Source organism: Aphelocoma coerulescens, chromosome 1A (assembly GCF_041296385.1).
Source record: "Aphelocoma coerulescens isolate FSJ_1873_10779 chromosome 1A, UR_Acoe_1.0, whole genome shotgun sequence".
NCBI classification, from domain to species: Eukaryota; Metazoa; Chordata; class Aves; order Passeriformes; family Corvidae; genus Aphelocoma; species Aphelocoma coerulescens.
In genome coordinates, this window is record NC_091014.1 from 1552103 (window position 1) to 1789336 (window position 237234).

The window sequence follows — 237234 nt, forward strand, 5'->3', positions numbered from 1 at the left end:
GGGGGCTTATCAGCTGCTCTCTAGATAAATGCACGGAGATTAAATAATTTCCCATCAACGCTTCCCCCTTGGAAAAACAAGACCCCGATCCCGGAGGAAATCAAACCTTTCCCACCCCTCCCGCCCCACCCCCTCAAAACGTTGGCAAAGCGGTTTTTTTTTCTTTTTTTTTTTGCTGTGGGATCGATCCCCCTCCCCCCCACCCCCAGCCTCCCGACATTCCCAAACATGCTTCGATCCATGCGCTCGTCGCTCCCTCTCACCCGGCCGGGGCAGCAGCTCAGAGTCCGGGGTGGGGAGGGGGGTCCGGCTGGCGTGGGGGGGCTCTTCTGGCACGGCCTGGCACGGCTCGGGGTGGCACGGCCGCCGCTGGAGCCTTCCCGGCCCTTCCTTCCTTCTTTCCTTCCTTCCGAACTCCGGGAGCACCGCCGGGATGACCCCGCTGGAGCCGCCGCCTCCGAGCCCGCCGGGGACATCTGGGGGGGCGTGGGGCCACCTCTGACCCTGCCAGGGACACCTGAGGGGGGGGTCGGGACCTTGGGCCACCTCCCAGCCCGGCAGGGCCACCTCTGACCCTGACAGGGACACCTGGGTGGGGGGGGTTCGGGACCTTGGGCCACCTCCCAGCCCGGCAGGGCCACCTCTGACCCTGCCAGGGACACCTGGGGGGGTTCGGGACCTTGGGCCACCTCCCAGCCTGGCAGGGCCACCTCTGACCCTGCCAGGGACACCTGAGGGGGGGCTGGGACCTTGGGCCACCTGCCAGGCCAGCAGGGATACCTGGAGGGGCAGGACCTGGGGCCACCTCGGAGCCTGGCAGGGACACTTGGTGGGGGGCAGGGTTTGGGCCATCTCCCGCCAGGGCCACCTGGGGAGGGGGAAGGACCTGGGCCACCTCCTGGCAGGGCCACCTGGGGCTTGTCAGGAGCTGGGGTCACCTCCGAGCCTGGCGGGGACACCTCTGACCCTGCCAGGGACACCTGGGCGGGGGGGGGAAAAGGACCTTGGGCCATCTCCGAGTCTGGTGGGGACAACTCTGACCCTGCCAGGGACACCTGAGGGGTGTCAGGACCTGGGGCCACCACCCACCAGGGACACCTGGGGAGGGGAAGGACCTGGGGCCACCTCCAACCCTGCCAGGGACACCTGAGGGGTGTCAGGACCTGGGGCCACCACCCACCAGGGACACCTGGGGAGGGGAAGGACCTCAGGTCACCTCCAACCCCACCAGGGACACCTGGGAAGGGGAAGGACCTGGGGTCACCTCCAACCCCACCAGGGACACCTGGGGGGTGTCAGGACCTGGGGTCACCTCCAACCCTGCCAGGGACACCTGAGGGGTGTCAGGACCTGGGGCCACCACCTGCCAGGGACACCTGGGGAGGGGAAGGACCTGGGGCCACCTCCAACCCCAGCAGGGACACCTGGGGGGTGTCAGGACCTGGGGTCACCTCCAACCCTGCCAGGGACACCTGAGGGGTGTCAGGACCTGGGGCCACCACCCACCAGGGACACCTGGGGAGGGGAAGGACCTGGGGTCACCTCCAACCCCAGCAGGGACACCTGGGGGGTGTCAGGATCTCGGGCCACCTCCTGGCAGGGCCACCTGGGAGGTGTCACCTCCGCAGGTGCCACCCGCCCGCCCGCTCTTGCCACGCCGCCAGCGGCTGGGGCAGCTCGGGGGCTCCACGCAGTGGTTGCCCCCGAGGTGCCACCACCACCGCGGCGTGGCCCTGCCTGTCCCCGCGGCCAGCCCCGGCCCGGTGCCACCCCGGGCAGGGCACACGGAGCGATTTACAGGCCAGACTCTCTGGGAGAACGGGAACGAGGAGGAATTTCATGCAACATTCCTGGTCCGGAGGCGGCGCGGGGCCGGGGCGGGAGCGGGCGGGAGCCGGGGGGGGCTCCACACCCTCAGTGCAGTGCTCGGAGAAGGAGAATCCAAGTGGGTTTTCTTGGCTTGGGAATAACGCCCCGCCCTTCCCACGGCGGCTCCGGACGCGGTCAGCTGTCCACCAGCTGCTTGAGCGCCCGCTCGATGTTCATGCGGTGCCCCACGCGGGTCACCCCCAACTCCACGAAGTCCTCCTTGGTCAGCGCGGGCAGGTGGGTGCCCTCGATCTCGTGGTCCTCGAACTTATCCCGATGTTCCACCAGGTTGATGCTCTCCAGCCAGTCCCCCACGTCGTATTTGTTCCACAGGTGCAGCGGCTTCTGCATGAAGGGCCGGGGCGGGTGCAGCGTGTGCAGGGGTGGCCCCGGCGATGGCGACGGCGACGGGGAGCGGCTGCGGGCGCTGACGCTCCGGACCACGAAGCGAACTTCCTTGGGCTCGTGGGGGATGGACAGGCTGGAGGATTTGAGGATGGTCGGAGGGGTCAGGCCGTAGGGCCGGACGGTGCTCAGGGGCTCTGGCCGCTCGAGCGCCGCGGGTTTGACGGGGCTGGGCGTGCGGCGGGTGACGGGGTAGCGGCTGCCGGGCCGCACGGTGAAGGTGGTGCCGGAGCTGCGCTGGGAAATGGTGCTGAGTTCTCCTAAACTACTGAAAAGTCTGCGGAGAAAGCGGGAAAACGGGAGAAAAAGAGAGAGAGAGAGAGAGAGAGAGGAGAGGGAAGGGGTGAGGCCAGGTTTGGGAATGGGGACACGAAATACATCGGGAAGGGGCTGCTGGAGGGCCGGGAGTGGGGTTGGCACGGGGTGGGGACACGGCTCAGGCAGGACATCCTGGTGGGGATGTCCCGAAGATTCCAGCAGCGCCTCCAGGATGGGATTCCCGGCCAGTCCTGCCCTCCTGGCACGGCTCTGCGCCCCCAAAATGCCCCCAGCCCTGGGGGGGGATGAGGATTCTGTGCCTCGTCCTGCCCTGTCCCACCCCACGCTGATCCCGGTCCCACGTGGAATGGGAGTAACCCCGTGGAGAAGAGGGAACCGTCCGGCCTTTTCCCGGGATGGAAGGACCCTCAGGACACCCCTGGTGATGGTCACTTGTAGTGGTCAGTGGGGCGTGAGCAGCCTGGGGGTGGCCGGGCCGGTGTCCCCCCGGCACTGGGACATGTGGGACCCCCTGGCTGTGCCACTGTGGGAATCTTGGATGGGGACAAAGCCCCCGACACCGGCGTTGTCCCCTTGGCATTGTCCCCATGGAATGAGCAGGGAATGTGAAAGGAAACGGATCAGACACCGGACAGGGCAGCATCCCAGAGGATGAATCCCAGAAAATCAGAGTCCTCTGCTCTGGAGCCAGGCTGGGAGAGCTGGGAATGTTCCCCTGGAGAAGGGAAGGATCCAGGGAGAGCTGAGAGCCCCTTGCAGGGCCTAAAGGGGCTCCAGGAGAGCTGCAGAGGGACTGGGGACAAGGCATGGAGGGCCAGGAGCCAGGGAATGGCTTCCCAGTGCCAGAGGGCAGGGCTGGATGGGAGATTGGGAATTGGGAATTGCTGGCTGGGAGGGTGGGCAGGCCCTGGCACAGGGTGCCCAGAGCAGCTGTGGCTGCCCCTGGATCCCTGGCAGTGCCCAAGGCCAGGCTGGACATTGGGGCTGGAGCAGCCTGGCACAGTGGGAGGTGTCCCTGCCATGGAGGGGTGGGGCTGGAGGGGCTCTGAGGTCCCATCCCATCCCATCCCATCCCATCCCATCCCATCCCATCCCATCCCATCCCATCCCATCCCATCCCATCCCATCCCATCCCATCCCATCCCATCCCATCCCATCCCATCCCATCCCATCCCTGCCACTCTACTTGTCCTCAGAACTATCCCACAAAATTCCCCCATCCCGGTGCCTCAGTTTCCCTGCCACTCCCCCGCCTCTGCCTCCCATCTCAGCTCCCTCCTGGAAAACAGGGACCCTCTGGAATGCTGCTGGGATCCCCCACTGCCTCGAACCCCACGCAGTGACAGATCCTGGGTTTTGGGAATGTTGATGAGCTCCGACGATCCCATAAATCCACAGCTCCGAAGGGATGACCTGAACACGGCTGGAGATCCCTGGGATGAGCCGCGTTCCTGACAATTCCCATTTTTCTGCTTCCAGAGGAGCAGGAATCACCTTCGGGAAGCTCTGACAGGGAAAAGCTGGATGCCCGTGAGGAACGAGACACGGAATGGGAAGTGCCAGGACGTGGCCGTGTCCCACCTGGATCTGGGATCTGGGAAAGTTCCGGATCTGCCGGGAGACCCCGGGAGGGGCAGCTGGGAATGAGCAGCCACGGAAAATCCGAAGGGACGCGGCAGGATCCAGGTGTTTTTCCCAAGCCTGTGGATGCGCTGCTGGGGCTGAATTCCCATTTGGAATTCCGGGCACTCCGTTTTCCCGCATGGATCCCATCCATGCCCGGGATTCCTGGTTCCTTCCTCTCCAGCTGGGAATCCCAACCCCCGGCTCCAACATCTCCGGATCCGAGCTGATTCCTTAGGGACCATCCCACATTTTGGGGTGCTGCTCTCAGGGAGTTTTTCCAGGTTTTAGGAACCCTCTGGAATCATCTGCTTTTCCTCGGAGTGATCCCGAATCCGTGCGAGGGCGGAGCTCAGTTTCCCGTTCCCGGTGTCTTTTCCAGGCGGCTCCGAGGGGTGGCATTCCCGGTGCTCCAGGATGCTCCAGGAGCTGGGATGTGGCAGCTCCTCCGGTCGGTTCCAACCCCACAAATCCCACTGGGGGCAGCTCCGGAGCCTGGGTCATTCCTGGGATCATTCCTGGGATCATTGGGATCACACCTGGGATCTCTGGGATCATTCCTGGGATCATTGGCATCATTCCTGGGATTGCTGGGATTGTTCCTGGGATCATTCCTGGGATTGCTGGGATCATTGGGATCATTCCTGGGATCTCTGGGATCACTTCTGGGATCGTTGGGATTATTCCTGGGATCATTCCTGGGATCGTTCCTGGGATTGCTGGGATCTCTGGGATTGCTCCTGGGATCTCTGGGATTGCTCCTGGGATCATTGGGATAGTTCCTGTGATCACTGGGATCATTCCTGGGATTGCTGGGATCGTTGCTGGGATTGTTGGAATCATTCCTGGGATCATTTCTGGGATTGTTCCTGGGATTGTTGGAATCATTCCTGTGATTGCTGGGATCATTGGGATTGCTCCTGGGATTGCTGGGATTGTTACTGGGATCATTCCTGGGATCGCTGGGATCATTGGGGTTGCACCTGGGATCATTGCTGGGATCATTGCTGGGATCATTGCTGGGATCATTGCTGGGATCATTGCTGGGATTGCTGGGATCATTGCTGGGATCACTGGGATCATTCCTGGGAGTGCTGGGATCGTTGCTGGGATTGTTGGAATCATTCCTGGGATCATTCCTGGGATCATTCCTGGGATCATTCCTGGGATCATTCCTGGGATTGTTCCTGGAATTGTTGGAATCATTCCTGTGATTGCTGGGATCATTGGGATTGCTCCTGGGATTGCTGGGATTGTTACTGGGATCATTGCTGGGATCGTTACTGGGATCATTGCTGGGATCGCTGGGATCATTCGGGTTGCACCTGGGATCATTGCTGGGATCATTGCTGGGATCACTGGGATCATTCCTGGGATCGTTGGGATCATTGCTGGGATTGCTCTGTGGGAGCAGCCGGGAAAAGGAGCCTTTGGAAAAGCAGCAGGAGTGGGGCAGACGGGATCCCACAGAAGGAGCTTGGGTTTCCCGGGAAGCAGAGAAGCCCCAGTGACAGAGGGGGATTCCATCCGAAGGAGCCGGGATTTAGGGATAACGAGGCCTTCTGGGAATGCAGTTCCTGGAGGTCTCCGGGATTTCTCCAAGGAGTCACTAAGGGGTGAAGGATTTTCCTTGGAGCTCCGTACCCCAATCCGAGCTTCTCCAGGACTTCCAGGGGCCCTCGAGGGCAGGCTCGGAGTCAGGGATCGCTCCCACGGGAAAGATTCCCGGCTCCTTGGCGAGGCTCCCATGCTGCCACTCCGGGGTTCCGTGGCGGCCCTCAGATCCTTGGAATCCTCTCCCACGATTCCCATCGCGGCTTCCAAAGGCTCGCGGCTGTGGCCACATCCACCTTTCTCTGACCTTTTCCCAGCTTTCCTACGGATCTTCCTCCCGCCTCGATATGGGCCTTTTCCCGACCTTCCTGTGGATCTTCTTCCACCCTTCCTATGGATCCTCCTGACCTTCCTATGGATCTTCTTCCACCCTTCCTATGGATCTTCCCGACCTTCCTATGGATCTTCCATCCACCCTTCCTATGGATCTTCCATCCTCCCTTCCTATGGATTTTCCTCCAACCTTCCCATGGATCTTTTCCCAACTTTCCTGTGGAACTTTTTCTGACCTTTCTATGGATCTTCCTCTGACCTTCTACGGATCTTCCTGTGGATCTCATTCCAACCCTCCTGTGGACCCCATTCCAAGCTTCCTGTGGACCCCATTCCAACCCTCCTGTGGACCTCATTCCAACCCTCCTGTGGACCTCATTCCAACCCTCCTGTGGATCTCATTCCAAGCTTCCTATGGATTTTCCTGCACCTTCCTCTGGATCTTCCTTCCCATGGATCCTGTGGATCCTATGGATCTCCCTTCCTTTCTATGGACCCTCCTCCAGTGCTGATCCTGAACATAACCCTAACCCTGATCCCAAATGTAAATCTGATCCCAGCCTTGACTGTGCCCCTGATCCTGACCCTAATCCTGACCCTAATCCTGATCCTGATCCTGACTCTGATCCTAACCCTGATCCCAAGTGCAAACCTGATCTCAGCTTTGACTCGGCCCCTGATCCTGCCCTTAACCTGACCCTAGACTTAGTCCTAATCCTGCTCCTAGCCCTGACCCTGACTCTGATCCTAACCCTAAATCTGACCCTAAACTTCATCTTAACCCTGACCCTAAACCTGAGCCAAAACCCGACCCTAATTTAACCCTCATCCTAAACTTGACCCTAATCCTGATCCTAAATCAGATATGATCCTGGCCCTGATCCCAGTCCTAATCCTAACCTTGATCCTGACCCCGATCCTAACTCTGATCCTAATCCTAATCCTGACTCCAATCCTGATCCTAATCCCAACTCTAACCCTGCCCCTGGCTTTTCCTGGGAGCTGGACATGGATACTGGGAACTGGGCAGGGATACTGGGAGCCAGGCAGGGATACTGGGAACTGGGGAGGGATACTGGGAGATGGGCAGGGATACTGGGAGCCAGACATGGATACTGGGAGCTGAACAGGGATACTGGGAGCCGGACAGAGATACTGGGAGCCGGGCAGGGATACTGGGAGCTGGGCAGGGATACTGGGAGCTGGACAGGGATACTGGGAGCCGGGCAGGGATACTGGGAGCCGGGCAGGGATACTGGGAGCTGGACAGGGATACTGGGAGCCGGGCAGGGATACTGGGAGCCGGGCAGGGATTCCGGGCAAGGACCAAACAGTATCCAAAGCTTTCCTAATCCCGGGAACTCCAATGGATGGGACACGGCCACCCCAAAGGATCCGGGATCAGGTGTGGGATCAGGACCCAGAATTCCCACTGTCCTGAACCCGGCAGCTGTGGGATGAACCTTGGGATGAACCCTGGGATGAACCTCGGGATGAGGCCCAGGACGAGCCCTGGGATGAACCTCAGGATAAGCCCTGGGATAAGCCCTGGAATGATCCATAGGATGATCCAAGTGCCCCCAGTGCCAGCACAAGGGACAGATCCCTCCTGGTGTCCCCCAAATATCCCAAATTTCCGTGACACCAGGAGTGAGGGAATGAATCCACGGCTGGATCCGATGGGATGAGCCCCCCCATGGCCGGGAAGAGCCTCCAGAACGACCCCGCTCCGAGTGTTCCAGGAAAAGACCGGAGCAGGCTGGGGGCTTCCCAGCATCCCACACCTCCGCCCCACCCGGGAGCAGAGCAAATCCCTGGGAATGGCATCCAGCAGCCGTTGGGAAAGCGGGAAGGCAGCCCCCGGCATTCCCGGAGCGTCGGGATCCGGCGCCGCTCTCCCGGGATGGGGCCGCAGCCTCGGGAATTCAGCGCTTGGCAGAAAAGGACAAGGAAAAATCAACCGGGAACGGCTCCGGGAGCTGGGACACGGATGGAGCCGGAGCTCCGCACACGGGACGGGACACGAGGACAGGACACGGGGACAACACGGAGGAAGCACAACCAGGAGCACAGAGCCGGCCATGCACGCTGGGAAATTCCCAGGGGGAATTCTCCGGCCCTCCCAACCCCATGGATCGCCTCCCACCCAACCCCACGGATTCCAGTCCACAGGAGCTGGAGTGGGAACAGCTTTTCCCGGGATCCCACTGCTGTCCTGGCCTGGGGAGTGCTCCCAGCTCAGGGGGGGATTCCAGCAGCTCTGGAAGCCACTGGGATATCCTGGAATCACTGCTGGGAGAAGAGGGGGAAATCCCTGGATCCCGATCTTCCTGCTCAGGTGGCTTCCTGAGGGACACCTCCCTGCAGGATTGGGATGGAGCAGGATCCCCAGGAGCTCCCACCTCACGGAAGTTTTGCTCCAGAGGGGGACCTGGGACATCCCACCCTGGGGGGATCATGGATGGATCCTGGTGCATCCATGGTTGCATCCATGATTTGCTGGGATCGGAACAGGGATGCTCAGCCCCCGCTTCCTGGTGTCCTTCCCAGGGGCTTTCCCACCCTTCCTGGGGTCTCTCCCACTTTTTTAGGACCTTTCCCACCATTCCTGGGGTCCTTTCCCACCATTCCTGGGATCTTTTCCCACTTCCTGGAGTCCTTTCCCCCTTCCTGGGATCTCTCCCACCCTTCCTGGGATCTTTCCCCACTCCCTGGGGTCCTTCCCTACCCTTGTTGGGATCTCTCCCCTCCTTCCTGGGATCTCTCCCACCTTTCCTGGGGTCTCTCCCTCCCTTCCTGCCATCTCTCCCACCTTTTCTGGGATCCTTTCCCCTTTCCTAGGGTCTTTCCCACCTTTCCTGTGATCCTTTCCCACTTCCTGGGCTTCTCCCGCCTTTCCTGGTGTCCTTCCCTACCCTTCCTGTGGTCTTTTCCCACTTTTCCTGGGATCTCTCCCTCCCTTCCCGGGCCTCTCCCACCTTTCCTGGTCTTCCTGGATCCTTCCTGGGATCTTTTTCACCCTTCTGGGATCTCTCCCACCTTTCCTGTGATCCTTTCCCACTTCCTGGTGTCTCTCCCACCCTTCCTGGACCTCTCTTCCCAGACTGAGCTGCTCCGATGTCTCCCATCCCATCCCATCCCATCCCACCCCACGGCCCCAGTCCCCCGGGATCCCGACGGGAATTTCCTCAGCAGGACCACCAGCGGGAAGAGCTGGACACGGCACCACAGCACAGGGACAGGGCCATGCTCCCGAGCCACGGACACAGGGACACGCACATTCCAGAGCCGGCGCCGCTGCCGCCTCCCAAAACCTCGGGAATACCGGCAGGCAGCGGGGCCGCCCTGGGGAGGGGAGGAGAGACAGGTGAGGAATGGGACATTCCCGGTGGGATGGAGCTATGGAATGGGAACGTGCTCACTTACACAACTCGCCCACCCTCCGGAGGCCAGAGGCGGATCTAGGACAGAGCAGCGGGACATGCACATGGAAGCAGGAAAAGAGGCAATGAGAGAAATGTTAGCTCCGGTCCGGGAAGCGCCACACGGAAAAGAAGCCACCGGACGTCGATCCCGAGGGATTCGGGGCCGGGAGAACCGCGGGAATCCGGCCTCGGGCGTCCCGGTGTTCCCTGAGTGGAGAGCCCCGAGTTGGGTTTGGGAAGGGAGGGGGGGGGAATTGGGAATGGGGGAATCAGTGGGATGGGAATTGGGGGGAATCGGGATGGGTCCCATGGGATGGGTGAGGGTGTGGCCATCCGGGAATGGGGCGGTGGGAATTGCATGGATTCAGCCAAAGCCTGGAGGGTTGGACAGCGACAGAGCTGCTGGGAGGGCTGGGAAAAGAGGGAAGAGAGGGAAGGGATTTATTTGGGAGAGAGGGATTTGGGAAAGGCAGGGATTTGGGAAAGGAACAGGGATTTGGGATGGAGAGGGATGTGGGAAAGAGGGGTTTGGGAAAGGCAGGGATATGGCAAAGGCAGGGATTTGGGAAGGAGAAGGGTTTGGGAAAGAGGGGTTTGGGAAAGGCAGGGATTTGGGAAGGATCAGGGATTTGGGAAAGGAAGGAAACAACAAATGCATGAGAAAAATGCCCCACAGCCAAAACAACACCGAGCAGCTGACACAAAATTCCCAAGTTTTTCCATGTCCCCCCGGGGCTGGTGACAGTGACGGTGCCGTCGGCCTCCCCCAAAGGCCACCGGATGTTCCCGGGGACTCGGTGCTTCCCAGTGGGAAAAACCGCAGCTCTTCCCTGTGGAAGTTCCCCGGGATCCCTCAGCTGTGCCGTGGGAAAGGAGGGAATGGCCTCATCCCACCTGGATAAGACCAGGAGCTTCCAGGTTTGGCATAGTGGCTCCAAACGCCCCCAAATCCCTGGATTATTCCCAAATTTTATCCCTTTCCGCAGCAGAATGGGCAGGAAATGCTGGAGCTGTTCCAGGAGCGGGGACACCTCGGGAATGCCACGGCCCAAAATTTGGAGCTGGGTCTGGGAACATTTGGGAATGTGGATTTGGGAAGATTTGGGAAGGACACATGGTTATCCCTTGGGAAAAGCATCCCGAGGGGATCCCGCTGGAGCAGGAATGGAGAGGAGCGGCTGTTCCCTGATCCAAGGGGGTCTCAGGCTCCAGCTGGGATTTGTCCGGAGCAGTTTTAGGATTGGGATTTATCCATGGGCTCCGCCCTGGTCCCTCCTGGAGCAGGGACAATCTGGAGCAATCCCGGTGTCTGGGAAGCTCCAGCAGGGAGGTCTGGCAGGGTCAGGGATGTTGTAACTAAAAATCCCTTTATCCTTCTCTGATCCCAGCAGGAAAAGGGAATTTAGGGCTGGAATCCCTAGGAAAATTCCCAATTCCTTGAGTGCGGCCCATGGGCCTTCCCAAGCCAATCTCTTCCCGTGAGAGATCCTGCAGAACATCCGGAGCTCCCTCCTTCCCTGAACTCCACCTGGAATGGATCCCTCTGGATTTCTCCAAGGAAAAACCCTTTTCCGTGATTTCCACCTCAAGGAAAAGGTGACAAATCCCTGTTCGACGGGAACATCCCGAGCTGGGGATGCTTCCACTCCTCCCTTTTGGACGCTCCTTCAGGACCTGGAGCTCATCCCATGGAGCTCCGGCCACCCCTCACTGCTCTTCCCAAATTTCCCAAAAAGCCTGAGTCCCGTTTCCTTGGGATGAGGATGATGGGTGATGTTGGCATGGGAGAAGGCAGCGGAGCGGTGACGCGGGCACACGGTGACACCGGGACAGGACACGCGCTGGGACCCTGTCTCCTTGTAGGCATCCAACCCTTCCCAGATCCCGCGGCACCTCGGGATAATCTGGGATCGAGGGATGGAAGGGCCCTCTCAATGCAGCCCCCCAAAATTCCCGGTTTTCCATGGCTCCCCCTCCCTGAGCTCTCCCAAGGCTCTACTGGCTCAGCCTGATGTCCTTGGAGAACCCGGGAAAATTCCATGGAAACCCAGAGGGGTGGAGATCTGGGAGATCTCCTGCCCCAGCCTGTCCAGGGACCCCAGGAGAAACCTCTTCCCATGGGAAGGGGAATCCATGGAGCCACGTGGGAGGGAAGGTGGGGAATCACAGGGGGCGTGGCTACCGGCAGCGTGGCCTCTTCATTCCCAGTCCTGGAACCTCCATCCCAATCAATCCTGGTCACCTCCATCCCAATCCTGGAACCTCCAATCAATCCTGGTCACCTCCATCCCAATCCCAGTCACCTCCTTCATGAACCTGGTCACCTTTCCCAAACTTGGCCACCTCCTTCCCAATCCTGGCCACCTCCATCCCAATCCTGGAACCTCCAATCAATCCTGGTCACCTCCATCCCAATCCTGGTCATCTCCATCCCAATCCTGGTCACCTCCATCCCAATCCTGGAATCTCCTTCCCAATCCTGGCCACTTTTTTCCCAAACCTTGTTACCTTCTCTCCAATCCTGGCCATCTCCTCCTCAAATGTGGCCACCTCCAGCCTAAACCCAGCACCTCCTTCCTGAACCTGGCATCTCCTTCCCAATCCCGGTCATCTCCTTCCCAATCCCGTCACTTCCTCTCCAATCCTGGCCACCTCCATCCTGATCCTGGACATTTCTCCTTCCCAATCCTGGTCACCTCCTTCCCAATCCTGGTCACCTCCTTCCCAAACCTGGTCATCTCTATGCCAGTCCTGGCCACCTTCTCCTCCAACTTGGCCACCTCCTTCCTGAACCTGGACATTTCCTTCCTAGTCCTGGACATCTCCCTCCCAAAGCTGGTCACCTTCTCTCCAAACTTGGCCACCTCCTCACAACATGGGGCCACCTCCTCAATCTTGGTCACCTTCTCAAATGTGGCCACCTCCACCCCAACCCCGGCCACCTCTTCCCAATCCTGGCCACCTCTTTCCCAAACTTGGTCACCTCCATCCCAAACCTCAATACCTTCCCAATCCTGGTCACCTCCATGCCAAACCTGGCCACCTCTTCCCAAACTTGGTCACTTTCTCTCCAAACTTGACCACCTGCTCCTCAATCCTGGCCACCTCCTCTCCAAATGGGGCCACCTCCTCCTCCTCAATCCTGGCCACCTCCTCCCTAAACCTGGCCACCTCCTCCCTGAACTTGGCCACCTCCTCCCTGAACCTGGCCACCTCCTCCCTGAACTTGGCCACCTCCTTCCTGAACCTGGCCACCTCCTTCCCAGTCCTTGTCACCTCTTCCCAGACTTGCCCATCTCCTCCTCAATCCTGGCCACATCCTCTCCAAACACGGCCACCTCATCCCCACCCCTCCCTGCCACACAAATCCCCCATATTCCCACCCTCCCTCCCTCTCTCAGCGATGCCAATTCCCCTTTTCCTTCCCTCCCCACAGCCGATTCCCTCAATTTTCATCCCAAATCCCTGCTTCCCATGGGAATTCCCCCAAGCCTACAAGGAAAGAGGGGGGTAATTTTCCAAGCTTGTGCTGGGATGTGACACCACTTCCGAGACACGGAATTCATTTAGGATCGGAGAAAAAGAGGCAGCTTTACCCTAAAAGGAGCTAAAACCCCCAAAAGGCTCAAGTTTCTTCTCCTTCTCCCTCAGATCTGTGGGAATACAAAGGAATTCGTGGAATTGCAGAGCAGCACCGGAAAGGCTCCCTTTGGAAGCTCAAATTCCGCTTCCCGGGAGCCTTTCGGGGTTAAAGAGAAACAAAGGAATGAGCAAAGACATGAAGAACCTTTGGAAAAGTTTCCCTCGGATCCAGAGCTCCAACCTGGGACACTTGGGATGCTCCCAGGGAGCCCTTGGGAAAGCTCCCCTGAGCTCGGAGCTGGAGCCCTAAACCAGGAGATTTGGGATGTTCCTGGAAGTCACCAGGAGCCCTTGGAAAAGCTTCCCTGAGCTTGGAGCTGGAGCCCCAAACCGGGAGATTTGGGATGTTCCTGGAAGTCCCCAGGAGCCAGGAGCCCTTGGAAAAGCTTCCCTGAGCCTCGATCCAGAGCCCCAAACTGGGATATTTGAGATGTTCCTGGGAGTCCCCAGGAGCCCTTGGAAAAGCTTCCCTGACCTTGGATCTGGAGCCCCAAATCAGGACTGTTGGGATGCTCCTGAAGAATCACCAGAACCCCTTGGCAAAAATCCCTCAGATCCAGAGCCCCAAACCGGGACATTTGCGATATTCTTGGAAGTCCCCAGGATCCCTTGGAAAAGCTCCCCTGAGCTTGGATCTGGAGCTCCAAACCGGGACCCTTGGGATGTTCCTGGGGAGCTCCTGGGAGCCAGAATCCCTTGGAAAAGCTTCCCTGAGCCTGGATCCAGAGCCCCAAACTGGGATATTTGGGATGTTCCTGGGGAATCCCTGAGACCCTTTGGCAAAGTTTCCTATGGATCCAGAGCCCCAAACTGGGGCATTTGGGATGTTCTTGGAAGTCCCCAGGAGCCAGGTCCTCATGGAAAAGCTTCCCTGAGCCTGGATCCAGAGCCCCAAACTGGGACATTTGGGATGTTCTTGGAAGTCCCCAGAATCCCTTGGAAAAGCTTCCCTGAGCTTGCATCTGGAGCCCCAAACTGGGACCACTGGGATATTCCTGGGAAGTCCCCGGGAGCCAGGACCTCTTGGAAAAGCTTCCCTGAGCCTGGATCCAGAACCCCAAACTGGGACTGCTGGGATGCTCCTGGGGAGTCACCAGAACCCCTTGGCAAAGTTTCCCTCAGATCCAGAGCCCCAAACTGGGACCATTGGGATGTTCCTGGGAAGTCCCCAGGAACCAGGATCCCTCGGAAAAGCTCCCCCTGGCCCGGCTCCGGAGCCCCAAAACATCGGAACTCTCCTGGAAGCTGCCTTGGAGATTTATCAGTGCTAAGGAAAACTCTTGGAAGAGCTGGAAATCTGCTGGAAAAAACTGGAAAACCCCTCGGGATGGGCAAAACTCCCACAGTTCTGGATTTGGAGCCTCCTTCCAAATTCTAGAGGAAAATACAAAGCTCTGCTCTTCCCAGTGGATGACCGGGAATGACCTGGACAAATCCTGGGCCCTCCACATCCCAAATTCCTGGGAATTAAACCGTGATCAGATCGTTCTAATCAGCTGGAAAAGACAAATCGGCTGGGATGGGGTTTTTGGGATGTTCGGGATGCTCCCGGTGAGTCCCAGAGGTTGGGAAGGTGGATCCAACCAGGATTATGGATGGCAGGAGCCTCGTGGGGCTGGGTGGCCACAGGACAGCGGGGCATGGGACGGGAACGTCCTGGGAATTTTGCGGGAATATCTCCTGGAGCGGTGAGGCCGGAGCTGGCTCTGGGCATGGAATGTGGCTCCCAAAAATCCTGGGAATGGCCGTGTCCCCAATGACACACACACACCTGTCATGGTCACCGTCAGCTTTATTGGGGACATGGATGTCACACAAGGAACGCGCTGCGGCCTCGCGCGGCTCCCGGCAGCGGGATCGGGATTGGGATCGGCTCCGGCACATCCCGACTCTCTCCCGCGGCTCAGCGGGGTTTTCCAGGATCCTGGGGATTTCCAGGATCCTGCCACCACTCCAGGAATCCCGGACTGGAATCCCAGCCGGGGCGGGGGGGCCTCTGCTCCCAGGGAACAAGAGGGAATCACCTTGGGGTGGAGTTGGATTTTGGGAAAATTCCTTCCCGAAAAGTTTATGAAGCGTCGGAATGGGATGCCCAGGGAAGGGGTGGGATCCCAATTCCCGGCGGGATTAAAAGCCATGTGGATGTGGCACTTGGGGACACGGGGCAGTGCTGGGAATGCTTGGACTGGGTGGGATCAGAGGGGTTTTCCAACCTCAACAATTCCAGGATTTTGGGTTAAACACGAGGAAGCTGCTCTTGGACACGGCCACCAAGGGCCACCACGGATGAAGGGAAGTTGGCCCCTTGCTCCGCTGTCACTGTCACCATCCTGGGTGTCCCGGTCCCTCAATTGTCACCGTCAGTGGCCTGAACTGTGACCTGACGTTCCCATTGTCAGAATTCCTTGGGCTCTTTCCCAGTCCCTCGGCTCAAAGGTGCTTCCGTGGATGCCCGGCTTGGGAGGAGACAGAGCCGGAGTTAGAGCTACGGAAAAAGTCATGGATCGGGGCTTCCCGGGGTTCCCAGGGAGGATTCCCACAGGGATCGGTGAGGGAAAGGTGCCAGGGACTGTTCTGGAGCAGGGAATTCCCTGCGCTTGGATGGAATTGCTGGGAATTCAGGATAAATGTGGGGAGGAAGGAATTCCAGGATGATTCCCGGATGGAAGGTGAACTGCTCCACCACATCCCACGGATCCAGAGCTGCTGGAAAGGTTGGGGGGGGGGGGATCAGGTATGGGAACATCAGTGTCCCAATCCCTCTGGGATTCCAGGACACCTCAGTGTCCTCATTCCTTGTGGAATTCCAAGACCCCCCCAGTGTCCTTTTGGGGACTCCAGGACACCTCAGTGTCCCCATCCCTGTGGGATTCCAGGTCATCTCTCTGTCCCCATCCTTGTGGGATTCCAGGTCACCTCAGTGTCCCTGTTCCTTGTGGAATTCCAAGACCCCCCAGTGTCCTTTTGGGGACTCCAGGACACCTCAGTGTCCCCATCCCTGTGGGATTCCAGGTCACCTCATTGTCCACATCCCTGTGGGATTCTGGGTCACCTCAGTGTCCCCATCCCTGTGGGATTCCAGGTCATCTCCCTGTCCCCATCCCTGTGGGATTCCAAGACCCCTCAGCATCCCCTCTGGGGACTCCAGGCCACGTCAATGTCCCTTTTGGGACTCCAGGTCACCCCCTGTCCCTATCCCTGCAGAATTCCAGGACTTCTCCCAGTCCACATCCCCGTGGGACTCGAGGTGACCTCAGTGTCCCTTTTGGAATTCCAGGTCACCTCAGTGTCCCTGTTCCTTGTGGGATTCCAAGACCCCTCAGCGTCTCCATCCCTGTGGGATTCCAGGACTCTTCAGTGTCCCCATTTGGGACTCCAGGACCCCTCAGCGCCCCCATCCCGTTAGAATTCCAGTGTCCCCATCCCTGTAAATCTCCAGGACACCTCAATGTCCCTTTTGGGATTCCAGGCCACCTCTGGCTCCCGGCAGCTTTAAGGGACATTCAGGTGACACTTCCCTTCTCTGGACAATTCCAGAGCCTGGAAAACGCGTCCCAAACTGGGTCAGCCCCTCTTACCTAACCTTCCTCCCATTATTCCCTGAATTCACAGCAGTTCCATAAAAAACCGAGGAGAACTCGGACAACGCGGGAGAGTGGCCGCCATCATTAAAAATTCCATCCACCACCGACTTGCCGGGAAACGTTTCAAGCCTTTGACATCCCAAACTCCGGAGATGAAAGGTTGTGACTTTCCCGAAAGGGAAAAAAACGGGAACACGGGACTCTGCGGGATGGCTGGAAGGGCCGGATTCCAGCGGGGAGCGAGCACGGGATGTGCGGGAAAACGGGAGGAGGGGGGCACGGAGCCATGGGAATTGCAGGGATTGCAGGGAAGGCAGGAAGAGAGGATGGAGAAGGGGTGAGCCTGGAGATCGGGGAAATTGCTCCGGGAAAAACCAGGAGATCGGATGGACACGGATGGAAGGGATGGGGACGTGGAAAGGGACGTTCGAAAGGGACGTTCCGATGTCAGCGGGAGCCAGAGGATTCCCAGCAGGAAACCCCAAACCGGGGTGGGATCCTGGCAGGGCTTGTAAAAGCCTGGAATTCCCAAATTTCTGGCGCCGCTGGAGATGGGCACAGCCCCGATTCCAGAGGATCCCCAAACACCCTCAGCTTGGGATGAGGGAGTGGACCTCGGGTGACACCCGGCTCCACAGGGAATGACACCCTGGATCTGCTCCCAGTATTCCCAGTTTGGATCCGCTGGGAGAGGCCGCAGCGACCCCGGGATGCTCCGGGACACTTTGTCCCCAAGGCCACCGCCTGAAATGTCACCTCCTGTGCCAGCGCCACGCACAGGGAGGAGCCGTGGCCGGGATGGTTTGGTTGGAAAAGTTTTTCCCATGGGAAGGACTGCCCTTGATCCAGAGCTCCCCCATGGGTGACACCAGGTGACACCGGGTGACACCGGTTCACGGTGGCTCTGGGGGGCCGCACCCGAAGGACAAGACTCGGAATTTTGGGTCACTTCCTGCTGGGATTTGATATTCCCAAGCTTTTTAAGGATTTGGGTTCTGATTTGGAAGGTTTGGGATCGTTTTAGGGTCGGGTGGGTGAAGCAGAACCAGGGCGGAGCTGGTGCCACCACATTCTGTCTGTGACCTTTGTCACCTCCTGAGCGGGACAACCCCCGGAGATCCTCAGAAATGGAAAAGCCCCGGAAAAACCCATCCTTGGTGCTTGGCCAGGAGAGAACACGGAGGGAGTGACCCAGGACTTGATATTGTCACCACAGCATCGTCATCATCACCACAGCATCATCACCGTCACCACAGCATCATCACCATCACCACACCATCATCACCGTCACCACACCATCGTCACACAGGGAGGAGGGGACACGGAGCCACAGGAAAGGCTGAGCGCGAGGAGAAGCCACAACCACGACGCGCCGGGAGCCCATCCCACAACTCCCGGAGATGTTCCAGCCCCTCCACCGAGCCCCTGAAGCTCTGAGATGTCCCTCAAAACCACCTCTGGGTCCTTGGCAGTCTCACCCGCCCCGTCCCCCACCCTGGCCGCGCCCGGCTCTTACCGTGCGGCCACCACCGGCGACTTCTTGCCGGGATCCAGGGTGGAGCCGGCCGGTTCCTCGCCCAAGGAGCGCGTGTCCTTGTTGAGCTGCTGGAGGCGGGAGCTCAGCTCGCTGATCACAGTTGGTTTGTCCTCTTCGGCCCCGTGGCCGGGCCTGCTCTCCATGGGGTCGCCCCATAGCTTGGACCTTCTCTGAAAGAGGTAGCGTGGCCGGGCCGCGCTGGTGGCCGCCAGCGTGGCCGCGTGGTGCTGGGAGATGAGCTCGCTGTCCGAAGACTGCTTCAAAAGTGGGTCCCTGAAAGTAACCGGCCCCTTGCTGAGCTGGGACTTGAGTTTGGGCTTTGGAGGCACTGGTGGCTTCTCGAGTAGAAAAGTTTGGCCGTCGGCGAAGGACGTGTAGGTGTCGGTGGGCTCGCCGCTCTCCGAGGACAGCGTGGACATGCTGGAGACCGTGGAGATGGTGCTCGTGGTCTCCAGGTGGTGGTCGCTGGAGCTCCTGGTGTCCACCTCTTCCACTCCCGAGTCCGCCGCCGACTCCGGGGCCGCGGGGGCGTCCGAGGGCTTCCCTGAGGGTGTCGCGCCGGGGGGAGAAGGTGCTACTGCTGCCGCTGGCAGGGACGGCGTGCTGGGCGCGGCCAGGTGGCTCACGGGGGTGCCGGGGGTGGTCACCAGGACCCCATTGGCGAATTCATCCGGGGGTGGCACCAGCCCGATCTTGGCCAGCTCCTCGCGGGTCTCCTCGTCGCTGGAGGACAGCTGGGCCGGCGGGAGGGTCACCGTGTAGGGCTCCACCTCCTCCTCCGAGCTGCCCTGGCCCAGCGCCTTTTCCGAGGCCGGGCTGGCCGGCGGCTTCCCCACGGGGCTGGGCTGGGGCTCCACCTTGGGGGACTCGGCCGGCTCCGCGCAGACCTCGGGCACGGCCGGGCTCTCCTCTTTGATCTCCAGACCTATCTCGTCTTGCCCATTACTGGTGGCGTGGACCATGATGAGGCCGGCGGTCTTCTGCTGCGACGTGTCCACGATGCTGATGATCATGGACTTCTTGTCCTCGGGTTTCTTCTCCTCCTTGCCCGGCGGCTCCACACGCACCTCGGGCTCCTTCCGCAGCGTGGCCGGAGTGCCCCAGGGGCTCTTGGTGGGGGTCAGAGCGCCGGCGTCGGCCGCCATCACTGCCTTCCCTCCGGGGGAGTAGGCGGGGGACACCAAGCTCTCCAAGTCCCCCCTGTCCGGTTCTTTGGTTTGGATGTCCACAAACAGGGGCGCGGCTCTGTCCGAGTCGGGGCTGTGGATCGGGGTGGGCGACCGGGATGGGACTTGAGTGGACAGCGCCCGTTCCCTTGCGGCCAGCGCCAGCGCCAGGGGCGAGTTGGGATCCAGGGGCTTTCCCGTCAGGGGGTGGATGAAGGTCGAGGAGGAGCTGCTGATTAATGGCTTTAAAGCTGACACGGGGGACGGCAGGAGGACGTCGCGGCTGCCCAGGAGCCGCTCGTCGATGGAGCGTGACTGCTGCAGCGACGGCATCTCGCTGCCGCCCGGCGCCGGCCCCTCGATGGCTCCCACCGACAGGAACACCGTGGATTTCCTCCTCTCGTCCAGCCGCCGGTCCCGGTCCTTCATGACGCCGGCGGCGATGGCGGTGGCGAAGGGGAGGCCGGCGGCTTCCACCTGAGCGATGCCGGGGTGGTGCTGGTATTCCAGGCGATGGCTCCGGCGCGTGGGCGACGGTTCCCGGGAGGAGTAGCCGCCGGTGATGGCCAAGGCCGCCCGCTCCTGGGCGTCCTCCACCTGGAGCTGCTTGACCAGGGGACTCTTCTTCCTCTGCGGCTTGGTGGGGGCGAAGAGGCTGACGTTGAACTGACCCATGTTGGCGTAGGGGTTGTCGATGACCCTGCCCTTCCTCTTGAGCTTCTCCGGAGGCGTCGCCGCCGGGCCGGGCCGCGGGATCTCCGTGGGTTCCACGGGGAGGTGGGAGGAATCCTGCAGGATGATCATGGAGCGGGCCCTCTTCTGCCGCTCGGGATACGGGATGGAGCTCCTGGCCTGGTCGTACATCTCGGCCGCGCTCAGCACCTGCGGGAGCCCGTGGAGTTTGGCTTCCAAGCCCGGCTTGAAGCTGGATCTGATGGTGTCGTAGGCTCTGGCCGGCGGCGGCGGCGGCGAGAAGGATGGAGGGGGGCCGGTGTCGAAGTAATAGGGGGAGGGGGGCGGGGGAGGGGCGGTCTGGGGGGGAGGGGGGATCCCGTGGCCTTCCCGGACCGTGTCCGTCATGGAGGTGCTCCGTGGGAACTTCCCGTCCAGCAAGGAAGCGGCCAGTTTCTCGTCTTCTCCTGGAAAACACGGGAAAGAGCAAAGTCAGGGGTGAGTTTCTCGTCTTCCGCCTGGAAAACAAGGAGGGAAGCGGAGTCAGGGATGAGTTTCTCATCTCCAGCTGGAAAACAAGGAAAAGAGTGGAGTCAGGGAGAAGCTTCTTGTCTTTCCCTGGAAAACAAGGAAAACAATGGAGTCAGGGATGAGTTTCTGGTCTCCACTTGGAAAACAAGGAGAGAGGTGGAGTCAGGGATGAGTTTCTCTTCTCTACATGGAAAACAAGGAAAAGAGCAAAGTCAGGGAGGAGTTTCTCATCTTCCGCCTGGAAAACAAGGAAAACAATGGAATCAGGGACGAGTTTCTTGTCTTCCCAAGGAAAACAAGGAGAGAAGTAAAGTCAGGGATGAATTTCCCGTCTCCACGTGGGAAACAAGGAAAACAGAGGAATTGGGGATGAGTTTCTGGTCTCCACCTGGAATACAAGGCGAGCAGTGAAGAGGACATTCCCAGAGAATTCCCAGAGTGGGACAAACAGGGAAGTGGCTGGGCTTGTTCCTCCCACCCCACTGTGCTCCCAAGGTTTTTCCTCTTTCCAAGCCTCACTGGACAAGGCTCGGAACAAATTCCAGTGGAAGGGACCAGCTCCGAGACTGAAGGAACCACCCGGCACTGGGACAGAATTCCCTGGATCCCTGGGAGTGTCCAAGGCCAGGTTGGAGCAACCTGGGATAGCGGAAGGTATCCCATGGAAGGGCTGGGAACGGGATGAGCTTTGAGGTTGCCCCAATCCAAACCATTCCAACATTCCATGAAAGCCTCACCACAGGCACATTCCCATGGGATCAGCTCCCCCTGGAGTTATTCCCACCCCTTCCTGAGCAGGCTCCGGTGACGGAAGCGCTGCCACCGCCAACGTGCCAGACATCTGAGTGCCACCGGCACGGGCGCCGCTCCCGTCACGCTTCCCGCTTTCCCGAGGGGTGACATCTGTTCCCGAGTGCCAGACGGAGCTCGGCAGGGTCTAGCAGGAATTCCTGCTTTTTCAGGGAATACTCGGAGAGACCGCGAGGATTTGGATGGAAAAGGAGGAAAAATCGGGGTGGATTGGGATGATTTGAGGGCCTTCCCAACCCGAGCCGTTCCACGATCCTAAAATCCATTCACGCCACAATTCCCTCCCTCCATTCCCAGCTCCGGCCTCATTCCCGAGCCCGGATTCGCCGCGCTCACCCCTCCTTTGGGAAAATTCCTCCTTCCCAATCCCTGCTCCGCTCTTCCCAAGCTTTCAAACCGCTCCAGGGAGGATTTGGGCTTTTTTTTTTTGGCCTCTGTCGTTTCTCCTTTATGGAAAACGCTCTTCCAGCAGCACCGAAAGGCTCCGGCAGCTCCGCCCGGAATCCGTCAGCGATTCCACCCGAGGCAGAATCCAATGGGGACAAAAGGGAGGAATTTGGCACTGAAATTCCATCCCATGCTGTTGGTCGTGCTGGAAACTGGGCTATTTTTGGGAATTGGGGATGTTCAGTGGGAATAAAGAACCGGCAGCACGGAACAGGTTCAAAGGGAGCCTGGACAAAGGCATGGAAAATCTGCCTTTTCCAAGCTTTTGTGTGGCCTGAAATCCCGGAGTCGAGGCCAGCAGGGGGAATTCGGGAGGATGAGCCCATCCTTGCCCTTTTTCCCATGGGAATCTGGGATCCTGAACGAGATGGAGCCATGGAACATTCCGGGAGCAGCAGGAAGATCCCAAAAAACCCAGTCCTGCCTTTCTGGAGATTTCTGGGAATGGCCGGGAGGTGACACAGGGATATTTGGGAAGCTCTGAGCTCCATCCCCAGGTCTGGAATGTCCCAGGACATGGAACAGGAGAGTTCATCCTGGGAATGTGGTGTCCAGCTGAGCTGGGGCAGGAAATCCAGTGGGAAAGTGGGATCTTCCCTCTGGAATGTCCTGGTGTGGCTGCCGGATCGGGGGCACACTGGGACACCCAGTCCATGGATCCAGTCCTTGGATCCATCTCTCCTCCATTTTTCCCTAAATGAGGAGGGGACCCTATGGAAAAGCCAGATCCAAGGAATTGCCAAGTGGAAGGGACACTGGGAAACCACATCCAAGGAATTGTGAAGGTCAGGGAGTGCCATGGGAAACCACATCCAAGGAATTGCCTAAAATAGGGAATACTATGGAAAAAACACATCCAAGGAATTGCCAAGTGGAAAGGACACTGGGAATCCACATCCAAGGAATTGCCAAAGGTAGGGAACACTATGGAAACCACATCTAAGGGCAGGGAATGCTACGGAAAACCACATCCAAGGAATTGCCTAAAATAGGGAATACTATGGAAAAACCACATCCAAGGAATTGCCAAAGGTAGGGAATGCTATGGAAAACCGCATCCAAGGAATTCCATGTCCATTCCCACCCAGCATTCCAGGCCTGGAGCAGCTCTCCGTGGAAGCAGCTGAGCCACAGCCATGGGATCATTCCCGACTCATCCCTCGGTTTTCCAGCCGTTCCGGGGAGGAGCAGCTGAGTCACCTCGTGTGTCACCTCGGCAGCTGCTCCGCTCCCAGATCCCTGGAGCTGCTCCCTGGATCTGGGCAGGATTCCCTGGAAAAGGGAGCTCAGAGCTAGCATGGAATGGGGGAGGCACCGCTGGAGGTGACTTTGTCCAACCCCCGGGAATGTTCCACAGGGATGCGTCCGGCTGGGTCGGGAATATCTCCGGGGAAGGAAACCCCACAGCTTCCACAGTACGGAAGTTCTTCCCATGGAAAAATCATGGAATGCTCTGGGTGGGAAGGGACCTCAAATCCAATCCCAATCCCAATCCCATTCCAAGGGCAGGGACACCTTCCATGATCCCAGGCTGCTCCAGCCTTTCCTTGGGCACTGCCAGGGATCCAGGGGCAGCCACAGCTGCTCTGGGCACCCTGTGCCAGGGCCTGCCCACCCTCCCAGCCAGCAATTCCCAATTCCCAATCTCCCATCCAGCCCTGCCCTCTGGCACTGGGAAGCCATTCCCTGGCTCCTGGCCCTCCAGCCCTTGGCCCCAGTCCCTCTGCAGCTCTCCTGGAGCTCCTGAAGGTCCTGGAAGGTCACAGTTGGGTCATCCCAGATTTTTCCCTTCTCCAGGCTGGACAATCCCAATTTTCCCAGCCTTGGATCATCCTGGTTCCTCCTCTGGACTTGCTCCAACAATTCCCTGTCCAGTCCCTTCCTCATCTTCCCATCCCTCCAGGATCTGCTCCAGGAGCTCCACGTCCCTCTTGTCCCGAGGATCCCAAACCTGGATCCAACATTCCTGGTGAGCAGAGGGGCAGAATCCCTCCGTGTCCTGCTGGGAATGCTCTTCCCCATCCATCCCAGGACCCCACCGGCCACAGGGACAAAGTTTTTCCACCAGATCCTTCTCTGCAGAGCCGTTCCCAGCGGATCCTTTGGAATTCCAGTGGAATTGGTGTGAGCAGGGAAGGTTTTTCCCGAATTCCAGGGCTGTTGTTGTCTCCTCCTGCCCAAATCCTTCCACGATCCTGGCTGCTGTGGCCAAATTCCTACAGAACCTCGGGAAAGGGAGAAATTCTTCCCAGGAATTCCAATGAAGAATTCCAATTCTCCCCGAGCAGGGAAGAGCAGGATCTGTTTATTCCCAGCATGGATGCACCGGAGCTGAGCTTTGTTTACTTTTTATGGAATTCTGGGATCTGCCTGGGAATCTCCAAAGGGAAAGAAAAGCCTCCTGGAATGCTGGGGGCTGGATCAGGTGTGGAATTTAGGGATTGGGCTCCATCCCCACAGCAGCTGGAGCCTGGAGACGCTGGAATTCCCAGGGGAACGTGTCCTCCTGAGAGATTCCCAAAGGATCCCAAAAGATCCCTAAAAGGGAGCAGCTATGGAACATCTGGCTCCAGGATGGAATTCCCAGAGCAGCTGTGGCTGCCCCTGGATCCCTGGAAGTGTCCAAGGCCAGGTTAGAGACATCTGGGATGGGAATGGGATGGGATTAAGGTCTCCAAACCATGCCAGGATTCCCACCCAAACCATTCCAGGATTCCATGATTCACCCCTGGATCTTGATCCCTGTGTCCCAGTCCCAGGAGGGCACAGGGTGTCCAAACCTTCTGCTTCCCGGTGAGCCTGGAATTTTGGGAGCTGCTCCAGGCTCTCAGGAGGGATGGGAGAAGTGGGAATATCCTCTGGGAAAAGACCTCTCTGTCTCAAATCTCCTCGCATTCCCAGGAATTTTCAACCCCAAATAACCAAACCAACTCCTCCCTTTGCTGTTTTCCATGGAATTTGGGCTCTCTGCTCCCCTCGAACCCCACCCGGAGCAGTGGGAGACTCCCGCGCTTCCCATGGAACATTGCTGGGATCAAATTCCAGAGCTCGGGAATAAAAAGCTGGAATCCAAACGGAGCCACCAGTAAGGACCAGTAAGGACCAACTCCCAGCAGCCAGAATGACTCCCCTGGAATGGGAATGACGCTCCCGGTGTAGCCTGGCAACCCCCAGTGCCATTCCCATGGAATTAATCTCCAAGGAAAACACAAAGCCTCTCCATGAAAGCTCCCGGGCCCGTTGCCATAACAGCCCAAATCCCTGGATAACCTCATTCCGTGCATTCATCAGGGACGGATAACGAGGGGCCCCATCCCGAGCCCATCCCGCTGCTCCCGGTGCTGCTTCCCAATCCCGGGATGGGGAGCAGATCCCAGAAACAGCCCCGGGCTGGGAGGGTGCAGATCCACGAGTGGGAAGTGGGAGGGAATCCACACCCCATGGTTATCCAGGGATGGGAATTTCTGTCCTGTGGTGTCCAGGGATGGGAATGTCCATCCCCTGGAGCCCAGGGCTGGGAATCTCCATCTTTTGGGTATCCAGGGCTGGGAATCTCCATCTTTTGGATGTCCAGGGATGGGAATCTCCATCTTTTGGATGTCCAGGGATGGGAATCTCCATCCTCTGGAGCCCTGAGCTGGGAATCTCTTCCTGTGGTATCCAGGGACGGGAATGTCCATCCTCTGGAGCCCAGGGATGGGAATCTCCATTTTTGAGTATCCAGGGATGGGAATCTCCATCCTCTGGCACCTGGGATCTGCCCAGGATTCCCAGAGAAGCTGTGGCTGCCTCAGGATCCCTGGAATTGCCCAAGGCCAGGCTGGAGCACCCTGGGATAGTGGGAGCTGTCCCTGCCCATGGAATGAGGGTGGAATTAGGGAATCTTCAAGGTCCCTTCCCACCCAAACCATTCCAGGATCCCATCCCGGATGGCACTTTAACACCAGGACACTTCCCAGCCCTCCCCACATTCCCGATGGTCCTGGAGGGGTGACAAATCCCTCCCATCCCTCCCAAACCAGCGGCTCCACCCTCTGGAATTCTCTCCGGGAGCCATGGCAGCTCCGCAGCCTCCGGAGTGTTTTTAACTCCTGCTGCCGGAGCAGATGGCGCTGGCAGAAATCTTGGAAGTCTGACAAGGATCATCTTCCCTCCCCTTCCCCCCACTCCTTCCCGTTTTCCTCCAAATATTCCTCCCATCCCACTTCTTTTCCAGCCAGGCGGGGGTTAACCACCTTTATCCCGGGATTTTTCCCCTCCCTGCCGCCCCATCCCTGCACACGGAATCTTTCTGATCTTTTCTCCCCGGGAATCTGCAGCCGGAATACGCAAATGCCAGGGAGTGTTTCTTCCCAAAAAAACCCCCTGTGCTGCTTTTCCATCTCCTTCCTCGCCCGTGCAGGGAATTTTTCTCATGGAATCAAGTGACTGCGCAGCTCCCGGCCGTGGGTGTGGAATGACAGCTCAAGGACTTCTAATTCCAACCCCATTCCCACCCAATTCCTCCCTCTCCGCCTCTTTGCCATCCCCGTTTTCCTGGAATTCCACGGGAATGGCTTCTTCCAGGAGCTGCTTTGGGTCCCCTCCGTCCCAGGGCTTGTCCCGTGGTGGGGATGGATCTGGAGCTCCTGGATGGGATTTTTTTCCCTGGATTTTTTTGTCGGCAGCTGCAGCCAGTCCAGCTCGGAGCAGGGAATCTCCCACTGGGATTTGAGCTCTCCTGAGGCAGACTCAAGGAATGTTTTTAATCCCTTTTTTCCAGAGGTGGGGTTTGGCTGCACGGGCTGGGAATTTCTGGGAAGGTCAGGGGTAACCTGGATGTACTGGGAATTCTCATGGGGGTACGAGCACAGAATTCCCCAATTATTGAGGTTGGGAAAGAATTCCAAGGGCACCAAGTCCAAGCCAGGCCCAATCCCAGCCCTGAGAGCCACATCCCGGAATTCCTTGGGCACCTCCAGGGATGGCGACTCCAAACCTCCCTGGGCACTTCCAAGGCCTGAGCGCCCTTTCCATGGGGAAATTCCCAAATCTCGCCCTGCCCCTCCCCTGGCGCAGCCCGAGGCCGTTCCCTCTTTTCCCGGGCTCATTCCCACAGCAGATCCCGATCCCCGCTGCCTCCGGGCAGGAGCTGTGCAGAGCCACGAGGCCATTCCCGATCCCTGCCCGGCTCCCAGCAAAGCTCCCCCGGCCCCGATCCCGGGGCAGATCCCGCTTTTCCCGGGCTCTCCCTGCACGGATCCCTGGCAGCCCCTGCCCAGCCTGGGGGGGCTCGCGGGCCCTTCCCGAGGCACTGCCAGCATTCCGTGGGCAAGGATTCCCGAATTCCAGGATCCCGGGGTGCTGTGGCTGGGAAGGACCTCAAAGCCCATCCAATTCCAACCCCTGGACACCTCCCACTGTCCCAGGCTGCTCCAGCCCCAATATCCAGCCTGGCCTTGGCCACTGCCAGGGATCCAGGGGCAGCCCCAGCTGCTCTGGGCACCCTGTGCCAGGGCCTGCCCACCCTCCCAGCCAGCAATTCCCAATTCCCAATCTCCCATCCAGCCCTGCCCTCTGCCACTGGGAAGCCATTCCCTGTGTCCTGTCCCTCCAGCCCTTGGCCCCAGTCCCTCTGCAGCTCTCCTGGAGCCCCTTTAGGCCCTGCAAGGGGCTCTCAGCTCTCCCTGGAGCTTCTCCTCTCCAGGGGAACATTCCCAGCTCTCCCAGCCTGGCTCCAGCCCTTGGACAATTCCATGAATGCATTCCCAGAGTCCCAGGTCCCTTTCCACACCATTCCTGGCTCTTTGTGGCTGCTCCGGCCCTTGGACAGCTCCTTTTCCAAAGCTTTTTCCCAAACAGTCTCACCCAGAAGCCCCACACACACTTTGGGAATCCCCTGGATTCTCCTCATTCCAACGCCACTTCCAAGACCAAAATATGGGATAAACCAGGATAAGAGTCCCGGTTCCCCTCTGGCCACCGCAGGTTTGGGACTCCGGGATGGGATTTCTCCATGTCCACACATGGATCCATCCTCCACATCCCACACATGGATCCATCCTCCACATCCCACACCATTTATCCCATTTTATCCCAGCTCCTCCAGAGCCTTGGGAACGTCTTTCCCATGGAATTCCCGGCAGAGGAGCAGCTGCACCAACGCAATCCCTGAAACCCCTGATTTTCCTTTATTTTTTAGGATCAAGGACCCCCCCACCGCCAGGTTTGGGTTTGGTGGCACCAAAACCCTTCTGAGATGAGGCCAAGAACTTCCCACAGCTGAGTTTGGGTCTGGTGGCACCAGAAACCTTTGGGAGAAGGTCAAGGACCCACCACGGGTGGTTTTAGGGTTTGGGAGCAACAAAAACCTTCTGGGACAGGGTCAAGGATCCCCCACAGCTGATTTTGGGACTGGTGGCACCAGAAACATTTTGGGACAAGGTCAAGGACCCACCAGAGATGGATTTTGGGTTTGGTGGCAACAGAAACCTCTGGGAGAAGGTCAAGGACACCTCACAGCAGCTTTTGGGCTTGGTGACACCATAAACCTTCGGGAGAAGGTCAGGGACGCACCACAGATGGATTTGGGGTTGGTGGCACCGTAAATCTTTGGGAAGAGAACCAAGGACCCACCACGGCTGATTCTGGGGTTCGGTGGCACCAGGAACCTTCTGGGACAGGATCAAGGCCCTCCAACTGCAGCTTTTTGGCTTTGTGACACCAGAAACCTTTGGGACAAGGTCAAGGATGCACCACAGATGGATTTGGGGTTGGTGGCACCAAAAACCTTCTGGGACAGAATCAAGGAGCAACCACAGCTGAATTTGGGTTTGGAGACTCCGTAAATATTTTGGGATAAGCTCAAGGACCCACCAGAGATGGTTTTGGGTTTGGTGGCCCCATAAATCTCTAGGGACATCGGTAAGGATCCACCACGGCCGGTTCTGGATTTGGAGACTCCATAAATATTTTGGGATAAGCTCAAGGATCTCCCACATCCAGGTGCCTCCTCCAGACCTTGTCCTGCTCCTCCTAAGCCCCAGCTCTGGCGTTCCCAGTTCCAGAGGTGCCATTCCCGCTGGGAATGCCCAGTGCCAACCCTGGGAGTGGCAGAGCCCCCCCTTGCCCTTGGCAGAGCCGATCTGGGAATTCCTGGAATTCTCTCCCGAAACCCTCTCCTGGAATTTTCCAGTCCCACCTTCTGCTCCGAGCAGGACCAGGCATCCCTCCAAGCTGGAATTCCATGGAACATCCCAAACTCCCAGAGCTGGAGTGAGCACCCAGGAAGGGCCGAGCCTTTCCCACCCAGTCCACATCCCACAGGGACCCTCCCTCCTCATTCCCAAGGGATTCTCCCGGGCTTTTTCCTCACCTACAGACTTGGTCCGTGGAATTCCCTTCCGCAGGGACACGTGGGGCTTCTCCGTTCCTGCCAGGACCCCGGAATGTGCCGCCATTCCCTGGCGCTCAAACAGGGACTGGAAGGGAAAAACAGGGAATTCCCAGTCCGGATTTGGCTGGAAGGACCCGGCACTTCCCACTCGAACTTCCAACCTCAGGAAAACCGGGAGCTCTTCCCACTGGGATGGACCCTCCTTGCCTCCACCTTCCTGCTGCCCCAGCCAGTGGAATTCCAAACCTTGGGATAATTCCCTCGCTCCCATCCCGTCTCCCTGTCTGCTCCAGGCGGGAATCTGCTGAGGAGGATTCTGGGAGCTCCTGTCCCACTTTTCCTGGAGCTGCTTCCCACCCGCAGCATTCCTGGCCCAATCCCGAGCCCCCTCCTCCTCCTCCTCCTCCTTCTCCTCCTTCTCCTCCTCCTCCCTCCGCGCTTCCCCTTGGAGGCGGCGCTCGGATTCCGGCAGAATTCCGGTCCCGCATCCAGCTCGGCTCTCCAGGCTCCTCCAGAGCTGCTCTTCCAGCCTTTCCTGGGAAATCCCTGTGGATTCCCAGACCGGGATGGGGATCCTGGGGAGCTGAGGGAGCGCTGAGCCCCCCGCTGTGGATCCGGCTCTCCCAGGCTCCACATTCCCGGGAATTCCACTCCTGAAGCAGCTCCCCGTGGCACCATGATCCCTCCCATCCCTCTCCATGTGCTCCCATCCCTCTCCTGCCATTCCTGGGAATCCCACTTGGCTCCATGATTCCTCCCATCCCTCTCCGGATCCCTCCCATCCGTCTCCTTTCATTTCCTGTCCCCCATTCCTGGTGGGAATTCCCGCTGCTCACGCTGATCTCCGCAGGGGTGATTCCCCAGCTCTCTCCCTCATTCCCATCCCATTCCCATCCCATTCCCAGTGGGAATTCCCGCTGCTCACGCTGATCTCCGCAGGGGTGATTCTCCGGCTCGTCGGTCGCTGTTTCACCGTGGCCGCTCTGGAATCGGCCTCCACCAGCTCCGCCCTCAGCGCCGGCTCGGCGGCCGCCAGGATCTCATCCAGCTTCTCTGGAATCCAAGGAAAACCGGCACAGGGGTCAGCCCAGCCCGCCGGGATCGCTCCCCTCCGGAGAAGGGAGGGATAATCCCCACAGGGATGCGAGGCCGCTCCCCCCCAGCGGTTTTCCATGGATTTGGGGGGGCTGATCCCACTCAGTCGGGGAATTCCATGGCTGCTGTCCCACCCCTGGATGAGCCACATTCCAAGGAATTCTCTGACACTGACCAGTGAATTTATCCCAACTTCGGATATTTGGGATGAGCCAAGTCCCTCCGAGATCCAGGGAATCCCAGGACATGGAGATGTCCATGGGATCCACGAGGCTCCGGCACATCCAGCGTTTATTTGGGATAAACTGGGATATTCCCAGCCTGAGTGGACACGGATCCCTGAATGATCCCAACTTTCCGTGGCCAGGGCAGGATCCGGTGCCCACGGACATTGGGAGTACCAGCAGAGCCTCCACGGCCATGTCCAAGCTCAGGGAATGGGACTGGAATTCCCTGCTCCAGGATCCATCCTGGCACATTTATCCCTCGGGAACACCGAGCTGTGCCCGGGATGTGTCCCAACGGATCCATTCCGGGTGGGAATTCCAGCTGGAATCCTGAACCTCAAGATATGGGAAAGGGCAGGAGGTGGAGTTGGCCTCATTCCCATGGATCCCTCCTATGGAATTCCCACCTGGAATGGGCAGTTTGGGGCTGTTGGCCCCGTGTCACCTCCACCTGATGGCGCTTCCCAGATCCAGGTGGATCCATATCCCAAATTCCTGTCCTGGCAATGGCCCCAGAAGAGGGACCGGGAAGCTCCACCTGTCTCCAGGTGGGAATTGCAGCCCTGGGATTCTCCCAGGGATCCCAGCACAGACACTGGAGCCAGGCTGGTCCTTGGACCTTCCACAGAATTGTGGGACATGGAATCGTGGAATGGTTTGGGTGGGAAGGGACCTTAAATCTCATCCAATCCCACCCCATTCCATGGGCAGGGACACCTTCCACGATCCCAGATTTCTCCAGCCTGGCCTTGGGCACTCCCAGGGATCCAGGGGCAGCCACAGCTGTTCTGGGAATTCCAGCCCAGCCAGGAATTCTTTCCCAATGTCCTTGTGTGTCCCCCTCTGGATCTGCCCAATCCAGGGAAGGGTTGGGAAGGTCCCTCAGGGTCTTCCCACCGTAATTCCCACTCGGATTCTTCCCTGTCCTATCCCCACTGGATCCCACCTTCCGTGCTGGAAGAGCTGATCCCACATTCCCAGCTCCTTGGGGAACAGGGAATGGGAACCACCAGGACAGAAAATCCAGGATCCTATCGCTGGCAAAATCATGGAATGGTTTGGGTGGGAAGGGACCTTAAACCCCATCCAGATCCAGCCCTTCCACCAAAAACTTCCTGATTTTTCCATGTCCCTCATGCGACATTCCTGGCACATCCTGAGGGTGGGAACAGGAGGATAACCCACATGGATCCACCAAGAATAGTGGGATAAACTTCCTGGATTTTCCAGGAGAGGCTTTGGCCATTTGGGTTAAAGCCGGACGCCGTCATTCCCGAGGATCCCACATGGGACATTCCCATGGGGAAAATCTGGAGCCGGGACCTGGGAATGGCAGGGCTGGGAATTTTGGGAAAAAGGCGCATCCTGCCCATGCAGAATCCCACAGGGCCATCCCAATTCCCGGCTCCCCAATTCCAGGAATTCCAATTCCAGGCATTCCAATTCCTGCTGGAGCGGCTCCAGGACACCGGAGCCGATCCCAAATTCCCAAATTCCGGCTGAATTCCCTGGGACACTGCAGGAACAGCGACCCTCGGGATGCTGGGATTTCCCCCCCAGTTTGGATCCTGCTGGATCCCGGGGGGAGCTGGCGGGAAAGGGAGGAACCCCGGGAATTTTGGTTTCACTCACCCCCTTTCCTTCTCCGCATGGAGGCTTGGAATTAGAAACAAAAGGAAACATCAACGGCATGGAACAATTCCCGCTCCCATTCCCGGCTCCGGCCTGGCTCTTCCCACAATTCCCGGCCTCTGGCATGCGGAATCCGGCCCGGGATGTGGGATTTGTACTGGGATTCGGGATTTATCCCAGCTCCAGGCTGGCAGCTCCACTGGAATCATCCCTCACCCTCCTCATGGATCCAGGGAAGCCGGAGCGGGAGCAGGATTGGCTGGAATTCCATCCCAAGCCATGGAAAAGCTGCTGAAAAGCTCCCAGAGCGATTCCCCAAATCCAAGGCCCGGGATTTTGGGATAGGAGGGCTCCCTGAGCATCCTGCTGGGAATCTGCTGTTCCGAGGGCATTGGAATGGCAAGGGAAGGGTTGGGAAGGGCACGGGGGATGTTCTGGATCCATGGAAAACGGGGCGGGAAGCAGCCAGCAGAGCTCCCTTTGGGAATGCCCCTTTCCCTGCCGGTTCCTTGGGATGGAGAGCGGCTCCAGGCCAAATCCCGGGAATGCCGATCCACAGGGAAGCTCCCCCTCCACAGGAAAACCTGGAGGGAAGGATGGGAAGAGGGAGGATCCCCCGTTTTCCCTGGAATGGCTCCAGCCCATTCCTCGATCCATGGGATTGAGCACTACAATTCCCAGAGAAAATCCCAGGAATTGTGGGATCAGAGCCTCCAGCTCCTTCTCCCGGGATCGCTGCTCTCAATCCCTCTCCAGGTAAACTGGGAATTGCTGGGAGGGTGGACGGAGGAATCCGAGGATCCGGGATGGAGGAAAAGTGGGAAAAAGGAGTTCTGCTCCAGATAATTCCCACCAAAACCAGCGCCTTTGGATTGGGAATAACGGTCTGGAAGTGCAGGGCGGGAATCACAGCAGAGGCTCAGGATAAAATAAATCCCGGCTGATCCAGTCTTGGAATGTTGGGATCTGTCCCGATCCCGCAGGGTCTGGCTCCGAGGAGGAGGGCAGGGAGCAAGAGAAGGCCGGGAAAACTGGGAAAGGCATGGAAAACCAAGGAGGGTATGGAAAACCAGAAGGAATGGAAAACTGGGGAGGGCTTGGAAAAATATGGAAAACATGGAAAAACAGGGGGAGCATGGAGAGCTATGGAGAGTCTGGAAAACAGGGAGAGCCTGGAAAACCAGAAGGAATGGAAAACCAGGAAGAGCACGGAAAACCAAGGAGGGCATGGAAAAACCAGGGAGAACACGGAAAACAGGGAGAGCTTGGAAAAACCAGGACGAGCATGGAAAAACCAGGGAGGGCATGGAATACCGGGAGAACATGGAAAAATATGGAAGACATGGAAAAACAGGGGAAATGTGGAAAACCAGGAAGAACGTGGAAAACAGAGAGAGCTTGGAAAACCAGGATGAGCATGGAAAACCAAGGAGGGCATGGAAAACCAAGGAGGGCATGGAAAACCAGGGAGAACATGGAAAAATATGGAAAACATGGAAAACCAGGGAAACCATGGAGAGCACAGGAAAACAGGGAGAGTTTGGAAAACCAGGGAGAGCTTGCAAAACCAAGGGGAGGATGGAAAACCAGGGAAAATGTGGAAAACCAGGGAAAACATGGGAAACCAGGGGGAATGCGGGATCCTGCCGAGGCTCCAGGGTGCCATGGCCACACCGCCACATTCCCACATGGAAAATCCCAAATTCCCATGGCAGCCAGGGCAGGAGGCAGCACCGATGGCCTCGGAGCCAGTCCTGCTGCCAGGGATGCTCCGAAGTTTTCCCGGGAATTGGGATCCCTCCGTGGCCACGTGGCCGCTCCGGTGACATCCGGGGACAAAGTGCCACTGGATCCGGGAAGAGGGAAGGGAAGGGGAGGGATCAGCTCCCACCCCCACCCTGCCGAGGGATCCTGGGGCTGTCCCAGGTGGCCACGAGGGCTGGGAAAAGCCGGGAATTCTGGAAGTGGGAAGCAGGGAATGGTGGGAGTGGAGAGGATTTCAGGGAATCTGGGAATGTGGAGCGGGATGGAGAAGCAGCAGGAAACGAGGGAGTGGCAGCGGGATGGGGGGGATGGGGCAATCGTGGAGATCTCCTGGAGCTCACCTGGAGATCCCCTGGAATTCTCTTGGAGCTCTCCCAGAGCTCACCTGGAGATCCCCTGGAATTCTCCTGGAGCTGTCCCAGAGCTCTCCCGGAATTCTCCTGGAGCTCTCCCGGAGCTCACCTGGAATTCTCCCAGAGCTCTTCCAGAGCTCTCCTGGAGTTATTCTGGAGACCTCCCAGAGCTCAGCTGGATCTATCCCAGAGCTCTCCCAGAGATCTCTCGGAATTCTCCTGGAGATCTCCCGGAGCTCTCCTGGAGCTCTCCTGGCAGGGTTTGGGATCTGCCCGGAGAGGGGAAATAAAAACCTGGGACTGCTGGGTATGGGAAAGGAGGGAGAGGAGCAGGATTGGGAAGGTGAGGAGCGGGATGAGGAGCAGGATAAGGAAAAGGGTGAGGAAGGTGAGGAGCAGGGAGAGGAAAAGGGGAGCAGAGTGGGAAAAGGGGAGCAGAGCAGGGAAAGGAGCGGGGAAGAGGAGAGGAGAGAGGAAGGTGAGGAGCAGGAGCAGGGAAAGGAGTGAGGAAGGTGAGGAGAGGAGAGGAGCAGGGGAAGGAGCAGGGAGAAGAGAGGTCCAGGAACAGGGAGAGGAGCAGGAGCAGGGAAAGGAGTGGGAAGAGGAGAGGAGAGAGGAAGAAGAGGAGCAGGGAGAGGAGCAGGAGCAGGAAGAGGAGCAGGGAGAAGAGCAGGGAGACGAGCAGGGAGATGAGCAGGAGCAGGGAAAGGAGCAGGGAGAAGAGCAGGGAAAGGAGTGAGGAAGGTGAGGAGAGGAGCAGGGAGAAGAGCACAAGGAGCAGGGAGAGGAGTGGGAAGAGGAGAGGAGAGAGGAAGAAGAGGAACAGGGAGAGGAGCAGGGAAGGGAGAGGAGCAGGGAGAGGAGCAGGATCAGGAAGGTGAGGAGAGGAGCAGGGAAAGGAGTGAGGAAGGTGAGGAGAGGAGCAGGGAGAGGATCAGGAGTAGGGAGAGGAGCAGGGAGAATAACAGGGAGAGGAGCAGGGAAAGGAGTGGGAACAAGAGAGGAGAGAGGAAGAAGAGGAGCAGGGAGAGGAGCAGGAACAGGGAAATGAGCAGGGAGAGGAGTGAGGAAGGCGAGGAGAGGAGCAGGGAGAGGAGCAGGGAGAGGATGAGGAGCAGGGAGAGGAGCAGGGAGAGGATGAGGAGCAGGGAGAGGAGCAGGGAGAGGAGCAGGGAGAGGAGCAGCAGCAGGGAGCAGAGCTGGAGCGGAGAGAGGGTCGGGAAAAGGAGCAGGAGCAGGGAAAGGAGCTGGAACTGGGAAAGGATCAGGGAATGGATCAGGGAAAGGAGCAGAAACAGGGAATGAATCTGGGAAAAGAACAGGGAATGGAGCAGGGAAAGGAGCAGGGAATGAATCTGGGAAATGAACAGGGAATGGAGCAGGGAATGAATCTAGGAAAGGAGCAGAGAATGGAGCAGAAACAGGGAATGAATCAGGGAATGGAGCAGGGAAAGGAGCAGGGAAAGGAGCAGGGAATGGAGCAGGGAATGGAGCAGGGAATGGAGCAGGGAAAGGAACAGGGAAAGGAGCAGGGAATGGAGCAGGGAAAGGAGCAGGGAATGGAGCAGGGAAAGGAGCAGGGAATGGAGCAGGGAATGGAGCAGGGAATGGAGCAGGATGCCCAAGGCCAGGGCACACCAACCCCTCCACAACCACGCGGAGACTCCCAACATCCTTCCCACGCCCACCTCCGCCGGGATGTGCCCCCGGAGCGCTGGCCATCCCTCTGGCTATCCCTCTGGCTATCCCTCTGGCTATCCCTCTGGATATCCCTCTGGATACCCCTCTGGAGACGGGAATCCTGCTCCCCCCCTTCCCCGAGCCTCCCACACCCCACCACCACCACGGGCCCACGGCACACATGCAACCCTCTGGAAAACAGCTGGGAAACAGCTGGGAAACCGCTGGAAAAGCACTTCCGACCATCAGCCCTCGTTCCCTACGGATCAGATCCCACTCCCGGCCTTACCCAGCTCCTCCAGCTCGGCCGTCATGGATTTGGAGCGCAGCGTGAGGGTGGTGCTGGGAGCTCTCTTGGGAGGCGGCGGAGCTGCAAGGAACAGAGAGGGCATCTTGCACCTCTTCTCCCGGAATTTGCGGGGAGTGGCCAGGTGCAGGTGCCACTTCTTCTCCACAGCCTGGATCTCCTCGTATTCCCGGGAAGAGGAGTCGCACTGCTGCAGGATCTTATTGAGGCTGCGCGTGGACGCGAACTTCTTCATGATTCCCGCCGGGAATGTGCCCACGGCGTTGGGAATGTGGCGCCTCAGCGCAGAGTCCGAGTCATGGCCCCGCAGAGGCCGGGATGGGATGCCGGGAATCAGGGATGGATGCAGGGAAAGCGGGAATGTGTCCAGCCTGAGCTCGGGCTCCTCTTCCCACCTCGGCGCAGCCCACCCCACCCTCCTCCTCCTCCTCCTCCTCCTCCTCTTTTCCTTGGATCCCAACCCTATGGAAGCGCCGGCGTCCGGCCGGGAGCTGCCCAAGGACGCATGGCCCGGGATGATCCCAAAAGCTCCCGATCCCGCATTCCCGGAGCCCCCCCACGGAGCAGCGAGGATGAGTGGAAGGCTCTTCCTCTTCCTCCTCCTCCTCCTCCTCCTCCTCGCTGCTCCTCGCTGACAATGCTGGAATAACGCTCCAGGATTGCCATGGCAACGGCAGCTCCAAGGATCCCTGTGCCTGCGGCAGGGATCCAGCGGGGCGGATTCAGCCCCAGCCGGGCCCACACAGGCGCTGGCACCCGGGAAGGAGGCGGGGGGGGTGGGGGGGACACGGGATGAGCCCCCCGTGGTCATCCCGATCCTCCGATCCCTTGGAATAAGCGGCCGCGTGGATCCGGAGGATCGGGAAGCACCGGGAAGGAAGCGCCGGGAAGCTCCGAGGGGCAGCTGCTCACCCCGGGCTGGAGCGGAGGGAGCGGCCCCGCCGCGGGTCCCAGCGCTGATTCCCGAATTCCCGGATTATTCCCGGCTGAATTCCCGGCTTCCCGAGGCTCCCGGCCGTTCCCACGGCTCGTGCCTTTGTGCCGTGACTGAATAATTGGAGCTCCTCGTGCCAGCAGCGCTCCCTCCTTCCCTCCTTCCCTCCTTCCCTCCCTTCCCTCCTTCCCTCCCTCCCCCGAGCCCCGCGTGCTGCGCTGGGAGCGGCCCCGATCCCGGCCCCCCTTCATTCCCTGCTCCCATCCCCCTGCTCCATCCCTGCTCCCATCCCCCTGATTCCATTCCCTACTCCAATCCCCCTGCTCCCATCCCCCCGCTCCTATCCCTGCTGCCATCCCCGATTCCATTCTCTACTCCAATCCCCCTGATTCCATCTCCTTGATTCCATCCCTGTTTCCATCCATTCCTGCTCCTGTCCCTCCTGTCCCACTGCTTCCATCCCTGCTCCTGTCCCTGCTCCTGTCCCTGCTTCCATCCCTGCTTCCATCCCTGCTTCCATCCCCCTGATTCCATCCCTGCTCCTGTCCCACTGCTTCCATCCCTGCTTCCATCCCTGATCCTGTCCCTGCTTCCATCCCTGCTCCATCCCTGCTCCTGTCTCTGCTCTTCCCTTCCTGCTCCCATCCCCCATTTTCCATCCCCATGCTCCCATTCCCTGCTCCGATCCCCCCTCCTATCCCTCCACTCCTGTCCCCCACTTCCATTCCCTGCTCCCATCCCTCTGCTTCTATCCCAGCTTCCATCCCTGCTCCTGTCCCGCCTGATCCCTGCTCCCGTCCTTCCCATCCTCCTGCTCCTTTCCCCTCCTGTTCCTCCACTTCCATCCCTGCTCCCGTCCCTGTCCCCTCATTCCCATCCCTGCTCCTGTCCCCTGCTCCTGTCCCCTCATTCCCATCCCTGTTCCCATCCCTGTTCCCATTCCCTGCTCCTGTCCCCTCATTCCCATCCCTGTTCCCATCCCTGTTCCCATTCCCTGCTCCTGTCCCCCTGCTGCCATTCCCTGCTCCAACCCCTCTACTCCCATCCCTCTGCTTCCATCCCTTGGCTCGTGTCCCAAGAATTCCATCCTCCTGCTCCCATCCCTCTGCTCCTGGTTCTCCCTCTTCCATCCACCTTCTTCCATCCCTGCTCCCATCCCCATAATTCCATCCCCTTTTCCCATCCCCTTTTCCCATCCCTCTGCTCCTGTACCCCAATTCCCATCCCCCTTTCCCTATCCTTCTGCTCCTGGTTCCCAAACTCCCATCGCCTTTTCCCATCCCTCTGCTCCCAACCCCATAATTCCATCCCCTTTTCCCACCCCCCCCTTTTCCCATCCCCCTGCTCCCATTCCCTGGAATTCCAGTCACAATCCCCCCCAAACCCCTCCTGGCTCCACCCTGTGCCTCCAGCTGTTCCTTTCCCTCTGGATAAATCCCTGCCCTACCCAAGCTCTTGGATCTGCTCCCGGGATCTGGAACCCATGGAATGAAATCCCAGAACTTTCTGGGATCCCCTGGGACCATCCATTCTCACAGCAAGTCCCTGGCTCCATCCCGGAATTCCTGCCCCCCACATTCCCAGGAATTCCCAGGCTTTTTTCCCATCCCAATAACTCCCAGCAAACGGAGCCTGGAGCGGCTGATCCCCAGGAGGAGCAGCCGATGGGAATTCCAGGAATTCCAGGTCTTGGGAATCAAAAGTGATTCCCAAAACCCACCCCAGGACCCCCAAAATTCCACCTAAATCCCTCCCTAAATTCCCACCCCATCCATCCTTTCACACATCCATGAGGTCCCAAAACTCTTGCTCCTCATTTGCCACAACTCCAGGAATTCCAGATCCTGGGAATCCCAGTGATTCCCAGACAACACCACAACTCCAGGAATTCCAGACCCTGGGAATCCCGGTGATTCCCAGACAACACCACAACTCCAGGAATTCCAGATCCTGGGAATCCAAGCCATTCCTGAAAAACAGAACTCCAAGATTTCCAGATCCTGGGAATCCAAGCAATTCCAAAAAACACCACAACTCCACGAATTCCATCTCTTGGGAATCCAAGCCATTCCTAAAAAGCTTCACAACTCTGAGAATTCCGGATCCTGGCAATCCGAGCCATTCCCGAAAAACCCCACAACTCCACAGATGTGGTTGGGACCTTCCAGAGCTTCCTTGCCCACTGCCCACATTCCCAAAAACTGGCGCATCCCAAAAACCAGCACATCCCAAAAATCGGCACATCCCAAACATCAACGCATGCCAAAAAAAGGGCACATCCCAAAAACCAGCACATCCCAAAAATCGGCACATCCCAAAACTTGGAGTATCCCAAAAATCAATGCATCCCAAAACTCAGCCCATCCCAAAACCCAATGCATCCTGAAAATCAGCACATCCCAAAAATTGGCACTTCCCAAAAATCAGCGCGTCCCAAAATGGGTGCATTGCAAAAAATGATGCATCCCAAAAATCAGCGCATCCCAAAAATCTTCGCATCCCAAAAATCAGCGCATCCCAAAAAATCTTCGCATCCCAAACATGGACACATCCCAAAGTTGGCAAATCCCAAAAATCGCTGCATCCCAAACATCAACGCTTCCCAAAAATGGGTGCATCCCGAAAGCAATGCATCCCAAAAATCAGCATATCCCAAAATGGGCGCACTCCAAAAATCGCTGCATCCCAAAAATGGGCGCATCCCAAAAAATGTTGCATCCCAAAAATCTTCATATCCCAAAACTCAGCACATCCCAAAAATTGATGCATCCCAAACATCAACTCATCCCAAAATGGGCACATCCCAAAAACCAGCACATCCCAAAAATCTTCACATCCCCAAATGGGCTCATCCCAAAAGTCAGCGCTTCCCAAAAAAAGATGCATCCTGAAATGGGTGCATCCCAAAAATTGTTGCAACCCAAACATCAACTCATCCCAAAAATCAGCATCTCCCAAAAATTGGCACATCCCAAAATGGGCTCATCCCAAAAAATGATGCATCCCAAAATGGGCTCATCCCAAAGTGGGTAAATCCCCAAACGGGCACATCCCAGAAATCGCTGCATTCCAAAATGGGCACATCCCAAAAACCAGCACATCCCAAAAACCAGCACATCCCAAAAGTCAGTGCATCCCAAAAAAATGACGCATCCCAAAATGGGCACATCCCAAAAATTGTTGCATCCCAAACTGGGCTCATCCAAAAAATCAGCATCTCCCAAAAACCGGCACATCCCAAAATGGGCACATCCCAAAAACCAGCACATCCCAAAAAATGACGCATCCCAAAATGGGTGCATCCCAAAAATTGTTGCATCCCAAACATCAACTCATCCCAAAAATCAGCATCTCCCGAAAAAAGATACATCCCAAAAATCGGCACATCCCAAAATGGGCGCATCCCAAAAATTGTTGCATCCCAAACATCAACTCATCCCAAAAATCAGCATCTCCCAAAAATCAGCACATCCCAAAATGGGCTCATCCCAAAAATTGGCACATCCCAAAAAATGACGCATCCCAAAATGGGCTCATCCCAAAAATCGGCACATCCCAAAAAAATGACGCCGCCCAAAGTGGGCAAATCCCCAAACGGGCACATCCCAGAAATCGCTGCATTCCAAAATCGGCACGTCCCAAAAATGGGCACATCCCAAAACGAGCTAATCCCAAAAATCAGCACATCCCAAAACCCAGCACATCCCCAAAAATGACGCATCCCAAAATGGGTGCATCCCAAAAACCAGCACATCCCAAAAACCAGCACATCCCAAACTGGGCTCATCCCAAAAATCAGCATCTCCCAAAAACCGGCACATCCCAAAATGGGCTCATCCCAAAAATCGGCACATCCCAAAATGGGCACATCCCAAAAACCAGCACATCCCAAAAAATGACGCATCCCAAAATGGGTGCATCCCAAAAATTGTTGCATCCCAAACATCAACTCATCCCAAAAATCAGCATCTCCCGAAAAAAGATACATCCCAAAAATCGGCACATCCCAAAATGGGCGCATCCCAAAAATTGTTGCATCCCAAACATCAACTCATCCCAAAAATCAGCATCTCCCAAAAATCAGCACATCCCAAAATGGGCTCATCCCAAAAATTGGCACATCCCAAAAAATGACGCATCCCAAAATGGGCTCATCCCAAAAATCGGCACATCCCAAAAAAATGACGCCGCCCAAAGTGGGCAAATCCCCAAACGGGCACATCCCAGAAATCGCTGCATTCCAAAATCGGCACGTCCCAAAAATGGGCACATCCCAAAACGAGCTAATCCCAAAAATCAGCACATCCCAAAACCCAGCACATCCCCAAAAATGACGCATCCCAAAATGGGTGCATCCCAAAAACCAGCACATCCCAAAAACCAGCACATCCCAAACTGGGCTCATCCCAAAAATCAGCATCTCCCAAAAACCGGCACATCCCAAAATGGGCTCATCCCAAAAATCGGCACATCCCAAAAAATGACGCCTCCCAAAGTGGGCAAATCCCCAAACGGGCACATCCCAGAAATTGCTGCATTCCAAAATGGGCACATCCCAAAAACCAGCACATCCCAAAAATCTTCACATCCCAAAAACCAGCGCATCCCAAAAAAAGACGCATCTTGAAATGGGCACATCCCAAAAATTGTTGCATCCCAAACATCAACTCATCCCAAAAATCAGCATCTCCCAAAAAGCGGCACATCCCAAAATGGGCTCATCCCAAAAATCGGCACATCCCAAAAAATGACGCCTCCCAAAGTGGGTAAATCCCCAAACGGGCACATCCCAGAAATCGCTGCATTCCAAAATCGGCATGTCCCAAAAATGACACATCCCAAAATGGGCTCATCCCAAAAACCAGCACATCCCAAAAATCCTCACATCCCGAAAGGGGCTCACCCCAAGAACCAGCGCATCCCCGAAGGGGCGCACCCCGACGTTCCCGCCCGGAATCTCCCACCCCCTCCCTGCTGTCACCGAGGAGGCCCCTCCGGGCGGCCCCTCCCCCCGAATCCACAGAATGCCGGGAATTCCCTACCCTTCTTCCGGCCACCCTCCTCGGATTCGGGCTTGCGGCTGACGGACACGACCTTCATGAGCAGGTGGTTCCCGCCCTGCCGGATCAGCGCCACCACCTGCTTGTGCCCCACCTTCACCACGTTCACTCCATTCACCTGGAAAATCCCAAAAAAAAAAAAACCCCACATGGATCAGAATTCCCAGCGGGAAAATTCCCCAAAGTCCATCCACAGAAATCCCGCCTTTTCCGCCTTTTCTCCTGGTTTTTTTTCCCCAGCTCCTTTGGGAGTCGCCACCCAGCTGCTGGAGGAGATGGGAATCGCCTTTTCCGGCTGAGAGATCCCAAAAAAAACCGGGATTTTCCCAGGGTTTCTGGAGCGTCCGGTCAGCCCCGGAAGTGTTCAGAATTCCGGGAAGGGCTCAGAATCCCTGGAAGTGCCCAAGGCCCGGTTGGAGCAGCCTGGGATCATGGGAGGTCCCTGCTCATGGATCGGGATGGGATTTGAGGTCATTCCCAACCCATTCCCGGATTCCATGAGATTCCAGGAATTCCAGGGATCTGCAGAGCTGGAAGAGCAGAGGGATTCTCCCAACCCCCAAATAAACTGGGAATTCTCAAGCTCGGATCCAAGGAACGGGGGCAGGAGGAGAGGGAAGAGCCTCGGGCTGTGCCAGGGAATTTCGGGTTGGAAATGGGGAAAATTCCTTCCTGGAAAAGCTTTTCCAGCCCAGGGCAGGGGTGGAGTCCCCATTCCCGGTGGGATTTCACATCCCTGCGGATTTGGGGGGCCGTGGATCGGGAATGGCCTTGGCAGGGCTGGGAATGTCGCATTCTCTGGGATCCGAGGTGTTTTCCAGCCAAAATGACTCCAGGGTTCCATAAATCCAAGGTTTTCATGGGAATTAGCTCCCGGATCCTCACTTTGGGAAACATTTCCATCCATAAATCCCATTTTCCAAGCTTTGGGAATAACGATTGGATTGCCAACATTCCCATCACCCCACGGATTCCATTCGCTTCCCAATCGATCCCATCACGATCCAATTCCCAAGAAAATTCCGGTGTTTTCCTCAGACAATCTGATTTTGACCCAATTCCCAAGCTTTTCCAGAAAAATCAGCTCCACATCCTGGATTTCTTTCTCTGTTTTTTTTTAGGGAAAAACAGGATGGTTTGAATCCCTGAGGACGGTGATCCTGAATTTCCTCCCGATCCCAAATTTCTTTGATGGGGTTTCCTGCTGGGAATTCCATCCCCCTGGAACGGGAACTTCAAACTCATCCCATTCCAGGCCCTGGACACTTCCCATGATCCCAGATTTCTCCAGCCTGGCCTTGGACACTCCCAGGGATCCAGGGGCAGTCCCAGATTCTCTGGGAATTCCAGGCCAGCCAGGAATTCCTTCCCAAATCCCACCTATCCCAGCATTCCTTCAGTCAGAGGTTTACAGGGAAAATCCGCTCAGTCCTACCTCATTCCCATGAAATTCCTGGGAATTTTCTAGGAATTCTGGAGTGAAACCCAGCAGGGGCTGAAATTCCCAGGAATGGCTCCTCTGGGAATGACACCAGGTTGGAAAAGCAGCAAAAATCCTGGAATAACACCGGGAATCCAGGATGGATTTATCCAGGAAAGCTGATCCTGGAAGGGGCCAATCAGGATTCTGGCAATTCCCATCCCAACAATTCCCGACAAACACAAATCCCGGATTCCCTGGGAATGACCAGGATGAAGCTCAGGGCTGGGAATGATTCCCTGGAGCGAATTTTCTGGAAAAATTCCAAGGAATGGGTCTGACGGGAGGGGGGAGGGGGAGGGAGAGCTCATCCCGGAGAAGCTGGAATGACAATTCCCGGCTCCTTTTCCCGCTCTGACTCATCTGGGATGAGCCAGCGGGAGCTGAGCTGCATTCCAGAGGGGGAGATCCCACCAAATCTTTGGGATAATTCCCATGGGAATGAGCCCCAGCGTGGAGAAACCCCAAGGGATCCCACGGAAGCAGCGGGAGAGGGAAAAGGAGCTCCTGGATCCCGGGATTTGGGAAACCACGGATGGGCAAAATTCCATCAATTCCAGCTGCCACACGGAAAAAGAGGCAGGGAAGTGAAGCAAAGCATTGGATCCGAGAAGAACCAGGCACGAGAATCCCGGACACGCCGAGAAATTGGGAAAAATTCCTGGTTTTTGGACACAAAGGCCCCTGAAGAGGAGCTTGAGGCTGGAAGGAGCCAAATCCAGAGGAAAATCATGGAAAAAGTGGCTTTGAATCCAAATGTGGGAATGAAAAATTCCCAGAGGTTGAGGAGATCCAGGAGGATCCCAAATCGAGGAGAAGTTGGGAAAAGAGGAGATCCAGGAGAAGGGAAGAGCCTCCAGCAGGATGCAATTCCAAGGAATTCTTGGAGTTGATCCTGAGCTGGAAATTGTGGGATCAGAGCCCAAGAACAGCCAAAAACCAGGAAAAATTCCAGTGGGAAGAGGTGGGAAGTGAGGCGGGAGCTGGGAGCGGCTCTGGATCGGAATCTCCAGGGGAAAAAGGTGGAATTGGAGCAGGGTCAGGATTGGAAAAGGTTGGGAATATCCAGCATTGGAAAAGGCCCCAGGCAGCGGGAATTGCCATTCCAGAGGGATTGAATTTCCCATGGATGCAGCACTTGGGGACGTGGATTGGGGGTGGGAATTCCATGGGATCCAGGGGCTTTCCAGCCTCAAGCATTCCAGGATTCCCGCTGGTGGAGCAGGGAGCACCAGGAATTCTGAGCAGGAATTCTCCCCTGGATCGTTGGGAGCCGGATTCCATGGGAGTCATGGAGGAGAGAGGAGAGGGATGGGATGGAATTCCCAGGGAGCAGATCCAGGGATCCCAGCAGGGAATTCCCATGGATCCCAGCAGGGAATTCCCAGGGATCCCAGCAGGGAATGCTCAGGGAGCAGATCCATGGATCCCAGCAGGGAATTCTCATGGATCCAAGCAGGGAATTCCCATGGATCCCAGCAAGGAATTCCCATAGATCGCAGCAGGGAATGCCCATGGATCCCAGCAGGGAATTCCCATGGATCGCAGCAGGGAATTCCCATGGAGCAGATCCATGGATCCCCACAGCGATGGCATCTGATACTGGAATGATGGGAATGGAGCACCTGGAATGTCCTGAATCCGTGATTTCCTTAAGGAATCCCATCTCGGAATGTCATGGATACCCCTGGGAATGTCCTGGCCATGGAACCGGGATCATGGATCATCCTCTGCTCCCATGGGATCATTCCCACTCATTCCCATCCTGGGAGAGGGATGTGAAGCTTGGAATTCTGGGATGGAGATTCCTCCTCCCTTGAGCACCTCTGGAGCTTTCCAATCCCAGAATTCCGGGATCGTTGAGGTTGGAAAAGAATTCCAAGGGCAGCAAGTCCAAGCTGGGCTCTATCCCAGCCCAGAGCCTGGAGTGGAATTCCAGGAATTCCTTGGACACCTCCAGGGATGGGCACTCCAAACCTCCCTGGGCAGCTCCTGCTGAGGCCTGAGCACCCTTTCCATGGGGAAATTCCCCAATGTTCCTTTTCCCGCTTTTTCCCACCCAGATTCGGAGGTGGGGAAGCGACTCTGGCTGACTCTGAGGGGACTTCAGGAAACTCCCTGCTCCGTATTCCATGAAATTTCACAGCTACATGGAAAGAATTCTGGAGCTGGAGTCACTCCTTGAGCCCGGAGGGGGAATTCTGGGAATTGTGGGGCTGGGAAAACTGGGAATGTTCCCCTGGAGAAGGGAAGGATCCAGGGAGAGCTGAGAGCCCCTTGCAGGGCCTAAAGGGGCTCCAGGAGAGCTGCAGAGGGACTGGGGCCAAGGGCTGGAGGGCCAGGACACAGGGAATGGCTTCCCAGTGGCAGAGGGCAGGGCTGGATGGGAGATTGGGAATTGGGAATTGCTGGCTGGGAGGGTGGGCAGGCCCTGGCACAGGGTGCCCAGAGCAGCTGGGGCTGCCCCTGGATCCCTGGCAGTGCCCAAGGAAAGGCTGGAGCAGCCTGGGATCCGCTGGAATGAAACCTCGGGAATGGTTCCGGGAGCAGCTCAGAGCAGGGGAGGCCTCTGCCCTCTGGAAAAGCCACGGGATGCGGAGAAGATCCCCAATTTCCAACACAATCCTGGAGAACGCTCCCAAACATTCCTGCAGGGATCATTTTTCCACCTCCCCCACCAGATCAGGAGAAGAAAAATCCCAGGAAGTGGGAAGGGGATGAATCCTGGTTGTTTTTAGGGATCTGCGCTGCATTCCCTGAGTCCCAGCCCAGCAGGAATTCCAGCCGCATTCCCCATGGGATGAAGGGAGCGCTTGTGCGGAAAAGGAGGAAAATTTGGCTGCTGGAATTCCAAAAATTCCAGGCTTTGGGTCCCCATTCCTGGGACAGGAGCCAGGGAACGGCTCCCAGTGGGAAAGGGGAGCTTGGGGTGGGATCTTGGGAAGGAATTCCCGGCTGGGCTGGAATTCCCAGAGAATCTGTGGCTGTCCCTGGATCCCTGGAATGTCCAAGGAAAGGCTGGAGCAGCCGGGGATCAGGGAAGCTTCCCTGCCCTTGCCCTTGGAATGGGATTTAAGGTCCATTCCCACCCAGAGCACTCCAGGATTTTGTGGAATTCCATCCCTTTGTCCAGGAGCTGCCAACGATCCCACACATTCCCGGGATAGGACATTCCTTGGAGGGAAGGAAGGCAGAATTCCCTCAGGGCCATCCCTTGGGACAGATCCATCCGTTGGGATAAGCATGGAGCGGCGGGAAGAGCTCCGGGAATTTTGGGATCAATCTCCACCAATAGGAAGAGAGCAGAGTGTTTGGGGTTCCCATTCCAGAGAATTTGGGATTATCCAGGATTATCCAGATCCCAAAATACTCGCGAGGATCTGAGCTCGGAACTCTCCCAGTCCATCCCATTCCCTGGGCAAATTCCCAAGGGATTTACTGGTGCAGGAATTGGGATTTACTGGAATCCGTGGAACGGATTTCCAGGGAATTGCTGGAATTCCACACCCACATTCCAGAGCCCGTTCCAGGCAGATTCCTGGAGCCTCAGGAACCTTCTCCCGGCTCCGGAGTCATTCCCAGATCCCATTCCAATCCCGCTGGATCCATCTCCCATCAGGGATCCAGGTGGGAGCTCTGGAATTTGGTCCTTCCAGGATCTTCCAGATCCAACCAAAAAATCTGGGAGAAATCCAGGAATTTCTGGGAGAAATCCCTTTTCCCAAGGGAATTCCCAAGCCTGGAACCTCCATTCCCTGCCTGGCAGGATCCGCTGCAATGAGAAATTCCCGAGGTTCTCCCATCAGCCATTCCTGGGTTGGGATCCCCGCAATCCCCAAATCCTGGAATCCGGGAATCCCTGAGGTTGGAAAATCCCTCTGGGAGCGTTCCCAACACTGCCATTCCCGCCTCCGAGTGCCACATCCATGGATTTGAAATCCCTCTGGAATGGGGATTCCCACAGCCCTGCTCAGCCTATTCCAATCATTCCCAACCTTTTCCAGGAAGGAATTTTCCCAAATATTCCATGGAAACCTCCCCTGGCCCAGCCTGTTCCCTCTCATCCCATCCCTTTTCCCTGGGATCAGATCCCGGTTCCCACCCGGATCCAGCCAGGGAATTGTTGGGAATTGTCTCCCACTCTTCATTCCGCTCCCTTGCACCCGAATCCCGCGGTTTTGAAGGAATTCCAACACTCCAACAAAACCCTCGGGATAACCGGAGACCATTCTCCACTTCCACAGAATTCCTTGGGATTCGAATCCCATTTCCCTCCTCGAATTCCTTCTGCTCCCAATCCATCCCTGCCTCGATTGCCCTCCATTTCCTCCCTCTGGAAAACCGGGAGAGCCCAATCCTCATCCCAACCCTCCGGAATTCCAGGGCTCAGCACCATTCCCGAGCACCTCTCCCGGAGATCTTTGGGATCCGCTCTCTGAGCCCGGTAATTCGGGAATGGTTATTTTTAGGAATTCCTCTCTCCTTGGTTACTGGGAAACTTCGTGTTCCAAGACATCTCCTGGAGAAATCCAAGCTCCGGATTCGTTCCCAACTCGGAGCAGAACATTCCTGCTTTTTTTTTTCTTCCCTGCACCAGAATATCCCAAATTTTGAGCACTTCCATAAAAATCCCAGAGCTGGTCCAGCCTCTTTCCTCCTTTTTTTTGGTTTTGAAATTTTCCCAGCTCCCGATGCTCCCAAATTCCCGATTATCCTGAAATCCCGGCCTTTGATATTTCCTTGGATCCTTTTCATCAGCCTCCCACGCTCCGGAGCCGGAATTATCCGCATTTCCTGCTTTTTTTGCTTCCTGACCTTTCCAGCAGGGGAGGGGATCCAGGAATGTTTCCGAGCTCCTTCATTCCCACATTCCAGAGGGGGAATTTTTTGCCCCGGTGGATTTTTTACCCCCTCTCCTGATTTTTGGGCTCCATGTCCTTAAAGAACCCTGGAATTTTGTGAATTGGGATCACGGAATGGTTGGGATTGGATCGTCCCATTCCCACCCCTGCCCAAGGCAGGATTTTTCCTCATTCCCAAAGAAAATCATGGAATTGTTGAGGTTGGAAAAGCCCTTGAAAACCACCACGAGCCCATATTCCCCAATCCATGGTGTTTGAGCATTCCCAGGGATTTGACGCCACCACTGCCCCTTCCAAAGCTTCCCAACCTTTTCCATGGAGCAACATTCCCAAATATCCCATCTAAACCTCCCCAGGGAATGCTGGGATCCCACCTGGATCAGTTATTCCCATTTTTCCTTTAATAAAACTTCCGGACAACAACAACATCCGGCATGAAATCCTGGAAGTATCCATGGATTTCCAGCCACATCTGCAGCCCAAATCCTGGGAGTTCCCACGCGGATCCTCAAGGAATCATGGAATCCTCATGGAAGTGGCCAAAGTTCTCCACAGGCTCCTCATGGAAAAAATTCCAGGATTTAAACCCTCCCAGGATGAGAGGAGACAAAAGGCTGGAAAGTCTGGATTTTCCTCTGGAATTCCGGTGGAATTTTCCCAATCCCAGCCCCGGAGAGGTCGGATCTTGTCCCAAACTGAGCAATTTCCCAGCCTGGCACTGGGAATTGCGTCACGGAGGCATTCCTGGAATGCGTTTCGTGGCATCATGGAATTGCTGAGGTTGGAAAAGCCCTCGGAGATCAAATCCCAGCATTCCCAGCATTCCCAGCATTCCCAGCATTCCCAGATCTGCCATGGCTGCCCCTGATCCAGCTCCTCCACATCCACAGGGATCTGAATCCCTCCAGGAAGGAATTTTCCCAATTTCCAACCTCAGCTGTGCCTGTTCCAGAGGCTGCTCCTGATTTTCCAGGAAGAATTCCTGCCAGCACCTTCCCTAAAGGAATTCAGGGCTGGAATTGGCACTGAGGGTGGCTCGGGAGAGCTCCAGGAGGGACAATTCCCAAAGGGAATGTGGGGACTCCGGATCCTCCTGATCCACACCTGGAGGACACCGGATCCCTCTGGATCCACACCTGGAAAACTCCTGGAAGCTCCGATGTGTGGAGCACTCTGGATCCTCCTGATCCAAACCTGGAGAACTCCTGGAAGCTCCATGACCTGGAGGAGGCTGGATCCCTCTGGATCCACACCTGGAAAACTCCTGGAAGCTCCATGACTTGGAGGACACCAGATCCCTCTGGATCCACACCTGGAGAGTTCCAGATCCTCCTGATCCACACCTGGAGGAGTCTGGATCCCTCTGGATCCACACCTGGAGAGCTCCTGGAAGCTCCATGACCTGGAGGACACCGGATCCCTCTGGATTCACACCCGGAAAACTCCTGGAAGCTCCCGGTTCCTCATCCTGGTGCTGAGGCTCCATTGGGAGCTCCAACACCCGGAGATTCCTCCCTTCCCTTCCCATCCTTCCCCAAGAGCCTCATCCCGAGGGAACAGGGACAGGAGGAGAGGGAACGGCCTCGGGCTGGGCTGGGGGAGGGGCAGGGTGGATATTTGGGAATTTCCCCATGGAAAGGGTGCTCAGGACTTGGCAGGGGCTGCCCAGGGAGGTCTGGAGTGCCCATCCCTGCAGGTGTCCAAGGAATTCCTGGAATTCCACTCAGAGCTCTGGGCTAGGGCCAAGGTGGGGATGGGCCCTGCTTGGACTTGGTGCCCTTGGAATTCTTTTCCAAGCTCAGGAATTCCGAGGAGAAGCAGTGACAGGCACATGGGAACAGCTCTGGGATTTTGGGAAGCCTCGGGAAGCTCCAGAGCTGGAGCGAAGCCTCTCCCCGGGCGGAGCAGGGACATTCCCGGTGTCACACTGGCCCCAAAAGGAAGTTCAGGGAATATGCGAGGCTGGAGCTGGGAAATTATCCATGGAAAAGGCGGAGAGGAGGAAAATCCTGAACTTGGATTCCACGGACAAAAGGAGCTCCCAGAGGGAAAGGGACAATTCCCAGTGGGGAAAGAAGAGCTCAGGGAATTCCTTCAAGAGCTCCTGAATCCATTGGAGTGAATCCAGAGGAATCCATGGAGCTGCTCCAGGGCTGGAGCCCCTCTGGAGCCAGGCTGGGAGAGCTGGGAATGTTCCCCTGGAGAAGGGAAGGCTCCAGGGAGAGCTGAGAGCCCCTTGCAGGGCCTGAAGGGGCTCCAGGAGAGCTGCAGAGGGACTGGGGCCAAGGGCTGGAGGGCCAGGAGCCAGGGAATGGCTTCCCAGTGGCAGAGGGCAGGGCTGGATGGGAGATTGGGAATTGGGAATTGCTGGCTGGGAGGGTGGGCAGGCCCTGGCACAGGGTGCCCAGAGCAGCTGTGGCTGCCCCTGGATCCCTGGCAGTGCCCAAGGCCAGGCTGGACATTGGGGCTGGAGCAGCCTGGCACAGTGGGAGGTGTCCAGGGGCTGGAATTGGATGGGCTTTGAGGTCCTTCCCAGCCACAGCACCCCGGGATCCTGGAATTCGGGAATCCTTGCCCACGGAATGCTGGCAGTGCCTTGGGAAGGGCCCGCGAGCCCCCCCGGGCTGGGCAGGGGCTGCCAGGGATCCGTGCAGGGAGAGCCCGGGAAAAGCGGGATCTGCCCCGGGATCGGGGCCGGGGGAGCTTTGCTGGGAGCCGGGCAGGGATCGGGAATGGCCTCATGGCTCTGCACAGCTCCTGCCCGGAGGCAGCGGGGATCGGGATCTGCTGTGGGAATGAGCCCGGGAAAAGAGGGAACGGCCTCGGGCTGCGCTGGGGGAGGGGCAGGGCGAGATTTGGGAATTTCCCCATGGAAAGGAGCCTCCAGCCATCCCAAATCCCTCCTGGCTTTGTTTTCCTCCAGGCAGAACCTTCTCCTGTCAGGACAACCAGGACTGGGAACGTCCCAGGGCTCCTCCCAGCTTTCCATGGAGACAGAGCCTGAAACCCTCAGCAGGAAGAAAATCGGGATCCGATTCCCACCCAAAGCACGTCAGGCAACACGAAACACAGGAGAGTCATCCCAAATGGAATCCTGGAATGCTTTGGGTGGGAAGGGACCTCAGAGCCCATCCCATTCCATGGCAGGGACACCTCGCATGATCCCAGGCTGCTCCAGCCTTTCCTTGGGCACTGCCAGGGATCCAGGGGCAGCCCCAGCTGCTCTGGGCACCCTGTGCCAGGGCCTGCCCACCCTCCCAGCCAGCAATTCCCAATTCCCAATCTCCCATCCAGCCCTGCCCTCTGCCACTGGGAAGCCATTCCCTGGCTCCTGGCCCTCCAGCCCTTGGCCCCAGTCCCTCTGCAGCTCTCCTGGAGCCCCTTTAGGCCCTGCAAGGGGCTCTCAGCTCTCCCTGGAGCCTTCCCTTCTCCAGGGGAACATTCCCAGCTCTCCCAGCCTGGCAGGATCCATCTCAATCCCAATACTCTGCACATTTCCATTGGAATCCAACTTTCCATGATCCTTTTCTAACCAAAGCTCCGCCTGGATCCAATCCCTGACCATCCCCTGGAGCATTCCTTGGATTTCCTACTGGAAAATCTTTTTTTCACCTTTCCAAAATCCAGCCTTGCCCTGTTCCCACCAATCCCAGACAGCACGGACTCGGGACACTGCAAATCCCATGGGAACATCCCATGGGAACTCCTCCAGCCAGGAAAACCCCTAAAGCACCAAAAATCCAGGGAATCTCCTTGAATCCCATCGTGTTCTCCATGGGATGGAGCAGCCACAATTCCAAGGGCATTCACCAGCACTGGGAGAGGCCACACATCCCAAAATTCCTGGGAAAGGACCGGAATTCCGTGAGGATTTTGGGACTCACCTCGATCAGAAAGTCCCCCGTGCGCAATCCCGCTCTCCAGGCGACTCCTTCCACATCCACGGATTCCAGGTACTGCAGCGCTGGGAATGCTGGCGTGGGCGTGAACTCCTCGATTGGGGTCTCGGCTGGAAAACACAATGGGAAGGGGAAATTCAGGGATTTCCAAGGAAATTCCACAAGAGAAGGCTCAGCCTGTCCACAGCATTCCATAAAATCATGGAATTACGGGGTTATTCAGGTTGGAAAAGCCCTGGAGTCCAACCATTCCCAGCATGGCCAAGGCCACCCCTGATCCATGTCCCCACGTGCTGCATCCACACGGATCTGAAATCCCACCAGGAATGGGGATTCCACTGCCGTGCCAGGGCTGGAAAAGGCTTCTCCAGGAATTTTCCTGGAGATCCCCTGGGACAGCTTGAGGTTGTGTCCCCTTGTCCTGTCCCTGCTCCCTGGGAGCAGAGCCCAATTCCCACCTCGACGATGGAATCCAAGATGGAATCAATGAAGGAATCAACAATGGAATCAAGGATGGAATTAAGGATGGAAACAGTAATGGAACCAATAATAGAACCAGTGAAGGAATCCAAGATGGAATCAAAGATGGAATCAATGAAGGAATCCAAGATGGAATCAATGATGGAATCAATGATGGAATCACAGATGGAATCAATGAAGGAATCAGTAATGGAATCCAAGATGGAATCAATGAAGGAATCAACAATGGAATCAAGGAAGGAATCCAAGATGGAATCAACGATGGAATCAATGATGGAATCAATGATGGAATCAATGAAGGAATCAATGAAGGAATCCAAGATGGAATCACAGATGGAATCAATGAAGGAATCAACAATGGAATCCAAGATGGAATCAATGCTGGAATCAATGAAGGAATCAATGAAGGAATCCAAGATGGAATCAATGAAGGAATCAATGATGGAATCAAGGATGGAATCAATGATGGAATCGATGGAGGAACCAATGATGGAATCAGCAATGGAATCAATGAAGGAATCAGTAATGGAACCAATAATGGAACCAGTGAAGGAATCCAAGATGGAATCAATGAAGGAATCCAAGATGGAATCAGTGATGGAATCAATGAAGGAATCAGTAATGGAATCCAAGATGGAATCAATGAAGGAATCAACAATGGAATCAAGGAAGGAATCCAAGATGGAATCAACGATGGAATCAATGAAGGAATCAATGATGGAATCAAGGATGGAATCAATGAAGGAATCCAAGATGGAATCAATGCTGGAATCAATGATGGAATCAGTGATGGAATCCAAGATGGAATCAATGAAGGAATCAACAATGGAATCAAGGATGGAATCAAGGATGGAATCGGTAATGGAAGCAATAATGGAATCAATGAAGGAATCCAAGGCTGGAATCCAAGATGGAATCAATGAAGGAATCAATGAAGGAATCCAAGGCTGGAATCCAAGATGGAATCAATGAAGGAATCAATGAAGGAATCCAAGGCTGGAATCCAAGATGGAATCAATGATGGAATCAATGCTGGAATCAATGAAGGAATCAACAATGGAATCAAGGATGGAATCAGTAATGGAAGCAATAAGGGAATCAAGGAAGGAATCCAAGATGGAATCAATGAAGGAACCAATGCTGGAATCAGAGATGGAATCAATGAAGGAATCAGTAATGGAATCCAAGACGGAATCCAAGATGGAATCAACAATGGAATCAAGGAAGGAATCCAAGATGGAATCAATGAAGGAATCAATGATGGAATCAAGGATGGAATAAATGATGGAATCGATGGAGGAACCAATGATGGAATCAGCAATGGAATCAATGAAGGAATCAGTAATGGAACCAATAATGGAATCAGTGAAGGAATCCAAGGCTGGAATCCAAGATGGAATCAATGAAGGAACCAATGAAGGAATCAATGATGGAATCAACGATGGAACCAATGACAGAATCCAAGATGGAATCAACGATGGAAACAATGACGGAATCCAAGATGGAATCAAGGCTGGAACCCAAGATGAAATCAATGCTTGAATCAATAATGGAATTAATGATGGAATCATGGAGCCATCTGGGTTGGAAAAGCCCCTGGAGAACATCGGATCCAACCATTCCCAGTGTTCCCAACCCCTCCTGCCCCGCATTCCCAAGTGCAGCATCCACAGTTCTTTGGACACTTCCAGGGATGGGGACTCCACCAATTCCCTGGAAAAATGCACCAGCTCTGACCCTGGGACAGCCTCGGAGCCTCCTGGGCTCACAGGACTCCCAGATCCATGTGGGAATCACAAGGTCTGGGAATTCTCATCCACTTGGGATGGGAACAACATCCTGGAACAAAGCCAGGAGGGAAAAATTCCCTCTTCTCATGGAAGTGAAGGACAAATCCCATTCCTGGCCAGAAAAGCTGCTCTGGCCATCCCAGAGAACCCCATTCCCACAGAGGGAATGTCCTGGGAGTTGTGTCCAGCACGAGCTGGAGAACCAGGGAATGGTTTGGGTTGGAAAATCCCTTGGAGAACATCGGATTCAACCATTCCCAGCTCTTATCCAGGTCCCCAAATGCCACATCCACATGGATTTCAACCCCTTCAGGAATGGGGACGCCAAACCTGCCCTGGGCACCCATTCCAAGCCTTTTCCATGAGGAGTTATCCCAATATCCAGCCTGAATTTCCCATGGACGCCAACCGTGCCTTTTCCAGAGGCTGGTCCTGGTTTTCCAAGAAGGAAAAGCAGACATCTGCTCCTGCTTTGGATAAGGAAGCAAAATTCTTTTCTGGGATTTACAGAACTGGAATCACCTGAAACGGATTCAGAAGCTCCAGACATCCCAATCCCGGATTGTGATGGGCAACAAAAATCATGGATAGGTCAGGAGAGGCTTCCCAGAGCAGCTGTGGCTGCCCCTGGATCCCTGGCAGTGGCCAAGGCCAGGCTGGACATTGGGGCTGGAGCAGCCTGGGACAGTGGGAGGTGTCCAGGGGTTGGAATTGGATGGGATTTGAGGTCCCTTCCCACCCAATCCATTCCAAGATTCGATGGATTAAGTGGCTGAAAACTCCAGCCAGGCACCAAGTGCCACATCCCGGAATTCCTTGGACACCTGCAGGGATGGCGACTCCAAACCTCCCTGGGCAGTTCCAAGGCCTGAGCGCCCTTTCCATGGGGAAATTCCCAAATCTCGCCCTGCCCCTCCCCTGGCGCAGCCCGAGGCCGTTCCCTCTTTTCCCGGGCTCATTCCCACAGCAGATCCCGATCCCCGCTGCCTCCGGGCAGGAGCTGTGCAGAGCCATGAGGCCATTCCCGATCCCTGCCCGGCTCCCAGCAAAGCTCCCCCGGCCCCGATCCCGGGGCAGATCCCGCTTTTCCCGGGCTCTCCCTGCACGGATCCCTGGCAGCCCCTGCCCAGCCCGGGGGGGCTCGCGGGCCATTCCCGAGGCACTGCCAGCATTCTGTGGGCAAGGATTCCCGAATTCCAGGATCCCGGGGTGCTGTGGCTGGGAAGGACCTCAAATCCCATCCAATTCCAACCCCTGGACACCTCCCACGATCCCAGGCTGCTCTGGCCTTTCCTTGGACACTCCCAGGGATGGAGCAACCACAGCTTTTCTGGGAATTCCATCCTAACCCTTCTGGGCTGGATCAAGAGCCAGGAGGAATTCTCATCCTTACAAATGATCCCAAAAAATTGAATTTTTAGGAGCTGATGGAGCCCAGAGCTCCGGTGTGACCCCGGTGGCCTCTCCTTGGATGTCCCTCCAGCAACATTCCCAACGTTCCCCTCCCTTCCTGCCAAATCCAAGCCTCTGATTCCACCCAGATCCAAGATTTTTCCTCCTTTATCCGTTTGTTCCCATCTTTTCGGCGGGATTTTTCCACTCCAGCACGGATCACACCCAGGGAACCTTTCCCTGACATTTCTCCATGTGCTGAAGCATCTCAGATGCTTCCCACCAACGGCTTTCCACGATTTCTGCCTTTCCCGGGAGAAGCAGCAAACAGTTGACAACTCATCCCTATTTTTAGACGTTCCAATGGAACATCGGAGCGCTCTCCAAATCCTTCAGGATCCTTCCAGGATTTCATCTCCCACTATCCCAGGCTGCTCCAAGCCCTGTCCAGCCTGGCCTTGGACACTTCCAGGGATCCAGGGGCAGCCACGGATTCTCTGGGAGAAATTTCATGGAGCAAATCCCACACATCCCATCCCATCCCATCCCATCCCATCCCATCCCATCCCATCCCATCCCAATCCATGCCCTGAGATATCCATGTGTCATTCCAGGCCCTGCGTTTTCCGTGGGCTGGGAGCCACAAGCCCACAGGGAGTTCACGTCGTGATCCAGGATTTGGGAAGCGCTGCCGGAGCCTGAAGGAGTCGGCAAATGGGAAAATGTTCTGGGATTAGGAATTGGCTCCCTATGGAATAAATTCTGGGAGCAGAATTTCATCCAGAAGGGGACAAAGGGACACAGGGGCACTTCCATGATCCCAGGCTGCTCCAAGCTTTCCTTGGGCACTGCCAGGGATCCAGGGGCAGCCCCAGCTGCTCTGGGCACCCTGTGCCAGGGCCTGCCCACCCTCCCAGCCAGCAATTCCCAATTCCCAATCTCCCATCCAGCCCTGCCCTCTGCCACTGGGAAGCCATTCCCTGGCTCCTGGCCCTCCATGCCTTGGCCCCAGTCCCTCTGCAGCTCTCCTGGAGCCCCTTTAGGCCCTGCAAGGGGCTCTCAGCTCTCCCTGGATCCTTCCCTTCTCCAGGGGAACATTCCCAGCTCTCCCAGCCTGGCTCCAGAGCGAAGCTGATCCAATCCTTTCTCAGCCTCTGGATTTGCTCCAGGATTTCCACGCCCTCCTGCTGTCAGGAGCACTGGAGCCTCCCCTGCCTCTGGAATCCTGGAATGGTTTGGGTGGGAAGGGACCCTAAATCCCATCCCATTCCAGCCCTTGGACACCTCCCGCTGTCCCAGGCTGCTCCAAGCCCCGTCCAACCCGGCCTCGGGAATTTTTCTCCCAGGCTTGGAGCCCTGGGGATGGAGAAGGAAGAGGAGAAGGACATCCCTGCTCCCAGAAAATCCTGGGAATCCTCATCCGCCTCTCCCAAAGCTCAGCCATTCCCAAAACCACCTTGGGATCAAAGCATCCCAGGCAGATCCAGGGAAAGCTCCAGGTCTGGAAATCGTGGAAAATCCATCCCTAAATGCCCTCCCAGGGAGGAAATCAACCGGGAGGAGTCTCCCATCCAACGGGAAAACCAAATCCAAAGGTCTGGAATTAAATCCAGGAAGTTCCTGCTGGGAATGAGGGAAATTCCCTGACCAGGAGGTTCAGCCTTTCCCGCCAAAGCTTCGGGCTTGGAATCCTGGGAAGCACCATTGGAACCCCCTGAGGAGCCACCATGGCTCTGGCTGGGGAATTGGGATTTTCTGGGCTTCAATTCCTCCACAATTCCCAGCTGGAATTCCAGGTCCAGCTGAGGGAGAAGCTCTTGCAGAGCTGGGTCACCAGGAAGGCCTGGGAGCACCAAATCCCATCCTGAGGGACCAAAATCCATCCTGGGAACACCAAACTCCATCCTGGAGGCACCAAATCCCATCCTGGAGAACCAAATCCCATCCTGGAGGCACCAAAATCCATCCTGGGGAATCAAATCCCATCCAGGGGGACCAAATTCCATCCAGGAGGATGACATTCCATCCTGGAGGCAAGAAAATCCATCCTGGAGAATCAAATCCCAACTTGAGAGAACCAAGTCCCATCCTGGGAACACCAAACCCAACCTGGAGATACCAAATCCCATCCTGGTGAACCAAACTCCATCCCGGACAACCAAATCCCATCCTGGAGGTAGCAAAGTCCATCCTGGGACACCAAATCTCATCCAGGGGGACCAAATTCCATCCTGGAAGCACCAAATCCCATCCTGGAGAACCAAACCCAACCTGGATACACCAAATCTCATCCTGAAGGACCAAAGCCATGTGGGGGAACCCAAATCCATCCTGGAGAACCAAATCCCATCCTGGTGGCACCAAAATCCATCCTGGGGAATCAAATCCCATCCTGAGGGACCCAAATCCCATCCAGGAGGATGAAATTCCATCCTGGAGACACCAAAATCCATCCTGGAGAACCAAATCTCATCTTGAGGGAACCAAGTCCCATCCAGGGGGACCAAATTCCATCCTGGAGAATCAAATCCCACCCTGGAGGCATCAAAATCCATCCAGGAGGACCAAATCCCATCCTGGGGGACCAAATCCCATCCTGGGGAACCAAATTCCATCCTGGAGATACCAAATCCCATCCTGGGAACACCAAACCCAACTTGGAGGCACCAAAATCCATCCTGGAGACACCAAATCCCATCCTGGGGAATCAGATCCCATCCTGGAGGCACCAAAATCTATCTGGGACACATCAAACCCAACCTGGGGATACCAAATTCCATCCAGGGGGACCAAATCCCATCCTGGGGACACCAAATCCCATCCTGGGGAATCAAATCCCATCCAGGGGGACCAAATTCCATCCAGGAGGATGAAATTCCACCCTGGAGACACCAAATCCCATCGTGGGGACACCAAACCCAAACTGGAGACACCAAAATTCATCCTGAAGACACCAAATCCCATCCAGGGGGAATCAAATCCCACCTTGAGGGAACCAAGTCCCATCCTGGGGGACCAAATTCCATCCTGGAGAACCAAATCCCATCCTGGAAGTACCAAATCCCATCCAGGGAACATCAAACCCAACTTGGAGGCACGAAAATCCATCCAGGGGGACCAAATCCCATCCTGGAGGCTCCAAATCCCATCCTGGAGAACCAAATCCCATCCTGGAGAACCAAATCCCATCCTGGAAGTACCAAATCCCATCCAGGGGGACCAAATCCCATCCTGGGAACCAAATCCCATCCTGGAGGCACCAAATCCCATCCTGGAGGCTCCAAATCCCATCCTGAGAACCAAATCCCATCCTGGAAGTACCAAATCCCACCCTGGGGACACCAAACCCAAACTGGAGGCACCAAACTCCATCCTGAGGGAACCAAATCCCATCCTGGTCAGCCCTGGAGGGGTCAGGGAGTCGGAGCAGATCCCATTCCATGGATCCCATGGATGATCCCATGGATCCCATCCCAGGACAAGTGACTCCATTCCCAGCCAAGCTCAGCAGGGAAAACCATCCCCAAATAGTTCAGAAAAGAGGGAATTTGTGCCGGTTTGGGAATGGGGTTTGGATTTGTGGTGGGAAAAGGGATAAAATCGGGATATTTGAATTATCCCCGATGTTTGAATTATCCCTGACGGAGCCGAGGCCTTTCCTGCTCCTCATTCCCAATCCTTGGGCTGCTCCATTCAAACGCGGAATGGTGAAATTCCCATGAAAGTTGTGTCCTAAGGATGCCAGAATTCCAGACTTTGCAGGGCCTCGCTCCCAGTTTTCCATTGGATCCCCACCCTTCCCATAGGGATAAGCCATGGAATTTGCATGGACACCTCCAGCCACAATTCCTGCTTTTCCTGAGTCCCCAGGTGTCCCAAAATTCCTCTGGACAAGGCTGGAAAAGCAGCAGGGAGCTCTTCCCACTCCAGGACGATCCCAAAGCTTTGGGAAAACATTCCCTGTTCCCAGAGTGGATCCTTCAGCTCTGCCCATCCCACTGGGAATGGGAAGGGGCTCCGGAGGTTTTGCCACATGGAAAGGGAAGGAGGTCAAAGGATCCATTGACTCCTTGGATCCCGGCAAGCTCAGGGAATTCCCAAAGGATCCATTGATTCCTTGGATCCCAGCAAGCTCAGGGAATTCCCAAAGGATCCATTGATTCCTTGGATCCCGGCAAGCTCCGAGCTCAGGGAATTCCCAAAGGATCCATTGATTCCTTGGATCCCAGCAAGCTCAGGGAATTCCCAAAGGATCCATTGATTCCAGGGATCCCGGCAAGCTCAGGGAATTCCCAATGGATCCATTGATTCCTTGGATCCCAGCAAGCTCCAAGCTCAGGGAATTCCCACCTGGAATATCCGACCTGGCCCAGCTCAAGGCTGTTCCCTCTCCTCCTTTCCCTTGGGATTGGCTCCTTCAGGAGATCCACGGGAAGGAATCATCTTGGGAATTTCAGGAATAACCTGGTTCTCTCCAGCCAGCCAAAGGGAAGCTCATCCCATCCAGCAAATCCTTGGATTCATTCCCTTCATTTGGATTTTGGGCCATATCCTTGTTATCCGTATAAAATCATGGAATCCTGGAATGGGTTGGGTGGGAAGCTCATCCCATTCCATGATGACATTCCACGATCCCAGGGTGCTCCCACCTGCCCTTGGACACTGCCAGGGATCCAGGGGAGCCGCAGCTTCCCTGGGAATGCCGAAGGGATTGGACACAGGGGCAGCCCAGCTCCAGGAGCTGCAGGGACTGCGATAAACGGGAATGACTCCGTCCGATCCCTCGGATAGAACGGGATGTTCCCCTCGGGAATCGGGAGGAGCCGGAGGTGGGATGGGCTGGGAAGGACCCGGGCTGGGCTCAGCTTTTTCCCTGGAATTGCTCCCAGGGATGGGCACGGAACCCACCCTTGGCGGGATTGGGGAAGTTCCAGGGAGGAATTTGTAGCAGGAAGAGCAAATTCCTTCAAGGATCATCCCAAAATCCACCTCCCTCCTTTTGCCAGGGATGCAGCTCCAGCCCCTCCCTTTTCCAGCCCCTTTTCCTGCTTTTCCCTACAGGCCTGGAGTGGTTTTCCAAGAAATTCCAAAGGCAGCGGTGGTGACACCGACGGGGCCAAGCAATTCCCAGTCTAAAATCCGTGGAATACCGGGATGAGGGGCTGGGAGCCATGAGGGCTTTCCAAGCCACCTGCCTAACTTGGGAATGCTGCTCCAGAGGGAGCATTCCCAGATCCCGGAGCTTCCATGCCTTGACCCCTCTGCATCCACGTGTCCTGCAGAATTCCCGAATCCCACAGAATTCCCGGATGCCACAGAGCCACACACCCACTCCAAGCGCTTCCCTCAGCCTCGGCGCACGAAGGGAAACCGGGAATGGCAGGAGAGCCGGGAAGGGGGGGAAAAAGGGGGGAAATAACCAAGGAATGGGATCGAATTCCCTGGTTTTTCCAACACAAAGCTGCAGGATTGATCCGGGGGAAAAAAAAAAATCCATGGATGCCATTTTGAGCCCTGAAGTTTCACTTTGTGTTCCACGGATGGGAAAAATCCATCGGGAATGGGAGAGAGGGAAGAAGCCAGAGCAAGATTCCCACCGGGATGCAAACAGCCCCTGGGCGAAGGGACAGAACGAAGGAAATCTGGGAATTCTCCTGGAAAATCCCATTCCAGCCCGGCTCTGCAGCCACACCACAGAAGGAGCAGCTCTTCCCAGTTTTCCTCCCACATGGAAAACTGCGCCGCTGTCCCTCTGGCTCCCGGGAATGCCGGGGGTGGAGAAGTCTCTCCATCCGGAGCTTTTCCTGCCTCCTCTTCCCTAAATCCATTGGAACATTCCCTAATCCCCAAGGGACTCAGTTTTTGCAGTAAAAAGGTGGAATTCTGGCCAAAGGAGCCATGGGAAAATCCCAGGGAAGATCCCGGCCCTGGGAGCACCCCTGGATGAGCCGGGAATGAGCTCCGGGGTGGGAGCAGCAGGAAAACCTCTCCCGGTTTTCCCAAGGGATCCCAAAAAGCCCCCAAAACTCTCCCTGGCCAAAATCCAGGGAAACACTCCGAGGATTCCAACCCCAAAAAGCCACGGATGGAGCCGGGCAGGGGCCGTTCATTCCCGCAGGGAAAAGGAGTGAAAATTCCCAGGAATTCCAAGCAGCATCGGCACCAAAAGCCCCGGCAAGTGGGAAAGGACAGGACAAAATGAGGGAAGAAAATCTCTTTGGAGCCCGCCAGGATTGTTGGGAATGGGGCTCCAAAGCAGAGCAGGGGCAGTTCATTCCCTCAGGGAAGGGAACTGAAAATTCCCGGGAATTCCAAGCAGCATCCGCACCAAAACCCTCCCAAAATCCAAGAGAGCCACGATGGCCCCAGGACACGGCACAGAACTGGAGTGAGCCAGGGAAGAGAATCCCTTTGGAGCCCCCCCGGATTGCTGGGAATGGGGCTCCGGAGCTGTTCATCCCTCCATGGAAAAGGAGAGACAATTCCCAAAAATCCCAAGCCACCACCAGCACCAAAACCCCGCAAAATTCCGAGATTCCACCCCAGCCCATGACAGTGACCGAGAGTGAGCCAGGGAAAATCCCTCTGGAGCACCCCCAGGATTACTGGGAATGTGAATCCTGAGCTGAGCAGGGACCATTCGTTCCCTCAGGGAAGCGAACTAAAAATTCCTAAAAATTCCTAAAAATTCCTAAAAATTCCTAAAAATTCCTAAATATTCCTAAAAATCCCAAGCAACCACAAGCAGCAGCAGCACCAAAACCCCCCCCAAATTCCAAGACTCAGCCCCGGGACACGGCACCGACCCAGAGAAATCCAGGGAGGAAAATCCCTTCGGAACCGCTGGGAATGAGGATCCCGAGCCGAGCAGGGGCTGTTCATTCCTCAAGGAAAAGGAGCGACAATTCCCAAAAATTCCAAGGTACCACGAGCAGCAGCGGCACCAAAACCCCCCAAAAATACGAGAGAGCCACGATGGCATCGGACACGGCACAGAACCAGGGAGGAAAATCCCTTCGGAGCCCCCCAGGGCTGCCGGGAATGAGGATCCTGAGCTGAGCAGGGGCCGTTCATTCCCTCAGGGAAGCAAACTGAAAATTCCCAAAAATCCTAAGGCACCATGAGCACCAACCCCCCCCCCCCCAAATTCCGAGACGCAGCTCCAGGCCATGGCACTGACCCAGAACGAGCTGGGGAAAATCCCTTTGGAGCCCCCCAGGATTGCTGGGAATGGGGCTCCGGAGCTGAGCAGCAGCCGTTCATTCCCTCAGGGAAAGGAGTGACAATTCCCAAAAATTCCGAGCCACCATGAGCAACATCCCCAGCAAAATTCCTGGGAAGTCTTTAATGGCCCCAGGACCAAAAGCAGGGAAGAAAATCCCTTTGGAGCCCCCGCAGGGCTGCCGGGAACGAGGATCCCGAGCCGTTCATTCTCCCAGGGAAAAGAAGCGACAATTCCCAAAAATCCCAGCAGCGCCAAAATCCCAACATTCCGGCCCCCAGCCCACCGCACCGACCCAACCCAGCACCGCCGCCAACGCCGCTTCCACCCCGGAGCGTGACCGCGACGCCTCCCAAAAATTAAATCCACCCCCCTCCATCCCCCCCCCCCCCCAAAAAAAAATTAAAAATCTGGGATAAAAAAACTGGGAAAAAAACCCCAAAAAATCCCGGATCCATGCTCACCTTTGGCCCCTCGCAGGACGAAGCCGAAGCCCTCATGCTCCCGCTTCTGCAGCACGGCCGTCTTCTCCTCGATGATGTAGTCACTGGGCAGGAAAGAGCACAAGAGAATGATGCCAGGGTTAGACTTCAGCACCATCGCTGCCAGCCGGGGGTGGCCCTGGCACCAGCCGGGGGTGGCCTTTGTCACCAGCCGGGGGTGGCCTTTGTCACCAGGAGACCTCTTCGCATCCAGCCTTTCATCTCCGCAGGGATCGGCTTCCCCTCCCTCTCTCTCTCTTCCTCTTTTGATTCCTTTTTTTTTTTTTTTTTCCCCTGGATTTTTTTTTTTTTTTTTTTTTTTTTGGGCGGCTTTATTGTTTTTTTTTTGCTCTCGTGGTTGTCCCCAAAGTCACACCAAAAAGACGGAAGCGACTTCGCCTCGGCGTGGAGGAGGAGGAGGAGGAGGAGGAAAAGGAGGAAAAGGAGGAGGAGGAAAGGAGAGAGAGAAAAAAAAAATCTTGGATCCCCCTGGTGCCCACCGGGCCCCCTCGCAGTCACCTGCAGAGGAATGCAGGGATACGGAGCCCTCGCGGGAATGCAGGGATACGGAGCCCACGCAGGAATTCGGGATCCGGAGCTTCGCCCGTTAAACGAAGGGCTCGGCCATCGGCAATCGGCTCTTCCCACACTTCCCAAGCGCCTCTCCCGCGGGGCCAAAAAAAAAATCGGGATTCTTGGATGCAAGCGGCGGTGCCTCCTCGCTGTTGGCTGGGCAGGAGCGGGGCAGAGTTTAAATCCTCATCCCGGCGGATTTGCTCCCAAAATTCCTTCTCCCCCCCTTCCCGGGGCGTTGCTAAGTGACGGATTGCCAGGAGCGGGGGGGATGCATCCTTGGAAAAAGCCGGGAACGATCCAGCGGCGGATGGACGGATGGACGGAGGGATGGAGCCCCCTCCCCAAATTCCCTCTAGGAGCGGCGGGAGGGGGAGGGGCAGGGGGCCGCTGGTCCCTCCCAGCAGAGCCGCAGGGGTGACATCAGAGCCGGGATAATCCGGGAGCGCCGGGAAGGAGCTTGGGAAGGAGCCGGGAAGTGGGAGCCAAAGCGGGAGTGGAGAGGAGGGAGCGAGGGGAGGGATGGGAACGATGGGAGGGATGCGGAGGGATGGGAATGATTGGGAATATTGGAGAGGGCTGGGGAGGGATGGGAACGATGGGAGGGGTGGGGAGGGATGAGGAATGATTGGGAATATTGGAGAGGGATGGGGAGGGATGGGGAGAGATGGGAAGAGTGGGAATGATGGGGAAGGATGGGGAGGGATGGGAACAATGGGAATGATGGGGAGGGGTGGGGAGAGATGGGAAGATAGGGAAAGATGGGAATGATGGGGAGGGATGGGAACAATGGGAGGGGTGGGAACAATGGGAGGGGTGGGGAGGGATGGGGAGAGATGGGGAAGGATGGGAACAGTGGGAATGATGGGGAGGGATGGGGAGGGATGGGGAGAGATGGGGAGAGATGGGGAGAGATGGGGAGGGATGGGGAGGGATGGGGAGGGATGGGAAGAGTGGGAATGATGGGGAGGGATGGGGAGAGATGGGAGGATAGGGAAAGATGGGAATATTGGGGAGGGATGGGAACAATGGGAGGGGTGGGGAGGGATGGGGAGAGATGGGGAAGGATGGGAACAGTGGGAATGATGGGGAGGGATGGGGAGAGATGGGAGGATAGGGAAAGATGGGAATATTGGGGAGGGATGGGAACAATGGGAGGGATGGGGAGGGATGGAGAGGGATGGGAACAATGGGATTGATGGGGAGGGATGGAGAGAGATGGGAACAATGGGAGGGATGGGAAGAGATGGGAACAGTGGGAGGGGTGCAGAGGGATGGAGAGGGATGGGAACAGTGGGAATGATGGGGAGAGATGGGAAGAGATGGGAACAGTGGGAATGATGGGGAGGGATGGGAAGAGATGGGAACAGTGGGAATGATGGGGAGGGATGGGAGCAGTTGGGAACAACGGGAAGTGGTTGGGAGCGTTGGGAGGGATGGAAAGAGATGGGGAACAATGGGAATGGTGGGGAGGGATAAGGAATGTTGGGGAGGGATGGGGAGAGATGGAAGCGGCAGGGGAAAATGGGGAGGGACGCGGAGAGACTGGGGAGATGGGAAAGGATGGGGAATGATTGGGAATATTGGAGAGGGATGGGGAGGGATGGAGAGAAACGGGACCAATGGGAGGGATGGGGAAGGATAAGGAATGCTGGGGAGGGATGAGAGAGACTGGGAACAATGGGAGCAACTGGGAGGGACTGGGAGAGATGGGAGCGATGGGAATAATGGGAAGTGGTTGGGAGTGTTGGGGAGGGACGGAAAGAGATGGGAACAGTGGGAATGATGGGGAAGAATGGGGAACTGGGAATGCTGGAGAGGGATGGGGAACAGTGGGAGCAACTGGGAGGGATAGGAAGGGATGGGGAGGGATTGGGAGAGATGGGAGCGATGGGAACAATGGGAATGATGGGGAATAATGGGAACAACAGGAGTGATGGGGAATGATGGAAATGGTGGGGAGTTATGGGAATGATGGGAATGATGGGGAATAATGGGAATGATGGGAATGTTGGGGAACAACGGGAACAATGGGAATGATGGGAAGTGATGGGAACAACAGGAATGATGGGGAATTACGGGAATGATGGGGAATGATTGGAATGATGGGAATTATGGGGAGTGATGGGAACAATGGGAATGATGGGGAACAATGGGAATAATGGGAATGATGGGGAATAATGGAAATGATGGGAATGATGAGGAGTGATGGGAACAACGGGAATGATGGGGAACAAAGGGAACAATGGGAATGATGGGGAACAAAGGGAACAATGGGATTGATGGGGAATAATGGGAATGATGGGAAATAATGGGAATGATGGGGCGTGATGGGAACAACGGGAATGATGGGGAATTATGGGAATGATGGGAAATAATGGGAATGATGGGGAGCAAAGTGAACAATGAGATTGATGGGGAATAATGGGAATGATGGGAAATAATGGGAATGATGGGGAGTGATGGGAACAACGGGAATGATGGGGAACAAAGGGAACAATGGGATTGATGGGGAGCGATGGGAACAATGGGAATGATGGGGAGCCAAGGGAAGAGATGGAAAACAATGGGAATGTTGGGAAGGGATGGGACGGGATAGATGGGAGGGGTGGGGAGCACTGGTGGCACCAGAGCACCCGGAACTGGCAGTGGGAATTCCCCATGGATCCGTTCCCGAGGCACGGGAAGGGACTGGAATTCCACTGGGGAATGAGGGGCCGGGCTGGGCCTCGCCAGCTCCTCCAGAGGGAACAGATCCCTGCTGGGAACACTGGGATCACCCAGAGGGAATGGATCCCTGCTGGGAACACCGGAATCACCCAGAGGGAATGGATCCCTGCTGGGAAAAACCTCAGATAACTGGGAACACCTCGGATCCCCTGGAATACTGGGAGAGAATGGATCCCTGCTGGGAACACCTTGGATCACTGGGAACACTGGGAAGGAATGGATCCCTGCTGGGATGAGCTTGGACACCCTGGATCAGCCACATCACCGGGAAAGAATGGAGCTGTGCCAGGAACACCGGGAACACCTCGGATCGCTGGGAAGGAATGGATCCCTGCCAGGAACACCTGGAGCAGCCTGGATCACCTGGATCACCAGGAGGGAATGGATCCCTGCCAGGAACACCTGGAGCAGCCTGGATCATCTGGATCACCAGGAAGGAATGGATCCCTGCCAGGAACACTGGGAACACCAGGAAGGATCCAGAAGGGAATGGATCCCTGCCGGGAACACCTCGGATCCCCCAGAACACCGGGATCCTGCTGGGTGTCCCAGGTGATCCTGGATGGAAGACACGGATCAGGCAGAGCTGGGATCACATTCCCAGGTTTCCATGAGCAACCGGCACTGGGATAATTCCCTCTGCATCCATCCTCTACAATTCCAGGATCCCAATCCCACCTGGGCAGGAATTTCTGCCTGTTACCCCATTCCCACCGGGAATTCTCCTTCATTTTCCACACCAGGAACACGATCCCAAAGCCTGAGGTGCAGCAGGACTGCGGAGCACGGAATGTGAAACATTTTCCATGGAAACGAAACCCACCCAAATCCCGAATTCCCAGCACTTCCCTGCTATTCCAGTGCTATAATTACAGATGGGCTTCTGCAGGATCCATGAAAAACAGGGAATCTAAAAATCCTGGGATTTTCATGCCACAGACTCCATTAAAATGATGGGAATGACTTAAGAGCTGTCCTGGAGCCACCCTTCAGAGTCACCTCACACATTCCATGGATCCCAAAATCCCAGCTGGATACCAAGATGCTCCTCAGGATGGACCAAAGTCTCCCCTCTCCAAGAAAATTCCCCTTTCCAGGTGCCGAGGGTCCCTCTGGAAGCAGATTCCCGACAGCCATTCCTGGGCCAGCTCATTCCAGAAGCACCATCCCGCTGACCGTGCTGTAAATTCCCACTGGGATTCCCAAATCCAAGGAAATTGGATTGGAGCACCACTGGGAATGTTCAGGGGGAGATTTTTCCCACCAGAGCTTTGGCGGGAAAGGCTGAACCTCCTGCTCAGGGAATTTCCCTCATTCCCAGCAGGAACTTCCTGGATTTAATTCCAGACCTTTGGATTTGGTTTTCCCGTTGGATGGGAGACTCCTCCCGGTTGATTTCCTCCCTGGGAGGGCATTTAGGGATGGATTTTCCACGATTTCCAGACCTGGAGCTTTCCCTGGATCTGCCTGGGATGCTTTGATCCCAAGGTGGTTTTGGGAATGGCTGAGCTTTGGGAGAGGCGGATGAGGATTCCCAGGATTTTCCGGGAGCAGGGATGTCCTTCTCCTCTTCCTTCTCCATCCCCAGGGCTCCAAGCCTGGGAGAAAAATTCCCGAGGCCGGGTTGGACGGGGCTTGGAGCAGCCTGGGACAGCGGGAGGTGTCCAAGGGCTGGAATGGGATGGGATTTAGGGTCCCTTCCCACCCAAACCATTCCAGGATTCCAGAGGCAGGGGAGGCTCCGGTGCTCCTGACAGCAGGAGGGCGTGGAAATCCTGGAGCAAATCCAGAGGCTGAGAAAGGATTGGATCAGCTTCGCTCTGGAGCCAGGCTGGGAGAGCTGGGAATGTTCCCCTGGAGAAGGGAAGGATCCAGGGAGAGCTGAGAGCCCCTTGCAGGGCCTAAAGGGGCTCCAGGAGAGCTGCAGAGGGACTGGGGCCAAGGGCTGGAGGGACAGGAGCCAGGGAATGGCTTCCCAGTGCCAGAGGGCAGGGCTGGATGGGAGATTGGGAATTGGGAATTGCTGGCTGGGAGGGTGGGCAGGGGCTGGGCTGGAATTCCCAGAGCAGCTGGGGCTGCCCCTGGATCCCTGGCAGTGGCCAAGGAAAGGCTGGAGCAGCCTGGGATCGTGGGAGACGCCCAAGGGTTGGAATTGGATGGGATTTCAGCTCCATTCCCACCCAAAGCACTCCAGGATTCTCCAACGGAATGTTCGTCTCAGCAGTGGATTCCCAGCCCTGGAGGTGTCCAAGGAATTCCTGGAATTCCATTCAGAGCTCTGGGCTGGGGATCAGGCCCAGCTTGGGCTCGGTGAGCTCGGAGGGCTTTTCCCACCTCAAGAATTCCATGGATTTTTTAGGATTTCCCCAGCAGCTTCAGCCGAACTCAAGTTTTCCTTTGAGAAACCTTTATCCAAAAATTCCCAGGGAGTCCAATCCCCCTCCAGCCAATATCCCAACATTCCAGCGCTTTCCTGGGAAGTTGTGACCCCTTCCAATGGTTTTCCCACGGGAATAACTGAGTGAATCCACAGAAAATTATTTTATAGCCCCATTTCCCCCTTTATTTTGAGAATCCCAGAATTTGGGTTGGAAAAGGGATTCGAGATCATTCCATGGGCAGGGACGATTCCCGCTATCCCAGCTTGCTCCAAGCTTTCTCCAGCCGGCCTGGAATTCTTCCAGGTGTCTCCTGGGTGGCTTTTCCTGTTTTTTCCCCATCCTTTGGGAATGTGGGGGGAGCGTTACCTAAGCGGCATCGGCGTCACCGGGAATGTGGGCGGGATCCAGGTGTGTGGGATCCGAGCCCGGAGCCGTCACCGGAGCCAGGGCCGCCATCCTTGGAAAGCGTGGGAGCCGGGATGAATCACGGCTCCATTGATTCCCGCACATTCCATTGATTCCAAAAGGAGCCGGAATGGCCGGGGGCGGCGCTGAAACCCACGCCCACCTTTAACTCCCAGCGTTCCGCAGGGACTCAGAATTCCTGGGATTCCAGCTCCTATTCCAGGTTCTCCGCTCAGCCTCGGGCACTGAAGGGTGGGGATGGTGCTGGTGGCCTCTCCAGGACATTCTTTTCCAATCCTTTTCCGGGTGTTTTCCATAGTTCTCCCTGATCCAAAGCCCACCTTTAACTCCCGGGGTTCTGCAGGAACAGGGATGATTCCAGGTCCCATTCCAGGTCCCATTCCAGGTCCTATTCCATATCCTATTCCAGGTCCTGTTCCAGATCCCATTCCAGGTTCTATTCCAGATCCCATTCCAGGTCCCACTGCAGGTCCCACTCCAGGTCTCATTCCAGATCCAGTTCCAGGTCTCATTCCAGATCCCATTCCAGGTCCTATTCCAGATCCCATTCCAGGTCTATTCCAGGCCCATTCCCAGTCCCATTCCCGGCCTCTTCCAGGTCCCATTCCAGGTCCTGTTCCAGATCCTATTCCAGATCCCATTCCAGGTCCCATTCCAGGCCTATTCCAGGCCCATTCCAGGCCCATTCCAGGCCCATTCCAGATTCCATTCCAGGCCTATTCCAGGCCCATTCCCAGTCCCATTCCCGGCCTCTTCCAGGCCCCATTCCAGATCCCATTCCAGATCCCATTCCAGGTCCCATTCCAGGCCTATTCCAGGTCCCATTCCAGGTCCCATTCCAGGCCTACTCCAGATCCCATTCCAGGCCCATTCCAGGCCCATTCCAGATCCCATTCCAGGTCCCATTCCAGGTCCCATTACAGGTCCCATTTCAGGCCCATTCCGAGTCCCATTCCAGGTCCTAATAAATTCCCACAATTCCATCACCTGCAGAGTGACAAAAATCCTTGGATTCATTTGAATCCCGCTGCTCATTCCCGAGGTGCCCTCTCATCCCTCAATCCCTCTTTTTCCATCGGCTCCTTTTCCTGCTTCCATAAAACTCCATCAGAGCTTCCCAAGGCTGAAAATTCCAGGCATTCAAGCCCTTCCCAGAGGAAAACTGGGATGGGATGAGCTTTAAGGTCCCTTCCAACCCAAAGCATTCCATGATTCCATGAAAAGCAGGAATGGGGCTTGGGAATGTGCCCAGTGGGATTCCAGAGAAGCCTTTCCAGAGTTTTCCATCCCTCACTCCACATTCCCATTTCCATGCGATGCTGCTGCTCCAACCCGGAGCTTTTCCAGCTTTTTCCACGATTCCATGAATCCCATCCCATAATCCCAAGCGCCGGGATCAGCGCCTCCAGCTGCAGCAGATTCCCAAAGATTCCTCCCCCAGCACCTTTTCCAAGGATTTTCCAGGGGGATTTTGGGCCATTCCTGAGGTCGGGACATGGAATGATGGGAAAAATCCGACGGCATTCCCGAATCCCTGCCTGCTGCTCATTCCCAGAGAATTCCCTCAGTCAGAGGCTTCACCAACATTCCCGAATTCCCATGGATTCCCAGGGAAGAGCATCCAGGAAAAAAGAATGGAAAACACTGCAGGAAGAGCTCTTTTTCAAGGCAACGGCCTCGAGTTGGATTTTCGGGAATATTTTTTCCATGGAAAAGCTTGGAAAGCATCGGAAGGGCAGCGGTGGAGTCCCCATCCCTGGAAAAGTTGGGAAAACCCATGGATGCGGCTCCTGGAATGATTCCGTGGGATGATGGAGGGGGAGCTTGGGTTTGTCCAGCCTGAATTCCAGGATTTTGGGGCTGCAGCGGGAAAAGGATTCCCAGATTTCCAGAGGGATGGGAGGAGAGGCAACAACGCCAAAGAAATCCTGGGAATTGTGGTGAAATCCAGGGAAAACTTTTCCCAATGGAAACTCAGCCCCTTTGGTTGGGGCAATTCCAGCCTTGGATACACGGGAAGGAATTCCCAGATTTCCCAGCTCCGGGAAAACCTCCAGAATTCCATAATAATTCCCTAATTCCAGCCTCCACAATTCCCTCATTTTCCATCTCCGCACATTTTTCCATCCCCGGCATCCCAGGGCTGAGAAATCCCAGGTTGTCCCCTGCCCGTTTTCCATGTTTTCCACGTTTTCCATGTTTTCCATGTTTTCCATGTTTTCTGAGGCCCATCCAGCCGGCTCCGGTGAAATCCCTCTCCCTAATCCCCAATTCCGGATAAGCGGGAATGAAACAAATCCAGGATTGGCTCCCGCTCCCGATTTTTCCCCTTCCCAGCTGGTCCCGGCTTTAATTCCCGAATTAATTCGGAGCCTCTTTAATCCCCTCCTTTAATACCAAAGGCAATTCCCGCCGGGATTTCCCTTCGGATAAAGCCGAGCTCGGATTCTTCTTCCCCTCCGGGTGAATTTTTCCGAGCTCTGCCCCCTTTTTTTTCCCGTTCCTGGATTTTGGGAATGATGGGAATTTTGGGAGCATCCAGCACCTCCCAGCTCCGGAGCAGCCTCGGATCCTCCACTGGGACAGGAGCCGGGAGTGGGAAATATTCCCAAAGTTTTCCCGAGTGTTGGATTCTTCCCTGGGAAACGAGGCAGGAACGGGAAACATTCCCAGAGTTCTCCAGAACTTTGGATTCTCCATCGGAACACGAACCAGGAATGGAAAACTTTCCCAAATTTCTCCAGAACTTTGGATCATCCATTGGGAAACGAGCCGGGAATGGGAGCACATTCCCAAACTTCTCTGGAATGTCGGATCCATCACTGGGACACGGCCCAGGAACGGGAGCACATTCCCAGAATTCCCCAGGACCTTGGATCCTCCCGCTCCCCTCAGCCTCATCCAGCACTGGGAATTCCGCCTCCCACCACCCAAAACTCCCGGACAAAATTCCCTTCCCGTGGAATTTGTGATCTCCGGGAGGATAAGGGCAGCTTTTCCATGGGAATGAGAATTCCCGGGATTCCCGGGAGCGGCTCCTTACCTGTGGGAGGTGAAGTTGTCATAGGATCCGACGGTGTAGTGCCGGAAAAGCCGCTTGGTCCGGTCTTCCCTGGTTTCTGGAGGGAAAAAATCCCAGATCCCAAATTATTCCCGGCTTTTCCCGCCTTTCCTGACGGCTCCGCAAACGCCGGGAATTCCATTTCTGGGTGGGAATTTCTCCGTGGATAAGGAGAATCCATGCGGGGGAGAGTCCCACGTGTGGCCAAGGAATTCCCGGGAATGTCGGAGGCGTTCCTGGAACTCATCCGGGGTCAAATTCCACTGGAATTCCCGGCTGGAATTACAGAGGAGACTCAACCCTATGGAAAACTCAAATCCCGAGGGAGCAGCCACATTCCAGGTCTGCTTCCATGCTTTTCCCACCTCAGCAGGGATGGGAAGAGCTGGGAATGATCCTGGGAATTCCGTGCTCTCGTGGAGGTCACCGGATCTCCTGGAATGTGGGAATTCTCAGGAAAACTGGGAATGTGGGAATTCTCAGGAAAACTGGGAATGAGGGAGGCACCATCCCCCCAAAATCCCTGGCACTGATCCCAAGGGAGTTTTCCAGCTCTGCTCCCTTCCCTGGATCCGACCCCTCCCTGTCCTTGTCCTGAGGGATGAAATTTTCCCTAAAATCCCTGGAATTCCGTCCATTCCCAGCCTCATCCTCATCCTCCTTCCCCAGCACTCCAGGGGGCTCTGGACAATTCCCAAATCCCTCTTTCCCCGCCTTTCCCACACTTTTCTCCCCTTGGATAACAGCCCCCAGCCCCGGCCGTCCCTTATCCATCAAATCCATGGAAAAGGACAATTCCCGCTGCTCCAGCCCCTCCCGGAGCCAAACCCGAGCTCCCATCCCACCCCTGGCCTCATTCCAGCAATTCCAGGCCTCACATTCCACAATCCTGGAGCTGGGATGCTCAGCTGGCTTTTCCATGGAATTCGGAGGAATTTCCCGGGGAATTTGGAGGAATTCTCGTTCCCCACGCTGCATTGGGAATCAATCCCGACTTTCTCCAGCTCATCCCGATGGTTTTCCCGGTTTCGAGCTTCCCAAGGCGCATTCCAAGATGGAAAAGCCAAACCAGGCATGGAATGGGGCGGGAAGGATCCGTGGGATCCAGGGACGAGCCGCTGGAATTCCGAGTGTGTCCAGCCCAAAGGCTTTTCCCAGTTTTCCAGCCCCTCTGCAGCATTCCAGGGAATTGGGGTGATCCTGAGCCTTCGTTGTCCCTCATCCCACAGATCCAGCCCATCCCAATCCCTCTGATCCACATCCCACCCAATTCAGGCTGGGAAAAGACAGAAAATTCCTGGGATTTCCGCTCGCTCCGGGCACAGGGATCCTGGGAATTGCTGTTCCCAGCCTTCTCCTCATCCCACAGAATTCCAGGGATGGAAACAGCTCCGGGAGGAATCCAGGCTTGGATCAGCTGCTCCATCCCATCCCATCCCATCCCATCCCATCCCATCCCATCCCATCCCATCCCATCCCAAGGCCAATCCCAGGGATGCTGATCCCAGGATTCCTTGGCCGCCACCTGCTGGTGTTTTCCCAGCATCCAGATTTCCATGGAATACTCAGAATTCCGAAGGGAACTGTGCTCCTGCCGTGCTGGGATTCCCTCCCCCCACCCCCTCAAATCCCCAAATTCCCGTTTTTCCACGCAGGTTCCGGGGGTGCAACCCATCAATCCCTAAAGAAATATCTGGGAAAAGCGCCTGGAATATTTCCCATAAAGCGCTGGAAAACAGGGAGATGCCCAAATTTGGGATGCGCAGCATTCCAGGAGGGAAGAGCCCAGTGATTCCCAGGGATCCGGGAGAGGGGAGCATTCCCAGGGATCCAAAGGCTTTTCCAGGCCATTCCCAGGGGATTCCTAAGCGGGAAGGAGATTCCTTGGAGCCTGCTGGAATCGCTGGAAGATTCCCATGGAATTGTTGTTCCAAGAGCTCCATCCCTGAATTCCCAGGAGGAACTGCCTCGGAAAAATCATGGAATTATTCCCACTGGGAGAAAGTTCCGGACTGAACGGAATAAAAGCAGGGAATGGGCAGGAAATTCCCTGGATCGGGATGGGAAAAATCTCAGTGCTCTGAGGGGTTCCTGGCTGTGATTCCAGGGGGAAATTCCAAGGAAAAGGAAGCTCCCAAGTAATGGCAGCACATGGAAAAAAATTTGGGAATTCTCCACCCGGATCAGGCTGGGAAAATTCTCACTGGTCCAAGGAGTTTCCAGCTCTGATTCCAGAGGGAAATTCCAAGGAAAAGGAGAAGCTTGGGAAGCTCCCCCAGGGATCAGGAGACGGCAGCACATGGAAGAAAAAATTTGGGAATTCTCCACTTGGATCAGCCGGGAAAATCCTCCCTGTTGCCACCCTGCTCCGAGAGGTTCCCGGCTGTGATTCCAGAGGGAAATTCCAAGGAAAAGGAGCAGCCCGGGAAGCTCCCACTCGGCACCAGGGGACGGCAGCAGGGAGCAGCTGCAGAGCTGATCCAGGAACGATTCCCGATGGGAATGAGCGGGGGGAGAGGCAGGGAAAGGGCTGAAAAAGCGGGATGGGCGCGGTTGGATGTGTCCGGGAAAGGTTTGGAGCGGCTGGAGTGTGGGAAGGGTGGGAATTGTGGGAGAGGGAGGGAGGGAAAGGAGGGAAAAGGAGGAAAAGAGGGGAAAAGAGGGGAAAAGAGGGGAAAAGAGGGGAAAAGAGGGGAAGGGGGAAAGAGGGAAAGAGGGAAAGAGGGAAAAGGGGAAAAGGGGAAAAGGGGAAAAGGGGAAAAGGGGAAAAGGGGAAAAGGGGAAAAGGGGAAAAGGGGAAGGAGAAGGAGAAGGAGAAGGAGAAGGAGAAGGAGGAAAGGGAAAAAGGGAGGGAAAGAGGAAAAGGAAGGAAGGGAGGGAAGGAAAAGGTCCCGAAATCCCAGCAGTGCTCCCAAGCCCGGATTTGTCCCCTCCGGATTCACTCCAGGCGCTGCCGGGATGGGAATTGTTCCCTTCGGGATTCCCTGGCTCGGGATGAGGCTCAGGGATGGGATTGTCGGGATGTGGTGGCAGCCACAGATCCCGAATTTCCCTTCCCGGGCTCTTTGTCCCGATGGATCAGCGCCAGGATCCTCTCCATTCCCGCCACTGCCCGTCCTTCCTCATTCCCAATGTTTTTCCTTTGGGAAAAATTCCCAAAATTCCCTTTCCCTTCCCAGGCTCTCGTGGTGGTGGTGGCGTCTCCTCCTCATCCCACCGGGAATTTGGGATGGCTGGGATGGGATCCGGGAAGGAGCCAGAGGCTGCGGAGCCGGGAATGCTCCAGGAATCCCGGGATCTGCTCCCCCACAGCCTCTTCCCAGATTTTGGGGGGCTCCAGGAGAGGATCTTGGGATTGCTGAGGTTGGAAAAGCTCTCCAAGGTCACCAGTTCCAAACTGATAGCTCAGAGCTTGGAGTGGAATTCCTGGAATTCCTTGGGCTCCTCCAGGGATGGGAATTCCATGGGCAGCCCCTTCCGAGGCCTGAGCGCCTTTTCCATGGAAAAATTCCTGCTGGAAGCTCTGGAGAGCTCCAGCTCCCAGCGAGGGAGGAAGGAAGGAAAAGAGGGAAGGAAAGAATTCCCAGCTGATCCCGAATTCCCAGCTGATCCCGAATTCCCAGTCGATCCCGAATTCCCAGCTGATCCTGAATTCGCACCTGATCCTGAATTCCCACCTGATCCCAAATTCCCACCTGATCCTGAATTCCCACCTGATCCCAAATTCCTAGCTGATCCTGAATTCCCAGCTGATCCTGAATCCCAGCTGATCCCAAATTCCCATCCGATCCTGAATTCCCACCTGATCCCGAATTCCCACCTGATCCCAAATTCCCAGCCGATCCCGACAGCTCCACAGGCACATCCAGCCCCAGCATTTCCCAGCACTTCCCATTCCAACAGGAATTCCCTCTTCCTGCCTCATTCTCCCTCCATTCCCATTTGGAATTCCCGATCCCTCCCAGCCCCTCCTCCTCCTCCTCCTCCTCTTCCTCCTCCTCCTCCCTCCCCACGTTATCCCCGATTCCCAAACCCCTCCCGGATCCCACTCCCGAGAAAAAGCTGGGATTTATGGGCTGTCCTCGGCCCAGTGCCTCCGCTCCCTTCCCGGCTCCCAGAAATAGCAGCGCCTTTAATGGAGCCGTCACGGAGCCTCCGGAGCTGATGGATGGATCCCGGATCCGCCGGGATCCGCAGGGACACGGAGCGGCTAAAAATAGCGGGAATGAGCCAGAGGGATGGGATGGGATGGGATTGGAATTCCAGGAGCTCTCCCAGCAGGAATACAGGAACAGGGAATGCTGGAAAAACCCTGGAAAAACAACCAGGAATGGCCCCATCCTCCTTTTTTTTTCCCCAGGAATCAACCCCGGGTTGCAAATAAGGAGGAAAAAAATCCCCTTTGGAAGGCGGGAAGATCCCTCTTCCTTCCGGCAGGAATTCTGGTTCCAGGGAGCGTTTGGAATTGGATGAATTCCATTTAACAGGAAGATTCCTGAGCCTTTAATCCTTGGGAAGGGGATTTTCCCATTTATTCTGGGCCTGGAGCCGGCAGCGGAACAGGCGGGGAATCGCGGAATCCCGGAATTCCAGAGGTTGGGAAAGAATTCCCAGACCACCGAGTCCAAGCTGGGCCTGATCCCAGCCCGGAGTGGAATTCCAGGAATTCCTTGGACACCTGCAGGGATGGCGACTCCAAACCTCCCTGGGCACTTCCAAGGCCTGAGCGCCCTTTCCATGGGGAAATTCCCAAATCTCGCCCTGCCCCTCCCCCGGCGCAGCCCGAGGCCGTTCCCTCTTTTCCCGGGCTCATTCCCACAGCAGATCCCGATCCCCGCTGCCTCCGGGCAGGAAATTGTGCAGAGGGATAAAATCCCGCTGGAGCCTCCGTTTCTCCCGGCTCATTCCCACTTTTCATCTTTCCCACGGCTCCTCCAGGTCCTGGAAGCTGCAATTGGCTCATCCCGGATTTTCCCCTTTTCCAGGTTGACCAATCCCAGTTTTCCCAGTTTTTCCTCTGCTCCCATCCCAACCAATCCCAAACTCTCCATTCCCTGTGGAAGATCCCAACGGGGAATCCATGACCCGAACTCATCCCTTGGGATCCAATTCCCACCTCATCCTGGAGCCGGAAGCCATTCCCTGTCTCCTGCCCCTCCATCCCTTGGGAATATTCCCACTTTTCATCTTTCCCACGGCTCCTCCAGGTCCTGGAAGCTGCAATTGGCTCATCCTGAATCTTCCCCTTTTCCAGGCTGACCAATCCCAATTTTCCCAGTTTTTCCTCTGTTCCCATCCCAACCAATCCCAAACTCTCCATTCCCTGCGGAAGATCCCGACGGGGAATCCATGACCCAAACCGATCTCGTGGGATACAATTCCCTCAATTCCCTCCATCCCCACCTCCCAGAAGGAGTGAGCCGGGGACGCCGTTGGGAATCCCGGCCGGAATTCCGGGATACCGACCTTGCCTGGAGTCGTACTGGCGCATCTGCACCTCTTCCACGCATTCCGCCGGGAACCAGCCGCTCCTGCCCTTCACGGAGCCTTCCCAGAATCCGCCCTCGCCGATGCTCAGCACTGCGGAAAACCGGGAGAGGGAGATCAGGGGGAAATCCTGGGAAAACGCGGAGGTTGGGATGGCGCTGGCGCCGCGGGAATCCACCTGGGAAGGGTTGAAGCTGGAAGGAAGCTGAGGAATGTTGAGTTATCCATGGGTTTCATTCCTTTGCTGAAGCAGAAATTCCCGGATTTTCCCACTCTGGATGTCCAAATTCCCAAATTTTTCCACTCTGGACACCCAAATCCTGAATTGGGCCACTTTCGATACCCAGATCCCCAAATTTTCCCACTTTAGATGCCCAAATTCCCAAATTCTACTGCTCTGGATGACTGAATTCCAAAATTCCCAAACTGTCCCACTCTGGACACCCAAATTCCCCAATTTTTCCACTTTAGATGCCCAAATTCCCCAATTTTTCCACTCTGGGTACCTAAATCCCGCATTGTCCCACATCCCAGAATTCCTTGGACACCTCCAGGGATGGCGACTCCAAACCTCCCTGGGCACTTCCAAGGCCTGAGCACCCTTTCCATGGGGAAATTCCCAAATCTCGCCCTGCCCCTCCCCCGGCGCAGCCCGAGGCCGTTCCCTCTTTTCCCGGGCTCATTCCCACAGCAGATCCTGATCCCACCTCAGATCCTGTTGGAAAGTTGGGAAAATGGATAAAATCCCCCTGTATTCGCCTTTTCTCCTTCAGCCTTTCCCAATTTTTCCTCCTCCTTTCCCATCCTCATCCCACAGGGCCTGGATAGGGCTGGAATTCCAGCAGGGAGTTCCGCAGGATCAGTCCCTGATCCCTGTCGGGAATGAGGGTCGGGAATGGCTCCGGATGGATCTGGGAATCCAGGAGCTCTTCCTGCCCTGGATGGATTCAAGAATCAGCCCTGGGAGCTGGAATGGATCCAGATGGATCCAGGAATGAGCACCGGGAATGGCTCCAGATGGATCTGGGAACAGCACCGGGAATGGATCCGGATGGATCCAGGAATGAGCACTGGGAATGGATCCGGATGGATCTGGGAATGAGCACTGGGAATGGATCTGGATGGATCCAGGAATCCAGGAGTTCTTCCTGCCCTAGATGGATCCGGGAACCAGCACCAGGAATGGCTCCGGATGGATCCGGGAATCAGCACTGGGAATGGCTCTGGATAGATCTGGGAATGAGCACTGGGAATGGCTCCGGATGGATCCAGGAATGAGCACCAGGGATGGATCCAGATGGATCGGGAATCCAGGAGTTCTTCCTGCCCTAGATGGATCCGGGAACAAGCACCAAGAATGGCTCCGGATGGATCCGGGAATGAGCACCAGGAATGGATCCGGATGGATCCGGGAACCAGCACCAGGAATGGCTCCGGATGGATCCCGGAATCAGCCCCGGAGTCGTTCCCTCTCCGCCGGCTCCAGCTGTGGAGCTGATTTGGGAAATTATCCGCCTTTTATTCCCGTCATTATCCCATCATTCCGGCTCCAATCAAGCATTCCTTGGAAAAAAATAGCGGCAATCAGAGGGACCGGGAAAGGGAGGGAACGCCCGGAGCCGGGGAAATGTTCCCGAGCAATTCTCGGCCTCAGCAGAAATTTGGGATTGGGGAGCCAGGAGGGAGGTTGGGAATGGGATTTGCTGATCCAGAGGTTCCGGATCCTTCCTGTGCTCCATGAATCCTCTTCCTCTCATCGTTCCCATTTTCCTTCCCTATTCCCAAGGATCTGGATCCCACCCCCAGTGGGATTCCCACAGTGGGAATGGGTTTTCCATGGAGCTGTGGCCTTTCCTTTTCCATGCCTTGGAATTCCAGGATTTCCCAGAATTCCCAAGCCAATCCTGCCTGGAAAACTGGGATGAATCCCAGCACGGTTCGTTATTCCCGAATTCCCTGCACTTCTCCTTCCCAAAGGGTTGCGATTCCTTCATCCCGAGGAATCCCAGCTCCAGTGGGGTGGGAGCCACAGGAGCGGAATTCCCAAGGGAATGTGGCCCTGGAATGGCCCCGGCTGCTCTGCTCCACCCAAAAACCGGGATAAATCCCATCCAAATCCACCGGCATCCAGGGAATTCCAGCTCCTGGGATAGGGAAAGCTGTTCCCATCTCCATCCTCAGTGGGAAAACCAGAATTCCATGGATCCAGGATTTCTCAGGGAGCCAACTCCAGGATGCTGGGAATACAGGGAGGATCCCAGGGGCATCGGGAAGATCCAAAGGCACCCGGATTCAGCAGCTTCCCGGGAAATTCCCAAGCATGGATATCCCTCAAATCCCACCCAGGAAAAGGCGAGGGGTCAGAAAATCCAGGAATATCCGGAGCTGGAAAAGATCCAAAGGGATCCGATCCAGTGGAGATTCTGCTGGAATTCTCCTCCTCCTGCTATTCCCTCCTTTCCAGAACCTGGAAATGACAATGGAAGCATCCCAGGGAAAAAAAGGAAGGAAAAGAAAAAAACAGTGGAATGCTGAGCACATTCCATAGGAAAAAACCTCGGGAGAGATTCCCTTTTCCTGCAATCTCCCGGCACCGGGAGAGCAGCAGGATCCTGGAATTGCTGGATCTGGATGGGCCAATCCAGGGGATGCTGGGTGACGGATCCAGGAGGGAAAACTGGGAATGAGGCACGGATCCAACAGCAGCCAGGGGGAAATCCTGGGAAAAGCTCGTTTCCAGCTCTGAATGGGAATTCCCAAAGCTCAGGAATGCTGGGATTCCCAGGGTTTGGGAATACTGGGATTCCCAAGTGGATCCAGGGTGCCGTGGCCGTGGAGCGGGGTTGGGATCCCGGATCCCAGATCAGAACTGCCTCAAATCCCTTCTCCAGCCTGGGAAATCCCTGAAATTTGGGAAAAGGAGCAGCATTCCTTCAAGAGACTGGGATCGCTCTTGGGAAAGGGAATCCTGGAATGGTTTGGGTGGGAATGGAGCTGAAATCCCAACAAATTCCATGGGCAGGGACCCTTCCCATGATCCCCGGCTGCTCCAGCCTTTCCTTGGACATTCCAGGGATCCAGGGGCAGCCACAGATTCTCTGGGAATTCCAGCCCAGCCGGGAATTCCTTCCCAAGATCCCACCCCAAGCTCCCCTTTCCCACTGGGAGCCGTTCCCTGGCTCCTGTCCCAGGAATGGGGACCCAAAGCCTGGAATTTTTGGAATTCCAGCAGCCAAATTTTCCTCCTTTTCCGCACAAGCGCTCCCTTCATCCCATGGGGAATGCGGCTGGAATTCCTGCTGGGTTGGGACTCAGGGAATGCAGCGCAGATCCCTAAAAACAACCAGGATTCATCCCCTTCCCACTTCCTGGGATTTTTCTTCTCCTGATCTGCTGGGGGAGGTGGAAAAATGATCCCTGCAGGAATGTTTGGGAGCGTTCTCCGGGATTGTGTTGGAAATTGGGGATCTTCTCCGCATCCCGTGGCTTTTCCAGAGGGCAGAGGCCTCCCCTGCTCTGAGCTGCTCCCGGAACCATTCCCGAGGTTTCATTCCAGCGGATCCCAGGCTGCTCCAGCCTTTCCTTGGGCACTGCCAGGGATCCAGGGGCAGCCCCAGCTGCTCTGGGCACCCTGTGCCAGGGCCTGCCCACCCTCCCAGCCAGCAATTCCCAATTCCCAATCTCCCATCCAGCCCTGCCCTCTGCCACTGGGAAGCCATTCCCTGGCTCCTGGCCCTCCAGCCCTTGGCCCCAGTCCCTCTGCAGCTCTCCTGGAGCCCCTTTAGGCCCTGCAAGGGGCTCTCAGCTCTCCCTGGAGCCTTCCCTTCTCCAGGGGAACATTCCCAGCTCTCCCAGCCCTCAGAGCAGCTCCTTTTCCCGATGTTTATTCCCTGCATTCCCCACATGCTCTGATGTTTCCCAGGGTTTTCCAGGAGCATTCCTGGCTCGGGAAGCAGCAGCTCAGCATTCCCGAGCGTCAGAAACTCGGGAAGAGCAGCCGGAGCTGTCTCGCACTCATGCCCACGGAAAACATGGATGGGAAAGGAGTCAGGGATCCAAGGAAACCCGGCCCTGCTGCCAGGCTGCTCCGAGCTTTTCCCGGGAGGAGGAGGAGCCCCGGGAGTTCAGGGAATCCCTTTGGCTGCCGCCGGAATCCGCTGGAATCCTCTTCCCGCTGAAAAGCCGGGATGTTTTTGAGGGATTAACGCCATTCCAGTGGAGGAAATTCCTTGGCTAATCCAGGCTGGGAAATGTCTTGGATGTTATTCCAGCCTGAGGGGATTTTCCAAATCCCTCCCTGGACAATCCCCACCCCTGGGAAATTCTGGGATCAGCCCCGTAAGCAGGGATCGAGGAAAATTTTGGAATCAGCTTTGTCACTCCCTGTTCTAATTCCCAGCTGGAAAACAGCAGGATTTGGGAATCCCCCATCCTGAAAAATCCCCGGGAGAAGGAATCCTCGGCAGCCTTAGGGAAGGAATCCTCGGAACTCCCGCCCCCAGAGCAGCGGGAGAGCAGCTCCTGGCAGGATGAGGAGCTCCATGGGAAGCCCTGGGAGCGCTGGATCCCGGCCAGAATTCCCAGAGAACCAGGCAGGAGAGCCCTGGGAATGCAGGCAGGGATCAGGATGGGCACATCCCACTTGGAATGAGGCACAAAGGGCAGAACTGGCCCCAAAACCCATGGAAAACCTGGATCCACATCCGAAGGGGAGCAGATGAGTCCTTGGGAATCCAGTTTGGCTCCCATTGTCCCATTCCCATTCCCAGCTCCCACTCCCCCATTCCAGAGCCCATTCCCAGCATCCACTGCCCCATTCCCATTCCCATTCCCACTGCCTCATTCCCATTCCCACTGCCCCATTCCCATTGTCCCATTCCCAGCTCCCATTCCCATTCCCACTGCTCCATTCCCAGTTCCCATTCCCGTTCCCACTCCCCCATTCCCATTGTCCCGTTCCCACTGCCTCATTCCCAGTTCCCATTCCCACTCCCCCATTCCCATTCCTACTGCCCCATTCCCGTTCCCACTGCCTCATTCCCAGTTCCCATTCCCGTTCCCACTGCCCCATTCCCATTGTCCCATTCCCAGCTCCCATTCCCATTCCCACTGCCTCATTCCCAGTTCCCATTCCCGTTCCCATTGTCCCATTCCCATTCCCATAGCCCCATTCCCACTGCCCCATTCCCAGTTCCCATTCCCAGCTCCCATTCCCATTCCCACTGCCTCATTCCCAGTTCCCATTCCCGTTCCCATTGTCCCATTCCCATTCCCATAGCCCCATTCCCACTGCCCCATTCCCATTCCCATTCCATCCCTCTCTGCCCCATTCCCATCCCCTCCCCACCACAGAGCCTTCCCGGGAAAGGCTTTTCCAGCTTTTCCAGCCCCTTCCCACAGCTCCAGGCTCTTCCCTAACCCATCCCATTCCCTTCCGAAGCCATTCCCATTCCATAGGGAACAAATCCCGCGCTTCCTCCCGCACTTCCCAGGGAATCCCTCCCCTCTCCTTTAAGGCCGGAGCCAGAATTCCAAGGAGCACTTCCAGCTCCCTGCAGCTGGGAATTCCCAGTGAATGGGATGCTGTGGGAAGCAGGGATCCACGACAGGGATTTCCGGAGCATATTCCCAAAAATTCCCAACTCCCCAGCAGCTGGGAATGCAAACCCCCATTTTCCAGGGAATATTCCTGGTTTTCTCCCGATTTTTAATTATTATGCACTAGGATACGGAAAAATTCCCAATCCAAGATTTCCTACGGGAATGCCAACACCAGATTCCCGCTGGATCATTTGGGATATGGGGATATTTGGGATTTGATCTGAAATCCAGGAAAAAATGTATGGATTCCTTTGGATCCTGCTGTTCCTCCCCAGCTTGGAATCGGCAGCTCCGAGCTCATCCCAGTGGGCAGGGAGCGGGAAAAGGAGGATGACGTCACCTTTTCCTTAAAAACCCGTGGCCATTTTGCTCCTGGAGGGGTTTTTTTTCCCATGGGAATTCCAAGATTTCTGAGCAGCCCTGACCCCACTGCAGTCAGAGCTGCCTCTGGAGCAGCGCTTCCCAACCCTTGGGAAAATCCGGCTGTTCCCTGGGATTGAACACAGAAATCCCGGAATTCTTGAGCTTGGGAAAGCCCTCCTGGATGATCAAGTCTCACCTTATTCCCAGCCCAACATCCAGGAATTCCTTGGAATTCCTCCAGGGATGGCAGCTCCAAACCTCCCTGGGCAGCCCCTTCCAAGGCCTGAGCGCCCTTTCCATGGAAAAATTCCTGCTGATTCCAACCTGAGGCTGTTCCCTCTTTTCCCATCATTTATTGCCTCAGGAATTCCCAACTCCAACGGTGTTTCCGGGTTTAATCCATGTGAATTGGATGGGAAAATTCCATTTTCCCTCTCCTCTTCCTGACGGGAACAGCAGCCTGGACGAGGCAATTCCCAGGTTGAAATCCCGCTGGTCCCAACTCCTGTTGGGTGGGATTTTCCTGGGAATTGGAATCCACCTGGAGCCAGAGGGGCTTCCTTGGCAAACACCAGGAAAAGAGCATTTTCCATGGGCTTTTCCATGGGTCTCCCATGGATATCGAAGCAGAGGAAGGTGAGGGGAGCACATGGAAACATTGGGATGTCCAACGGAATTTTTTGGGATCAGCTCTGCCCCATCCGATGCTTCCCAATCCCCCCAGGATTCCATGGAAAGCTCCTGGAAATTCCCACAGGGAATAATCCTGGAAAATTCTGAGGAAAACCAGCCCAGATTAGGGATCAGATTTCCAGGGATCACCGGGACAGGACGGATTTTCCTGGCACTGGAAAATCCAAAGCTGCACCAAGAGCACCGGGAATTGTTTCCATGAACCACAAGGGGCTGGAAGCGCCTCTTCCCAAAATCCCAAATCCCTGAGCAGCAGGAAAAGAGCGCAGCTCCCACGGAATTCCTCATCCAGAATTCCGACAGGATTCCTGAGCCACGATTCCTCCCAGATTCCTCCCCCACAGCTCCCATCAAACCCCATTCCAGGATTTTTTCCCAGTTTGGGTTTTCTGGGAATTCCATGACAGACAAGGACAGGGAAACTTTGGGAATTGCAGGAAAACCAGTATGGGAGAGGAAGGACCCTCCTTGTGCTCCGCCCCCCCGATTGCATCCGGAATAAACAGCAGGAATGAAGGGAAAACCAGGAAAAGCTGAGCTCTAAAAATCTTGGAAAACTCCCCCCACACGGAAGCCACGGCGAGGGAAAAAAGTGGGAAAAAGGAGAAAGCCAGGAGGGAAAAAAAACCCCAAGGAAAAAATTCCATAGTTACCTACTTCACGGAGCTGCTGGCCTGGAGCATGGATGGGAATGGGAAAGAGAAAAACCATGGAAAAGAGAAAAAAACATGGAAAAGAGAAAAAAATCATGGAAAAGAGAAGAAACCATGGGAAATGTGCAGAGCAGAACAACACGGACATGGAAGGTGGGAATGGGCTCCAGCTAAATCCCTGGGAATTATCCCCTGGAATGTTGTCCAGGGAGGTGTGGGCTCCTCATCCACGTCAGAGCATGGGCGGCTCCCAAAATCCCCAAAAAAGAGCCCAAATTTGGGTGAAATTCCAGGTCAGGACCACGGACAATCCCAAAGAATCCCAAAAAGAGATCCCAAATTGGGATGGAATTCCAGGTCAGGACCATGGACAGCTCCTCCAAACTCATCACAAGATCCCAAAACTGGTTGTAATTCCAGCTCAGACCATGGACACCCCTCCAAACCTAAAAAAAGATCCCAAATTGGGATGGAATTCCAGGTCAGACCATGGAGAACCCTTCAAACCCAAACCAAAATCCCAAATCCCGCTGAAATTCCAGCTCAGACCATGGACACCTCTCCAAACCCAAAAAAAGATCCCAAATTGGGATGGAATTCCAGCTCAGACCACGGACACCCCTCCAAACCCAAAAAGGTCCTAAATCCCACTGAAATTCCAGCTCAGACCATGGACAGCTCCTCCAAACCCAAAAAAGATCCTAAATCCCACTGAAATTCCAGCTCAGACCATGGACACCTTTCCAAACCCAAAAAAGATCCCAAATCCCACTGAAATTCCAGCTCACACCATGGACACCTTTCCAAACCCAAAAAAGATCCCAAATCCCACTGAAATTCCAGCTCAGACCATGGAGAACCCTTCAAACCCAACCCAAAATCCCAAATCCCGCTGAAATTCCACCCAAGCCGGATCCCAAGGAACACAATCCATGAAAACCCAACACCTGCTCTTCCCACCTGTCCCCATTCCCGGCTTTTCCCCGCTCCGTGATCCCAATGCTCCCCAACCCTACGGAAACTGAATCCCCCCCTTTGGAATTTTGGGTCACGCTGGAAAACTGGGACAGCTCCGAGGTCAGGCTGAGGGACACCGGGATGAGGAGCGGAATTAATGAGGGATTTTCTAATTTTGGGATGGGAATCGGGGCCAGCTGCCAGCTCAGTGGGAAATATTCCCGGCTGGAATATCTCCCGGATTTCTCCGTTCCCAAGGAAAACGGGGCAGTGACGGCACTTCCCAAATTCCAACTGGTTGGGATTCGAGGTCACTTTGAGGCCCTCGTTTATGGGGTCTCATTCCAGGTGGGAATAACGATGATTCCCAGGTTTGTCTGGAGCAAAGGAGGGAGCAAATCCATCTTGAATTCCCAGGAAAACCCGGGAATCATTCCCAAAAAACCGAAGAGGTTTCCGTTCCCAAGGTGCCAGCGCGTTTCTGGGTTTTTCTAGGAACATCCCATAATTTAGGGATGCGTGGCCAATGGAATTCCCCCGGGGAAGGAGATTTTTCCAGAGGATGGAGAAAAGCAACGCTCGAGCGCCAAATCCTGGGAAAAGCGCCGGGAAATGCCCGAGCACTGAAATGATTCCTTCAAATTTAAAACCAAAAAAAGGGGGAATTTTGTTAATTTGGAAAACTCTGGGAATTTCACTCTGAAATCGAAGGTTTCTGTGTTCCCTGCTCCTGATCCCAAATGTTGAGGCTCTGATTCCTGAAAAGATCCAGGGAATTATCCCAGGGATCCGAGATTGGATGGAAAATGGCGGCTCTTCCTGAGAATTCCAGGGAAAATCCTCTCTTTGATCCCAATTCCAGCTCTGGGAATGATTTAAAGGAAGGATTTTGGTGCCAAGGCAGAGGCCGCCGCTCATCCCAGTGGGAAAATGGATCCCATTCCAAAGGAAAGGATCCATCCAAAACTGGGAGCCGAGGAAAATCCATTGGGATCAACGTGGAAATCAGAGCAAAACCTCGGGAACTCAGAAATTTTGCCGGATTTGGATCCAGCTCTGGAGCTGAGGCCACAATCCAAGGCCAGGGAAACAAGCAGGAAATGTGGGAATTCTGTCCCAAAAAATGGAGGGAAAAGAGCAGGAAATGTGGGAATTCTGTCCCAAAAATGGAGGGAAAAGAGCAGGAAATGTGGGAATTCTGTTCCCAAAAAACCGGACGGAAACAAGCAGGAAATGTGGGAATTCTGCCCCAAAAAATGAAGGGAAAAGAGCAGGAAATACAGGAATTCTGTCCCAAAAAAGGGAGGGAAAAGAGCAGGAAATGTGGGAATTCTGTCCCCAAAAAACGGAGGGAAAAGAGCAGGAAATGTGGGAATTCTGTTCCCAGAAATGGAGGGAAAAGAGCAGAAAATGTGGGAATTCTGTCCCAAAAATCCCAGTTTTGATGGGATCTCCCTCTCTTATCTCCAGGTTTTCTCCAGGGATAACTGATGGGAATTCCCAGCTTTTTCCCAGATTCCAGGGACAAATGGGAATATTCCGGAATCACCCACCCTCATCCTGGAGATTTCCATGATTTTCCGATGGTTTTTTATCCACACATTTTTAAACAAATCTCCTTTTTTCGGGAATTTCAGAAACTCTGGGATGACTCCAATGGATCCTGGCCGAGTTTGCCGTGGGAATTCTCGGTCTTCTCCAAACAAGGAAGAAATTCCATTAAAAACAGGGAAGTAGGGAATGAAAAATCCGGGAATGCTGCCGGAAAGAGTCGGATTGGGACCGAGGAGCTTCCAACACTTCCGAGCTTCCCTGCGGATGTGGAAATTTGGGAAGAGGGACAAAACTCGACACTGCAGGAAAAGCAAAGCACGGAAAAAGTTGGGAATTTTTTTAATCCCGAGCAAGATCCCTCCACTGGAATGGGAAGTGGAGGCAAAAGGACACGAGGATTCATGGAATTCTGGGATGGTTTGGCTGGGAAGGAGCTTGAGGATCATCCCATTCCGATCCCTGCCAATTCCCACATTCCCAGCTCGCTCCAAGCTGACCTTGGACAATTCCAGGGATGGAGCAGCCACAATTCCAACCCTTTTTCCTACAAAAAGCCCCCAAATCCTGAGGCCGTCCCACCAAATCATCCCTAAATCCCAAATTTTCCCTTGGATTTCCAGGCAGGAAATTGGGATTTTGGGAAGTTCAAAGTGGAGCGGCGCTGAAATTCCAGGGAACTTTTTCTGTTGACCTGAAATCCGTCCAATCCCAATGGAAAAATCCCGGCCTGACCTGAAAAGAAGGAATTTAGCCTGGGAAAAAGGCGGAGTGGGGACAGATGGCATTCCCAAGGGCTTGGATAATTTTCCAACCAGGAACCTGCTGCGTCCTGGCTTCTTCCCAAATGACCTTCCCAGAGGAAAAACCAGGAGGAGGAGGAGAAATTCCTGACCTTGGGATGAAGGAAAAACTTCCCCAGGAATTCCGAGCCCTGGAGTAGCCACGGAGAAGCTCTGGAATGAATGGATCCAGGGAAACGCGGCTAAAAAGGGAAACCTGGGATCGGGAAGGATCCCGGGAAGGATGTGGAGGTGTCGGAGCGAATCCAGAGGAGGCTCCAGGAGGATTCAAGGGATGGAGCTGGGAGGAAAAGCTGGGAGAGCTGGGAATGTTCCCCTGGAGAAGGGAAGGATCCAGGGAGAGCTGAGAGCCCCTTGCAGGGCCTAAAGGGGCTCCAGGAGAGCTGCAGAGGGACTGGGGACAAGGCATGGAGGGCCAGGAGCCAGGGAATGGCTTCCCAGTGGCAGAGGGCAGGGCTGGATGGGAGATTGGGAATTGGGAATTGCTGGCTGGGAGGGTGGGGAGGGGCTGGAATGGAATTCCCAGAGCAGCTGTGGCTGCCCCTGGATCCCTGGCAGTGGCCAAGGCCAGGCTGGACATTGGGGCTGGGAGCAGCCTGGGATAGTGGGAGGTGTCCCTGCCCTTGGAATGGGGTGGGAATGATCTCATGGATAGGGATGAGATGACCTTGGAATGTCCCTTCTCCAAATCATCACGGGATTATTGAGGTTGGGAAAGAATTCCAAGGTCACCGAGTCCAAGCCGGGCCTGATCCCAGCCCTGAGAGCCACATCCCGGAATTCCTTGGGCACCTGCAGGGATGGCGACTCCAAACCTCCCTGGGCACTTCCAAGGCCTGAGCGCCCTTTCCATGGGGAAATTCCCAAATCTCGCCCTGCCCCTCCCCCGGCGCAGCCCGAGGCCGTTCCCTCTTTTCCCGGGCTCATTCCCACAGCAGATCCCGATCCCCGCTGCCTCCGGGCAGGAGCTGTGCAGAGCCACGAGGCCATTCCCGATCCCTGCCCGGCTCCCAGCAAAGCTCCCCCGGCCCCGATCCCGGGGCAGATCCCGCTTTTCCCGGGCTCTCCCTGCACGGATCCCTGGCAGCCCCTGCCCAGCCCGGGGGGGCTCGCGGGCCCTTCCCGAGGCACTGCCAGCATTCCGTGGGCAAGGATTCCCGAATTCCAGGATCCCGGGGTGCTGTGGCTGGGAAGGACCTCAAAGCCCATCCCGAAGGTGCCCCCGGAGCCTCCTGAGGAGGATCCTGTGGAAAGAGGAATCCTGGGATCTGGAAGGTTCCAGAGCTACATTCCCATGGGAATTGCAGCCGGAAAAGGGGTCTGAAGGTGGAGAGAGGAATCCCAGAATCCGGGATTATTCCCTGATAAACCAATCCGTCTATCCCAGCAACCTCCAGCTGCCCCAACAAGAATTCCACAAATCCAGTGCCACAGAATTCCCAACTTTCCCTTTATTTCCTGAGAGCAGCAGGGAATGTCCCCACGGAGAGGAAAACTCCTCATCCCAAAGGGCCGAGAAATGAGACTCCAAACCCAGCATTCCCGATTTTTCCCAGGTTTCCAGGCTGGATTTTCCCTCCCTGCTGTGCCTGGGAAGGATTTTTCCCAGTGCCCTTGGAATTTCCGTGCCGGAGGCTCTCAGTTCTCCCATCTCATTTCCTCCCTCATGATCCGGCACGAGCGGATCAAGGGCAGCCTCTCCTCTGCTGGAATTCTTTTCCATAAAAATGACTGGATTGAGTCTCGCCTTTGGCATTCCAAAGTTTCAGGACGGTGCTGGAATTTTCACTGGAAAACCCAACCGGAAAATCCTGGAAATTCCGCAGGAAAAGCAGCTCCTGCTGCTCCAATTCCAGCCCTGAGATCCCAAAGTTTGGGAGAACATTCCCAGGAATTTGATTCCAACAGGGAATGGCAGCTCCAGGTGGGAGCCAGGGTTGGATTAAAAGCTCCCAGGAATTCCCAAGGAAAAGCTCCCGGGAATTCCCAAGGATAACCCGCACAGGGAATCTCCCGCTCCTCCGAATCCTTCCTGCGATCCCAAAATTCAGGAGAACATTCCCAGGAATTTGATTCCAACAGGGAATGGCAGCTCCAGGTGGGAGCCAGGATTCCATGGAAAGCTCCTGGAAATTCCTGCCTGGAATATTCCTGGAAATTCCCAAGGAAATCCAGCCCAGAGCAGCTCCTGCTCCTCCAATTCCATCCCGGAGATCCCGGAGTTCAGGAGAACATTCCCAGGAGTTTCTTTGCTTCCTCCATGGAATGCCAGCTCCAAACGGGCGAACATCCAAGGATTCCTGGTTTTCCTCCTCCAGCAGCTTCCACAGATCCCTCCCCACATCCAAGGGCACCTCAAATCCCTCTTCCCTGCCATTCCCAAGAGAAAAATTCCCGGATATTCTGCCATTCCAACCTCATCCATCTGGGATCATCCAGATTTTTCCTGGATCCTGGGAATGACCGGGAAGCGCCTTCCCCTCCCCATCCCAGTTTTCCACCCCCACCTCCTCTTCCCGGCCTTTTCCTGCTCTTCCCTCTGGGATTCCTTCCCACGGACTCAGCTCTGGACAGGATTTTCCCTCGGGATCGCTCCAAGAGCTCATTCCATGCAGAATTCCCAGCCTGGCCCAGCTTCCTGTCCTCATCCAGGAATTCCTTTCATTCCCATCTCCCACCTTTCCCACCCTTCCAGCTCCACCTTTTCCCTTCCAGGACCTTGCACTCTCAACATTCCCATTCCCAGGAATCTCCATCATCTCTCCCACAACATTCCAGGCTCCTGGAGATTCCCAGGCTGTCCCTTGGCTGGAATTCCTGCAATTCCAGCCTCCCATCCCAATCCAGCAATTCCTTCCATTCCCACATCCCACTCTGCCCACAGCTCCACCTTTTCCCTTCCAGGACCTTCCACTCTCAACATTCCCATTCCCAGGAATCTCCATCATCCCTCCCATCATTCCAGGATCCTGGAGACTCCCCTTGGCTGGAATTCCTGCAATTCCAGCCTCTCCCAACTTTTCCGGACCCTCCCCAAGCTCGGGGCTCAGGTTCGATCCGGGATTTCCCCTCCCCCAGCCGCTATTCCCGGCTGGAATCAGCCCTTCCCCGCTTCCCGAGGCCCCAGGAATCCATGGAACATGACAAAGCAGCGGCGCCTCGGCTCATCCCGGCGTTCCAGCGCAGCCAGGAGCTGCCAAGATTCCCAAAAAAGCCATTAATCAGCCTCCTGGAGCGATTCCATGCGGGAAAGGATTCACTTTGAACTCCTTCATCCTCCCAAAACACCGGGAATGATCCAGTGGGAAGCGATTCCTGCTCCGAGGGGTCACTCCACATCCTCCCCCTCCCCCTCCTCCTCCCCCCTCTTCCCCCAAGTTGCTTTTTCCCTGGAGATCACATGCCAGGGGAATTTGGGATGAATAAGTGAATCCCAAGGATTTTGTGGCAGCGGCTCCAGGACCACCCACTCCATGGCAGCACGAGGGAAAAACTGGGAAAAGGGGGAGGGAAAACAGCGGGAAAAGCATTTGGGATGGCAGGGATCCTTCCCGGATCCTGGAATCCCACACCTGCATCCCAGCAATGCCCATCCCATCCCGAGATCCCAAATGAAACCCCTTGAATTCCAAGCGCATCCATGGAATTCCTCACCCCAGGCCCTTCCCAGGCGCCTCCCGCTCTCCGGAGGGAAAACAAATCCATGGGAACGGCAGCGGGAATGTCGGAGCCGCCGGAGGATGCTGGAGCAGCAATTCCAGGCTGGGAATATTCCCTGTCTCCCTTTCCCGTCATTCCAGAGGCTCCAGCCCCGCGTCGTGCCAGGAATCCGCAAAAAAAATCGCGGAGGAGGGAGAGGAGGAGAAGCTCCCGAAACTTTCCGGGAAAAAAACCCAAACTATGGAATTCTCCGGCTGGCAGGGAAGCTTTTCCTCCCCCCTGGAAGCCGGGAGCTGGAATTCCGACCTTCCCTAAGAATTCCCAGCCCAAGGCAACGGCAGCGCCGCCGTTATCCATGAAAAGCTCTGGAAGCTGCGCCTGGAAAAGCCGCGCCGGGAATGCTCTCGCAGGGTGAGGGGGGATGGAAAACGGGAGCTTTGGGATTGGGAATGGGATTTGGGAAGCGCCGGCGGAGGAGGGGAGCGGGATGGGCACGAGGGGGGGAGGGGGGGGGACAAGGACACAAGGCCACGGCCGGGAATGGGAAAGCCGGGAATGGGAAGGGAGCCGGAGCTGGCGCCGGCCGGGATCGGTGGCCCCACAAAAGGGGTGGGGAGCCCAAAGCCCCACAACCAACCTGGGGACCCCACAGAGCTGAGGCCCCAAAACCGGGCTGGGGATCCCACAAAAGAGCTGGGGAGCCCAAAATCCTACAGCCCCACAAAAGAGCTGGGGAGCCCCCAGCTCTGCAGCCCCATAACCGGGCTGAAGACCCCAAAAGCTGCAACCCCAAAACCGGGATGGGGACCCCACAAAAGAGCTGGGGACCCCAAACCCTGCAGCCCCAGAAGCAGGCTGGGGACCCCACAGAGCTGCGGCCCCAAAACCAGGCTGGGGACCCCACAACAGAACTGAGGACCCCAAAGCCCCACAGCCAACCTGGGGAACCCCCAGTGCTTCAGCCTCAAAATGGGGCTGGGGACCCCACAAAAGAGCTGGGGACCCCAAACCCCTGCAGCCCCAGAACCAGGCTGGGGACCCCCCAGCCTCACCAAAGGGTCGGGGACCCCACAGAGCTGCAGCCCCAAAACCGGGATGGAAACCCCACAGCCCTGCAGCCCCACAGCCGAGCTGGAGACCCCAAGACACTGCAACCCCACAGCCAGGCTGGGAATCCCACAAAGCTGCAGCCCCACAACCGACCTGGGGACCCCACAGCCAGGCTGGGGACCCCAAAAAGCAGCAACCCCACAGCTGAGCTGGAGACCCCACAGAGCTGCAGCCCCACAACCAACCAGGGAACCCCACAGAGCTGCAGCCCCACAACCAACCAGGGAACCCCACAGAGCTGCAGCCCCACAGCTGAGCTGGAGACCCCACAGCCAGGCTGGAGACCCCACAGAGCTGCAGCCCCAAAACCAACCAGGGAACCCCACAGAGCTGCAACCCCACAGCTGAGCTGGAGACCCCACAGAGCTGCAACCCCACAGCTGAGCTGGAGACCCCACAGAGCTGCAGCCCCACAGCTGAGCTGGAGACCCCAAAAAGCTGCAGCCCCACAGGTGGGCTGGACACCCCACAGGTGAGTTCGAGACCCTGCAGTGCCTCAGCCCCACAGCCAGGCTGGACACCCCACAGAGCTGCCACCCCATAACCAGGCTGGGGAGCACACAGGAGACCTGGACACCCCACAGAGCTGCAACCCCACAACCAAGCCGGACACCCCAAGGCACTGCAGCCCCACAAGCGGGTCAGACACTGCAACCCCACAGCCAGGCTGGGAATCCCACAAAGCTGCAACCCCACAACCGAACTGGGGACCCCACAGCCAGGCTGGGAACCCCAAGGCACTGCGGCCCCACAGATGGGCTCAGGACCCCACAGTGTTTCCACCCCACAACTGTGTAAGGGATCCCAAAGCCCTGCAGCCCCACAGGTGGGCTGGGGACCCCACGGAGCTGCAGCCCCACAACAGAACCGGACACCCCACAAAGCTGCCGCCCCATAACCAGGCTGGGAATCCCACAGGTGGGCAGGGGACCCCAAAAAGCTGCAGCCCCACAGCTGAGTTGGAGACCCCACAGTTCTGCAGCCCCAAAACCAACCAGGGGACCCCACAGAACTGCAGCCCCACAGCTGAGCTGGGGACCCCAAAAAGCTGCAGCCCCACAACCAGACTGGAGAACCCACAGGTGGAGCAGACACCCCAAGACACCACAGCCCCACAGGTGGGCTGGAGACCCCAAAAAGCTGCAGCCCCACAACCAAACCAGACACCCCAAAAAGCTGCAGCCCCACAACCAAACTGGACACCCCAAAAAAGCTGCATCCCCACAACCAAACCGGACACCCCAAAAAGCCCCACAACCAAACCAGGCACCCCAAAAAGCTGCATCCCTACAACCAAACCGGACACCCCAAAAGCTGCAGCCCCACAACCAAACCAGACACCCCAAAAAAGCTGCAGCCCCACAACCGAACCGCACACCCCAAAAAGCTGCAGCCCCACAACCAAACCGGACACCCCAAAAAGCCCCACAACCAAACCAGACACCCCAAAAAAGCTGCATCCCCACAACCAAACCGGACACCCCAAAAGCTGCAGCCCCACAACCAAACCAGACACCCCAAAAGCTGCAGCCCTGCAGCCAGGCTGGAGACCCCACAGTGCTTCAGCCCCACAGGTGGTGTGCTGGGGACCCCACAAAGCTTCAACCCCACACCTGCGCAGGGCATCCCAAGGCACCGCCGCCCCACAGGTGGGCTGGGGACCATCGTGGCCACCCCAATCCCTTCACCCCACAGCCGCCCGCTCCCCCCATCCCAGCGCAGCTCCGCCAGTGCCGCATCCAGCGCGGGCCGCGGGGCAGCAGCCGGGACTCCTCCCGCCCTCCTCGGCCGCTCCCTCCGGGTGTCCCTCCCGGTGTCCATCCCGGTGTCCATCCCGGTGTCCCTCCCGGTGTCCCTCCCGGTCTCCATCCCGGTGTCCCGCTGTCCATCCCGCTGTCCATCCCGCTGACCCCACTCACCCTTGACGGCCTCGCCGCGGTTGAGCTGGATCTCGCCGTCGCCCTGCGGCGCGTAGCTCTTCACCACGATGAACTTGCGGCCGGGCACGGCGCTGTAAAGCTTCCGCTTGGGCCCGCGCAGCGGAGCGGGCGCGGCGTGGGGCGCGGGTTCCGCACCGGGGCCGGCGGGGGGCCCGGCGGGGCCGGCGGGGCTGTAAACGAACACGTAGGTTACGGTGCTGATGCCCGGCAGCTCGCGGCTCGCCCCGCCGCGCCCCGCGGGCTGCGCCATGGCCGGGGCGGCGGCGGGGGGCTGGGGGGGATCCCCGCGGGGCTCAGCGCGGCCCCGGCGGCGCCGCCCGGGCGCGGGCAGCGGCGGAGGTTGGAGCGGCACCGGCTGCGGGGCGGCCGCCGCCCGCCACCGCCGGCTCCATGGCGCCTCGGCGCCGCCCGCCCCGAGCTCCGCTCCGCTCCCTCCGGCGCACCATGGCCCGGGGCAGGTGGGGCCGGAGCCCGCGGCTCCTCCCCCGGCGGGCGGGGACGGAGCTGGACCGGCCGCCCCCGCCCCCGCTCCGCCGCCGCCGCCGCCGCCCCCGCTGCCGGCGCGGCCCCGACCCCGATGGCGCTGCCGGGGCCGCTGCCGGGGCTGCTCCCGCTGCCGGCGCCGCCCCCTGGCGGCCGCTGCCCGCGCTGCCCCGGGGCGGGAATGGGTGCGGGAGAGAGAGCGGGAATGGGTGCGGGAGAGAGAGGGAACGGGTGCGGGAGTGGGAATGGGAATGGGTGCGGGAGTGGGAATGGGTGTGGGAGAGTGAATGGGAGAGGGAGAGTGAATGGGTGCGGGAGAGGGAATGGGTGCGGGAGAGGGAATGGGTGCGGGAGAGAGAGCGGGTGTGGGAGAGAGAGCGGGAATGGGTGCGGGAGAGGGAGAGGGAATGGGTGCGGGAGGAGGGAATGGGTGTGGGAGCAGGAATGGGAGAGGGAGAGAGAGGGGGAATGGGTGCGGGAGTGGGAGCAGGAATGGGTGCAGGAGAGAGAATGGGTGCGGGAAAGAGAGGGGGAATGGGTGCGGGAGTGGGAATGGGTGCGGGAGTGGGAATGGGTGCGGGAGAGGGAATGAGTGAAGGAGAGGGAATGGGTGCGGGAGAGGGAGTGGGTGCGGGAGAGGGAGGGAATGGGTGCGGGAGAGGGAATGGGAATGGGTGCGGGAGAGGGAATGGGAATGGGTGCGGGAGAGAGAGCGGGAATGGGTGCGGGAGAGGGAATGGGTGTGGGAGTGGGAGTGGGAATGGGTGCGGGAGAGGGAATGGGTGTGGGAGAGTGAATGGGTGCGGGAGAGGGAGTGGGTGCGGGAGAGAGAGCGGGAATGGGTGCAGGAGTGGGAATGGGTGCGGGAGAGGGAATGGGTGCGGGAAAGAGAGGGAGAATGGGTGCAGGAGAGGGAATGGGTGCGGGAGAGGGAATGGGTGCGGGAGAGAGAGCGGGAATGGGTGCGGGAGTGTGAATGGGTGCGGGATTGGACGCGGGAGCGGGATCAGGACCGGGGACAGCGAAGGGAGCGGCCCCGGGGCGGGGAGGACACGGGGAGGGGGGAGAAGGGAGTGGGGTGGGGGTAGGAATGAGGGCAGGATGCAGGGCGGGATGGAGGGACAGGATAAGGACGGGATGGGAGCAGGATGAGGGAACAGGATGCGGGATGAGGATGGAGGGCGGGATGGGCACGGGATGGGCACGAGGTGGGCACAGCACGGAGGATTAGGATGGAGGGAAGGATGGGAACAGCCCGGGAATGGGCAATTCCCGGAGCCGCAGCGCACGGGGGCGGGGCGAGGGTGCCGGGGGCATTCGGGGTCCGGGTCACCGAGCAGGGGCAGTTTGGGGGACGATGCCCCGACCCCAGTTCGGGGGTGCCCACGGTGCCAATGCCCGGCCCGGGGGTCCCTGAGGGTCCCTGGGGGTCCCCGGATCCCATTCCCGGTTTGGGGTGCCCACGGTGCCAATGCCCGGCCCGGGGGTCCCTGAGGGTCCCTGAGGGTTCCGGATCCCATTCCCGGTTTGGGGTGCCCACGGTGCCAATGCCCGGCCTGGGGGTCCCTGAGGATCCCTGAAGGGTCCCCAGTTCCCATTCCCGGTTTGGGATGCCCACGGTGCCAGTGCCCGGCCCGGGGGTCCCTGGGGGTTCTGGATCCCATTCCCGGTTTGGGATGCCCACGGTGCCGATGCCCGGCCTGGGGGTCCCTGAGGGTCCCTGAAGGGTCCCCAGTTCCCATTCCCGGTTTGGGGTGCCCACGGTGCCAGTGCCCGGCCCAGGGGTCCCTGAAGGGTCCCGGATCCCATTCCCGGTTTGGGGTGCCCACGGTGCCAATGCCTGGCCCGGGGGTCCCTGAGGGTTCCGGATCCCATTCCCAGTTTGGGATGCCCACAGTGCCAATGCCCGGCCCGGAGGTCCCTGAGGGTTCCTTGGGGTCCCCGGATCCCATTCCCGGTTTGGGGTGCCCACGGTGCCAATGCCCGGCCCGGGGGTCCCTGAAGGGTCCCCGGTTCCCATTCCCGGTTTGGGATGCCCACGGTGCCAATGCCCGGCCTGGGGGTCCCTGGGGGTTCCGGTTCCCATTCCCGGTTTGGGATGCCCACGGTGCCAATGCCCGGCCCGGGGGTCCCTGAAGGGTCCCCAGTTCCCATTCCCGGTTTGGGATGCCCACGGTGCCAGTGCCCGGCCCGGGGGTCCCTGAGGGTCCCTGAGGGTCCCTGAAGGATCCCATTCCCGCTTTGGGATGCCCACAGTGCCAGTGCCCGGCCCAGGGGTCCCTCCTGCTGCCCCTGCTGCCCCTCCCAGCACCGCCCCCGGCATTGCCGCAGCCCCGGGGTCCCTCCTGCTGCCCCTGCGGCCGCTCTTTGCTCCCCCTGCCCCATATTTGCCCCCCTGCCCCATATTTGCCCCCCCCAGTTCCATCTTTCCCCCCCTAATTCCATCTTTCCCCCCCTAATTCCATATTTTTCCTCCCCAATCCCACCTTTGTCCCCCCAGGGTGACACGGTGGGGACAGAGCTGTCCCCTCCTGCATCCCGACTCCTCGGGAGAGCCGGAAAAGGGATGGAATTCCTTGGGATGGGACCATTCCAGTGGATCCCAGCACATGGAAACCAGGGGAAAAGCAGGAATGGGGACCCCAAAAACCGCCACAGAGGCGACACAAGGTTCCCATCGCAAAGCCTTGCCTGGAATTGCTATCCTTGGGAATGGCGGGAATTGCGGGAATGGCGGGAATGGGGGAATGGCGGGAATGCAGGAATGAGGAAGTTCTGGGAATGGGGGAATTGCAGGGATTGTGGGAATTGCGGGAATGTTTGCTTGGAGCATCCCTAAATGCGGTGAGGGGGCCGAGACTCAGCGGCCCCGGTGCCAGCGCCACCCGTGCCCCACCCAGTGCCACCCGGCTGCACCCAGCACCCCGCGGCAGCTTTCCCCCTAAATCCCAGAATTCCAGAGCTTGGAAAACAATTCCAAGGGCACCGAGTCCAAGCCGGGCCCGATCCCAGCCCCGAGCCCCGAGTGGAATTCCAGGAATTCCTTGGACACCTCCAGGGATGGGCACTCCAAACCTCTCTGGGCAGCCCCTGCCAAGGCCCGAGCGCCTTTTTCATGGGGAAAAAATTCCATGAGCAAAAAATTCCGTGAGCAAAAAAATTCCACGAGCAAAGCTGCCCAGCTCCGCTTGGATGTTTTCCATGGGAGTGAATTCCTGGGCATTTTTCCAGCGGAGCTTTTCCTCCATCCCCTTTATCGCCCCACACCAGGAGGCTCCAGCCCAGATCCGTGAATCCGGAGCTCATCCCGGCCGGATTCCGGAGCAGCAGCCGGAATGAGGGATAAAACCAACCGCGAGGATTAAGCAGCCCAGGAGATTCCCCAAATTCCCGTTGGATCCAAGATTTGTCCTCACTCAGTGCCAGCGTCCTCCCGCTGGGATTCCCACGGGATTCCGAAGGAAAAGGGAATTCTGGGAAGGAGCAGCAGCCCTTCCTCCCACCCTCGGTTTTGCTTCCCATGGAATTTTTTGTCCTGGATCTCCCTGATCCCGTTGGAATCGGAGGTGGGATTGATGGGATTCCAGGGAATTCCAGCCCATGGAATTCATCCGGGTGGATTTGGGCACCCTGGTGCTGCTTCCATCGGGAATTGTCCGGTTCCAGGATGGAAAAACTTCCTTGGGAATAAACTTGGGATAAATCCCTGCACACCCTCCAGAGAATTCCCATCCCAGGTGGATGAACGGACCACGATATTCCCAAAAATCGCTTCCAACGCATCCAACAATCCCCAAAAAACCCGGGATATTTTCATTTTGATGGGATTTCATGGGAATGATCAGAAGTGAATTCCAGCTGAAAGATTCCAGGATTGGTTGAAACGCTTCCCTTGGGAATTCCCAGAATTCCCAGAATTTCTGACTCCTCCTTCCCAGCATTTCTGACCCTGTTTTCCGGGATTTCTGACCTCTCTTTCCCAGGGAAAGGAGCCGAAATCCTGGGAAGAGCATCTGGAAGGAAGCAGGGGGGCTCATCCTGGAAAAAAGGAGGATCAGGAGGGACCTTTTCCCTCCAGAATTCCATGACAGGAGGGGGCAGCCAGGTGGGATTTGGGATCTGCTGCCAGGGAAAAACAGGGAACAGCCTCGAGAATTTGGGAAAATCCCTGAATTCCCACACAAAATGAGAGAAAATTCCTGAATTCCCTCAGAAAATGAGAAAATTCCTGAATTTCCACAGAGAGTTCGGGAAAATCCCTGAATTCCCACACAAAATGAGAGAAAATTCCTGAATTTCCACAGAGAGTTCGGGAAAATCCCTGAATTCCCACACAAAATGAGAGAAAATTCCTGAATTTCCACACAGAATTTGGGAAAATCCCTGAATTCCCATAGAAAATGAGAGAAAATCCCTGAATTCCCCCACAGAATTCGGGAAAATCCCTGAATTCCCACAGAAAACCAGAGAAAATCCCTGAATTCCCGCACGCGGCTCCGTATCCGTGGAACACCCGGACGCAATTCCTCTGGAAGAACATTCCCGGAGCTTTCCCTTCTCCGGGATGAGCAATCCCAGCTCCCAGATTTTCCTCCTCCCTCCATCATTCCAGGTCTTTCTCCGGAATCTCTCCATCTTTTCCTTATCCCAAAGAACCCGGCACCGCTCCCAGCATTCCGCAGGGACAGGATCCCATTCCTGGATTATCCCGGGATTCTCCTTCCCCGCACTTGGACCCAGCTCTGGCTCCATCCAGGAGCCTCCAGGGCTTTTTCCATGGAGCCGTTTTCCAGCCCGATGTTCCCAGCAAATCTTTGGGATCATCAGGAGCCTCCCCGGCCTGTCCATCAAAGGATTTGGGAACGATCCCGAATCCAGAAGTGGGAAAACCCTTCCGGGTTGATGGAATGATCAGAAGCCATTCCTGACCCCTCTTTCCCAGCATTTCTGACCCATCTTTTCCAGGATTTCTGATTTTTTTTCCCAGGATTTTTGACTCCTTTTCCAGGATTTCAGCCCCATTTCCCAGCATTTCTGACCCATCTTTTCCAGGATTTCTGATGCCTCTTTCCAGGATTTCTGATCTTTTTTTTCCAGAATTTCTGACCCTGTTTCCCGGGATTTTTGACCCCTCTTTCCCAGGATTTCTGATCCCTGTTTCCAGGATTTTTGCCTCATTTTTCCAGGATTTCAGCCCCACTTCCCAGCATTTCTGACCCATTTTTTCCCAGATTTCTGACCCATTTTTTCCCGGATTTCTGATCCTTTTTTCCAGGATTTCTGATACCTCTTTCCAGGATTTCTGATCTTTTTTCCCAGAATTTCTGACCCTGTTTCCTGGGATTTCTGCCCCCTCTTTCCCAGGATTTTTGACCCCTCTTGCCCAGCATTTCTGCCCCCTCTTTCCCAGGATTCCTGACCCCTCTTTCCCGGATTTCTGACCCTCTTTCTCAGGATTTTTTACTAATTTTCCAGGATTTCTGATCCTTGTTCCCAGAATTTCTGATCCATCTTCTCCCGGATTTCTGATCCTTTTTCCCAGGATTTCTGATCCCTCTTTCCCAGCATTTATGCCCCCTCTTTCCCGAGATTTTTGACTCATTTTCCAGAATTTCTGATCCTTTTTCCCAGAATTTCTGACCCTCTTTCCCAGAATTTCTGCCCGCTCTTTCCCAGGACATGATCCCACAGTGCTGGATCTTCCCGGCGGGATCCGCTCGGGAAGGAACCCTCAGAGCCGCAGGACGCAGAAAATCCCTGGAGCAAAACCATTCCCAAGTCCGATTTCCTTGGAATTCGGCGGAATTCCCAATTCCATCCCCTGGGAAGGACGGATGTGGCCGATGCCGAAGCCAGGGATGTTTGTGTGGGAAGTGCCGTTGATTCCCAGTTATTCCACATCCGCATTCCCAAAAAAACCGCAGCACGTGGGAATCCCGAGATGGAGCCAGCCTGGGAACACGGCCCAAAATGTGCCACCGGAGCCGGGCAGTGACACAGCCCTGGTGGCATCAGGGTGGCACCGGGGAGGTGGCATCAGAGTGGTGGCATCAAGGAGGTGGCGTCACGGTGGTGGCATCAGGGTGGTGGCATCGGAGTGGTGGCATCGGGGCGGTGGCTTTGAGGAGGTGGCATCAGGGTGGTGCCATTGAGGAGGTGGCATCGAGGAGGTGGCATCAGGGTGGTGGCATCAGACCAGTGGTGTCAGGGAGGTGGCATCTGGGAGATGGCATCGGGGACGTGACATCAGGGCGGTGGCATCAGGGCGGTGGCATCGGGCTGGTGGCATCGGGCTGGTGGCATCGGGGAGGTGGCATCGAGGAGCTGGTGTCAAGGTGGCATCAGGGTGGTGGCATTGAGGAGGTGACATCAGGGAGGTGGCATCAGGGAAGTGGTGTCACAGTGGTGGCGTCAGGGCGGTGCCATCGAGGAGGTGGCATTGAGGAGGTGGTGTCAGTGAAGTGGCATCAGGGAGGTGGCATCCGGCCAGTGGTGTCAGGGAGGTGACATCAGGGTGGTGGCATTGAGGAGATGGCATTGAGGAGGTGGCATCGGGGAGGTGGTGTCACAGTGGTGGTGTCACGGTGGTGGCGTCAGGGCAGTGCCTTCGAGGAGGTGGCATCAGGGTGGTGGCATCAGACCAGTGGTGTCAGGGAGGTGGCATCTGGGAGATGGCATCGGGGAGGTGACATCAGGGTGGTGGCATCAGGGCGGTGGCATCGGGCTGGTGGCATTGGGGTGGTGGTGTCAAGGCGGCATCAGGGTGGTGGCATCAGGGAGGTGGCATCAGGGCGGTGGCATCAGGGTGGTGGCGTCAGGGCGGTGCCATCGAGGAGGTGGCATTGAGGAGGTGGCGTCAGTGAAGTGGCATCAGGGAGGTGGCATCCGGCCAGTGGTGTCAGGGAGGTGGCATCGAGGAGGTGGCATCAGGGTGGTGGCGCTGGGGAGGTGACATGAGGGTGGTGGCATCGAGGAGGTGGCATCAGGGAGGTGGTGTCACAGTGGTGGCATCAGGGACGTGGCATCGAGGAGGTGGCACTGGGGAGGTGACATCAGGGTGGTGGCATCAAGGTGGTGGTGTCAGGGTGATGCCATCAGGGAGCCGGTGTCAAGGTGGTGTCAGGGAGGTGGCATCGGGGAGGTGGCATCGGGGTGGTGGCATCGGGGAGGTGGCATCAAGGTCATGGTATCAGAGTGGTGGCATCAGGGAGGTGGCATCGGGCAGGTGGCATCGGCGTGGTGGCACCAGGAGCCACCCAGAGCTGCCGGTGGCCGCGGGCTGATCTCCAGGTGGGATCCGACTTCAGCCCCAGGGCTTCCTCAACATTCCCAGGATCCTTTGCCCAGAATTTCCAGGACCATTTACCCAACGGTTCCAGGATCTTTTCCCCAACTTTTCCAGGATCCTTTGCCCAATGTTTTGAGATCATTTTCCCAAAATTTCTGGGATCCCTTCCCCAACATTCCCAGGATTGTTCTCCCAACATTCCCAGGATCATTCTTGCAACATTCCCAGGATCCTTTGCCCAGAATTTCCAGGACCATTTGCCCAACGGTTCCAGGATTTTTCCCCCAACATTCCCTGGATTTTTCCCCCAACATTCCCTGGATTTTTCCCCCAACATTCCCAGGATGTTCTCCATGGACACCTTTCCCTATCCCAGGTTGCTCCAAGCCCTCTCCAGCCCGGCCTTGGACACTGCCAGAGATGGGATTTGACTCCAAACACCACCTGGAAACCTGGAATTGTTCCTGGACAAATCCAAACCTCCGGATCCCCCCTGGAAACGCCCACGGAGGGAATTCCCACTATTTATCTCATTCCCTAAATCCAACAGCAGCAGGAAAAAAAAACCCCAGGAATTGCTGGGAATTCCTGGTGCTCTTTTGGCTGATGGCAAAGAAGGCAAACTTCCCTATGGATGTGGAAATTCCAAAGGGCTGAAAGTTGGGATAAACAGGGACATTTTGGATGGGGAGGGAAGATCCCACCTGGAAAACAGCAGTGGGAATTAAGGAAGGATTTTGGAACAAACCTGGCTGGACACACCTGGAATGTTAAGGAGGGATTAGGGTTTTCTCTTGGAAGCTCCGGTTGTGTGTCCAGGGCAAATGGGAAATGGGAATGAGAAAAGCTGGAATTCAGGCACGGAATTCCTTGGGAAATAAAAAGAAAAAACCTGGAGCAAACAAAGCCCGGCTGGAAGAGACGCGGGATCAGAGGGAATTGTCATGGATGGGTGGGAAAAGGAGCTGCTCCCGGGAATCTCAGCCTTGGATCGGCTCTTCCCCAAATGCAGGGGATGATTCCCTGCTCCAAAGCCTCCCTTCCCCAAGTGGGAATATCCGGGATGCATCGGGAGCTGAGCAGGGCCATCCCTTCCTTCAGGAAAACCAGGATGGATCCCAGCTCCTTCCCAACTTCCCAAAGCCGCAGAGGGGCTGCCAGGCCTCCAAAACCCGGGAATGGGGCTGCGATGGATCGGGATGAGTTTCGGGAATGAAATCTCCGGAGGGATCATCCCAGCACAAGGAATTGGATCTCGTGGTGTTGGAGTGGGATTGGGAAAAGCGCGGAGGCTCCGGCACGTGGGGAGTGAGTCACAGTCACACCCGGCAGAGACAGAGGAGGGATCCAAGTAAAACCTGGAAAACGCCTGGAAAAGTTCTGCTGTCCCAACCCTGCTGCTCCCGGGCACGGCTGAGGGATCCCCTGGAATTCTGGGAGCAGCTCTGGAAAGCCCTGGAAGGGCTGGAGCGGGACCAGGGAAGGGAGCGGAGTTGGGAAGGAGCTGGAAAACTCCAGAGGGAGTTGGGAAGGGGCTGGAAAATTCCGGAGGGCTGGAAAACCCTGGAGAGAGCTAGGAAAGGGCTGGAAAACACTGGAGGGAGCTGGGAAAGGGCTGGAAAACTCCAGAGGGAGCTGGGAAAGGGCTGGAAAACTCCAGAGGGAGCTGTTTTTGGAAACCAATCCCAATTTTCCTGGGAGTTTCCACCCTCGGAATCAAAAATTGGGACAACACCAAACATTCCTAATATTCCCTGGAAAACCTATCCCAGAATCCATTTTTCTCTGGGATTTTTCCAGGAAAATGTGAGAGGACTCCGGGTATTTATGGATATCCCTTGCCATGGAGCGAAGGCGGTTTTGTTGGGAAGGAAAACTTCCAAGGTTTTTTTCCAACTTGAACCATTCTAAACCCTCAGGCTGCAAACCTGGGAATTTTTCCTGGAAATTCCACAATTCCATGATCCTTCTATCCCTGGAAAACCACAGGAGGACCTGGAAATAATGGAGCAAAACGCTCCTTTCCCAGGGATATTTTCCCTGCAAAAGGTTGGGAATAATGGAGCCAGCTCCGGGAATCCTTGGGAAGTTTGGGCAAGGAGTTGGGCTCCAGGTAATTTTGGGAATATTTCCAAGACTTTCTGGATATTTTTGATCTCCCAAAGCCTCCGCATCCCACTCTGGATCAGCCTCCAGCACATCCCGAATTCCCGAGCTATTCCCTCTGTGTTCGCCTGGTTTCGTGTGGAAATTCCCAGGAATTTCCTTCCTCCCGGCGCCAGGGAACAGGTGGAGGTTTCCCATTCCCGCCATTCCCTATTTTTAATATTCTTCCCAGATTTCCAGCTGCTCCTGTCGTTTCTAAGGGAACGATCCCGCTCTCCCAAATCCATCTGCAAGGCACTTGCCCTCATTCCTGATCCCATTCCAAAGCTTTCCCTCATTCCTGATCCCATTCCAAAGCTTTCCCCTTCCTTGATCCCATTCCAAAGCTTTCCCCTTCCCTGATCCCATTCCAAACCTTTCCCTCATTCCTGATCCCATTCCAAACTGTTCCCCTTCCCCGATCCCATTCCAAACCTTTCCCCTTCCCTGTCCTTCCCATGGGAAATTCCCAGCCCGGAGCACCTGGAGGTGACGGCGCCGAATTTGCCTGAGGCTGTTTCCAATCCCATCATCCATTTATCCATGGGGAATTTTCCTCTGGAATATTTGCTCTGAGACCCCACCTGCAGAGCTGCTCCAGGCCCGGGATCCAACAGGAAAAGGACTTGGAATTGTTGGAACAATTCCAGAGGAGGCCCCGGAGCTGCTCTGAGGGCTGGAGCCCCTCTGGAGCCAGGCTGGGAGAGCTGGGGATGCTCACCTGGAGAGGAGAAGCTCCAGGGAGAGCTGAGAGCCCCTTGCAGGGCCTAAAGGGGCTCCAGGAGAGCTGCAGAGGGACTGGGGCCAAGGGCTGGAGGGCCAGGAGCCAGGGAATGGCTTCCCAGTGCCAGAGGGCAGGGCTGGATGGGAGATTGGGAATTGGGAATTGCTGGCTGGGAGGGTGGGCAGGCCCTGGCACAGGGTGCCCAGAGCAGCTGGGGCTGCCCCTGGATCCCTGGCAGTGGCCAAGGCCAGGCTGGAGCAGCCTGGGATGGGGGAAGTTTCCCTGCTTTTGGAATGAAGTGGAATTGGATCAGCTTTAGGATCCTCGCCACCCAAGCATTCCAGCATTCCTTAATTCCCACAGAATTCTCCAAATACAACTCCTGGTTCCATGGTCACCACAGGGATATCCCAGAAGCCCTGGACACGTTGAGGGACACAGGGCGACCCCATTCCCAATCCCAGCCAAAGCAACATTCCCATTGGACATGGCCAGTAGGGACGAGGATAACACGAGATCCGGGCCAATCCCAATCCCAATCCCAATCCCAATCCCACCAGTCGCACACGGACACTTCCAACGGTGATGGGACGGGGTCACTGGTCACCGGCCCAAGGGAGGTTCCGGTGAGGAACCTCAGCATGGGGGATATCAACGACCACGATATCCACGATATCCATGAATCCATGATATCCAAAACAGTCACAATATCCATAATATCCATGATATCCACGATATCCATGATATCCACAATAATCATGGCTGGGGCCACCCAGTGCTGGGCATTGTCCCCTCTGCCACCTCCAAGCCTCGTTTCGGAGTCGCCCCCGTTGCCATGGCAATGCCAGAGGGAACTTGGCACCGTCCGAGCCCAGGATGGGGGGAAAAATTGAGGCAGGGATGGAGGGAAAAGCCAGGGAAAGACTCAGGGGAAAAAGCCAGGGAACAACCGAATCTGAGCATGGGATGGAGGGAAAAAACCCAGGGAAAAAGCCAGGGAAAAAGCCAGGGGACACCAGAATCTGAGCATGGGATGGAGGGAAAAACTCAGGGAAAAACTGAGGCCGGGATGGAGGGAAAAGCCAGGGAAAACCCAAATCCAACCTTGGAATAGGGGGAAAAAACCTATGGAAAGACTGAGAATCCAGCCCTGGGATGGGAAGGGATGGAGGACAAAACCCAGGGAAAAACTCAATCCAATCCAGGGGAAAACTGAATCCGACTCTGGGATGGGAAGGGATGGAGGGAAAACCCAGAGAAAACCCAAATCCGACCCTGGAGTGGGGGAAAAACACAGGGAAAAGCCAAGAATCCAACCCTAGGCTGGGGTGGGACGGAGGGCAAAACCCGGGGCAAAACTGAATCCAACCCGGGGCAAAACTGAATCCAACCCAGGAAAAAAAAATGAAATCCAACCTCAGAACAGTGGGAAAACCCCTGGAAAACCCAAGAATCCACCATAGCCCCGCTCCTCACGGAACCACAAACCTCCAGCACCCAACACTGACCTTCCCTGAGCTTTCCCTCTTCCCAGCCTGCATCCCACTGGACCGCAGCCCCCAATCTATGGCATCCCATCCCATCCCATTCCCATCCCATACCTGGCTTTCCCGCGGCTGCTCCGGCGGAGCGAGGGCACCTCGGCCTCGCGCTCCTCCTGCACGCGCTGCAGCGAGGGCGAGCGGCTGTGGGCGCTGCGGGCGCTGCCGGAACTGGCCAAGCTCCCGTCTCCGGCCACGATTCCGGCGGCCGCTTCCTGCATCTGCACCAGGAGCTGCGGCGGGAGGCTCCGGAGCGACGGCACCGGGGAATAGGAGGCGCGGCTCTCGGCTTTCAGGTTGTTGTCGCTGGCCGAGCGCTGGAGGATGCGAGGGGACGCCAGGCCACCGGAGCCCAGGAGGCGGCGGCGCTTGGTGTAGCTGGGAGTTTCTCGGAAAGGCACTGGGAAAAAGATGGGAATATGGGATTAGGTGGTGGGAGAGCGGCTGTGGTGAAGGTGGGAGAGGGTGGAGGAGAAGGAGGGTTGGGAATGGGGGTGGGGTTGGGTTGGGAAGATGGGAATGGCCAAGGAGAGGTGGATTCCTCACTGGGAAGATGGTGGAGGAGAAGGTTGGGAATGGGTGTGGGGTTGGGTTGGGAGGATGGGAATGGCCAAGCAGAGGTGGATTCCACACTGGGAAGATGGTGGAGGAGAAGGTTGGGAATGGGGGTGGAGTTGTGTTGGGAAGATGGGAATGGCCAAGCAGAGGTGGATTCCACACTGGGAAGATGGTGGTGGAGAAGGTTGGGAATGGGTGTGGGCTTGGGTTGGGAAGATGGGAACGGCCTCCATCTGCTCCCAGCTCCTCATCCTGCACCACACTGGGAAAAAGATGGGAATATGGGATTAGGTGGTGGGATAGGGGCCGGGGTAAAAGTGGGAGAGGGTGGAGGAGAAGGAGGGTTGGGAATTCATGTGGAGCTGGGTTGGGAAGATGGGAATGGCCTCCATCTACTCCCAGCTTCTCTCCCAACACTGGGAATCCACCCTGGGACAGACGATCCAACCATGGATCACCAACAGGAAGGTTTGGAAGTGGCACCTCAGGAAGCTCTGATGGACCAACCCAGGACCAGCAGAATTCCCAACAATCCATGTCCAGCTGGATCGGAGCTGGTGGCGCCCACGGGACAATTCCACAAATCCCGGCTGCTCCTCTGTTTCCAAATCCCTATTCCACATCTCCAGGAATGTGCCAAGGGAAAGATGGGAAAATCCAACACTTGGAATAAATCCCCAACAACTCCCTGCCCTGACTTCCTTCCCAATCCTTGGGAATGCCAGAAAAAAGTGACCGGAATCTGCCTGGAAGTGCAACTCCGGCTCCGCAGAGGGACAAGGAGCGGAATCCCCATCCCGGAGGGATTTCAAGTGGAATTTGGGGGTCACGGATCAGTGGTGGCCTTGGAAGTGCTGGGGATGGTTGGACTCAATGGGCTCCAAGGACTTTTCCAGCCTGAACAATTCCATGAAATGGATCTGGATGTTCTGGAAGGAGAAGAGGTTCTGTCGTGGGGTTCCTGCATTCCAATCTTCCAGGAAAACCGGATTTGCCAATATTTTGCTGAGTGAGCCCATTCCCATCCCAAAGTTTAACATCCTGAAAATTTGTCCAACGCGTGCAGCAAAATCCAGCGGAATTGGCTGCATCCAGCCCATTCCTGGTGTCAAAACATTGGGAAAAACATGGATTGCTCCCGCTCCAAGCCGGAACAGGGAACAGGGAATTCCGACCCCTCTGGATTCGGGATGTTCCCAGAACCGCCCTTCCAAGTCCGCCTCTTCCATGGCACCTTCCACAGGTGAATCCTGAGGATGCTCCGAGGCCACCATGGGAAGGAGAATCCCAGGACTGGGAAGGAGAATCCCTGGATTGGGAAGGAGAATCCCAGGACTGGGAAGAAGAATCCCAGGATTGGGAAGGAGCAGCCCAGGCTGAGCGAGGCTGCGCTCGGAATATTTTGCCGAGGAATATTTGAGGTTCAAAGTCCGAGGATTTCAGGCTCCTGGAACTCTTCCCGTTGCCGTGGCAATGCCGGGCGTTTGTTCTCCGATGAGTTCCAGCCTCGGGTGTGGGAATTTCTCCCGGCAGCGGCGCTTCCTGGATCCTGGCACCACCACCGGCCCTCAGCGCCCACATCCGGGTTATCCCAAAGGGAAAACCAGACAAAACCATGGAATTTTGGAGCCTCAGGGGTTGGAAGAGCTCTCCAAAATCATCAATCCCAACAAGTCCCAGCACTGTGGGGCCACCATGGATCCACGGCCCCAAGGGCCACCAGCAAGGAGGGATGTCCCACCAAAGCCATTCCAATGGGAAAACAGCTCAAAAGGATGGAATTTCAGAGCCTTTAGAGTTGGAAAAGCCCTCCCAGGCCATCAAACCCAACCCCTGCAAGGCCACCACAGATCCAGGTCCCCAAGGGCCACCAGCAAGGAAGGGTTTTCCCACCAAGGTCATCCCAATGGGAAAACCTGGATCAAAACTATGGAATGTCGGAGCCATAGGGGTTGGAAAAGCTCTCCAAGATCATCAATCCCAACCGTTCCCAGCACTGTGGGGCCACCATGGATCCATGTCCCCAGGGGCCACCAGCAAGGCAAGGTGTCACCCAGGAATGGGACACATCTCCAGGAGATGGTTCTGTTTGGACTCCATCGCTCCTTGCAGAAAATCCCTGGAAAAAAATCCAGGAAGCAAAAGTGCTGCCTGAAGAACTTCCCAAGAGGGAACGGCCTCAGGCTGGGCCGGGGGAGGGGCAGGGTGGATATTTGGGAATTTCCCCATGGAAAGGGAGGTCAGGCCTTGGCAGGGGCTGCCCAGGGAGGTTTGGAGTGCCCATCCCTGGAGGTGTCCAAGGAATTCCTGGAATTCCACTCACGGCTCTGGGCTGGGGCCAAGGTGGGCACAGCTTGGACTTGGTGACCTTGGAGGCCTTTTCCAACCTCAGGAATTCTGGGATTCAGGATTCCAAACCGGCTGGGTGAGCACAGTGATGATGATGATGATGATGATGATGATGATGATGAAGAACCACCAAGTCCAAACTCCAAACTCCAGGAGCCCGAATCAGGACATCTGCAGCCCACTTCCAAATGTCCATTTCTAGGGAAGAATTCCTGATCCCACCCTCTGGAATCCACAGTTCCCAGTGAGAAAAGAAGGGATGCTGATGATGAAGATGATGAGGGTGGTGAGGGTGGTGAAGAACCACTGTGTGAACTCCAAGAGCTGGAATCACGACATTCCCAGAGCACTTCCAAGTGTCCACTTCTGTGGGAGATTTCCTCATCCCTTCCTCTGGAATCCACTGTTCCCAGTGGGAAAAGGAGGGAAGGGAGTGATGATGATGACGATGATGATGAGGAAGAAGAACCACCAAGTCCAAACTCCAGGACCCAGAATCAGGACATTCCCAGACCGCTGCCAGATTCTCAGTTCTATGGAAGATTTCCTCATCCCACCCTCTGGAATCCACTATTCCCAGTGGGAAAAGGGAGCGAGAGGGAGAGATGATGATGATGATGATGATGATGACGATGGTATCAAACCCCCAAGCGTGAATTCCAGGATCCAGAACCTGGCCATTCCCAGACCAGTCCTATGGAATATTTCCTCCTCCCAGCCCCCCAAACCCGCAATTCCCAGTGGGAAAATCCGGGAAGGGAGAACAACGAAGGAATAAAACTCGGAGCAATTCCCACGACGAGCTTTGGATGTTCCTTCCCACACCTTTTCCCAGACTTTTTTCCAAGTCTGTTTACTGAGTTTCTCCCGACAAAACGAATCCCTTCCGTTACCATGACAGCACCGCTCGGAGCAGCCGGATCCCTGTTTTCCAAAGGGAAACACGGATCCCTGTTTTCCAAAGGGAAACACCGGGCTCTGGATGCTCCATGAGGGGAGCGGGACACAACTGAAGCTTCCCGAGGAATTCCCAGCCTGGAGAGGCTCCAGAGGATCCTGAAAATTCCTCCCAGCTGGAAGAAGCGAAGCGCAATCAGCGCTCCGAGGTTTGTTTGGATTCGCCGCTTCCATGATAAATATTCATGGAAAAGCACAAGGAGCGCAAATGTCTGCTCGCTTCCAGGCCACGATTCCAATTTAATCATGGAAAATTCCAAAGGGAAGCGGGCAAGGAACGTGGAATGGCCTCAAGTGGAAAAGGGAAAACGCGTTTCCCAAAGTGGAAAATTCCCAAATTCCCACTTTCCAAACCGGAGAGGGCACCTGGAACAGCCAGAAGTGAAGGGAAAAAGCATTTCCCAAAGTGGGAAATTCCCATGGAATGTCCCAGACTGGAGAATTCCCACAAAACATTTCCCACACCGGAGAATTCCCACGGAGTCTCCAAAACTGGGGAATTCCCGCAGCACTTCCCAGACTGGAGAATTCCCACGACAATTCCCTGACTGGAGAATTCCCACAACATTTCCCAGACTGGAGAATTCCCACGACAATTCCCAGACTGGAGAATTCCCATGGAATGGCCCAGAGTGGAAAAGGGAAAAAGCGTTTCCCAAAGTGGGGAATTCCCACAACACTTCCCAGACTGGAGAATTCCCACAACAATTCCCAAACTGGAAAATTCCCACGGCATTTCCCACACTGGAGAATTCCCATAGCATCTCCCAACCTGGAGAATTCCCAGACACTTCCCAGACTGGAAAATTCCCAGGGCATTTTCCAGAACTGGATTATTCCCATGGAATCTCCCAAACTGGAGGATTCCCATGGCATTTCCAGACTGAAGAATTCCCACAGCACATCCAAAACTGGAAAAAATTCCACAACATTTTCCAGCCTGGAGAATTCCCAGAGATCTCCCCGCACATGGAATCACATCCATCTCAGGATCCCCTTGGAATGAGCTCTCCTCGTTCCTAAACGACGTGATCCAGGAATTCCCCCCAGGAATTCCAGAGCTGGGAATGTCTCCCAACCCTCCCGGAATGGTGGGAGATGAGGCCCTGCTCCAACTCCTGGAATTGGGATGTGCCAAAAGCGGGAATGTGGTGACAATTCCTCGGGATCCAACTTCCCAAATCCAAGGAACCTCTGCTTGCAGATCTGTCTGCCACGGGAATAAGGAAGGAAAACCTGGGAAAAGCCAAATTCCCAGGATCCTGCTGGTAAGAACAGCTCCTGAATCCCGGGATTTCCAGCTCCCTCTCCGGTGCTGGTGGCTGGGCTGGAATAAGGAGCGCTTGGATTTTGGGATGGAAATCTGGGGATGGGGAATCCAAAGGATTTCTGGAACACTTCCTGGATTATTTCCACCTGGAGAAAGTTCCGTTCTCCCCCTCTGGATTTGCTCCACGAATTCCCAGAGCAGCTGGGGCTGCCCCTGGATCCCTGGCAGTGCCCAAGGAAAGGCTGGAGCAGCCTGGGATCCGCTGGAATGAAACCTCGGGAATGGTTCCGGGAGCAGCTCAGAGCAGGGGAGGCCTCTGCCCTCTGGAAAAGCCACGGGATGCAGAGAAGATCCCCAATTTCCAACACAATCCCGGAGAACGCTCCCAAACATTCCTGCAGGGATCATTTTTCCACCTCCCCCACCAGATCAGGAGAAGAAAAATCCCAGGAAGTGGGAAGGGGATGAATCCTGGTTGTTTTTAGGGATCTGCGCTGCATTCCCTGAGTCCCAGCCCAGCAGGAATTCCAGCCACATTCCCCATGGGATGAAGGGAGCGCTTGTGCGGAAAAGGAGGAAAATTTGGCTGCTGGAATTCCAAAAATTCCAGGCTTTGGGTCCCCATTCCTGGGACAGGAGCCAGGGAACGGCTCCCAGTGGGAAAGGGGAGCTTGGGGTGGGATCTTGGGAAGGAATTCCTGACTGGGCTGGAATTCCCAGAGAATCTGTGGCTGCCCCTGGATCCCTGGAATGTCCAAGGAAAGGCTGGAGCAGCCAGGGATCGGGGAAGGAGGTGGGATGGTTGGATTGAAGGATCCCTTCCAACACAATCCCACAAATTTTGGGAGCACAGGAAATGGGAACGCGAGGCTCCGGCTCTGCTGAACGCTCCGGATCCCAAGGGAAACACGGATGAGCCTGGAATCCTCCTGGGAAGCTCCCAACCTCCTTCCTCCCTCTGACCCTGGCTCACCAAACCCTCAACCCAGCCCAGCTTCCTGCTGGGAATTCCACAGGAAGATCCTTCCACGAGCATCATTCCAGCCCCAATCCCACCAAATCCTCTCAACATTCCTTAATTATCCCAATAAACCCCGGAAGAAGGACACAGGCAGGAGCCGTTCCCTGCTCCGACAATTCCTCAGCTCCTCCCGAACCTCCAAACTCAATTTCCAAACCCCGGGAAGCTCCCGGCTGCGGGCGGCACCATCTGGACCTGCTGCTTGCCTTGGAATTTGGTTGGAATTCTTCCCTGACCTATTTTTTTCTCTGGAGTCCGAGAGCTGATCCCTGGACATTCCATTGCTCCTGACAGCTTTCCGTGCTCATTTTCCTGCTTTTTTTTTGGGTTTTTTATCCCCAAGGAAAATCACGGAGCCGCTCGGTCGCAGGTGCGGATTCCAGCCGGGGGGAATTTAGGCTGGCAGGGACTTTTGGAGGTCGTTTATTCCCAACCTTCTTTCCCAGAAAACTTTTCTCTTGGATTCATTCCATGACTTTGCAAAGGAACTTTCAGGCTCTTCCCAAAGTCCTTCCCGATTTTTCCATCCCACCCCAAATTCCCGGCGGCTGATCCTGGCTAGCAGGAATAGGGAGCTGGGAAAAAAAATGGGATAAAGGATATTTGGGATTGAGCCAAGCTCAATTCCTGCTGCACATTCCCTAAGAACTGATCCCTATTTTCCCATGTTTCGGTGTTTTCATGGAATTCCAGGAATTTGGGGGGGAAAGGATCTTAAATCCCATCCAATCCCACCCCATTCCATGGGCAGGGATACCTCCCACTATCCCAGGCTGCTCCAACCTTTCCTTGGACACTTCCAGGGATCCAGAGGCAGCCACGGCTTCTCTGAATTCTGTGCCAGTCCCTCCCAGCCAAGAATTTTTCCCTAAATTCTTTTTCCGGCTGCTGATCCGATAACTCCGTTCCATCGTGGAGGGAAAACCACTGGGAATTCCCACTGCTCCCTCCGTTGGCAGCTCTGGGTCCATAAATTCCTTGGAATAATCCAAGGAAATGCAACAAGTGTGGATTTTATTCCTGATCTAAATCCGCTTTTTTCGTGGAATTTCTCCCGTGGGGACATCAGCACCGGGGAAAGATGGAAAAGGGACCCAAGGGATCAAAATTCCCAAAATATTCCTTGAAAAAGCAAATCCAACGGGATCAGCTCCCGCTTTTCTCCTTTTCCTGGAGGATTTTTCCTCCTTGCCCCAAACCCTGGGATTTTGGGAATGAAGCAGCCTCAGGGATGCAAAAAGAGAGGAAAAATACAGATTTTCCAGCAGAGCAATTCCAGGATCATTCCAGAGCTCGGGAACATCAGCCAGGCTGAATCCCAGCAATCCCACGGGAATCTGACACTTCCAAGATCCAAACTGGCTGCAGATTCCATGGATGCAACACTGGGAAAATCCATTCATTCCCACCCCTCCCCCTCCCCACACTCCCCAATCCAGCCCTGGGATCCACAGGAAAGGAGAAAACCGGGAAAAGTGGGAAAAATCCAACTCACCAACATCGGACTCTTTGTGGGTTTTGATGATTTCCGCCAGCTCGAAATTCCCTGCAATGATGGCCACCTGGAAAAGAGCCGGAAAACCGGGATGAGCTGCTCCGAGTGGCTCCGGAGCTTCCATATGGATGGCAACAGCTGCTTCCCATGGGGGAAAGCCAAGGATTCTTCTGCCTCAGCTCATCCGGGAATTCCGAGGTGCCGACGCCTTCCCGGCTCCGTGTGCCGAGGGTTTGAGCGGCCCCGGCTTGGGAACAATCCCTGTCCTTGTCCCCTGGGGGTGACATCCGGATTCCAGCCAGGAATTCATCCCAGATCCTGGAATGCTCCCAGAGTGTTGGGTTTGGATCCTGCTTAAAATCCTGGGATTCCGGAGAGGTTTGGGATGAGCCAGCGCAGCTGCCAAGGCAGGGCCAGGTGTGGTCACTGAGCCGTGTCCCCAAGTGCCACATCCCTGGGATTTGGGGATTTTTCCAGGGATTTGGAACGCCCTGGGCAGCCTGGTCCTGATGGAAGGGGATTTCCCAGCAGCCAAGGCCCCAAATTCCCAAATCCCCAAATCCCTGAGTCCTCAAATCCCCAGATCCCCAAATCTTCAGGTCCAAAAGTCCCCAAAACCTGAAGTCCTCAATTCTCCAAGTCCCCAAGTCCCCAAATCCCCAAATTCCCCAAATCCCCAAATTCCCAAATACTCCGATCCTCAAATCCCCAAATCCCAAATTCCCAAATCTGAAATCCCAAATTCCCAAATCCCCAAATCCTCAAATCCCCAAGTCCCTAAATCCCCAAATTCCCCAAATCCCAAATTCCCAAATCCCCAAATCCGAAATCCCAAATTCCCAAATCCCAAATTCCCAAATTCCCATATCCTGAAGTCCTCAATTCTCCAAGTCCCCAAATCCCCAAATACCCCAATCCCCAAATCCCCAAATCCCAAAATCCCAAATTCCAAAATCCCAAATCCCAAATACCCTGATCCCCAAGTCTCCAAATCCCCAAATCCCAAATCCCCAAATCCCCCAGTCCCAAATCCCAAATTCCCAAATCCCCAGATCCCTCAGGACCGACCCATTCCCGGCCAAGGAGCCACTTCCACTTGGACAGCTCCAGGAGAATCCTGGAATTCCAGCCCAACATCCAACATTGCCTTCCCACCACCCATGCCGGGCCTTCCCTTGGCAGGAAGGAGAATCCAAAGGAACGAAATTCCTTGGAAAACCCAAACAAACAAAATCCTCGGAAAACCCAAAGGAAAAAATTCTTGGAGAATGCAAAGGAAAAAATTCCTCAGAAAACCCAAAGGAACAAAATCCTTGGAGAATCCAAAGGGGCTGCCCAGGGAGGTTCGGAGTCGCCATCCCTAGAAGTGTCCAAGGAATTCCTGGAATTCCACTCAGGGCTGGGATTTGGCCCAATTTAGACTTGGTGACCTTGGAATTCTTTCCCATCCTCAATAATCCCGGGATTCTGGGAAGTTGGGTTAACACAGAACCAACAAAGGAACCAAACTTCTCCCGCATTTCTTCCGGAACTGGGGAAAAATTCCAAATTCAGCCTTTCCCAACCTTTCCCGGCCTTTCCCAGCCTATCCCAGCCTTTCCCAACCTTTCCCGGCCTTTCCCAGCCTTTCCCGGCCTTTCCCGGCCTATCCCAGCCTTTCTCAGCCTCTCCCAGCTTTTCCCAGCCTTTCTCAGCCTCTCCCAGCTTTTCCCAGCTTTTCCCAGCCTCTCCTAGCATTTCCCAGCCTTTCCCAGCCTTTCCCAGCCTCTCCCAGCTTTTCCCAGCTTTTCCCAGCATTTCCCAGCATTTCCCAGCCTTTCCCAGCCTTTCCCAGTTTTCCCAGCTTTTCCCAGCCTTTCCCAGCCTTTCCCAGCATTTCCCAGCTTTTCCCAGCCTCTCCCAGCCTTTCCCAGATTTTCCCAGCTTTTCCCAGCCTTTCCCAGCCTCTCCCAGCCTTTCCCAGCCTATCCCAGCTTTTCCCAGGCTCCCACACTTCCTCGGGAATGGGAAGCAGCTGGATCGGGATGATCCGGGATGAAAACCAACGGGAACAACCAGCCCCAGCTCGGGCCCATCCCACCCTTTTCCCATGGGAATCGGGGTTATCCAGGTGTTCCACACTTCCAAGAGCCACACGGGGCTCATTTGCATCTCATTTGCATCGCATTTGCATCCCGACTTGTGACCAGGGATAAATTTATCCCGGTGACTCAGAGCCTCCAGCTCCCTCCATTCCCAGCTGGAATTTTCCCGCTCTCCTCGTTATTTCTCTCCCTTTTTCCCACTTTTCCAAGCCCAAAATTCCCTGTTCCACCCCCCTGAGCCAGAGCTGGGAGCGATTCCCAGGATTGCCGGGAAAAAGGGAAATTCAGGTCGGAAATTGAGGGAAAGCTTCGGATATTCCAGGGTTTCCTCCCCTTTTCCTGGAATTTTTTCCTCCACACCTGAGGATTCCTCCCTTTTTCCCTCAAGTTCGCTCCCAATCCCGATTTTTCTGCCTTTCCTTGGATTTCAACCCAGAAATTCTGCTCTGCCAGAGGTTACGGGGTTGGGAAAGAAGGAAAAATGACTGGAATTCGGGGAATTTGGAAGGAAAAAGAAGCTGAAAGATGGGAAAGGAGCGTTTGGACTTCCGAGTTCATCCCATAAAAAATTAACGGATGACCCCAGCAATCCAAAGATGGATTCTCCCAAAATTCCAAGTCCGAGTGAAAAATCAGGAGTTTCATTGGAAGTCTGGCGTGGGAATGTTCCTGAAAATGGGTTGGGAGTCACGGAATTGTGGGATCATGGAGCACATCCCAGGTTTGTCCCGGAATTCTGTTGTCCGCTGGTTTTATCATGGATTCATGGAATGGTTTGGGTTGGAAAGGGCCTTAAAGCCCATCCTGATCCCATTCCATAGGCAGGGACCCCTTCCCCTATCCCAGATTCCTTCCATCCCATCCCAGTGATCCCATGGATCCCATCCCATCCCATCCCATGGATCCCATCCCATCAATCCCATAGATCCCATGGATCCCATTGATCTCATCCCATGGATTCCATCCCATCCCATCCCATCCCATCCCATCCCATCCCATCCCATCCCATCCCATCCCATCCCATCCCATCCCATCCCATCCCATCCCATAGATCCCATAGATCCCATGGATCTCATCCCATGGGTCCCATCCCATCCCATCCCATGGATCCCATCCCATCCCATAGATCCTATAGATCCCATAGACCCCATCCCATCTCATGGATCCTATGGATCCCATGGATCTAATCCCATGGATTCCATCCCATCCTATCCCATGGATCCCATCCCATCCTATCCCATGGATCCCATGGATTCCATTCTATCCCATGGATTCCATCCTATCCCATGGATCCCATCCCATCCCATCCCATCGATCCCACAGATCCCATGGATCCCATCCCATCCCATCCCGTCCCGTCCCTTCTCCAATTATCGAGTCCTTCCCAATGATTTTCCAGCTTCCCATGATCCCAGAAAACACCAGGCTGATCCTTTGCCGTGGATTTAATCCCCCCTCTTCCCAAACTTTCCCACCTTTCCCTGGCCTGGCTCCCAGCACATCCCAGCTTTGTTCCCGGCTTCCCGAATCCTGGCACCGCTCCCGGGTCAATCCCGCTGCTCCCAGCTGGCGGCTCCATCTGGGCCGCCATTCCCGACTTCTCCGCATCCCACGGATGCAGCCGGGAGGTGGCACCAGGATCTGGCACCCCACAAACCCCGGGAGCAGCAGATGGATCCCTACAGATGAGCCGAGCGGGAAAAACCCATCCCGGCGCTGCCAGCCATGGAATTTGATCCAAAACCTGCTGGAAATCCCCGGCGTGGAGGGCGAGGGGTGGGAAAATGGAGGATTTCCCTGGAATTCTGGAGCCCTTGGCTTGGGAGAGGCCCTGGAGCCAGGCAGGAAGAACTTCCTGCCTCAAATCCCACTGGGAATATCTTGAAGGGACATGGAAAGGTCAGAAATCCTGGGAAATCCAGAGTTGGATACACAGGGATCGTGGAGCCGACTGCTGGCCCTGGCCAGGACATCCCAAAAATCCCTGGGAGCGTTGTCCAAGCATTCCTGGAATTCTGGGATCCACAGGGGTCATGGGTCCAAATCCCGGCCCTGGCCAGGACATCCCAAAAATCCCTGGGAGCGTTTTCCAAGCATTCCTGGAGCTCCGGCAGCCTTGGGAACGCGCCCATTCCCTGGGAATGTTCGGTGTCCGACACCCTCTGGATGCGGAACCTCCTCCTGAAATCCAACCTGAACCTCCCGGCTTTAGGGATCCCACCGGAACAGGCTCCCCTTTTCCCTGGAATTTTTTACTCCATGGAATTGCCTGGGAAAGCTTTGGATACCTCAGGGTTTCCTCCCTTTTTCCTGGAATTTTTTCCTCCACACCTGAGGATTTCCTCCCTTTTTCCTGGAATTTTTTACTCCACGGAATTGCCTGGGAAAGCTTTGGATACCTGAGGTTTCCTCCCTTTTTCCTGGAATTATTTTTCTCCACACCTGAGGATTTCCTCCCTTTTTCCTGGAATTTTTCCTCCATGGAATTGCCTGGGAAAGCTTTGGATACCTGAGGTTTCCTCCCTTTTTCCTGGAATTTATTACTCCATGGAGCAGCGTGGGAAAGCTTTGGATACCTCAGGGTTTCCTCCTTTTTTCCTGGAATTTTTTCATCCACACCTGAGGTTTCCTCCCTTTTTCCTGGATTTTTTCCTCCATGGAATTGCCTGGGAAAGCTTTGGATACCTCAGGGTTTCCTCCCTTTTTCCTGGAATTTTTTCCTCCATGGAATTGCCTGGGAAAGCTTTGGATACCTCAGGGTTTCCTCCCTTTTTCCTGGAATTTTTTCCTCCACACCTGAGGGCTTCCTGCCTTTTTCCCGGAATTTTCTCCTCCATGCAATGGGCTGGGAAAACTGCAAGAATCCAGGAATGTTTGGGATGAGCCAACACCGGGATCCCACTGGAACAGGAGGCAGGGAAGGAGGAAATCCGGGATTTCTCCATCCCAGGATTCGGCTCGATTCCCAAGTCACTGCTCCCATCCATAAAAAACCCCTTGGGATCGATAGGAAAGAAAATTCCGATGGATTTGTGCTGGTTTGGGAATTTTTTCCATACGAATCCCAAGGAATTCTTGATTTTCCATCGCTATTTAAAATTCCCGGTGCTGTGGCCACGTCTGGATGGATCCTCCCAAATTTAATGGTTGGAAAAGCAAGAAAATTCCCCAAAAAACCCCCAAGGAATTCAATGATCCGGAGGACCTGTGGCTGCTTCATCCCTGGAATTGTCCAAGGTTGGACAGGGCTTGGAAAAACCTGGGATAATGGGAGATATCCATGGAATGTGAGGGCTTTCTGCTCGTTTGCCAAGGATTCTCCCCCATCCCAAACATTCCCATCCCAAAAAACCAGCAACAACTTCTCCTTTCCACCGCCGTATCCCACATTCCCACATTCCCATCCTCTCCCAGAAATTCCGGGTGCTTTTCCCTCCCTCCCGTTCCGGTGCCAAATGCTCATCCCAAATCCTTTCCCAGTGGGAAAAATCCCACCTGGAAAAATCCCTGGACACGTGGCAGAGCTGCTGTGGGAATAACGGGAAGCTCCACGGGATTCCCGGGAATTCTCCTCACCTGGAATGCCGTCTGGCTGTTGTAATTCCGGATTTCCTTGCTGGCGCCTCGGAAGAGGAGAACCCGGGCACAGCTTTCCTGGGAAGGGAGAAAAAAAACGGGAAAACAGGAATTAGAGCGGGATTGGGGGGAACGGATCCAACCGCGCTCCGGAAAATCCGTTGGAAGAGGAAGGATGAGCATTCCCTAAGGATTGGGCATTCCCAACTGGAAATGGAGCAAGTTATGGAATCATGGAATTCCAGGCTGGAAGGGATTTTTGGGATCATCCAGATCCAACTTCTCCAAGGATTCTGCCTCTTTTCCAAGGATTCTGCCCCTTTTCCATGGATTCTGCCCCTCCTTTTCCAAGGATCCTCCTCCTTCCCTAAGGATTCTCCTCCTTTTCCCAGGATTCTGCCTCTTTTCCAAGGATTCTCCTCCTTTTCCCAGGATTCTGCCCCTTCTCCAAGGATTCCAGGACACATTCCCAGCTCCTACTGTTCCCTAAAGCCTTTGGCTTGTTGGGAATGTTCATTCAGGGATTTCAGGAGCTCCTGGACCCTCCAATCCCGCTCTCCCCGCCCCATTCCAGAGGGTGGGAATGTGATCCCGGATTCCTGCATGTGCAGAACGATCCCACCACAATCCCAACCCAATTCCCACTTCCAGAAAAGCAGGGATCCATTTTTAAAGTCTCAAAACTTGGGAATTCCCTTCCTAATCCCAAAAAACCCCCTTCAGACAATGGATAAAAGTCTCTGGGAAGGAGGAAAAGCTCCAGGAGAAATTCTCAGATCCCGGCAGAGACCAGAGAGGGATTTTCCATCCCCCTGGAATTCTGAACGGAGTTGGGAACCACCTGGAAAACAGGACAGGAATGGTGCCTGCTCCAAAATTCCAGGATTTTGGGAAGAATTGAGGGACATTTGGGAGAAGAATGGGATTCTGGGCCTTGTGTTTTTCCCCAGAAGCCACGGAATGTGGAATTCCAACGGAATGGGAGCAAACTGGGAATCTCCACCCACCCGGCCGCTCCTTCTCAAGCAATTCCGGGGAGCGGGAAGAGGAAATGGGAGGGAAAATTCCGGAAAAGGTTGGGAAGCGAAGCAGCAAAATATTTTGGGAATGGGAGGGGTTAAACCATGGGAATGGGAGGGGTTAAAACATGGAATGGGAGGGGTTAATCCATGGAATGTGAGGGGTTAATCCATGGAATGTGAGGGGTTAAAACATGGAATGGGAGGGGTTAAAACATGGGAATGGAAGGGGTTAATCCATGGAAGGGGAGGGGTTAAAACATGGGAATGGAAGGGGTTAATCCGTGGAACGGGAGGGGTTAATGCATGGGGTAGGAGGGGTTAATCCATGGAATGAGAGGGGTTAATGCATGGGAATGGGAGGGGTTAATCCATGGAATGGAAGGGGTTAAAACATGGAATGGGAGGGGTTAATCCATGGAACAGGAGGGGTTAATCCATGGAAGGGGAGGGGTTAATCCATGGGGTGGGAGGGATAATCCATGGGATGGGAGGGGTTAAAACATGGGAATGGGAGGGGTTAAAACATGGGAATGGGAGGGATAATCCATGGAATGGGAGGGATTAAACCATGGGAATGGGAGGGGTTAATCCATGGGGTGGGAGGGGTTTATCCATGGGAATGGAAGGGGTTAATCCATGGAAGGGGAGGGGTTAATGCATGGGGTGGGAGGGGTTAATCCATGGGGGTTAATCCATGGGAATTGAGGGGTTAAAACATGGGAATGGGAGGGGTTAATCCATGGAACAGGAGGGGTTAATCCATGGAATGGAAGGGATTAAACCATGGGAATGGGAGGGGTTAATCCATGGAACGGGAGGGGTTAATCCATGGGGTGGGAGGGATAATCCATGGGGTGGGAGGGGTTTATCCATGGGAATAGAAGGGGTTAATCCATGGGAATGGCAGAGATTGGATCATGGAATGTTCTCTCAATCATGGAATGTTCTCTCAGGAAATCCCAAATCCGGCTGGGACCAGGACCGGCCTCATCCCAGGACGAGGAGTGGAATCCACATGGAAGAACCCTCGGGATTTGGGGAAAGAGAAGCAGCCTCATCCAAGGATAGGGAGAGGACGCCACCCTCTGGATTTGGGAATGGGGAGAGCCATGAGAGTGCTCTGGCTGTCCCAGAAAATATTTTGGGAACGGGATGGATTCAACCCTGGAATGTTCTCCTGGTAAATCCAAAGCCAGGCTGGGGCTAGGAAGAGAAACGGCCTCATCCAAGGACAAGGATGAATTCCACCCTCTGGATCTGGGAATGGGGAGATCCAGGAGAGTCCCAGGCTGGTGCCACCTCCCCCGTGGTGTCCCCTGGCCCCAGATCCCAAAGATTCAACCATGGAATGTTCTTCTATGGAACCCAAACCCAGAAAGGATGAGGAGAAACGGCCTCAAACAGAATTATCCTGGGACAGGGACGGATTCCAGCCTCTGGATTTGGGACTGGGGAAATGCAGGAGCGTCCCAGGCCGGTGCCACCTCCCCCGTGGTGTCCCCCGGCTCCAAATCCCACAGATTCCACCATGGGATGTTCTTCTATGCAACCCAAACCCAGGAAGGATGAGGAGAAATGGCCTCAAACAGAATTATCCTGGGACGGGGACGGATTCCAGCCTCTGGATTTGGGAATGGGGAGATCCAGGAGCGTCCCAGGCTGGTGCCACCTCCTCTGTGGTGTCCCCTGGCCCCAGATCCCACAGATTCCACCATGGGATGTTCTCCCAGGGAACTCAAAATCGGGAACTATGAGGAGAAATGGCCTCATCCAAGGACAGGGACGGATTCCACCCTCTGGATTTGGGAATGGGAAGATCCAGGAGAGTCCCAGGCTGGTGCCACCTCCCCCGTGGTGTCCCCTGGCCCCAGATCCCAAAGATTCAACCATGGGAGCCAATCCCAGGAGCTCCTGTGGAACCCAAACCCAGGAGCTGTGAGGAGAAACGGCCTCAAACAGAATTATCCTGGGACAGGGACGGATTCCAGCCTCTGGATTTGGGAATGGGGAGATCCAGGAGAGTCCCAGGCTGGTGCCACATCCCCCGTGGTGTCCCCTGTCCCCACATCCCACAGATTCCACCATGGGATGTTCTCCCAGGGAATCCAAAATCTGGAACTATGAGGAGAAATGGCCTCATCCAAGGACAGGGACAGATTCCACCCTCTGGATTTGGGAATGGGGAGATCCAGGAGTGTCCCAGGCCGGTGCCACCTCCCCCGTGGTGTCCCCTGGCCCCATCCCTGTCCCACCTGGTTGTAGAGGGCGCAGATGTGCAGGGCGGTGTTTCCTGAGGCGTTCTGGGCCGTCATGTCCGCTCCGTAGAACAGGAGATGCTCCAGGTGCTGCACGTGTCCGTAGCGACAGGCCTGCTCCGGAGGCGGAAAAAACAGGGAAAAGCGGGAATCAGGGAGCAGCAGGAACCGGAGGAATCCCCAAAATCCTCCACTGGATTCAGGCAGGCTCGGAAATTTGGATGTGGAAGCTGGGAATTCTGTGGGAATGGATGTGGCTCTTCCCAGCTCCAGCTGGGCAGCCGTGGGATAAATCAGCCCGGGATCAACGGGAAAGGTTTGGATCATCCTGGATCCAGAGGTTGCTCCGGGCTGGTTGGTGGCTCGGGGTGAACTCAGGGCCCTGGATCTCTGGAAAACTGGGATGTTTCCCTCCAGGTTTGGTCCATCCTGGGATTCGAGGATCAGCCAAGGAGGTGGAGGCAGCAGGGAGAGCTGGATCCAAGAATTGGGATCACACGGACACATCCCTGGAGTTTTTGTCCCCCTCTCGGAGCGGGGGGTGTAGTGGGAGATATTCCAATGGGATCCCATCCCTCCTTCTCCCAAAGGATCTCTGAAAGTCAGAGCTCCTGACTCCCAATCCAAGTGTTTCTCCAAATCCCCTTGGAGAACGGGGATTCAGTGGGGAAAACAGGGATAGGCACAACTGGGATTTGGATCTGGGATCCCAAAGTGTTCTCCATGGAGCCAGCCATCCTTTGGGAGGGATCCCAACCACTGGGAGAGGCCGGAAAATCTGGGATGGAGCCAGAGCTGGCGCAGTGCAGCCCTCAATCCCGGGAATGGGATGAGCCCATCCATGGACAGCATTCCCAGAGTCCAGGCCTCAACTCCAGGCATGGAATGACCCCATCCATGGGCACCAGGAGAGCATTCCCATGGCCTGATCCCATCCCTGCAGATCCCATCCCACCTGGTGGATCTCCTGCTCTCCACCACCTAGTGGATCTCCATCCATGGGCACCAGGAGAACATTCCCGAGTCCAGCCCTCAACCCAGGGGATGGAACCACCCCATCCATGGGCACTGGGACAGCATTCCCAGTGGTTGGATGGTTGGATCCCATCCCTGCAGATCCCATCCCACCTGGTGGAGCTCCATCCATGGGCACCAGGAGAACATTCCCAGGGTCCAACGCTCAATCCCAATCCAGCCCTCAACCCCAGAGGTGGAACCACCCCATCCATGGGCACCAGGAGAGCATTCCCATGGCCTGGTCCCTGCAGATCCCGTCCCACCTGGTGGATCTCCTGCCCTCCACCACCTGGTGGATCTCCATCCATGGGCACCAGGAGAACATTCCCAGAGTCCAGCCCTCAACCTCAGGCATGGAATGATCCCATCCATGAGTGCCAGGAGAACATTCCCAGAGTCCAGCCCTCAACCCTGGGTATGGAACCACCCCATCCATGGGCACCAGGAGAGCATTCCCACGGTTGGATCCCATCCCTGCGGATCCCGTCCCACCTGGTGGATCTCCTGCCATCCGTTCTCATCCACGCAGCCGAGCCGGGCGTAGTCGTGCAGCAGGAGCTCGCAGCAGTAGGGGTCCCCCCCCACCATGGCACTGTGGTAGAGCGGGGTCAGCCCCCGGCTGTCCTTGTAATCCGGGGATGCTCCCAGATCCAGCAGCGTCTGCCAGGGAAGCAGGGAGAAGTTCCTCAGGGAATGTCCGGGATGAGGCGCTCACCCCGTGTCCCGTTGGAGGAAGGAAGGAGGGAAAGAGGGAGGGAAAGAGGGAGGGAAGGAGAGAAGGAGGGAAGGAAGGAGGGAAGGAAGGAGGGAAGGAAGGAAGGAAGGAAGGAAGGAAGGAAGGAAGGAAGGAAGGAAGGAAGGAAGGAAGGAAGGAAGGAAGGAAGGAAGGAAGGAAGGAAGGAAGGAAGGAAGGAAGGAAGGAAGGAAGGAAGGAAGGAAGGAAGGAAGGAAGGAAGGAAGGAAGGAAGGAAGGAAGGAAGGAAGGAAGGAAGGAAGGAAGGAAGGAAGGAAGGAAGGAAGGAAGGAAGGAAGGAAGGAAGGAAGGAAGGAAGGAAAAAAAATCTGGGAAGGGGAGGGGAGAAGGGAAGGAAGGAGCAGAAGGAGGGAGAGACAGAGGGGAAGGAAAGGGATGGAGGGGGAGGAGGAAAGAAAAATCTGGGAAAGAGGAAGGAGGGAGAGAAGGAGGGAAAAAGGAAGGGATGGGGGGAAAGGAGGGAAAGGAGGAGAGGAAGGAGAGAAGGAGGAAAGGAGGGAAAAGAGAGGGAGAGAGGGAAGGGGGAAAGGAGGGAGGGAAGAAGAGAAAATCTGGGAAAGGGGAGGAGAGAAGAGGGAAGGAGGGAGGGAAAGAGGGAAAGAGGGAGAGAGGAAGGGAGAGAAGGAGGGAAAAAGGGAGGGGTGGAGGGAGGGAAAGGATGGAAGGAGGGAAGGAAGGAAAGAGGAAGAGAGGAAATGGAGGGGAGGAGGGAAAAAGGGAAGGGAAGGGAAGGGAAGGGAAGGGAAGGGAAGGGAAGGGAAGGGAAGGGAAGGGAAGGGAAGGGAAGGGAAGGGAAGGGAAGGGAAGGGAAGGGAAGGGAAGGGAAGGGAAGGGAAGGGAAGGGAAGGGAAGGGAAGGGAAGGGAAGGGAAGGGAAGGGAAGGGAAGGGAAGGGAAGGGAAGGGAAGGGAAGGGAAGGGAAGGGAAGGGAAGGGAAGGGAAGGGAAGGGAAGGGAAGGGAAGGGAAGGGAAGGGAAGGGAAGGGAAGGGAAGGGAAGGGAAGGGAAGGGAAGGGAAGGGAAGGGAAGGGAAGGGAAGGGAAGGGAAGGGAAGGGAAGGGAAGGGAAGGGAAGGGAAGGGAAGGGAAGGGAAGGATGAGGAAAGGAAAGGATGAGGAAAGGATGAGGAAAGGATGAGGAAAGGATGAGGAAAGGATGAGGAAGGAAAAGCAGGAATGAGGAAGGAAAATCCCACCACTGACCAGCAGGGCCGAGTGATTCCGACACCTCACGGCTTTGTGGAGCGCCGTCATTCCCTCCCGGGTCCGGAAATCCAGGTGGGCTCCGCCGTTCCGGAGGGCTTTGATCATGTCAGCGCTGAGCTCCAGCTGGGCCGCCGCCGTCAGGGGACACTCTGGAAGGACACGGGAATGTGGGAGATCCGTGGAATGTCCATCACATCCATGGGAACGTCTCTCAATGGGATTCCAGCTGGAAGTGCCCACGGACATCTCCACGGGGGTTTGGGATCGGCTCCGTTGGAACGGGAGCACTGTGGAGGCCAAATGTGGGAGCTGCTCCCTTCCAGGTGTTCCCAAAGATCTCCTGAGGAGCGGGAATGGGAATTGGATGGAAAATTCTGGGATTAGGTGGCAAAGCACCCAAAATATCTTGGGAATAGGATCTGTGAATCCATGGATTCTTCTCGACCCCTTGGGAATGAAAAAAGGCTCATCCCAGGATAAAGGGGGATCCCAATCAGGAGAAATCTCTGGATGCTCCTGACTTTCCTTGAGGTCACTGCTCCAAATCCCACAAATCCTGCTGGGTATCCCGTGAATTCCAGGTCCCTTGGGATGTAGATGGGATTCCCAGAGGGGAGTGGGAAGGAAAGTGCCCAAAATGTAAGGAATTCCATGGGATTGGGTGTGGACACCCCATGGACACAAAGGGAAGAAGAAAAGGCTGGAATTCCGTGGCCGGTTTGTCCCAGTAGGAAATCATGGAAAAGGGATTGGCAATTAATGAGGGAATTCAGGAATTTCTGGGATCCAGAGCAGGAAAGAAGCAGCAGGAGAAGACTTTGCACATTCCATGGGGAAGTTCTGGATCCTCGGGATAAGGACTCAGCTGGAGCGAGGCCAGGGAAGGGAGCGGAGCTGGGAAGGGGCTGGAAAACTCCTGAGGGGGGTGGGAAAGGGCCGGAAAACTGCTGGGGGAACCAGGAAGGGGCTGGAAAAGTCCTGGGGGAGCTGGGAAGGGGCTGGAAAACTCCTGGAAAACTCCTGGGGGGGCCGGGAAGGGGCTCAGCCTGGAGCAAAGGAGGCTCCGGGGGCACCTTCGGGATGGGCTTTGAGGTCCTTCCCAGCCACAGCACGCCGGGATCCTGGAATTCGGGAATCCTTGCCCACGGAATGCTGGCAGTGCCTCGGGAAGGGCCCGCGAGCCCCCCCGGGCTGGGCAGGGGCTGCCAGGGATCCGTGCAGGGAGAGCCCGGGAAAAGCGGGATCTGCCCCGGGATCGGGGCCGGGGGAGCTTTGCTGGGAGCCAGGCAGGGATCGGGAATGGCCTCATGGCTCTGCACAGCTCCTGCCCGGAGGCAGCGGGGATCGGGATCTGCTGTGGGAATGAGCCCGGGAAAAGAGGGAACGGCCTCGGGCTGCGCCGGGGGAGGGGCAGGGCGAGATTTGGGAATTTCCCCATGGAAAGGGCGCTCAGGCCTTGGAACTGCCCAGGGAGGTTTGGAGTCCCCATCCCTGCAGGTGTCCAAGGAATTCCGGGATGTGGCTCTCAGGGCTGGGATCGGGCCCAGCTTGGATTGGTGACCTTGGAATTCTTTCCCAACCTCACTGATCCTGGAATTCTGGCATTCTCCGAGAGCACCACGGGCGTTCCCAGCCCCTGGAACATCTGGAGCTTCTCCCACTCGTTGTTGGGATGAATTCCGGGATCGCTGCTCCGAGGGCAGCTGAGCTGGAGCTGGATTGGGCTCATTCCTCTCCCCTTTTCCATGGATTTTCCTCCACCGTTCCCTCCTTTTCCTCCCCCACCCCCTGCTATTACTGGGAAATCCATTTGGAATTCGCTGCCTCACGGATCCCATTCCCAGGCCGAGTTTTCTGTCCTCTGCTGAGACGGAACGTGCGGGAAGGTTGACAAAACCCCAGGAATTTTTGCTGAGTCTCCTCGGATTTTTTGGGATTTCATGGAATAACTCCCCATGGGATCTGCTCCGAGAGGGCTTTTCCAAACTCTGGAATTCCAGGATTTCTGTGTTTAATTCCAGGGAACACCTTGAGTTTTCCAAGGGCTGGGAAGTGCCGCGTCATGCTGCAAAGCGGGAGCGGCTCCAGAGGCAGCTCCCCATGGAAAACTGGGAGCTTCCCTGCTTGGAAAAATGCATTCCTGCAGGGAATAATCCCATTCACGGACTGGGAATAACCGGGATGAACCATTCCCGCTTGGAGAAAGTGTTTTCCTGCAGAATTTAATCCCATTAAGGGGACTGGGAATAACTGGGATGAGCCTAAAAATCCCCTGAGCTTTGTGGGACACCCTGAGCTGATCCCAAGGGCATTCCGAACTTTGGGAATCTTCATTTAAATGGATTTGGGGGGAGGTTTTAAACTGTTCCAAGGATTTATTCCCATTGTCCAGGCTCTGCTTGGATGGAAAAATAGGGAAAATCCACTTTGGGAAGCACAGCCGGCCCCATTTGCTGCCGTTCCCATTTCAGCTATTCCAGGGCAGATATTCCAGGAAAGATTCCCTGGCTTTGAAAGGGATGAAAAAGCTCCAGAACTTCACAGTTGCTTCCTGTGGAGACACTGAGAAAGTGGGAAAAAAAATCCCAAAAAAACGGATCCGGGAGAATTTTCCGTTGTTCTGAAATTAAAGGCAAACCCCAGGGATGGTTTTGCCGGAGAAAAGAGGGGGGAAAAAATTCTTGGGATATTTAATGAGGAGCAGCAGGAGAGGGAGAAGAGCCCAGGAAAACGTTGGAATTACAAAGGATTCTTGGCCACGCAGCAAAATCCCGAAAATAATGTGGGGAAAAATTGCAGCAGGAATCGGGAATGGGGGAGGGAAAGGGATGGGGAGGCAGGCTGGGAAAACTGGGAATGTTCCCCTGGAGAAGGGAAGGCTCCAGGGAGAGCTGAGAGCCCCTTGCAGGGCCTAAAGGGGCTCCAGGAGAGCTGCAGAGGGACTGGGGCCAAGGGCTGGAGGGCCAGGAGCCAGGGAATGGCTTCCCAGTGCCAGAGGGCAGGGCTGGATGGGAGATTGGGAATTGGGAATTGCTGGCTGGGAGGGTGGGCAGGCCCTGGCACAGGGTGCCCAGAGCAGCTGGGGCTGCCCCTGGATCCCTGGCAGTGCCCAAGGCCAGGCTGGAGCAGCCTGGGATCCGCTGGAATGAAACCTCGGGAATGGTTCCGGGAGCAGCTCAGAGCAGGGGAGGCCTCTGCCCTCTGGAAAAGCCACGGGATGCGGAGAAGATCCCCAATTTCCAACACAATCCTGGAGAACGCTCCCAAACATTCCTGCAGGGATCATTTTTCCACCTCCCCCACCAGATCAGGAGAAGAAAAATCCCAGGAAGTGGGAAGGGGATGAATCCTGGTTGTTTTTAGGGATCTGCGCTGCATTCCCTGAGTCCCAGCCCAGCAGGAATTCCAGCCGCATTCCCCATGGGATGAAGGGAGTGCTTGTGCGGAAAAGGAGGAAAATTTGGCTGCTGGAATTCCAAAAATTCCAGGCTTTGGGTCCCCATTCCACTTTTTAAGATGGAATTTGTGTCGGGAGCTCCAAGGTTGTTCCCGTTATCCCAAAGGAAAAGCAAATCCCGGATCAGGTTCCACAAGGATGGGATGGGATGGGATGGGATGGGATGGGATGGGATGGGATGGGATGGGATGGGGGAATTCTTGGAGCAATCCCAGAACTGCGAGGAGCAGCCGGGGATCCTGCGGGATGCATCTCACAGACAGAACTTTGGGAATGCTCAGGTTCCATGGAATTCTGCTGGCCAGGGATGGAGCTGGAGCGGAGCAGCACATTCCCAGCTCATTCCCGGCTCATTCCCAGCCCATTCCCAGCTCATTCCCAGCTCATTCCCACCCTCCTCTTCCAGCATCCAGCCCAGGCTTCCCAGGAAATCCACGGGAAGCAAAACAACGTTCCCAAAAAACCCCGAAGCTCCCAATCCAGGAATTGCTGAGAGATTCCAACTCCTCCATCCAACAGCAGTCGGAAAAGGCCGGGATTGGAAACAACACGGGAATGGGAAGGGAAAACATCCCAAACCCTCCATCCCACAGGAATAACATGGGATCCCATCCCAGTGAACCCCAGCAGGGACTGGGAAGGGAAGAGCTGTCCCTGAGGAATGCCACATTCCCAAAATCCCCCGAAAAGTGGGAATTGTGCCGTAAACCCCCCCCCAAAAAACAACCGGGAGAGCGCGGAAAACACTTCCAGAGGAAATCCTGGAGGAATTCCGGGAAGGAAGAGGGAATGTTGAGCTGATCCTTCCACTGCGGGTCCTGAAGTGCTCCCGAATCCAGAGGAAAAGGCGGAACTCACCTCCGGTGTCGGGATCGTGGAAGTTGGGATCCAGCCCCTTTTCCAGCAGCCTGCAGACCTTCTCCGAGTTCAGCATCTGCACGTATTCCATGAATTTCTTCAGATTCGCCTGGATCCGGGAAAAAAAAACCACCATTAACATCCCCAAAAATCCACCAGGGAAACTTCCCCATCCCGAAAAATCGAAACAAAAAAATCGGGATAACGGGATCAAATCCTGTGAGGATGTGCCGCAAATCCACACGGAAAATTGTCCTTCCGTCGTCTCCTCAAACCGGGATTGCTGGAACATCCCATGGGAATTCCAACTTCCGGTTCCCCCTCTATCCCAAAGATGGAATTTTGCTCTCCCAAGCCTGAATTCCCAAAGATTTGCCTTTAATTCCCGAATTGTTGGGAGTTTTCCTGGGTTTTTTCCACTTTGGGAAGCTCGGCTTGATGAGGTCATTATTAAATTCCTGAATTCTGGGAATTGTGGAGGCAGGAATGGCTCCGGTGTGAAAATCCCAGCTCCCACATTCCCAGATTTCCAGACTTTTCCTCGGAGGAATTTTTTTGGGCAGCTTATTCCAACCCCACCTTGCAAAATCCGGCTTTGGGAAAGGTCCTGGAAAATCTGACGCAGCAGAAATGTTGGGAGCCGAGGGAAAAATTTGGGAAAAGCTCCAAGCAAAGGGTGAAGTTGAAGCTGGATTTGAAATCCAGGGAAAAACTCCTATTCCAGCATTTCCCTCCTTAATTCCATATGGAAAAATGATCATTTTTAGGGAGCCTGGCAGGCGATTCCTGGGAAAGTTGAGGGCATTTTTCCCTATTTCCAGGAGTTGGAAGAGGGAGGATTTTTCCCAAGAGAGCTCCAGGAGCTTCTGGCAGCACTGGGAAAATCCAAACCCTCCAGAGGGGAAAAACTCATGGAGTGGGAACTGAGAGGGGAAAAGCTTCTCCCTCCGAAATGGGAAGGGAAGGAATTAAATGAGGGAATTCCCACCGAGGAATCGGAGAAAAGAAGGAATCTCGTGTTCCTTCCCCAGCCCAGGAATTCCTTTCCCAAAACCCCAGTGGGCAAGGAACGAGATCCCATTCTTTCAAGAACTCCAGGAATTCTGGGCCAGGTTTTCCAATATTTTCAGGTGCCCCCGGAATAAAAACCTTCTGCTCGTTATTCCTGGCAGGATGGGCGCCGGAAAAGCGGGATCACAGCCCAGCCCCTTCCCGCTGCTCTTCCCAGAAATCCAGGGAAAATGAGATCCTCTCCCAGGCTCCGGTTTGCTCCAAAGAACTGGAATTAAGGCCGGCCGTGCCCTTGGAGCTGGGAGAGGCCGGAGAAGATCCATGGATCCGCCTCCCGCTCCCGGGCAGCAGCAAATGGATTCATTGATCCCACAGAAACGGGAAATTATGGATTTCCCGGCATGGCAGGAAAACACGGAGCCGTTCCTGGCCTCTGGAATTGGACAACTCGTCCCGGTGGGAATCTCTGGAGCCATGGCACCGGGAATCATGGACTCTAAACTCGGAAAGTTTTCCGGCTTTGCTTTGATTCGAGTGACACCATCCAGAGGCTGCGAGATTCCAGATATTCCAGAGCCTCGGGATGTCCCACAATCCCGTCAATCCTGTCCAGCCCTTTAAATCCCATAAAATCCAACATTTCCCTGCCCGAGGAACCAGACAGAGCCACGAATCCCAGGTTTTACAAGGAAAACCTCAGTATTAAACACATAGAAAAGCAGAAATTCCCAGAAACCGAAGGAGAAATTCCCAGGATTTGAAGCAAAAATTCCCCAGAAACTGAAGCAGAAATTCCCAAGAAACCAAAGCATGAACTCCGAGAAACTGAAGCAGAAATTCCCAGGATTTGAGACAGAAATCCCCCCAGGAGCTGAAGCAGAAATTCCCAAAAAACCGAAGCAGAAATTCCCAGGATTTGAAGAAGAAATTCCCAAAAACTGAAGCAGAAATTCCCAAGAAACCAAAGCAGAAACTCCAAGAAATTGAAGCAGAAATGGAACTGAAACAGAAATTCCCAGGATTTGAAGCAGAAATTCCCCAAAAACCAAAGTAGGAACTTCCCAGAAACTGAAGCCGGACGGCTCCGGGAGCTGACCCAGAAATTCCCAGGATTTGAAGCAGAAATTCCCAGAAACTGCAGCAGGAATTTCCCAGGAACTGAAGCAGAAATTCCTGGGATTTGAAGGAGAAAAGCCCCAGGAACTGAAGCAGAAATTCCCAGAGAAGCAGAAATTCCCAGAAATCCAAGCCGGAACCCCCCGAATTCCCCAGGAACCGAAGCGGGAATTCCCCAGCATCCAAACCCTGTGGAATCTCTGTGCTGGATTCCCAGCCATTCCCTGGAGCATCCCATTCCCGGCTCCATTATCCCGGAATCCCAGAACGACCCCCGGCCGTTATCCCGATGTTCCCCCGGATCCGGTACCGTTCCCGAGGCCCTCCGGGTGTCCCGGTGTCCCCGTGCCAGCCAGGAGCCCATCCCTGCTGCCGCTTCCCTCTGGATCCGGCTGCCGGAGCTGCTCCAATCCCACCCTTTCCCGAGAAATGTCGATCCGTGCCCGCTGTCCCGAGGCCGCTCGGCGTCGCTCCAACGGGCACGGAATGAGGACGGATCGGCGCTTATCCCTACTGGAATTGTGCCTTTGAGGCCTTGCCGATCCTATCCGGCATTCCCAAAATCCCACGGGCTCGGGAAGAGCAGCAGCTCAAGGAAAGGGGAAAAGGGAAGAGGGGAAAAAGGGGAAAAAAAGGAAAAGGGGAAAGGGAAACGAAAAGGGAAAGGGAAAGGAAAAAGGGAAAAAGGGAAAAAGGGAAAAGGGAAAAGGGAAAAGGGAAAAGGGAAAAAAGAAGGGGAAAGGGAAAGGGAAAAGAGAAAGGAAAAGCTCCTTCCGATACATCCATGGGGTCTGGAAAAGCAGCAGCCCAAGGAAAAGGGAAAAGGGAAAAGGGAAAAAGGGAAAAGGAAAAGGGAAAAGGGAAAAGGGAAAATGGGAAAAGGAAAAGGAAAAGGGAAAAGGGAAAAAGGGAGAAAGAAAAAGGAAAAGGAAAAGCTCCTTCTCAAGGAAAAGGAAAATGGGAAAAGGGAAGAGGGGAAAGGGGGAAAAAAGGAAATGGGAAAAGGGGGACAAGGGAAAAGGGAAAGGGAATGGGAAAAGCTCCTTCCCAAACATCCACAGGCTCTGGAAAAGCTCCTTCCCAAGGAAAAGGAAAATGGGAAAAGGGGAAAAAAAGGAAATGGGAAAAGGGAAAGGGAAAGGAAAAGGGGAAAGCTCCTTCCCAAAATCCCCCAGGCTCTGGAAAAGCAGCAGCCCAAGGAAAAGGGGAATGGGAAAAGGGGAAAGGGAAAAGGGAAACAAAAAGGGAATGGGAAAGGGAAAAGGAAAAAGGAAAAGGGGAAAAGGGAAAAGGAAAAGGAAAAGGAAAAGGAAAAGGAAAAGGGAAAGGGAAAGGGAAAGGGAAAGGAAAAGGGAAAGGGAAAGGAAAAGGAAAAGGAAAAGGAAAAGGAAAAGGAAAAGGAAAAGGAAAAGGAAAAGGAAAAGGAAAAGGGAAAGGGAAAGGAAAAGGAAAAGGAAAAGGAAAAGGAAAAGGAAAAGGAAAAGGAAAAGGAAGAAGGGAAAGAGGAAAAAGGGAAAAAGGGAAAAAGGGAAAAAGGAAGGCTCCTTCCCAAGGAAAAGGAAAATGGGAAAAGGGAAGAGAGGAAAAAGGGAAAAAAAGGGGAAAGGGAAACAAAAAGGGAAAAGGGAAAAGGGGAAGCTCCTTCCCAAAATTCCACAGGCTCCGGAAAAGCACCGGAACACCGTAAATCCATGGAAGGGGCTCCTCCATTGTCCCTCACAGGGAATTCTGGGAAGCAGCAGCAGCAGAGCCCAGCCGATCCCACTCCCATCCTAAAGCAGATCCCAAAAACTCGTGGCACCTTCCCATTCCCAGGAGCCTCTCCAGGCCTCCCCTTCCCTCCTTTCCCACTCCAGCTTCCTGGGAAATTCCAAAGTCTCCGCGGAGCTGCCGGCATCCGAAAAATTCCCGACCTTCCCACAATTCCCATGCCTGGATTTTTTATGGGATGCTGGAATTCCATCCGAGGGAAAGGCAGCGGGAGAGGGGATCCGGAATTCCCAAGCCGGGCCACGGAATCCCGGGATTTCAGGAGCTTTTCCATCCCAGGACACCCCCCTTGAATCCCGGTTTTCCGAACATCCCCATGATCCCTTCGGAGTTCATTTCGGGATAACCCCGACGTGAGCGAGACCGGGAGCATTTTCCAATGGATTTCGGGATTCGGGCAGGGAATCAGGGCCTGGAAAAGCTGGGAAAAATCTGGGAAAAACCCTGGGAATAAAGCAGGGCGGGGATGAGCCCATTGAGGCTCTCCAGGCGCAATTCCTGGCGGGAATGAATCCGTGATCCCGGATTTCAGCAGGCGCGGGATGCAATCCCTGGGAATGTCCTGGGAATGCTGGGATTGCTCGGGATAGCCCGGAATTGCGGGAGAATTCCACGGGAATTGTGGGGGGATTCCGCGGGAATTCCGTGGGAATTACCTTGGTGTGGAGCTTGGCGAACTGCTTGTCATCGAGCAGCGGCTGCGAGTACACGCGGCGCTTGTAGCGGAACTGCGGAGATAAGGGGAGAGATAAGAGATAAGAGACAATAAGAGATAAGGGGTTGGCAGAGATATAAGCAATGAGAGATAAGAGAAAAAAGAGAGAGAAGAGATAAGAGATAAGATATGATAAGAGATGAGAGATGAGAGATGAGAGATGAGAGATGAGAGATGAGAGATGAGATGAGAGATAAGATGAGAGATAAGAGATAAGAGATAAGAGATAAGAGATAAGAGATAAGAGATAAGAGATAAGAGATAAGAGATAAGGGGTTGGTAGAGATATAAGCAATGAGAGATAAGCGAAAAGAGAAAAGAGAAAAGAGAAAAAAGAAAAGAGAAAAGAGAAAAGAGAAAAAAGAGAGAAAAGAGATAAGAGAGAAAAGAGAAAAGAGATAAGAGAAGAGATGATAAGAGATGATAAGAGATGATAAGAGATGATAAGAGATGATAAGAGATAAGAGATAAGGGGTTGGCAGAGATATAAGCAATGAGAGATAAAAGAGAAAAGAGGAAAGAGAAAAGAGAAAAGAGAAAAGAGATAGGAGATAGGAGATAGGAGATAGGAGATAGGAGATGATAAGAGAAAAGATAGATACAAAGAGAAGAGATAAAGACAAGAGTGAGACAAGAGATAAGACATAAGATGTAAGAGATAAGAGATGAAGATGAAAAATTCAGGTGAAAGATAAGAGGTAAGAGATAAAGATAAGAGAGGAGAGGTGAAGGCAGGATCTGAAGATAAAAGATGGGGTAAAAGATAAAGAGGAAAGATGCAGATTAAAGATAAGAGATAAAGCGAGATGAGATAAGCGATAAGGATCAGATATGCAATAAAGATAAGAGATGGATGTGCGATATGAGAGGTAAAGATGAAAGATAAAGATTAAAAATGAAGATGAAAGGTTAGAGATAAGAGATGAAGAGAAGACGGGAGAGAAGATATGAGATAAAGGTGAAATGAAATGAAATAAAACAAAACAAAATAAAATAAAAAAATAAATAAAATAAAATAAAATAAAATAAAATAAAATAAAATAAAATAAAATAAAATAAAATAAAATAGTGAAAAGAAAAGAAAAGAAAAGAAAAGAAAAGAAAAGAAAAGAAAAGAAAAGAAAAGAAAAGAAAAGAAAAGAAAAGAAAAGAAAAGAAAAGAAAAGAAAAGAAAAATAAATTAAAATAGAACAAGACAAAATAAAACAAAATGAAATGAAATAAAATAAAATTAAAATTACATTAAATTAAAATTTAATTTAAAATAAATTAATTAAAAGAAAAGAAAACAAAATAAAACAAAACAAATTTAATTTTAATTTAATTTAATTAATTAAAATGAAAGAAAATAAAACAAAATAAAACAAAATTTAATTTAATTTAATTAATTTTTAAAAAGTGAACAAAGTAAAACAAAATACAATAGAAATTAAATTAAATTAAATTACACAAAATAAAATAAAATAAGGTAAAATAAAAATAAAAATTAAAAATAAAATAAAAATAAAAATTAAATGAAAATAAAATAAAAATTAAATGAAAATAAAATAAAATAAAGCAAAATAAAATAAAATGAAAATAAAATTTAAATAACCAACATAAGATAAATATACAATGACATAAAATAAAAATAAAATAAAGCAAAATAAAATAAATCAAGTAAAATCAAGTAAAATAAAAATTAGAAGAAAAATTAAAAAAATACAACAATAAAAATTAAAAAATGAAAATAAAATAAAATAAAATAAATAAAATAAATTTTAAAAAATGAAATGAAATGAAATGAAATGAAATGAAATGAAATGAAATGAAATGAAATGAAATGAAATGAAAATCAACCAAACCAAACCAATCCGAACCCCCCAAATCCAAGGCAAGGCCCCGAGCGGGAGCGGCTCCGCGGCTCTCACCTCCAGGTAGGGCACGGGCGTGTCGGGGTTCAGGGGATATTCCCGCAGCAGCCGCTCCTCGTCCAGGAACTTCCCGGCGCGGCCGTTGAAGGGCGGCTGGAAGAGGCCGTAGTTGAGCACATCCTTGAGGCTGTGGTTGAGCGTGCACAGGATGCGCTGCTTGGACACCCACACGGGAACGTCGGGATTCAGCCGGAGACACTTCTGGGAACGCACACGGAACCCGGTGTCAGCGGGAATGGGACCCGCTGTCAGCAGGAATGGGACCCGATGTCAATGGGAACGGGACCCGGTGTCAATGGGAACGGGACCCGGTGTCAGCGGGAATGGGACCCAGTGTCAATGGGAACGGGACCCGGTGTCAGCGGGAGTGGGACCCGGCATCAACCGGAATGGGACCCGGTGTCAGCGGGAACGGGACCCGGCATCAGCGGGAATGGGACCTGGCGTCAACTGGAATGGGACCTGGCGTCAGCGGGAATGGGACCCGGTGTCAGAGGGAGTGGGACCCGGCGTCAACCGGAATGGGACCCGGCGTCAGCGGGAATGGGACCCGGTGTCAATGGGAATGGGACCCGGTATCAGCGGGAACGGGACCCGGTGTCAATGGGAATGGGACCCGGTATCAGCGGGAACGGGACCCGGTGTCAGTGGGAATGGGACCCGGTGTCAACCAGAATGGGACCCGGCATCAATGGGAATGGGCCCCGGTGTCAGCGGGAATGGGACTCGGTGTCAGCGGGAACGGGACCCGGTGTCAACCAGAATGGGACCCGGTGTCAGCGGGAATGGGACCCGGTGTCAACCGGAATGGGACCCAGTGTCAGCGGGAATGGGGCCCAGTGTCAACCAGAATGGGACCCAGCGTCAACGGGAGCGGGACCCGGTGTCAGCGGGAATGGGACCCGGTGTCAACCAGAATGGGACCCGGTGTCAGCGGGAGTGGGATCTGGTGTCAGCGGGAATGGGACCCGGTGTCAGCGGGAACGAGACCCGGTGTCAGTGGGAATGGGCCCCGGTGTCAGCGGGAATGGGACCCGGTGTCAGTGGGAACGGGACCCGGTGTCAGCGGGAGTGGGACTCGGCGTCAGCGGGAGTGGGACCCGGCGTCAATGGGAATGGGACCCGGTGTCAGCGGGAGCGGGAGACGGCAGGAATTCACTGTGTTATCCGTGGGAATGGCAGGAAAGAGGGAGGGAAGGATGGGATTTGGGATTTTGTGGGATTTAGGGAGGTCAAACCTATGGGAAATGAGGAATTCCCGAGTTTTTCTGGCCTAATAAATGGAAAACCTCCAAAAAATGGGATGTTGCCACCGTGAATTCCAGAGGGAAATCCAGCGGCAAATACAGGGATAAAAGGGGAATCCACGGGGTTCGCCATGGCTGGGACTGTGGGAACTGGGGAAGAGGGAAGGATGGGATTAGGGATTTTGTAGGATTCAGGGAGGAATTCCCAAGTTTTCCTAGTTTTTTTCAATTATAAAAACTGAAAAAATTGGATGTTCCCACTGTGAATTCCAGAGGGAAATCCAGTGGCAAACACAGGGATAAAAGGGGAATCCACGGGGTTCGCCATGGCTGGGGCTGTGTGAAGGGGGGAAGAGGGAAGGAAGGATAGGATCTGGGATTTTGTGGGATTCAGGGAGGGTCAAACCTATGGAAGATGAGGAATTCCCGAGTTTTTTGATTTTAGAACAAATAATATCCCAAATCCTTTGGATGTTCCCACTGTGGATTCCTTCCCTCAGGAAGAGAAGGCGGCGCTGGGTTTGGATTGAGGGATTCATCCCAAATCCCCTCAATCCCAGTAAATATTCCCAATTTTTGGAAGGCAAAGCAAATTCCCACCCCTGCCCTGTGCTCTTCCAGCAGAAACTTCCCAGTTTTTCCAGGTTTTCCCTGCTCATCCCTGTCATTCCCCCTTTTCCATGGAATAATGCCGAGGGATATCACAGATCCACACAACATTCCCTGTCCACGGAGACGCTGGACACAGCCTTGGATTGACATCGATCCAATGCCACATTCCCAAATTTCCAGCGGCTCCAAAGGATCTGGAGCTCCCACGGGAGCAGGAGGAGGACAGGGATCAGCAGGATCCACAAATCCCGACTTCATTTAATGCCAAGGCCTGGGACTCATGGAATCCTGGGATCGTTGAGGTTGGAAAAGAATTCCAAGGTCACCAATCCAAGCTGGGCCAGATCCCTGGCAAAGCCCTGAGTGGAATTCCAGGAATTCCTTGGACACCTCCAGGGATGGCGACTCCAAACCTCCCTGGGCACTTCCAAGGCCTGAGCACCCTTTCCATGGGGAAATTCCTGCTGATTCCAACCTGACATCCAGCCTGGAATTTGTCCGGCAGACTGAGGTCAAATTCCATCACATCCTGGAATCCAAGGAAAAGCGGCCAAGGGAGAGAAATCCGGAGGTGAAAACCTCAAAGAAATTCCAGCTCTGCTCTCCTCGAGCCCCCTGAGAAAAGCGGGATCCTCATCCTTTCCATGAATAAAAAAACCGGGAATGTCGCTGCATTCCCGCTTTATTCAGCCTCCAGGAGTTTTCCTCGCTGGAAGTTTTCCCTGTTTTCCGGATTAAATTCCTATTAAAATATGGAGCTGCTGGAAAAATATCAGCTGGGGGAAGATCCAGGTTTAAATCCATCAGATTTTATCCCAAATTTTTCTGGGAAGAGTCAAACTCCGGGCAAAGTTAACATTCCCTATTTAAGTGGGAAAACAGATTCTCCCTCTGGAATCAGCAGGAAAAATTCCCGGCTCTGGAGAGAGGTTGGAGCCCTGCAGAGCCCTTGGAGAATCTGGGATTTAATGGGATCTTATGGATCAGCTTTTCCAAACGCGGCTGGCTCCTGGTGCTCTCCCACCAGAGAGATCCAAAGCAGCCGGATCAGCGGGAAAAGTGGGAATTCTGCTGTTCCCAGGTGAGATCCCACCTGCAGAGCTGCTCCAGCCCTGGAATTCCCAGCACTGGAAGGACGTGGAGCGATTCCAGAGGCAGCAGGATGAGCAGAGGGATGGAGCAGCTCTGCTGTGGGAAAAGCTGGGAGAGCTGGGAATGTTCCCCTGGAGAAGGGAAGGATCCAGGGAGAGCAGAGAGCCCCTTGCAGGGCCTAAAGGGGCTCCAGGAGAGCTGCAGAGGGGCTGGGGCCAAGGGCTGGAGGGCCAGGAGCCAGGGAATGGCTTCCCAGTGCCAGAGGGCAGGGCTGGATGGGAGATTGGGAATTGGGAATTGCTGGCTGGGAGGGTGGGCAGGCCCTGGCACAGGGTGCCCAGAGCAGCTGGGGCTGCCCCTGGATCCCTGGCAGTGCCCAAGGAAAGGCTGGAGCAGCCTGGGATCCGCTGGAATGAAACCTCGGGAATGGTTCCGGGAGCAGCTCAGAGCAGGGGAGGCCTCTGCCCTCTGGAAAAGCCACGGGATGCAGAGAAGATCCCCAATTTCCAACACAATCCTGGAGAACGCTCCCAAACATTCCTGCAGGGATCATTTTTCCACCTCCCCCACCAGATCAGGAGAAGAAAAATCCCAGGAAGTGGGAAGGGGATGAATCCTGGTTGTTTTTAGGGATCTGCGCTGCATTCCCTGAGTCCCAGCCCAGCAGGAATTCCAGCCGCATTCCCCATGGGATGAAGGGAGCGCTTGTGCGGAAAAGGAGGAAAATTTGGCTGCTGGAATTCCAAAAATTCCAGGCTTTGGGTCCCCATTCCTGGGACAGGAGCCAGGGAACGGCTCCCAGTGGGAAAGGGGAGCTTGGGATGGGATCTTGGGAAGGAATTCCCGGCTGGACTGGAATTCCCAGAGAATCTGTGGCTGCCCCTGGATCCCTGGAATGTCCAAGGAAAGGCTGGAGCAGCTGGAGATCGCGGATGTTTCCCTGGATGAGCTTTAAGGCGCTTCCCAAAATCCCATCCTGGGATCCAGGAGGGATCCCAAAGGTGCACAAATTCCTGGAATAAAACAGGACAAATTCTCCACAGCTCCAAGAATTCCAAGCTTGGGATTGAACCCTCGGGAATGCCGGGATGCCAGACAAGATCCAGCCAATATTCCAGCTTTAAAGAACCGGCATTCAACAATCCCTGAGGAGCTGGAAAAAAGCTGGGAATTCTTCATGGATGAGAAAGGAAATGGAAAAGAAACTGCAGGAAAGGGGGAGAAGGGAATTTCCTGGGATCACATTGGAATCTGGGAGCCAATGGATGGAAGGAATGGGAAAATTGACCTCCAGGATGGAGCAGCCAAAGGAACGGAGTGGAGGAATCCATCAGAATTCCTTCGGGAATGGGAACGGGAAAGATCCCAATCCTACAAACCCACAAGGGAGGCAAAATTCCCAAAATCCCTCCAGCACATTCCCTATTGGAGAACTGAAGTGCCAAAAGCAGGGAGAGCTCCGTTAATCCCCAAAAAACCGGGAAAGGTGAAGGACAAGCAGGATTCCCGGTGCGGGAATTCATCGGTGGAGTGATGCGGATCCGGGATCGGGGCTGGAATTTGGGCTGCTCCGGAATTTGGCAGCACATCCAGAGCTTCTCCGTCGCGTGCGGCTCCAGCGATCCCGAATTCCAGGAAACAACAACAGGAAAAAGGGGAAGGGAAAGAAGGGAAAGGTGACCGGAGGCTCCAGACAAAGGACAACGGATCCAGGTCCATCCCTAAGGAAGAGCTCCGGGCACGGATCCGGGCACGGCTCCTCCGAAAACTGGGACAAAGTTCCAGGCGCAATCCAGGCCCAGGGAACGTTCCCGGCTTTCCTCCAAGGATTCTGTTTGGATTTCTCCAAGGATCCCGGTTTTCTTCCCGGTTACTCCTTTCAAGGCATTCCAGCAGCGTTCCCACTCCCACAGGGGGGGAAATTCCATGGGATTCTCCTGGGAGAAGGGATCAAGGCTGCAGGATTGGGAATATCCATGAGAATTCCCACCTGGAGTTCCCAAATCCCAGCCTGGGACAGGCCGGATGTCCCCATTCCCATCATTCCCATCATTCCAGTCCTCAGCTCTTCCCAAGATCCCACAGGGTGGAAAAACCCATGGAATTCTCCTGGGAGAAGGGATCAGGGGTGCAGGATTGGGAATATCCATGAGAATTCCCACCAGGAGTTCCTAAGTCCCAGCCTGGGACAGGCCAGATGTCCCCATTCCCATCATTCCTGACCCCAATCCCAGGAAGGATTTGGGATTTTCAGAAATCCCGGGAAAAGCAATCCTGGAGGAGAGGAGGAATCCGCAGGAGTTTTCCACCTTCCGAAGGCAAACTGGGACCAGTTTAAGGCGCCAACTGGGAAAACCATCGGGAATTTCGGGGCTTAGGTCATTTCCTGAGGGAAATTCCAGCCCTGCCGCTCCCGGAGCTCAATTCCGGGCTGGGAGAAGCCGCTTCCAGCAAAAGGAAAAATGGGATAAGGGTGGGAGGGAGGATCCAGGAAGCACCTGGAGCTCCAGCCCTTCTTGGAGCCGGGAAAACAAAGGATTTGGGATTTTCCGGGGAATCGGGGGCTGATCCATCAGGAAGGGCGTTGGATGTTGAGTCATCCCTCAAAAGCCAATCCCTAAATCCCACCCGGGGATTTGGGGTGGAAAAGTCCATCCGAAAATCCCGGAATTTCGAGCTTTCCGCAGCACCGACAGCCCCGGCCACCCTGATATTCCCAAAGTCCCCAAAAAGCTTGGAATGTCCATTCCATGCTGGTGATCCCGGCTTGGCCAGGGATTGTCACCCTCAGGATGTCCTCGGCCTCCACATCCAGAGGATCCGGCATTCCCTGGATCCCCCAGGCTTTTCCAGGGAATTTGCTGTTCCCGTCCTGCCCAGGGCTTCCCGTGGGATTTGCTCCAGCACTTTTCCGGGATAAAGGTTCCCCTCGGATTCCCTTTTTCTCCCATTCCAAAACACGCCGGGAAAACCGTCAGGAATTCCAACTCAAACACCACATTTCCCTGGAAAAGCCATCCCAGTCCATCCCTGGCAGCTCCTGAGCCACCGGATCGAGGCTGGAATTTTCCCTTGGGAAGCATCATTCCCTTGGCCCTGACCTCACTTTTCCAGGATTTTTCCCGATCCATCCAGGAGCGCCAGGATCTGCGGGATCCGGGATTCCCTGGATCCACCTCCCAGACTTTTCCAGGGAATCCGTTCCCCACATCCTGCCCAGGCCTTCCGTGGGATTCTCTCCGTCATTCCCTGGGATAAAGGAGAGCTCCGAGGTTCCTCTCGGATTCCCATTTTTCCTATTCCAAAGCACACCAGGAAAACTCCCAGGAATTCCTCTAAAATCCCTGGAAAAGCCATCCCAGTCCATCCCTAGCAGCCCCTGATCCACCGGACTGAGGCTGGAATTTTCCCTGGGAAGCAGCACCAGCGAGGCCCTTTCCCAGGATTTCTCTGGATTTCCCAGGATTTTTCTGGATTTTCCAGGATTCTCACTGATTTTCCAGGATTCTCACTGATTTTCCAGGATTTCTCCCGGTCCCTCAGGATCACCAGGATCCGCTGGATCCGGTGGCTTCGCCCCCACATCTCCTTATTCCCAAAATTCCTTCCCAAATTTTTAACACCGAAGCAAAAACCTTGGAATGTTCTCCCTCCTTCCCTCAGGACTTTCCCAAAAAACCACAACTCATCCTCAGGAATTCCATGCTCCTTCCTTTCCCCCTGGAGCTGCCCCAGCCTTTCCAGAAATTCATGGAATTCTCATCAATCCCATCCTTTGTATCCAATCTTATTCAAGATTCCAAACACATTCCCAGGAAAACCCAACGGTTAAACCTCCCCGGGAATTCTTTCCCAGAAGCTGCCGAGTTTCCTGGTTTTCCATGGAATTTCCCGGTTTTCCATGGAATTTCCCAGTTTTCCATGGAACATCCCAGCTCCGTTCGTTGTTCTTTAGGCTCGACACCAAAGCCGGCATTGAAGGCATTCCCGAAAATCCCTTTTCCCTGTGGAATAACCTCTTGGAATGACATCATTCCTCCCTCCTCATCCTCTCCACCCTTCCTATCCCGGCGGGAATTCCCGGCAGGAATTTCTTGGAAATTCCAGCACTCACCGGCCGCTCCATCCCGGAGTGAAACTTCCCAACTTTTCCCACCAGCAGCTCCGTCCTTTCCTTCTCCTCCCTCCGTGTCCTCTCAGATGCTCCGACAGGACAAAATCCCAGGGATGGGGTATCCCTGTTTTCCATGGCTCCAGCGGGAGCCTCCGGAAGCGGCCGCTCCGGAGCTTTTAATTAAAAGCCACAGAAATCCCGGGAATGTTGATAAATTTATCCAACCACTCCCCTCCGGATCAATCCCTCCGGGATTGGTTGGACGCTCCCAGCGGGGTCGTTCCCAGGCAATCCCAGCTCCACGCTCGGATTCCCAGGAAAAATCCTGAAGCCCGAGCTGGGAAGGAAAGGGAATAAGAGGGGGAATAGTCCCTCCTATCCCTGCTTTATCCGGTTAAAACCGGGATTTTCCTGCCGTTAATGCCGAGCTCGGCTTTAAACCCCACACATTCCTCCGCGTTCCTGTGGAATTTTCTCTCCTACTTCCCACAAAAAACGAGGATCCGGTTATTTAGGATGCGACAGCACAAAAAAAAAAGGCGGGAAAACTCCGGGGAAAAAACCAAGGATTTGATGATTCCGTGCACTAAAAATCTGGATTACGAACGGCGTGGGTAAAAATTCCAAAGTTTTTCCTGGGAAAAATGGGAATTGGCCATGGGAAATCTCAATAACGAAAGATAAGATTTGGTTCCACGCACAAATAAAATCGGGATTTGGATCCAACGGAATTCCAAGGGGGAAGGTGCCGAAGTTTTAACGGGAAGGAAAGGAGAAGGAGGATTTGGGTGGGAAGTATTAATTAATGAATGATTAATTAATAAATGATTAACAAATTATTAATTAATGAATGATTAATTACTATTTCTTGGTTATTAATAAATCAGAGAAGTGGGCTTGGGTAATTCTGAATTTTTCAATTTTTAGGGAATTTCGTTATCAAATTCCAGGTGGGGTCAGATGAGCTCGGATCATCCTGGTTCCCCATTGGAATTTGAGGCTCTTTAAGGACTTTTCCCACCCAAACCATTCCCTAATTCCCAAGAAAACCTCCCACAAATCTTTTCCCAGTCCCAAAAATTCCATCATTCCCAATTCTCGCTCCTTGTCCTGCTCGTTGCTCCAGGCTTCCCTCATTCCTTAAAAAAAAACGGGATTAAAAAAAAAAAAAAGCCGGAATTTCCATTGATCCCTGATGGGAGCAGGGGGGAGGATTTGAGGTTTGCTGATTGGTTAATTAATCGACCATCGTTAATTAATTAATCGGTGACCCGTGAATGTCGGGATGTAATTGAAGATCCAGGGCAAAAGCGGCTCCGGAATGTTTGATTCCAACCGGGATCCGCCGGAAAAATGAGCTTTAACAGCCCAGCTGGAGGAATTTTTCCATGGAAAACCAAAATTCCTGGAGCGTGGGAGTGGATGAGGTTTAACGAATCCTTTCTCGGGTGCTTTTAATTAATTAAAAATTTGCATGGATGTACCACCAAAGGCTGGAAAAACTGGGAATAGGGACAATAAAAACTGGGAATGAGGGTGGGATGGGATCTGGGATTAACCAGACAGCAAAGAAATCCAAAACTGGGGAGATTCCACTAAATTTGAGGGATTTTAGGGGGGATTTTCCACTAAAAAAGTCGGAATTTGAAATAAGCGGGATGGCAAATCCCGGAGCAGATCCCACGGGGAGTTATTCCATGAAATCCCAAAAAATCCGAGGAGACTCAGCAAAAATTCCTGGGGTTTTGTCAACCTTCCCGCACGTTCCGGCTCGGCAGAGGATGGAAAACTCGGCCTGGGAATGGGATCCGTGAGGCAGCGAATTCCAAATGAATTTCCCAGGAATAGCAGGGGGTGGGGGAGGAAAAGGAGGGAACGGTGGAGGAAAATCCATGGAAAAGGGGAGAGGAATGAGCCCAATCCAGCTCCAGCTCAGCTGCCCTCGGAGCAGCGATCCCGGAATTCATCCCAACAACGAGTGGGAGAAGCTCCAGATGTTCCAGGGGCTGGGAACGCCCGTGGTGCTCTCGGAGAATCCCAGAATTCCGGGATCAGTGAGGTTGGGAAAGAATTCCAAGGTCACCAATCCAAGCTGGGCCCGATCCCAGCCCTGAGAGCCACATCCTGGAATTCCTTGGACACCTGCAGGGATGGGCACTCCAAACCTCCCTGGGCACTTCCAAGGCCTGAGCGCCCTTTCCATGGGGAAATTCCCAAATCTCGCCCTGCCCCTCCCCCGGCGCAGCCCGAGGCCGTTCCCTCTTTTCCCGGGCTCATTCCCACAGCAGATCCCGATCCCCGCTGCCTCCGGGCAGGAGCTGTGCAGAGCCACGAGGCCATTCTCGATCCCTGCCCGGCTCCCAGCAAAGCTCCCCCGGCCCCGATCCCGGGGCAGATCCCGCTTTTCCCGGGCTCTCCCTGCACGGATCCCTGGCAGCCCCTGCCCAGCCCGGGGGGGCTCGCGGGCCCTTCCCGAGGCACTGCCAGCATTCCGTGGGAAAGGATTCCCGAATTCCAGGATCCCGGCGTGCTGTGGCTGGGAAGGACCTCAAAGCCCATCCCAAAGATCCCACAGGATCTGGGAGATCCCACGGGCACAGCGCAGGAAGTTTTCCAAGCGTTTCCATTCCTGGTATCAGAGAAATCCACCCTGTGTTGATCCCAAACCTTCAGCTCCTGGAATGGATCCACAGGATCCACCTGGAGCCAAAAAAGCTCAGAAAAATGGGAGAAATTCCCACTGGGACAGTCCAGCCTGAGGAAAACGTGTCCATTAAATCCTTCCCGCCTTCCTTATTCCAAGCTTTCCTTCATCCCTCTCACTTCCAGCTGAGTCCTTCCCATGGAGCCGCGGGGTCTCCTCATTCCCAAACCTTTTCCATCCCCATCCCGACTTTTCCATCCCCATCCCGACTTTCCCAGCCCCTAATCCAGAGGAAATATTGGAAACCTGCAGTTCCATCCCATTTAAGTGGCTCTTTCCATGCAAATCCAATCAATTCCATGGAAAGAAATCCCATTTATCCCAAACAACTCCTTAAACAATTCCCCCGTCCCATCCCAAAGGATCCCGAGCAGCTGAAGCTCCCGGAATATTCCAGCACAAGCCCAAATCCCGGGAATCGCCCCGGGGGCAAAGCCGCCCTCCATGAGCACAATCAAACAAAGCGGATCGATCGGAATCCGAGCAATTCCCGATTTTAGCCGGGAGAAATCCGCCGGCAGCAAAATCCGCCCGCAAATAACCGAGGCTGTCGTTCATTCCCAATCCACAGCTCTTTTCCTAAGGAAAATCCGACTCGGATCAATCCGTGAGATTCGTTGGCAATTTAATGAATTGAAAAGATTTTCCCACCAAAATTCCCTTTTTTTCCCCTCCCGAGCGGATTTGCCGGAACTGAACGCATCCATTTAAGCGATTTTCATGGAAAACATCAATCCCATCTTCTCATTTTCCACCCTTTTTTTTCTCGGGAAGAGCACATTCCGTGCTTAATCAAGAGGAAGTTCCAGGGATTTGAGGCGAGGAAAACTTGGCCTTTAAAGAAAACGAATTTAGCATTTGGAAATATTCCTCAGCACTGAAAAAAATCAGGAATAACGACTCGGAATTCCATCTGCTGGATTTATCATGAATGGGCGAGCAACCAAATATTTCCAGCACCCACCAGGAACAGAAAAAAAAGGGAATTTTTTCCCAATAATTCCTTCAATTCAGGGGTTTTTGTGGACATCGAAATCTTGGGAGTTTGGGGGGGGGTGCTCGAATTCTGGGAATTGCCTTAAACAGCGGGAATGGGAAAAGAAACTCTTGGAAGAAACTCTCAGCTACTCGGGATGAAGGGAATTCCTGCCCTGATTCCAACTGAGGATCCGCAAGTTCTGGGCCCTTCCTGCCGGGAGAGCTGGGAAAGGGCTGGAGAATTCCTGAGGGAGCTGGGAAGGGGCTGGAAAAGTCCTGGGGGAGTCGGGAAGGGGCTGGAAAAGTCCAGAGGCCCTGAGGCAGTGGGGATCGGGATCTGCTGTGGGAATGAGCCCGGGAAAAGAGGGAACGGCCTCGGGCTGCGCCGGGGGAGGGGCAGGGCGAGATTTGGGAATTTCCCCATGGAAAGGGCGCTCAGGCCTTGGAAGTGCCCAGGGAGGTTTGGAGTCGCCATCCCTGGAGGTGCCCAAGGAATTCCAGGATGTGGCTCTCAGGGCTCGGGCCCAGCTTGGATTGGTGACCTTGGAATTCTTTCCCAACCTCAGCAATCCCGGGATTTAGGGTTAAAGGCAGGTGAGCACCTGAATCCTTCCAGGGGATTTTTGGGATCACTGATTGGATTCACAGCGGTTTTTGGGAGGCTCCGTTCGGATCCTCCCTGCGGATGCTCCAACGCCCGCCACGGGAAAACAGCTCCCAAAAAAAACCACAAAAAGCCTGGAAAAATCCGCAGGCAGCAGCTCCCGGCCATGGAGCACCTGCGGGGATGGGGACGGGAAAAATGGGAATGGGAACGAGGGAAAAAAAGCGGAGCAGCTGCTCCATTCACGGAGCGCGATCCGACGGATCTGAAAGGCGCCGCATTTCCATGGAAAAACAATGGGAAGCTCCAAGCGAAAAGCAGCTCCCGGCCTATTTGGGAGCGCTTTGATTCCCTCCCTAAAAGGGGAGGAAAAATCCATCGGAATTATCGACATCCGAGGATTTTTGCCGCAGCGGAAAAGCAGCCGAGGATCAAAGGTTTGGGAACAGGTTGGGGCCGTTCCCGAGGGCGATTCCCAACATCCCGATTTTCTCGTTGCAGGAATTCAGTTCTCCTGATTTTCCTTTTAGTTTTTCGGGGTTCCCACGGCTGAGACAGCGGAGAATGGAGAGAGGAATTTGGGAATTTTTGTGGATTTCGGGATCGAAGTACTGGGAAAACAGGGAATGGAAAAGCCTTGGGATGGAGGCAGGGAATTGGTGGGAAGAGCAGCGATCCCTCATCCCTCCCATTTCCAGGTGCTCCCATCCCTTGGAATCCACATTCCCACTGTGAGATCTCCTCTCCCATCCCTCCCTTTTCCCTGTTCTCCCATACCTTCCTGGGAATCGGCCCCATGGGATGGGTGGGAGCCTCCTCTTCCTCATTCCAGAGGAATCCACAACCAACATTCCCACAAAGCCTCGGGAAACCAAGGAATCTCCTTGGCAAAGCACAAGGAAAACCGGGAATGCTCCCGGTTAAAAACCACCTCGGAAGGGACAAAATGTGGGAATTCCCACTCCAAGGATTGAGGGATCAGGAGGGGGTAGGGGAGGGTTAAATCAGGAGATCCCAACACATCCTGGAAAACGTCAGGAAAAACCTCTGGAATTCCAGCTGGACACCCCCCGTTCCTGGGCCAGGAGCTGCTCCCAGATAAATCCAACTGGGATTTTATCTGAACTGCCTCATTCCGGCTTTTCCATGATTTCAGCGGGAAAAGGAAGAGTTGCCAGCACAAAACAGGGAAGGAAAACCTTTGGAAAACTCGGAAAAAGCCTCCCCGGCCGCACATCCCGGATTTTTCCAAGCTGTTCCCATAAACTCCAGCCCTGGGAATGCCGGCAGCTTCCCGAGCCTGCAGGAGCCTCTCATCTCTCCACATCCCAGTTTTTCTGGGATGTGCTGAGCCTGGGATTCCTTGGAATGAGCTTCCCAGCGGGAAAACAAAGGGAAAACCTTTGGGTCACACCCAGTGCCCATTCCCATGGGATGCATCCCAAGGTTTGCTCCGGCACTTCCAGGATCCCGGCACTGCTGACAGAGAGGAAAACCCGGCACATTCCCGGGATTATCCCTGGCTTTGCCACCTTTTCCTACCAAACAGGGCAGAGGCTCCCAAAGCGCTCCGGGAAAACTTCGGGAATGAGTTTTCCAAGGGGATTTAATGGCACAGAATCCATCGGTTATTCCAGAGGAACCAACCCGAGCTTGGGCATGTTCCTGTCTCCTTAAAATCTGGCTCCGAGCTCCCGGACCCCGTGGGAGGTTGGGATAATTTTATCCCAGGTCTCCACCACCCTTCCCACGGAGCAGCCGGAGGCGGGAATGGCTCTTCCCGAAGGATCTGTGGCTCCGGGATGGGACTGGGAAGCTCCAGCAGGATCCTAAGGATCTTCAGGGCTTTGTGCATCCTCCTTTTCCCGGGATCACATTCCCAGCTCAGGGTGAGGGAGGAGGGATGATCCAGGTTATCGAATTCCAAAGGAATTGCTGGTTTGGGAATCTCCAGGGTATCCAAGGAAATCAGTTCCCTGCCCTATGGAAAAGCTCCAGGACGGGAAACACCGGCACAAGGCTGGGCCTGGATCTGGGATCACGGCTGGATTCCCTGGAATCCTGCACTGGGATCAGTGGAGCATCCAATGGTTTCCCTGGAATTCTGCACTGGGATCGGTGGAACACCCCATGGCTTCCCTGGAATCTTGTAATGGGACCAATGGAACATCCCATGGTTTCCCTGGAACAGCCAGACTGGGATTGGGATATGCTGGGAATGGGATATGCTGGGAATGGGATATGCTGGAATCCTGCCCTGGGATCAGTGGAGCATCCCAGGGTTTCCCTGGAATCCTGCCCTGGGATCAGTGGAGCATCCCATGGTTTCCTGGAACAACCACACATCCCACAGCCCCATTCCCTGCCAAACTTTCCTATTCCCATGGAATTCCAAACTATCCCAAGCTGGAAAATCCCCCCAGGGTCTCCAAGCCCGACTCCTGGCTCCTCACAAAACAATCCCAACAATCCCAGCACGGACCTGAGGGCGTTTTCCCAACTTTTCCAGAATTCTGGGACCTGCCAGCGTTATCCAAACTTTTCCAGAGCTCTGGAATGCCGAGTGTTGCGACTGCTTCCAGAGGTTTTGGGAATTGCAGCTCCCTGGAGCAGCTCTCCCGCTCCAGGTGGGATTTTCCAGGTGTGGGCAGTTCAATCCCTCTTCCCTGACTCCGGATCAGGTGCAGGTGATACAAACCGGGATGTGCCGAAGGAAAAGGCCTTTTATTCCCAGAAAACCTGGGCGGGGATTTGTTCCTGGGAATTCGAGCACTTCCAGGCAATCCAAAGGATTTGGGATGAGCAAACCCAGCGGAGAGGAGTTGGAAAGGAGACAATTCCAGAAGAGCCGGAAAAGTCAGGCAGCGACATCCTGGCCTCAAATCCTGCCTGGAAGCTCCTGAGCTTTTCCCAGCTGGAGTCCTGAGCTTGGGAATGCTGGGATGGAGTCGCTGTCGGGGCTGGAAAACTGCCTGTGCACCCTGACGATCCCAAAGAATTCCCAGCTCCAAGCAGAGTTTGTTATGGAAAAACTGGTGGGAAAACAGCCACGGATCCAGAGCTCCAGAGGAATTTATGGGATGAGGATCCAGGGCTGGATCCAGAGCTCCAGAGGAATTTATGGGATGAGGATCCAGGACCAGAGCTCCAGAGGAATTTATGGGATGAGGATCCAGGGCTGGATCCAAAGCTCCCGAGGAATTTATGGGAGAGGATCCAGGACCAGATCCAGAGCTCCAGAGGAATTCTGCCCCTCAGCATTCCCAGCCTCGCTCCCTGCAAATCCCCCAGTTCCTGAGGATTCCCAGTTCCAGTTCCCTTCAAATCCCCCAACTCCAGGTAATTCCCGGCTCCAATTCCCTACAAATCTCCTAAATCCAGGCGATTCCCGGCTCCAGTTCCCCACAAATCCCCCAATTCCAGGTGACTCCTGGCTCCAGCAATCCCTGAGCCCTGCCGGACCCTGGAGCACCCCGGATGACCGCCCGTGGTGCCACCCTGCTGCGCCCAGCTGACCCCTCAGCGTGGCTGTGCCCTCCTGGGTCACTCCTGGGTCACTCCTGGACTCCCGGGGGTCACTCCTGGGTCATTCCTGGGTCACTCCTGGACTCCCGGGGGTCACTCCTGCACATCCCACCTATGGCAGCGTCCATCACCCCCATTCCAGTGTCCATCACCCCCCACACCATTCCAGTGTCCACCACACCTCCACTGTCCGGCCCAGTGGAGCACCCAGCGCCCCGGACACGAGTGACCATCCCCGGCCAGCGCTGTGGTCCCCACAGCCCGGTCCTGCTGCTCCCAGTCCCAATCCCAGTCCCGGAGCCGATCCCTCTTCCAGGCCGGCACTGGAGCCGCCCCCGTTCCTCGCTCCCCGTTCCCAGCCCGGTCCTGGAGCCGATCCCGGAGCCGATCCCGGTTCCAGCCTGGTCCCGATGGGCTCCTGGAGGGGCAGCGGCCCCGCGCTGCGGCCGCACCGGAGCCGCCCGGGATGGCAGCGCTGGCGCCGGGCTCTGCGGGGACCGGAGGGGACACCGGGATGGGAACACCGGGATGGGAACAGCGAGGAGCGGGGCAATGGGGACCCGTCCTGCCGGGCCCGCGGCGGGGAGAAGTTTGCCCGTGCTGCGGGAGCGGGGCCGGGAGCGGTCAGGATGCGGGTGGGGGATCAGGGTGCGCGTCGGGGCCGGTTTGGGAGCGGGTCGGGGCCGGTCCTGGTGCGGGTCAGGACCGCTGTGGATGCAGATCAGGGAGCGGGTCGGGAGCTGCTGGGATGCGCATCCCGGCGCGGATCGGGGCCGGTTTGGGAGTGGATCAGGGAGCGGATCGGGGCCGGTTTGGGAGCGGATCGGGGCCGGTCCGGCTGTGGATCAGGGAGCGGGTCGGGGCCGGTTTGGGAGCGGATCGGGGCCGCTCTGGGTGCGGATCAGGGAGCGGGTCGGGAGCTGCCGGGATGCGCATCCCGGCGCGGGCGTGTCGCTGTCGCGGTCCCGGTGCGGCTCGGGGGGCGCATCCCGGCTCGCTCACGGTCCCGGTGCGCATCCCGCCTCGGCTGAGCGGCGATCCCGGTCCGGCCGCTCGGGAATCCCTCCCCGATGCCCTCCCCGGTGCCTCGCCCGTCACTCACCGTCTGCTGCAGGTCGGGGATGCCGATGCGCACCACGATGGCGCCGGGCGCGGGCTCCTCCATGCGCGCCGGGGCCGCCAGCTTGGGCGAGCGGGGCCCGCCGGGGCCCCGGGCCGGCTCCAGCCGCGGCTCCTCCCGCAGGCCGGGGCTCGGCTCCCCGCTGCTGCCGGCGGCTCGGGGCTGGCGCTCCGGCTCCGGCGGCGGCGACTCGGGGCTCTCATGCTTGCTGCCCGCGGGGCTCAGGGGCATGCTCCGTGCGCCGCGGCGGGCGGCCCGCACCCGCTCCCGCACCGGCTCCGCTCCGCGCCGCGCCGGGGCCGCGCTCAGCGCCCGCCCGGGGCCCTGCGGGGGGACACCAAGGGTCAGGGGCGCGGCGGGAGAGCTCCGGGAGCGGCCCCGGGAGCGGCATCGCGGCTGGGGGATCCCGGGAAGAACGGGGGGAGTCTGGAGAGGGACCCCTGGAATTGCCACAGGTGGCAGGGAGAGCGCCCAGGAAGGGCCATTCCTCGGGAGAAAGCTGGGAAGGGACCCTTGGGATGCACCCCACGGGATCCCACAAACCGCCCGCCTCCAGCAGGGATCATCCCGGAAAAGTGACCGTTCCTCAGCAGAAATCTGGGAAGGGACCCTCGGGGCGCACAGGGACATTCCCACAGGGAGCCTCTGGAATATCCCCCCAGGAAGGGCCATTCCTTGGGAGAAATCTGGGAAGGGACCCTCGGGATACACACGGACATTCCCATGGGATCCCACAAACCGCCAGCAGGGATCGTCCCAAAAAAGTGACCGCTCCCTGGGAAGGGACCCGCGGGATGCACAGGGACATTCCCACAGGGAGCCTCTGGAATATCCCCCCAGGAAGGGCCATTCCTCGGGAGAAAGCTGGGAAGGGACCCTTGGGATGCACCCCACGGGATCCCACAAACCCCCACCCCCAGCAGGGATCATCCCCCAGGAAAGGATTCCCAGGATGGCCATGGACATTCCCACAGGGAGCCTCTGGAATATCCCCCCCCTTCCTCCCAGGAAGGGCCATTCCTCAGGAAAAGCCCAGGAGTGAATTCCCACTCCTCCCATGGACATTCCCACGGGATCCCACAAATCCCCCTAGCAGGGATCATCCCGAAAAAGTGACCATTCCGCAGGAGAAATCTGGGAAGCGACCCCAGGATCCCGCAAATCCCCCAAGCAGGGCCCATTCCCTGGGAGAAATCCGGGAAGGGACCCCCCAAACCTGCTCAGGGCACCCCATGGAGACCCCACTGCTCCCCCCTCCTTCCCATTCCCAGGAGAAATCCGGGATCAGCCCCCACTTTTCACCGGGAATCTCCCCATGGATCCCATGGAATTCCCCCAGCAGGATCCACCCCGCGCAGGGACCCCACGGAGCGACCCCAAAGGGGCCCCAGGACCCCACCCGTGACCCCCCCAAAGCCACCCCATGGGGTCCCCACCCCCCCCAGGATCCATCCCACCCCCATCCCACCGGGAATTCCGCATCCAGGACCTCTCCCAGCAGCTCCACTTGTCCCTGAAACCCCCAGTGCCCTCCCAGTGCTCCCAGTGCCCCCCAGTGCTCACCAGTGCTCCCAGTGCCCCCCAGTGCCCTCCCAGTGCCTCCCTGTGCTCCCAGTGCCCCCAGTGCCTCCCTGTGCTCCCAGTGCTTCCCAGTGTCTCCCAGTGCTCCCAGTGCCCCCAGTGCCTCCCTGTGCTCCCAGTGCTTCCCAGTGTCTCCCAGTGCTCCCAGTGCCCCCCAGTGCCCTCCCAGTGTCCCCCAGTGCTCCCAGTGCCCCCAGTGCCTCCCTGTGCTCCCAGTGCTTCCCAGTGTCTCCCAGTGCCTCCCTGTGCTCCCAGTGCTTCCCAGTGTCTCCCAGTGCTTCCCAGTGTCTCCCAGTGGCCTCCCAGTGCTCCCAGTGCCCTCCCAGTGTCCCCCAGTGCTCCCAGTGCCCCCAGTGCCTTCCTGTGCTCCCAGTGCTCCCGGTGCCCCCTCAGTGTTCCCAGTGCTCCCAGTGTCCCCCAATGCTCTCCGTGCCCCCTCAGTGTTCCCAGTGCTCCCAGTGCCCCCAGAGCTCCCCCAGTGCCCCCCAGTGCCCCCCAGTGCCCCCCAGTGCCCCCAGTGCCCCCAGTCCATCCCAGTGCCCCCAGTCCATCCCAGTGCCCCCAGTGCTCCCAGTGCCCCCCCCCCAGTGCCCCCCAGTGCTCCCAGTCCATCCCAGTGCTCCCAGTCACCCCGACCCCACTGGCGCCAGTGCATCTGGAATTCCTGCATCCCACTGGGAAGGGGATTTTCGGGAGCCCCTGGGCAGCCCCAGGACGCGCCCCTGGCTCCGCCTCAGCGTTTCCCAAGGCAAATCCCCCATCCCGGCCCTATAAAAGTCCGGGAAGCGCCGCCTGTGCCGAGGATCCCGGCAGAGCTGCCGGGAGCCATCCCGGGAATGCAGCTCCGGCATTCCCAGAGCCGGGAATTCTCCGCCAGGGAATTCCCAAAGGGCTCCCAACGGGCTCCAGCTCTGCCCTCGTGCCAGGATTTCGGGAATTCCGGGATTTGGGATCTGGTTCCCAACCCCACAGAGCTGCCTGGACACCGGGATCAGCGCTTTTCCCTGGGACTGGAATTTTCCCTGGGAATTCTTCACTCCAGGCTGGATTTCCAGCCCTTTGCCCGCCTTTCACCCGTTCCCAAATCCTGGATTTGATTTATTCCCGGGTTTTTTTCCTCCCCTCTCTCTCTGCCTCATTATCCCACAAATCCAACCCTCCAGGTGCCGATCCCGGGGATTTTTCCCACTTTTTTTTTTTTTTTTCTTTTGGCCCCTCTTTAATTCCCAATAATTTTTAAGGCCCGGCTGGGAAAGGTTGGGAAAAAATTCCGCAGTGGAATTCCCTCCGATTCCGTTCCCCTCCTTAAATCGATTTCTCGGCTCACGGAACTTTAAAAATTCCACTTTTTTTTTTTTTTTTTTTCCCCAAGGAATCCATGGAATCTTTCGGGAATTATCATCCGAGGAGCCTCATTCCGACCGCAGGGGAAAAAAAAATACGGCTGGAAAAACATTCCAAGGAGATTTTCCCTGCATGCCCCAGGGGGATTTCCTTGGATTTCCGAGCATTCCCAAAAAGATCAGCGCGGAGCCACCCTCGCCCCTTTTGCTGTGGGAACAGAATTCCCAGATTTCCTGCCCATCATTTTGGGATCAGAAATCCGGAGCCACGATTGTCCCTGGTTTATCCCGGAATTCCTCTGGGAATCCAGCTGGGAAAACCCTGGGAAAAGGGCAGCGGGGTGCGGAGACCTGGAAAGATTTTGGGGGGATTTTGGGGAATTTCTCAGGATTTTTTTGGGAATTTCTTTTGAGGGAGAAGACAAACAGCGCCAGGAAGAAGCACGCGGTGCCAGCTGGGAATCCTCGGGAAAACCGGGAAAGGGAAGCTGGGAAAGGGCTCGGTGCAGCCAAAAGGAGCCCCAAAAAGCTGGAAAATCCTCTGGATATTCCCAGCGCCAGGTGCAGCTCCCAAATCCCGGGATTTGAGCCGGGCAGAGGGGACATCCAGAGCTTTTTCCCATCCATCCTCCGCCAGAATTCCTCGCTCCTCCGGCTTTCCTCTGGCTGCTCTTCCTGGAAAACTGCCGGGATTGGGAATGGCCTCGTTCCCAGCCCCCACATTCCCGGGAAGTTTTCCCGAGGCGTCGGCATCGCCTGATCCCGGAGCTGCTCCCGTCTCCTCCATTATTTCTGGGAATATTTTTCTCCCTGCCCTTGGCAGCACTCGGAGCCCTCGCCCAGGTGACAATTCCATGATTTCCCTTTCCCGGGATAAACCCCATTCCCACCGGGATACACCCGGGAAGGACTCCGGGATTGTGGATTCGCAGCCCAAAGCGCCGAATTCCAAGGAATTCTGGGCCATTCCCAAATGCTCCGGGGCGGGGAAATCTCAGCTCCCAATTCCAGGAGCGCCCGGATCCCAAATCAGGGATGGGAGCGGCTCCCACCTCGGTTTTCCCAGGATCGGGGAGGATTTGGGAATCTCGGGACTGAACCTTCCCCATCCTCCTTCCCTTGGGGCTCTGGGCCCCTTTCCCGGGAATCCGGGCCACAAATCCCGGGATCCTTGAGCTGCATCCAGCTCCGGTTTGTGCCAGCAAAGCCACGGCTGGCATTGGAAGAATTCCCTGGCATTGGAATTTTATCCTGGGACTGGAATTCTTCCCTGGGATTGGAACTTTCCCCCTGGGATTGGGGCTTTTCCCTGGAATTTTTCACTGGGATTGGGGCTTTTCCCTGGGATTGGAATTTTTCCCTGGGACTGGAATTTTTTCCCTGAGATTTGAATTTTTCCCTGGGATTTTTCACTAGGATTGGCACTTTTCCCTGGGATTTTTCGCTGGGACTGGATTTTTTTCCCTGGGGCTTTTCCTTGGGATTGGAAATTTTCCCTGGGATTTTTCCCTGGGATTGGCACTTTTCCCTGGGATTGGAATTTTTCCCTGGGATTTTTTTGCTGGGACTGGATTTTTTTTCCTTGGGATTGGAATTTTTCCCTGGGATTGGATTTTTTCCCTGGGATTTTTCACTAGGATTGGCACTTTTCCCTGGGATTGGGGTTTTTCTCTGGAATTGTTGCTTTTCCCTGGGATCAGAACTTTTCCCTGGGATTGGAATTTTTCCCTGAAATTTTTTGCCGGGACTGGAATTTTTTCCCTGGGATTGGGGCTTTTCCTTGGGATAGAAAATTTTCCCTGGAATTTTTCCCTGGGGTTGGCACTTTCCCCTGGGATCGGAATTTTTCCCTGGGATTGGAATTTTTCCCCGGGATCGGAATTTTTCCCTGGGATTTTTTCACTGGGACTGGAATTTTTTCCTTGGGATTGGAATTTTTCCCTGGAATTTTCCCCTGGGATTGGCACTTTTCCCTGGCAGAATCAGGGTTAAATTCCCTCCCTTTCCCAGCTTTCCCAGTTTTCCCAAGCCCAGGAAGGGCCGGGAAGCTGCTGCCTCCTCCACGCTCCCAAATCCCGACTCCAGAAAATCCCGGATCCTTTGGGAAAAGGATTTCTGGGTGCGACACCTTGGCCACGGCGAGCAGCTGTTCCCGAGCTTCCCGAGCTTTTCCTGGGAAAAGCAGCTGGGAATGACCAGGCCAAGGGATCACTGAGATCACTGGGATCACCGGGAATGGGCCAGGAAGAGCTGTTGGGGCACCAGCGGGATTTTCCAGCCCTGGAATTGTCACTGCCCGGCCACACCGGAGAGCGGCCACGGATCCCAAACAATTCCTGCCCCTCCGGAGCTGGATCCGAGGGATCCAATCCCTCCCCTGGAAGAATCAGGGAGCCAAAGCCTCACCTGGAAGGATCAGGGATCCTGGAAGGATCAGGGAGCCAAAACCCCTCCCCTGGATCAGGGAACCAGGAAGGATCAGGGGGCCTGGAAGGATCAAGGATCCAGACCCTCACCTGGAAGGATTGGGGATCCAATCCCTCCTCTGGAATTCTCAGGGGAGCCAAAGCCTCCCCTGGATCAGGGGGCCTGGAAGGATCAGGATCAAGGGATCCAATCCCTCCCCTGGAATTCTCCAGGGAGCCAAAGCCTCACCTGGAAGGATCAGGGATCCTGGAAAGATCAGGGAGCCAAAAACCCTCACTGGGATCAGGGGGCCTGGAAGGATCAAGGATCCAGGCCCTCACCTGGAAGAATTTGGGATCCAATCCCTCCCCTGGAATTCTCAAGGGAGCCAAAGCCTCACCTGGATCAGGGGGCCTGGAAGGATCAGGGAGCCAAAAACCCTCACTGGGATCAGGGAGCTGGATCAGGGATCCCGCCTTGGAAGGATCAGGGATCCAGCCTTGGAAGGATCAGGGATCCAGCCCCTCCCCTGGAAGAACCAGGGAGCCAAAGCCTCACCTGGATCAGGAGACCTGGAAAGATCCAGGAGCCTGGAAGGATGAGGGGGCCAAATCCTTCACCTGGATCAAGGATCCAAACCCTCACCTGGTTTGGGATGAAAGGAGCCAAACCCTCAGCTGGATCAGGGAACAGGGAAGGATCAGGGGGCCTGGAAGGATCAAGGATCCAGACCCTCACCTGGAAGAATTTGGGATCCAATCCATCACCTGGAATTCTCAGGGGAGCCAAAGCCTCACCTGGAAGGATCAGGGATCCCGGAAAGATCAGGGAGCCAAGCCTGGAAAGATCAGGGAGCCAAAGCCTCACTTGGATCAGGGATCCTGGAAAGATCAGGGAGCCAAAACCCCTCCCCTGGATCAGGGGGCCAGGAAGGATCAGGGGGCCTGGAAGAATTTGGGATCCAATCACTCACCTGGAATTCTCAAGGGAGCCAAAGCCTCCCCTGGATCAGGGAACCTGGAAGGATCAGGATCAAGGGATTCAATCCCTCCCCTGGAATTCTCAGGGGAACCAGACACTGCCCTGGAAGGATCAGGGATGCTGGAAGGATCAGGGAGCCAAAACCCCTCCCCTGGATCAGGGAACAGGGAAGGATCAGGGGGCCTGGAAGGATCAGGGATACAGACCCTCACCTGGAAGGATCAGGGGGCCAAACCTGGTAGGATCAGGGATCCAGACCCTCACCTGGATCGGGATGAAAGGAGCCAAACCCTCAGCTGGATCAGGGAACCGGGAAGGATCAGGAAGCCTGGAAGGATCAAGGATCCAGGCCCTCACCTGGAAGGATTGGGGATCCAATCCCTCCTCTGGAATTCTCAGGGGAGCCAAAGCCTCCCCTGGATCAGGGATCCTGGAAGGATCAGGGAGCCAAACCTGGCAGGATCAGGGGGGCAAACCTGGCAGGATCAGGGATCCTGGAAGGATCAGGGAGCCAAACCTGGCAGGATCAGGGAGCCAGACCCTCACCTGGATCGGGATCAAGGGAGCCAAACCCTCAGCTGGATCAGGGAACCGGGAAGGCTCAGGGATGCGATCCCTGCCCTGGAAGGCTCGGGAATGCCGGGCGGGCGCTGCCCGGGGACATTCGGCGCCGTGACCGATTGACCAGGGCGGGCTCGCTGCTTCCAGAGCCTCTGGAATCCGCGGGGGCCTCGGGAACGGGGACACGGGGAGCGGAGCGGGGATTGTCCCGCTCTGTCCCCGCGCTGCCCCCTGCGCCCGGCCCCCGGGGCGGTGCCAGCCCCGTGCCAGCCCCGTGCCAGCCCCGTGCCAGCCCTGCCCGCTGTCCCCGCGCTTATCCGGGCACCGGGAGGTCAGCGCGGCTCGTCCCGGCCCCGCCGCACGTGACAGCGGCACGGAGCAGCCCGGGCCAGCCCCGCCGTGCCCTGGGCCAGCCCCGCCGTGCCCCGGGCCAGCCCCGCCGTGCCCCGGGCCAGCCCCGAGAGCGCGGGGACAGGGACAGGGGCAAGGGCGGGGACAGGGACAGGGGGAAGGAGCAGGAGAAGGAAAAGGGGGAAGGAGCAGGAGAAGGAAAAGGGGGAAGGAGCAGGGACAGGAGAAGGAAAAGGGAAGGGACAGGAGCGGGGAAGGGGAAAGAGAAGGGGACAGGAGAAGGGACAGGAGCAGGGGAAGGGAAAAGGGACAGGGAGGGACAGGGAAAGGGGGAAGGAACAGGGGAAGGAGAAGGAGTAGGAGAAGGGAAGGGACAGGAGCAGGGAAGGGGAAAGGGAAGGGGACAGGGGAAGGGACAAGAGCAGGGAAAGGGACAGGGAGAAGGGGGAAGCAGAAGGGACAGGACGGGGACAGGAGCAGGAGAAGGAAAAGGAGGAAGGAGCAGGGAAAAGGGAAGGGGAAGGAGTAGGAAAAGGGAAGGGACAGGAGCGGGGAAGGGGAAAGGGAAGGGAACAGGAGAAGGGACAGGAGCAGGCACAGGGAAAGGGGGAAGGAGCAGGGGAAGGGGAAGGAAAAGGAGTAGGAGAAGAGAAGGGACAGGAACGGGGAAGGGGAAAGGGAAGGGAGCAGGAGCAGGGGAAGGGACAGGGAGAAGGGAAGGGACAGGGAGAAGGGGGAAGGAGAAGGGACAGGGAAAGGGACAAGGAGAAGGGAAAGGGCGGGGACAGGAGCAGGGGAAGGAAAAGGGGGAAGGAGCAGGGACAGGAGCGGGGAAGGGAAAAGGGAAGGGGACAGGAGAAGGGACAGGGACAGGGAAAGAGGGAAGGAGCAGGGGAAGGAGAAGGAGAAGGGACAGGAAAAGGGACAAGGAGAAGGGACAGGAGCAGGGACAGGGAGAAGGGACAAAGATAGGGGAAGGGCCAGGAGAAGGGAAAGGACGGGGACAGAAGAAGGGAAAGGAAAAGGGGGAAGGAGCAGGGAAAAGGGAAGGAGCAGGAGAAGGAAAGGGACAGGAGCAGAGGGAGGGACAGGGACACGGACAGGGGAAGGAAAAGGGGGAAGGGCCAGGAGCAGGGCCAGGAAAAGGGGGAAGGAGCAGGGACAGGAACAGGGACAGGGCCAGGAAAAGGGGGAAGGAGCAGGGAAAAGGGAAGAGGGGAAGGATCAGGATTGTCCTCCCTGGAGTCCCCTGCCCGTGCCAGGGGACAGCGCGGGGACCATCGATCGGCCGCAGTGTCCCCGCAGTGTCCCCGCAGTGTCCCTACAGTGTCCCCAGCGCCTGCCGGGTAATTCCGCCGATTTCCCATCGATTTTCCCTCTCCCGGTTTTCCAGGGGCACTGGGACATCGGGAATTAAAGGACAAGTGCCACCCCCTTGGTGACAAAGGGGGGGGACATCCTGGCGACATCCTGGGGCCATCGGTGTCCCTCGATGTCCAGCACAGGGACAGGGACACCCCTGACCCCCCCAGCTGGGTGGGGGGTGGGGGGGAATTCCCAGGGATCCCATGGGAAGAGTTCTGGGCGGATTTTTTGGGATTCCTCAGATTTAGGGAGTAGAATCAGGGACTTACGGAATGGTTTGGGATGGGACATTAAAAATCCCACAGTGCCACCACTCAGGGACACTTTTCCCTATCCCAGGAGGCTCCAAACCCCATCCAAGGACACTCCCAGGGATCCAGGGGCAGCCACAGCTTCTCTGGGAATTCCAGCCCAGCCAGGAATTCCTAATTCCCAAAATCCCACCCAAATCTCCCCTTTTCCAATGGGAAGCCGTTCCCTGTGTCCTGTCCCTCCATCCCTCGGAATTTTCCCCTCTCCCTCTTTCCCGCAGCTCCTTCAGGCGCTGGGAAGCCGAAATTAGGTCAGCGCCGAGCTCCCATTTTCCAGGACGAACATTCCAAATTTTCCTCCCAGCACAGCTGCTCCATCCCTACCCGGCCCTTCCCGAACGATCCCAAAGCTCGGTGCCACAAAATCCCGAAATTCCCGGCTGTCCCAAGCCCACCTGGCCAAAAAAACCAAATGGGATTTGCGGCATTCCCAGCCCTGGCCCCGCTGGAGCCACCTCTGGGGACAGCTGGGGGTGGCCTCAGGCCTGGCCTTGAAGTCCCCACACTTGGGGACAGGAGAGGGAATTGGGGACAGGAGAGGGGTGAGGGGATGGGAGAGGGGTGAGGGGACAGGAGAGGGAATTGGGGACAGGAGAGGGAATTGGGGACGGGACATGGATTTGGGGACAGGACATAGATTTGGGGACAGGAGAGGGAATTGGGGACAGGAGAGGGAATTGGGGACGGGAGACGGATTTGGGGACAGGAGAGGGAATTGGGGACAGGTGATGGGATTTGGGGACAAGATACAGATTTGGGGACAGGAGAGAGGTCTGGGGACAGGAGAGGGATTTGGGGTCGGGAGAGGGATGAGGGGACAGGAGAGGGGTGAGGGGACAGGAGAGGGGTGAGGGGACAGGAGAGGGGTGAGGGGACAGGGCACGGATTTGGGGACAGGAGAGGGGTTTGGGGACAGGACACGGATGTGGGGACAGGACACGGCCCCTCTGGATCCGGGGCTCCCCCCTGCATCCCGATCCCGCCGGAGCGGCTCCGTATCCATGGGAACATCCCTGGAACGTCACCTGGGAAACCGCAGCGCCGGGGCCACTGCGGGGGGTCCCCGAGGCCATGGGGACACCAGAGGGGACCCCAGAGGGGACAGGGACAGAGCTCTCCTCATCCAGGACAGCGGGAATTCCCTGCCGGGACCAGAGCAGGGAGTCCAAGCATTCCAGGATCCCAAAGATCCCGCAAATCCCACGCTCCCTGGAGCAGGGAGTCCGAGCTTTCCAGGATCCCACAAATCCCACATTCCCTGGAGCAGGGAGTCAGAAGCTTCCAGGATCCCAAAGATCCCATAAATCCCACAATCGCTGGATAGGGACAGGGACAGAGCTCTCCTCATCCAGGACAGCGGGAATTCCCTGCCGGGACCAGAGCAGGGAGTCAAAACCTTCCAGGATCCCAAAGATCCCACATTCCCTGGATAGGGATGGGGACAGAGCTGTGCTCGTCCAGGACGATGGGAAATCCCTGCCAAGGACCAGAGTAGGGAGTCAAAGCATTCCAGGATCCCAAAGATTCCATAAATCCCACATTCCTTGGACGAGGAACACAGACAGGGACACTGGAAATTCCCGCCAGGACCAGAGCAGGGAGTCCGAGCCTTCCAGGATCCCACAGATCCCACATTCCCTGGAGCAGGGAGTCAAAAGCTTCCAGGATCCCAAAGATCCCGAAAATCCCACATTCACTGGGAGTCAGATGCTTCCAGGATCCCATGGATCCCACATTCCCTGGAATGGGGACAAAGGGGACAGGGACAGAGCTGTGCTCGTCCAGGACAGCGGGAATTCCCTGCCAGGAGGGGAGCAGGGAATCAGAGCATTCCAAGATCCCACAAATCCCACATTCCCTGGAGCAGGGAGTCCGAGCCTTCCAGGATCCCAAAGATCCCATAAATCCCACATTTGCTGGACAGGGACAGAGCTCCCCTCATCCAGGACAGTGGGAATTCCCTGCTGGGAGGGGAGCAGGGAGTTAAAACCTTCCAGGATCCCAAAGATCCCACAAATCCCACATTCCCTGGACAGGGACAGAGCTCCCCTCATCCAGGACAGCGGGAATTCCCTGCCGGGAGGGGAGCAGGGAATCAGAGCATTCCAGGATCCCAGAAATCCCACAGTCCCTGGAGCAGGGAGTCCGAGCCTTCCAGGAACCCACAAATCCCAGAAATCCCACATTCCCTGGAGCAGGGAGTCAGAACCTTCCAGGATCCCGCAATTCCCACATTCCCTGGATGGGGACAGCCCCTCCCGTCCCGTCCCCACCGGGGAGCCGCTCCCGCCATTCCCGGCCCCTGGATCGGGAGAGGAGCGCGGCCGGCTCAGGGACAATTCCCGAGCTCATCCAGCTCCCAAATCCCACCGAGGACACACCGAGGACACACCGGGGACAAACAAATCCCACCTGGAAGCTCCCACAATTCCCAGGAATCTGCGCTGTTCCCAGCCCCGGGCGAGGGCCCAGCCCTCGCTGGTGGCCCTGCCACGGCCTGGGGTAGCCCGGGACGTGTCCGTGCCCTGCTGGGGACAGCCCTGTCCCCGCTCCCTGCCAGCGGCACCGCCGGATCCCAACAAAAAAACCGGGAATCTCCAGGAATTCCCCAAAGAAACCACCTGGATCGCTGTCCCCGGGCTCAGCGCTGCCCCACACCCCCCCGGCCAGAGCTCCCGGAGCTCATCCCGGGAGTTTCAGCTCACCTATTCCCGGGAATTCGGCGCTGCCCGGGGGTTGGCACTATCCAGAGCTGGTTCCGGGGTGTTTTCCAGCCGGGAAAAACATCCTGGAGCCGGGAGCCAACCTGGGCAGGGCCCCTCCCGCTGAGCCCCGGTAATAGGATCAGGCCCGCTCCATCTGTTTGTCTGGGATCGGGACGCTGATCCCGGCCTCATCCCGGCCTCACCCCGGCCTCTGGAAGCGGGAGTGGCGGAGAAATTCTGGGAATCGGGGAGAAATCGTGGGAATGGGCGACAAATTCCAGGGATGGGGGGAGAAATTGTGGGAATCGGGGAGGAATTCTGAGGTTCAGGGAGAAGTCCCAGGAATCAGAGAGAAGTGGCAGGGATAAGGGAGAAATTCTGGGAATGGGGGAGAAATTCTGGGAATGGGGGAGAGATTCCCGGAATTGGGGAGAGATTCTGGGAATTGGGGAGAAATTCCCGGAATCGGGGAGACATTGCAAGAACTGGGGAGAAATTCCAAGAATCGAGGAGAAATTGCAGGAATCAGGGGGAAATCCGGGAACTGGGGAGAAATTCTGGAATCGGGGAGAAATTGAAGGAATCAGGGAGAAATCCTGGAATTGGGGAGAAGTTCCCGGAACTGGGGAAAAATTCTGGGACTCAGGGAGAAATTGCAGGAATCAGGGAGAAATCCTGGGAGATTTCTGTGGAGAAATCGCAGGAATTGGGGGAAAAAATCACTGGAATTGGGGAGAAATTGCAGGAATTGGGGAGAATTCCTGGGAATTGGGGAGAAATCCCGGGAATTGGGGAGAAATCCCGGGAATTGGGACAGAGCAGCTCCGAGCTCAGCCACAGCCACCCCGTGGCCCTTCTGAGCCCTTCCAGCCTTTCCCAACCTTTCCCAGTTTTCCCAGCCTTTCCCAGTTTTTCCCACAGCTTCCTGGCCCTGGCCCAGCTCCAGGAACGCCCCTCGGGATTAGGGATAGAGACCCCAGCTCCCGGGGCTGGTTTGGGATCGGGATTGGGATCGGGATTGGGATCGGGATCTTCGCCAGGCCCTGCGGGAACAGAGGAGCTCTGAGGCCACAGGAAGAGGCTGGGGCAGAAACTGGGGCAAACCCTAAGGAAAAACTGGGATAACCCCTGAGGAAAATCTGGGATAACCCCTGAGGAAAAACCGGGATAACCCCTGAGGATCGGGAGGATCCCAACGTTTGTCCTTCGTCACCTCCCACCCCACGGCACATCCGTCCCCTCCTTTTCAGCCCAAAACACGGCACCAGTGCCACCAGTGCCACCAGTGCCACCAGTGCCTCCAGTGCCACCAGTCCCTCCAGTGCCTCCAGTGCCTCCAGTGCCACCAGTGCCACCAGTGCCTCCAGTGCCACCAGTCCCTCCAGTGCCTCCAGTGCCTCCAGTGCCACCAGTGCCACCAGTCCCTCCAGTGCCACCAGTGCCTCCAGTGTCACCAGTGCCTCCAGTGCCTCCAGTGCCTCCAGTGCCACCAGTCCCTCCAGTGCCACCAGTGCCTCCAGTGCCTCCAGTGCCACCAGTCCCTCCAGTGCCACCAGTGCCTCCAGTGTCACCAGTGCCTCCAGTGCCTCCAGTGCCTCCAGTGCCACCAGTCCCTCCAGTGCCACCAGTGCCTCCAGTGCCCCCAGTGCCACCAGTGCCACCAGTCCCTCCAGTGCCTCCAGTGCCACCAGTGCCTCCAGTGTCACCAGTGCCACCAGTGCCTCCAGTCCCTCCAGTGCCACCAGTGCCACCAGTGCCACCAGTGCCACCAGTGCCTCCAGTGCCTCCAGTGCCTCCAGTGCCACCAGTGCCACCAGTGCCACCAGTGCCTCCAGTCCCTCCAGTGCCACCAGTGCCACCAGTGCCACCAGTGCCACCAGTGCCTCCAGTGCCCCCAGTGCCACCAGTGCCACCAGTCCCTCCAGTGCCACCAGTGCCACCAGTGCCTCCAGTGCCACCAGTGCCACCAGTGCCTCCAGTGCCTCCAGTGCCTCCAGTCCCTCCAGTCCCTCCAGTGCCTCCAGTGCCACCAGTCCCTCCAGTGCCACCAGTGCCTCCAGTCCCTCCAGTGCCACCAGTGCCTCCAGTGCCTCCAGTGCCTCCAGTCCCTCCAGTCCCTCCAGTGCCTCCAGTGCCACCAGTCCCTCCAGTGCCACCAGTGCCTCCAGTCCCTCCAGTCCCTCCAGTGCCTCCAGTGCCTCCAGTCCCTCCAGTCCCTCCAGTGCCTCCAGTGCCACCAGTGCCACCAGTGCCACCAGTCCCTCCAGTCCCTCCAGTGCCACCAGTGCCTCCAGTGCCTCCAGTGCCTCCAGTCCCTCCAGTGCCACCGGAGCCGGGCACAGCCAGCGCTTCCAAAGGCTCCGGGAAAACCCCACGGCACCAGGGGGTCCCGGCTCAGCCACATTCCCACGGGATTGGGAATGCGGATGTCACAACGAGCCAGCCCTGAGGCACGGCTGCTCCTGCATCGCCCGTGGCCGGCGCCGCTCCGAGCTTTTCCCAGCTTTTCCCAGCCATTCCCATTCCAGCTCTGAGCCTTTCCCAGCCTTTCCCAGCTTTTCCCAGCCTTTCCCATTCCCATTTCCTTCCCTCAACTCTCCACACACCTGGGCAGGAACCGCTCTGAGCCTTTCCCAGCCTTTCCCAGTTTTTCCCATTCCCATTCTTTCCCTCAACTCTCCACACCTGAGCAGGGACTGCTCTGAGCCTTTTCCAGCCTTTCCAAATCTTTTCCAGATTTCCCAAGCCTTTCCCAGCCCCATTCCAGCCTTTTCCAGCATTTCCCAGCCTTTCCAAGCCTTTTCCAAGCCTTTCCCATTCCCATTCCTGCCCTGGGCTTTCCACACCTGGGCAGGGACCAGTCTGAGCCTTTCCCAGCCTTTCCCAGTTTTTCCCATTCCCATTTCCTGCTCTCAACTCTCCACACCCGAGCAGGGACCAGTCTGAGCCTTTCCCAGTTTTTCCCAGCCTTTCCCAGTTTTTCCCAGCCTTTCCCCCCCCATTCCCACCCTCATGCCCCCACCCCTGACATCACAGGTGTGTCCCAGCAGGATCCCCCATCCCAGGGCCTGCAGCGCCATTCCCAGCCCGTATTCCCGCTGATCCCGCCGGGAAGGGCTTACCTGGATCGGGTGTCACGGGCAGGGCTCGCAGCGCTCCCTCCTCATCCACCTGCGGGGGACAGAGCAGGGACACGTCAGGGCAGCTCCCACAGCCCCGGGAATGGGAATGGGAATTCTGCAGCCACAGGGGATGTGATGGGAGGATTCCCAGGGTGAGGACAGCGGGGACACGGAAGGTCACCCATGGAGTCCCACGGAAGTCAAAATTCCGGGCTCTGAGAATTCCTGCCACAGGAGCCCGTCCTCATCCTGAACATTCCCGCCACGGGAGCCCGTCCTTATCCCGAGAATTCCTGACACACAGATGCATCCTTATCCCGAGAATTCCTGACACAGGAGCCCGTCCTTATCCCGATTATTCCCACCACAGGAGCCCGTCCTTATCCCGAGAATTCCTGACACAGGAGCTCGTCCTTATCCTGAGAATTCCTGACACATAAACTCCTCCTTATCCCAAGAATTCCCACCACAGGAGCTCGTCCTTATCCTGAGAATTCCTGACACACAAACTCTTTCTTATCCCAAGAATTCCTGACACAGGAGTCCATCCTTATCCCGAGAATTCCTGACACAGGAGCTCGTCCTTATCCCGAGAATTCCTGACACACAAACTCCTCCTTATCCCGAGAATTCCCACCACAGGAGTCCATCCTTATCCCGAGAATTCCTGACACACAAACTCCTCCTTATCCCGAGAATTTCTGACACAGGAGCTCGTCCTTATCCCGAGAATTCCCACACAGATGCATCCTTATCCTGAACATTCCCGCCACAGGAGCCCGTCCTTATCCCAAGAATTCCTGACACAGGAGTCCATCCTTATCCTGAACATTCCCACCACAGGAGCCAATCCTTATCCCGAGAATTCCTGACAGAGGAGCTCATCCTTATCCTGAGAATTCCTGACACACAGATGCATCCTTATCCCGATTATTCCCGCCACAGGAGCCCGTCCTTATCCCGAGAATTCCTGCCACAGGAGCTCATCCTTATCCCGAGAATTCCCACCACAGGAGCCAATCCTTATCCCAAGAATTCCTGATACACAAACTCCTCCTTATACCGAGAATTCCCGCCACAGGAGCCCGTCCTTATCCCGAGAATTCCCACCACAGGAACCAATCCTTATTCCAAGAATTCCTGACACACGAATGCATCCTTATCCTGAACATTCCCGCCACAAGAGCCCGTCCTTATCCCGAGAATTCCTGACACAGGAGCCCGTCCTCATCCCGAGCTGTCCCAGTGAGAGCCGCAGGAACATCCCCGGGATGGGGGTGAGGGAAGATGGATGTCGGGATCCTGGCTCAGCCAGGAACTTTGGGTCCTTCTCCCACCCTGGATCAATGGGAATTCTCCAGCCCCTCTCCAACTCTGGATCACTGGGATCCTCCAGTCCCTTTCCCACTCTGGATCAATGGGGTTTTTCCAGCACTTTTCCCACCCTGGATCAGTGGGATCCTCCAGAACCCCTCTCATCCCAGGTCAGTGGGATCCTCCAGCACCAATCCACCCTGGATCACTGGGATCCTCCAGTCCCTTTCCCACCCTGGATCACTGGGATCCTCCAGTCCCTCTCCCACCCTGGATCAATGGGGTTTTCCCAGCACCAATCCACCCTGGATCACTGGGATCCTCCACCTCTCCCACACTGGATCAATGGAGTTTTTCCAGCACTTTTCCCATGTGGGATCACTGGGATCCTCCACCTCTCCCACACTGGATCAATGGAGTTTTTCCAGCACTTTTCCCATGTGGGATCAGTGGGATCCTCCACCTCTCCCACCCTGGATCACTGGGATCTTCCAGCACCAATCCACCCTGGATCACTGGGATCCTCCAGCACCAATCCACCCCGGATCACTGGGATCCTCCACCTCTCCCACCCTGGATCACTGGGGGTTTTCCAGCACTTTTCCCACCCTGGATCACTGGGGGTTTTCCAGCACTTTTCCCACCCTGGATCGCTGGGATCCTCCACCTCTCCCACCCTGGATCACTGCGGGTTTTCCAGCACTTTTCCCATGTGGGATCAGTGGGATCCTCCACCTCTCCCACCCTGGATCACTGGGATCCTCCAGCATCAATCCACCCTGGATCAGGAGGATCCTCCACCTCTCCCACCCTGGATCACTGGGGGTTTTCCAGCACTTTTCCCACCCTGGATCGCTGGGATCCTCCAGCTCTTTCCCCCCCCCGTCTCCCTCTCCCATCCCGTGTCCCGGGCGCTTCCCGGGATCATTCCCAGCCCGCCCTGAGGTGCCACCAGCCCGAAATGTCACCCCCACGCGGGGTCACCCCTTCCCTCCCTCCTCGGGGCCAGCGCCCACCTCCAGCTGCCGCCACCGCGAGCGCCCGGCTAAATCCGGGAAATTCGGGAAATTCGGGAAATTCGGGAAGGGCATCCAGGGAATGGGAACAGTGCATCCATGGAGCCTCTGCTCACCGGGAAGGGGCCCTGCTGCGCTCTGGTGAGCGGCTGAAATGGCTGCTGGCTTGTCGGGAATTAAAAATGCATGGCTTGGGAATTCTCGGAGCGCCGCAGCTGCTGGGAGCCGGGAAGGGGGGGAAAAGGGGGGGAAAAGGGGAAAAAGGGCCGTGCCCAGGGTGCCCTTTGTGCCCCAAAAACTCCTGGAGTTCCACGTGGGCGGCCGGCCCGCGGCCTGGGAATGCTTCCCAAGGTCTCCTCCTTCCTGCACCTGGAAAAGTCGCAGCTCGCGCGGAAAATGCCGCTGGAGAAATTCCTGAGGGGCCGGAGCGGGATTGCTCCGGGCACAGGTGCCGCTGTCAGCTGCTGGACGAGCTCAGGGGACACTTTTGGGGACAGGGAACCCAAACTGCACCTTTTGGGGTTTTTGGGGTGCCCGGCACCAAAGGCAAATCCCACAAAGTCTCTCGGTTCTTCTGGAGGGCGAATCCCGGCATGAAAATTCCGTTGGCGTTGGGATGGGATTCCCAGGGAGGTTTGGAGTGCCCATCCCTGGAGGTGTCCAAGGAATTCCTGGAGGTGGCACTCAGGGCTCTGGGCTGGGGACAAGGTGGGCATCGGGCACAGCTGGGACTGGATGGGCTGGGAGGGCTTTTCCAACTGAAATAATTCTGGGATTCTGGGATCTGGGATTCTGGAGCTCTGGGTCTCTGGGATCATGGGATTCTGGGATTCTGGGATTCTGGGTTATGGGATTCTGGAGCTGTGGGTTCTGGGATATGGGATCATGGGATTCTGGGATTCTGAAGTCTGGGGTTTCTGTAGGACCTACAGAAAGCGGCCCTGAGAGTCCCTGCTGGCCTTTCCCGGGAATATCCATGGGAATGCTGTGGCTGCAGGGACATCGAAGCTCCCCGAGCAAATCCAGGCACAGGGATGAGGGAAAACACCCCCACAGCCGCCTTCCTACCCGGGCACATCCCAAAATCCCGGATTTTCAGCCCAGCAGCCCTCCCAGCCCAAAGCAGGGCCGAGCTCCGGCGCTTTCCATAAAACACAAATCCGAAACGGGAGGGAAGAGCGGCCCAAGGGCGAGGAAAACCCGCGGGAAGGGGGAGGAAAAGGCGGAATCGCGGCCGTGGAAGGAGATAAATGAGAGGGGGATGAGATAAGAGCCGTGACATCCTGAGGAGAGGATGCCGCCGCTCCTTTCCTCCGGTAGCGGAAAATCCCGTGGGATCTCACACCGAGCAGAGGAAACGCTTCCCTGCCTTGCAGGAAGCTCCAAGGAGAGAATTCCCAGCCTGATCCCGAGGTTCTTGTGGATGAGCCACCCTAGGGGGGCTCCGGAGGTGACCCCAGCACCGGGAGGGTTTTTCCTGCCCTCTGTCCCATCCTGATCTCCTCAGCCCTCAGGGGGAATTCCAGCGCTGGGAATGCACATCCAGCGGTTCCAGAGGCGCCGGGAAGAGGCTCCGGAGAGAAACGGAATGTGGATAATGGGAGCGTCTATTCCCGAGCCTCGAGAAGGGGCGGGAGAGATTCATGGATTTATTACAGGCCCCGATAAATTAAACCCAGCACAGGGAATGAATTATGCAGAGAATCCGGGATGAGTTTAGGCTGCAGCCTCCAGGATCCCAACCCTCACATTCCCAAAGATCCTGGAGCCACAGGGGCCTCGTTCCCATCCCAACCCTCACATTCCCAAGGATCCTGGAGCCACAGGGGCCTCGTTCCCATCCCAACCCTCACATTCCCAAAGATCCTGGAGCCACAGGGGCCTCGTTCCCATCCCAACCCTCACATTCCCAAAGATCCTGGAGCCACAGGAGCCTCGTTCCCATCCCAACCCTCACATTCCCAAAGATCCTGGAGCCACAGGGGCCTCGTTCCCATCCCAACCCTCACATTCCCAAAGATCCTGGAGCCACAGGGGCCTCGTTCCCATCCCAACCCTCACATTCCCAGAACATCCTGGAGCCACAGGGGCCTCGTTCCCATCCCAACCCTCACATTCCCAAAGATCCTGGAGCCACAGGGGCCTCGTTCCCATCCCAACCCTCACATTCCCAGAACATCCTGGAGCCACAGGGGCCTCGTTCCCATCCCAACCCTCACATTCCCAAAGATCCTGGAGCCACAGGAGCCTCGTTCCCATCCCAACCCTCACATTCCCAAGGATCCTGGAGCCACAGGAGCCTCGTTCCCATCCCACCCCCACTTCTGCCCCCTCTGAGGACCCCAAAAAAGGGACAACACCATTCCAGCAGCTCTGGAAATGCAGGAAATTCCCCCCAAAACCCCTCAGACCCAGTTTTTCCATGTTTGGGAAAACCTGGGAAAACCAAACTCATCCACGGATCCGGCCAAATTGTCACCACCTGGCGCTGCCCCAGTGCTCCCCGCTGGCCCCAAGGCCACCTCAGGGCTCCGGGATCTCCCATCCCAATGGGATCCTCCACCCTATAAAGGATCGGGAAACACCACAGCCCCCATCCTGGATTCCCCGGCTCACTGGGAGCTGTAGTGTCCCTTTTCCAGCCGGGAAATATTCCAAGGCCGCGGCTGCGGGGCCGGGAAGGGCCCTGGGCAGCGCTGCCGGCGAGCGTTTCCTCCGGGAGGGAACAACGGCGCTTCCGGCCATTCTTCCCACTCCCCTGAGGATTTCCAGAAAAAGCAGAGGAATCCAGGCCTGGAAGTTGAAATCATTCCTGAGAAAAGGCAGGAATGGCAGCCCTTGCCAAGGGAGCCGGCCCAGATCCCAAACTGCACCTTTTGGGGTTTTTGGGGTGCCCGGCACCAAAGGTAAATCCCACAGAGTCTCTTTGAAAATTCCGTTGGCGTTGGAATGGGATTCCCCGGGAGGTTTGGAGTGCCCATCCCTGCAGGTGTCCAGGGAATTCCTGGAGGTGGCACTGAGGGCTCTGGGCTGGGGACAAGGTGGGCATCGGGCACAGCTGGGACTGGATGGGCTGGGAGGGCTTTTCCAACTGAAATAATTCTGGGATTCTGGGATCTGGGTCTCTGGGTTATGAGATTCTGGGGTTCAGATTTTCTGGAGCTCTGGAGTTCTGGGATATGGGATGCTGGGATTCTGGGGTTCAGAGGTTCTGGAGCTCTGGAGTTCTGGGATATGGGATGCTGGGATTCTGGGGTTCAGAGGTTCTGGAGCTCTGGGGTTCTGGGATATGGGATTCTGGGATTCTGGGGTTCTGGGATTTTGGGTTCTGGAATTCAGGATTGTGGGATTCTGTGGTTTTGCTTTCTGGGACTCTCAAGTTCTTGGGTTCTGGAGCTCTGGGATTCTGGAATTCGGGATTCTAGGGTTCTGGGATTTGGGGCTCTGGGATTCTCAGGTTCTGGAGTTCTGGGATTTGGGATTCTGGGGTTCTGGGGTTCTGGAATTCATGATTGTGGGATTCTGGGGCTCTGGGATTTGGGGTTCTGGGATTCTGGGGTTCTGGGATTTGGGGTTCTGGGGTTCTGGAATTCACGATTGTGGGATTCTGGGGTTCTGGGATTTGGGGAATCTGGGACTCCAGGATTCCGTGACGGAGCACCCCAAAGCACCAGCCCTCTCCACCCAAGGCTGGGCGGGACCGTGACCCCCCGCCCCAGCTCGGGGTGCAGGAGGCGTTTGTGGGGCGCCCATCGGGGGGGGCCCAGCCCTGGCACCGCTCCCCTGCCCCCCCCGGGCTCTGCCCGTCCCCGTTTGTCCCCGAGTCCCGCGCCAGGGCCGCCCCCGGTGCCTCCGAGCTGCCCCCGGCGAGGGGCCCTCAATAATTCACGAGAGAAGAATCCGCCGCCGTCGCTGCTCTCGGGTTACCCCGGTGCCCGTCCCCGCTGTCCCCAGCGCCAGCTGCCACCCTGGCCCTGCTGCCACCAGGCCTGACACCCTCTGCCACCCTCTGCCACCCACTGCCACCAGGCCTGACACCCTCTGTCACCCGCTGCCAGCCTGGCCCTGCTGCCACCAGGCCTGACACTCACTGCCACCCTCTGCCACTCACTGCCGCCCACTGCCACGTCCTGCCACCAGCTGTGACCCTCTGCCACCCTCTGCCACCAGTTGTCACCCGCTGCCACCAGTTGTAACCCACTTCCACCCTCTGCCACCAGTTGTCACCCGCTGCCACCAGTTGTCACCCGCTTCCACCCGCTGCCACCAGGCCTACCACTCACTGCCACCATTTGTCACCTGCTGCCACCCGCTGCCATCCACTGCCACCCACTGCCACATCCTGCCACCAGCTTCCACCCGCTGCCACCCTCTGCCCCCAGGCCTGGCACTGGCTGCCACCCTCTGCCACCCGCTGCCACCCGCTGCCACCCTGTGCCACCCTGTGCCACCCGCTGCCACCCGCTGTCCCCAGGCCTGGCACCCCTGCCCCAGCTGAGGGACACGAAGCCGGAGCCGCCTCCCCTTCCCACGCTGGCACGGAGCGGAGCCCCCCCGGCACCGGCGCCCGTGCCCGTTGTCACAGTGACAGAGCTCAGCTGCCTCGGGAGTGGGATGATGGCAATTTACTCTTTGTGCTCCTTTTAGCTGCATGGCCTCCCCTGCTCCAGCTCTGCCGTGCCAGGGGGGATGCAGGGAATTCAGGGAATTCGGGGGATTCGGGGGATTTGGGGGATTCCAATCCGGGGGTCCCCACTGAACCCCATGGCTCCTCCTGGTCCGGGGGCCACGGGAAGAGCTGGAGCAGCACATCCCGCATGGACATGGAGCAGGTGGAGGAGGGATCCTTTCCCTGTGCTCCAGCTCTGAAGAGATCCAGGGAATTCAGGGGAATTCAGGGGAGTCAGGGAATTCAGGGAATTCCACCCCACAAGCCCCACTGCATCCCACAGCTCCTTTTCCTTGTGGTCCTGGGGCCACGGGAAGGGCTGGAGCAGCACATCCCGCATGGACATGGAGCAGGTGGAGGAGGGATCCTTTCCCTGTGCTCCAGCTCTGAAGAGATCCAGGGAATTCAGGGAATTCAGGGGATTCAGGGGATTCAGGGGAGTCAGGGAATTCAGGGAATTCCAATCCGGGGGTCCCCCACTGCATCCCACAGCTCCTCGTGGTCCTGGAGCCACAGGAAAACTGGAGCAGCACATCCCACATGGGCACGGAGGCAGGAAGAGGAGGGGATCCTTTCCCTGTGCTCCAGCTCTGAAGAGATCCAGGGAATTCAGGGGAGTCAGGGAATTCCACCCCACAAGCCCCACTGCATCCTACAGCTCCTTTTCCTTGTGGTCCTGGGGCCACGGGAAGAGCTGGAGCAGCACATCCCACATGGGCACGAAGGCAGGAAGAGGAGAGGGATCCTTTCCTTGTGCTCCAGCTCTGAAGAGATCCAGGGAATTCAGGGGATTCAGGGAATTCAGGGGAGTCAGGGGATTCCAATCCAGGAGTCCCCACTGAACCCCACGGCTCCTCCTGGTCCGGGGGCCACGGGAAGAGCTGGAGCAGCACATCCCGCATGGACATGGAGCAGGTGGAGGAGGGATCCTTTCCCTGTGCTCCAGCTCTGAAGAGATCCAGGGAATTCAGGGGATTCAGGGAATTCAGGGAATTCCAATCCGGGGGTCCCCCACTGCATCCCACAGCTCCTCGTGGTCCTGGAGCCACAGGAAAACTGGAGCAGCACATCCCACATGGGCACGGAGGCAGGAAGAGGAGGGGATCCTTTCCCTGTGCTCCAGCTCCGAGAGGATTCAGGGAATTCAGGGAATCCAGGGAATCCCACCCCACAAGCCAGAGCGCCGACAAGGACCCTCCATCCGCGGCTTTTCCCTGGAAAACCCAGGAGCAGCCCCAGCGCCTCATTCCCGCTGCACACGAATCCCTGTCCCGGCTCTGCCGGGAGCTCCGTTCCACCCCAAATCCCGCCACAGCCGGAGCCGGAGGGGGAGAAGAGAATTCCCCTCTGGAATACTGGGAGAGGGGAAGGGGAGTTCCAGGCAGCCCCCTGGAACCAGGGAAAAGGGGAAGGGGAGGCCGTGATGCTTCCCTGGAATACGGGAGAGTGGGGAAAAGGAGCCTGGAACACCGAGAGAGGGGAAAGGGAGGCCAGAATTTCCCCCTGGAACACTGGGAGAGAGGAAAAGGAGCCCGGGCTGCATCCCTGGAATCCAGGAGTGAGGAAAAGGAGCCCGGGCTGCATCCCTGGAATCCAGGAGGGAGGAAAAGGAGCCCGGGCTGCATCCTTGGAATCCAGGAGAGAGGAAAAGGAGCCCGGGCTGCATCCCTGGAATCCAGGAGAGAGGAAAAGGAGCCCGGGCTGCATCCCTGGAATGCAGGGAGAGAGGAAAGGGGAGTCCAAGATGCTCCCCTGGAATACCGAAAGATGGGAAGGGGAGCCCGGGCTGATTCCCTGGGATGCAGGAGAGAGAGAAAGGAGCCCAGGCTGCTTCCCTGGAACACCGAGAGGTGGGAATGGGAGCCCAGGCTGCATCCCTGGAACACCGAGAGGTGGGAATGGGAGCCCAAGCTGCTTCCTGGAAACTGTGAGAGGAGAGGAGGAGTCCAAGCTGCTCCCTGGAACACTGAGAGGGGGAAAGGGGAGCCCAGGCTGCTTCCCTGGAATGCTGAGAGATGGGAAAGGGAGCCCAGGTTTTCCCCCTGGAACAGGGAGAGAGGGGAAGAGAAGCACAGGCTGCATCCCTGGAATCCGGGAGAGGAGAAGGGGGAGTCCAAGATGCTTCCCTGGAACACTGAAAGATGGGAAAGGGAGCCCGGGCTGCTTCCGTGGAGCACTGAGAGATGGGAAAAGGAGCCGAGGCTGCATCCCTGGAATGCAGGAGAGAGGAAAAGGAGCCCGGGCTGCATCCCTGGAATACTGGGAGAGCAGAGGCTGCCTCCCTGGAATGCAGGAGATGGGAAAAGGAGCCGAGGCTGCCTCCCTGGAATGCAGGAGAGATGGGAAAGGAAGCCCGGGCTCCTTCCCTGGAATCCAGGAGAGAGGAAAAGAAGCCCGGGCTCCTTCCCTGGAATCCAGGAGGGAGGAAAAGAAGCCCGGGCTGCTTCCCTGGAATCCGGGGAAGAGGAAAAGGAACCCGGGCTGCATCCCTGGAATGCAGGAGAGAGGGAAAGGAGCCCGGGCTCCTTCCCTCGAATGCAGGAGATGGGAATGGGAGCCGAGGCTGCCTCCCTGGAATGCAGGAGAGAGGAAAAGGAGCCCGGGCTGCATCCCTGGAATACTGGGAGAGCAGAGGCTGCCTCCCTGGAATGCAGGAGATGGGAAAAGGAGCCCGGGCTGCATCCCTGGAATCCAGGAGAGAGGGAAAGGAGCCCGGGCTCCTTCCCTGGAATGCAGGAGATGGGAATGGGAGCCGAGGCTGCCTCCCTGGAATCCAGGAGATGGGAATGGGAGCCGAGGCTGCCTCGCTGGAATCCAGGAGAGAGGAAAAGCAGCCGAGGCTGCCTCGCTGGAATGCAGGAGACGGGAAAAGCAGCCCGGGCAGCCCCCCCGGCCGCGGCCGCCCCCAGCCCGTACTCGCCAGCCCGCACTCGCACTCCACACGTGCCTCGCCACCCGCACGTGGAGCCGCGCGGGGGAGGCAGCGCTGGGAATTTTTAGGGGCTGGAAATCTCGGCAGAACCTTCCCGGTGTAGTGCGGGGCCGCTCGGGTCTGGGAGTGGTTTTGGGGGGGGTCGGGGGGTTTTTTTTTTGGGGGGGGGGGGTTTGTGCCACTCCAGAGCGCGAGCGACCGGCACAGGGCCGAACGCAGGCGGCTCGGCCGTGAGTTATCCACGCTGGAATTCCCAAATATCGAGAGTATTCGGGAATTATCCATTTGTGGGGATATTTAGGGCTCGCAGGGTGTCCAGCAACAACGAAAAAACCCCAAATAACAGCGGTGCCCCATCCTTGGAAGTGCCGAAGGAGCAACCTGGGATGGTGAAAAGTGTCCCTGCCCATGGATCGGGATGAGCTTTAAGCTCCCTTCCAGCCAAACCATTCCAGGATAATTTTCCGGGAATCACAGGCCCCTCCTTGGTGGCTTTCGTGCCCCTCTGGCCTCGCCCCCCTGGCAGGGCCAGCTCGGCCCCATCCAGGAGCTCTCCGAGTTATGTAAGAGCAGCTCCGGAGAGAAATTTGGGGAATTTGCTGCCTCCGCCACCCACGGGTCACTCCTGGGACAGAAGGACAGAAGTTTTTCGGGAAGTTTATCCAGGGGAGATCCAGAGGGGACCTGCACCTGCTCAGATCTGGGATCGCCTTCCTCAAACCCGGGACGGGAAGAGCAAAGAGGGGCGAATTCACTTTTCCAGCAGCTGAGGATTGAACAAATTCTCCAGCTGAGGCCCAGAAAGGAACACAGCCCCACGAATCCCACGAATCCCATAAATCCCACGCTCGGGGCTGTCCAGCACCCCCTGAGAGAACTCCCGGCACAACTCGGGCTCTCCCACACGCAGAAAACCGGGGCTCTGAGCACAGCCGCGAGGGGGGATCCCCTCGATCCTACACAAACCCCAAAAGGGGAAGGCACAAAATCAGCGCCAGGCCTCGGCCAGAAATCCCCCCCCCCGCCACCCCAAACGCTTCCTCTGCCCCCTCCGCCAGCTGCCGGCTCCCATTCCCAGGCAAATCCCCCCCTCCCCCAAAAAAATCCGCGGCTCCGGCTCTCCTCGCTGCAAACCCCGAGCACATCCCGTTCCCTGCCGATCCCAGGCTGCTTTTTTCTTCTCCCCCAGAACAGCCGCACTTCGCATCCTACGCGCCCGGGGCTCATCCCAGCCCTCGCTGCCCGTTCCCAGCTCCCCGTTGCCAGCCTGGAATGCCGAGCCTTGGCCTCCAGCCCGCAGCCGCCCCCCATTCCCACCCCCCCCCCCCCCACCCCCCGCCCATCCCGGGCACCCACCCGCGGAACGCTCCGCGGGCACCCACGGCCCGTGCCCGGCGCGTCCCCCGCGCCTCCCCCGCGCATCCCGAGCCCCGCGGCCGCCCCCGCGCCGCCCCCGCTCCCTTCGGCATCCCACGGCCGCCTCCGCGCTCCCCCCGCCCGCCGCCGCCCCCGGGAGCCCCCGAGCGCGACCCCCGAGCTCTCCGCGCTCGCCGGTGGCTCCCGTTACCTGCGGGGCTGCGCGGCCCGAGCCACCATCGCCGCGGCGGCCGCCGGCGGCGGAGCGGGGCGGGAGCGGCTCGGGGCGGGGGCGGCGGCGGCGGGGCCGGGCGGGAGCGGCGCGCACGGCGGATCCCCCGCGAGCTCGGCCCCCGCCGCCGGCAGCGGGGCTCGGTTTTAGGGGTTGTCATGGCAACGGCCAGCCCGGTGCGCACGGAAGGGGCGGGCGCACGGAAAACTTCGGCGGCTCCGCGGGGCTCTCCCGGTACCCCCCGAGCCGCCGCCGCCGCCGCTCCGCCCCGGTGCCGCTTCCCCAACCCCTCGGTTCTCGGCGTCCCCCCGCACCCCCCGCCCGGCCCGGGGATTCGCTCCCCAGCCCCGGGATGAGCCACGGGGGGACCGGGGGGGGGCAGCGCCGACCCCCAGCGCGTCCCGCACCGGGCCCTTCGCGGTGCCCCCCGAACCTCCCCCCGAACCCCGCAGAACTCCGGGGCCAACCCGCCCGGTGACCCCGGGGCGCGGCACCGGCACCGGCCCAGCCCCGCGGGGGGCACCGGGCGGCTCTGCTGCGGTGGTCCCGGTCCCAACCCCGCGCTCGGGGTGCGGCCGGACCCCCCGGACCCCCCGGACCCCCCCGGTGCCGGTACCTGGCGCGGTGCCCCCGCTCCGCCGGCGGCCGCTCCGCTCCTGGCGCCCGCGGGGCCGATCCCGCAGGAAACTCCCGGCTCCGGCAGCTCGGCCCCTTTCCTGCCAGGAAGGGACACCCGGCCCCGCCGGGACACCGCCCCCGGCCTGCCCGCCACGGCGGGGACAGCCCGAGGCACCGGGACGGCGAGAGGGGACGGCGACAGGGGGGCACAGGGGGACTGCGGGTGACGCGGGGTGTGGCGTGTCCAGCTCTGGGGTCAGTGCCCGGCTCTGGGGTCAGTGCCCGGCTCTGTGGTCTCTGGGGTCAGTGCCCCTCTCTGGGGTCAGTGCCCAGCTGTGGGGTCTGTGGGGTCAGTGCCCCTCTCTGGGGTCAGTGCCCAGCTGTGGGGTCAGTGCCCAGCTGTGGGGTCAGTGCCCAGCTGTGGGGTCAGTGCCCAGCTGCGGGGTGGCTCCGGACGCGGCTGCCCGGCCCTATCAGGGAGCGCAGGAAACACCTTGGCGGGGCCGGGATTGTCCCTTCCTGAGGGAGCCCCGGGCGGGAACAGACCCGGCACGGGGACACAGCATGGCCCGGACACGGGACAGAGGGACAAAGGGACAGAGGGACACGGGGGACAGAGGGACACGGGGACACGGGGCCGGGGCACAGGAGGTGCCCTGGCTGTGGCGCCCGCTGTGGCACTGCCCTGGTCAGGCGTGGGTGGGGACACATTGGGGCAGTGCCAGCGCGGCCAGGACAGGGCGCTGGCCCGAGCCAGCGGGCAGGGACGCGGTCACAGCTCCTGCCGGACAGGGGACACGGTCACAGCTCCTGCCGGGCACAGGGACACGGTCACAGCTCCTGCCGGGCACGGGGACACGGTCACAGCTCCTGCCGGGCACCGGGACACGGTCACAGCTCCTGCCGGGCACCGGGACACGGTCACAGCTCCTGCCGGACACAGGGGACACGGTCACAGCTCCTGCCGGACACGGGGACACGGTCACAGCTCCTGCCGGGGGCAGGGACACGGTCACAGCTCCTGCCGGGCACGGGGACACGGTCACAGCTCCTGCCGGGCACCGGGACACGGTCACAGCTCCTGCCGGGCACAGGGACACGGTCACAGCTCCTGTCGGGCACAGGGACACGGTCACAGCTCCTGCCGGACACAGGGGACACGGTCACAGTTCCTGCCGGGGGCAGGGACACGGTCACAGCTCCTGCCGGACACGGGGACACGGTCACAGCTCCTGCCGGGCACGGGGACACGGTCACAGCTCCTGCGAGACACAGGGGACACGGTCACAGCTCCTGCCGGGCACCGGGACACGGTCACAGCTCCTGCCGGACACAGGGGACACGGTCACAGCTCCTGCGAGACACAGGGGACACGGTCACAGCTCCTGCCGGGCACCGGGACACGGTCACAGCTCCTGCCGGGGGCAGGGACACGGTCACAGCTCCTGCCGGACACAGGGGACACGGTCACAGCTCCTGCCGGGCACGGGGACACGGTCACAGCTCCTGCCGGGCACCGGGACACGGTCACAGCTCCTGCGGGACAGGGGACACGGTCACAGCTCCTGCCGGACACAGGGGACACGGTCACAGCTCCTGCCGGGGGCAGGGGACACGGTCACAGCTCCTGCGGGACACAGGGGACACGGTCACAGCTCCTGTCGGGGGCAGGGACACGGTCACAGCTCCTGCCAGGCACAGGGGACACGGTCACAGCTCCTGCGGGACAGGGGACACGGTCACAGCTCCTGCCGGGGGCAGGGACACGGTCACAGCTCCTGCCGGGCACGGGGACACGGTCACAGCTCCTGCGGGACACAGGGGACACGGTCACAGCTCCTGCCGGACACAGGGACACGGTCACAGCTCCTGCCGGGCACCGGGACACGGTCACAGCTCCTGCCGGGCACAGGGGACACGGTCACAGCTCCTGCGAGACACAGGGGACACGGTCACAGCTCCTGCCGGGCACCGGGACACGGTCACAGCTCCTGCCGGGGGCAGGGACACGGTCACAGCTCCTGCCGGGGGCAGGGGACACGGTCACAGCTCCTGCCAGGCACAGGGGACACGGTCACAGCTCCTGCCGGGGGCAGGGACACGGTCACAGCTCCTGCCGGGCACCGGGACACGGTCACAGCTCCTGCCGGGCACCGGGACACGGTCACAGCTCCTGCCGGGGGCAGGGACACGGTCACAGCTCCTGCCGGGCACAGGGGACACGGTCACAGCTCCTGCCGGGGGCAGGGACACGGTCACAGCTCCTGCCGGGCACCGGGACACGGTCACAGCTCCTGCCGGGGGCAGGGCCAGGTCCCGGCGGCGTCACCCTTGGCACGGAAGGAGGGACTCGGCCACCCCCGAGCTCCTCCCCGTGGGGACAACACCCCTCCCACACCGCCCTGGGTGTCCCCGTGTCCCCTTCCCCTGGGTGTCCCCAGACCCCTCCACCTGCCCTCCCTGGGTGTCCCCACCCCCCCTTTCCCGTCCCCCTGGCTGTCCCCATCCCCCTTTTCCTGCCCTCTCCGCTGTCCCCATCCCCCTTTTCCTGCCCTCTCCGATGTCCCCACCCCCTCGCGGGTGCGCCCCTCTGTCCCCTCCTGTGTCCCCACACCCCCTTTTCCGGCCACCCCACCCGTGTGTCCCCTGTCCCCCCCCGGTGTCCCCACGCGGTCACCGGCCCGGTGGCCCGGCCGGGGCTGGCAGGAGCAGCGCCAGGTGCCACCACCCCGCAGGGCCACCTTCCCTCCTGCCACATCCCCGCCGCACAACTGTCCCCGCTTTGTCACCGGGAGCCTTCCCGGAGCTGTCCCTAAGACAGCGCTCCCGAATTCCCGGGGATCTGTGTCCCCTCCCGTGTCGCCGTTGTCACCCCCGAGGCTCGGGAGCAGCGTCCGGGATTTGTCCTTTGGCCCGGTCCGGATCCGGAGATTTCCATTGGGATTTTTTTGGGATTTTTTAGCTCACGGAGCAGAAACTTCCCGGATTTCCCTCAGGAGCCTGCAGAGCCAGGAACGCGCTGTTCTCCCGAGGCTGCCCTGCTCCCCAAATTCCAGGAGTTCTCCGAGGAGCCGGGACAATCCCAACAAATCCTAGCTGTGCGGGAAGGAAAGGGGCGCTGGGATCCCGGGAATGGGGCCGGACCCGCGGGAATGGGACGGGGACTGGGAATTCTTCCTTGGGAAAACAACACCTGGGAGCGCTGGGATCGCGGGAATGGGATGGGCACCGGCTCCCAGCCCTGGGGATTCCTTGGGAAAACAACACCTGGACAGCTCCCGGTGGAGGGGAGGAACCGGGAAGGGCCGGGTGGGGCTCAGTGGGGCGGGGCAGGGCAGAACCTCCTCCTTCCATCCCGGAGCGCAGAGGGAAGAGCCTTTCCCACATTCCCAGGAGCTGGGGTGGGGTTTCCCACCCTCTGGAGCTCCATCCATCCCAGGTGGGAGCTGGGATGAGGCGGGACAGGGGACAGCGCTCAGGGAAGAGCTTTGGGCTCTCTGGAGGCGCATCCGGACCCAAAACGGGCACAGCAAAGGAGAAAAACCGGGATAAACCCAAGGAATGGGAATCCCACCCTCCTGCGCCCCTCGGGAATGACCCCGGCTCCGGAGGATGTCCCAGGAATGTCCCCAGGGATGGGAGGCTGGGGAAGTGGGAATCCCAAACGGGGACTCTGCCATGAGACGCAGATTCCTGGGGGATATTCCAGCCCCAGGGAGCAGGGATGTGGCAGGGACGGGGGAAGGCACTGGGGGGACAGGGACTGAAGATTCCCCGGCATTCCAGACCGGGATTCGGGTCCTCCGGCATTCCAGACTGGGATTTGCTGGGCACTGCCCCCAGGGACGGGACCCTTTGCTGCCCCGAGATCCCATCAGCTCCTTCCTTCCCCGGATATTCCCAGTGGGATCACCCCAGGGAGCTCCTCCTGGCTGTGGGAGCGATGAGGGAATGGGATAGATAGAAGGGGGATCAGGGCCGGGATCAGAGCCGGGATCAGGGTCGGGAATTGAGATCTCCTTGGACCCAGCATTTTGTGCCTCTGCACCGATTCCCGCCTGGCTGTCCATGGGATAACCTGGATATTTTCCAGCTGCACCCCTCTGAGGCTCCCCCCGGATAACCGCATCCAGCCGCACCCCTGAATCCTGGGATAACCGCATCCCGCCGGGATAACCCCATCCAGCCGGACCTCTGAATCCTGGGATAACCCCATCCAGCCGGGATAACCCCATCCAGCCGCACCCTTGAATCCCGGGATAACCCATCCAGCCGGGATAACCCCATCCAGCCGCGCCCCTGAATCCCGGGATAACCCCATCCAGCCGGGATAACACCATCCAGCCGGACCTCTGAATCCTGGGATAACCGCATCCAGCCGCACCCCTGAATCCCGGGATAACCCCATCCAGCCGGGATAACCCCATCCAGCTGCACTCCTGAATCCCGGGATAACCGCATCCAGCCGCATCCCTGAATCCCAGGATAACCCCATCCAGCCGGGATAACCCCATCCAGCTGCACTCCTGAATCCCGGGATAACCCCATCCAGCCGGGATAACACCATCCAGCCGGACCTCTGAATCCTGGGATAACCGCATCCAGCCACACCCCTGAATCCTGGGATAACCCATCCAGCCGGGATAACCCCATCCAGCCGCACCCCTGAATCCCAGGATAATCCATCCAGCCGGGATAACCCCATCCAGCCGCACCCCTGAATCCCGGGATAACCCCATCCAGCCGGGATAACCCCATCCAGCCGCACCCCTGAATCCCAGGATAACCCCATCCAGCCGGGATAACCCCATCCAGCCGCATCCCTGAATCCCAGGATAATCCATCCAGCCGGGATAACCCCATCCAGCCACACCCCTGAATCAATCCCGGGATAATCCCATCCAGTCGGACCCCTGAATCCCGGGATAACCCCATCCAGCCGGGATAACCCCATCCAGCCGCACCCCTGAATCCCGGGATAACCCATCCAGCCGGGATTACCCCATCCAGCCGCACCCCTGAATCCCGGGATAACCCCATCCAGCCACACCCCTGAATCCCGGGATAACCCCATCCAGCCACACCCCTGAATCCCGGGATAACCCCATCCAGCCGCACCCCACTGAGCTCGAGCTGGGAGCAGGATTGTCCAAAATCTCCATTATTAAGTACGAAAAAGGGGCAAAGCGAGGCCTCGGCAGAGTCAGCCTCATCCCGAGGGGCTGCTCCGATGGAGCAGGGACAGGATCCAGGGAATGCTGGCGGTTAGGCTGGATTTTAGGAAGAGGTTTTTCACCTAGAGGGTGGTGGGGCACTGACCAGGCTCCCCAGGGAACGGTGACATTCCCGGTGGGAACAGGGATGGGGTGGGATTTTAGGGTGCCCTATCCAGGGCCAGGAGTGGGATTCTGATCCTCCCAGGTACTTCCAGCTCAGGATTTTCCGTAATCCTGGGATTCTGACCCAAAACTGGGAGGAGGGACCCGCCCAGCCGTGGATTTGCTGCCACCTAGAGCGGGCACCGGAGCTGGAAGCTCGGGAATTCAGGGAATGCCAAGCCCTGCACCCGGGCAGGAATAACCTCACGGCACCAGGAATTGTCCGGCCGGGAAGCGGCTCTTCCCAAAAGGATCTGGGAATTCTGGCTGCCACCAAACTCCCGGCACGAGCCAAAGGCAGCCTGGGCTGTGCCAGGGGCGATCCCTCCTGTGCCCAACACCGGGAATACTGCGCCTATTCCAGGTTTCCCTGGGCAAGGAAAACATGGGAATGCTGGAGAGACTCCACCAATCCTCCACCAATTTGTGCCCAGCGACAGCAGAAATTAAAAGAAAACCAGCACCAAACGCCACCAGGAACGCAAGGAATCACTTCTGTTGTCGGGATATCTGAGCGCGGGCACAGAAATTGCGGGATACTCAAAACCTTTGGGAACATTCGAAATTCCGGTCGTGCTCCAGGCCGAGCTGCCCCTGGAGCTGCCCCCAGGTGACCTCGGGCTTGAGCCTCCCGCGATCCTGGGGACAATTCCTGCCTCCCTCCCAGCCTCTCCCGGTGTCTCCCGGGCATCCTCCCCCTTCTCGTGCCACCCCTTGGCACCATCTGAGCCGCAGATGGAGCGGAGCAGACGCTGTCTGTGGGAAACGGCGTCGGGAACACGCTCGGGGACAGCTCCAGCTGGCGCCTGCGGGGTGGCAGCGGCGGCACGGGGACATCCCGGAGCCATCTGCCACCTGCAGCCGCGGGATGCCCGCCCAGAACCGCCCCCAGGCCACGGCTGGGGGGGGCAATCCCAATCCCGGCTGTGCCCGATCCCAGGGGACGGCAGGGCCTTGCTGTGGGATCAGGGAGCGGCGGTGACGCTGGATCGGCCCCGAAGGGATGCAAATCCCCCGGGCTCCAGCCCCTCCGTGGTTGCTCTTCCCTGATCCAATCCCTCGCTCCTGCTGGAAAAGCCCCAAACCCAGGGAAGCTCGGGCTGGCCCATCCCAGGAAGCGCCCGGGGCCAGCTCGGAGCGCGCAGGGCCAGCTCGGTGGCCCTGCCATGGCACGGGTGGCCCCGGGCGCTCGTTAAGGTCCCTCCCAGCCCGAGCCATTCCAAGGTTCCAGGGCCCGGGCGGCCCCTCTGTGACATCAGCCCGGCCCGGTGGCACCGCGGGGCCCTGGGGCTGCAGGTGCCACCTCTGCTCCGGCTCTGCCGCCTGCTGCGCTGGCACCGATGGCTCTGCTGGGGCTGCTCGTCCTGCTGGGCCTGGCCGGGCCCGCGGGGGGCACCTGGGACACCTGCAGGTGAGCGGCCCCCGGGGCTGGGAGGGGGCTCGGGGACACTCGGGGCTTCCCTGGCACCGCCTGGGGACAGATGAGCCCCTCGGGGCTCCCTGGCCCTGCTGTGCCCGGGGATGGCTTTGTGCTTCCAGAGGCACCTGCGGCCTCCGGCCCATGGCGTCCGACCACAGCTCGCTGGTTCCTGACTACGATTCCCTGAATGCCAACTACGAACCCTTGGAATCTTCCGATGACACCGCGCAGGATGTGGGTGGCACCGGGGTCCATCCGGGAGCCTGGCCCGGCATCGTCAGCATCCAGGCCACGCTGGAGAACGGCACGTGGCACATGTGCTCGGGGGCCCTCATCCACCCCCAGTGGGTCCTCACGGTGGCCCACTGCTTCTTCAGGCCTGGGTAAGGACGAGCAGGGCCAGGGGTGGCCCCACAGCACGGACAGGGGCCCAGTGAGGGAAGGGAACGGGGCTGCCACATCCCGTGGCTCTGCTCCATCAAATCCGTTCTCCATCCGCTCTCCAGAGACATCTCCAGGTGGGAGGTGCTGATCGGGGCCACCGATCTCACCCAGCCGGGCCCCGAGGCCGAGCTGCGCCACATCCGGAGGCTCCTGGTGCACCAGCGCTACGTGGCCAGCGCGGCCAGGAACGACATCGCCCTGCTGGAGCTGGCGCAGCCCGTGGAGTGCAGCGACTACATCCAGCTGGGCTGCGTGCCCGACAGCTCCCTGGCAGTGCCCGAGCTGCAGAGCTGCTACATCGCGGGCTGGAGAGCCGCCCCGGGCAGCGGTCAGTGCCCGCCGGGGCCGGGGCCGGGCTCTGGGGACGCGGCCGGGCTGGCCCCGAGCAGAGCCGGGCCCGGGCCGTGCCCCGGAGCCCCGGGCAGGGCCACGGCGGGCGAGGGGCTCCGCGGGGGCACGGCCCGGCCCCGGGCGGGGGGCTCGGCCCCACAGGGCCCCGCAGGGCCCCCCGAGGGCCCGGGTGCTCAGCGCCCGCTGTGCCCGCAGCTCCCGGCCCGCGCCTGGCGCTGCAGGAGGCCAAGGTCCGGCTGATGGACGTCCAGCTGTGCAACAGCAGCCGCTGGTACGGGGGGACCCTGCACCCCCAGGACCTGTGCGCGGGGTACCCGCGGGGCGGCATCGACACCTGCCAGGTGCGAGCGTGGGCCCGGGGGCACAGGGACCCCTGAGCCCCAAACACGGCCCCATTCAACCCCCAAACCCAGCACAGGGACCCCTGAGCCCCAAACACGGCCCCATTCAACCCCCAAACCCAGCACAGGGACCCCTGAGCCCCAAACACCGCCCCATTCAACCCCCAAACCCAGCACAGGGACCCCTGAGCCCCAAACACGGCCCCATTCAACCCCCAAACCCAGCACAGGGACCCCTGAGCCCCAAACACGGCCCCATTCAACCCCCAAACCCGGCACAGGGACCCCTGAGCCCCTGACATGGCCCCATTCAACCCCCAAACCCAGCACAGGGACCCCTGAGCCCCTGACATGGCCCACCCTGTCCTCTATCCCCTCCCTTCCCTTCCTGTGGCCCTTCCCTTCCCCATCCACGGGTTCCTGTTGTGGATCCCATCCTATTCCTGCCCTTCCCCACCCCTGGGTCCCTGCCCGGTGTCCCCTTGTCCCCAAGGCCTGGCGCTGTGCCCACACAGCCCACCCAGTGCTCCCAGTAGCCCCGAGGTGTGGCTGTGAGTCCGGAGCAGCCCCTGACCCCTCTCTCCCGGCACAGGGGGACAGCGGGGGTCCCCTGGTCTGCAAGGACAACGTCGGTGACTACTTCTGGCTCGTGGGATTGGCCAGCTGGGGCAGAGGCTGTGCCGGGGCCAAGCGACCTGGGATCTTCATCTCCACCCAGCACTTCCACACCTGGATCCAGGTCCAGATGGGATTGCTCCCGCCAGAAGCAGATCTTCCTCCTCCAGAGCCCATCCCAACCCCGGCCCCTCCTCCAGCAGAGCCAGAGCCGGACTACGACTTGAGCAACCTGGAGAATCCGGAGGAATCGGAGGATTTCACGGTCGTTTCATTCCAACTACAGATCCTGGGGAAATTCCTGAACCTGCTGCTGGAGCTCCTGCAGTTCCTGAAGGGAGAGAAAGCCTGAGCAGCGGGATGAGCTGATCCCGTTCTGGCAACCATTCCGTGCTGGGGCCGTGGCTGTGGTGCCAAAGGCAGCCCCGGTGCCCGGCGCTGCCGTGTCCTGCTCCTGCTCCTGCCCTGAGCCCACCTCGGCGGTGAATTCAGTTTGTTCTTGAAATAGAGTTCTTCCTGTTCCCAGTTATGCGCCTTTTCAGCCCAGCTCTGTGCGCAGCAAGGCCGGGATAAGCCGGGACCATGGGCGGGGCTGGCTCCTGGGCTGGGGCAGAGGAGCGGCAGCCGGGGAGGGCCGGGCCGGGCAGGACGGGGCAGTGCCCGGGCTCCTGTGGGCTGTGCCCGGTGGCTGCTGCAGCCCCTGCATCCCCTCCCGATGAGCTGGGAGCACGGCTGGGACGGGCTGAAAGCTCCCTCTGGGCCAGCAGCAGAACCCACCCCGAGGGGCCGTCCCTGCTCGGGGCCACCGGGAGCTCCGGGGGGCGGCAGAGCGACCTGGGGGGCTCCGGAAAGATCCCGAAACTCACGGGATGGCAGCGCCCCGCGGGGAAACTGCCCGCCCTGGGGAGGCACTGCCCGTGCCTGCCTGGATTTCGGGATGTCACCTCCAGGGCTGCGGGCTTGGGCCACGAGCAGCACCCCTGGGCGGCCCGAGGATGAGCAGCCCCAGCGCAGGAGCGCCTCAGGAGCGCGGCCACCACTGCGGGTCCGGGCTGGGACCGCCGCCCCGCCCCCCGGGGTGGCCGCTGTGCTCGGACCGCGCGGTTTCAGCCAATTTTTCTGCCTTGGCCGCGTTTATTGTGTCCTTCCCTTCGGAGCGGGTCTCTGACCGCAGAACCGCTCGCACGCTGTTGGTGCGGGGTCGGTTCCTGCCGCTGCTTCGCCCCAAACCGGCACAGCCGGGCAGGCGGAGAGAGCGAGAAACTTCTCCGGCCCAGGTTCCCCCGGCAGAGCCTCAGGTGTCCCATTCCCGGGAAAAGCAATGTAGGCACTGAGAGCAACGGGAATGGGAGCAGCTGGAGCTGCAGTCCCGGGGTCCCGAGGGAGCCTGAGCTGCTGCTGCTGCCGCCCAGGGGTGTCCCCTCTGTCCCCAGGCCCTGCCCCTGAGCTGCCGGGACCCCCATCCCCCTCCGCCCGCTGTAGGGGCAGGGTCAGGCTCTGCTCCGTGGGCCCAGCAGTGGCACCAGAGGAACGGGCAGGGACCGATCCCGGGAAGTTCCGCCTGGACGGGAGCCAGAACTTCTTTCCTGGGCAGCGACCCAGCCCTGAGCAGAGACCAGAGAGGGGTGGAGCCTCCTCTCTGGGGATATTCCTGACCTGTCCAGAGGCAATCCTGTGCTCTGGGATGCCCCTCCTGGGGTGCCCCTTCCCAGCTGCCCCATCCCGACATCCCGTGCCTGGGCACGGCCGCTCGGGCGCCGCGCGGGACTACAACTCCCAGCATGCCCCGCGGCCACGTGACCGCCATACACATCACGTGACCCGCTCTACCACTGCCGGGACCGCCCCGGGGCCACGGGGACACCGCAAGGACACAGCGGGGACACCCCGGGACACCCCGGGACACCCCGGGACACGCGGGGACACCCTCAGGGCAGCGCCATGGCGCCGCAGGGCCGGGAGCACCCCTGGGTGCTGCTGCTGCTGCTGCTGCTGCTGCCGCCCGTGCGCGCCGCGGCCGCCGCCCGCCCCAGCTTCGTGGTGGTGCTGGCGGACGATCTGGGCTTCGGGGACCTGGGCAGCTACGGGCACCCCTCGTCCGCCACCCCGCACCTGGACCGGCTGGCGGCCCGCGGGCTGCGCTTCACCGACTTCTACAGCAGCGCCGCCGTCTGCAGCCCGTCCCGGTACGGCCCCCGCGGGAGGAACGGGGAGACGAAGCTGCGGTGGGACGGGAGGGACCGGGAGGAGGATGGATCCTCCGTGTCCCGGGAGGGATGGGGCGGATAAAGCCGCGGGGTAGACGGGCGGTGATGAATCTTCCGTGTCCCGGGATGGGAGGAGGATGAACGCGCCTTGTCCCGGGAGAGGTGGGGGGACAAACCTGCGGTGTCCCGGGAGAGATGGGGGGACAAACCTGCGGTATCCCGGGAGAGATGGGGGGACAAACCTGCGGTGTCCCGGGAGGGACGGGGGGACAAACCTGCGGTGTCCCGGGAAGGATGGGGGGACAAACCTGCGGTGTCCCGGGAAGGATGGGCGGTGATGGACTTGCGGTATCCCGGGAGAGGTGGGGGGACAAACCTGCGGTGTCCCGGGAGGGACGGGGGGACAAACCTGTGGTGTCCCGGGAAGGATGGGCGGTGATGGACCTGCGGTGTCCCGGGAGGGACGGGGGGACAAACCTGCGGTGTCCCGGGAGAGGTGAGGGGACAAACCTGCGGTGTCCCGGGATAGACAGGGGCATGAAGCTGCCAATGTCCCGGGAAAGACGGGGGAATAAACCTGCCGTGTGCCGGGAGAAACGGGAGGAGGGTAAACCCGTCGTGTCCCGGGAAAGACGGGGTGATAAACCCGCGGTATCCCGGGATATCCCCCTTGACCGCCGTATCCCGGGGAAAACGGGCGGAGGATAAACCCGCGGTGTCCCGGGAAAGACGGGATGCAGATAAACCCGCCGTGTCCCGGGATGTCCCCCTGACCCCCGTGTCCCCGCTCCCTGCAGGGCCGCCCTGCTGACGGGCCGCTTCCCGGTGCGCTCCGGGATCTATCCCGGCGTGTTCGACCCGGGCTCGCGGGGAGGGCTCCCGCTCGCCGAGGTCACCGTCGCCGAGCTGCTGAAGGCTCAGGGCTACGCCACGGCCATGGTTGGCAAGTGGCACCTGGGCTTTGGCATCAACGGCTCCTTCCTGCCCGTGCACCAGGGATTCGATCACTTCCTGGGAGTGCCCTATTCCCATGACCAGGTGAGAGCCTCCGGCTGCGTGGGGTCCTCGGTCCTGCGCGGAGGGGGTTGGGTGGGAGCAGCGCGGTCCTGGGCGCGGTTTTAGGGTGGGCAGAGTCCTCTGGGAGGGGTTTCCAGCGGGGAGAGGCCGCTGTGGGACTTCGCCCGTCTCCCTTTTCTTCCCTGTGCTGCGCCAGAGCTCGAATCCCAAATATTCCGTGTTCTCCAGGGCCCCTGCCAGAACCTGACCTGCTTCCCACCCGACACCAAGTGCTTTGGGACCTGTGACCAGGGCGTGGTGCCGCTGCCGCTGCTCTGGAACCAGACCATCATCCAGCAGCCCGTCTCCTTCCCCGACCTCGTGCCCCTCTACAACAAATTCTCCCGGGATTTCATCGCCGACTGCGCCCGCCGAGGCCTCCCCTTCCTGCTCTACTACGCTTCCCACGTAGGAGAGAGAGAGCGGGGATTTTCCGGGCGCTTGGGAAGGGAAGGGTTGGGAAATGGGGAGTGGGAAGGGAAGAGGGAAGGGAAAAGGGAAAGGAGCCTGAGTCCCATGCAGAGAACAAGGAAGCATCTCTGCTCCTGCCACCCCAAAATCTGCTCCTGCATGACCTGGCGTTGCTATTCCCACACAAAACCAGATCTTATTGGGATAAAGCTTTCAGGCTGCTTCTTTCTGGAGCTTCTCCCTCTTCCCCGTGCCATCCCCAGGGCAAACTTCCCACTCTGGAGCTCCCCACCCTCTCCTGGAGCTCAGCTACGTTGTGCCACCGCTGAGACTCGGGGACAAGTCTCCTCTCAGCTGATGCCTTTTGTCACCTCTCTGCACGTCCTGCCTGGGGTTGCTGCCTGTCCCTGCCTGTCCCAGCAGCAGCTGCAGCTCCAGGGGGGTTGATCCCGGTGTTCCCTGCCCTTTCCCAGCACACCCACTACCCCCAGTTTGCCAGCCGGGAGTTCGCGGGGCAGACGCGGCGGGGCCCCTTTGGGGACGCCCTGGCCGAGTTCGATGGCTCCGTGGGACAGCTCGTGCAGGCCCTGCAGGAACACGGCCTGGAAAACTCCACCCTGGTGTTCTTCACCTCGGACAACGGGTGAGGGGCTGGTTTGGGGCGGGGGAACTGGGATGGGGCAGTGCCAAGCGACCCCAGTGAGGCGCGAGGTGGGCGCTGCTCTGGAGGGGGCACGGGGCGTGACCTCTGTGTTCCTGTGACTCAGAAACCTCCCAGGGTTTGGGCCAGCAGCGTGACCCCCCCGGTTCCCTGTGTGAGTGGTGACTCTGCCCTGCCCGGCTGTCTCACCCTGCCCCTCCGGCCGAGCAGGGTGGCAGAGTCACCCTGGCACCTTGTCCCCGCCCCCTTGGTGGCACCAGGGAGGGGACGGCGCGGCCCTGGCACCTGATGGCAGCCGGTTCTCGTCCCCAGCCCCTCCACCCTGCGCATGGCACGCGGAGGCAGCGCCGGCCACCTCAAGTGTGGCAAGGGCACGACCTACGAAGGTGGCATGAGGGAGCCGGCGGTGGCTTATTGGCCAGGCAGGATCGCTCCAGGTGAGCCAGGCAGGGCTGGCCCAGCCCCTCGGACACATCCCGGGACGAAGAGGGGCAGGGGTGGCAGTGGGATGAGCTGCTTGGACTTCTCCCTGTGGCAGGAGTGACCCACGAGCTGGCCAGTACCCTGGACATCCTGCCCACCCTGAGCGCCCTGGCCGGAGCTGCCCTTCCCAAGGTGGCCCTGGATGGCTTCGACCTGAGCCCGCTGCTCTTTGGCTCGGGGAAGGTGAGTTTGGAGCTGGGGCACAGATCCTTGGATCGGGGCAGATCCAGGGGCTGGCGGCTTTTGGCTCCTGCCAAGTGTGCCCAGCTGTGCCCAGCTGTGCCCAGCTGTGCCCAGCCGCCAGGGCGCTGCTGTCCATCAGCTCCAGCCCTATTCCAGCTGTAGGATCGGGGCTCCTGGGGGGGTCTCAGCCTGGTCCTGCCCTCCCTGGGGGCTGCCCAGCTGAGCTGAGCCCTGCTGTCCCCCCAGAGCCCTCGCCAGGCCGTGTTCTTCTACCCTCCATCCCCCGAACCCCTGCACGGCCCCTTCGCCGTCCGCCTGGGCAAGTACAAGGCCCATTACTTCACCCAAGGTCGGTGCTGCCCCCTCCCCAGCTCCTCTGGGGGCTCTGGGAAGGGCTCCTGCTGCCCAGAGCTCCGGGAGAAGGGTCTGAGCTCACCCAGGGGTTGTTTGCAGGTTCCTTCCACAGCGGCACCACCCCAGACCAGGCGTGCCACGGGCTGACCCCGCTGACCCCGCACCAGCCCCCGCTGCTCTTCGACCTGGAGTCGGACCCCGCTGAGAACTACGACCTGCTGCAGGGCAAGGTGGGCCCGGAGGTGCTGCAGGTGCTCAGGGACATCACCCTGCAGAAGGTGCTGCTGGAGCAGCGCCTGGAGTTCGGGGAGAGCCAGATCAAGAAGGGCCGGGACCCCTCGCTGCAGCCCTGCTGTGCCCCCAACTGCAGCCCCAAACCCTCCTGCTGCCGCTGCTCCCAGCCCGGGGCTGCCCCGCACTGACTGACAGCCCAAACATCCCTGCCCCAGCCCCAGCATCGGCCTCGGGGACCCCTCGGACTCACGGGGCAGCAAAGGGGGTCGGGGAGAGCCCAAACTCTGCTGGGAGTGCAGGCAGAGCTCTGTGCTCCGTGGGGAACATTCCAGGTGAGGCTTTGGACAGGATCCCAACTCGCTCCAGCAGGGACCACGTGCGGGGCAGCTTCTCCAGAGCAGCCAGAAGAGCTCTTTGGAGCAGAGGGAGCGTCCCGGACCCGGCGATCCCGGCTGGGCCCACGGTGGGAGCAGAGCCGGGGCTGCAGCTCCAGCGCTGCCGGGGCCGAGGGCACAGCGGGCGGAGGGGGATGGGGGTCCCGGCAGCTCAGGGGCAGGGCCTGGGGACAGAGGGGACACCCCTGGGCGGCAGCAGCAGCAGCTCAGGCTCCCTCGGGACCCCGGGACTGCAGCTCCAGCTGCTCCCATTCCCGTTGCTCTCAGTGCCTAAATTGCTTTTCCCGGGAATGGGACACCTGAGGCTCTGCCAGGGGAACCTGGGCCGGAGAAGTTTCTCGCTCTCTCCACCTGCCAGGCCCATCCTCTCCTCTCCACCCCGTGGGTCCCCCCAAATCCAGGCCCAACCCTGCTCCTTTTCCCTCCCAACTCCCAAATTTTCCCATCCTTGTTTTGCCCGGGAGACTGCATTGGGCTGAAAATGTGCTTAATGAGTGTCCTCATGTGGGCCACAGGAATCATTTTTTTTGGTAGCTGGGAGTGTCCAGGACCCAGATGGGGCTCTCCCTTCCACGGAAAAGGGCATTATTTCCATCAGGATAGGACGTGGTAGGGCAGAGCTGCCGTTGTCACAGGCTTCCCATGGAAATCACTGCTTTGTCTTACATTTTTTTCTTACTAAGATTGCTGCAAATAATTGTTTGATCCCTCATCTCATGGCTGCTTCCAGTAAATTCCAATTTTCAACCCCTGATCCTTGCCTTTCGTGCTTCCGGCTGCAGTGGGAAGGGGAAGGAGCACTGACCTGGGGAATCCTAAACCACCCCATAACCCCCGCAGTGGGGAAAACATCTTTATTCCGAGGATTAAACCAACTTCAGCACCCGTGTGGGCTCAGGGCAGCAGCGTGGGCAGGACACGGCAGGGCCGGGCACCGGGGCTGCCTTCACCCCACAGCCACGGCCCCACCTGGGACTGGTTGTGACCCACCACAGCCACAACTGGACCTGCTCTGCCCCTCTGCTCAACCCGTCCTGTTCTTGAGGACCTCCAACATCTCCTGCAGCTTCTCAAGGACATTCATCAGGGTGAGATTTGGGAAGGAAATGACGGTGTCTGGCTCCGGTTCTGGTGGCTCCGTGGGGGTCAGGGTGGGCTTTGGTGCTTCTGCCAGGCTCAGGCCGGTCTGGGCACAGATCCAGGTGTGGAAGTGCTGGGTGGAGGTGAAGATCCCGGGCCTCCTGGCCCTGGCACAGCCTCTGCCCCAGCTGGCCACTCCCATAAGCCAGAAGTAGTCACCGACGTTGTCCTTGCAGACCAGGGGACCCCCGCTGTCCCCCTGTGCCGGGAGAGAGGGGTCAGGGGTTGCTGCCAGCTCTGGGCTGGCTCCTCTCTCCCAGCCCCTGCCAGATCCACGTTCCCAGCATGGAAAGGCTCTGCTGGAGCCTCCAGACTCTCGGATGGGAGTGGGATGGGGGCCTGTTAAGTTTGGGCTCTGTCTCATCTCTGCACAGTGCCCAGGGATGGAGAGAATGGATATTCCAGAATATCCAGGTCTGGGGCTACTGGGAGCACTGGGTGGGCTGTGTGGGCACAGCACCAGGCCTTGGGGACATGGGGACACCGGGCAGGGACCCAGGGGTGGGGAAGGGCAGGAATAGGATGGGATCCACAACAGGAACCCGTGGATGGGGAAGGGAAGGGCCACAGGAGGGGAAGGGAGGGGATAGAGGACAGGGTGGGCCATGTCAGGGGCTCAGGGGTCCCTGTGCCGGGTTTGGGGGTTGAATGGGGCCGTGTTTGGGGCTCAGGGGTCCCTGTGCTGGGTTTGGGGGTTGAATGGGGCCGTGTTTGGGGCTCAGGGGTCCCTGTGCTGGGTTTGGGGGTTGAATGGGGCCGTGTTTGGGGCTCAGGGGTCCCTGTGCCCCCGGGCCCACGCCCGCACCTGGCAGGTGTCGATGCCGCCCCGCGGGTACCCCGCGCACAGGTCCTGGGGGTGCAGGGTCCCCCCGTACCAGCGGCTGCTGTTGCACAGCTGGACGTCCATCAGCCGGACCTTGGCCTCCTGCAGCGCCAGGCGCGGGCCGGGAGCTGCGGGCACAGCGGGCGCTGAGCACCCGGGCCCTCGGGGGGCCCTGCGGGGCCCTGTGGGGCCGAGCCCCCCGCCCGGGGCCGGGCCGTGCCCCCGCGGAGCCCCTCGCCCGCCGTGGCCCTGCCCGGGGCTCCGGGGCACGGCCCGGGCCCGGCTCTGCTCGGGGCCAGCCCGGCCGCGTCCCCAGAGCCCGGCCCCGGCCCCGGCGGGCACTGACCGCTGCCCGGGGCGGCTCTCCAGCCCGCGATGTAGCAGCTCTGCAGCTCGGGCACTGCCAGGGAGCTGTCGGGCACGCAGCCCAGCTGGATGTAGTCGCTGCACTCCACGGGCTGCGCCAGCTCCAGCAGGGCGATGTCGTTCCTCTGCGAGTCGTCGTCGTAGTCCTGGTGCACCAGGATCCTCTTGACCTGGAACACCTCGGCCTCGGGGCCCGGCTGGGTGAGATCGGTGGCCCCGATCACCACCTTCCACTCGAGGACACTCCTGGCAGGGACGCTGAGAGTGGCAGGGAGCAGAGCCAGGGGCTGCGGCAGCCCAGCAATTCCCAGCCCTCTGCTTCCCACAGCAGCGAGGGAAAACAGGAATGGAGCGGCACGTGGTGGTGCAGACCGGGCACCTGACCCTGCTGTGGGGACACCCCTGGCCCTGCTCTGGGGACACCCCTGGCCCTGCTGTGGGGACACCCCTGACCCTGCTGTGGGGACACCCCTGACTGTACTGTGGGGACACCCCTGGCCCTGCTCTGGGGACACCCCTGGCCCTGCTGTGGGGACACCCCTGGCCCTGCTCTGGAGACACCCCTGACCTGGCTGTGGGGACACCCCTGACCTGGCTGTGGGGCCGCCCCTGGCCCTGCTCCTCCTTACCCGGCCCCGATGAAGCAGTGGGCAGCTGTGAGCACCCAGCGATGGCCGATGAGGGCCCCCGCACAAATGTGCCACGTGCCGTTCTCCAGGGTGATCTGGATGCTGGCAATGCCAGGCCAGGCCCCTGGCTGGACATCAAGGGTGCTGCCGTTGGCAGAATCCGAGGATCTGTACTCGGGAATCGCGGAGCTTTCATCCAAAACCATGGGCCGGAGGCCGCAGGTGCCTCTGGAAGCACAAAGCCATCCCCGGGCACAGCAGGGCCAGGGAGCCCCGAGGGGCTCATCTGTCCCCAGGCGGTGCCAGGGAAGCCCCGAGTGTCCCCGAGCCCCCTCCCAGCCCCGGGGGCCGCTCACCTGCAGGTGTCCCAGGTGCCCCCCGCGGGCCCGGCCAGGCCCAGCAGGACGAGCAGCCCCAGCAGAGCCATCGGTGCCAGCGCAGCAGGCGGCAGAGCCGGAGCAGAGGTGGCACCTGCAGCCCCAGGGCCCCGCGGTGCCACCGGGCCGGGCTGATGTCACAGAGGGGCCGGTTCCACGGGCGGGGCACGGCGGCCTCGGGTGGGGGAGAGGGGCAGCACAGAGGAGCCCTGGAATGGGTCGGGGTGGAAGGGACTGGAACAATCCCGCTGGAGCAGAGGGAGCGTCCCGGACCCGGCGATCCCGGCTGGGCCCAGGGTGGGAGCAGAGCCGGGGCTGCAGCTCCAGCGCTGCCGGGGCCGAGGGCACAGCGGGCGGAGGGGGATGGGGGTCCCGGCAGCTCAGGGGCAGGGCCTGGGGACAGAGGGGACACCCCTGGGCGGCAGCAGCAGCAGCTCAGGCTCCCTCGGGACCCCGGGACTGCAGCTCCAGCTGCTCCCATTCCCGTTCCTCTCAGTGCCTACATTGCTTTTCCCGGGAATGGGACACCTGAGGCTCTGCCGGGGGAACCTGGGCCGGAGAAGTTTCTCGCTCTCTCCGCCTGCCCGGCTGTGCCGGTTTGGGGCGAAGCAGCGGCAGGAACCGACCCCGCACCAACAGCGTGCGAGCGGTTCTGCGGTCAGAGACCCGCTCCGACGGGAAGGACACAATAAACGCGGCCAAGGCAGAAAAATTGGCTGAAACCGCGCGGTCCGAGCACGGCGGCCACCCCGTGGGGCGGGGCGGCGGTCCCAGCCCGGACCCGCAGTGGTGGCCGCGCTCCTGAGGCGCTCCTGCGCTGGGGCTGCTCATCCTCGGGCCGCCCAGGGGTGCTGCTCGTGGCCCAAGCCCGCAGCCCTGGAGGTGACATCCCGAAATCCAGGCAGGCACGGGCAGTGCCTCCCCAGGGCGGGCAGTTTCCCCGCGGGGCGCTGCCATCCCGTGAGTTTCGGGATCTTTCCGGAGCCCTCCAGGTCGCTCTGCCGCCCCCCGGAGCTCCCGGTGGCCCCGAGCAGGGACGGCCCCTCGGGGTGGGTTCTGCTGCTGGCCCAGAGGGAGCTTTCAGCCCGTCCCAGCCGTGCTCCCAGCTCATCGGGAGGGGATGCAGGGGCTGCAGCAGCCACCGGGCACAGCCCACAGGAGCCCGGGCACTGCCCCGTCCTGCCCGGCCCGGCCCTCCCCGGCTGCCGCTCCTCTGCCCCAGCCCAGGAGCCAGCCCCGCCCATGGTCCCGGCTTATCCCGGCCTTGCTGCGCACAGAGCTGGGCTGAAAAGGCGGATAACTGGGAACAGGAAGAACTCTATTTCAAGAACAAACTGAATTCACCGCCGGGGTGGGCTCAGGGCAGGAGCAGGAGCAGGACACGGCAGCGCCGGGCACCGGGGCTGCCTTTGGCACCACAGCCACGGCCCCAGCACGGAATGGTTGTGCCCCTCTGCAGCCAGACCTGGACCTGCTCTGCCCCTCTGCTCAATCCATTTTGTCCCTTAGGAACTCCAGGAACTCCTGCAGATTCCCAAAGAATCTTTGCAGGATGACTTTTGGGAAGGAAATTGTTATAAACGTGTCCGGTTCCGGTTCTGGTTCTGGTTCTGGTTCTGGTTCTGGTTCCGGGATCGGTTCTGGTTCTGGGATCGGTTCTGGTTCCGGGATCGGTACCGGTATCCGTACCGGTTCCGGTTTGGGTTCAGGCTCTGGTTCTGGTTCTGGTGCCACATCGTCTGGCTCCTCGTTGATGGCCGGGGTCGGAGCTGGCTTTGCTGGCGGAGCCTCTGTTTCCGGCGGGAGCAATCCCATCTGGACCTGGATCCAGGTGTGGAAGTGCTGGGTGGAGATGAAGATCCCAGGTCGCTTGGCCCCGGCACAGCCTCTGCCCCAGCTGGCCAATCCCACGAGCCAGAAGTAGTCACCGACGTTGTCCTTGCAGACCAGGGGACCCCCGCTGTCCCCCTGTGCCGGGAGAGAGGGGTCAGGGGCTGCTCCGGGCTCCCAGCCACACCTCGGGGCTACTGGGAGCACTGGGTGGGCTGTGTGGGCACAGCGCCAGGCCTTGGGGACAAGGGGACACCGGGCAGGGACCCAGGGGTGGGGAAGGGCAGGAATAGGATGGGATCCACAACAGGAACCCGTGGATGGGGAAGGGAAGGGCCACAGGAGGGGAAGGGAGGGGATAGAGGACAGGGTGGGCCATGTCAGGGGCTCAGGGGTCCCTGTGCTGGGTTTGGGGGTTGAATGGGGCGGTGTTTGGGGCTCAGGGGTCCCTGTGCTGGGTTTGGGGGTTGAATGGGGCCGTGTTTGGGGCTCAGGGGTCCCTGTGCTGGGTTTGGGGGTTGAATGGGGCCGTGTTTGGGGCTCAGGGGTCCCTGTGCCGGGTTTGGGGGTTGAATGGGGCCGTGTTTGGGGCTCAGGGGTCCCTGTGCCGGGTTTGGGGGTTGAATGGGACCGTGTTTGGGGCTCAGGGGTCCCTGTGCCGGGTTTGGGGGTTGAATGGGGCCGTGTTTGGGGCTCAGGGGTCCCTGTGCTGGGTTTGGGGGTTGAATGGGGCCGTGTTTGGGGCTCAGGGGTCCCTGTGCCCCTGGGCCCACGCTCGCACCTGGCAGGTGTCGATGCCGCCCCGCGGGTACCCCGCGCACAGGTCCTGGGGGTGCAGGGTCCCCCCGTACCAGCGGCTGCTGTTGCACAGCTGGACGTCCATCAGCCGGACCTTGGCCTCCTGCAGCACCGCGTGCGGGGTCACAGCTGCGGGCACAGCGGGCGCTGAGCACCTGGCACCTCCCCGGGCTGAGCCCCTCGCCCGGGGCCGGGCCGTGCCCCTGTTCCGCCGTGGCCCTGCCCGGGGCTCCGGGGCACGGCCCAGGCCCGGCTCTGCCAGGCCACAGCTCCTGTGGCTTTGGCCTCTGCCCTGGGCCAGGCCGGCCGTGTCCCCGTGCACCCAACTCAGCCCCGGCCCCGGCGGGCACTGACCGCTGCCCGGGGCGGCTCTCCAGCCCGCGATGTAGCAGGTTTTCAGCTTGGGCACTGCCAGGGAGCTGTCGGGCACGCAGGCCAGCTGGATGTAGTCGCTGCACTCCACGGGCTGCGCCAGCTCCAGCAGGGCGATGTCGTTCCTCTGCGAGTCGTCGTCGTAGTCCTGGTGCACCAGGACCCTCTCGATGCGGCGCCGCTTGGCCTCGGGGCCCGGCTGGGTGAGATCGGTGGCCCCGATCAGCACCCTCCACGTGGAGGTATCCCTGAGGAGCAGGTGGAAAAGGATTTGATGGAGCGGAGCCACGGGATGTGGCAGCCCCGTTCCCTTCCCTCACTGGGCCCCTGGCCCTGCTGTGGGGCCACCCCTGGCCCTGCTCTGGGCACACCCCTGGCCCTGCTGTGGGGCCACCCCTGGCCCTGCTCGTCCTTACCCAGGCCTGAAGAAGCAGTGGGCCACCGTGAGGACCCACTGGGGGTGGATGAGGGCCCCCGAGCACATGTGCCACGTGCCGTTCTCCAGCGTGGCCTGGATGCTGACGATGCCGGGCCAGGTCCCTGAAGGGACACCGGGGCCACCCACGACGAGGGAAGTGCCATCGGAAGACCCCAAGGTTCCGTAGTCACCGTCTGAGGGGTCGTAGTCAGGAACCAGCGAGCTGTGGTCGAAGGCCAAGGGCCGGAGGCCGCAGGTGCCTCTGGAAGCACAAAGCCATCCCCGGGCACAGCAGGGCCAGGGAGCCCCGAGGGGCTCATCTGTCCCCAGGCGGTGCCAGGGAAGCCCCGAGTGTCCCCGAGCCCCCTCCCAGCCCCGGGGGCCGCTCACCTGCAGGTGTCCCAGGTGCCCCCCGCGGGCCCGGCCAGGCCCAGCAGGACGAGCAGCCCCAGCAGAGCCATCGGTGCCAGCGCAGCAGGCGGCAGAGCCGGAGCAGAGGTGGCACCTGCAGCCCCAGGGCCCCGCGGTGCCACCGGGCCGGGCTGATGTCACAGAGGGGCCGGTTCCACGGGCGGGGCACGGCGGCCTCGGGTGGGGGAGAGGGGCAGCACAGAGGAGCCCTGGAATGGGTCGGGGTGGAAGGGACTGGAACAATCCCGCTGGAGCAGAGGGAACGTCCCGGACCCGGCGATCCCGGCTGGGCCCAGGGTGGGAGCAGAGCTGGGGCTGCAGCTCCAGCGCTGCCGGGGCCGAGGGCACAGCGGGCGGAGGGGGATGGGGGTCCCGGCAGCTCAGGGGCAGGGCCTGGGGACAGAGGGGACACCCCTGGGCGGCAGCAGCAGCAGCTCAGGCTCCCTCGGGACCCCGGGACTGCAGCTCCAGCTGCTCCCATTCCCGTTCCTCTCAGTGCCTACATTGCTTTTCCCGGGAATGGGACACCTGAGGCTCTGCCGGGGGAACCTGGGCTGGAGAAGTTTCTCCCCTTCTCCACCTGCCAGGCCCATCCTCCCCTCCCTCCCTTCCCTCCACCCCTCCCTGGCTCCCCCTCGGCTTCCCCCAGACCAGGCCCAACCCCGCTCGTTTGTCCCACACATCCCGGGTTGTCCCATCCTTGTTTTGCCCGGGAGACTGAACTGCACTGATAACGTGGATGATGGGGAACAGCAGCAACTCTATTTCAAGAACAAACTGAATTCACCACCGGGGTGGGCTCAGGGCAGCAGCGTGGGCAGGACACGGCAGCGCCGGGCACCGAGGCTGCCTTTGGCACCACAGCCACGGCCCCAGCTGGGACTGCTGGAGATGCTCTGCAGCCAGAACTGGATCTGCCCTCCCTCCTGCTCAGCCCATTTTCTCCTTCAGGAACTCCAAGATCTTCTGCAGGATCCCAAGGAATCTCAGCAGGATGTCTTCGGGGAGTGAAATTGTTATAAACATGTCCGGTTCTGGTTGCAGTTCCAGTTCTGATTCTGGTTCCAGTTCTGGTTCTGGTGGCTCCTCATTAACAGTTGGGGTTGGGGTCGTGGTCAGGGTGGGGGTCGTGGTCAGGGTGGGGGACGTGGTTGGGGTGGGGGTTGGGGTCGTGGTCAGGGTGGGGGTTGGGGTCAGGGTGGGGGTTGGGGTCGTGGTCAGGTTGGGGGTTGGGGTGGGGGTTGTGGTCGGGGTGGGGGTTGGGGTCGGGGTGGGGGTTGGGGTTGTGCTTGGGGTTGGGGCTGGCTCTGGTGTTGGAGGGGCTGAGTCTCCTGAGGCCAATCCCAACTGGGCTTGGATCCATCCATGGAAGTGCTGGGTGGAGATGAAGATCCCAGGTCGCTTGGCCCCGGCACAGCCTCTGCCCCAGCTGGCCAATCCCACGAGCCAGAAGTAGTCACCGACGTTGTCCTTGCAGACCAGGGGACCCCCGCTGTCCCCCTGTGCCGGGAGAGAGGGGTCAGGGGCTGCTCCGGGCTCCCAGCCACACCTCGGGGCTACTGGGAGCACTGGGTGGGCTGTGGGGGCACAGCGCCAGGCCTTGGGGACAAGGGGACACCGGGCAGGGACCCAGGGGTGGGGAAGGGCAGGAATAGGATGGGATCCACAGCAGGAACCCGTGGATGGGGAAGGGAAGGGCCACAGGAGGGGAAGGGAGGGGATAGAGGACAGGGTGGGCCATGTCAGGGGCTCAGGGGTCCCTGTGCTGGGTTTGGGGGTTGAATGGGGCGGTGTTTGGGGCTCAGGGGTCCCTGTGCTGGGTTTGGGGGTTGAATGGGGCCGTGTTTGGGGCTCAGGGGTCCCTGTGCTGGGTTTGGGGGTTGAATGGGGCCGTGTTTGGGGCTCAGGGGTCCCTGTGCTGGGTTTGGGGGTTGAATGGGGCCGTGTTTGGGGCTCAGGGGTCCCTGTGCCGGGTTTGGGGGTTGAATGGGGCCGTGTTTGGGGCTCAGGGGTCCCTGTGCTGGGTTTGGGGGTTGAATGGGGCCGTGTTTGGGGCTCAGGGGTCCCTGTGCCGGGTTTGGGGGTTGAATGGGGCCGTGTTTGGGGCTCAGGGGTCCCTGTGCTGGGTTTGGGGGTTGAATGGGGCCGTGTTTGGGGCTCAGGGGTCCCTGTGCCGGGTTTGGGGGTTGAATGGGGCCGTGTTTGGGGCTCAGGGGTCCCTGTGCCCCTGGGCCCACGCTTGCACCTGGCAGGTGTCGATGCCGCCCCGCGGGTACCCCGCGCACAGGTCCTGGGGGTGCAGGGTCCCCCTGTACCAGCGGCTGCTGTTGCACAGCTGGACGTCCATCAGCCGGACCTTGGCCTCCTGCAGCGCCAGGCGCGGGCCGGGAGCTGCGGGCACAGCGGGCGCTGAGCACCCGGGCCCTCGGGGGGCCCTGCGGGGCCCTGTGGGGCCGAGCCCCCCGCCCGGGGCCGGGCCGTGCCCCCGCGGAGCCCCTCGCCCGCCGTGGCCCTGCCCGGGGCTCCGGGGCACGGCCCGGGCCCGGCTCTGCTCGGGGCCAGCCCGGCCGCGTCCCCAGAGCCCGGCCCCGGCCCCGGCGGGCACTGACCGCTGCCCGGGGCGGCTCTCCAGCCCGCGATGTAGCAGCTCTGCAGCTCGGGCACTGCCAGGGAGCTGTCGGGCACGCAGCCCAGCTGGATGTAGTCGCTGCACTCCACGGGCTGCGCCAGCTCCAGCAGGGCGATGTCGTTCCTGGCCGCGCTGGCCACGTAGCGCTGGTGCACCAGGAGCCTCCGGATGTGGCGCAGCTCGGCCTCGGGGCCCGGCTGGGTGAGATCGGTGGCCCCGATCAGCACCTCCCACCTGGAGATGTCTCTGGAGAGCGGATGGAGAGAGGGGTGACAGGGAGCAGAGCCACGGGATGTGGCAGCCCGGCAGCGGCCCGTGCTGTGGGGTCACCCCTGGCCCTGCTCGTCCTTACCCAGGCCTGAAGAAGCAGTGGGCCACCGTGAGGACCCACTGGGGGTGGATGAGGGCCCCCGAGCACATGTGCCACGTGCCGTTCTCCAGCGTGGCCTGGATGCTGACGATGCCGGGCCAGGTCCCTGAAGGGACACCGGGGCCGCTCTTGGTGAGGGAAGTGCCATCGGAAGACCCCGAGGCTCCGTGGTCACCGTCGGAGGGGTTGGAATCCTGAACCAGCGAGCTGTGGTCGGACGCCATGGGCCGGAGGCCGCAGGTGCCTCTGGAAGCACAAAGCCATCCCCGGGCACAGCAGGGCCAGGGAGCCCCGAGGGGCTCATCTGTCCCCAGGCGGTGCCAGGGAAGCCCCGAGTGTCCCCGAGCCCCCTCCCAGCCCCGGGGGCCGCTCACCTGCAGGTGTCCCAGGTGCCCCCCGCGGGCCCGGCCAGGCCCAGCAGGACGAGCAGCCCCAGCAGAGCCATCGGTGCCAGCGCAGCAGGCGGCAGAGCCGGAGCAGAGGTGGCACCTGCAGCCCCAGGGCCCCGCGGTGCCACCGGGCCGGGCTGATGTCACAGAGGGGCCGCCCGGGGCCCTGGAACCTTGGAATGGCTCGGGCTGGGAGGGACCTTAACGAGCGCCCGGGGCCACCCGTGCCATGGCAGGGCCACCGAGCTGGCCCCGGGCTGGTGGCACCTCCGAATTAAACACAGGGGTGCCCCCGTCAGTGATAATCCAGTTAATCTTTAGCACTCTTGGTGCTTCGTTAGTTGTAGTTAATAATCATTAATGGTGGTAATATCTGTTTGGCTTGCTGGTAACCTCACAGTTGCATGACGGCGTTAATTACCACTAATATTAATACCTCGCTTTCTTAATAAATGGAATAATATGTATTTATAATTTATTAATGATTTATTTATAATTTACTTATATTTTTATAATTCACTTATAATTTATTTATAATTTTTTATAGTTTTTTATGATTTATTTATAATTTATTTATAATTTATTTATATTTCTATAATTTTTAATAATTTATTTATATTTTTATAATTTATTTATAATTTTTATAGTTTTTTATGATTTATTTATAATTTATTTATAATTTATTTATATTTCTATAATTTTTAATAATTTATTTATATTTTTTATAATTTATTTATAATTTTTATAGTTTTTTATGATTTATTTATAATTTATTTATAATTTATTTATATTTCTATAATTTTTAATAATTTATTTATATTTTTTATAATTTATTTAGAATTTTTTATAGTTTTTTATGATTTATTTATAATTTATTTATAATTTATTTATATTTTTATAATTTTTTAGAATTTATTTATATTTTTTATAATTTATTTATATTTTTTTGGAATTTTTTAGAATTTTTTTAGAATTTATTTATATTTTTTATAATTTAGAATTTTTCAGAATTTTTTAGAATTTTTTTAGAATTTATTTATACTTTATTTATAATTTTTTAGAATTTTTTAGAATTTTTTAGAATTTTTTTAGAATTTATTTATACTTTATTTATAATTTTTTATAATTTATTTATAATTTTTTATAATTTATTTATAATTTTTTATAATTTATTTATACTTTATTTATAATTTATTTGTTAATATCGATCCATATTATTGCTAATCATTTGTGTTAATTGTATTACTATAGTCCTATTGCTCCCAATACGTTGTTGCTATTAGTTTGTATCGCCACTGATATTTGCATTTTAATTATTAATTATAGTAGTACATTAGGATCACTAACAGGAATTCGTATTCTTACTATTAATTTATGTTCTTCTTATTAGTCTGTTTATTATTATTAGTCTATTTATATTCTTCTTCTTGTATATATAATATATAATATATATAATATATATAATATATATAATATATACAAATAAATAATATATATAATATATATTATATATAATATATATTATATATAATATATATTATATATATTATATATATTATATATATTATATATATTATATATATATTATTTATATTCTTATTATTACCACTAATATGACTCTATTAATTGCCACTTTTACTATTACATTGTGACAATCAATAGCAATATTAATACTAATAATCTGAATTTTTACCAATACTTTTATTATGTGATAGCACCACTGATATTATTATTAATTATTACTAATGCCGGCTGTATTTTATATCACTGTGAGATTGGGCACTGAGAGTTATTAATAACAAGAGTAATTTATAGTCATTTTAATAAATTTATGGCAAAACAAAGGCACCGATCCTTGTAGTAGATGGAAAGACATTTAAGAGTGTTTTGTTCTATTTTAATGCCATTATTGTAATATAATATAATATAATATAATATAATATAATATAATATAATATAATATTAATATAATATAATATAATATAATATAATATAATATAATATAATATAATATAATATAATATAATATAATATAATATAATATAAATATTGTCTCATATAATATCCCTTTATATTTTTATTATATTAAATTGCATATTGTAATATAATGTAATATAACATAATGTAATATAATGTAATATAACATAATGTAATATAATATAATATAATATAATATAATATAATATAATATAATATAATATAAATATTGTATCATATAATATCCCTTTATATTTTTATATTATTAAAATTATTCTGTTAAACGTATTGTATTAAATTTATTATACTAAATTTTATTATCCTATTTATATTATTTTATTTTATATTATTACATCACGTATTAAGATCCATTTTCTATATAATATAAATAGCCTATAGCATAAAATATTTCTTAATACCCTTCATACGGCATAAAATTATTTGCACACGGTATAAAACCACCGCACTTTTAATGCATTAAAATACAAACCCAGAATCGGCGGCGCCGGAATCTTGTAGGGAATACATCAATAAAAACGGCGTCGAACCTTTCCCCGTGCGTTCTGCTGCGGGCGGGGACGGGCACGGAAACATCTGGATGGGGCACGGAAACATCTGGATGGGGCACAGCCGGGGCACAGCTGGCAGGGAGGGAGCCCGGTGAGTCACAGCTGGCAGGGGCACAGCTGGCAGGGACGGAGCCAGGTGAGTCACAGCTGGCAGGGGCACAGCTGGCAGGGACGGAGCCAGGTGAGTCACAGCTGGCAGGGGCACAGCTGGCAGGGACGGAGCCAGGTGAGTCACAGCTGGCAGGGGCACAGCTGGCAGGGGCACAGCTGGACGCGGCCCAGCCGGGCAGAGGCGGGGCCGGGGCGGAGCAGGAGCGCTCCGGGGTGGGTGAGGCACATCTGGCCGGGCAGAGGCGGGGCCGGGGAGGAGCAGGAGCGCTCCGGGGTGGGTGAGGCACATCTGGCCGGGCAGAGGCGGGGCCGGGGCGGAGCAGGAGCGCTCCGGGGTGGGTGAGGCACATCTGGCCGGGCAGAGGCGGGGCCGGGGCGGAGCGCGGCACGGGCGGGCGGCAGCCGGAGGCACGGTGAGGGGCAGGGTGAGGGGCACGGTGAGGGGCACGGTGAGGGGCAGGGTGAGGGGCACGGTGAGGGGCGCGGGGCCGGGCCGGGGGCTGCCGGGGCTCCGAGCATCCCGGGGGCCGGGGCACTGCCCACCGCGCTGCCCTACACCCACCCCCGCCCCCTGCCCTAGAGATGCCTCAGTGCCCTGCCCTATACCCTCTACCTGCCCAGCTCACTGCCCCATAAGCCCTCCAGCCCCCTGCCCTATACCTGCCCAGCCCCCAGCCTCAAACCTCCCTGCCCTATACCCTCTACCTGCCCAACTCTCTGCCCCATAAGCCCTCCAGCCCCCAGCCTCATAAACCACCCCGCCCCTGCCCTATAGATGTCCCAGCCCCTTGCCCTGTAGCTGCCCCTCCCCCCAGCCCCATAGCCCCCCCTGCCCTCCACCTGCCCAGCCCCCAGCCCCATAACCCCCCTGCTCACACCGGCTGTGGAGGGTTGGATGCCCCCGGGGTCCCTCCCTCGCCATGGGGGGGGAGGAGGGGGGGCTGTGTTTGGGGTGACCCCAGGGTTTTGGGGTGACCCCAGGGTTTTGGGGTGCCCCGCAGCTGAGGGCGCCGTGCCCGCGTCCCCCGGGAGCTGCCCGGGTGCCGGCAGGATGGCGCTGGTCCCCGTCGTGGCGCTCTGGGCTCTGTGCCCCCTCCTCGCCGGGGCAGGTACCCACCGGCAGCGGGGTGGGGGGTCCGGCCAGAGCCCCCCCTCCCCGGGGACCCCCTTCCCACCCCCCTTTCCCTCCCTGCACGGAGCCCACGGCGCGGGGACCCCTCGGGCGGGGGCGGGGGGGCCCTTCCCGGCAGGGCGGTGACTCACGGGGCGGCTCCTTGGCACCACCGAGCCCTCGGCCCGGCACGGCCCCGCTGCCACCATCTCTGTCCCCAGGGATGTCCCCCCGTCCCCAACCGCGCCTCCAACACCCGCCATCCATCAGAGCCCCCTTCTCCCGGCGCTGTCCCCTCTGTCCCCCTGTATGCCATCCCTGGGTGACCCCGCGGTGTCCCCTCCCAGACCAGCCCCCTGTCACCGTCACGGTCACCGCGGCCACCGGCGAGGACGCCTGCCTGCCCTGCGGCACCCAGCCCTGGGGTGACCTGCGCGGGGTCACCCTGAGCTGCACCCACCAGGCTGGCGGCCACCGCCCCGTCCCCGTCCTCAGCCACCGCCTGGGCTGGCACTCGCCGCCCACCGCGCCGGGCTGGCAGCCGCCCGTGCAGCCCGACAGCCGCTTTAGGGGCAGGGTCGCCTTCTGCGCCGCGGGGACGGGGGACGCCGGCGTGTCCCTGCTGCTGAGGAACCTCAGCGATCCCGATTTCGGGAATTACTCCTGCTACGCCTCCCGCGCCGCGGCTCCGCAGCTCCTCTGCTCCCTGGTGCTGCTGCCCGCGGTGGCAGGTGAGTGCCGGGGGTGGCACCGGCCCGTTTGGGGTCCCCCTCATTCCCTGCTGTGTCCAGCCTTGTCCCCCATCTGGGTGCTGCCCGGTGCGTTCCACCCCCCCCCTCCCAGCAATTTGGGGGGCCCCCCCATCCCATGCCGCATCTGTCACCCCCTCCAGCCCTGTCCCCGTCCGGGTGCTGCCCGGTGCCCCCCACTCTGCACCTCGTGGCATTTTGGGGTCCCCACATCCCCTGTGTGTCCATCCCTGTCCCCATCTGGGTGGTGCCCCCCACTCTGCGCCCCCTGGCAATTTGGGGTTCCCCCCATTCCCTGGTGCATCTGTCACCTGCCCCAGCCCTGTCCCCACCTGGGTGGTGCCAGGTGCCCCCCCAGCAATTTGGGGGTTCCCCCCATTCCCTGATGCCTTTGTCACCCCCTTCAGCCCTGTCCCCATCTGGGTGGTGCCCCCCACTCTGCACCCCTTGGCGATTTGGGGTTCCCCCCATTCCCTGGTGCATCTGTCACCTGCCCCAGCCCTGTCCCCATCTGGGTGGTGCCCGGTGCCCCCCCAGCAATTTGGGGGTTCCCCCATTTCCTGATGCGTTTGTCACCCCTTCAGCCCTGTCCCCATCTGGGTGGTGCCCCCCACTCTGCACCCCTTGGCAATTTGGGGTTCCCCCTATTCCCTGGTGCATCTGTCACCTGCCCCAGCCCTGTCCCCATCTGGGTGGTGCCCGGTGCCCCCCCAGCCCCCCCCAGCAATTTGGGGGTTCCCCCCATTTCCTGATGCGTTTGTCACCCCCTTCAGCCCTGTCCCCCTCTGGGTGGTGCCCCCCACTCTGCGCCCCCTGGCAATTTGGGGTTCCCCCATTCCCTGGTGCATCTGTCACCTGCCCTAGCCCTGTCCCCATCTGGGTGGTGCCCGGTGCCCCCCACTCTGCACCCCTTGGCAATTTGGGGTTCCCCCCATTCCCTGGTGCATCTGTCACCTGCCCTAGCCCTGTCCCCATCTGGGTGGTGCCCGGTGCCCCCCGCTCTGCCCCTCAGGGGTTTCCCAGCCTGGCCCGGGACAGGGAGCGTGGGGAGGGCTCCGGGTCGTGCCCCACGTGCCGGTGTCCCCCCGCAGAGGTCCCAAAGGCCGCGGAACCGGACATGATCCTGGTGGTTTGTGTCCTCACGGCCGCCTTCACCGCCGTGGCCATCGGGGTGCTCGTGTGTGCCCACTGCCGGGGGCGCTGCTGGGGGCGCAGAGGTGGGTGTGGGGGGCACAGAGGGGGGTGCTGGGGGGCACAGAGGGTGCTGGGGGGCACAAGGGTGGGTGGCACAAGTGGGTGCTGTGGGATGGGAGCAGTTGGAGACCCCCTGGTCCAACTGGGGGTGGGATTTGGTGTGGGGAGGGGTTTTCCAGCTCCTTTGTGGGGTGGGGTGGGATGGGATGAACGAGGATGAGGAGGGAATGGGATGCATGCAGATGGGGGTGGGATGAAGGTGGGGATGAAGACGGGACAATGGGGATGACGATGGTGACAGGATGAGGACAGGGACAGGGACAGGGACAGGGACAGGGACAGGGACAGGGACAGGGACGGGAGCAGCTCCGTGTGGGGCCAGCGGTGCCCCACGGCCTCGTCTCACCGCCCCCCTCAGCGCGGGGCCCAGCCCGGGAGCCCGGAGCCGTGGCTGGAGGGGAAGAAGGAGAGGTGGCCCTGGGTGACCTGAAGAGTCTCAGCACCTGAGGCCACCCCTGGCCAGGCCCGCGTGTGACACCGGCACAGGACACGGCCCCAAACGTGGGGACAGGGCTGGGGCGATGCTCTGGGGCGGGGCTGCAGGCGCGGGGCGAGGGGAGGGGGGGCGCAGGATGGGTTTGGGGCGGGGGGCTCTGCTCGGACCCCGAGGGACGGGCAGGGGGCAGCTCACGGTCCCCCCACCCTCCAGGGGACCCCAAACCTCGGGGTCCCACGGCTGGGGGGGACAAATCCTCAGATCCCAAATAAAGAGCGACGCTCCGGAGCGGGAGTGAACCCCCTTCCCACCCGCGAGGGGACAGGGGCTCGGGGGGTGGGATGTGGGGTACGGGTGGGTGTCCCCATTTAGGGACGGGCTGTGGGGTCCCGGGGGTGTCCCCATTTAGGGACGGGCTGTGGGGTCCCGGGGATGTTCCCGTTTAGGGACAGGCTGTGGGGTCCCGGGGATGTTCCCATTTAGGGACGGGCTGTGGGGTCCCGGGGATGTTCCCGTTTAGGGACAGGCTGTGGGGTCCCGGGGATGTTCCCATTTAGGGACGGGCTGTGGGGTCCCGGGGGTGTTCCCATTTAGGGACGGGCTGTGGGGTCCCGGGAGTGTCCCCGTTTAGGGACGGGCTGTGGGGTCCCGGGGGTGTCCCCATTTAGGGACGGGCTGTGGGGGAAACGCCCGGATTTGGTGGGAGTTTTTCGGGAATTCTTTGGGAATTCTTGGGAAACACCCAGAGCTGGTGGGAGTTTTTTGGGAATTTTTGGGAGACGTCCAGATCTGGTGGGAGTTTTCTGGGAATATTTTTGGGAATTCTAGGGAAACACCCAGAGCTGGTGGGGGTTTTTCGGGAATTTTTTGGGGAATTCTTGGGAAACACCCAGAGCTGGTGGGAGTTTTTTGGGAATTTTTGGGGAATTCTTGGGAAACACCCACACCTGGTGGGAGTCTTGGGGAATTTTTTGGGGGTTTTATCGGGAATTTTTGGTAAACGCCCAGATCTGGTGAGAGTTTTTTGGGAATTGGTTTTTTTTTTTGGGGGGGGGGGGGGGGGTTTGGGCTATTTTGGGAATTTTTTGGCAAACACCCAGATCTGGTGGGTGTTTTTTGGGAATTCCTGGGCCTTTTTGGGAACCACGTCGATCCAACGGGGGGGACACCCAAGCCCGGCACCCATGGACACCTTCCCCTTCCTTGTAGGGGCGGAAACTCCTCTGCGGAGGAGAGACCCCCCCGAGACCCCGTGCGTTGTCTGAGGGGTCTCTCTGGAGCATCTCGGGGGTCCTGGGGGCTCCTTCCAGCAGCATCCCAAGGAAATGACTCCGGGCGGTGGGAGCGGGGCTGGGCAGTGGCTCTAAAAACACCCTAAAAAACACCGAGGGGATTTTTGGTTTTGGTTCCTCTGTCCGAAGCTCTCGTCTTCCTCTGGAAAGGGCCGTGCCAGGTTCTGCTCCCAGGGGGTTTTCCGGAGAAAATAAATGATTAAAGGTGGGATAACAATAAATGGAATCCTAGCTGTGGGTTGGGGTGCTGGCACCAGGTGACGGCGTGGTGGGACGAGGTGGCAGCTCTTGTCTCTGCCCACACCAGCCAAGGTAGCCGAACCGTGATGCGGCAAAACAGGGCCAAATTCACCCCAAAAAATGGGATGTAAAGGTTGGATCCTCGGGAAGGATTCCTCGTGTCCCAGGGCTCAGCAAAGCTTCCCAGTTTCAGCAGCAGAGGGGAAGGGACGGGCTTTGGGCTCCCACCGCCCGCGGTCGGAGGGGTCACCGAGGATGCAGCGTCAGCAGCGGGGCGTTTGGGGCTGATTTCAGCAGATTCGGGCCACAGACTCAGCCACGTGCTGTCAGCAAAAGCCCGAACCGCCTCAGCTGGCCACGGCTCGGGGATGAGGAGCGTCCCGTGTCCCTGCTGTCCCTCGTGTCCCTTCAAGGACTGAAATCAGTTACGCATTGTAGCCATGATGATAGAATTCAACAACCTCTCCAGGCTCTGGGGTTCTCTGGGGCAGTTTCGGGCAGGGCGGGATCACCCAGGCGGGATTTGGGCCCGATCCCCGGCTCCGCTCGGGATGCGGACAGGGTGCGCTGGCCCTTTAAGGCACGGACAGGTGCGGCAGCGCCGCACAGCCCGGGGGGGCAGCACCGGCGGGGTTTGAGTGACTGAGAGGCTGACCAATAGGAAGGCGGGCTGTGGAGAGACCAGCCAATGAGCGGGCGGGAAGTGAGGGGGCGGGGCTGGGCTCCGTGGTGCTCGCTGAGGGGCGAAGCGCGGACCGGCCCCGTTCGGCCCCGTTCGGCACCGCTCGGCTCCGCTCGGCCCCGCTCGGCCATGGCGAGGCGGGCGGCGGCCCCCGGCGGGCCCGTCGGGGACGGCTTCTCCTTCGTGAGCCCGGTGGCCAAGTACTTGCTCTTCTTCTTCAACCTGCTCTTCTGGGTGAGTGCGGGGGCACCGCGACACCCCATTCCCGAAAACCCCCGGACCCTGGGGCTGTTCCCATCCCTGCACCCCATTGGCATCACCCCATCGCTGGCAGCCCTGGGACCCCCCAGCCCTTGGGACCCCCGGCCCCGGGGACTGGCCCCAGCCCTGGACCTATTTGGGACCCCGCATTCCCGGGATCCCCAGACCCACCTCCATCCTCAGGACTTGGGGGCTGTGCCCACCCATGGATCCCACTGGAATCCGCTCTCCTCGGGTATCCATCCCCGGGACCCGACCGTGACCCCGCATTCCTGAGGGACTCCCGGCTCCTGGGAGAGTCCCCATCCCACTGGGATGCCTCATTCCAGAACGGGTTTCCTCCTTCCCCGAGGGGTTTTGGGGTCCTTTGGGTCCCCACCACCTCGCCGGGACCCTTCCTGGCCCCACAGAGGTGACAACCCCCCAGGAAGGGGGACAGAGATCCCCCTTGTCCCCAGCCCACCCCAGGGATATCTCTTGCAGGGAAGCCACATGGTTTTCCATGTTTGGGGGGCTTTTTGAGTTGGTTTTTTGGGGGTTTTTTTGGTGGTTTGTTTGGGGTTTTTTGGGGGTTCTTGAGGGATTTTTATGGTTTTGAGAGGTTTTATGTTTTGAGGATTTTTTAATGTTTTAGGGATTTAAAAAAAAAAATGTTTTGGAGACTTTTGTACTGCTTGGGAGGTTTGGGGTTTTTTTTTTATGTTTTGGGGTTGTTTTTTTTAATGCTTTTGTGAGGGGTTTGGTTTTTTTTGGCATGTTATTTCCGCGTTTGCAATGGTATTTTTGAGGAAGTTCCTCGCTTCTGATAAACCACATCCCTGTGTCCAGCCAGCCGGGGAGGAACAGGGCTGGGTGGGCGACCTCCTGGGAGGTGGGGACGTGGTGGACACGGCGGGACAAGGGGAAACTGAGGCAGCGGCTCCAGCTCTGCTGCCCCATCCGCATCCCCGCGGGTGGGGACGTGGGGGCGGTGACACCGGGGGGGTCACAGCGCTGTGTCCTGCTCTGCAGGTGATCTCCATGGTGATGGTGGCCGTGGGGGTGTACGCGCGGCTGCTGAAGCACACAGGTGAGCTCGGGGCTGCCCGCCGCTGCCGGGGCCCGCGCTGGGGGCTGGCACGTGGCATCCCGGGCGTGCGGGCAGCGCTGGTGACAGCTCGCCGCGACAGAGGCGGCGATGGCGTGCCTGGCGGTGGACCCCGCCATCCTCCTCGTCGTGGTGGGCGTCCTCACCTTCCTCATCACCTTCTGCGGCTGCGTGGGCTCCTTGCGGGAGAACATCTGCCTGCTGCGGATGGTCAGTCCTGTGCAGGGGCGCGGGTCCCTCGTGGGGACGTCAGGGTGGCCGTCCCACGGTGCCCTCAGCATCCCGTTCCTTTTCCCACAGTTCTCCGTCTGCCTGACCGTCGTGTTCCTCCTGCAGCTGGCAGCCGGCGTGCTGGGCTTTGTCTTCTCTGATAAGGTACTGGGGGGGCTGGGTGACCCCCGATGCTGTCCCGCGGGGTGACAACCTCGCTGGTGTCCCCCCGTTTGTCCCCCAGGCACGTGGGAAGGTCAGCGAGTTCATCAACGGGGCCATCGTGCATTACCGGGATGACCTGGACCTGCAGAACCTCATTGATTTCGGGCAGAAGGAGGTGACCAGGGGGGTCTGCAGGGTCGGGGTTTCCCTCCAGTGGATGAGGACGTGTCCCCATACCTGGGCCAGGCTTAAATCTGTGGGGTGGCACGGGCTGGGGACGTTGGATAAGAGGATTTGATGTTCATGGTGATGTCCTGCCTGGGCAGGGAGAGGTTGGGGAGAGCTGGAGGAAAAGTGGGTGGGGGGCACAAGCGGCCCTGAGTGCCCTGTCCCCCTGCCACGGGCTGGGGCCCCCTCCCCGCAGTTCAGCTGCTGCGGGGGTGTCTCCTACAAGGACTGGTCCCAGAACATGTACTTCAACTGCACCGCCACCAACCCCAGCCACGAGCGCTGCTCCGTGCCCTTCTCCTGCTGCCTGCGCGACACCAGCCAGGTCAGTCCTGGGGGTGGCCTCAGGGGACCCTGCCCTGGGCCTGTCCTCCCATCCCTTGGGGCTGGGCTGAGCCTGGAGCCCTTCCCAAGGACAGGGAATGCACTGATGGCAGGGTATGGACCCCATCCTGCCTTCTGGGTTTGGGTTCCCCATCCCACCTCCCAGGTTTGGGTTCCCCATCCCACCTCCCGGGTTTGGGTTCCCCATCCTGCCTTCTGGGTTTGGGTTCCCCATCCCACCTCCCAGGTTTGGGTTCCCCATCCTGCCTTCTGGGTTTGGGTTCACCACCCCAATCTCTGGGTTTGGGTTCCCATCCCACCTCCCGGGTTTGGGTTCCCCATTCTGCCTTCTGGGTTTGGGTTCCCCATCCCACTCTCCAGGTTTGGGTTCCCCATCCCACTCTCCGGGTTTGGGTTCCCCATCCCACCTCCCAGGTTTGGGTTCCCCATCCCACTCTCCGGGTTTGGGTTCCCCATCCACTCTCCAGGTTTGGGTTCCCCATCCACCCTCTGGGTTTGGGTTCCCCATCCCACTCTCCGGGTTTGGGTTCCCCATCCACTCTCCAGATTTGGGTTCCCCATCCCACTCTCCGGGTTTGGGTTCCCATCCCACTCTCCAGGTTTGGGTTCCCCATCCACTCTCCAGGTTTGGGTTCCCCATCCCACCCTCTGGGTTTGGGTTCCCCATCCACTCTCCAGGTTTGGGTTCCCCATCCCACTCTCTGGGTTTGGGTTCCCCATCCCACTCTCGGGTTTGGGTTCCCATCCCACCCTCTGGGTTTGGGTTCCCCATCCCACTCTCGGGTTTGGGTTCCCATCCCACCCTCTGGGTTTGGGTTCCCCATCCCACTCTCTGGGTTTGGGTTCCCATCCCACCCTCCGGGTTTGGGTTCCCCATCCCACCCTCTGGGTTTGGGTTCCCCATCCACTCTCCAGGTTTGGGTTCCCCATCCACTCTCCAGGTTTGGGTTCCCCATCCCACTCTCCGGGTTTGGGTTCCCATCCCACTCTCCAGGTTTGGGTTCCCCATCCACTCTCCAGGTTTGGGTTCCCCATCCACCCTCTGGGTTTGGGTTCCCCATCCCACTCTCCGGGTTTGGGTTCCCCATCCACTCTCCAGGTTTGGGTTCCCCATCCACTCTCCAGGTTTGGGTCCCCATCCCACCCTCTGGGTTTGGGTTCCCCATCCCACTCTCGGGTTTGGGTTCCCCATCCCAATCTCTGGGTTTGGGTTCCCCATCCCAATCTCTGGGTTTGGGTTCCCCATTCCACCCTCCAGGTTTGGGTTCCCCATCCCACCCTCCAGGTTTGGGTTCCCCATCCCACCTCCCGGGTCTGGGGACTCCCAGCTGGGGCTGCTGTGCTGAGGTGGGGGTGGTTTTCTCTTTGGGAGCAGGGGATGTTGAAGGACTCTGGCTCTGGAGGGCTGGCGTGGGGACACCCGAGGAGGAGGCCAGAGCCTCTGGTCACCCTCCGGCTGCCCCTCAAGAGCAGGGACCCGGCGTGTTCTGTCCCCAGCCCTGCTGTGCTCTGTCCCCTCTCCCAGGCCGTCATCAACACCATGTGTGGCCACGGGATGCAGGCCAGGGGCTACCTGGAGGCCAGTGCCTTCATCCACACCAACGGCTGCATCGACAAGCTGGTCAACTGGACCCACAGCAACCTCTTCCTGCTGGGGGGCATCGCCCTGGGGCTGGCCCTGCCCCAGGTACGGGCCCCGGGCACTGGTGGGGAGAAGGGTCGGTCCCCAAGCTCTGCTCTGTGGGGTTTTTTGGGGAGTTGCCTTAACGGTGTGGCTGATTGCAAGAGGGGGGAGCTGGGATGGGATTTGGGGTGGGGGAGCGATGCAGATGTCAGGCACGGGGGGCACGGGGTGGCACTGCCTGGTGTCCCTCAGCACCTCCCTCTCCCATTCCTCTTCTGCTCTCTCCCCCCTCCCTCTTGCTCTTTCCCTTTCTCTTGTTTTTCTCTCCTTCCTCTTCCCCTCCCACTTCCCTCTTCCCCTTCCCTCCCTCTGCCCTATCTCTCCCCCCTTCTTCTTCCCTTCCCATTCCTCTCTCTTCTCTTTCCCCTTCCTCTCTCATTTCCTTCCCTCTCCCCTTCCTTTCTCTTCCCTTCTCCTCCCTCTCCCCTTCCTTTTCCTCCCCCTTCTCTCTCTCCTTCCCTTTATCTCTCTTCCCCTTTCCCTCTCCCCATCCCCTCCCTCTCCTCTATCTCCCCCTTCTTCTCCTCTCCCTCTCCCTATCTATCCCTCCTTCCTCTTACCTTCCCCTTCTCCTCCCTCTCCCCTCCTTTTCCCCCTCCCTTCCTCTGTTCCTTTCCCTCTCCGTCCCTCCCCTCCAGCTGGTGGGCATCGTCCTGGCGCAGCTCCTCGTCAACCAGATCCGAGACCAGATCAAGCTGCAGCTCTACAACCAGCAGCACCGGGCAGACCCCTGGTACTGAGCCCGCCCCGGGGTCTCCACGGGCATTCCCAAACCCCGGATCTGCAGGAAGAGCCGGAGGGGCTTTGCTGGAGAAGAGGGAATGCAGAGAGGGGTGTGCAGGGACCGTGGAGACTCCGTGCCTTCGGCAGCCGGTGCTGGGCTCGGCCAGGATGTGCTGAGCTGAACCAGCGCTGGGGAATCGCTGTGTCTGTCTGTCTGTCTGTCCGCCCTGCTGGTGCACAAACCGTGCACAAAGCTTTGCACTGGGATGCGCTTCCCCTCTCTCCACGTGTGCTGGAGAAGGACATTTATCCGTGTGTGTCTGTGTGTCTGTGTGTGTGTGTCCGTACACCGAGCTGCCTACGCCCAGCATGGGCTGCAGGAACTGGGGACATTCCCCGCGTGGCCGGCTGCCACATCGGCTCCGTCTCGGTGTCCCTGGGCGCGGGGACAGCGCAGCGGCCCGGCCGAGCCCCGGCGTGCCCAGCCCCTCGCGGGCGAGTCGCTGCCGGGCTGTGCCGCTCCCTTGGCTTTCACGGACAATAAAGAGCCGAGGCCGGCCGCCCCGAGCTCTGCCAGGCCGGGCAGGGGACAGCCCGGTGGCTCTGGGGACAGGCGGAGGCCACGGCCCCGCTCGGTGCCGGGCCCAGCGCTGTGGTGCCGCTGCGAGACCCCGGAACGGGGCGGGAAAAGCGGCTGAGGGGCCTGGCCGCGGGCTCGGCCTGGCCGCGGCCTCCCGGAGCTGTCGCAAACCTGTGGGTGGAGTTTTTTGGAGTTGGGTTTTTTTTTTTCTTTTTCTTTTTTTTTTTTTTTTTTTTTCTTTCTTTCCCTCTTTTAATTTTCCCTTCTGCTCAGGCTGGGTGGTCCCTCCCGCGGAGGGAGCCGGGATGCGGCCCAGCGCACGGCTCTTTGTGTGCGGCCGGGAGGCTTCTCTCCTCAAAAAAATACCCCAACAAACCCTTTTTGGCCTCTTTTCGCCTCAAAATCCACCTCATCCCCCCGCCGGAATGTGGTTTGTTACCCCACAGAGTGATTTCTTCCCCCCCAAAGTGCTTGCTTCTCCGACAGCTCCCCCAAAATACCCGGATTTTTCCCCTACAAAAGTTACCTTTCTCCCCAAAACTTCTCCTCCAAAGTGTAACTTCTCCCCTCCTCCCCCAAAAAAAGCAAGCTTACTCCAAAAAGTAGCTGTTCTCCAAAAAACTGGCTTTCCTCCCAAAAAAACCCTGTCTTTTCTCTCCCAAAAGCGACTTTTCTTCCCCCAAAAGGGCCTTCTCCCCAAAAACCACATTTTCTCCCCAAAAAATTCTTTTGTCCCCCCAAACTGATTCCCCCCCCCCAAAAAAAAATTAATCTGCCCCTAAAAAAAGGAACTTTCCTCTACAAAAATCAAGTTCTCTCCCCTCAAAATTATTTTTTCTCTCCTGGAATTGATTTTTCCCCAAAAAGAGAACTCCCCCATCAAAAAAGTAACTTTTTTTTCCCCAGAAAAAAGGACTTTTCATCACTGAAAAGTGACTTTTACCCCCCAAAAAGTAATTTTTCCTTTAAAAAGGTAACTTTTCTTCCCCCCAGAGTGACTTCTCTTCCCCCAAAAAGTTTTATCCACAAATGGAAACCTTTCCTTCCCAATCAAGTGCTTTTTGTCCCCTAAAAATGACTTTTGTTCCCCCAAAACCAACTTTTCTCCTCTCAAAAGTGGCTTCTTTCCCCCAAAGGCAACTTTTCACCTCCAAAAAGTAACTTTTTACTCACAAAGGCCTTTTCATCACAGAGACATTTTATTCCACCAAAAAAAAAGTACCTTTTTCTCACAAGAAGGAACTTTTTCCTCACAAAATTGACTTTTTCCTCATATAAAGTGATGTTTTCATCACAAAAGCAACTTTTTCCTCCTCAAATTGTACCTTTTCTTCAAAAGAATGAACTTTTCCCTCACAAATAGTGACTTTTTTCATACGAAAAGGGAACTTTTTCTTCCCAGAAGTGACTTTTCCTCAGAAAAGGGACGTGTTCTTCACAAAAAGGGACTTCTTCCCCACAAGAGTTTTTCCTCAGAAAAAAGAACTTTTCCCTCACCAAAAGTGACTTTTTTCTTCACGAGTGAGTTTTTTCCTCACAAAAAGGAACTTTTCCCGCAGAAAAAGGAATCTTTCCCCCACAAAAAGTGCTTTTCCCTCACCAAAAGTGGCTTTTCCCTCACCAAAAGTGGCTTTTTTCTTCACGAGTGAGTTTTTTCCTCACAAAAAGGAACTTTTCCCGCAGAAAAAGGAATCTTTCCCTCACCAAAAGCGGCTTTTCCCTCACCAAAAGTGACTTTTTTCTTCACGAGTGAGTTTTTTTCCTCACAAAAAGGAACTTTTCCCTCGGAAAAAGGAATCTTTCCCCCACAAAAAGTGCCTTTCCCTCACCAAAAGCGGCTTTTCCCTCACCAAAAGTGACTTTTTTCTTCACGAGTGAGTTTTTTCCTCACAAAAAGGAACTTTTCCCTCAGAAAAAGGAATCTTTCCCTCACCAAAAGCGGCTTTTCCCTCACCAAAAGCGGCTTTTCCCTCACCAAAAGTGACTTTTTCCTCACGAAAAGAACTTTTTCCTCACAAAACCCCACTCTCCCCTCACTTTTTAGCGACTTTTCCCCTCACAAATCGCGCCTCTTACCCTCCGCAGCGCTTCCCCCGCGGTCCCTCCCTCAGCCCGCCCCGGCGGGGGGCGCGGGCCGGGCCGGGCCGCGGGCGGCGGCGGCGGCGGAGGAGGAGGAGGCGGAGGAGGAGCAGCAGCGGGGCCGCTCCGCTCGCTCCCGGCGAGCCCAACAAAGGCGACGGGGCCATGGCGGGCCCCTCGCCCCGCTCCGAGCCGCCCTAAGCCCGCCGAGCGCCGCCGCGATGTGGCCGGGCCGCGGCGGGAGGCGCTGGGCGCTGGCGCTGGCCTTGGCGCTGGCCCTGGGCGGCCGCTGCCCCGCCGCCCACAACGCCTCGGCCGGGCCCCCGCGCTGCCGCCGCCCCGCGCCCTGCGAGCGGCTCCGCTTCGGCGCCTGCCTGGGCTCGGCGCTGCCCTACGCCGCCACCTCCACGCTGCTGGCCACCGACTCCGCCTCGCAGGAGGAGGCGCACGGGAAGCTGCTGCTCTGGTCCGGTACGGACGGGACGGCACCGGGAGCGGGGCGAGTGCGGGAGAGGCCCGGGATGGGGCTGGAGGGGGATGGGGAGCCGTGAAGGGAGGCACGGGGTGGGGGGGGGGGGGATGTGGAGGGGGAGGTTGGGTGTCGTGTGGAGGGGGTGGGATGTTGGGGGGCTGGGGATGGGTATGGTGTGGAAAAGTGTATAGAGGGGGAGTGGGGGTGAGTACAGTATAGAAAAGTGGATAGCAGGGGAGTGGGGATGGGTACAGTGTAGAAAAGTGGATAGCAAAGGAGTGGGGAAGGGTACAGGATAGAAAAGTGGATAGAGGGGGAGTGGGGATGGGTACAGTGTAGAAAAGTGGATAGCAGGGGAGTGGGGATGGGTACAGTGTAGAAAAGTGGATAGCAAAGAGTGGGGATGGGTACAGGATAGAAAAGTGGATAGCAAAGGAGTGGGGATGAGTACCGTGTAGAAAAGTGGATAGTGGGGATGGATACAGTATAGAAAATGGTTTATTGGGGGAATGGGGATGGGGGCAGTATAGAAAATGGTTTATTGGGGGAATGGGGATGGGTACAGGATAGAAAAGTGGATAGCAAAGGAGTGGGGATGGGTACAGGATAGAAAAGTGGATAGAGGGGGAGTGGGGATGGGTACAGGATAGAAAAGTGGATAGAGGGGGAGTGAGGATGGGTACAGGATAGAAAAGTGGATAGCAAAGAGTGGGGATGGGTACAGGATAGAAAAGTGGATAGCAGGGGAGTGGGGATGGGTACAGGATAGAAAAGTGGATAGCAAAGGAGTGGGGATGGGTACGGTGTAGAAAAGTGGATAGAGGGGGAGTGGGGATGGGTACAGTATAGAAAAATGGATAGCAAAGGAGTGGGGATGGGTACAGGATAGAAAAGTGGATAGCAAAGGAGTGGGGATGAGTACAGGATAGAAAAGTGGATAGAGGGGGAGTGGGGATGGGTACAGGATAGAAAAGTGGATAGCAAAGGAGTGGGGATGGGTACGGTGTAGAAAAGTGGATAGCAAAGGAGTGGGGATGGGTACAGGATAGAAAAGTGGATAGAGGGGGAGTGGGATGGGTACAGGATAGAAAAGTGGATAGAGGGGGAGTGGGGATGGGTACAGGATAGAAAAGTGGATAGCAAAGGAGTGGGGATGGGTACAGGATAGAAAAGTGGATAGCAAAGGAGTGGGGATGGGTACAGGATAGAAAAGTGGATAGAGGGGGAGTGAGGATGGGTACAGGATAGAAAAGTGGATAGAGGGGGAGTGGGGATGGGTACAGGATAGAAAAGTGGATAGCAAAGAGTGGGGATGGGTACAGGATAGAAAAGTGGATAGAGGGGGAGTGGGGATGGGTACAGGATAGAAAAGTGGATAGAGGGGGAGTGGGATGGGTACAGGATAGAAAAGTGGATAGAGGGGGAGTGGGGATGGGTACAGGATAGAAAAGTGGATAGAGGGGGAGTGGGGATGGGTACAGGATAGAAAAGTGGATAGCAAAGGAGTGGGGATGGGTACAGGATAGAAAAGTGGATAGAGGGGGAGTGGGGATGGGTACAGGATAGAAAAGTGGATAGAGGGGGAGTGGGATGGGTACAGGATAGAAAAGTGGATAGAGGGGGAGTGGGGATGGGTACAGGATAGAAAAGTGGATAGCAAAGGAGTGGGGATGGGTACAGGATAGAAAAGTGGATAGAGGGGGAGTGGGGATGGGTACAGGATAGAAAAGTGGATAGCAAAGGAGTGGGGATGGGTACAGGATAGAAAAGTGGATAGAGGGGGAGTGGGGATGGGTACAGGATAGAAAAGTGGATAGAGGGGGAGTGGGGATGGGTACAGGATAGAAAAGTGGATAGAGGGGGAGTGGGATGGGTACAGGATAGAAAAGTGGATAGAGGGGGAGTGGGGATGGGTACAGGATAGAAAAGTGGATAGAGGGGGAGTGGGATGGGTACAGGATAGAAAAGTGGATAGAGGGGGAGTGAGGATGGGTACAGGATAGAAAAGTGGATAGCAAAGAGTGGGGATGGGTACAGGATAGAAAAGTGGATAGCAAAGAGTGGGGATGGGTACAGGATAGAAAAGTGGATAGAGGGGGAGTGAGGATGGGTACAGGATAGAAAAGTGGATAGAGGGGGAGTGGGGATGGGTACAGGATAGAAAAGTGGATAGAGGGGGAGTGGGATGGGTACAGGATAGAAAAGTGGATAGAGGGGGAGTGAGGATGGGTACAGGATAGAAAAGTGGATAGCAAAGAGTGGGGATGGGTACAGGATAGAAAAGTGGATAGAGGGGGAGTGGGGATGGGTACGGTGTAGAAAAGTGGATAGAGGGGGAGTGGGGATGGGTACAGTGCAGAAAACTGTATAGCAGAGGGCTGGGGATGGGTAGGGTATAAAAAGCTGTATAGAGGGGGGCTGGGCATGGGTACAGTATAGAAAACTCTATAGCACCGGCTTAGGGAGGGGTACAGTATAGAAAACTGTATAGCAAGGGAGTGGGGATGGACAGAGTGTAGGAAACCATGTAACAAAACACTGGAGATGGGTACAGTGTAGAGGGGAGCCGTGGCACAGGGGTGGGTACCGGACAGCACAGGCCCAGGGATGGGCGCAGGATGGAAAACTGCATAAAAAAAGGGACTGGAGATAGGTGCAATATAGAGGGGAGAAGGCACAGTGAGGGTCTGGGGGTGGGTGCAGTATAGAGAACTGTACAGCAGAGGAGTGGGGATAATGCAGTGCAGAGGGGAGCAGTAGACTGGGGTACAGGGAGGGGAACGGTATAGCAGGGGCCCAGGGATGGGTGCAGCATGGAAACCTCTGTAGCAGGGGACAGGGGATGGATTCATGTGGAGGGGAGCAGTGCAGCGGGAGGTAGGGGATGGGTACAGGACAGATATTTGCATGGCAGGAGTCTGGGGATGGGGGCATATAGAAAATGGTTTATTGGGGGAATGGGGATGGGGGCATATAGAAAATGGTTTATTGGGGGAATGGGGATGGGGGCATATAGAAAATGGTTTATTGGGGGAATGGGGATGGGGGCATATAGAAAATGGTTTATCAGGGGCTGGGGATGGGTACATATAGAAAATGGTTTATCAGGGGCTGGGGATGGGTACATATAGAACATGGTTTATCAGGGGCTGGGGATGGATACAGTATAGAAAATGGTTTATTGGGGGAATGGGGATGGGGGCATATAGAAAATGGTTTATCAGGGGCTGGGGATGGATACAGTATAGAAAATGGTTTATTGGGGGAATGGGGATGGGGGCAGTATAGAAAATGGTTTATTGGGGGAATGGGGCAGTATAGAAAATGGTTTATTGGGGGGAATGGGGATGGGTACAAATAGAAAATGGTTTATCAGGGGCTGGGGATGGGTGCACATAGAAAATGGTTTATTGGGGTATGGGGATGGGGGCAGTATAGAAAATGGTTTATTGGGGGCTGGGGATGGGTACACACAGAAAATGGTTTATTGGGGGCTGGGGATGGGAACACACAGAAAATGGTTTATTGGGGGCTGGGGATGGGAACACACGGAAAATGGTTTATTGGGGGCTGGGGGTGGGCACAGTGTGGAGAAGAGCAGTGCAGGGGGTACAGTATAGAGGGCAGCAGTACAGCAGGGACCGGGGCTGAGCCCCTATGGCAGGGGCTCTGCGCAGCCCCGGTGACGGGCGCGGTGCCCCCGAGGCCCTGCAGAGGGGTCCCAGCGCTGTGTGGGTGCTGTGGGGGCACAGCAGGAGCTGGCCGTGCCCGGGGCGCCGACGGCGCTGTCCCCTCCCCGCAGGCCTGCGCAACGCCCCGCGCTGCTGGGACGTCATCCAGCCCCTGCTCTGTGCCGTGTACATGCCCAAGTGCGAGGATGGGCAGGTGGAGCTGCCCAGCCAGACCCTGTGCCAGGCCACCCGGGCACCCTGCACCATCGTGGAGCGCGAGCGCGGCTGGCCCGACTTCCTCAAGTGCACCACCGACCGCTTCCCCGAGGGGTGCCCGGTACGGCGCGGGCACACGGGGGTGGGAAGGGAAATTCCTTTCTGGAGGAGAAAAGGGTTGGTGTTGGTCAGCCTGGAGAAGAGAAGGATCCAAGGAGAGCTGAGAGCCCCTTGCAGGGCCTAAAGGGGCTCCAGGAGAGCTGCAGAGGGACTGGGGCCAAGGGCTGGAGGGCCAGGAGCCAGGGAATGGCTTCCCAGTGCCAGAGGGCAGGGCTGGATGGGAGATTGGGAATTGGGAATTGCTGGCTGGGAGGGTGGGCAGGCCCTGGCACAGGGTGCCCAGAGCAGCTGGGGCTGCCCCTGGATCCCTGGCAGTGTCCAAGGCCAGGCTGGACATTGGGGCTTGGAGCAGCCTGGGACAGTGGGAGGTGTCCCTGCCCATGGCAGGGGTGGCACTGGAGGGGCTCTGAGGTCCTTTCCACACAAACCATTCCAGGATTCCACAGTGACTATGAAACCCAGCTGTCCCCTGCCCTCCACGGGGGACTGGTGTCCACCTTGGCCACGGGGGTGTCTCCTCCTCCTTCTCCTCCTCACAGCCTCGTTTCCCCTCTGGCAGAATGAGGTCCAGAACATCAAGTTCAACAGCTCGGGGCAGTGCGAGGCGCCGCTGGTGAGGACAGACAACCCCAAGAGCTGGTACGAGGACGTGGAGGGCTGCGGCATCCAGTGCCAGAACCCGCTCTTCACCGAGAAGGAGCACCGCGAGATGCACGTCTACATCGCCGCCTTCAGCTCCGTCACCATCTTCTGCACCTTCTTCACCCTGGTGAGACGCGGGGGGCACACGGGGAGGTGTCCCCAAAAGGGGACCGGGCACGGAGCTGTCACATTCTCCACCCCCCAGGCCACGTTTGTTGCCGACTGGAGGAACTCCAACCGCTACCCCGCCGTCATCCTGTTCTACGTCAACGCCTGCTTCTTCGTGGGCAGCATCGGCTGGCTGGCGCAGTTCATGGACGGCGCCCGCAAAGAGATCGTGTGCCGGGCCGACGGCACCATGCGGCTCGGGGAGCCCACGTACGTGTCACCTCCGGCCCCAGCCCACCACCAGAGCTGTCCCGGGCACCAAGGAGGGTTCTTGGGAGCGTGGAGGGTGAGACCCCCCTTCCTCCTGCGCGTCCCCTCGGGGAGGTTGGTGACGCTCTTGTCTCTGCAGCTCCAACGAGACGCTGTCCTGCGTCATCATCTTCGTCATCGTGTACTACTCGCTGATGTCGGGGGTCATCTGGTTTGTCATGCTCACCTACGCCTGGCACACGTCCTTCAAGGCGCTGGGCACCACCTACCAGCCGCTGCTGGGCAAGACCTCCTACTTCCACCTCATCACCTGGTCCATCCCCTTCGTGCTCACCGTGGCCATCCTGGCTGTGGCGCAGGTAACGGGGCCGCCGTCACGGGGCGATGCCTCAGGGTGACACCTACAGCCAGCTGACCCTGCCGTCCCTGTCCCTGTCCCTGTCCCTGTCCCTGTCCCTGCCAGGTGGACGGTGACTCTGTCAGTGGCATCTGCTTCGTGGGCTACAAGAACTACCGCTACCGAGCCGGCTTTGTGCTGGCGCCCATCGGGCTCGTGCTCATCGTGGGGGGCTATTTCCTCATCCGGGGTAGGTGTGGGCTCTGGGAAGGGGTGGGGTCGCCGTGGGTGTCCCCACACCCTGACCCCCTCGTCCTCCACCACAGGGGTCATGACGCTCTTCTCCATCAAGAGCAACCACCCCGGGCTGCTGAGCGAGAAGGCGGCCAGCAAGATCAACGAGACCATGCTGCGCCTGGGTGAGGGCTCCCCCAGCACTGTTTCCAAGGGGAATTGGGGTGGGAATGGGGACATTTTGTCCCCTGAAGTCACCAGGGGTGGTGGCAGTGGGGGACAAAGCTGCAGTGGCGGTGGCACAGACCCAGTGCAGCGTCTCTGTCTCGGTGTCACCGGGGGTTTGGCTGAAGCGGGGATGTCCCTCTTCTCTTCCAGGCATCTTCGGCTTCTTGGCCTTTGGCTTCGTCTTCATCACCTTTGGCTGCCACTTCTACGACTTCTTCAACCAGGCCGAGTGGGAGCGCAGCTTCCGGGAATACGTCCTGTGAGTGGGACGGGGACGGGGACGGGGGTGGCACCCGGCACCCCGCACTGCAGCGGGGACGGCCCCGCGTGCCCCACCAGCGGTGCCACCGCATCGCCGCCCCGCAGAGCCGGGGGGCCCTGGCCCTACAGCCGCCGTCCCCCCGCGTCCCCGCAGGTGCGAGGCCAACGTGACCATCGCCACGCAGACCAACAAACCCATCCCCGACTGCGAGATCAAGAACCGGCCGAGCCTCCTGGTGGAGAAGATCAACCTCTTCGCCATGTTCGGCACCGGCGTCTCCATGAGCACCTGGGTCTGGACCAAGGCCACCCTGCTCATCTGGAAGCGCACCTGGTGCAGGTGGGACCCCGAGGGTGTCACCCTAGCTCCCCTCCTGCCCCACCCAAGGGGATTTCGGAGGACATTCCCCAGATGTTTGTCCCTCAGCTCAGCGAGCTGTGGGCTCACAGCAGCTCAGGAATGGGGTGGCCTCTCCCGTTTGTGGGACACCTCCATCCCCAGGGAACCCATTCCCCAGCATGGTGTGCCCATCCAGGATGGGAGGGGGAGACGGGGAGGGTCCCTGTGCCCCCAGCTGTGACACCCGTGCCCCCCCACGTCCCCTCTGTGCCCCGCCGTGTCCCCAGGCTGACGGGGCAGAGCGATGACCAACCCAAGAGGATCAAGAAGAGCAAGATGATCGCCAAGGCCTTCTCCAAGCGCAAGGAGCTGCTGCGCGACCCGGGCCAGGAGCTGTCCTTCAGCATGCACACCGTGTCCCACGACGGCCCCGTGGGTACGTGCCCGTGGCAGGGGATGTCCCCAGCAGCACCCTGGGGTCCCCACTGTCCCCCCTTGACCGGACGCCCCTGTCCCTGCAGCTGGTTTGGCGTTCGACATCAACGAGCCGTCGGCCGACGTGTCCTCGGCGTGGGCCCAGCACGTCACCAAGATGGTGGCCAGGAGAGGGGCTATCCTGCCCCAGGACATCTCCGTGACACCCGTGGCGACACCTGGCAAGTGCCTGGGGAACCATGCGGGGGATTTTTCGGGGATGAGCCGCGCTGGGGGTGTCGGGGCTGAGCAGGGAGGCAGAGTTGGGGGTGGTGGCTGGCACGGGCGGGGATGCGGCCACTCACAGCCACCTCACCCCGCCTCCCCCAGTGCCACCAGAGGAGAGAGCCAACCTGTGGGTGGTGGAGGCCGACGTGTCCCCGGAGCTGCAGAAGCGCAGCGGCCGCAAGAAGAAGCGGAGGAAGAAGAAGAAGGAGGTGAACCCCGACCCCGAGCGCTGCCTGGGGGGCTCCGCAGCCCTCGCCGCCCCCAGCGCCGTCCCTCGCCTGCCCCGCCTGCCCCCTCAGCCCTGCCTGGTGGCCTTTGCCCCCGATGTCCTGCCACCTGTCCAGCCCGAGGCCGCCTTCCCCGGGGGGCCGTGGGACGGGCGCCGCAGAGCCAACGTCTTGCACCTCATCAGCAACCCCTTCTGCCCTGAGAGCGGGGCCGCGGACGAGGAGAGCCCCGGCCCCGGTGCTGGGCGCTGGCAGCACAACGGGGGCCCCCTGTGGCCCCCCAACCCCGGCCCCCTGCCCCGCCCCGGGGGGCCCAGGACTCAGGGCCGCCGCGCAGGGCTGGCCCCCATCCACTCTCGGACCAACCTGGTGGACGCGGAGCTGCTGGATCCCGATTCGGACTTCTGATCCCACCGGGATGTGGGCAGGGGATGGGCTGAGACCCAAAGGCTCCTCCAGCAGCCTGCGAGGGGACACCAGAACCCACCTCATCCCACTGGGATCCATCCCAAATATCCCACCAGCGTGGCCACGGCTGATTTCTCCCCTTGGAGGCCGCATCTGCATCACCCAGACAGACTCGATGCCCTTCCCAGCCTGGCAAGGGTTTGGGATTCCCTCCAGCATCCCTGGGAGAAAGGAGCTGTCAGCAGAACAAGCCCCAGCTCCCACAGGGATTTAAGGACGAGAGGGACACTCGGGGACAGCGTAGATCAGGGTAGATTTTGGGGAGGTTTGCCCCACACCCCGGGGTGCTGACGGCCCTGGCTCTGCCCCACCCACAGCTAGAGGTACGTAGAGCTCACACACACTTTGTGCCAATAGGGAATTTTTTCTTAAATTTCTCATTTTTTTAATCTTTGTATCATGATGGGGACGTGACGCCAGGCACGGCCTCTGCTCGGGGTGAGCCCACAGAGGCAGCACCAGCAGCATCCCTGGGGTGCTCCCCTATTTTGGGTTCACCCCAATCCCTTCAGAGATCCCAAAGTGCCTTCCAGCTCCCCAGAGAGCTGAGCCAGACCCAGATCGGGATCAGTGGGGTGCCAGCGCCACGGGAAATGGGAAGAGAATCGCCTTGGGCTGCCTGGGCACTCCTTGAGCGAAAAAAAAATCCCCAAAAAACCTTCAAACTTCGGGGTGCTCGAGGTGAATCAGGGTCAGCAACCCCCAGGGCAAAGCTTTTTATTATTTTTTTAGGAAAGAAAAAAGAGAAAATGAACTCGCAGCAAACCCAGCCGAGCCCTGAGGCAGGAGGGCTCCAGTCCCTGCTGGTGTTTGATCTGCCCATTACCCCTGTTTTTATTAAGTCCTGGCTTTTTTGGTTTTTTTCTGCTATCCCAGCGACTTCCACGGGTTCTTTTTTGCTGTGTAAAGGAAAACCCTCCTGTATCAGTATTAAATTTACCGAGTTTTCATTCCCAGTGCTTTCTCTGGGCTCTTTGGGGGGAGGGATCAATGTGGGAAAACACTTGGGGGGAGCTCGTCCTTTCTCTTAAAACTCCTCCTGCTTTTAAAAACTGCTTTAAAAACTGCTTTAAGCTGCTTTAAAGTGCTTCAAACTCCTTTAAAGCACCTTAAAAACGGCTTTAAAGTGCTTTGAACTCCCCTGCTCCACCTGTGGAGTGCAGAAGTGAGGGTCTGGAAATGCCAGCGGGTGCTGTGGGGACAGTTTTGGGGACAACTGGACAGTTTTGGGGATAACTGGCCACAAACTGGGAGCACCGGGCGGGCCCTTTGCCAGCAGGTGGCACCACGGGCTAAAATATCCCCCAAATCCTCCCCTGGGTGGCCCCAAATTTGGGGGGGGGGGGGCTGCCAGCTGAGGTCCCATCCGATGTTTCCCACAGTGCCGGTGTTTTTTGGGGGAAAAACGCTGCTTTTGGGAAAAGATCCCTTCTTTATTTCGCTTGGGAGCCAGGCAGCTGCACGGTTTGGTTATCCTGAAAACCAGACCCTGACATTTGGGTGGAATTGGTCAGGGAAAATTGCATTTTTCCAGTGGTTTTTTTTAGGGCTGACCCTGCTCCGGAGTCAAAGCTGGGTTGTCTGGGATGAAACAAAATATTTCTCTTTATCTCCCCCCCTTTTTTTTTGTTTTTAGGCCTTTTTCCCCCCTCCCCTTTCTATATATTTTATTTTGTGGCTTTCTTAGTTAAAAGCCAGTTCTAACAAAGCTACTCCTAAATAATTTGCAGTTTTGAAACAACAAAAAAAAAAGCGGAAATATTTAAATTTTGGAAGCAGCAGGAGATGGCCTGACAACATCACATTCCCTCCCAAAAAAACCCACCCCACCTTGCTGTGGCACAGAGGGACAACGTTTTTAAGGAAGGAAAACACCCCCAATTTGCCAAAATCCAGCGGATTTTCCTGCCTGGATCTCAATTATCCTTAGGGAAAAGCTCCAGCATTCCCGTGGGAGGTGCAGGAGAGCAAAGCACCGAGGGTCACACATCTCCCAACACCTCCAGAGCTTTCACCGGGGAAAACCAGGGAGATTTCAAGAAATCTGATTAATATTCCCTATGGATTCACTTATTCCCTATGGATTCACTTATTCCTTATGGATTCACTTATTCCTTATGGATTCACTTAACTGCTCCTCCCCAGGGAGAAATGTTGGCATTTTCCATCCAGCTGGTGGAATTAAAAGGATGAAATCTCCGGATAGTGAAGGCAGGTCACGGGGAAGTTGCCAGGAGGAATTGATGGCTGCAGAAAAATGGGATTGCTGGAATTAAATGGCCCAAAATCACCCCAAAATCACCCCAAAAAGCCCCCAAAACTCATCCAAAAGTCCTATCAGTGGGCCAGAGGAGCAATTGGAAGGGATTATGTTATAGGGTGGTATCGATTTCCAGTTTGGAATTCTATATCCTGGAAAAATGACAACTTTCTGGTGGCTTCCAGGAGAGTGCCAGAGCCTTAAAGAACTGAAAATCTTCCATAAATCTGGGGTTTTTTTCCCTATTTCCTTCATGCCTGGAAGGGCTGGAGAGGAGCCGAAACCATTCCCAGTTACCAGCAGCTGGTTTTAACTGGGATCAGGGAAGCAGAGGATCCACACGGAGCAGTCCTGGTGCCCATCACACACCTGGCTCTGGCTCCATTTCCAGCAGATTTTTGGGGTGGATATCCCAGTAATGGGCAAAATCCAGGCTGGGAAGGTGGTCAGGGCTGCAGCTGGATGGAGGATTCCAGGGAATATGGGAGTCCAAGGGGTGGGATGCCTCAGCCACGCTGGATTTCGTGGCTGCTGCGGTGGAGAAAAACCCTAAAAAATCCTGGGGTTCCTTCTTTGTGCGGGATCAAGGCGTGGGTGCCCACCTGGGAACTCATCCCTGTGCCCACCTGGAGTTTCATCCCTCCTTCCCCCTCTGCTTAGCAGTGCCAGGCAATCCCAGGATCATTTCGTTTTCCTGGAAAAGCCCTCCAGGATCAGCTTGTGCCCCATCCCCACCTCCAGGATCAGCTTGTGCCCCATCCCCACCTCATCACCGAGTGCCGCGCCCAGGAATTCCTTGGACGCCTCCAGGGATGGGCACTCCAAACCTCCCTGGGCATTTCCAAGGCCTGAGTGCCTTTTCCATGAGGAAATTCCTGCCCATGTCCAAGCTGAGCCTCTCCTGGCACAGCCTGAGGCCGTTTCTTGTCCTGAAAGTCGAGACACATCTGACATGGAGCCTGAGCCTGCTCTTCCCTCCCCTCTGGGCCACAAGTTGCTCCAGTTTGGGGATAATTCGCCTCTGCTCCACGCCCCTGGCTCCAGCTTGGTTCCACCACGCATGGATGGAGTGTCCATCCCCATTCCAGCCGGGAATGAGGGATTTCCACGCCAGCTGGGACAGAAAACCGCCTGAAACCCGCAGCTTTTTACTCCTTTTCTGCCTCAGTTTTGTTTGTGGTCGTGATCAGTGGGAGAAACCGAACTCTGCTGTGGATCTACGGCTCTCAGAGGAAGAAACTTTGCTTTGCCAAGGCTGCTTTCTCCCAAACTTCCAAGGAAAAGTGTCAGGGAGCGAGGGAAGGAGCCAGCCCTGACCTGCCTCGCTCTCACAGAGCCCCGATTGTTCGAGCCTCTCTCAGCCCTCCCTCCCCAAACAGCCTCTCCCTTCCTCTCCCGATATCCGTTGTTTTCCCAGATAAATCTCCAGGCACAGCCTGGCACACGGATCCCTGGGAGCCGGGATAACCTCTCCGTGGCTTGGTGCCACCCTGTGATTGACGTCCAGTTAGCACTGGGAGTTTGGGGGTTTTTCCCAGGAAAAACAGGATGTTTTGCCCAGGAAAGTGAAATTATTCCCTATGGATACACATATTCCCTATGGATTCACTTAACCACTCACCCCCGGGGAGGAAGGTTGGCATTGTCCATCCATCTGGTGGAATGAAATGGATGAAATCCATCCTGGCCATCCCTGCCCGTGTCCCGATTTCAGGAGTCGCCTCTGCAAGGTGAGGAAGGTCCCACACTGAGCCAGGTGGGCTCAAAGGACCGAACTCAGGGTGGGATTTAGCCTCGGTCAAGGGCGTGCAAAACACCCTGGTGGGGTTTTTGTGGGATCTGATGATAAATCCCAGAGGATTTCTGCCATCTCCAGGGCAGCACGAGCTCCTCTGCTGAGGAGAAGAGGATCAGGGTTGGGATTTAGCCTTGGTCAAAACAACCTGGTGGTTTTTTTGTGGGATCTGTGGGATCCGTGGCACCAGGAGACGATAAATTCTGGAGGATTTCTCCATCTCCAGGCCTGCACAAGCTCCTCTCCTCAGCAGGAAAGGATCAGGGTCAGGATTTAGCCTTGGTCAAGGGTGTGCAAAACAACCTGGGATCTTTTTGTGGGATCTGTGGCACCCGGAAATGATAAATTCTGGAGGATTTCTGCCATCTCCAGGGCAGCACAAGCTCCTCTGCTGAGGAGAAGAGGATCAGGGTCAGGAATTAGCCTTGGTCAAAACACCCTGGTGGGGTTTTTGTGGGATCTGTGGCACCAGGAAATGATAAATTCTGGAGGATTTCTCCATCTCCAGGGCAGCACAAGCTCCTCTGCTGAGGAGAAGAGGATCAGGGTCGGGATTTAGCCTTGGTCAAAACAACCTGGTGGGGTTTTTGTGGGATCTGTGGGATCTGTGGCACCAGGAAATGATAAATCCCAGAGGATTTCCCCCATCTCCAGGTTGGCACAAGCTCCTCTCCTCAGCAGAAAAGGATCAGGGTCAGGATTTAGCCTTGGTCAAGGGCATGCAAAACACCCTGATGGGGTTTTGTGGGATCTGATGATAAATCCCAGAGGATTTCTGCCATCTCCGGGCCTGCACAAGCTCCTCTGCTGAGGAGAAGAGGATCAAGGTCGGGATTTAGCCTTGGTCAAAACAACCTGGTGGGGTTTTTGTGGGATCTGTGGGATCTGTGGCACCAGGAAATGATAAATCCCAGAGGATTTCCCCCATCTCCAGGTTGGCACAAGCTCCTCTCCTCAGCAGGAAAGGATCAGGGTCAGGATTTAGCCTTGGTCAAGGGTGTGCAAAACAACCTGGGATCTTTTTGTGGGATCTGTGGGACCCGGAAATGATAAATCCCAGAGGATTTCTGCCATCTCCAGGTTGGCACAAGCTCCTCTCCTCAGCAGGAAAGGATCAGGGTCAGGATCTTGCCTTGGTTAAGGGTGTGCAAAACACCCTGATGGGGTTTTTGTGGGATCTGATGATAAATTCTGGAGGATTTCTCTGCTCCAGGCCTGCACAAGCTCCTCTCCTCAGCAGGAAAGGATCAGAGTTGGGATTTAGCCTTGGTCAAAACAACCTGGTGGGGTTTTTTTTTCTGGGATCTGTGGGATCTGTGGCACTGGGAGACGATAAATTCCAGAGGATTTCTCCATCTCCAGGCCTGCACAAGCTCCTCTCCTCAGCAGGAAAGGATCAGGGTCAGGATTTTGCCTCGGTCAAGGACGTGCAAAACAACCTGGGATCTTTTCGTGGGATCTGTGGGATCCGTGGCAGCGGGAGATGATAAATTCTGGAGGATTTCTCCGCTCCAGGCCTGCACAAGCTCCTCTCCCCAGCAGAACCGCGGCGCTGCAGGAGCTGCGACTTTTCCTGGTCTCGCAGCGCCAATGGAAGGGGAGGGACATTGCTCCAGCTTCAGAGCCCTCCCCCGGCGGCTTTCAAAGAGTTCGCTTCTCAAAGGCCCCTCCCGAGCCTGGAATCAGCGCCGAGAGGGAGTTTTGTGATCCCGGAGAGAGGGAGGAACGTGCGGCGGAGTCAGACCCTGGTTTTGCTGCAGTAGGAAACAGCTTGAGCTCGGTGAGGTCGGGAGTTGTCCTCATCGCATTCCGGGCACACAGGGAGAGATGCGCTGCTTTTCCTTTATCTCCAATCCCCCTCTGGAATTCCTGCCCCTCTCCGAGGACTCGCAGCCAGCCCTTTCTTCCCTGAAATCCTCCTTCAGCCTCCCAGGTTTTGCTGCTCCGCTGCTTCCATCGCTCTTCTCCCTCCTGATTTTTGGGGAGATCCCTCCCCTCTCCCTCTCCTCCAGCTCATCCCAAACACCGGGCCCGCCCAGGGCTTGAGAATTGGACGCCTGAGGATTGGGATTGACACTTGAGAACTGAGAATTAATTAAGCTCTCACCAACCAACAGCTCCAAGTTCTTCTCCCAGGGCTGCTCCCAATAAATAACAACAATCAAAGGATGGGTTTGCACATTCCCGAAGAACTGGATTTAGAAAAGGTGGATCTCAGGGGCTTGTCCCTGTAGGCAGAGCTCTGTGGCCACCAGGCCCGGCAGGACAGCAAGTTCCAGGCTTTGGGATGACACATCCCCCAGGCCGGGATGTTGTGGCTCCTCATTTCCATGGGTTTTCCTGGCACGCCGGGCCTTGGGGAGCTCCCTGGCACTGTGGGAACACCAAGTCCCATGACGGAGTGAGTCCAGAGAAGGGGCAGTGGAGATGGGGAAGGCTCTGGAGCCCCAGGAGCGGCTGAGGGAGCTGGGAAAGGGGCTCAGGCTGGAGCAAAGGAGGCTCAGGGGGGACCTTGTGGCTCTGCACAAGTCCCTGACAGGAGGGGGCAGCCGGGGGGGTCGGGCTCTGCTGCCAGGGAACAGGGACAGGAGGAGAGGGAACGGCCTCAGGCTGGGCCAGGGGAGGGGCAGGGTGGGCAGCAGCAGGAATTTCCCCATGGAAAGGGTGCTCAGGC

General features: G+C 57.5%; 8 protein-coding genes and 1 pseudogene across 9 annotated transcripts; 5 read left to right on the top strand and 4 right to left on the bottom strand.

Moving 5' to 3' along the window:
* Nucleotides 1-218: 218 nt before the first annotated feature.
* SHANK3 (SH3 and multiple ankyrin repeat domains 3) lies at nt 219-154709 on the bottom strand. Of its 2 annotated transcripts, none has more exons than XM_069033593.1 (22): nt 154461-154709; nt 138480-138683; nt 136511-136582; nt 131958-132066; nt 127640-127791; nt 126178-126345; nt 124666-124782; nt 121392-121469; nt 115732-115798; nt 108142-108481; nt 95880-96070; nt 78549-78662; nt 73065-73140; nt 63894-63976; nt 52531-52655; nt 42287-42422; nt 36293-36373; nt 32207-32230; nt 30178-30305; nt 29232-29337; nt 18231-20556; nt 219-2551 (listed from the first exon to the last, which is right to left on the bottom strand). In XM_069033593.1, the coding sequence occupies exons 1-22, from the start codon at nt 154707-154709 to the stop codon at nt 2005-2007; spliced, it is 5493 nt and encodes a 1830-aa protein (XP_068889694.1). In that variant the 3' UTR covers nt 219-2004. The 2 variants fall into 2 exon arrangements, with proteins under 2 accessions (XP_068889694.1, XP_068889702.1); XM_069033601.1 differs by lacking the exon at nt 219-2551 and adding an exon at nt 15474-15586 and having other exon boundaries at nt 154461-154577.
* Nucleotides 154710-187976: 33267 nt separating this feature from the next.
* LOC138104509 (acrosin-like) lies at nt 187977-190364 on the top strand. The gene is made up of 5 exons (XM_069003805.1): nt 187977-188130; nt 188259-188522; nt 188646-188911; nt 189130-189275; nt 189868-190364. Exons 1-5 carry the CDS (start codon nt 188060-188062, stop codon nt 190240-190242), a joined length of 1122 nt encoding a protein of 373 aa, XP_068859906.1. The 5' UTR covers nt 187977-188059; the 3' UTR covers nt 190243-190364.
* A 1354-nt stretch (nt 190365-191718) lies between these two features.
* ARSA (arylsulfatase A) lies at nt 191719-196628 on the top strand. Its single transcript, XM_069033611.1, has 8 exons — nt 191719-192076; nt 192895-193135; nt 193343-193561; nt 194038-194207; nt 194538-194662; nt 194764-194891; nt 195138-195240; nt 195345-196628. The coding sequence occupies exons 1-8, from the start codon at nt 191832-191834 to the stop codon at nt 195665-195667; spliced, it is 1554 nt and encodes a 517-aa protein (XP_068889712.1). The 5' UTR covers nt 191719-191831; the 3' UTR covers nt 195668-196628.
* A 270-nt stretch (nt 196629-196898) lies between these two features.
* Nucleotides 196899-199319, bottom strand: LOC138104451 (acrosin-like). Its single transcript, XM_069003753.1, has 5 exons — nt 199189-199319; nt 198833-199060; nt 198184-198449; nt 197820-197965; nt 196899-197213 (listed from the first exon to the last, which is right to left on the bottom strand). The coding sequence occupies exons 1-5, from the start codon at nt 199257-199259 to the stop codon at nt 196899-196901; spliced, it is 1026 nt and encodes a 341-aa protein (XP_068859854.1). The 5' UTR covers nt 199260-199319.
* A 1378-nt stretch (nt 199320-200697) lies between these two features.
* LOC138104510 (acrosin-like) lies at nt 200698-203148 on the bottom strand. The gene is made up of 5 exons (XM_069003806.1): nt 203018-203148; nt 202626-202889; nt 202192-202457; nt 201821-201966; nt 200698-201177 (listed from the first exon to the last, which is right to left on the bottom strand). The coding sequence occupies exons 1-5, from the start codon at nt 203086-203088 to the stop codon at nt 200698-200700; spliced, it is 1227 nt and encodes a 408-aa protein (XP_068859907.1). The 5' UTR covers nt 203089-203148.
* Nucleotides 203149-204171: 1023 nt separating this feature from the next.
* Nucleotides 204172-206609, bottom strand: LOC138104511 (acrosin-like; annotated as a pseudogene).
* Nucleotides 206610-209466: 2857 nt separating this feature from the next.
* Nucleotides 209467-212709, top strand: LOC138104513 (uncharacterized). Its single transcript, XM_069003807.1, has 5 exons — nt 209467-209496; nt 210085-210192; nt 210542-210925; nt 212035-212160; nt 212556-212709. Exons 2-5 carry the CDS (start codon nt 210135-210137, stop codon nt 212642-212644), a joined length of 657 nt encoding a protein of 218 aa, XP_068859908.1. The 5' UTR covers nt 209467-209496; nt 210085-210134; the 3' UTR covers nt 212645-212709.
* Nucleotides 212710-214905: 2196 nt separating this feature from the next.
* Nucleotides 214906-219859, top strand: TSPAN33 (tetraspanin 33). Its single transcript, XM_069033650.1, has 8 exons — nt 214906-215081; nt 216120-216177; nt 216278-216405; nt 216496-216570; nt 216650-216745; nt 216995-217123; nt 218669-218830; nt 219466-219859. Exons 1-8 carry the CDS (start codon nt 214977-214979, stop codon nt 219565-219567), a joined length of 855 nt encoding a protein of 284 aa, XP_068889751.1. The 5' UTR covers nt 214906-214976; the 3' UTR covers nt 219568-219859.
* A 2437-nt stretch (nt 219860-222296) lies between these two features.
* On the top strand, nt 222297-231455 carry SMO (smoothened, frizzled class receptor). Its single transcript, XM_069033623.1, has 12 exons — nt 222297-222680; nt 226484-226689; nt 227248-227457; nt 227536-227708; nt 227848-228067; nt 228172-228295; nt 228372-228464; nt 228658-228766; nt 228923-229108; nt 229396-229544; nt 229630-229764; nt 229913-231455. The coding sequence occupies exons 1-12, from the start codon at nt 222431-222433 to the stop codon at nt 230443-230445; spliced, it is 2388 nt and encodes a 795-aa protein (XP_068889724.1). The 5' UTR covers nt 222297-222430; the 3' UTR covers nt 230446-231455.
* Nucleotides 231456-237234: the final 5779 nt, after the last annotated feature.

What these genes read in the sequence shown, in the direction of transcription:
- SHANK3 (XM_069033593.1), bottom strand. Translation starts at nt 154,709, where the DNA reads ATGCCCCTGAGCCCCGCGGGCAGCAAGCATGAGAGCCCCGAGTCGCCG. An exon ending in CCGCGGCGAGGCCGTCAAGG is followed by an intron (nt 78,663 to 95,879) that starts GTGAGTGGGGTC and finishes GGTTTTCCGCAG; the next exon opens with TGCTGAGCATCGGCGAGGGC. An exon ending in GGCCGAGCTGGAGGAGCTGG is followed by an intron (nt 32,231 to 36,292) that starts GTAAGGCCGGGA and finishes TCTAATTCCAAG; the next exon opens with CCTCCATGCGGAGAAGGAAA.
- LOC138104509 (XM_069003805.1), top strand. Translation starts at nt 188,060, where the DNA reads ATGGCTCTGCTGGGGCTGCTCGTCCTGCTGGGCCTGGCCGGGCCCGCG. An exon ending in GGCACCTGGGACACCTGCAG is followed by an intron (nt 188,131 to 188,258) that starts GTGAGCGGCCCC and finishes TTGTGCTTCCAG; the next exon opens with AGGCACCTGCGGCCTCCGGC. An exon ending in GCGGCATCGACACCTGCCAG is followed by an intron (nt 189,276 to 189,867) that starts GTGCGAGCGTGG and finishes CTCCCGGCACAG; the next exon opens with GGGGACAGCGGGGGTCCCCT.
- ARSA (XM_069033611.1), top strand. Translation starts at nt 191,832, where the DNA reads ATGGCGCCGCAGGGCCGGGAGCACCCCTGGGTGCTGCTGCTGCTGCTG. An exon ending in TTCTTCACCTCGGACAACGG is followed by an intron (nt 194,208 to 194,537) that starts GTGAGGGGCTGG and finishes TCTCGTCCCCAG; the next exon opens with CCCCTCCACCCTGCGCATGG. An exon ending in TGCTCTTTGGCTCGGGGAAG is followed by an intron (nt 194,892 to 195,137) that starts GTGAGTTTGGAG and finishes CTGTCCCCCCAG; the next exon opens with AGCCCTCGCCAGGCCGTGTT.
- LOC138104451 (XM_069003753.1), bottom strand. Translation starts at nt 199,259, where the DNA reads ATGGCTCTGCTGGGGCTGCTCGTCCTGCTGGGCCTGGCCGGGCCCGCG. An exon ending in CACTGCTTCATCGGGGCCGG is followed by an intron (nt 198,450 to 198,832) that starts GTAAGGAGGAGC and finishes CGTCCCTGCCAG; the next exon opens with GAGTGTCCTCGAGTGGAAGG. An exon ending in GCGGCATCGACACCTGCCAG is followed by an intron (nt 197,214 to 197,819) that starts GTGCGGGCGTGG and finishes CTCCCGGCACAG; the next exon opens with GGGGACAGCGGGGGTCCCCT.
- LOC138104510 (XM_069003806.1), bottom strand. Translation starts at nt 203,088, where the DNA reads ATGGCTCTGCTGGGGCTGCTCGTCCTGCTGGGCCTGGCCGGGCCCGCG. An exon ending in CACTGCTTCTTCAGGCCTGG is followed by an intron (nt 202,458 to 202,625) that starts GTAAGGACGAGC and finishes CCTGCTCCTCAG; the next exon opens with GGATACCTCCACGTGGAGGG. An exon ending in GAGAGCCGCCCCGGGCAGCG is followed by an intron (nt 201,967 to 202,191) that starts GTCAGTGCCCGC and finishes CTGTGCCCGCAG; the next exon opens with CTGTGACCCCGCACGCGGTG.
- LOC138104513 (XM_069003807.1), top strand. Translation starts at nt 210,135, where the DNA reads ATGGCGCTGGTCCCCGTCGTGGCGCTCTGGGCTCTGTGCCCCCTCCTC. An exon ending in CCCCCTCCTCGCCGGGGCAG is followed by an intron (nt 210,193 to 210,541) that starts GTACCCACCGGC and finishes GTCCCCTCCCAG; the next exon opens with ACCAGCCCCCTGTCACCGTC. An exon ending in GCTGCTGCCCGCGGTGGCAG is followed by an intron (nt 210,926 to 212,034) that starts GTGAGTGCCGGG and finishes GTCCCCCCGCAG; the next exon opens with AGGTCCCAAAGGCCGCGGAA.
- TSPAN33 (XM_069033650.1), top strand. Translation starts at nt 214,977, where the DNA reads ATGGCGAGGCGGGCGGCGGCCCCCGGCGGGCCCGTCGGGGACGGCTTC. An exon ending in TTGATTTCGGGCAGAAGGAG is followed by an intron (nt 216,746 to 216,994) that starts GTGACCAGGGGG and finishes CCCTCCCCGCAG; the next exon opens with TTCAGCTGCTGCGGGGGTGT. An exon ending in GCCTGCGCGACACCAGCCAG is followed by an intron (nt 217,124 to 218,668) that starts GTCAGTCCTGGG and finishes CCCCTCTCCCAG; the next exon opens with GCCGTCATCAACACCATGTG.
- SMO (XM_069033623.1), top strand. Translation starts at nt 222,431, where the DNA reads ATGTGGCCGGGCCGCGGCGGGAGGCGCTGGGCGCTGGCGCTGGCCTTG. An exon ending in TCTGCACCTTCTTCACCCTG is followed by an intron (nt 227,458 to 227,535) that starts GTGAGACGCGGG and finishes TCCACCCCCCAG; the next exon opens with GCCACGTTTGTTGCCGACTG. An exon ending in ATGCGGCTCGGGGAGCCCAC is followed by an intron (nt 227,709 to 227,847) that starts GTACGTGTCACC and finishes TTGTCTCTGCAG; the next exon opens with CTCCAACGAGACGCTGTCCT.